Raw genomic sequence first — 288,358 nt, 5'->3', positions numbered from 1 at the left:
TCTGCTTGGAGCAACAGTGAAGTGGGCAGGGCAGTATAGATTTCTTCTCTTACATCTGCAAGCATAGTGAACATCAGACAGAATGGCAGTCTCCCTCAATCCGTGCAATGGCTATTGCTATAGGTTTCAGGAGTTTCAGGCTGCTTACCACTCTCTCCCAAAATACATCATCCAGGAGGATCCTCTTGATGGGGCTGTCCATATCGGCAGACTGATTTGGCCATTTCTTGGAGAGACTCCTTCCCTTCCAGGAGACTGTCATACATGATGACAACACTACCCCAACGGGTGTTGCTGGACAGCTTCAATGTGGTGCTCTATTTCTTCTCGCTTTGCTTGGTGAGGTAGATTGCAGCTATAACTTGATGACCCTTCACATACCTAAACATTTCCTTGGCTCTTGTAGAGTGTATCCATTGTTTTCAGTGCCACGACGTCCTTCAGGAGCAGATTCAATGCATGAGCAGCACAGCCAATGGGTGTGCTGTGAGGGTAGGACTCCTCCACTTTAGCCCAAGCAGCCTTCATGTTCGCAGCATTGTCTGTCACCAGTGCAAAATACAGTCTGTGGTCCAAGGTCATTGATGACTGCCTTCAGCTCATCTGCAATGTAGAGACCGGTGTGTCTGTGCTCTTGTAGAATACTGGTTGAGGGGTGGAGATGTAGTTAATTATTCCTTGCCCACGAACATTCGACCACCCATCAGAGATGATTGCAATACAGTCTGCTTTCTCTATAATTTGCTTGACCTTCACTTGAACTCTGTATCTAGCAAATTAGTAGATAGAGCATATCTGGATGGTGGGGTGTATTCTGGGCGAAGAACATTCAGAAATCTCTTCCAATACACATTGCCTGTGAGCATCAGAGGTGAACCAGTTGCATACACAGCTCGTGCAAGACATTAATGAGCATTTCTTTGACTACCTTCCTCCATTGAGTCAAAAAAACATCTGACCTCAAATAGAAGTTGAGGGACTTTTGTCAGGGGTTGCTTGTTGTGAGCGCTGAGGGAACTTTATGCACTTGGCCAGATTATTCTGCATCTTTGTTGCATTCTTCACATATGATTTGGCATAGTATTTCCAAAAGTACACAGCTTTTCCTTCTACATTAGCTGCAGTGAAATGTCTCCGCACATAAGCTTTTGCCCATGGCATTTTCCTGTAAAGATTAGGGGGACAAAATGGTTAAATAAAAACCGAATACAATTCCATGTACAGATAAATAGTTAAGCAGTTAGATTAAAACAACTCCTTAGTAAGATAGATGTTTTAAAATGAAACATGTATGCAGACAGGTGAATTAACACTCCTCACTTAGGATCAAGCAAGCTAAAAACCCACATGGTAGCAAAAACTAACTAGCAGAAATGTTTACAAGTTAGAAATTATTTTAACACACTTTGCTGTAGGCTACTATTTACCAGTTAACAAAAAAATTGTCGTATGAAATATATTCACCCCACCCAGTATTGTCATCAAAACTTACCAGAAAGTATGTAGTCCTTGGCTCAGACAGTGTAGTAGTGTGGGCTCAATAGGATCTCATTACTGTGCAAGATCTTGAGAATCAGCTGTACATGTGATGGAAGAATGCACTGTGCATGCAGAGGGTTGGGGATAGTTTAACCAAAATATGCCACAAGACCTAGAATTGCCTTGTGTATTCCACCAAAAAGGTTCACCATTATAAGCTAACTTTTTTGAAGTAAGTTTATAGAGCTTATAATTTCCCAAAATTCCCAGGCTTAACTTCCCATGGAAAATTCCCAGAAATGTACAGGAAACTTTTCAACCCTAGCTATAGGACTGCTTTAAAAAATACAAACAAATTGGTCCACTAATACAGAAATAGTTAGTTCCAGTGTAAATTGTGAATATTTTTTTTCCTTCTTCCCCCAACCACTTTTTGCAGCACCGTCAGCACCCAGACTCTCCCGCAGTGAACGGCAACCTAACAATTTCTTGACTTTGCTGACACATTTGATTAGCCATAGAATGAACTACAATAAGGATTGTGGCCAGCCCTGTTCTCCCCGTGCGGCACTCGGCATGGCTACCCCCTCTCATTACTGTAATTGACATGTCCATCCTCCCTCTTCCTCCCCCTGAAGGCGCTGATGGCTCAATTAGGAGCTGGCTGGAGGACTGATTAGATGCCAAGATAATGAGGCTGTCGCTTGACTCACACCGAGCCAGAGCAGAACCAGCTCACTCTGTCAGTGACATTATAGGAACCCCAAAGAGCTAAAGGAGAGACGTAGCTTTCAACTAAAGCCCAGACTCAGACACTTTGGACAGGCTCAGGCAGGCTGGTCTAAAATAGACTGCTCCGAGTTGCTGAGACCTTACAGAGACCGCCTCATTATCTGTCGAGGGCAGACCTTCCGTCACCTTGGTTCAATCGACCTGCCTGGATGTCTCCTTGAAACGTCAACTGGGTGCTTTCGCACCCTGTGAAAATGTCCTCTGATTAAAGAGAGAGTGCGCAATCAAGCAAGGCTAGGCATCTGTCGGTTTTGGAGTGGTGTACAGTAATTAGTGGCAGTGACCTTTTAGCAGATTACACATTGGTCAATGAAATGTGGGCAAAGTCCTAGACTGAAGGCCAGGGCCATCATGCCTTGAAAAGGAGGAAGGCGGGGGTGGGGCTTATAATACTCATCTCCATTAGCTGGAGTCAGATAACCGGAGGGATTCCTCAATGTTTCACAACAGAGGATAGGTTGAGTAAATCTCAGTTCTGTCATTTTTTTCTTGAGTCTCGGTTCAGTGGTTTGCAAAGAATTTGCTGGGTTCCATGCAGAGAGCTGCACAGAGGTAGAGGCCTGATGGTTACTATTCTTAGATACAGTTAACCCCTTCTTGATCACTCAGACTTATCCCACCTAGGCCTGTAACCTCTCCTCATATTCATTTCATGATGGCCCTCTTGAAATCTCAGGCATTTTCCTTGTCACCTCCCGCTCCTTTGACCTTTTCTATTGATGGAGATGATCTCCTCATGCGGCAGAAATCCCACTCCAGGGCTACATGGAGTCTCTTTACAATGAATCACCATTTGAGTCCGGTCACATTGGCTTTACATTGCAAACTCTTGCTGAGGAAAGAGCGTTCACAGGTCCTGTCAAACTGACACGTTGCAGCCAGGTTTACTGCTACTAAGAGCAGTCAGGTCTAACACAAGCTGAACATGGCAAACCGTGACAGGTGTGAGTTCCTGGTGTGTCAACGAGTGACCAGAAGAGTGCATGGTGAACAGTGTTACACAGGGATTTGTCTAACATTGAAATCCATGGGCGGGTCCAAACAGTGCACATTTTATAACTTTTCGGGATGGAAAAACCTTGTGTAAACGACTAAACCAGATATAAAGTAAGTAGAAAAGATAATGACCCTATATAAAAAAAATATATAACAAACTAGCAAATCACCCAAATAAAAGCTACAGTCATGGAAAATGTTTAATGTATTTGACAGTGTTCTTTTGTTCAAACATAACAGAACACAATCAGCCATGGCAAAATGCATAGAAATGCAGAAAAATATTTTATACTGCAAAATGTCCTCTTAGCTCCATGGTAGAATATGTAGAATCACAGGAAGTGCTTTAAAAAAAACGGCAACATGTGTAGAATCTACCTTCTTAACGATACAAGAACCAACAAAGTTGAGAGGTGTAGCATCTGTTGTTCCCAGCAGCTTTCCCCAAAATACTCATCTTCTTCCTGATGCATAAAGACAAATATCCTCAAAGCCCCTGTACCTCCAGTTCAACCAGACAAATTAAAGAAGAGGAACTGTTTTACTACTGTGGCCAACTTTAAAATGCAAACAAGCCAGGCCAGCCAGCCTTTATCTCAAATCAGTAGTGTAACTTGTGGGAGCTACTGTTCCTGCTCCTGTTGTATATGTGGTGAACAGAAATACAAATGTGTCCAGAGGAAATCAACATTTTGACCAACATGATTAAAATAAATTGGCCAAAAAAGTTCATTGATATAGGTTGGTGGGGAGGTGTTTAACAGACGTAAAAACACAATGAACAAAAATATAAATGCAACATTTTTGAAATTGTTGCAGAGTAGTTTATATAAGGTAAATCAGGCGATTGAAATGAATTCATTCAGCTCTCATCTATGGATTTCACATGCCTGGGAATAAAGATATACATTTTTTGGTCACAGATACTTTTTTTTTTTTTTTAAAGGTAGGGGCGTGGATCAGAAAACCTGTCAGTATCTGGTGTGACCACCATTTGCCTCATGCAGCGTGACATCTCCTTTGCATAGAGTTGATCAGGCTGTTGATTGTGGCATGTTGTCCCACTCCTCTTCAATGTCTGTGCGAAGTTGCTGGATATTAGCGGAAACTCGAACACGGCGTCATACTCGTTGATCCAGAGCATCCTAAACATGCTCAATGGGTAACATGTCTGGAGAGTATGCAGGCCATGAATGAACTGGAACATTTTCAGGTTCCAGGAATTGTCTACAGATCCTTGTGACATCGGGCAGTGCATTATCATGCTGAAACATGCAGTGAATAAATGGCACAATAATGGGCCTCAGGATCTCGTCACAATATCTTGGTGCATTCAAATTGCCATTGATAAAATGCATGCGTGTTAGTTGTCCATAGCTTATGGTTGCCCATACCATAACCCCACCATGGGGCACTCTTCACAACGTTGACGTCAGCAAACTGCTCGCCCACACAACACCATACGCGCTGCCTGCCATCTGCCCAGTACAGTTGAAACTGGGATTCATCCATGAAGAGCACACTTCTCCAGCGTGCCAGTGGTGAGCCTTTGACCACTGAAGTCAGTTACAACACCGAACTGCAGTCAGGTCAAGACCCTGTTGAGGGCAACGAGCACGCAGATGAGCTTCCCTGAAATGGTTTCTGACCGTTTTTGCAGAAATTCTTCGATTGTGCAAACCCACAGTTTCATCAGCTATCCAGGTGGCTCATCTCAGATGATCCTGCAGGTGAAGAAGCCATATTTGGAGGTCATGGGCTGGCATGGTTACACGTGGTCTGCAGTTGTGAGGCCGGTTGAACGTACTGCCAATTTCTCTAAAACGACGTTGGAGGCGGCTTATGGTAAACAAATGAACATTAAATTCTCTGGTAGACATTCCTGCAGTCAGCATGCACACTCCCTTAAAACTTGAGACATCAGTGGCATTGTGCTGTGACAAAACTGCACATTTTAGAGTGGCCTTTAATTATCCCCAGTACAAGGTGCACCTTTGTAAACAGCATGATCATTAATCAGCTTCTTGATATGCCACATCTGTCAAGTGGATTGATTATCTTGGCAAAGGAGAAATGCTCCCTAACAGGGATATAAACAAATTTCAGAGAAATAAGCTTCTTTTTTTTCAGCTCATGAAACATGGGACCAACACTTTACATTCACTTTACGTTTATATTTTTGTTAAGTATAATTGACTAGTGAAATGGCCGTCTGTGACAGCATGTTCTCTAAAAGGCTTGGGTGGTATACCTTACATCAGGGTATTTGGAAGTAGCCACGGGATGGTTTTACAACACCATAACTACTACTTTTCATGTTTTTCTATACATTTTAATATTTGCAGCTACTTTTTAAGTAAGCATAAATCCCAGTCAACTTGTTCAATGCGTTAGTAAATGGCACAACAGGAGAAACCGGAAGGTGATTCCAGCTGTGCATTGACAGGGGATGCGTTTTATATTGAAAGTCAGTGATTTGTTGCTTCAATAGAGTGATAAGGGACGTGCAACTCTAATTTTCCTACACAGAAAATACATTAGTACAACACATTTGGCAGAAAATAGCTTGTTTTCATCAGATGGCAGAAGTCCAACGCTATTTGGCTGGCAGCCACACAAGGGAGCTTACAATGAAAAAGAAAGGTATTTTTTTGCAAAACCGATGCATGGCCAACATATTTCTAATGTTTAGGCCCATCATAGAAATAATGTAGCCAACTACATTTCCTAATGTTTTGCTTTAAGTTCATCTTGAATTTTTACCAATAGATACCCATCCGTCAGAGTAGTGTCTGCTGAACATCCGTTCGTGAATTCTCAGAGTTTAGAGGAGCAACTGAAGCACAAACTTAATCTTATGCCAAGCAGAAATGTTATCAAGAAGCATTTTACATCTGCGTTTACAAAAAAACAGCAAGAATATTTTTTTCCTGCGTGAAAAATGTTGCATAATGCATTAACACTGGGCATGGGAGATATACCATACATTGCATTCAGGAGGTATTCAGACCCCTTGACTTATTCTACATTGTTAGTCTTATTCTAAAAAGGCATTACATATACAAATTCAGTCTACACACACACAACCCTATAATGACCAAGTGAAAACAAATTATACATTTTTGTAAATGTATTACAAATAAAAACAGAAATACCTTATTTACATACGTATTCAGACCCTTTGCTACGATACTCAAAATTGAGCTCAGGTGCATCCTGTTTCCATTGATCATCCTTGATATGGTTCTACAACTTGATTGGAGTCCACCTGTGGTAAATTCAATTGAATGGACATGATTTGGAGAGGCACACACCTGTCTATATAAAGGTCCCACAGTTGACAGTGGATGTCGGAGCAAAAACCAAGCCATGAGGTCAAAAGAATTGTCCGTAGAGCGCCAAGACAGGATTGTGTCGAGGCACATATCTGGGGAAGGGTACGAAAACATTTCTGCAGCATTGAAGGTCTCCAGAAACACAGTGGCCTCCATCATTCTTAAAAGAAAGACATTTGAAACCAACAAGACTCTTCCTAAAGCTGGTCACCCATCCAAACTAAGCAATTGGGGGAGAAGGGCCTTGGTCAGGGAGGTGACCAAGAACCCGATGGTCACTGACAGAGCTCCAGAGTTCCTCTGTGGAGATGGGAGAACCTTCCAGAAGGACAACCATCTCTGCAGCACTCCACCGATCAGGCCTTTATGGTAGAGTGGCCAGATGGAAGCCACTCCTCAGTAAAAGGCACAACAGCGAGCTTGGAGTTTGCCAAAAGAAAGCTAAAGGACTCTCAGACCATGAGAAAAGAATATTCTCTGGTCTGATGAAACTAAGATTGAACTCTTTGGCCTGAATGCCAAGTCTGGAAGAAGCCTGGCACCTTCCCTACGATGAAGCATGGTGGTGACAGCATCATGCTGTGGGGATGTTTTTCAGTGTCAGGGACTGGGAGACTAGTCAGGATCGAGGGAAGGATGAATGGAGAAAAGAACAGAGAGATCCTTGATGAAAACCTGCTCCAGAGCGCTCAGGACCTCAGACTAGGGCGAAGGTTCACCTTCCAACAGGACAATGACCCTAAGCACACAAACAACGCAGGAGAGGCTTCGTGACAAGTCTCAATGTCCTCGAGTGGCCCAGCTAGAGCTCAGACTTAAACCTGATCAAACATCTCTGGAAAACCTGAAAATAACTGTACAGCAACGTTTCCCATCCAACCTGGCAGAGCATGAGGATCTGCATAGAAGAATGCAAGAAACTAACCAAATACAGATGTGACAACCTTGTAGTGTCATACCCAAGAAGACTCAAGGCTGTAATTGCTGCCAAAGGTGCTTAAACATAGAACTGAATAATTATGTAAATAATTATGTACATTTCTAAAAAAACTATTTTTGCTTTGTCATTATGGTGTATTGTGTGTAGATTAAGGGGGGAATTTTTTTTTTTTTAAATTAATTTTAGAATAATCTTGTAACAAAATGTGGAAAAAGTCCAGGGTTCTGAATACTTTCCGAATTAACTGTATATACCATATACTGGGGTATTTGGAAAAAGCAATGGGATGGATTCTCAATACCGTTGAACTATTTCTTTGTAGATTTTTTTCAAAAGTAACTACAAAAAGACAAATTGTATAAGTAAATACCTGCAGTCAACTTGTGCAATACGTTAGGAGATAAAGAACACTACGTTCTTCATTTCACCCGGTCACAATTTTTCATTATCAAGCTTACCAGTAGTCCCCAGTCACGCAGTGTTCGTTTACAAGCACATAACGACGAGAGACAGAAGCCTTGTGAGTCACCCACTGTTGTGAAGCATGCGCCAGGTGATCTAATTACAGTATGGAATTCACAACTAAATGTTTGCCAGCTAGATATCTTAGAACTCCTAAGTTAATTGTATAAAATGTGCTAAATGCTCTGCAGTCTCGTCTGATCTCGACAGCTAAGCAGGGTCAGTTGGGTTTGAAAACTGCGCCCCTTGTGTGCAGTGATAGTATTACTGAATATCTCGATATGCCAGTCTGGATACTACCCAAGCCTAGTTAAGAAGACCCCTAACTTAATTTGCTAAGTGGCTGAATTAATAAGGTGACAACGCATCATATTGTGTTAGCTTTTTGTCCTGTTTTGTTCATTTGCACAATGTCTCTCGTTCACATTTGCTTGTAAATGTCCAAACTCACCACAAATGACATTCGATAGTTCCTACCTGTTTAACTTCATGAGCTGGATTGCCCGTCTTTGCAATTTGTTTATTTTCCTTTGGGCTTGTTAGCATATTTAGCTAGCAAACGACATGGAAATTCTCTATTATTTGTGCAATTTTGGGGGGGGGGCATTCTGGTACACCCAATAGGCTTTTTTGCAGGTTATTTGGCACCCCTTTGTGTACTAAGCCTGTAATACCGTAAATACTGGGGTGAGAGAAGTACAGTAGGGGTGCCAGGGCATTCATACTTCTTGTGCATTGCCGAGCAGCGCAGAACTGTTGTGAAGGAAATTGTCAACTAAGTTTGTTTATACAGGACCTCCCACCCTCACCTACCGTCAACCACTCATGTCAATGCAGAGCTATACGGAGCCCTCAGAATTGTTACAAAATTTGAGAGGCGTGCAGCATGGAGAGCTAATTGGCCACTGCAACGGAGGTTCCACAATTGTATCACACCATCCTTCCCGCGCCTATTCCCGCCTATTTTTTGATCAAGCATAAATTGTCTCTTAGAATGGCTTGTGACGATGTTTTCAGAAGGTTGGAAGTTCATTGGTTTCTGATAACAGCTTGAATGTGTACTCCATTGTTATATATATATATATATATAAGTCTGGGTGATGTCTTGTGTAACAAACTGCCATACTGCAAGTAAGGCTTACAATCACTTGGGTTATACGAATAGTTATACGAGTAGTCGGAGTCTACATGATTGTGTCCTTCAGACTGGCCCCAAAGCACAAGGCTGTGTCTGGCCTACTTCTACCAGAGCAGCAGCATTAGAATCAGACTAAGAACCGGATCCCCTGGGACCCTCCACACAACATAGCTGCCAATTTCCAGGTCACATGACATTAAAATGATTAACGTTCCACTACGAATCTAATTCAAGGCCCAGAATCTAATATTAATGTCTGCTGATGCATCAAGAGGTTATGCATAAGCTAAAGGATAAGTACAGTATTTAGGTGGACTAACAGCTAGGGAATCCATACCCTCTGTTCTATGGCACTGCTCACTTGGCTACAGAGATCTGAGCAAATGATCCACATGAGATAACATCTGTTATATTTGAACAGTGGTCAAGGCCTTCAAAATACTTTGAAAGACCATAAGAAGCTTCATACAATAGGTTTCCCATTCAAATGTAATAGGATGTATTAAAGGTATGCTGTGTGAAGGTATACAAATCTAAATATGTAGGCCCCCTATGTGCAGTACAGCATGATCTCCAAACCCCAGCATCACAGATGAGTGATTTGTTGTTTGTTTTAATAATCACATGCAAAGCCAGTACATCAAGGTGCAATAATTACATGAGAGAGAGATTTGAGAGGTATAATGATTTTAAAATGCAGAGAGATTTGAAGTATAGTGATTATAAAGCGCAAATATAAAAAAAAGGTTTGAAAGTTTTATCAGCGTGCTCTGACATCTGTGTTTTTGCCTTTGATAGCTAGCCTACCTGAGTATTTCGTCACTAACAGCTACATTGAAGATGAAAATCCAGGGGATATATATCGTCTACTGTGTGCAGCCTGAAGTGTAGCCTATTATTTTCAATTAAAAGTAATTGTCTAAAAAAATTGTGATAGCAAGCCAGACTACTGTAGGCACAGACTGACAGACAGGTCAAAGACGGACAGACATTCTGATGGCACTTTGAAGCCAACTGGGAACACCGGGGGGCGAGGTCAAATCATGACGTCAGTGATCTTCAGGTCGGAAAGTTAATGTTCTAGAAAGATGCCCGAGTTGTCAACTTGAAATTCCAAGTTGGAGCACCGTTCAAAACGATTTTCCCAGTCGGAGCTCGTTTTTCCCCGTTTTCATAAAAGCACTGAAGTCGGAGAACCCGAGTTCTAAGTTATTTTGAACGTGGCAAGAGACTGACAGTCAGACAACAAATCCGCTGTGACAGCTCGCGCTAGCTCTATTGTTTTTGTTGTGGCCCGGTTGTCAACATGCGCGCACCTCCACCGTTATAAACCGAGAGCTTTCAGGGTTCACACCATAATGGAGGGTTCATATGTCGTCTAGCGAAGGTGCTCTTTTAGGCCATTTCACAATCTCTGGCGAAGCCGACCGACAGCCATTAGTCTACCTTGCTTGCCAGCCTCAACTCTAACGAAAAAATACAACCCAACCAAGTGCCATGACTGCGACTACTGAGGTCACCAATTATATTAATACATTTTAAAAACAATTTAGGGGTGAATAATGTTGTCAATACAAATCAGCCTATTAGGCTACCCTCTTGTCTAAAACGGTTTGATTAAAACAATACAAGCAGTCTTGTTCTTACGAGGGGAAAAAAACGAAAACGCAGGAAGCAAATGTATAATTCCACTTACCCTGAAATATTACATCCACAATCGTGTGAAAAGGTAGAGGATTGGTTTAAAATATAGGTATAATGAAAATACGATGTGCTATAATCATGATCGACGTCTCAATTTAAATAAATCCACTCTCCCCTTCTCCGTAAAATGTAACTATTCCGTTCAGCCAAACGATACAATGTACCTAGTGCACAACCTACGTCATTGACACCGTTTATGAGTGACTTGTAAGAAGCCAATAGAAAGCTGACACTCCAGCATCAAAGCCAATCACAGTATAAATTACTGTAAATAGGAAGGGCATGAAGGAGACGGGATGACGGCCATGTTCTACAAGGGTTTTTGTATCCCTCCGCTTCGGTATTTACCTTTTGCATGATTTTGCATGTGGGTAAAATGTCACTGTGTGTATAGTCGAATGGCCTACCTCCTCGGGTTCATGTAGAAGACCCGTTAGCTGTTTTGCAAATATCTGGTTTACAGTTAGGACATTTGTATACATACAGAATGTTGGGAGAATCTCAATTGTATACTCAACATGTCCTCTCTCCTTCTCAAAACCCATTGGATGAGAAAGCCAGAGGTCCCTCCCCTCTGACCTTCTCCTCCAATGAATTTTGAAAAGGAGGCAGGAGAGAGGACTCAAGGAGTATGCAATTGAGATCCTCCCTAGTCTTTGAGTTGACAGCAAAAGAAAGTGGATATGTGGACACTGTAAGAAACAAAAAGCTCTGTGAAGTCTCCTCCATGATCAGAAGAGGGTGCCACTTCAACAGTATAGGCATGTGTAGGCCTATTATTTAGGCAGCAGGTAGTGTGTTCTAATTATCTTGATTAACCAATTGCTTTCACCTCCTAAATCGATTATTTCACAGAACATAATTTCCAAAGACCTTGTGTAAAGGACGTCACAATGGTTGATTGCTTAGTGAGTAGCCTACCTTCCCCCTTATTGAACTCAGGACCTACAGTATGGGTGTGTTCAAGCGGGTCACTTTTGTCAAGTCATCACCACCTTTCAAAATGTGTTGCATTCTGGGGATAAAAATTGTCCGACTTGTGCGTACATGTCAACTGCATGAACTTTACAACAACCATGTGATCAAAGGTCATGAAGATTCTCAGTTGCATAATCCTTGCGTCCTCTCTCTTTGCCTCCTTAAACCCATTGGATGAGAAAGCCAGAGGTCCCGCCCCTCTGACCTTCTCCTCCAATGGGTTTTAAGAAGGAGGAGATGAGCGAGGTCATGAGGAGTATGCAATTGGGCATCTCCCAACATTTCTGCAGTTGCTCTTCACAACCTTAATCCTGCAGTATTTCTCAGTCTCAAATGTGTTTTAGGCCTAACAACACCCATGCCAATATATCCTCCAAACACTGGCTTCTCGGGCATTATCACTTATATAGAGCCTCTCACAATGTAGGTGATAGCTGCAGTAAGTAAATAGGCATTTTAACATCATAGATTTCGCTGGTGGTAATTTGTGGAAAAGACACAGGCTGGAATGTGTTTTTAACCAATCAGCATTCAGGATTAGACCCACCGGTTGTATAATGTCTGCATTAGGGTGTTTTTGTTTGACCCATGCAAACTGGCCAAAGACATGACTGAAACAGGAACTAATTTGCCTGGATGTATGTGTACCGTGGATATACATATAGCCTACAAATAAGTGTGATATTTGTGGCTCTCTCACTGTCAATTGATTGTAGGCTCCAATGTACACACATGATTTCAGGGATTGTGATTGTATGATATGAGTGTTGGAGATGTTTATTTCGGCATTATAAAGAAAAGGTTTTACAAACATGGCAACTCTGCCATGTTGATTTGAGCCTTGCTGTTGAAAAAAACACATTTGTGTCCGACTTTCAACTGTCGCAGATGTACCTCCCCCGACTTAACTCATGGACTTTCATCTACTACAGTCTGTTCCTTTAAAAGTTAAATTCACACACTATGGAGACTGACCGTACCGAGCATAGCGCAGTGTTGCAATGTTGTTTTCCGTCACAAAAGGGGCGGCTCCTTGTAATATTCAACATACTTTTGTACAACCTGAAAATTGAGACGCGCAATGCAGGTACCGTTGTTGCTTGAGTCCCTGATCTAATCTATTGGCTATTCATCAAAGTAACCTATTTTGCATTGTTAAACAACCAAATATTATCTGTGACTTTTCAAACAGTAAACCAAACAACAAGAATATAACAAAAAAAGTATTTTGTTTAAAAGTAATAACTGGTGATTCCAGGTTATTGTGAAATGGTAGAACCTTCTGTAGCCAACTAGCTATATGCTTTTTTTCCTCCATGACCAAAACATGATGGTATTATATTTTTAGCTGATATAGGAATGATTATTTCACATGGAGATGTGGAAAGCTAAAAAGGCTAGCTAGTTTGCTATGTTTTTAGCCAGGTTAAAGCCAGCATCCAAATTAGGCTGCCAGCTAGCTAATACTAGCAAGAGAAGGCGAAATTAAATGAAAGATTTTGCTATTGCCCCCCAGTGAGCGTATCGTATTCCCAAAAGGTGTTCCCTGCTCCAAAAATCCCACTTCACACACACATGCACATACATCAACGGAGTGACGCTTGTAGTAACCTTAAAGGCCAACACCCCCACTTTTCAACCTAATTTTCAATATCTCCAGTGTCAACATATCTGAAAACGGCACATTTCTAAGTTTAGTAGAATTTTTTTAAATTACGGTAAAAAAGTTATAGCCGATGACATCAAAAGTTAAAACATTTTAAAAACAGTGATTTTCAAACAATATGAGCTTCACAGTGACGTGTGGAGCAAGAAAATACCCTCCCTTGGGCTAGAAACGTGTTGCAGGTTTTTTTTTTTTTTTAATTTATGGGGTTGAACATTTGCGGAATTGCCCTTTAAGCATCAATCTCGTTCACGTTGTTTATTCATTCACATTACCATAATCACCATAATCACGTTATGTTGCACCGGATGTCATGCATTTCAATGGGGACATCCATAACAGAATGGAAACGCAGCACCCCCTTGCAGTGGAAGACTCTGTTGTGAGACCGACACTGCATACTTTGACATTTTTCAAACTTTGCATCATCTTCAGTCCAGCCAGAGTCCATCGAAGAACAGGAAGTTAACAAACCACAGAAGAAGTTTAAAATGTATGGTTTTCAGTGATGTCATTATGGGATAGCTAGCAACTTGTAAAAAATTACTCATTCCACACTTATGAAAAGTCATCTTAATTTTGGGAATGATCACAAAGTTTATCCAGAACTCAGATTGGAAGGTGTGGGCTTACTTGAGAAATCTTGTTGTAATAAATATTTTAGACAAATTCTTCATTCACAAAACCAACTTACACTGAGAGGAAGGTTTTCTGGAACATGCTTATTCCTGACATTTTCTGGAAAAATGCATGGTTAAGACCTTACAAATACTGTATACCAAACAAAGTTAAGGAAGTGCATTTCAACATTTTGCATAAGATATATCCATGTAATTCTATGATTTCCAAATTTGTGGCTATTGATGATATCTGCATTTTCTGTGAAAAAGAAGGTGAGAATCTGTCTCACTTGTTCTTTGAATGTAAATTTGTGTCCGAATTTTGGGAAAACCTTGCAAAGTACTTATTTACCATTATGAACACTGCCTATAATTTGAACATAAAATATATAATATGTTACTATTGCAATGATAACAAAACCACTGAAATGATTGTTCATTTTTTTATTCTTGTTGCCAAATACTTTATACACAAACAAAAATTCAAAAATTCTATGCCAAAATTACCCATTTTTCTGATTGAATTTAATTATCTTATTAAAACACTAACCCTAGTGAATAACAAAAATAATAACATCTTCATGAATCATTATAAGATATTTTCAGAGTGAATAAAATTGCACTTAAATTGTTTCTTTTTTGTATTTTATTTTTATTTACATTTTTTGTATGTTTGAGCATTGTTAATACCTGTGTTTTGTTTGCTAGACATGTTTGATGTAGCAATGTAAGATTTTTGTATTATGAATAAAATACATTTATTTTTTAAAAGTTTTTAAAATGAATTACCCATTCCTATAAGTGAGAAAATTTTCAATAGTAATGTTAACAATACACATTGCCTGTTAAGCTAATTATATTATATGACTGCTGCCTCCCGTTTAAGTTTATTGTGATGGTAATGACGTTTGTTTTTTATGCTAATTATTAGGTGGAAGTGACTAGCCAAAATGGTAACTTAAACCTAGCCAAGCTTTAGCTAGCTAGCCAGCCTGGTCTCATAGACTAGATATAACAGGGCACTCAATTACAATGATATGTTACATAAGATGGTTGGTTACTTAAGGCAAAAACACAAACAAATTTGCGAGTCCGAATCTCATCCTGAATTGTACAAATGGTCATTTGTAACATAGCGTACGAAAAGGAGTCTCTCAGATTTACATACAGAATAATACAAAATGCTCTGAGACTAGGTTGAGCTAGCCTGCTCTCTGCTCTGCAGAGTACAGCTAGCTATAAAGTTAGAGAAACAAGTTGAGGAAAAAGTAACTAAACAAAACATGTTTTATTATCAGCTGAAACAATATATTTATCCTGTCTTGAATGAAAAGGTCATATTTTGCAATCTCCCAAAATAAATAACATCTCTGATGAGAGACAGGGGCAATGGTCCAAAAACTTAAGACACACCCCCTCCGTTAAGGCTTCTAGGAGCAGTGGGTGGAGGAGTCAGGCGCAGAGAGCAGGTTTAGTTCCAAACGTGGATCTTTATTCCAAAGACAGTGAAAACGGACATGCCAAATACAAGGGCGCATGAAATAACCAGTCCAAACAAACAGGACTAAACTATCTGGAAAAAACACCATGAACAGAAAACAAGCCCGCACAATAGCCGGCGGGCCTAGTGCCCTTAAATAGCCCACAAACAAAACTAAACTCAAAACAGGTGTAACCAATCAGACCAAACTAACAGAAACAAAAAAGGGAATCGATGGCAGCTATTAGGCCGGCGACCGCCGAGCGCCGCCCAAACAGGAAGAGGCACCATCTTTGGCGGGATTCGTGACACCCTCAGCTCTCAAATTAAGTGGACACTTCTGATGGCATATCATGACGTCTGACGAGTATACACTTGCAGGGCAAGGGGCGAGGGAGGAAGAAATTATTTTTAAATTAACCACCTTTCAAAAAAAAAAAAAAAATCACCTTTCACCGGAAATGTGTCACTCATTCATCCCATGATGATTGTGTTTTCAGCCACCGGTAGCTTGTGGGTGCTTTATATGGTGCCCTACATTCAATTATAAGTGCATGTCTACTAATATTAAATATATCATTATTAATATATTTCTACTGTATGATAGCTAGCAAATTAATTAGCTAACTAACGTTAGCCTGCCTAGCTGGAAATTGTGAAGAAGGGAAATGTTTTATTTCTACAATTTCCAAAAGACAACCAAACAATAACATATTTACTTTTTACGTAGTAGCAAAATATCTAACTTATTTGCATTCGTTTTTTACTTACACTTGTATGTTGACTTCTCCATTGATGTTGTTTTTAAGTTTTTACAGACTTTTCGTAGCGGATGTACAATCATCGCAAATTGAATTATGGGGTGTTTCAGGCCCCGGAGTGAACATAATTGTACACTCAAAAAAGCCGACTGAAAACGAGGGCTGAGGGGCTTAAGTTGCAAACTTCCCTTGCTTGGTTAATTATTTGGACCACCCTCCAAGATGGTGACAGGGATTCCCCCAAGGGCATAAGGCATGGTTAAGTGGATGAGGGTGTCTTTTAAGTGTTTGGACTAGAGGTCAACCGATTATGATTTTTCAACGCCGATACCGATTATTGGAGGACCCCAAAAAAAAGCCGATACTGATTAATCGGACAATTTTCTATTTATTTATTTGTAATAATGACAATTACAAATTACAACAATACTGAATGAACACTTATTTTAACTTAATACATAAATAAAAATCAATTTAGCCTCAAATAAATAATGAAACATGTTCAATTTGGTTTAAATAATGCAAAAACAAAGTGCTGGAGAAGTAAAAGTGCAATATGTGCCATGTAAAAAAGCTAACGTTTGAGTTCCTTGCTTAGAACATGAGAACATATGAAAGTTGGTGGTTCCTTTTAACATGAGACTTCAATATTCCAAGGTAAGAGGTTTTAGGTTGTAGTTAATATCGTATTTATAGGACTATTTCTCTCTATACCATTTGTATTTCATATACCTTTGACTATTGGATGTTCTTATAGGCACTAAGGTATTGCCAGTGTAACAGTATAGATTCCGTACCTCTCCTCACCCCTACCTGGGCTCGAACCAGGAACACATCGACAACAGCCACACTCGAAGCAGCGTTACCCATCGCTTCACAAAAACCGTGGCCCTTGCAGAGCAAGGGAAATAACTACTCAAAGTCTCAGAGCGAGTGATGTTTGAAACGCTATTAGCGCACACCCAGCTAACTAGCTAGCCATTTCACATCGGTTACACCAGCCATTAGGCTGATAGGCTTGAAGTCATAAACAGTGCTGTGCTTGCGAAGAGCTGCTGGCAAAACTCATGAAAGTGCTGTTTGAATGAATGCTTACGAGCCTGCTGCTACCTACCATTGCTCAGTCAGACTGCTCTATTAAATCATAGACTTAATTATAACATAATAACACACAGAAATACGACCCTTTGGTCATTAATAGGGTCGAATCCATAAACTTTCATTTCGGAAGCAAAACATTTATTATTTCTGTGAAATACGGAACCGTTCGGTATTTTATCTAACAGGTGGCATCCCTAAGTCTAAATATTCTTGTCACATTGCACAACCTTCAATGTTATGTCATAATTACATAAAATTCTGGCAAATTGGTTCGCAATGAGCCAGGCTACCCAAAATGTTGCATATACCCTGACTCTGCATGCAATGTACGCAAGAGAAATGACACAATTTCACCTGGTTAATTTTGCCTGTTTACCTGGATTTCTTTTAGCTAAATATGCAGGTTTACAAATATATACTTCCGTGTAATGATTTTAAGAAAGGCATTGGTGTTCATGATTAGGTACAGTCGTCCAACGATTGTGCTTTTTTCGCAAATGCGCTTTTGTTAAACCATCCCCCAGCGTTGCATTGATTATGCAATGCAGGACACGCAAGATAAACTAGTAATATCATTAACCATGTGTAGTTATAACTAGTGATTATGATTGATTGATTGTTTTTTATAAGATAAGTTTAATGCTAGCTAGCAACTTACCGTGGCTTCTACTGCATTCGGTAACAGGCAGGCTCCTCGTGGAGTACAATGAGAGGCAGGTGGTTAGAGCGTTGGACTTTTTAACTGTAAGGTTGCAAAATTGGGTCCCCGGAGTGGACAAGGTGAAAATCTGTTGTTCTGCCCCTGAACAAGGCAGTTAACCCACCGTTCCTAGGCCGTCATTGAAAATAAGAATGTGTTCTTAACTGACTTGCCTAGTTAAACAAAGGTATAAAAAAAAATAATAATAATAAATTTAAAAATCTGCAAAATCCGCACTCGATTTCCGATTGTTATGAAAACTTGAAATCGGCCCTAATTAATCGGCCATTCCGATTAATAGGTCGACCTCTAGTTTAGGCCGCAGTCAGGCTCTCCTCCAACTTGTGTTACAACAAAGATTATGGATATACTGACAAGATACATGTCTCTCCGCCCTAACAATTGTAGTCATTGTCCACAATGCGATACGGCAGGCTATCTAACTCCCGCCTATGCTTTCATTGGATTTGTGGATGCATCTCATTATTGTAATCCTATTTTTAATATTCGATGACGGTTGTTGATGTCAACCGCATGTATTCAATGGAGAGAGATGCTATGCTACTAGCCTCAATCTATGAATATGCATAGCCATCTCGAGACAACGCCGATATAAAGTGTTTTTTACCAAAGTTGTCTGGATGTCACGTGTCCTAATTATCAGTACACTTGTAACTACTTAGTAAAGCATTACTAATCTTCTATTCGATTAAATTAACTTTCATGTAGCAAATAAGCCATTCATTTTTTTGTCATCCAAATTCTTCACTCATTGATCTCCATACAATCTCCTTGCTTGGTGGGCGAAACAGCGGGGGGGGGGGAGCACCACCTGCTGGAGGGAGACAGATTTTCCACTGAATTGGGTCTCTCTCTTTCTCTCTGACATTACTGCAAGCTCTAGAGAGATACAAGATTCAGAGTGTAGCACAATGTTGCACTGTCATTTTTCATCACAAAAGGGGGATCTCCTTGTTATACGCTCCAGCATTCAAAGTACTTTTGTACTGGGTGAGCTTGAGTGGTCGAAGTGTCAGCATCTCCCGTACCGAAGATCCGTAGCTGGGGAAAATGGCAAGAACAAGATGCATGTCAGGAGAATTGCAGTGTTATCATAAGTAGATGTATACTTGGAAAATGAGAATGAGAGGCAGAGGGGGTTGAAAGAGAGAGCGGGAGGAAGCGGGTGACCTTGGAATCGGTTAAAAAAGGGAGATGGTTTGTTAAAGAAGAATGGTAAAAAGTGTAAGCAGAATGAGCTGAAGACAGGAGGAGAAATGGAAGTGTGTGAGGGCGAACTATCAGAGGGGGCAGTTGTGGTGAAGTTCTCGGAGCCCAAGGCTTGCACGGTCAGGATAAAGATGAGTCTGTGACAGTAGGAGTGACATTTTTTTTTAAAGTGGACCCTTGCCTTTTGGCTGATCCATAGGTGGTTTCAGGGTGGGTGAAAACAGAGATGGGTGCTGTGGAATCGGTGAGGGTAACCAGCAGTGGTCTTGTGATAATTGTTTGTGTTTCTGCTGGTCAGAGGGAGCAGGCGCTCAGTGTTAAATGAATGGAGACGAGATGTGAATTGTTTTGCTCTCAAGAAAAGGGCACCATTGAAAGGAGTGATTACTGGGGTAGCGGTAAATGTGAAAGTTGACCAACTGAAGGGGAAGATTCCCAGGGTTTGTGATGCTCATCGTTTGCTACGAAGTAGACAGGGTGGCATCAGTGGTGAAACAGAAGATTCGTTGTCTGTTCTTTTGAGTTTTGATGTTGAGTATTTCCCCAACAAAGTGATGTTGGGATATATAAGTTATCCCGTACAAGCTTTTGTGCTGAATATATTACCTTGTTACAGGTGTCAAGCTTATGGGCATGTGGTAGCAGTGCGTAGGAGGGAGGTTCCTAGGTGTGAGAAGTCTGCAGAAGTGCATGAGACAAAGGAATGTGTAGCCTTGGGGAAAGAAGCAGTACGTGTTAATTGTAGGGGTGCCCATGGGGCTGGGGATCAGAAATGTCCCATGTGAGAGAGGCAGGTTGAGGTTTCCAGGGTTAGAGTAGTGCAGAAGTTGTCATATGCTGAGGCAGTGAAGAAAGTAGAGGAAGATGGGTGAGGGGGGCAGGATCCAGAGAGGAGTGGTGTGAGTAGTAAACTCAGCAAAAAAAGAAATGTCCTCTCACTGTTAACTGCATTCATTTTCAGCAAACTTAACGTGTAAATATTTGTATGAACAACAACTGAGACAAACTGAATACGTTCCACAGACATGTGACTAACAGAAATTGAATAATGTGTTCCTGAACAATGGGGGGGTCAAAATCAAAAGTAACAGTCAGTATCTGGTGTGGCCACCAACTGCATTAAGTACCGCAGTGCATCTCTTCATGGACTGCACCAGATTTGCTGGTTCTTGCTGTGAGATGTTACCCCACTCTTCCACCAAGGCACCTGCAAATTCCCAGACATTTCTGGGGGGAATGGCCCTAAACCTAGCCTTCACCCTCCGATCCAACAGGTCCCAGACGTGCTCAATGGGATTGAGATCTGGGCTCTTCGCTGGCCATGGCGGAACACTGACATTCCTGTCTTACAGAATGAGCAGTATGGCTGGTGGCATTGTCATGCTTGAGGGTCATGTCAGGATGAGCCTGCAGGAAGGGTACCACATGAGGGAGGAGGATGTCTTCCCTGTGAAACACAGCATTGAGATTGCCTGCAATGACAACAAGCTCAGTCCGATGATGCTGTGACACACCGCCCCAGACCATGACGGACCCTACACTTCCAAATCGATCCCACTCCAGAGTACAGGCCTAGGTGTAAAGTTCATTCCTTCAACGATAAACGCGAATCTGACCATCACACCTGCTGAGACAACCGCGACTTGTCAGTGAAGAGCACTTTTTGCCAGTCCTGTCTGGTCCAGCGACGATGGGTTTGTGCCCATAGGCGACGTTGTTGCCGGTGATGTCTGGTGAGGACCTGCCTTACATCAGGCCTACAAGCCCTCAGTCCAGCCTCTCACAGCCTATTCCAGACAGTCTGAGCACTGATGGAGGCATTGTGCTTTCCTGGTGTAACTCGGGCAGTTGTTGTTGCCATCCTGTACCTGTCCCACAGGTGTGATGTTCGGATGTACTGATCCTGTGCAGGTGTTGTTACACGTCGTCTGCCACTGCGAGGACGACCAACTGTTCCTCCTGTCTTCCTGTAGCTCTGTCTTAGGTGTCTCACAGTACGGACATTGCAATTTATTGCCCTGGCCACATATGCAGTCCTCATGCCTCCTTGCAGCATGCCTAAGGCACGTTCACGCAGATGAGCAGGGATCCTGCACATCTTTCTTTGGGTGTTTTTCAGAGTCAGTAGAAAGGCCTCTTTAGTGTCCTAAGTTTTCATAACTGTGACGTTAATTGCCTACTGTCTGTAAGCTGTTAGTGTCTTAACGACCGTTCCACAGGTGCATGTTCATGAATTGTTTATGGTTAATTGAACAAGCATGGGAAACAGTGTTTAAATCCTTGACAATGAAGATCTGTGAAGTTATTTGAATTTTTACAAATTATCTTTAAAAGACAGGGTCCTGAAAAAGGGACATTTCTTTTTTTGCTGATTTTAGATCTGTACCAGTACATAGGGATAGGCCAACAAGTGATATATGCCTCAGTAAGATTGGATTTTTAGCATTTATAGCAATGGTTCTCAGCTGTACTGTAGGGATGGAAGGTAGGTTGCAGAAAATTGAGGTTGTGGTGGCAGCTGCAGAGAGGTATTTGGGTGTGCAAGACTTGATGTCAGAAGAGTTACAGGGTGTGTTGAGTGGTGGTTTACATTCCTTTCAGGCTGTTGGCCTGAGGTAGGACTAGATGGATTTAATAGTGGAGTAGCGTGGTGAGTTTTTAGTAAGTGTAGGGTTAGATGGTAGGGTATTTTTTTTATTTAAGCAAAGTATAAAGGAGTAATACTTCAGCCTAGTAGGTGGAGGTAATGCAACATTTATTGGATGCCAACCGCCGTTAAACCTCATCTAAGAAATACTTTTGTACTAGCTGAAAATTGTGGTAGCCTTGGGGATAGTGTTGTGGCTTGGATCCTTGATCTTATCTATAGGCTATTCATCAAAGTAGCCTATGTTGCATTGATAACCAAATATAATCTTAGTGACTGTTCAAACAGTAAACCAAACAACAACAATATATGCAAAAAGGTATTTTGTTTAAACGTAATAACTGGGGATTCCAAGCTATTGTGAAATGGTAGAACCTGCTGCAGCCAGCTAGCCATGTGCATTTGTCTCCGTGACCAAAATATGATGTTTTTCTATTTTTAGGTGATATGAGAATGAATGCACAAGCAGCATATCAAACTGGGATCATGTTTTAGGTTAGCCTTACCACTCAAATTATCCCCATGCCTCGGATACACGTGACCACCCTTCTGAAGCGTCTGTACCTGTCTGAAGAAGCCTGCGCAAGGGGCAACATGTCAGGCTTTTAGCCGTGGATTTCACAGATCCCCATCTGCGACACTTCCGTTGATGTCAAGAGAAGAAGCACCTTGAATGTCTGACTCCAAGACGCCACAAGAATTTCCATACTTCTAAATCAGACTACAGCTTAGGAAGGTCATAAATAATTCAGTAGAAGAAAACAATTTTTGTTGTATGATGGAAAAGTAGTGAATTCAGAGTGAAAATGGACCCATCCACACAAAAAAACTACTGCACAATTTATACCCCTTTGGGTCTGTAACTTTTATAGACCAAATTGTTTGTTGGTTGTTTAACCAGGTTTTTAAGAACACATGACAGTGTGTGTATTTTGAGGTTTTATGAAGCATTTGAAAATCAACTTCTGTCAGGATGGATGATCTTGGAAAGACAAATTGCCATCTTTACGAACCATAAATTGGTTTATGAGCGTAGCCTTTTGTTAATCATCAACAATAACCTAGTAAAACATGTCATGAAAATACAATGGAACCATGTGTGTGAGTGAGTGAGGGGGAGAGAGAGAAAAAAAAGTCTGGGGTGAGGGGAGAATATTTTAGTATGTATTCTATGTTTTATGTAAGAAGCTTGGGTAGGCTACAGGGGAAATACATTGCAAACAGATTGGTCCCCATCAGTCAACATGTAACCCCCAGTTTGGACAGAGGTCTTTACACATTCATAATAAACATGGACATTTGGTACACTTATTACAGGAAAATGATATCATGACTGTATTGGGTGACCAGAAAATTCAACTCCATAACTGAATTGATGAATCAATGGATTTAATAGTGATGATATCTTATCTTGTTTTAGCGTAATGGAGTTAAGGAATATTAGCTCAATTCCCAGATAATGCAGGGTGGGGTGGTGGATTTGCCCTTCTTAAATGCTTTTATAAACTAATGTTTGTAACATGTGGAATGGATTATTTGTTTCAAATTCCCTGTAATATCTATTGGTTTTATGACTGGGAACATCATATCATCATGTAAACACAATCTGTGATTTGATCTGTGAAAAAGCTAGAGAATAAATGACTCAATGTGTTGAAAAGCATCGACTGGCTCTTTACCTTTTACATTTCACATCAAGTCACCATTTGTTTCTACCAAACATACAGTTGCAGACAGATATTGCACCCTTGAACTTCTGAAATAATTCCCTAGTTCTTCAAAAATAAGTTAAAATTGAAATAACTATAATTGGTCTCCATGCTTGGTATTGGATTGTCAACATTGCGGAACCAATTTTGCTTATGAAAAATTACATTTATAATGTTAATTAAGAACATTAAATCAAATGGCATGGTCCAAATTATTGGCACCCAATAGCTTCACCTGCAAAACTACTCCAATTCTTCAATGTTTATATGGTGCCTTCCACCAACTGCTGTTTTCAGGTCTCGACGGGTTTTTGATGGGATTCAGATCTGGACTCATCGCTGTTCACTCCAAAATAGTCCAGTGTTTATTCTTAAAACATTCCTGCCTTGTTCCCTCTTTCCCTCTCTCCTCTGAGGTAGGTGTGTGTGTGTGTGTGTGTGTGTGTGTGTGTGTGTGTGTGTGTGTGTGTGTGTGTGTGTGTGTGTGTGTGTGTGTGTGTGTGTGTGTGTGTGTGTGTGTGTGTGTGTGTGTGTGTGTGTACAGCTGAGAGGTGTGTATGTGGGCGGAGAGCCCTTAGTGTGCAGTGACCCGCTGCTCCCGAGGGCCATCGCTTGCTGCCTGGCAACACACCGTCACCATGGCGACAAAACCAACCAAAGCGGCCACCCGCACACCTGCTCAATCTCTAGCTAACATGGGGATGTGGTGATGTGTGTGTGTGTGTGTGTGTGTGTGTGTGTGTGTGTGTGTGTGTGTGTGTGTGTGTGTGTGTGTGTGTGTGTGTGTGTGTGTGTGTGTGTGTGTGTGTGTGTGTGTGTGTGTGTGTGTGTGTGTGTGTGTGAGTGAGTGACATGCATATAGACAAATCAGACAGGCAGGCAGACAGAGGAAAAGAGCAACAGTAATGGGGGCTTAAAAATTACAGGGCTCAACGTCATTTTCGATAGTACTACTAACTACCAGTGGAAGCTGGTGGGAAGAGCTATAGGAGGACTGGCTCATTGTAATGGCTGGAATGGGATAAATGTAACGGTAACAAACACAAACATATGGAAATCACATGAATTTATTCCATCCCAGCCCGTCCTATAGCTCCTTCCACCAGCTTCACTGCTAATGACATAGATGACATGACAGAATATTGTAATACAGTAGTTAAGATACTATAGGATGTAGATTGTAGGTTTTGGGATAATACTCCAATCCCTTTTTATCCGTCACATGCTTCGTAAACAACAGGTGTGGACTAACAGTGAAATGCTTACTTACGGGCCCTTCCCAACAATGCAGAGAGAAAGAAAATAGAGCAGTAAAGAAAAGTAAAACACGTAATAATAGATGCATAATAAGTAATGATAACTTGGCTATATCCAAAGGGTACTCGTACCGAGTCGATGTGCAGGGTTCATGAGGTAAATGAGGTAGATACTGTATGTACATGTAACTAGGAATAAAGTGACAGATTACACACAGTAGCAGCAGCGTATGTGATGAGACAAAGTTAGTGCAAAAAGGGTCAATGCAGATAGTCTGGGTAGCTATTTGGTTAACGATTTAACTAACTATGGCTTGGGGGTAGAAACTGTTCAGGGTCCTGTTGGTTCCGGACTTCGGTACCACTTGCCGTGCGGTAGCAGGGTGAACAGTCTAGGACTTGAGTGGCTGGAGTCTTTGACAATGTTTAGAGCCTTTCTCTGACACCGCCTGGAATAGAGGTCCTGGATGGAGCTCGGTCCCAGTGATGTACTGGGCCCTATGCACTGCTCTCTGTAGCGTCTTGTGGATGGATGCCAAGCAGTTGCCATACCAAGCGGTGATGCAGCCAGTCAAGATACTCTCAATGGTGCAACTTTTTGAGGATCTGAGGGCCCAATCTTTTCAGCCTCCTGGGGAGGAAGAGGTGTTTTGTCCTGTTCACGACTGTGTTGGTGTGTGTGGACCGTGATCGATCCTTAGTGATGTGGACTGTACTAACACACTGACAACTCTGTTATTAAAGCCCTGCTGCACTTCTTTTTTTACCATGACATACAGTATATTGTCATTTTACTGTATTTGGCCTCAGCAGTCACAATTCATTTTTTAAGCCATTACCATTGAACATGCTGTAAATATTTCAGATTATACCTTTACAGATCAACACATTGCAATTTCCCAACCAACAGATAAACATTGACTCTTGATTTTGAAAGAGAGAACAACTAAACTCTAAATATGTGTAGTGCAACAGGAGACAGCAAGGGGAAGCAGAATCCTATACGTTGTCAACTCCCAGCATCAGTTAAGCATAGGGATATGAAGTACACAAAAAACACCACATGATGGCAGCATCGTCTTTAGAATGGCGATTAGCTCTATTCTGTCGCCACTTTCCACAGGTAATAATTGCATACAATCGGGGCGTTTCACAATTGTTCCTTCATCAAATAGTCATTAGTGCTGTATGAACCCCACTGTGTCATTTAGTTTTCATGATGAATGATATGACAGGGGTGCAACAACTCACAATGTTAAAAATCGTTTGTGTGTAAGGGGACCCTTTACGAAAAACCAACAGGTGCATTATTACTTTTTTTAAACGTGTTATAAGCATGTATAATCCTTTATGCCTTACAAAATCCTTGATAGAAAAACTATTTGAAGCTATATTCCTGGGTCATTCTTGAATTGAGGTGACATTTGGGCATGGCACTTTAGAATTTTTATTTTTTAATGTTTTATTTATTTCAATGTATTTGGGTACATCTTCCCATTCTAAATAAACTAATATGGTAGCTTAATCAATTTAACATGAGTTATAATGATATTAAAAGACTGATTAATGCTTATGAAGGCGCCACTTTTAAAGTCACTGAGCTCTTCTACAGCCAATGTTTGTCTATGGTGATTGCATGGCTGTGCGCTCGATTTTATACACCAGCAAATGGTGTGGCAAAGGTGTCAAAAAGACAAAGAGTGGTTTCTTTGAACAATCTCAAATATAAAATATATTTTGATTTGTTCACCACATTTTGGTTACTACATGATTCCATATGTGTTATTTCATAGTTTTGATGTCTTCACTATTAGTTTACAATGTAGAAAATAATGAAAAACCCTGGAATGAGTAGGTGTGTCCAAACTTTTGACTGGTACTGTATGTGAGACAGAGTAGGCTACAATGAGTGGAACGTTTTCTAAAAAGACTGGTACCCAGTCTAGGTCTCTTGGGGAGAATATAGGCTATAGGCCTAATCCGTTTCTACGTTTTCAAATGGAATGAAGGGAATTTCGTAATTTTCACCATAAATCAATTCTCAATGGGACGGACGGTCAAAAAGGCTTACCGTAGATATTTAAATTCCAATAACAGCCCTTTGGTTCCTATCAATTACATTTTTATTTTGGCGGGGGATTTCACAAGTCAAATGCATTGAACTAACATCAAACAGATCGAATTAAAGAAGCGTACCGAGAAACTTGGGACAGGGACAGAAAGTTAAACAATTGGTAATGTCAGGCTTACAGTGATACAAAGGCTTATAAGCGTTTCAACATGGGTAAGTTATTTGTGTTTTGAAACATTGACAGAAAAAAGTTAGTAGTCTATTAGCCTGGATACAAATAGGTAACTTATGAGGTTGTAAAATACCATTGACACAACAACAACAAAATTACTTGAAACGGAATTAATTATAAATGGACTATATTGAATAAACCAGCGTTAACTTATTGGGTTATTGTGTAACCTAGCTATATTCTATGTTACGGACTCTGTTACAACTACAGATTTTAAACTTTTTTCCATCGCGTAATATCACGGGCTTGGAAACACCATGCAAGGCACTGTGCAACCGAATTGAAATAAATGTGCTTATAAACATGAAAACATGCTGATTCGGTTCAATTAAGCAAACATAATGAATGCTTTATTAATGCTATTGTTATGATTTCAATGTAATGTATTCAAATTGCCATAAAGTAAAATAAAAAATAATTTATTAGGCAATTTCATAATAATAATTAGGCATTCGAAATCTATAGTTATCATTAAAAATGTATAACCATTCAAGTTAGCGGATTCAAATCATAATGCCGACAACGGGCACCTGTTTACACCTCTCAATCATGTCTCTTAGTGAGCGACGGCAATTCAAATCTCCTAGTACGGGACGCCATTTGGGCAGGAGAACAAAGCAACAGATTCTCAAATTTGTCCGAACGCTAGTTGAACGTGGCAAAGGTTGGGAACCTTTAACCTCAGTCAGGAGTGCTTTGTCCTTGCGCTCTAGTCTGAGTTTATTAGCTCGACCTTCCATCCACACCGTTCTTCCCCTGTTCAAACGGTTCTAATAAAGAAGGCCTCATGCTGGCAACTCAATCAGATGCCTTCAGACCGGTTTCTTTGACCTATATAGCCTGCCCTATACCCTGTAATTCAGCCTTCCTATACTGCTATTCTTTAAATTGCTATGGGGATCTTGCCTTAATGCTGAACAGGAATTTCTTTCGTGTCCTTATTATCTGGAGGGATAATTGTCTATGACATAATGGATAGAACAGAGCTACTCTGCAGGTGTGCGTGTGTGTGTGTGTGTGTGTGTGTGTGTGTGTGTGTGTGTGTGTGTGTGTGTGTGTGTGTGTGTGTGTGTGTGTGTGTGTGTGTGTGTGTGTGTGTGTGTGTGTGTGTGTGTGTGTGTGTGTGTGTGTGTGAGAGAGAGAGAAAGTTCCCCCAACATACCCTTCTTAGACAGTTTGTTAAATGTGTGTGTGAGAGAGAGAGAGAGAGAGAGAGAGAGAGAGACAGAGAGAGACAGAGAGAAACAGAGCAGTCCTAGTTATTCGGTCAAGCTAGGATGCCCCCTAAATATTAACATTAGTTTTCATTTAACCTTTTATTTAACTAGGCAAGTCAGTTAAGAACAAGAACTTAAGAACTTATTTACAATGATGGCCTACCCAGGCCAAACCTGGACGACACTAGGCCAATTGTGCACCGCTCTATGGGAACCAGGGATTGTAGTGACACCTCTTGCACTGAGATGCAGTGCCTTAGACCACGCCACCACTCAAGAGCAAGTCATAGTTGAGTCTCAATCAATGGAGAATTGTCCAGATCTATACAATATCAATAGCTTCATTCCTTCCCATCACTATCTTGTGGAATTTCTCAAGAATAAGATGATGATGACAAGAAAAAAACATGTAAAAAGGTTTTCTATCATGCTGGCTATGCCTCAGCAAATAGAAACTTCAGTTTGTTACATAAGCATTAATCAATCTTATACTATCATTATAACCCATTAATTTTTTAAAAGTCTACCTTGTAATTAAATGGCTGTATGCACACCACTGTGTCGTTTAGTTTTCATTATGAACGATATGACAGGGGTGCAACAACTCACAATTGTAAAACTAACTCAAAACCAACAGGTGCATTATTACTTTTTTTAAAACTTGTTATAAGCATGTATAATCCTTATAATGCCCTTACAAAATCCTTGATAGAAAAACTGTTTGAAGCTATACACCTGGGTCATTCTTGAATTGAGGTGGCATTTCGGCATGGCACTTTCTTTTAGAAAAAACTACATTTTTATAAATGTTTTATTTATTTAAATGTGTTTGGGTCCATCTTCCCATTCTAAATCAACTACTATGGTAGCTTTAATACATTTAAATTTATATTTTTACCATTATGATAACATTGTGCCACCAGTAGGAGTACTAACACCAATGATTGTAACACCAATGATATGATTTAGGTAAATTAGGAGTTTCTAAAACGGAGGCCACATATTCTCAAATCTAAGGTCATTAACCTGTTAGAAATAATTTACTGAAGTGATATGATTCATATTTTTGCTCACAGTGTATTTCCCCTTCATTTAAATTGAGTAACATCATGTGACACTTTGGATTTAGACAAACCAAATTATCAACAGAATCCTCAAATTCATGACATACTAAAAGGGTGTTATTATCCAATACATGTAATATAGACCCTTCCCCAATAACAGTTTGCCACTGGACAGAATGCTCAAGGTCCTTGTATATATTCATAATGAGGGATTTTCAAGGCGGTAACACCAATGACTTAAAACTGAGGGACACGTATTATATATATATATATATATATATATATATATATATATATATATATATATATATATATATATATATATATAAATAAATGTTTAAACATATTTTAATAGCCTTCTTTGTTTTATAATTGATCTATACAATTTATTAAATAATTGAGTTTACTTTCTAGCATTCAAAATAATAAATATCTCTAAATCCCCAAAACACTACAACTCTACTGGGTAACTACTGGGAAGAAAACTATTTGTTCACCCTAAGTAGGCTACTTTAAACAATGCATAAACATAAAATGTTGCAGTATAAATAACTTGCATTATGTTTAATTGTTGATAAACAGTTCAATATAAAAAAGAATACATGTACAATGCGTAACTATTTGTCATTTTAAAGTGTTTTTCATGGTTGCAAAGGCGAGGGACACAAATGCTTCTGCAATTCAAGAACGACCCACTTTTAAACTAAAGCCCCCAGAATGAACCATAGATTTAAGCACTACTTTTAGTCAAGACAGCTAACCATTATAGTGCAACACACTATTCAATTCCAAAGGGGTTGGGTTAAATGTGGAAGACACATTTCAGTTGAAGGCATTCAGTTGTACAACTGACTAGGTATCCTCCTTTCCTTTCCCTTTCCAATGTGTGGTGCTGGCAGATCCACACCTAGGAGCTGTCCCTTCAGCACCACACATCACTGGACAGCAGATCCACACCTAGGAGCTGTCCCTTCAGCACCACACATCACTGGACAGCAGATCCACACCTAGGAGCTGTACCCTCAACAACACACGTCCCTGGACAGCAGATCCACACCTAGGAGCTGTACCTTCAGCACCACACATCACTGGACAGCAGATCCACACCTAGGAGCTGTTCCTTCAGCACCTTACATCACTGGACAGCAGATCCACACCTAGGAGCTGTCCCTTCAGCACCACACATCACTGGACAGCAGATCCACACCTTGGAGCTGTACCCTCAACAACACACGTCCCTGGACAGCAGATCCACACCTAGGAGCTGTACCTTCAGCACCACACATCACTGGACAGCAGATCCACACCTAGGAGCTGTCCCTTTAACTCAACACCCCTGCATAGGGGTGGCAAGTAGCCTAGTGGTTAGAGCATTGGACTAGTTACCAAAAGGTTGCAAGATCAAATCCCAAAGCTGACAAGGCAAAAATCTGTTGTTCTGCCACTGAACAAGGAAGTTAACCCACTGTTCCTAGGCTGTCATTGAAAATAAGAATTTGTTCTTAACTGACTTGCCTAGTTAAATAAAGGTAAAATATATATATTTTTTAAATGAAGAGGCAGCAGCAGCAGGTCCACAGTATAGGCCCACATTCAGTATCTCTCTCTTTCTTTCTATCTTTCTTTCACAAACACACACAGAGAGAGAGAGAGATCAGCATTGTCTAATTTCTTGATGTTATCATCAGTATAACATCAACTATTGGTCTGTTTCCTCTGAAATGTGTGTAAAAGACAAACCCACAGCCCAAACTATTTTTTTAAAGCCCTCTGCATGCTTAAGATATACAGCATATTTGGATATTGACTGCTATCCATGCAGAAGGCTTCTCCAGTATCTGTGCGTTAGAGATGTCGACAATGATTATGACGTGTCTCTTCTCTGATGAGTATGACGAATCTCTTCTCTAACGCCCAGGAAGCTCCATTTCCAACTCACATTAGACAGCTCTGCAAGCATTATAATGTCAAAATACATTCATTAGTCACCAAATATGGAGTATCGCCAAGTAACTATCTTCATTTACTCACATTACAGCCGGCATGTACTTCCAAAAAAATTCTAAATAAAGCTACAAAAAAACACACCTATTCGGTACCTCCAATGTGTTAAGGAATGTCTTTTGACATTATAACGCTTGCAGATCTATCTAATGGGAGTTGGAATCGGAGCTTTCTGGGTGTTAGAGAAGACACACATCCTCATAGTCGACATATCTAAAGCAGAGATACTGGGGCAGCAGAAGGCTTAAGCATAATTGTAGAAAACCGTCCTGAAATGTCTCTCTCCTTCATTCTCCTTCTCCTTCAAATCACAGCCTCTAAATGTGAATATTGGCATGACAGTTTTTTTTGTGTGTGTTCTTTTCCTTTCTTTTTTTACCCTAACTATATATATATATATATATATATATATATATATATATATATATATATATATATATATATATATATATATATATATATATACATAGACTACCAGTCAAAAGTTTGAACACACCTACTCATTCAAGGGTTTTTTCTTTATTTTTAATATTGCCTAAATTGTAAAATAGTGAAGACATCAAAACGATGAAATAACAAGTATGGAATCATGTAGCAACCATAAAAGTGTTAAATAAATCAAAATATGTTTTATATTTAAGATTCTTCAAAGTAGCCACCCTTTGCCTTGATGACAGCTTGGCACACTCTTGGCATTCTCTCAAAACCTTTTTGCTTACTACATGATTCCATATGTGTTATTTCATAGTTCTGATGTCTTCACTATTATTCTACAATGTAGAAAATACTACTAATAAAGAAAAACCCATGAATGAGTAGGTGTGTCCAAACTTCTGACTGGTACTGTGTATGCCAGTCAAACTGGTATATATATATATATATAACTGAAGAGCTCAGTGACTTTCAACGTGGCACCGTCATAGGATGCCACCGTTCCAAGAAGTCGGTTCATCAAATTTCTGCCCTGCTAGAGCTGCCCCGGTTAACTGGAAGTGCTGTTATTGTGAAGTGGAAATGTCTAGGAGCAACAACGGCTCAGCCGGGAAGTGGTAGGCCACACAAGGGAAGTGATAGACCACACAAGCTCATAGGACAGGACCACCAAGTGCTGAAGCACTTAGCGTGTAAAAATCGTTTGTCCTCAGTTGCAACACTTACTACCGACACTCACTACTTCAGCACAAAAACTGTTCATTGGGAGCTTCACGAAATTGGTTTCCATGGCCAAGCTGCCGCACACAAGCCTAAAATCACTATGTGCAATGCCTAGCATCTGCTGGAGTGGTGTAAAGCTCGCTGTCATTGGACTCTGGAGCAGTCAAAATGCATTCTCTGGAGTGATGAATCACGCTTCGCAATCTGGCAGTCAGATGGACGAATCTGGGTTTGGCGGATGCCGGGAGAGTGCCACCTGCCCGAATGCATAGTGTCAACTGTAAAGTTTGGTGGAGGAAGAATAATTGTCTGGGGCTGTTTTTCATGGTTCAGGCTAAGGCCCCTTAGTTCCAGTGAAGGGAAATTTTAATGCTACAGCATACAATGACATTCTAGACGATTCTGTGCTTCCAACTTTTGGAAATGTGTGTACTGTATATATAGCATCCTGCCTGGCCCTTTTCCTTATGAGAGTGTTTTTTACCCTCAAAATTCAATTAGTTTTATAGAAATTCTGTTGATGAACTGCGAACATGGGCAACATCAATGCAGTGGTGATTTAAGCATGTAAATCTTGGTGGGGGAAAATAAAAATTGGGGATACATGCCAGCAAAGCCACTACACTACACAACACAACACTAAACAATACATTAATTGCACTTTAACAGTGACAAATGGTGCACACAAACTGTTAGGGCCTACATAAAGCTGTCCCAACAGCAAAGTCCCAACAGCAGTCCCAACACCTTAACACTGCTACACCTGGCTATCAGTGGCTATCAGCGGAACCTTGTCTGGCAGCGAAACAGTTCACTCAGCCTCATTTACAGCCTTTTAAAAAAGCATAGCTGATATGTATTACTTGCTTAAACAAATGTGTTTTTTATTGACATTTGAGATCTACAAACTATGGCATAAAGGGACGACAAGCGGATAAGAGGCAATCAATAATTTTGTTTGAGACATTAATGAGTGAGCTTGGACAGAAGTAGTCAATACAGCTATTTGTTCAGCACTTTTGAAATTCACAGCAACAGAATTCAGAACATGGGCCATTCTTACAGTGATCTCCCTGTACACTAAGTCAGAACCATAGAATAAATGAAGAGGGCATACAAGCAGACAATGAAAGCTCTTACAATATTCGATGATTACATTTCTCTAAAACAGGTTATAGGCTACATGTGCACCACCAAATCAGAACTGTAGACAACATTTAAAAGGGAAAGAATTTGGTGTATGAGGCACATGGGCTACTAACAGCTTACTACACAACATACAATCAGTATTACTTTCTTACCTACAGTATACATATCTCCCTGGCATATTGCATCATTTATGCAGCAGCATACAAGACATTTTTGGACTCACCTTGTTGTGCTGTGCTCACTTGAACAGGAAGGTGGCGTGGTGGTCCTTCGTGGGCAAATTTTGTCATCAAACTTTGTCATCAAAGTCTGCCATTCTCTGGATGTATGGCGCTTTCAAGACAACTGGTAACTCTGACAAAAACAAGGTTGAATCATGATGACGTCAGTGATTTTCAGGTCGTAGCTCTAGAAAGAGGCCGAGTTCCCGACTTACAATTACGAGTTGGATGATATATTCAAAACGTATTTTCCCTGTCGGAGATCTTTTTCCCAGTGTTACCAGTTGTCTTGAACTCACTGAAGTAAGATTTCCCAGTTCCAAGTTAACCGTTGTTTTGAGAGTGGCAGAAATCCTGTTGGATTGACAGCATGGCCAATGTTGGATGTTTATCATTTTAAACTTGGAAAAGAGACCCTTGAACCCAGACTTGGACCACACATCCACTCCACTGAATAGCAGGCTAGTGGTTTATTTGCAATGCTTGCAGTTAGCCACTGATTCCTTTCAAACCACTCATTGTTGAATTTGTGATTTCCAACTTGTTGTGTAATGTTTATGTCCAATGGCCAATTAGCACAGATAAATTATAGATAAAAATGTATCTTCACTATTTCTCTTCATATGACAAGGATTAAAAGGGATTTGCCAGTAGATTGTTGACTTGATTCATGATGACGACTGCTAGCTAAGATCAGTCCAATCAAAGCTACTGTTGATATAATGTGATTTGATGTCATTTCATCTATGGCCAATCTTTGAGTCTTCTTGCATGGGCACTTCTAATGTAACTCCATGGCAGCACCCAAGGGGCTTGAATTTTCGAGCTCTATCCTTAGATTTGGTGGTGACATAGTGTCCCCATGAGTGACAGAACAATGAGCCGATCACTGCACAACTAGAGAACATTACCGACCCCTACACTCCATATTTTCCGCTGGTTGCCCCACCACCACAGAAAGCACTGAGCTAGGCTGAAACACCTGCATTTTGGAGGCGCCTTACTCAAGAAAGCAAAAAAGAGTCCATGTTTGTATGCGGCTTTATTAATGCAATTATTATTATTTTTAACTAATAATTTACATTGTTTGCAAACTGATATGTGACACATATTAATGGCAAAATATCATGCAAAACAGGCAAACATTTCTGTCTCAAAACAGGTGGGGCTCGGCCCTGAATGACGGGTGGCCACTGCATTACTGGCTTTAAAGGTTTTGAAAATCCATCTTAGAAATTGAACGAAATTTTGTGGGAAATATTTAAAATCACTATATACGCCGAAAATATTATTGAAGATGCACAAATTAAACATCCAAACGCAACATAAGCGGTCTACACTCGCCCTCTGCTTCAAAATAATTAATGTCGCTCGTGCTTCTTATGATTCTATGCACGTTAGTTTTCTCTGTCGACTTTGTTAAAAAACTGTTCTCTATTTCACAGCGCATGCGTCGTAGTATTTTGTTGTATACTTGTGCATGTATTTCTCACAGTGTACGGCTAAACGTACTGGTCTAGTCTGGTAGCGCGGATGATAAAATAATAGTGTGACATTGCATGTGGTTTGCTGCTGTCTGCAAGGCTCTGCGATTGTGACATACGACCTGCCAAGTGTCTGCTTCTCACGCCGGTATCTTGGCAACGTGTGTCGCGCGCCTGCGTTTGTGTGTGTGTGTGTGACTGGAGGTTGGGGAGGAGGGAGGGGGGCGGGTCGGTTTGATAATGAACTTGAGTCATCTCATCACGATTCTGAAAGTCTCTTGTCAACTGCGATGGATCCGGGTTCCCATGCATTGCTGGGAGAAAAACGGGGCCATTGTGTATTATCCATAGCCCATTACCCGAACTTTTAAAAGGAGCCCCGTGGCCGAGAGCGGTTTAGGCAAAACATGAAACAGTGGCTGTATTTATAAGGTGGTTTCCAGGAAAACATCCCAAAATTGAGAAGACAAGGACATCTTTTTTTTCTTCCATTTATTCAAATCAACAATAAGGGGTGAGCCAGTAGCTACAATGACTGTTTGGTGGATTCGCCCCTTATTGAACAAATAGGCTATTCAAAGGGGTTTCTTAGCCCCAACCCCATGTGTGATTATCATGATAATCATGCAGCCAGCCCAGACTGCCTCCCACAAACTCGCATTCTTGGAAGTCTGAACTTGGCTGACAGTTTAAACGCACTGTCCAACCCCTATGACCTAACGGACGCGCTCTAGTTTGCTATGCGTGAATGGTTTCTGGTGGACCATTATGAAATATATTAATTCATACATAAAAATATATTTCACTTTGTTATTCTCCATCAATAGTTGTATTTATTTATCCAAGCCTATATCTTAGTTATAATTCACAACGTTCACATGAATATACCCCAGTTGAATGTAGTTCTAAGCTATTTTGGTTACTTTTGGTCCAATATAGACCTCAGTGTGTAGTCCTATAAGCTATTACACGTTTGTTTGTTTGTGATGATTGATATGTATAGGCCAGGGACAAACGTGTGTATGTGTGTGTGTGTGTGTGTGTGTGTGTGTGTGTGTGTGTGTGTGTGTGTGTGTGTGTGTGTGTGTGTGTGTGTGTGTGTGTGTGTGTGTGTGTGTGTGAGAGAGAGAGAGAGAGAGAGAGAGAGAGAGAGAGAGAGAGGGAGAGAGAAATGTGTGCGTGCGTGTGTATCTATGCGATGCGGGAGTGGGGAGGGGGTTGGAATGTTGCGACAGGTCCACATTGTCACTCCACGGATTTGTCTGGTTAATGTCAGAGGGTGGGGACAACGATGTTACCGCATTGAGTCACAAAGGGGTGGGCCTTGGCAATGGTATATGATTTCTGACATACGAGATCGAGACCATAACCAGTTTGGAAACGGTCGTATTGTCAGGTTGGAAGGCTAGGAAAACGGACAGCCCCAACTCTGCCTTTTACAAGGGGGAGGACAGGGCTGTCTGTGTGGGAAATATTGCTACTACGATAGCTGTGAAGATACAGTGGGACCCGGTTGATTTAAAACCAATGGATGGTCCCAGGCGACGTCACCATCAACCGTCGCCACGAAGCTCGAGAATCTGCTGATATTGTTCTGTAGGTGCTCATTTCGTTTACATCGCTCTGCTCATGCAGACAAGTCGGCAGTTGTGAGAGGTGCGTGACAACCCCACTAGATCCACCCTTTTCTTCTGAGGGTAAGAGTCGAACGTTATGGAATGAAATAACAACATACAGGCCTATTTGTGACCGATGTTGCCAGCGCAATGGCTTTATGCATATGGTAACTGTTTGTTCTTCATTCTGTGTATGAGTAATGAATTATAGGTTCGGTGCCTGGCAAGAGGGATAGTCGCAGTCAATAGGGAACTATGTAATTGAAAGGGACACAACGATTTGTGGATTAAATCGATAGTTAAATAACACTTGTACATTTCTAATATTCACAAAACAGATTGTCTCTTCTCTCATGGGAAGGTAGAATGTGACCAACACAATAAGTATCCCAACACATGTAAGCCTTTTGTAGCCTATTGTTATCATGGAGATGCAGAGAGTAGCCTATGTGAGCGAGTGCGCATGATTCATTAGGCTATGTTGAACGATGCTATTCAGGGTAAGTTTGCCTTGGGTACGGAGTTGGAAGGTCACGCTGGCTTTCCACTTGGACGTTTTGCTGGTGTGGTCTGCGAATGTATGGCTGGTATAGCCTACATAGGCTCACTTCATTTTGGGAGATGATGAGAAGTACTTATTTATACTCGCATGCTTTTCGTGTCTGATTTTTGCAGACTTATTTGAGGCTTTGTGGGAAAATCTATAAACGACCATTGCAGAACTCACAAAATACCGTGATACCACGAGTTCCTCTCACCAATGCCTTCTTATTGTGTGGTCTATGCAGTGTTTGCGCCATATGGTGATCTAATGGCAAAACGAAAACAGATATTATAGGCCTTAGGCTATACCATGATTACACATTCCATATGACTCCCCCATATGGCGGAATAAGCTATCACTGTATAGGCCTGGACTACCAGATATAGGCCTACATTCAAACTTGCCTTGTCTGCCTAGGTATCAATTAAATCGAAGCCAACTTCTTCAACACACGATAGGCTATAATGTAACTATTTTTCTGAATTCTTGTTTAATGAATAGGCCTATGTCTTCGCGTGTGGCTATGGAGAATTGAGCAAGGCTACCCAGACAATCCAAAAATAATATTTGTATATGTTTGCTATGGACTTGTAACAGGTTAGTGCATAAAATGGTCAAGAGTAAAAAGCATGTAAAAAAGCAAAGATGATTACATGATTACATGATTACATGAAACCAGCTGGGCACCGACACAACACATTGGCTCGAGCAGCATGAGGATTATAGAGCAAAGCCCTTATGGGGCCTGTTACGTAAATCGTGTTGAACCTTTTTTGGGACGAAAAATGGTGATTTCAAACATCTAATGTGCACTTTCTGTTTTCTGAAACAGACGACCTTGTTATATGAATGGTTTTACTTCCCAAGCAGAACGTCAGCATTTTCTCATGGCTATTAGTCCAATTTTTGCTTCGCTTTCACAACCGGCATGTAATTGGAAATAAATTGCGCATTTGTCAATTGAAATGTCTGCTTGTGAGCTGTGAAGTGGTGCTCGGGCGATTATTTTCTCGCGTCACCCCCCACTTCCTTGTGAAATGTATGATTACTAGGATTGTGGTATTTTGGGACTAACTCCCTTAAATCTGATTTGGAAAGAGGTTGATTAAAAACCTTTGGGATTGTGTATTGGGAGTAGGCCTAGTATTTTAACGTGACGTAGTTTTATGGCCTGAGCAAGACATAGGCCTATATAGTTAAAAAAAAATGTCCTATGATGTCTTATGTTTTTGTGTTATTGTATTGCGCTCTGAAATTTAATAAAATAAAACATGTAAATACAATTTAAAAGTCTATATAGTTTTGTCCTATATTGAAAGATGAAATGCATAACTGTTAATAATATTACCATCAACTATTATATGTCCGTTATTATTATTCGTTATTCGTTACCAGTTATTAGTTATTCTTACTATTAGGCTTGTTGTTGTTATTATTACTGTGTTATTCCGTTCTGCATAACGTTGTTTATGCTAAGCTGAAGATGATTTGATGTTGCCAATTTACATGTTGCTAACTAACATGGTAGCATTGTCGCCATTCCCTTTTATTGTGCCGTTACAATCAAGATATAAGGGTAGTTGGTTATTGATGAGGTTACACAACGCATGGACGACAGAGTCATGACTGCTGCTATTGTTTTATAGTGGCCGCTTATGGTCACCAATGGGGGTGGGATAAGAAAAGTGTATTCTTGATTAGAAGCACTTGCCTGCAGGCTGCTTTAGGTGTAAGGTACTTGTTTTGTATCGGTTATTTGCGGGATTGTCATTGACCATGCTTTAGACTGTTTGAATTGAGTCAGGTATTTTCACACACACACGCATCCGCACACACACGAACACACGGACTTGGCTCACGCAGAAGCATGTGCGTCTTACTGCAGTTGTGTTTATTCCGATGCCTTTCCGTTTCCAATGGACAGCGATAGTTATCAGCAGTCCTATAAAATATATTTTATGGCGTTATTTTATCGCTGCGTCTGAATTATGAGCTTGCTTATTGTTATGTTCCGTTTTCGCCAACTAACGTCTTATTCCTTCCATTTCAGCACTTCGTCCCACGATATATGAGGGAGTACCATGTTGCACAGGTAAACATATTTTAAGAACCGTTGATATAGGGTAGGCCTAGACCATCATGCCATAAAAAGCGATTTGAAAAACCAGTCAATTTGTCCCATGCTAGCCTAAAATGAATTTGAATTAATCCTTAATTTGTACACCTTGGCCTCTTAAAATCACTGGAATAAGCTATAAAGACAGAGGATATAACAAATGCACCTCAGATCATGTATAATTCGTTTGATTGGCCTACCTGTGTAGCAGCCATCACATGACTCATGGGCAATAGGGTGTGTAACCAGCGAAATCACAACTGTTTCTCTTTGGGGACACTTCAAATGGGGCTGTGCGCATCATTAGAAATCTACATGTGACCATAGAACTGCATGCAACGTGTTCAGTGTGTGCTCTTCAGATACATTTTCATAGTGCAAACTGAGACATGATTTGTATGTCTCTATCCTTGCCTTTCTCTCTCTCTCTTCCTCTCTCACAACACACACACACAGACACACACACACAAATATATATATAAATATATATATATATATATATATATATATACACTATATAATATGTGTGTGTGTATGTTTCACTCAACTTGTATATCAAGGTATCACCATAATAAAAACCGTTTAAAATTGTATTATTATAGGCCTATACGTTTAATATGTAGACCTACGAATATCATAATTCAAACGGAAAAATCATTTAAAGTAAGATGTCAAGGGGGTTTTGGCTTCCACGTTGATATTTGTTCTCATAGTCGATCACACAAAATAAAGAAAACCATCCTCTTGAGCAGCAACACCAATCCACCCTTTCAATTGTATGGATCACAGTCGAAAAACTTTCTTGACATCTTGACCGATATTCAAATGTGTAAACTTTCAAAATGCTCTTGTATTTCTAAAACCAAAGGTGCTCTGACATTTCAAAAACAGGTTGAGTAATAGGCCTATATACTATTTCAAGAATCGCAGATGCTTGCATTGTTTAAATTGTCATAGGTTACAGAATTCGGTCGAAATAGTCAGCTTTCAATTAAATAATCTTTTTTTTGACTAAGGTGTGTGTTTAGAGTATAATAATCATCTATCAGATATGTTATGCAATCCATACTAATTTGACCCGATGAACACGAATACTCAAGAATATGGACGAAATATTCATTGCGTTATTACAGAAAATACCTCTATAAACCTATACCCCTATAAAAGTGCGTTTTTGTTGTGCGTCTTCCCTGTGAAATATGCCACTTCACCTGTTCTGCCAATGATGGTGCAGTGTTCATTTCTGTAAAGAAAATCCATTATATACAACCAATTTTAATATCGTAACAACAGGCTTCGAAATTAAGCTTTTCCGCAATCAATTTAATAGTGTAGGCATATGCAACATAAATACATTATTTTATTTGAACATCATTTCTCAGGATTTAGTTTAATATTAACGTTTGAATTCATTCCCCAATTCCTCTTCATATTGGAATGATGTAACTAGATAGGGTCAAATATTCGATTGGATATTAATATAGATACATACATGGAAGCGTATGTAATTGAAATTAGGCACCGTTGCGGCCAATACACTGATTTTGCGTTACACATTCCAATGGAAAAACGTTCTTAACATCGTTCAAATGAATAATGTTTGTATTGAATCCAACATTGATACATTTTCAGACAGAAATCCCTGCGTCTCAGATGCATTATAATACAACGAAACAAAAATGATGTAATTATTCAACACTTATTATTATTTAATTAAAGAAATATACTAATATAAATATGTGCAATTATGATCATTGAATTGGCTATAATATGCTAAATAATCATTATAGGAATGAAAAATAATAATAACACATTTCTTTCTATAAGGACCTTCACTTTGCCTAACTTATTGTGAAGAAAATATGTTTCTAAGTTTATGGCCTGTCTCAACATCCCTATTTATCTGAATAGTGCATCCAATAACCCTCTATATTAAGGAATAATCTAAAGGTTATCTATGAAATGCATTTCCGTCAATGTATTCTTCGCTTTTAGGTAGACTTTGTTTTACCAACCTCAGAATATATCATTAATCCTAAAGATTCAGATCAGGTAAGTGTGCTTAACAAATTATATATGGCCTACAAGACACCATGCCCCCAAAAACAATGACATTAGAAACCCTGCAACAACCAAGAAATGATGACGCCTCTGCAAAGTCGGGTGGAATGATATTGAAACCAATTCCAGACATGAAACAGAGAAGAGATGTTCAAAATTTAAAAGTGACTAACATGAACACAGCATGTGACAACCCTAAGATATGTCATTATGTTAACATACATAGTTATATAGATAGCATATTCATCAAGAGCTTTTTCTATTTGTTTATTGTTTGGGGTAAATGTCTTCTGAGAATACAGTGGAAATGAATCCCTAATCAATACATCATTACATGAAAGGCTTCAAATTGCCGAGTGCACGTGTGTTTGTGTGTTATACTGTGTGCTCCTCTGTTGGCTGCTGTCATCTTGATGAGATGTCCCACCTTGCTGCAGACACACTGATTGAACGGCAATGAGTTCTCTCTGGCTTCCTCCCTCTCTCTGGCTTCCTCCCTCTCTCTGGCTTCCTCCCTCTCTCTAGCTTCCTCCCTCTCTCTGGAGCCATCCCTCTCTCTCACACACACGTTCTCTCACTCTTATTTGAACAACAAAGAGGCACAAGCAAAAACACACCGATGCCACATTGTCCCGGCAGTTGGGAATAACAGCCTAACAAAGTGGCTGTAGGTTTCCATTGTAGTGATTAACAACGGGCCGTACTGATAGGCCTATGCCAGTGCCATGATATTTACTAAGGATTTGCTATATGATATATCAGGTTTTGATTTTCTAAGGGAGTCATTGAACAAGCACACCTCGCGTTCTGACAGCGGATTGGATGTCAGGTTGGAAGTCAAGTGAAGTTTATTTAGGACCAGTAACTAGGAGTCTTATAATGTTCAATTGATCTCATCATTTCAAATTAGCTGTATTGATTTTGTTATAATACAGGCCTACTATAGTAGATACTTCCAGGCCACATAACAAGAGTAAACTTGTTGTCCCCTTTGACAAAAGTTGATTGAAATAGAATTCCCACACTTGGTAACGTGATTAGTGTCACTATTAACAACATGATTAGTCAATTAATAGACAAGTAATAGGAAGAAAAGCCTGTCCTGCATATATTGAGGCAGACTGGTCATCTGTAGACTACTGATTGTAAGGTTGTGTGGCACTGTATTTGCTAACATTGTTCAAGATGATAGAATTCTGTGATATTTGTTTTTTCTTTGCTATTGAAAGCTTTTCTCTTTCCGTTACAAAACCTACTGTGTGTTTGTCCACTCACTCTTCACATTCAATACTTTGCCATAATAAGAGTGCATCATTTGTTTGTACTTCGTCTACAGGTGTGTGTGTGTATCCCAGCCTAGCTGCTACTCCTCTTCCCTGAGTGGGTCCGGGATGGGCCCGAGGGGTTGGCTGTTATCTTTGGTTATCTAGCTGTATGAGTGGTGTACATTCTTCATAAAGCTAGATAACCGAAAGTAACAAGAATCCCATTACGCTCCCGCGAGGCCGGTCTCTTGCGCCAACCAAAAGAAACAAAATGGCCAACGGTCGCGAGGAAGTCATTCTGGCGTATGTGCCCAGCCGACCAATCAGAAGCCTTAAAGGTACAGTATAATGTCAGACTCAATTGTCACTAAGGTTGGCTCACATGAGCATGTTTAGTACGTTTTGTGGTTATACGTGTATCAGAGTACCGTAAACTCACTCCACAGCAATCTTGAAATGTCGCTGACGGAGCCATCCAAGGGGGATCTTTTATACTGCTTAATTGGTTTGCATGTCGTCAAAAAGGGCGGTCGCGTGTGTTGCGAAGCAGAGAATCACTGGTTCAAGCCCAGTATGGGGCAGTCGGACAGTGGAGGAAGCTACTATAAGCTGTTATAGCAACAGACTCACCCCCTTAAATTTTTATTTATTTTTATTGTTGTTGAAAAACATATGGCCCAAATAAGGGGACTGTGCATAGGATACATGTTCTGTTTTCTACATGGTGTGTTTAGGTGGATAGCTTTCACAACTAGTTTTGGGATGATTGTTTTAGGCTCTTTGATATCCTTTGTCAGTGTGTATTCTTGTGGATTTAAGTTAATGAGGCTTCGAATTGGCAGAAGAGGCAAGCCATTAGGGTTTGATATACAGCATGAAACATAGTTAAGCAGTTCATGGTGCAACTTCATGAAAGGTGTAGCTGTACGAGTAACGGTGATAATTCGATTACCATCAGTATTGTCAGCACTGACAAATAAAGCAAGGAGAGCGAGACAGAGAGAAAGCGTGCGAGATACCTAGCTGTTTCTCTACTGCGGTGATAGAGTAAAAAATACATCACTCCTGCACAAAGACCTCCCTCAGACTTTCCTCCTCCATCTAAAAGCAAAAGAGGGTCCAAATGTCTCACCATTCACTGGCCGAGCTAGCCAGTAAGCTAGCGATTCAAGTTTTTTTTAAATACAAGCATTTTTGCCATACACCAATGACTCCTCTCAACCATGCACAGTGCGTACACACACACACACACACACACACACACACACACACACACACACACACACACACACACACACACACACACACACACACACACACACACACACACACACACACACACACACACACACACTCGTGCAGCACAATCATTTAGCCAGAGCTTGGCCTCCTGAGAGACATTTCTTTCTTCTCTCTCTGATTCTGGCTCTCACTCTTTCTCCCTCGCTACTCTTTCTGCCTCCCCCTCTTTCTTTCTGCCTCCTCCTCTCTCTTTCTGCCTCCCCCTCTTTCTTTCTGCCTACTCCTCTCTCTCTCTCTGTCTCCCCCTCTTTCTTTCTGCCTCCTCCTCTCTCTCTCTCTGCCTCCTCCTCTCTCTCTCTGTCTCCCCCTCTTTCTTTCTGCCTCCCTCCTCCTCTCTCTCTCTGTCTCCCCCTCTTTCTTTCTGCCTCCTCCTCTCTCTCTCTCTGTCTCCCCCTCTTTCTTTCTGCCTCTTCCTTCTCTCTCTCTGTCTCCCCCTCTTTCTTTCTTTCTGCCTCCTCTCTCTCTCTTTCTTTCTGCTCTCTCTCTCTCTTTCTCTCTCTGTCTCCCCTCTCTCTCTCTCTGTCTCCCCCTCTTTCTTTCTGCCTCCTCCTCTCTCTCTCTCTGTCTCCCCCTCTTTCTTTCTGCCTCCTCCTCTCTCTCTCTGTCTCCCCCTCTTTCTTTCTGCCTCTTCCTCTCTCTCTCTCTGTCTCCCCCTCTTTCTTTCTGCCTCCTCCTCTCTCTCTCTCTCTGTCTCCCCCTCTTTCTTTCTGCCTCCTCCTCTCTCTCTCTCTCTGTCTCCCCCTCTCTGTCTCTGTATGCCACCCTCACCGCTTAAAGAATTAGGAAGCAAGAAGTGGATCCAGTAGAACGGGTAGACATATACAGTACATGTATAGCTGGAGTTCTGCGAACATACGGACAAACTTCCATGCAAACACACACCCCAGTCTGTGGTATTCACACAGAAAGCATACCGTACACATATGATCCAAGCATCTTCATATCGACCTGCGTCACTAATGTCAGAGTCTCCAGAACGGCTTCTTATTTTGCATACTGTACTTTTCAAGCTCGGGCCGTGGGCCCTTAGACGGCAGGTACCACCTCAAGTGGCAATTAGTGGCGCCATTCAGGTACCCATGCATCACCCCCCTCTCTAAAAACATACTCTACCCTGCTCCTCTTTCCCTGTCTCTCACCTACCACACTCTTGTTCACAAAGAGGCGTCCATCAAAAATCAAGAACTTATCTCACGGTTTTGCTCTAAGGAGAGGCAGTGAGGCAGCGTTTCTCCTCCAGCCCTGTGTGTTTTCCTCCTGTACAAAGTGTACAGTGTTTGCTGATTTATTTGCCGTTCACCTGGGGGAAAAATGTGTCCGTCTATTTGTTTGGTGATTCTTTTGTTAGTTTTATTAGCTGATTAGTCGATTTAGGTTCATTCTATTTCCACTGGTCTGATTACTTTGTGTGGTGAGGCTAGTTCCATCTAGTTGTTTTTCTGGTGTTTGAAAGTGTTAGAATATATCTTTTTAATTCTGGTCAAATCTAAGGATGATGTATTGTAAATTAGTCGTTTTGTTGACTTCAATGCCATGCATTATAAGTGTGGCCAGCTTTAACGAAACTGAGGTGTCCCCAGCGAGTCAGAGGCCCCAAGCAAATGCGTATTGCTCAAGAGCCCAACCCACAACATCCCTCTGCTCTGCTTAGATAAACTGTATGCTGTGCTAATCAAGCTTCACAGTATTTGGTTTGCAGATAAAACACAACTGATTTGCAGTTGTTTGATTATTTCTAGTGCTAGCTGTAGCTGGACAGTGCTAAGTATTGTAGCATAAATTGTCCACAAAGATGGGGATATTGTGTAAATGATCTGTAGAAAAAGTGACTGTCACCTGGACCTGTTAGTACACTCAGTCTTTGCAATACTGGTAGCCGTCTCGCATCTCTGTTCCCTTTTTGTATACATTGGTGCCAATTGAAGATTGAATTTGTTAGCCGATTGAGTTTCCCTATTCATTAGACTTGATGTTTGGTGAGCTTTTTGAAATACTTGCCACTGTTCTGTACTGTAATCCCAATTGAACAGCTGTTGGTTAAAGATGGAGATTCTAACAAGGAAATAGCAATCAGCCACAGCGATTGTTTGTTGATTCGACAAAAGATCTGCGCCAGTCTTTTTGCTCTAGTATGGGCCACCGTACTTTTTCCTTCCACACTGCCGCCTGCAGTGAAAGAGGATTTTTATCCCACGTTTCTGATTTCTCTCTCTCTCTGTCATTCATTTCATTTTATTCTCCTCGTTTTTTCCCAGCCTGGATTCTCAGATGGTTGGTTCTGATTTGCATGTATTTGCATAATGAATGTAATTTGCATGCTCAGGGGCAGACCATACCATGAGGACGAGTATGTTGGCTGCTTGTGTGTGTGTGTGTGTGTGTGTGTGTGTGTGTGTGTGTGTGTGTGTGTGTGTGTGTGTGTGTGTGTGTGTGTGTGTGTGTGTGTGTGTGTGCATAGCTTTTGCGTGTGTGGAATATAGCAAAAATAGTCAGGTCATCTTGTTGTTCATCCATAGTGTGTATATCAAATGTTTACATTGTTTTTTGTGCACATTTTGACATTTACATCTCCTCCAAATATTAATAGTTTAGTAATTATTTAAGCATGCGCGATATGTGTCAGTGTATGGATGTTTGTGGGTGTGAGTGCATGTGCGTGAACCTGAGCAAGACATGCAGGCATGTCCCACTCATTGGCCAGTAGACCTGACAATCATCTCCCTTCCTCTATCCCTCCCATCCCCCTATCTTCCTGTCCTGGTAACCATTCTGTAATGCACTGACTAAATGAAAGAGATTCACTTCTCTATCCCAGCATCCTTCACTCCCTCCCTCCTCTCCCTCCCTCCCTAGTTTGCCCCCCTTCTCCTGCACAACGAGTCACAGCCCTGCTGCCACCATCTTAGATTAGGACAAGGACTGGCACAAAATGGCAGTAAGTAAAAATAACATGGGTAGTGTTATTTTAGTGTCCTATTCCTAACCCTGAGCCTTCCAACCATCGCGCTTTGGACCCCCCCCTCGCCTTCCCGCACCATTGGCTGCCTCGAGACAGTGTTAATTACTGGCAGTGTGTTAATTGCATAGATCGCACCGAGGGACATGGGAGGAGGGGATGTGATCTGAGTTAATCACGAAGCCATTTGATTTTTTTTTTTTAAATGTCTTTTAAGCTGGCATTCTGAGGGGCAGCTGTGGTCTTCTTCATTCTCATGCAGTGATCGTTGTGCCCTTCTTTGCGATGAGGCTGCAAATGGCGTCGTTCAGCCATTTTGTGAATTCGAAACCGCTTGCGAAGAGGAATTTATTTTACCTGACTTATTTCGGCGACATTAATTCAATCAATTGAGGGTGTTTTAATTAGGAGTGCATATTAATGACTTAACACGGTGGGTCTATTTGCATATGGGGCATGCAAGCGTTCTATATTCATGGAGCATGTAGATGAGGATGGTTAAATCATGTGAAAGATAACCAGCTACACACACCTATACACATCATTTTATCAACACAAACCACAGTATATACACGCATAGACACTAGAGACAAACACACACACAAATACACACACGGTCTACAATACCCTCACACAGAATATTAACTCAAAAATCTTGAGCACATGCCTTAATACACTCACACAATTTTACAAATATACATAAAACTATATTTTGTACACAGACTTATTGGACATTTGATTCACTGACAGTTGATGCAAGGACAGTTCTTATTTCAACTGAACTTCAATCAATGTGCTATTGACAAAAAATAGCTTTGGGGAAAAGCAGAGTCACACCCCTTTTACTAGCAAGTACTTCATGTTGTCAGGTGACAGAATTGGTTTAATCCCGAGAAAAACTACTATATGAGTTTCGAGGAAACCGGTCGAAGAGGGATGCACCAACGGACATACCAAGAAAATGAAGTCACACACACTGACAAGATGTTCTCCAACGTCTGGTAAGACAATTAACACTTCTAGTAGTGTTGATCACTCTGTCCAAGTTCATGGAAACTCAAGGGGCCAACTTGGGAGGAGAGAAGTGGAGCAGACAGAAAGAGAACTGAGGAGGAGGGAGCTCGGTAAGAGAGCAGAGTGAATGAGAGATGGGGGAGAGAGAGGGAAAGAGTGAAGGAAAGAGGAAGGATGGGGAGACCGATGAGGAGAGACAGTGAAGTCTCAATAGTGTGTGGCTTTCTTTGTGTTTCCGTGTGAGGTTTATTTTGGGAGACGGGGGTGGGGCGGTTCAGCCTTGCTCAGCGCAGCCAACAAGCAGAGCATTGTCCTCCGTTGGTGCGGCGGCACTTGTGGCATAACGCCATTATTTAGGCCAGTGGAGGGATAGGGGTCTGAAGACCAGCTTAACCAAAACGCCAATTAGACCCGGCTCGCCCTGATTAATGGAAGGGGAGGATTGGCAAACAATGCTGCCCATTGTCATGGTAACCCCCCCCCCTCCTCCGGACCCCCACCACCACCTTTGTTTGCCATAGGAGTGCTTAGAAGCCTTAGATTAACATGGTGCTCTTGTGGAGCCAGTTCTTCACCCTCTCCTCGTCACATGAATCCCTAGTTTAGGAACTGGAGTTGAAGAACTGAAGTTGAGGAACAGAGTTTTCCCTTGCTGTCAAGTTGGCTTTCAAGTAGACTAGACATACATACATGCACACACATACATGCACACACACACACACACACACACACACACACACACACACACACACACACACACACACACACACACACACACACACACACACACACACGTCATATTATCCCTTCATAATGCAAAATATCAACATTCTGATTTGTTTTTAAAGCAAACAAGATAGAATCAAAGAAATACAATTAAAGTTGGACTTGTAATAAGAATGATGTTTTTACATTATAAATCCTTTTTAAATATTTGGATGACGAAGTAAAGAGAATTAGGTCGTCCCCACTGAAACAGTATTCCCTCAAATGTTTTGTTGGCGTTTCAGCTTAGTGTTAATCACAGACGGTCTAATACTGGGGTCCACATTTCCATACGTCCTACTTTATTGTTTATTTAAAGTGTATGCACTGAATAATTAGCTCGCTGTGTACTCCAATCAGGGGCATGCAAATGTTGGTTGCCATGGCGACCTCATCAGGGCCCCCCGCCAGCCGCAAACAGGACATAGACAAATAAAGCGTGGGAAAACACTAAGGGGCTTAGACAATGACAGTGGTGTGGCGATGGAGACTGAGACTGTGTTGGGAATGGATGAGGATGGGAGGGAGGTGGAGGAGGGAAGTAACTGGGTGTGTGTCTGTTGCGATGGGATGGGGTGGGGCGGTGCAGCTTGTGTCTGGACTGTAGTTACTAGACATGTGTGCCTCAATTGGGGGGGGTAAAGGCATATTGCAGACCTGTCTAGCTAGGTCTGTGTGTGTGAGGATGGGTGTCCAGCTGAGGACAAGTGTATTAAGTCAAAATATATCTCAACATAAATGGCAGCTGTACCATAAAGTATATGACATATTTAATGTTAAGACACATGCATAGAGATATATACCACTTCAGAAAATCCTATATGTAATAATACCATAGGGCTTCGGATGAGTAATGTATTTTAGTTTTTTTTGCAATCTCCAAATCCTCCTGGTGTTTGAGTCTCTTCACATGACCCATTTCTAAGGTTGGTAGAACTTTAGCCCTGCCCCCATTCCGATCCAATACCAATCCTCCCTTCTCTAGGCCCTTGACGAGTTGTCTTAGGAGACCTGAAAGGACTGGGTTCATGTAGGCCTATGTAAGTGATGTAATATGGACAGATGCTCCACCTAAGCTAAGCTATACCAGATGGCTAGGTGGAGTTGGCACCATATTTGTTTTGATTAATTTCACCTTTATTTAACCATGTAGGCTAGTTGAGAACAAGTTCTCATTTACAACTGCGACCTGGCCAAGATAAAGCAAAGCAGTGTGACACAAATACAGAGTTACACATGGGATAAACAAACATACAGTCAATAATACAATAAAAAAAGTCTATATACAATGTGTGCAAATGAGGTAGGATACCTCATAAGGCAATAAATAGGCCATGGTGGCGAAATAATTACAATATAGCAATTAAACACTGAAGTGATAGATGTGCAGAAGATGAGTGTGCAAGTATGCATTGCAATCCTTGTAGTGTAGATCCACTCACACACACAGGGGGTCCATGAAAGGGAGCAAATTCTTGACTCAAATTGAATCTCATTCTAACCAAAATCCCCCTCTGCTTCGCCGTACTACTGCAAGTTTGCCTGTTAGACCCATGAAAAGGAGCACTTTTTAACCTCTGCCCTTGTTCAATCCCCCTAGGTGACCCATCACATTGAAGTTATGTCACAGCCAGTCCACCACCTTCCAACGGCCACCCCACCTCACCAATGGTGATGTCCATTTCTGAACATAGTGGTTCCCGCCTGACCTAAATGGAACCGGATTGGCTCCTCTTCCATTTTTTTCTGCCCCAATATTTAAACCTGAAGCACTTTGTGGGCGTTGAACGATCTCCTTTTGGTTGGGGTGAACTTTAGGCACATGCCTGGACATGCCTGACAAACTGAACATGGGGTAATGTACTGTTGGGTCATGGATAGAGTGGATACTCAACCACAGCTGCCTCTGTGGGCCTAGTCCCCAGACCGTCTTTGGATACACCAATCAGAGGAGAAGTTGAAATGGACTACTGTGCACTAGTGTGTCTCTATCCTCCTATAACTAACTGACTGGATACATGGACAGAAATGGAGGGTGTGAGATGTCTGTGTTCTGTGTTGTGATGGTACACTGTCTTCTCTGAGACGGCTCTACACACAGCTGTGTCTGTCACATCTGCAATACATTCGACACGGGTCAGCATGCTGATCTGATCATGTGTGCTGTGCTTGTTTGTGTATGTGTGCTGGTTTGTCTAAGTACATACACTTTGAGTCACCCTCACTCAGCGCAAGTTCTGTTCTGGGATTGTAAGCAACACACACACACGCACACGCACAAGCACACACACGCACGCACGCACACACACACACACACACACACACACGCACACGCACACGCACACGCACACGCACGCACGCACGCACACACACACACACACACACACACACACACACACACACACACACACACACACACACACACACAAATCACATCACATCACAAATCACATCACAAATCATAGTAAATGTATTTTAACCTCCTTATGGTTAACGGACATAGGATTTATCATGTGCTTATGCTACCTGGCAAAAATAACATTTGACACTGGAGGAGGTTGTATGGTTTAGTAGTAGAATCGCACTGCACCACTGATTTTATTATCAAGGGGAGGTTACAACTGGCAAATAAGTATTTTATTGGACAGCCCACATAGTATTCAGATGATGTATGTATAGATAGAACACGTACAATGAATTAAAGTAGAAACATAGAAATGTGCTAATTGATTGATTTAAACAATTGTAGTATAAAAATCAGAGTAGAACGATTACTTATGTGTTACATAGTTTACGTAATGGAAATGAATACTAGTTTAGTTAGAATTATTTTCAAAGTGTGAAAATGTGTTTTATTTTGTGTATATTATTTCTATGCATCTTTTGAAACCTATGCAAATGAATCCACAAAGTAGATATTTTATCATTTGCTAATGACGATCATTCAAATTCTCAGAGGGTTTAGATTTTCCCCCAGACAATCTGTTATATACTGTAGGGGGATGTGAGAGATTAGAAATGAACCCTGGTCCAGACAGTAAAATATGTTGGGATTTTACAGCGTTTTTCTCAACTGATTTGGATTTTTATATATTTTTTTACAAGTGTATCAATATCAAAATATGAACATTGGAATGTTTTAATTTGTACGACCGTACGGGGACATCTATAGATCTTCAACGAATGGATTGACTAGAAAGTTGCATATACAGTTTTCCAAACAATTATTTGGGGATTTCATGTGAACATTTTTACTCTATGCAACTTTTATATTTGAACTTTTTTTGTAATAAATAATATGACTATCATTCAGAGCAACTGCAATTCATATTTTGATTTATGTCATGCTTTTGAGGATTAACTTCCACAATGTTGAAAATGTTTCATATTTTTTGCACCGTTTCAGACTTCATTTGAGAAATTATACAATGGCTGTATACTAAATATGTTTTATAGTGTGATGTACTGTACGGTTTAACAACCATGTGTACTCTACATGAACAACAAATGTGTACTATATGGTATGGAATAGCCTGTAAATATACTGTATGTTATCAAGACCACACGACATGTAGTTGGTTATGGGCAATTTGTTGTGAGGAATGTACAATCAAGAGTGCATGTGGGCACTACATGAGGAGTGTAAACTTGTAAACAGTCAGCGTGAAGTGTGCGTAGAATTATGTATCATGTAGAAAGCAAGAGTACAATAGATGGAATGTGTGAAATGTGTGTGGAGGCGTGCACTACGTTGCGGGTGAATGCGATGTTTTAATGACAATGTTGGATTTTAAAGAGATGTTTGCAGGAGTGCACTATGGCCCACAAGATCATAGACTACATTAGGCATGTTTGCAAGTGACCTGTGAATCCTGACTGTAGGGGACCAACTCATTCTTGTACCATGGACTGTGTACTGTGCACGATTAAGTCAACACAAGAAGTGATTGCGTTTAAAAAGGTAAAAACACAAATGTCTATCTGAAATTTCTATCTGTTCAGTCTGTTTTTCATTGAACCCAGATCTTCGAATCAACTCGTAGCCCAGTGTAAGTTTGCATTGAGAATTCATAAATGTGGAGAGAAGAAAAGTAAAACACCAAATGAGTATTGCTGCAGTAAAGAAAGTTACCTGGAGTGACAGTATTCCAACATCCAGGGCCTGGAGCGTATACCGTATGAAAGAAATAGTACTTTAGAGTCAAAGAAAACAATTCCCTGAACATCTTATTGTAATCAGGTTTCTACAGTAGAGTACACTTTTTTCTGCAGCAGGCCTACGGTTGCTGTCATATTGAGGGACAGTTTTTAGGGTCAACCAAGGAGCCATGTGTTCAGATTGGAACCATAAGCGCACAGACAAATGATCAATGTTTACACGGTTGCGCAATTTTAGAGTAACCACAGGCCGCATCTGGGCAATATTTGGGACACCGCGACATGGCCGCCCGTAAGGAAGCACGGGCCAGTGGAACAGCTGCTAAGTTATCATCAGAACTAAGAAAAGCAGTGGCATTTTACAGGCAGTTCTTTTGTGTTAGTAGTCGGCTACCAATTTAACGGCTTTATTTATTTGTTATATATTATGCAGCAATCCTGCCTTTGTTATGCCACCACTTCCAAGTAACGATACTGACACTACAGCTTGTGCACCTGCCTTTGGAGCACAGAGTTGCTGGTTTGATCCTAGGCAGAGTCAACTACCCTGATTGGCACATTGGTGTCCATTGTGGGATCCATTGATCCATTGACAGGCACACACAGAGTGCTTCAATAGTTCCCTCTATCACTAACACAATTATAGAAAGTGTTACAGTCATGTTGCCAAAAGCACTAACAATATTTTTGAAAGTGTGTAACTTTATGCACTTCTGTGTCTTCATGTTTTATGCCAAGACACACTATACCGCACAAAAATAGAAATGCAACATGCAACATTTTTTTTTAATGAGTTACAGTTCATATGAGGAAATCCATCTATTTAAATAAATTCATTAGGTCCTAATCTATGGAATTCACATGACTGGGCAGGGTGGCAGCCATAGGTGTGCAGCCGTGCTTCTAGCCCCTATGCAAATCAAATCAAATCAAATCAAATGTATTTATATAGCCCTTCGTACATCAGCGGATATCTCAAAGTGCTGTACAGAAACCCAGCCTAAAACCCCAAACAGCAAGCAATGCAGGTGTAGAAGCACGGGGGCTAGGAAGAAACCTAGAGAGGAACCAGGCTATGTGGGGTGGCCAGTCCTCTTCTGGCTGTGCCGGGTGGAGACTATAACAGAACCTGGCCAAGATGTTCAAATGTTCATAAATGACCAGCATGGTCAAATAATAATAATCACAGGCAGAACAGTTGAAACTGGAGCAGCAGCACGGCCAGGTGGACTGGGGACAGCAAGGAGTCATCATGTCAGGTAGTCCTGAGGCATGGTCCTAGGGCTCAGGTCCTCCGTGAGAGAGAAAGAAAGAAAGAGAGAAAGAGAGAATTAGAGAGAGCATACTTAAATTCACACAGGACACCGGATAGGACAGGAGAAGTACTCCAGATATAACAAACTGACCCTAGCCCCCCGACACATAAAATACTGCAGCATAAATACTGGAGGCTGAGACAGGAGGGGTCAGGAGACACTGTGGCCCCATCCGATGACACCCCCGGACAGGGCCAAACAGGAAAGATATAAACCCACCCACTTTGCCAAAGCACAGCCCCCACACCACTAGAGGGATATCTTCAACCACCAACTTACCATCCTGAGACTAGGCCGAGTATAGCCCACAACGATCTCCGCCACGGCACAACCCAAAGGGGGGTGCCAACCCAACTTTGCAGTATTTTTTTTTGTTGTTGTTATTTCTTACATTGTTAGCCCAGATTTTCTTTTGTGTTATTACATACAGCCAGAAATAACTTTTGGATATCAGAGCACCGGTAACTCACCAGCACCAGCGTTACAACCAGGAATACGACTTTCCCGAATCGGATCCTTTGTTCGTACACCCCAGGGCAATTGAACTGATTCCAGAGGCTGATCCAAAACACATCCGGAGGAGAAGAGGGATTCGGAGTGGACTTCTAGTCTGACTCAGGAGGTGCGCACACCACCCACTGCTTCCGAGTATATTACTCGCTAATGTTCAGTCTCTGGATAATAAAGTTGACGAGCTCAGGGCAAGGATTTCCTTCCAGAGAGACATCAGGTATGTTTCACTGAAACATGGCTCTCTCGGGATATACTGTCTGAGTCGATACAGCCAGTTGGGTTCTCTGTTCATCGCGCAGACAGGAATTAATATATCTCCGGGAAGAAGAAAGGCGGGGTGTTCGTTTCATGATTAACTACTCACGGTGTGATTGTGTTAACATACAGGAACTCAAGTCCTTTTGTTCACCTAGAATACCTCATAATCAAGTGCTGACCGTGTTGCCTCCCAAGATAATTATCTTTGTGTATAGTCACAGCCATGTATATTGCCCCTCAAGCCGATACCACGACGGCCCTCAAAGAACTTCACTGGACTTTATGCAAACTGGAAATCCCATATCCTGAGGATGCATTTATTGTAGCTGGGGATTTTAACAAAGCAAATTTGAGGAAAACGCTACCGAAGTTCGATCAACACATTGACTGTAGTACTAGCGCTGCTTAAACACTCGAACACTGCTACTCCAACTTCCGGAGGTGCGCACACCACCCACCTTTCCCCGCCCTCCCTTCAGGCAAATCTGATCACGACTCCATTTTGCTCCTCCCTTCCTGTAGGCAGAAACTCAAACAGGAAGTACCTGTGCTAAGGACTACTCAACGCTGGTCTGATCAATCGGAGCCACGCTTCAAGATTGTTTTGATTACGCGGACTGGGATATGTTCTGGGTAGCCTCCGAGAATAACATGGACGAATACACTGATACGGTGACTGAGTTTATCAGGAAGTGTGTAGGAGATGTTGTACCCACTGTGACCATTAAAACCTACCCTAACCAGAAACCATGGATAGATGGCAGGATTTGCGCAAAACTGAAAGCACAAACCACCACATTTAACCATGGCAAGGTGACTGGGAATATGGCCGAATACAAACAGTGTAATTATTCCATCTGTAAGGCAATCAAACGGGCAAAATGTCAGTATAGAGACAAAGTGGAGTCGCAATTCAACAGATCAGACATGAGACGTATGTGGCAGGGTCTACAGACAATCACGGATTACAAAGGGAAAACCAGCCACGACACAGACGTCTTGCTCCTGGACAAGCTAAACACCTTCTTCACTCGCTTTGAGGATAACACAGTGCCACCGACACGGCCCGCTACCAAGGACTGTGGGCTCTCCTTCTCTGTGGCAGATGTGAGTAAGACATTTAAGCGTGCTAACCCTCGCAAGGTTGCCGGCCCAGATGGCATCCATAGCTGCATCCTCAGAGCATGCGCAGACCAGCTGGTTGAAGTGTTTGCGGATATATTCAATCTCTCTCCATCCCAGTCTGTTGTCCCCAAGCAAAGGTATCTGAACTAAATGACTACCGCCCCTTAGCTCTCACTTATGTCATCATGAAGTGCTTTGAGAGACTAGTCAAGGATCATATCACCTCTACCTTACGTGACACCCTAGACCCACTTCAATTTGCTTGCCGCCCCAATAGATCCACAGATGATACAATCGCCATTGAACTCCACACTGTCCTATCCCATCAGGACAAGAGGAATACCTACATATGTAAGAATGCTGTTCATTGACTATAGCTCAGAATTCAACACCCTAGTACCCTCCAAGCTCATCATTAAGCTCGAGGCCCTGGGTCTGAATTCCACCCTGTGCAACTGGGTCCTGGACTTCCTGACGGGCCTCCCCCAGGTGGTGAAGGTAGGAAACAATAACTCCACTTCACTGATCCTCAGCACTGGGGCCCCACAAGGGTGCATGATCAGCCCCCTCCTGTACTCCCTGTTCACCCATGACTGCGTGGCCACACATTCCTCCCACTCAATCATCAAGTTCGCAGACGAAACAACAGTAGTGGGCCTGATTACCAACAATGACGAGACAGCCTACAAGGAGGAGGTGAGGGCCTGGGAGTGTGGTGCCAGGAAAATAACCTCTCTCTCAATGTCAACAAAGCAAAGGAGCTGATTGTGAACGTCAGGAAACAGCAGATTGAGCACACCCCTATCCACATCGACGGAACCGTAGTGGAGAAGGTGGAAAGCTTCTCGGCGTACACATCACTGACAAACTTAAATGATCCACAACAGCACCTCTTCAATCTCAATTCATTTGGCTTGGCACCTAAAACCCTCACAAACCTTTACAGATGCACAATTGAGAGCATCCTGTCAGGCTGTATCACCACCTGGTATGACAGCTGCACCGCCCGCAACCGCAGGGCTCTCCAGAGGGTGGTGCGGTCTGCCCAACGCATCACCAGGGGCAACCTACCTGCCCTCCAGGACACCTACAGCACCCGATGTCACAGGAACGCCAAAAAGATCAAGGACAACAACCACTCGAGCCACTTCCTGTTCATTCCGCTATTATCCAGAAGGCGAGGTCAGTACAGGTGCATCAAAGCTGGGACCGAGTGACTGAAAAACATATTTTTATCTCAAGACCATCAGACTGTTAAATAGCCATCACTAGCACATTAGAGGCTGCTGCTCTATTTACACAGTTTTGAAATCACCGGCCACTTTAATAATGGAACACTAGTCACTTTAATAATGTTTACATATTTTGCATTACTCATCTCATATGTCTATACTGTATTCTATTCTATTCTACTGTAGTCTATGCCGCTTTGACATTGCTCATCCAAATATTTATATATTCTTAATTCCATTCCTTTACTTAGATTATTGTGTATTGTTGCGAAATTGTTAGATATTACTTGTTAGATATTACTGTACTGTTGGAGCTAGAAACACACAACAACATTTGTCAAACACGTGTATGTGACCAATAAAATTAGATTTGATCAGATTTTTGATTTCGAGGGCATAAGTCCACCCACTTGGGAGCCAGGCCCTGCCAATCAGAATGAGTTTTTCCCAACAAAAGGGCTTCATTACAGACAGAAATATTCCTCAGCTGTCCAGGTTGCTGGTCTCAGACGAAACTGCACATTTTAGAGTGGACTTTTATTGTCATGTTGTTTTAAACAGCTTCTTGATATGCCATACCTGTCAGGTGAATGGATTATCTTGCAAAGGAGAAATACTAACAGGGATGTAAACAAACTTGTGCAAGAACTTTGACAGAAATAAGCTTTTTGTGCGTATGTAACATCTCTGGGATGTTTTATTTCAGCTCATGAAACATGGGACCAACACTTTACATGTTGCGTTTATATTTTCATTCAGTGTATATGGTGGACAGAATGAAAGTTAAACATTTACTATTTTTGATGATTTATTCCATTCTCAACTGGACAATTTTTTTGGAGAAAACAAATAATAACATGTCAGGTACGTCTGAAGTCAGTCTTGGGGACGTAGCCTTATCTCAAGACAGCAGAAAGTTATGCGAACCCTCTCATTTGAAAAGAGTAAAAAACAAAAGGACGTGTCTGGGAGCCAAGTCGTGGGAATGCCGCCCAAGGGCCCGATTAGCATTCCAAAACGCACGTCTCTGTGGGTTGTCTACTACAGGAGTCCCCCAGGACTCAAGAAGGGGTGGGTCGAAAGATGGAGGGGGTGGAGAGAAGGGCAGACGGGAGATGGTGAGCAGACAGCTCCACAAAAGGAGGCCGAGTATGGGGGGGGTCTTGAGGGTTGGCTAAGGAAAACATGGATCTCTAGGGGACCGAGACAGGGTTCAAGTTCAAGGGTACGTCCCAATCTGCATTTTATCGACCTGTGCCAAGTTCCCAAAGTCCTGTGGTGGGAAAGGTCCACATAGTTGGCCAAAACTTGACTGAGCCCAAAACCCTGTCAAGGGGTCCATAGTACCAAGGTTATTATAGTAAATAAAATAAAATAAACGAAAATTAGAAAAACATTTTAGTTAATAAAATGATTAAGAAGAAAATTTGATAACTAAAACCATACTGAAACTATTATCTTTGACTGCAAAACTAACTAACCAAAAGAAAATACATCATAAATTATGAGCAGAGCATGAGCATGAACCATAGGTGTGAACAATGGCTCAGCAAACCCTGTATAGGATTATTTTGAGTACATTGCTCGAAAGGACAAAGGCACTATAGTGTCAGAAGATGGCAGCCTGTGTGGAACAGAGATAAAAAGGAAAAACCCAACCAACCTCAAAGTTAATCTGAACTGCACCCACAAAGAATTTTAGGATAAAGAGAAAGTGAGACAGTTATGTTATTTTTGGAATTCAGTCAGGATTTGACTCCTGGTATTATATGAACACAAATAAGACGTGGCAAATTTGAAGAAATGCAGAAAATTTGCTTTAAAACTGCACATTTGTCTCTCTGCCAAGAGGAAGGGTGGAACAGTTTGGGGTCGCATTGGGTTGCGAGGTGGGAGTTTGTTACTATGCCGATAAATGACAATATCCATTGGGACCTTTGACACCTAGGAAATGTGTGGGACCTGGACCATCTCAAGAGTTACTGGAGTGCCCATGCTATAGACCTACACATGGCTCCTAGCCTCCCATGCATGAGGCTACTTTCTGTCCCTATCCCTACAACTAAAACTGAAACCAAATGGATTTTGTTTTTAAAGACATGTTTTCATCAGACTGAAGCTAAATAAAAAATAGCAAATCAAGTCTGAAAACTAACTGAAACTAATCCGAATTTAAAAAATATATAAAATAAATCAACAAAACTGTAATGAGAATGGTCCATACACATTGGATCTAAACAGACACATTTGTATTTGTAAATCTTTAGGAATAACACAGTACCAATTTTCAGTTACTTGTAAAAGAGTATTATTATTTTTTCTTTGATCTGGCTTGGGGCTTAGATGAATCATTGAAATAAATCGCATGTGGTGTGCTGATCTAATGAACCGTTATTTATTTGGTACTCGTAAAAAAGAGATGAGGCAGACTCAAAAACACAATGCTTACTTCCTCTCCAGTCCATGACCCCTGCAGGGACAATAGTGGATTTGGGTGTTTGTGATTGTGTGTGTGTGTGTGTGTGTGTGTATGTGTGTGTGAGTGAGTTCCCCCAACATGCCCTTCTTAGACAGTTTGTTAAATCCACAAGTTATGTGACCCTTGACCCCCTTTTGATGACTGGCCTGTGTTCTGATAGGCCTCTGGGGATGTCCCAACAAAGACACCTGTGGTGCTCTCCTTTAGCCCTATTCAGGGCTTAGCACAGCAGATACACCCTCCTCGTCTTAAAGGTAAGTGCCATGGGCAAATGGGCGAGGAAAGAAACTGACAAGGGGTGTATTGATTGAAAGATGTATTGATTGAAACAAGGGGTGTATTGATTGAAAGAGCACAAAAAAAGTAATTGCAGAAATATGGTGCAATCATGCCTTTCCAGCAACACTGTATTTGCAATGCACACTGCTTTTTCACATTAGGAAAATGTCCTGTGTACATACATAATAGGAAGACGGATTTCCAAGTGAACTATACAATTGGACAGAAAGAAACCTGAGTCCTGTCTATTTAATGTAAATATTATTGTTATTTAACCCACTGTGTGTGCTTTTCAGAGGAAATGTCACACTGACTGGTAGGGCTGGCAATTGCCAGAGACTTCACAATACAATATTATCACGATGCTTAGCTGACGAGACGATATGGATTGCGATTCTCACGATTCTATATGTATTGGGGAAGGGGTAAGGGGGTTACCTAGTCAGTCCCATAACTGAATGCATTCTTCCACATTTAATCCAACCCCTCTGAATCAGAGAGGGGAATTGCGATTGGATACTGTGATTTTATTGCGATTCAGTGTTCCATGCTCACCGTATGTCTGCTGCAGAGGGACAGGAGAGAGCCATGAGTTAACGAGTTTTGATCAGTCATAGAAATAAAAATTGTCCCCTTATTTAAAAAGAAGACGAGGAACACTCTATGAAGACAAAATACAGGAGTTTTGGTGTAGGTACAGCCAACTAGCGCAAAAATAACATTGTGATATTGTCAAAATGATATGATATGATATATCGTAAAAAATATTGATGTGTAACTGAATCGATTTTTCCCCCCCATCAATACTGACTGGACAAGAAGTAGAGCTAAACCTTGACACTAATGTTTAGGAAATTACTCATCTCCAGTTTATTGCAATGTGACAGAAAGGGTCAAGGCCAAAGGAAGTGGTTCCTGACCTCTGGTCTAAGTGATCCTGAAGGCTGGTGATGAGGTTGACCTCTTGACCTCCCACGTGCCGGAGCAGACTCAGAGGTCAAGCAGGGGTTAGGGGTCAGAGTGGAGTCCCTCAGCGACAGTCAGAGAAAAGGAAGTTGGGGACATCCTAGCTATCAGTGGCACACAGCACACACTCACAGGCACGCGCATGTGCGCGCGCACGCACGCACATACACACACACGCACATACTCACATACTACACACAGATATAGCAAGTCATTCATGGTGGTGGGTTTATGAAGTTGCCTAGGCAATGGTTGTGTGTGTGTGTGTGTGTGTGTGTGTTCACTCACTGTGTTGTAGTCAGACCTTGACAAAGCCTAAGGACCCTAACAATGACTTCCCTTGAAAGAAACGGAATGCATTATGCACTTGAAAGCACATTTGAGCATCCATCCATATCCAGCAACTGACTGAGAAAAGAGTATTGTCGGCTATCTTCTTCTGTCTACAAATCAGACACATTCACTTGCTTCCTTGTTTCCCACAAATTCAGTCTAGGGCTGTGGACATTTTCTTAAGTGAAGTATCACTTGAATAAACAAATAATAGTGGGTCTAAGGAGATGAGAAAACAACTTCACATTGATTGGGGGTTATACAACCGTTCAAGACACAGACACATACAGTATATAGTACCAGTCAACAGTTTGGACACACCTACTCACTCAAGGGTATTTCTTTATTTGTACTATTTTCTACATTGTAGAATAATAGTGAAGACATCAAAACGATGACAGCTTTGCACACTCTTGGCATTCTCTCAACCAGCTTCATAAGGTAGTCACCAGCAATGCATTTCAATTAACAGGTCTGCCTTGTTAAAAGTTAATTTGCTGAATTTCATTCCTTCTTAATTGGCTTAATGTGTTTGAGCCAATCAGTTGTATTATGACACCTCAGATTGCAGCCCAAATAAATGCTTCGTAGAGTTCATGTAACAGACACATCTCAACATCAACTGTTCAGAGGAGACTGCGTGAATCAGGCCTTCATTATTATTATTTTTTTTACCCTTATTTTACCAGGTAAGTTGACTGAGAACACATTCTCATTTACAGCAACGACCTGGGGACTAGTTACAGGTGAGAGGAGGGGGGATGAAGGAGCCAATTGTAAGCTGGGGATGATTGCTGCAAAGGAACCACTGGCTACCGCAACATTCTGCAGCGATACACCATCCCATCTGGTTTGCGCTTAGTGGGACCTTCATTTGTTTTTCAACTGGACAATGACCCAAAACACACCTCCAGGCTGTGTAAGAGCTATTTGACCAAGAAGGAGAGTGATGGAGTGCTGCATCAGATGACCTGGCCTCCACAATCACCCTACCTCAACCCAATTGAATTGGTTTGGGATGAGTTAGCCCGCAGAGTGAAGAAAAAGCAGCCAACTAGTGCTCAGCATATGTGAGAATTCCTTCAAGATGATTGGAAAAGCATCCCAGGTTAAGCTGGTTGAGAGAATGCCAAGAGTGTGCAAAGCTGTCATCAAGGCAGCTTTTTTGATTTGTTTTTGTTTACTACATGATTCCATATGTGTTATTTCATAGTTTTGATGTCTTTACTTTTATTCTACAAGGTAGAAAATAGTAAAGATAAAGAAAAACCCTTGAATGAGTAAGTGTGCCCAAACTTTTGACTGGTACTGTACATAAGACATGGCAAGAAATCAGCCATGAATGTGTCATTGCACTTTGGAGGGTTTTTGAGCACTTAATTACACATATGAAAAGACTGGGTCAGACAAAGCAGATGAGGCCCTTCAGTCTGTCTGTGTCAGACTGTGGGAGTGTGTCTGACTGACTCTGTGTGTGTGTGTGTGTGTTTAGCGCTATCGATGAACGACTCTTGGATGAATCCAATTAACAAATTAAAATGTGTTGGAGTCTCTGAGTGGGCAGGGAATATAAATGCTGTACATACTGTATCACAAACTAATAGAGAGGAGGGGGTAGCCTGGGAACAGACCAGGGTAGACAAGTCTAGGTCTCCACTTTTCTCCAGGGTCCTGGGTGTGTAGTCTGCAGCCGGACAGAGGGGTGGGGTGAGAATCCAAGAGGCGGGACCTTCCAACATCAGCACATCTATTTGTTGTCTGTCAGGCATAAAGGGGAGGGTTCAGAGGGCAAATAATTTCACATGAACTGGGATCTTTCACATGCTAATGACTTCAGGGAATCCCAACCCATCGGGAGTGTTGAGTGGAAGTATAGCAGTATAGGGTATGTGCATCATGGGGTATCGGTGCTAGCCTCATGTCACCAGCTCCCCAAAGTGGAACATTTGGTAGTTTACCTGAGGTTTATTCAATAGGGACACTAAGTTTGAACATCTTTTATAGAATTCTGATGAAGCAGACAATGGTCATATTACTTTATTCCACGTGATAGAGAATATATGCTACATTGCTTGTTTTGTCACATAATCTGAAATTTAGCAAACATTTTAGAATTTTAGCAACCAGTCAATGGCGGAGTGATTTCTACACATTGCGCCTTTAAGCAGTTTGTTTTATGTGTTGAACTGAGGGTGTGTGGTATGTATGATCGTCTCTGACTAGACCTACTCTTTGTGAGGTTATGGCATTAATAATGGGATAGTGTTTATGAGACCAGCTCCAGACAGTGAGGGTCTTTTGTGACCACAAGTCGTGTGAGCCAGACAACTGCACAACCACTTGTGGGGACTCTGGGATACGTGCACACATGTGCATTTGCGGCAAAAGCTCTCACTATGTAGCAATATGCTGATCACCTGATCAAAAGCTTCAAATTCAAAGAGCACGGAATTTGGAAAACTTTTAAATTCATTTCTTCAGCTTTGAATGAACCTCTCATTAAAGCTGCATATCATTATCAGGCACGAAAGGGGCATCAAATTAACATGCACTTTATTATTGTGCAGACAGCACACACACACACACACACACACACACACACACACACACACACGCAGAAGGACATCATACACATTAGCAATGTAAATGATCACATTCAGTGTACTCATTCGAAGGGAGAGACAATCTTACTTATACATTTTCATGATCTATGATTTGTAATATTTGTCTTGCAAGATGGTGTTTAATTTAATTTAATGCAGGTTGCCGGCTAAAATTTCAAGCATGCATGCATGCAATTTCAAACATGCGACCTCATCCGGACTTCAGGGAAATGACTGCTGCCTTACACGTACCATGCACAATATTCTTTAGTCTACACTTGCCTTTCTGACCCCAATGCTAAATTGGAGTTATTCCACATCCCGTTTGATTGTGATTTGGTCAAGTGTGAAACTCTCTATCTAGAAACAATTAATCCTTGATTGCAATACGGTTTTGGAAGCCTTTGAACACTCAACTTAATTATCAACCAAAAATAACTTTACAAATACAAAATATACAGTTACCGTTAGCTGTTTTACCACAGATTAGCAAAGTTTTTTTTTTGTGAAACACAACTTCTAGCCAATGTTTCTTTTGGTGTACAATTAGTGTACCTTTTGTATTTGTCAAATGATCTTGGGGGGCAATATGAAGGTAGAGTTTCTGAGGTTTCCAAAACCATATTGCATGCAATGATTATTAACGGTTAGACAGAGCGTCAGGGAAGTTGTAGGCTACGCATTGGCCCCGCTATGGTCAATTGTTCAAATGAGAACCCAATGGCTGTATGGCTTTGGGTTCTGGAAAGACAGTCTACTCCGGACAATATGATCCATGGAGAGGAGCCAACACGAGAATGGAAATATAAAGCCATATTACATTTTGAATCTGGAAGGTAAAAACAAAAAGTACATTTTAATAGCAACACCCTAAAAATAATGATCTACAATGATTAACAGAACACAAGACAGAAAATATTCACTTAAATAGCTTATCAAAATAGCTGATAAAATTGTATCTATGGGCAGGGCATCTATAAAATAGGTTTCCCAGATGGATTTACTAATGGCTGGCCTACAAGACTGAATGCAAGAAACATCTCTGTCAATTATGTATCCCCTGAACATCACAAGAAAACAAGGAGCTTCAGACTGGGAAGGCTGCTGTTGGTTTTCGGGGAGTAGGCTGGCTTATGAATACATAGGCCTATAGGCCTACACATAACATCTGACAGGATATTTTCACTATCAGCGTTAATTTGTATAGCTACACTAGCGTCGCCCTCAGGTGGGTGCTATCAAGCTAGCAGGCATGCTAGGTAGATAGTGCTAGGTGTCAACCACCAATCCAGTAGGGGCTGGAAGCAATAGTGAGCTTCGATTGGTCAATCGTTCAACCTTGTTCTGAACACCTCCAAAACAAAGGTCAACTGGTTCGGTAAGAACAATGCCCCTCTCCCCAACGGTGTAATTACTGTACAATATATACAGAAGTAATTGTACCTCTGAGGGTTAAGATCTTGTGGTAGTCAACTCGTAAAAGTACTTGGGAGTACAGCTAGATGGTACACTGTCCTTCTCTTGACACATATCCAAGCTGCAGGCTAAAGTTAAATCTAGACTTGGTTTCCTCGATCGTAATCGCTCCTCTTTCACCCCAGCTGCAAAACTTAACCCTGGTTCAGATGACGATCCTACCAATGCTAGATTACGGAGATGTCATTTATAGATCGGCAGGTAAGGGGGCTCTCGAGTGGCTAGATGATATTTGCCATTCGGCCTTCAGATTTGCCACCAATGCTCCTTATTGGACACATCACTGCACTCTATACTCCTCTGTAAACTGGCCATCTCTGTATACCCGACACAAGACCCACTGGTTGATGTTTATTTATAAAACCCTCTTAGACCTCACTCCCCTCTATCAGAGATACCTACTGCAACCCTCATCCTCCACATACAACACCCATTTTACCAATCACATTCTGTTAAAGGTCCCTAAAGCACACAGATCTCTGGGTCGCTCCTCTTTTCAATTCGCTGGAGCTAGTGACTGGCATGAGCTGCAAAAACAAACATAAAAATGGGACAGTTTTATCTCCATCTCTAAATTCAAAGACTCAATCATGTACACTCTTATTGACACTTTTGGCTGCTTCACCTGATTTATTGTTGTCTCTATCTTTTTTCCCTTTCTACTCTTGTCTGTGCCTAAACGTTTGCACTGTGTGTACTGCTACCATGTTGTGCTGCTGCCATTTTGTGTCCTACCATGTTGTTGTCATTTTGTGGTGTTACCATGCTGTGTTGTTGCCTTAGGTCTCTCTTTAAATAGTGTGGTAGTGTCTCTCTTGTCATGGTGTGTGTTTTGTCCTACATTTTTAATGGCTTTACCGCCGTTGTGTTCAATATGAATCAGTGGATCACCGCAACGAGGTGGGGAAGTAGGCTGAAACACGTAAAATGAGTGCATAAAATAAGACAGACAAAAGCATGCATTTTGGTGAAAGCTAACTTTCCATAAACGATAGCCTTCTGATTTCAATAGGCGAATAGGTTAAGCCTAATAATGGTAGGTTAAACATTGTAATATTAAGAAAAAGAAGATGGAATGAAAAAAAATATCCCAATGGGTCAGTTTTACATTTGGGATAAAAGGCTAAATAAAATGCAGCGAAATTGGAAGCGAAATTGGAAGTCAATGGAAGTAGCCTAAATACTATAATTGGGTTACACTATATATATAGGCTATATGTTATCTCTTTTTGGGTGGATAATGCGCGAATTCGTGCACATTGTCTCGTGCAGAATGGTTTAACAGTCTTTTCAAGTAGACTATGAATAGCCTACATTTTAGATTAAACGCGCTACTTACGTTCACGAGGGCATTTAAAAAAAAAATAAGTACCCCCAATGCTTTCCCTCCCAGTTCCCTCTCACATCTTGCTCCATAAATGGGAGTAAATTGGCAATGATTCGAGTCGACAGATTATCAATAAACGTCTGCAGTGGGTGGCAGCCCAAACTGCATGGCACAAACACACTGTCTAAAAAGACGGACATTGACATAATCCAACTCCTTCTATCATTCCTGTTAGTGGCAAAATGCCCAATAAAAGTGTATTGCATAATGTTCAAAATGATGAATATTGTCATGCTGCGATGTTTTGACCTTTTCTTACAGATAGGTTACAACAATTATGTTACATGCCAATCTGTGCCATTTATAGCCTATAGGCATATAATGTGCCCAATATTTCCTGCGTAAATAATCACATTGTTATATAGGCCTATCAATTTAATTAGATACAAATGTCAGTCGATTTGGTTATTAGACGATGAGTTGAAAACAATTTGAATGTGCTGCTTTCAAAAGCAATAGAGAAATCACGAAAAATGGATATGTAAATTGGACTATTCTTTAGTTTTTTTTCTTGGAATTCACGCATTTTCATCGAGAGCATGTTGGCGAGATATTATCTAAATCTATTTATTCGTTAATCCATGTCCCATATAGGCCTACATACAGTGTAGGCCCTATATCCAAAAGGAAACACGCAAAATCTGTTCCAATTATTTTAAAGTAGGGCTATTTCATCTAGATTTTGAGGGAGGGTAGCCTAACAGGATTCATCCTCTTATTACCAGCACAAGTCATATCCGGGCGGAGGAAGGAAGCCCTTATTGCCGAGGTCACGCTCTTTGTAGCGTCAAATGATCGTGTCCACCGTGACTCACGCTCAGCATGATGCAGCAGCCTATTCGTTCACTCTCTTTGCTGTTCCTCAAAATCTGGATTTGAAGAAATACAAACAACTTCGATTGTCAAAAATTCAAACCTCTTCGATAATGCATATCTATGCAAAATATCGAAATAAAATAACATGTTTAGTTCAAGTTCCAATGAGCGAAAATTCCAATTTAAGAATATATTTAGCCTATAGAATTTTAATCTGAAAACCCCCCTAATCCCTTGCTCGACTAGTCTATAGTGTTTTGTATTGTAAACTGTGGTTAATATTGGACATGAAACTATAGGGAATAAACTATACTTTTACAGTCATATTTTTGGAGGATCTTTTTACAAAATCTCCCAATACAATTGAAAGCACAATTGCCACAGGATTTGATAATAATATTAGCTCCTACAGCCCCTAAATGTAGCCTAAAAACGTAATTGCTCTCATAATTAGCCCTACTTTTATTGCACTTAGGCTAATGTTTTTAGGATATATATTATTTAAACGTATAGCCTACAGTCTCAAAACATATTTTTTCTCAGATTAAAAGGCCCTACCACTTCAAATTAAGCTTAGACCTATAGTTATAGTAGACTATTGGTGTGAGAAGTTCTAAAATCGCCATTGCCTAGATTTATAGTCTATATAGGGATTCATACATCCCTCATTTTGTCTCCAGTGAACAGACACATCAGACCCAATAGACATAGTTTGTCCCTCTATTCCAGGGGCTCCCAAACTGTGGAGTCAGCAGGGGGGGCACGTGGGGCGCTGGGACCCCCGCTGGCTTTAAATTTACTCTTGAAAGTTGTAATAGTAGAATGCACAAGGTGCAATTTCGAAATTGGATAGTTTATCATCAGTTCCTGTTGTAATGTTAGTCATTCCATACCTTAGAGAACTATTTAAAACTTGTCAGAAATGTCCAGATCGGCTAGCCCATGTCAGCTAAAAATTTAGTGTTTTTTTTGTTTTAGCTCATAGATATTGTTAGCTAGCAAATGTTTTGCCATATTAGCATCAATTTGACATCAGACAAAACACCTCAAACCAAGACATGGTATCAAGAACAAGATCAAACAAGCTGAAATGAGCCACTTGAGATTCACCACATGGAAGTTTCTTGTCATTATTGATGGCAATCTGGCCCTCCAGAATCACAACACACAGCCTTCTGCCCCTTTGAAGTGCGCCCATCGTTTTTGTGACGTTATCAACCAACCCCTCTGTAGGCAACGTAAGGGAAAGTGGAATTTCAAAGTGGAAATGACAAACTCCAGAAGCTTTTTCAAACCTGAAATACATTATAAGTTTGTTTTACATTTCCTGAAATAGTGTGATCCAATTAGGAGGGGGGTGTAGTCCTTTGACATCAAACTCCTATTGATGTGTGGTAAAAGACGAATATCGTAAAAGCAACAGTTGGATATTAACCATTGTTCTGTATTGCCACATCTCAGTATTTCTCTCGTAGTCTAGATCTTGGCCAAGTCACTTTACCATAGCACATCCTCCCCCTGTTTCTGGATCCACTTCCAATTCTTTTAGAAAATTGGCAAATTGCCGACATGTAAACCGACTCAGAGCTGTGGGCTCAACGCCAGGCAATTAGCTACAACTTTTCACCATGAACAGAGTCTATGATCTTGCCCGTGGCGCATGCCATATAGCTGTCTCTAGAACTGTATCTTTACACAATAGCCACGGAACAAAAGTAGCAGACAGCGATGGAGCAAAAAGTAGACCCGTCTCCTTCCTCGCCACTGCTCTGTTTCGGCTGTTGACCTATCATTAACATTCAGGCTATGCCCTCCATTGCCTCCATTCTCTCTGTGTAGATGCAGGATCTTCATTTGATCACCCTGTTGCAGGTCTACTTGCAGCGTATTATTTGAGGTTTAAAAAGGCTACTGAAGTGTGTGATTTCCACGTTGAAATTTTAAGACTTGATTTTCCCTTAAGAAAAAAATATATCAACCCCTACAAAATATGTCAAATAATTCACATTCACATTTCCTGTTGCTGCAGGATTATTGTCCTGCTGCAGCAAACTGGCTCAAATTAAGATCCCACATCTGTTAATGAATCAAAAGTGAATTGTTTCAAAAGTGCCATCTGCAGGATGAACTTAGTTTGTGTGTGCGCGTGCATGGCGACGTGCGCATGTGTGTGTGATTCGTCCAGAGCTGGAGAAGGATAGTGTTTGAGGTGTTGCTGTCAATGTAAAAAGTGGTGTTGATATTGTATTTGTGCTAATTGGACTGCAAGGGAGGTCAGTGTGCACAAAGGTTGTTTGTAATTTGAGAAAGGATGCAACGAGAGTTGGGGTGAAGGGTTATGGGTAAAAGCATATCGGCGGGATTCCTAGCCAACTTGGCACGCCCAACTAACATTCTTTTTTCTCTCACTTCCTTGTTTTGTTTTTTCATGTTGTAGATGCCAGCCCTCCTATGACTCCAGTGCTGTTATTTGCTGTGCTGCAATTTGTTGCTCATTAACTAAAACCTCCCCAGATTTTTTTATTGGCTACTGACATTTTTATAAGTATACCTATAAAATATACTATGTAACATGCTGTGAACTCCCAGAAAATATGACATATTTTGTTCTTCCAATTGGCCCCAGGTTAAAACATGTTATGATAAGCATAGTTTGCTTTTAAAACAAACATTTATTTTCTTCTGATAACGGATAACAAAATAGCTTTTAGCTAAATACAGTGCCCGTCTGAATTATTGGCACCCTAGGTAAATATGAACAAAAAAGGCTGTGAAAAAATGTAATTGTTGTTTATCGGCTTGATCTTACACTCAAAATATTCTATAAATCTAACCTTTAATTGAGTAAAAAAAAGTAAATAATAATCATCGGCATCAATAAATAATACTGTTGTTCAAAAACATGCATCCCTAGAAATGATAATTGATGTACTGTATAATCCGATAAAAATTGTACTTTTTAAAGTTCATCTGAGTCTTTGGGAACTCTGAAAGGAAAACTATGCACTATGTGACTATGCATGGATAATAACAGAGAGTAGCAGCAGCGTAGAAGAGGGTGGGGGGGGGCAATGCAAATAGTCTGGGTAGCCATTTGATGAGATGTTCAGGAGTCTTATGGCTTGGGGGTAGAAGCTGTTTAGAAGCCTCTTGGGCCGAGACTTGCTACCCAGGTACCACTTGCCGTGCGGTAGCAAAGGGAACAGTCTATGACTAGGGTGGCTGGAGTCTATGACAATTTTTAGGGCCTTCCTCTGACACTGCCTGGTATAGAGGTCCTGGATAGCAGGCAGCTTAGCTCCAGTGATGTACTGGGCTGTATGCACTACCCTCCGTAGTGCCTTGCGGTCGGAGGCTGAGCAGTTGCCATTGTTGACATAGTCCCAAAATGTTTTGCTTGTCAGCACTCAAGTTTTCAAGATATGCAACTTTCAAAATACAGAAACCATCCCCATATGATGCATTTTGCATCATATGATGCTGTTTTGGGGTGGAATTGTCCTCTAAGTGATCATCAATGACTTCCTGTTTCATTGGGGTATAAATATGAGGTGACACACAGGCTAAACTCCCCTAGCCATCCATCAACATGGTAAAGGTCAGAGAACACACAAATGAAATGAGACAAAAATGTTGTTGACCTTCACAAATCAGGCAAAGGCTATAAAAAGAAAGCTACATGTCTGAAAATACCCATCTTCACTATTAGGGCAATAAGAAAGAAATGTAAAAGAACTGGAGCTTTGATGAAGCTGCCTGGAAAAGGAAGCAGGTGTACTTTGCCCCAACGCACAGTGAGAAGGATGGTTCAAGTGTCAAAAAAAATCTCCAAGGATCACAGTTGGAGAATTGCAGAAGTTGGTAACATCTCGGGGTCACCAAGTCTCAAAAAACTCAAATTAGACGCCACCTCCACGCCAACAAGTTATTTGGAAGGGTTGTAATTGGAACTTTGATTGGAACCAGGTTGTATGGTCTGATGAGACTAAAATAGCTTTTTGGCAACAAACACCAGAGGTGGGTTTGGTGTAAAAAGAGTCATAGTCATGCAGAAAACAACCTAATCCCCACTGTGAAGCATGGTGGTGGATCTGGGATATTGTGGAGCAGTTTCACTTCTAAGGGCCTTGGGAACCTTGGCATCATGGACTCCATCAAGTACCAGGAGTTTTTAGGCCAAACCCTGTCTGCCTCTGCCAGGAGGCTCAAACTGGGTCGTCGTTTGATCTTCCAGCAGGACAACGATCCAAAGCAAACCTCCAAATCCAGATGAAAATCCTTCACACACCAGAGAATCAAGCTTTTGCAATGGCCATCCTAGTCCCCTGACCTAAACCCTGTTGAAAACCTGTGGGCTGAGCTGAAGAGGAGAGTCCACACCCGAGGACCAAGGACTGATCTGGAGAGTTTCTGTATGGAGGAATGGTCTTAAATCCATTCCTATGTGTTCTCCCACACCATCAAACATTCTAGGGGACGACTCAGAGCTGTTATCTTGGCAGAGGGAGGGTGTGTTCTCCCACCTCATCAAACATTCTAGGGGACGACTCAGAGCTGTTATCTTGGCAAAGGGAGGGTGTGTTTTCCCACCTCATCAAACATTCTAGGAGACAACTCAGAGCTGTTATCTTGACAGAGGGAGGGTGTGTTCTCCCACCCCATCAAACATTCTAGGAGACGACTCAGAGCTGTTATCTTGGCAAAGGGAGGGTGTGTTCTCCCACCCCATCAAACATTCTAGGAGACGACTCAGAGCTGTTATCTTGGCAAAGGGAGGGTGTGTTCTCCCACCCCATCAAACATTCTAGGAGACGACTCAGAGCTGTTATCTTGGCAAAGGGAGGGTGTGTTCTCCCACCCCATCAAACATTCTAGGAGACGACTCAGAGCTGTTATCTTGGCAAAGGGAGGGTGTGTTCTCCCACCCCATCAAACATTCTAGGAGACGACTCAGAGATGTTATCTTGGCAAAGGGAGGGTGGACAAGTACTAAATGCAGGGGTGTCAATAATTGTTACATGCATGTTTTTGAATAAAATTATTTCTTGATGACGACACAAAAAAAAAACTATTTTAACTCAATTAAAAGTAAGATTAATATGATATTTTGAGTGTAGAATCAAGCTGATAAACAACAATGAGATTTTTTCTCAGCCTTTTTTGTTCATATTTACCTAGGGTCCAAATCATTTAGGAGGTCAAAGTAGATGGTATGTTTTTCAATGGAAATGACAAGTACTGAATTATTAAATAGGAACCTTTTTTTATTACACTTGTTGAAGTAGGCTACAAGGGAAAAGGAATGAAATATACTGCAAAATCGAATATTTTCCGAATAAACTTTCTTTCCATCTACCCATGGGGGTTGGGGGTGGCTGATCATCACAGAGTGAAAAGCACTTTGCACTTGGGACGGGGGCAGAGAGGAAATTTTTGACCAGTTTTCAATTACCGCTAGCTTCCCTTTGCTTAAAGAGCCACACGTCCTTTGAAAAGAAGGAGGAACTCCATAAAGTGTTCATAAGCACTGGCCTCTCTTCACCTCTTACAGACCCTATGACCTTGGGATCAAGGCCCACAATTGCAACCCCATTTGGGGCTGTGTGGTTTACTTATATGGTGGAGACCCTGAAACTTTCTCCAAACAACCGTAAGAAAAATTGCATTCAGGGTTCACCTCATTGCTGTCACTGCACAAGTGCACGTACACACAAACACACGCACTGCACGCACACACACACACTATTCAAATTCTGATAACACTGTTTTTCATGTTGCTGACAGTGAAAAGATTAGCTGGGGCCAACCTTGGTCAGGATCTGAGAAATTTGCTTAAGATTCTGCTCGGAGCGGGGTTATTATCATAATCACAATTAGCAGCACTTTCTTGCATTTTATAATTAGAGCTTTACACCATAATTAAACGGTTTCTTAATTACTGTCCATTCATTAATGCAAAGAACACCTGGCTTGGCTCATGGGAAAGCCCTGGCACCCTGGTTCACGTGGAGACGGGGCCTAAAGCGGGATTCTACTTATTATGCCCACTCTGTTCCGCCATCACACACAAACACCACTCTAGCTACCCCTCAGGCCCAGCTTAACGCAGTCTGTGTTGGGAAAAAGTACCCAATTTTCATACTTGAGTAAAATCAAAGATACCTCAGTAGAAAATGACTTAAGTAAAAGTGAAAGTCACCCAGTTAAATTATTACTTTAATAAAAGCCTAAAAGTATTTGACTTTAATATACTTAAGTATAACAAGTACATGTAATTGCAAAAATATGCTTCAGTATCAAAAGTAAAATAATTTAAAACTGCTCATATTTAGTAAACAAGACGGCACAACTTTCATGTTATTTTTATTTTTTTTACAGATAGCCAGGGGCCCACTCCAACACTCAGACATCATTTACTAACAAAGAACATGTGTTTAGTGAGTGTGCCAGATCCGAGGCAGAAGGGATGACATGGGATGTTCTCTGGATAAGTCTGTGAATTGGACCATTTTCCTGTCCTGCTAAGCATTCAAAATATAACGAGTACTTTTGGGTGTCAGGGGAAATGTATGCAGTAGAAATTACATTATTTTATTTAGGAATGTCGTGAAGTAAAAGGAAAAGTTGTCAAAAATATAAATAGTAAAGTAAGTACAGATACGCCCCAAAAATGACTTAAGTAGTACTTAAGTACCTTACACCACTGAATGCAGTGTATCAAAAAAGAGGCATGGCAACTGTGACTTCAGTCGTTTGATCCTTTTCATAACTGAAACTGTGTTAATTAAGCCAAAGATAAATACCATCTGGATGCCAGCAGTATCCCTTGCTGCACTGATATCACAGCTTACATAATGAATTCATAAAGATTAGCTCCCACACACACGGCCAAGACACACACACTTTCACAAACATAGGCACAACATAATTTTCCAATGTAAAGAGGGGAATTTAAACTCTATACCCTCAATATCTCAAATTCAGATAGCCTAAGAAAATGGGCTGTTTCCCCTCTTAAATGATCCCACAGTTAATAAACCCCAAACCACTATCGAAAATAAATGCACTAGCGTTGAATCTATTTAAGAACATTTGCCCCGTCTTCCTTTGGCTCTCTTAGCACACCCAACTATGAGTGTATAAACATGTCTCAATGATGCCATCTAGTGGTAGAGAAGGAGGCGAGAGCAAATGCCTATTCAACCTATCCACATCGCTCTGACCTAACTGACGTTTCTTCTCCAAGATAAATCTGGATTTACCTCCCTCCCCTACGATTTCCATAATGTGAACACATTCTGACCGTTCTGATTGGTATCAGAAACTGATGGGTTGGGCCAGAGCCAGCCTACATGATGACTTATCAACTTTGATACTCTGATTTGTTAGAGATGATCTAGGATCAAATCAAATTCATATATATAGCCCTTCGTACATCAGCTGATATCTCAAAGTGCTGTACAGAAACCCAGCCTAAAACCCCAAACAGCAAGCAATGCAGGTGTAGCAGCAGCACAGTGGCAAGGAAAAACTCCCTAGAAAGGCCGAAACCTAGGAAGAAACCTAGAGAGGAACCAGGCTATGAGGGGTGGCCAGTCCTCTTCTGGCTGTGCCGGGTGGAGATTATAACAGAACATGGCCAAGATGTTCAAATGTTCATAAATGACAAGCATGGTCAAATAATAATAATCACAGTAGTTGTCGAGGGTGCAGCAAGTCAGCACCTCAGGAGTAAATGTCAGTTGGCTTTTCATAGCCGATCATTAAGAGTATCTCTACCACTCCTACTGTCTCTAGAGAGTTGAAAACAGCATTTCTGGGACAGGTAGCACGTCTGGTGAACAGGTCAGGATTCCATAGCTGCAGGCAGAACAGTTGAAACTGGAGCAGCAGCACAGCCAGGTGGACTGGGGACAGCAAGGAGTCCTCATGCCAGGTAGTCCTGAGGCATGGTCCTAGGGCTCAGGTCGTCCGAGAGAGAGAAAGAAAGAGAGAAAGAGAGAATTAGAGAGAGCATACTTAAATTCACACAGGACACCAGATAAGACAGGAGAAGTACTCCAGATATAACAAACTGACCCTAGCCCCGACACATAAACTACTGCAGCATAAATACTGGAGGCTGAGACAGGAGGGGTCAGGAGACACTGTGGCCCCATCCGATGATACCCCCGGACAGGGCCAAACAGGAAGGATATAACCCCACCCACTTTGCCAAAGCACAGCCCCCACACCACTAGAGAGATATCTTCAACCACCAACTTACCATCCTGAGACAAGGCCGAGTATAGCCCACAAAGATCTCCGCCACGGCACAACCCAAGGGCGGGTGCCAACCCAGACAGGAAGATCACATCAGTGACTCAACCCACTCAAGTGACGCACCCCTCCTAGGGACGGCATGAAAGAGCACCAGTAAGCCAGTGACTCAGCCCCTGCAATAGGGTTAGAGGCAGAGAATCCCAATGGAAAGAGGGGAATCAGCCAGGCAGAGACAGCAAGGGCGGTTCGTTGCTCCAGAGCCTTTCCGTTCACCTTCCCACTCCTAGGCTACACACAATCATATGACCCACTGAAGAGATGAGTCTTCAGTAAAGACTTAAAGGTTGAGACCGAGTCTGCATCTCTCACATGGGTAGGCAGACCATTCCATAAAAATGGAGCTCTATAGGAGAAAGCCCTGCCTCCAGCTGTTTGCTTAGAAATTCTAGGGACAATTAGGAGGCCTGCGTCTTGTGACCATAGCGTACGTGTAGGTATGTACGGCAGGACCAAATCAGAGTTAGGTAGGAGCAAGCCCATGTAATGCTTTGTAGGTTAGCAGTAAAACCTTGAAATCAGCCCTTGCCTTAACAGGAAGCCAGTGGGAGTAATATGATAAACTGGAGTAATATGATAAAAAAATGTTGGTTCTAGTCAGGATTCTAGCAGCCATATTTAGCCTATTAGCATATTTAGCCATATTTAGCACTAACTGAAGTTTATTTAGTGCTTTATCCGGGTAGCCGGAAAGTAGATCATTTCAGTAGTCTAACCTAGAAGTAACAAAAGCATGGATTAATGTTTCTGCATCATTTTTGGACAGAAAGTTTCTGATTTTTTCAATGTTACGTAGATGGAAAAAAGCTGTCCGTGAAACAGTCTTGATATGTTCGTCAAAAGAGAGATCAGGGTCCAGAGTAACGCCAAGGTCCTTCACAGTTTTATTTGAGACAACTGTACAACCATTAAGATTAATTGTCAGATTCAACAGAAGATCTCTTTGTTTCTTGGGACCTAGAACAAGCATCTCTGTTTTGTCCGAGTTTAAAAGTAGAACGTTTTATAGCCATCGAGGGGCCCACTCCAACACTCAGACATCATTTACTAACAAAGCACATGTGTTTAGTGAGTGTGCCAGATCCGAGGCAGAAGGGATGACATGGGATGTTCTCTGGATAAGTCTGTGAATTGGACCATTTTCCTGTCCTGCTAAGCATTCAAAATATAACGAGTACTTTTGGGTGTCAGGGGAAATGTATGCAGTAGAAAGTACATTATTTTATTTAGGAATGTCGTGAAGTAAAAGGAAAAGTTGTCAAAAATATAAATAGTAAAGTAAGTACAGATACGCCCCAAAAATTACTTAAGTAGTACTTAAGTACCTTACACCACTGAATGCAGTGTATCAAAAAAGAGGCATGGCAACTGTGACTTCAGTCGTTTGATCCTTTTCATAACTGAAACTGTGTTAATTAAGCCAAAGATAAATACCATCTGGATGCCAGCAGTATCCCTTGCTGCACTGATATCACAGCTTACATAATGAATTCATAAAGATTAGCTCCCACACACACGGCCAAGACACACACACTTTCACAAACATAGGCACAACATAATTTTCCAATGTAAAGAGGGGAATTTAAACTCTATACCCTCAATATCTCAAATTCAGATAGCCTAAGAAAACGGGCTGTTTCCCCTCTTAAATGATCACACAGTTAATAAACCCCAAACCGCTATTGAAAATAAATGCACTAGCGTTGAATCTATTTAAGAACATTTGCCCCGTCTTCCTTTGGCTCTCTTAGCACACCCAACTATGAGTGTATAAACATGTCTCAATGATGCCATCTAGTGGTAGAGAAGGAGGCGAGAGCAAATGCCTATTCAACCTATCCACATCGCTCTGACCTAACTGACGTTTCTTTAGATTTTTGGACAGAAAGTTTCTGATTTTTTCAGTGTTACGTAGATGGAAAAAAGCTGTCCTTGAAACAGTCTTGATATGTTCGTCAAAAGAGAGATCAGGGTCCAGAGTAACGCTAAGGTCCTTCACAGTTTTATTTGAGACGACTGTACAACCATTAAGATTAATTGTCAGATTCAACAGAAGATCTCTTTGTTTCTTGGGACCTAGAACAAGCATCTCTGTTTTGTCCATAGAACGTAGAACGTTTTATAGCCATCCACTTCCTTATGTCTGAAACACAGGCTTCTAGCGAGGGCAATTTTGGGGCTTCACCATGTTTCATTGAAATGTACAGCTGTGTGTCATCCGCATAGCAGTGAAAGTTAACATGATGTTTTCGAATGACATCCCCAAGAGGTAAAATATAGAGTGAAAACAATAGTGGTCCTAAAACGGAACCTTGAGGAACACCGACATTTACAGTTGATTTGTCAGAGGACAAACCATTTACAGAGACAAACTGATATCTTTCTGACAGATAAGATCTAAACCAGGCCAGAAGTTGTTCGTGTAGACCAATTTGGGTTTCTAATCTCTCCAAAAGAATGTGGTGATCGATGGTATCAAAAGCAGCACTAAGGTCTAGGAGCACGAGGACAGATGCAGAGCTTCAGTCTGATGCCATTAAAAGGTCATTTACCACCTTCACAAGTGCAGTCTCAGTGCTATGATGGGGTCTAAAACCAGACTGAAGCATTTCATATACATTGTTTGTCTTCAGGAAGGCAGTGAGTTGCTGCGCAACAGCCTTTTCTAAAAATGTTTGAGAGGAATGGAAGTTCGATATAGGCCGATAGTTTTTTATATTTTCTGGGTCAAGGTTTGGCTTTTTCAAGAGAGGCTTTATTACTTTCACTTTAGGTGAGTTTGGTACACATCCGGTGGATAGAGAGACATTTATTATGTTCAACATAGGAGGGCCAAGCACAGGAAGCAGCTCTTTCAGTAGTTTAGTTGGAATAGGGTCCAGTGTGCAGCTTGAAGGTTTAGAGGCCATGATTATCATGATTTTCATCATTGTGTCAAGAGATATAGTACTAAAACACTTGAGTGTCTCTCTTGATCCTAGGTCCTGGCAGAGTTGTGCAGACTCAGGACAACTGAGCTTTGAAGGAATACGCAGATTTAAAGAGGAGTCCGTAATTTGCTTTCTAATAATCATGATCTTTTCCTCAAAGCAGTTCATGAATTTATTACTGCTGAAGTGAAAGCCATCCTCACTTGGGGAATGCTGCTTTTTAGTTAGCTTTGCGATGGCAGATTCAGACTGAATGTGTGTGCAATCTATAGAGTAGCGGCCTGCCAGGTAGGATGCAATCCTAGAGTGTGCAGAGCCTGAGACGCCCAGTCCTGAGAGGGTGGAGAGGAGAATCTGATGGTTCACTCAAGTGTTGGTTTCTTGAGGAGGGGAGCAACTTGGGTCATTTTGAAGTCAGAGGGAATGCAGCCAGTGGTCAGGGATGAGTTGATGAGGGAAGTAAGGAATGAGACAAGGTCTCCAGAGATGGTCTGGAGACGGCAGGAGGGCATGGGGTTGAGCAGGTAGGTTATCGGGCGGCCAGACCTCACTAGTCGCAGGATGTCATCTGGAGAGAGAAGGGAGAAAGAGGTCAAGGCATAGTGTAGTTCTGTGTGATTGCGACCAGTGGACTCTATAGGCTAAGTGAATGAGTAATGGATTTCGTCAACCTTTTTTTCAAAGTGGTTGACAAAGTAATCCGCAGAGAGGGAGGAGAGAGGGAGTGGAGGATTAAGGAGGGAGGAGAATGTAGAAAATAGTTTCCTGGGTAAGAGGCAGAAGTTTGTAATTTAGAATGGTAGAAAGTGCTTTATCAGCAGATATAGAGATAGAGAAGGTAGAGAGGGAGTGAAAGGATGATAGGTCCTCTGGAAGTTTAGTTTTCCTCCATTTTCACTCGGCTGCACGCAGCCCTGTTTCGTAAGCTTGCAATGAGTCACTCAGCCACGGAGCAGGATGGGAGGGCCGACCCGGCCCGGAGGAAACGGGACAGTGCGAGTCATATGATACGGAAAAGGAGGAGAGTTCTGTCGAAGAGGCAGAAGCACAAGACAGGAGAGAAAATGATTTAGCAGAAGGGATGATAGGATAGAAGAGGAGAGAGTAGTGGGAGAGAGAGAGTGAAGATTACAAAGAGCAGTGAGCCAGCGTCAGGAAATTAGCTTATCAATGTGTCAAGCTCATTGTGGAACTCTCCAAGGGCACCTGGTCACCTGGTGGGCGATAAATAACAACAATGTTAAGCTTGAGTGGACAAGTGACAGGGACAGCATGGAATTCAAATGAGGAGATGGACAGGTGAGAGGGAGAAAAGAGAAAATCTCCCCTTAGGAGAAATGTGTAAACCTGTGCCAACACCGCGACGACCAGATGCTCTCGGACTATGAGAGAACATGATGAAGAAGGAGCAGCTGGAGTAGCAGTGTTCTCTGGAGTGATCCATGTCTCCTTCAGGGCCAAACAGTCAAGGGACTGAAGGGCAGTATAGGCTGAGACCCGAAATTCCACATTGCTTGTGCACGTATGGTACACTAAATTAGAAGGGTTGCAGCCAAGGGGGGTCTGTAAAGCCTACAGGGAGAGGTGCGAACAAGTATGGAACACACACACATAGTTGACAAACCTACAAAAGAGCTAAATTAGAAAATCTGTTTAAAAAAAAAGACATATCTCTTCTGGATATATCTGGAGTCTTCTAGCTATAGAATGAAGTACAACGAGATGGAGCCTGAGAAGCTGGTTATATAGACTCAGAAAAGAGACTAAACCACTCCCTTTCCAATACAGCCACTGATTACTAAAACAAGTCACAAATTGCCCTGCCCCTTGATCCTGTTTGATGTGTAAACAACTATCTGCAAATGATGAGCAGTCAGCAGTTCACACATAAAGTAGGCTACTGGGAGACAGGCGGCACTTAAAGTAGATGGCTCTAGCTAGCAAAAAGACAGTACTAAACAACAACAGATAAAAACATTTTTTTAACTTCAAGATACCAGAACCATTTGAACAGTTTGCTGTTACAGTGGATGAATTTGCAGAAAGAGAGTGAAGATGTGGAAATGGAGAACAAGGAAGAAGGTAAGGAGCGGTGTGGTGAAGAAGATTGGCGGCGTGTACAAAAATAAAAAAACGTACTCTGGTTGCTCAGAAATCTATCCTGACGAAAGTGAGGACGAATTACCTGCAGTGGCAGGTGTGGTGAAGACCGCCGAGTTTGGGCCTCGTTCTGATGATGACAAGGATGATTCTGGTACAGTCGGAGTTATGAAAATGGACCCTTGCCTTCTGGCTGATCATATGTCGTGTCAGGATGGGTGGAGAAGAGGTTGTGGACTATTGAAATGGGGAAAGTAAGTGTATTCGTGATGATTTTTTTGTGTCTTCCATCCAGAGGTCACAAGACCTGTGACTTGCTTTGCTCTCCGGAGTAGGGAAACGAGTGATAACCGGAGTAGCATTAAGTGTTGAGGAGGACCAACTGAAATTGAAGATTCACAGTGTTTTTGACGCCCGTTGTTTGGTGCGAATCAGACCTGGTGGAGAGCGTGGTGAAACCAGAAAGACACTGTCTGTCCTGCTGAGTTTTCATGCAGAGTCTTTACCCGACAAAGTCAAGTTATTTGTCAGTTATCCCGTGAGGGTTTTGTTCCCAAACCAATTACAGTATTTTAGGTGCCAAGCTTTTGGTCATGCTGCAGCAGTGTGTAGGGGTGAGATTCCTAGAAGTGAGAAGTGTGCAGGAGGGCATGAGACAAAGAAATGTGTAGTGTCGGTGGAAAAAGCTGTGTGTGTTAACTGTAGGGCTACCCATGGCGCTGGAGATCACAGGTTTCCGGTGAGAGAAAGGCAGGTTGAGGTTGCCAGGATCAGAGTAGTACAGAAAGTCTTGTATGCTGAGGCAGACATTGCAGTGTTCCCATGAAACGTGTCTAGAACAGTAATATCTTATGTTCTAAAACATGCCAACCATGTTCTGTGTATGTTTGCGGGAACGTTGACAGAATATTCTCCTAACCCACAGAAAACTGGACACTAATGTGTTTCAATGTTCCCATGAAACGTGTCTAGAACATGAATATATATTTAATTCTGAGAACACGGTAACCACGTTTTGGGTAAGTTCCATTTGTCATTAAGGAAATGGTCCATTGGAAACATTCCTTGCACATTACAGGAACATTCGTATGAAAACACAGTTAATGAGCTAATGAGACTCTTAAGGAAACTAAAGTTGGGGGAACACTTTTTGTTAGCTGGATTACACTTTCAATATTGCACCGTTTGAAAATTGAAAATCCCAAAATGTTGACTAATGCTCTAGTTATGACCTTTGAAGCAGCTTTTGCCTCTGTTGGACACTGAGGGTACACATTGTCCACATTGGCCTATTTAGTTATGCAGTCCTAGTTTCTCTGTCACGCAGTTGCCTTGTTAGCAGCTATAACATGGGATACAAACTCGCTCAAAATGTCCTCGCTCACCATCTCTTCTCCATTTGAGGAGTTCAAGTTATCAATGCTATATGACTCGCTTCTTTTCCCGGAAATTGTTCATACTCCCTCCTCCTTTTCCTGTTGAATACCGTTGAACCTGTAACCACGAAAACAACACTTTATGTAAATACTGCATGCGACCGTGTGCCTGGAGTTGGACCTTCCATTTTGGGCCTCAGGATCATGGGAACCATAGTTCTATGATGTGTCCAAGTACCTGGCTGTACCATGTCTTTCACAAAACCTGCAACTTAAACTAGAAATAGGTTAAAAACAAGCATTTGCGAGCATATATTTTAACTGAACAAATGTGTGTTTTGACTCAACTGTCACTTTGATATTCTCACCCAGGGAACCTTTCCTGACAATGTTGATTCTAATTATAGCTCCCTGAAGCCTTCACTATGTGTTCAGCATGGTAGACATACTGAAGAGCTGAGATCGGCCACCAGTAATTTTTATGTGGCTGTTTAATGGTATGATTTTATGCTGACCAAGTTCGATAAACCTAATTTATTGCAACTTGAAGCCTCAAGTAAATGTGGATTATAACTGCAACATTATCAAATACATCAAATGTTTTTTAGAGTGGTATACACTTGTTCTTGTAAGGTTCCGTATGTATTTTCTTAGTCAACCTTGTGTTCTGTTTCGTTGTGTTCTTGAACGTAGCCTGTTTCGTTGTGTTCTTGAACGTAGCCCTGTCTTTCATTTTTGTTCATTGATTTCACCTGTGTTAGTTACTCACCTGGTCTCTTCAGCTCCTTATTTAGTTCAGTTCATTCTGTTTGTGCCTTTGGGAGGTATTGTTCGTTTTGACTCTACAAAGCCTATTCCTAGGTTATTTGAGAGAACCAGTTATAGCCTTCAGTCCTAGTTTTGATTCACCTGCCTGTTTTCCTACCTGTGTATGACCATTGCCTACCTGTGACCACAATTCCTGCCTTCTGCGAAGGTGAAATAAACACCTGCTGCGCTCTGCACATTAATCTACACCTTTTTCTCCCTGAGTATTTATTAGTTCTTCATTGTAAGAAATTGGTTTAAGTGAACACTGACAGGATGTTTGTAGTGTTTTTAAACTAAACTAAGATATTAACAGTATTTTACACTGCTTTTGATAGCATTCACTGCATCTGGTAAAAACAATTGTAACAAGGCACAGTCTCACACACACTTGTGTAATTTTAGTGTTAGCACACAGTTAGGCAACACACTACCAAGATACACTTCCACATTCCATCCCCAGGGGGCAGCAGCAACCAGTTTAGGGGATGTGCTCCTGCCAGGAAACCTTGGTAATTATTCAGGTGTGGGCAATCTGTATGATGGCCAGAACCCTCTCAGCTGGCCATTGTTTCTAAGTAAACCTATTCAGTTGGGCATGCCTTGTATTTTTTTTGTACATATTTATTTTGTCACCATGAACATATGAATAATCTGCTTGGACAAGCTGAAACCAAGAGGTCAAAATGGCGCTGGGACTTAATTCTCTAAATTTGCTGTCTCTTGGTCACATGTACATACAACACAGTTCTCATACGCTGATTTCTCTCACAGATGCACATCTTAAATCAGGTTACAGACCAGTTAACTAGGCCGAAGACCTCAACTTAGCAAGCGTGTCAATATTAGCAGGCTAGTTATTGGTTTCAGAAGATATGGGGGCTCGTCCGGGATAAATGTTGGCTTTTGTGGTTGTGCATTTGAGAGTTTGTAGCAGGCGTGTCAAGCTAGCACGGTAGGAGTTCCTGCAAGAGGAAGGCCCGCCCATATGGACTGGTCCGCCCGTTCCCCAGACCTGAATCCAATTCAGCACATCTGGAACACCATGTCTCGCTCCATCCACCAACGTCTGTTGCACCACAGACTTTCCAGGACTTGGCGGATGCTTTAGTCCAGGTCTGGGAGGAGATCCCTCAGGAGACCATCCGCCACTTCATCAGGAGCATGCCCAGGTGTTGTAGGGAGGTCATACAGGCATGTGGAGGCCATACACACTACTGAGCCTCATTTTGACTTGTTTTAAGGACATTACATCAAAGTTGGATCAGCCTGTAGTGTGTTTTTCCACTTTAATTTTGAGTGTGACTCCAAATCCAGACCTCCATGGGTTGATAAATTTGATTTCCATTGATCATTTTTGTGTGATTTTGTTGTAAACACATTCAACTATGTAAAGAAAAAAGTATTTCATAAGAATATTTCATTCATTCAGATCTGGGATGTGTTATTTTAGTGTTCCCTTTATTTTTTTGAGCAGTGTAGTAGAAACAAGAGAAGATGTAGTATGCATAGTAATAATGGACTATATTTTCAAATATAAAGTGGGTAGGGGAATCAATCAATCATTAATAATAGAACCGCAGTGTTGACTGTGTGTGTGTGTGTTTATGGGTGTGTTTGTGTAAGGCATGGATGTGTGGGTAGTCAGTGCAAATCATTTCTAAATGCAAATAGTCTCTAAGGTGCAGGTCTGTGCTGGGAGATGGATAGGTTTAGCTTTTCAGCAGTTTGATGGCCTGGTGGTAGAAGCTGTCTCTGAGCCTGTTGGTCCGAGACCCAATACTCCTATACCACTTGCCAGATGGTAACAGAGTGAACAGTTTGTTGCTCGGGTTACTGGTCCTTGGCAATCTTTCGAGCCTTCCTCAGACACCGCCTGGTGTAGATGTCCTGGAAGGCATGGAGATTGCCCACAGTGATGCATTGGGCTGTTCGCACCACCCTCTGTAGGTTCTTCCAGTTGAGGGCTGTGCCGTTGCCGTACCATGTGGTGATGGAGCCAGTCCAAATGCTCTCAATTGTGCAGCTGAAGAACTTATTTAGAATCTGAGGGCCCACTACGAATTTCTAAAGGCGCCTGAGGTTGAAGACTCATTGCTGTGCCTTTATCACAGTGGTGGTATGATTGGACCATGTCAGGTTCTCTGTGATGTGCACGCAGAGGAACTTGAAGCTTTTAACCCTCTCCACTGCAGCCCTGTAGATGAGAACAGGGGCGTGCTCTCCACCACTGTGCCATGGCTCTAACCTCCTCCCAGTAGGCTGTCTCGTCGACGATCAGGCCCACCACATCGTCATCGGCAAACTTAATGATTGTGTTGGAGTCGTGGGAGTACAGGAGGGGGCTGAGCACACACCCCTGGGGTCCCCCAGTGTTGAGGATCAGTGTGGCAGAGGTGTTGCCTACCTCACCACCTGGGGTCATGAAGTCCATGATCCAGTTTCAGAGTGAGTTGCTCATACCCAGAGCCTTGAGCTTAGTGTCAAGCTTGGAAGGGACTATGGTGTTGAAATTGGAGTAGGTCCAAGGTGTCAGGTAAGGTGGAGCTGGAGCTGGTTGTGGGCCTTGACCAGCCTCTCGATGCACTTCATGATGTCAGAAGTGAATTCTACAGGGCAATAGTCATTTATGCAGGTTACCTTAGTTTTCTTGGGTACAGGGACAATTTTGGACATATTGAAGAATGTGGGGACCATAGACTGGGACAGGGAGAGGATGAATATGTCTGTGAACACCAGTCCTCTCTGAGGACATGGCTGGGGAGGCCATCTGGGCCAGCTGCTTTGCGAGTATTCACAAGCTTGAAGATCAAGAGGTCGTGGCTGGTCTTTTTGTATTCATCCATATCCTCAGCAATCCGACTGGAGTTGAATGTGTTGGTCCGTTCTCTCAGTTTTGCGCGGATGTCACTATTTACCCATGGTTTCTGGTTGAGATATGTTGGGATAACATCCTTCATGCATTTCCTGATGAACCCGTTGACTGTATGTATACTTGTTGATGTTTTTGTCGGTGGCAACCCGGGAACTTAATTATTGGCTGGGAGCAGAAAAGTCTTAAGGGTTTGTACAGTCCTACATCACACCATGAGTTGTTGATCATGAACCATGCTCCTCTGCCTTTATTTTTCCCTCTGTTTTTGTTTTTGTCCATGAAATGTACAAATAACCCTGCAGGCTGTATAGCCGTGTCAAGTACCTCCCCCGTTAGCAAACTTTCTCCATGATACACTTCCACACTCCATCCCCAGGGGGCAGAAGCAAAGGTTTAGGGGATGTGCTCTGCCAGGAAGCCTTGATAATGACTCAGGTGTGGGCAATCAGTATGATGGTCAGTCCAAGAGAGGGAGGCCAGAAGCCATCTCAGATGGCCTTTGTTTGTTTCTTCGTGTTAAAGGGGAAGCCTGGAAGAGATTTAGAGGAGAAATTGGGAGAACCTGGAACTTTACCAGAACAAACTGGTGAATAAATTATTTTCCCCCTGATTGTCTGTAAAATAGGAATGTGGTGAGGGCTCCCCCTGATTGTCTGTAAAATAGGAATGTGGTGAGGGCTCCCCCTGATTGTCTGTAAAATAGGAATGTAAAATAGGTGAGGGCTCCCCCTGATTGTCTGTAAAATAGGAATGTGGTGAGGGCTCCCCTGATTGTCTGTAAAATAGGAATGTGGTGAGGGCTCCCCCTGATTGTCTGTAAAATAGGAATGTGGTGAGGGCTCCCCTGATTGTCTGTAAAATAGGAATGTGGTGAGGGCTCCCCCTGATTGTCTGTAAAATAGGAATGTGGTGAGGGCTCCCCCTGATTGTCTGTAAAATAGGAATGTGGTGAGGGCTCCCCCTCGCACTTTGTATCCTATTAATGTGTTTGTTGGAGGAGCCTGGAAGGTTGACATAACAAACTGGTGAATAACCTTTTCCCCTGGCCACATGTCAGCCAGTATGTGTGAGGGCTTCCCCTGGCTGTTTGTAGACTCCCAATGGTCTATGGTGACGTGTTCTCTCTAGGAAATAGGGGGAAAAGGTATGCATTTGGTGAAGGAAATGCAATCACAAATTCACATCCATTGTTCAAAGTTCACCCAGTGCACATCATCACATTACTAAAATAGAGATGTTACATAAGTGTTACAAAACCAATAACTAGCCTGCTGATATTGTTATGCTCGCTATATCTAGGGGTCTAAGGCCTAGTTAACTGGTCTGTAACGTAACCTGATTTAAGATGTGCATCTGTGTGAGAAATCAGCATATGAGGACTGTTGTATGTACATGTGCCCAGGAGACAGCTAACTTAGAGTTCAGAACCATCTCCTTTTTGAAATCTTGGTCGGCCAGTCAAAGCAGATTATTGTATACTGAACAAAAATATAAACACAACATGTAAAGTGTTGGTCCCATGTTTAAAGAGCTGAAATAAGACGACACTTTTCATATACACAAAAAGCTTCTTTCTCTCATATTTTGTGTACAAATTTATTTACATCCCTGTTAGTGAGCGTTTCTACTTTGCCAAGATAATCCATCCACGTGACAGGTGTGGCATATCAAGAAGCTGATTAAACAGCAGGGTACATTCAACAATTTCTAAGTTTTACTGATTTACAGTTCATATAAGGAAATCAATCAATTTAAATGAATTCATTAGGCCCTAATCTATGGATTTCACATGACTGGGAATACAGATATGCATCTGTTGGTCACAGATGCCTTTACAAAAAAGGTAGGGGAGTGGATCAGAAAAACAGTCAATATCGAGTGTGACCATTTGCCTCATGCAGCGCAACACATCTCCTTTACATAGAGTTGATCAAGCTGTTGATTGTGGCCTGTGGAATGTTCTCTCACTCCTCTTCAATGGCAGTGCGAAGTTGCTGGATATTGGCGGGAACATGAACATGTCGTCATACACGTCGATCCAGAGCATCTCAATCATGCTCAATGGGTGACATGTTTGGTGAGTATGCAGGCCATGGAAGAACTGGTACATTTTCAGCTGCCAGGAATTGTGTACAGAGGACCATGCATTATCATGCTAAAACATGAGGTGACAGCGGCGGATAAATGGCACAAATATGGTCTCAGGATCTCGTCACGGTATCTCTGTGCATTTAAATTGCCATCAATAAAATGCAATTGTGTTCATTGTCCATAGCTTATGCCTGCCCATACCATAACCCCATCGCCACCGCTCACCCACATGATGCCATACACGTGGTCTGCGGTTGTGAGACCATTCAATTCTCTGGCAACAGCTCTGGTGTACATTCTTGAATTCAGCATGCCAATTGCACAATCCCTCAACTTGAGACATCTGTGGCATTGTGTTGTGTGACAAAACTGCACATTTTGGAGTGGTCTTTAATTGTCCCATGCACAAGGTGCACCTGTGTAATGATCATGCGGTTTAATCAGCTTCTTGATATGCCACACCTGTCAGGTGGATGGATTATCTTGTGGACAAAATTGACAGAATGAGAGAGAAGCTTTTTGTGCGTATGGGACATTTCTGGGATCTTGTATTTCAGCTCGTTTCATGGGACCAACACTTTACATGTTGTGTTTATGTTTTTGTTCAGTGTAAATACAACCTCTGGATATAGTCTTCATCATCACCTGGACTGTTAAATAAATTCCACAATGTTTATGCACCTGACTACCTCTCAACAGTTGATGCTCCACGTCAACTAAACAGGCACACAAACAGTCACAGAAACGTTCTGTTATTTTATTTTGTTTATAAAGGAAGAGTGTTACTGGAAAAGATACTTATAAAATCAGAAAATAAAGAACAAACAAAAAATGTCTGAAAATGGCTTTGTGGTTAATACTGATTAAGTCCTTGCTTTATTCTACAAAACTTTATTACAACATAAAGCTTTTCATAGGACTGTATCAGTAAAATGTAGGGCATCTATCACAGGGAAGAGTAGACAGTAATTCAACAATACAAAATCTAACCAATATCATTGATACGTACAGTAAAGGCATGGTAAAAACAATTGCAGGCTACCCACTCTAGCCTTTTTCACCCCAAAATAGTTAAGAGTGAATAAATAAACCACCGTGTGAAATGTACATTTTAGTTTGATAATGGAATTGGCTTTATAAACATGCTGTGTTTGGAGTCGTTTTGTTTTCTGACATCCTACTGCACAAACGTGCCATTTTGATTCTTTACAATTTAAAAGGTCAAAATGCATCATAGGCAAGGGTGTGAGCACCATATTTCATATAAAGTCGGTTGATTATAAAAGTCTAAGAAGGCCTATCTATGGTTGTGAGAAAGTTGAGATGGAAATAATGCTGAGTTGAAGAGTTGATATGGGTTCCTAGGAGGACAGGGATTTGGTGCTCCATTTCTAAACCAACCATTGCTTCATTTCTAAAGACTTTGTCAAGTCACCTTGTGGATCTGAAATATTTGGATTGGTATCAGCAATGTGGTAATAGCCTCACCTAGCCCTCTGGTAGGCTTGGCAGAGTTCCCACAATATTGTGTACACCTATACAGTCCTTTTTAGTTCTATGAAGGGGACTCAAAGGACCTAGAGGTTGTGACGTGGGACAGGTTTGGATATGGACCACAGAGTCAGTTGTGTGTCTTCCCTGACATCCCAATAATGACTCACCTGTCCTGGAGTGTACTCGGTGAGACAAAAAGGTTCAAGAACATTGCAGGTAGAAATATTATTAATAGAACTACATTCGTCCCCAAGTCTACAGGCAATCCAATGTGGTCTCAGGGCAATTCATATGATTCTGTACGTACATCTGTGACAATCTAAGACTCAATTTAGTATGACACGTTGCATTAGATTCTCAATGGAATAGCAGTCGTACAATATCATTCGAATTAGAGGACGTACAGTGTCATAGGTGTTACCCGGTCATACAAAACATACGTATAGGGTGACGTAACTTATCATACGTCTCGAAGGACGTATAGTATTGCAGGTCTTAATCTGAGGCCAGGTTCCTTGTTGCGCTGTAACAACAAAGGAGAATTACAGGGAGAATTTACATGGGCGGTTAGGGGAACTAACGGCAAAGGTTAGGAGAACTAAAACGACAAAAGTTAGGAGAACTAAAACGACAAAAGTTAGGAGAACTAAAACGACAAAGGTTAGGAGAACTAAAACGACAAAGGTTAGGAGAACTAAAACGACAAAGGTTAGGAGAACTAAAACGACAAAGGTTAGGTGAATTTACATAGCAGATTAGGTGAATTGGGTAAAGTTTAGAATAAGGGTTAGCTAAAATGCTACAGATGACCCTGATGCGGCTCACACATGCAAAACCTTGGAGTACTAGATTGTCGCGGATTACGCCCACCCATCCTCCCCGACCAACCTCCCTACTTGAGTTTCTGTCTCAAGTAACTAGACCATTAGTAGGTATCATACGTCTTCGAGGTGCTCAGAAATACATCAAGTATATTTAATATGGCTCTGAGGCCAGGCTGGACAATAATATCTGTTCTACACAATACATTTCTATCTGAACGTTCTGTAACATTCCCCCTCCTGAACTGACCCCAGGTAATCCCTAGCTGATGGAATATGAATGGAATTGCAAACAGACCAGCTGTTGTTTATAATATGATGGGTGGATTTATAAAGCTGATTTGCCAATAATAGTCCATAAACAATGATTGACACCGTTAGCGTGATGACGGCTGTTTAAAACCAACAAGAGTCCTGGGCCTACAGTTGACATCGCACATTGAATGCAATGGCATCCTAGATCGCTATAATTTGGAGCCCGGGACATATTTGGTGAAAAATCCTTTGGCATCCAGGTTTCCAAAAATTCTGCTACCTAAGGCATATTTATAACCCATTACTCCTTGTCCGTCCTTCTGGATTGTACAATGTGTGGATATCGTTAAAGAAACCGTCTGAACCAAATTTTCTCAAGACGAGCTACCGTGTATCCTACCACTGTCTAACACAATTGGAGCTTCAGCACTTGGCTGTCCCGTTCTGTGAGCTTGTGTGGCCTACCACTTTGTGGCTGATCTGTTTTTGGTGCTAGACGTTTCCACTTCACAATAATAGCACTAACAGTTGACCGGGGCAGCTCTAAATTTGCCGAACTGACTTGTTGGAAAGGTGGTATCCTATGAAGGTACCATGTTGGAAGTCACTGAGCTCTTCAATAAGGCCATTATACTGCCAATGTTTGTCTATGGAGATTGCATGGCGGTGTGCTCGATTTTATACACCTGTCAGCAATGGGTGTGGCTGAAAAAGCCTAATGCACTAATTTGAAGCAGTGTCCATATACTTTTATATATATAGTGTACAATCCGGATGGATGGACAAGGAGTTACTGATATAGACATGCGTCAGTGACAGGATTTTCGGAAAGCCCAAGGACTTTTCACTGAAAATGTTCCGTGTTCCGCATTCTAGCACACCATTGCAATTCATGGCATCCTATTCATGGCTGCAAGAGACCCTAAAGCCCAGGCTATCCCAACTACAGATTCAGATCGATGTGCTTCGATGAGGAGTAGGAATGTAATGCCAAACTGACCCTGTGTCCCAATACTCTTTCCTTGTCTCCTTTCAAGATCACAATATTGCCTTCACATGTTCAGCCATTTCAGATCTCTGGTCAATGAAGAAAGAAAACTCTTGAAGTGTAATGGGACATGGTATGGAATTGAAAAGTTCCACTTGATGTCCCAGCGTTTTCTTTGTTTATGATTCCTCTTCAGTCAGCTCCTGGTTTCCTGTTGTTGGTGATGTTACTCCTGCTACCTGTGCTGTGTTTCCTGCCCCTGAAAGAAAACCCCAACAAGTTGAAAATAAAGACTTCTGACAAATCTGTTGGATAAAAAGGCAGTGTCATATGTACACCCCTTTCATACATTTATCTTGCCCCCCTCCTCTCATAATGTGCAGAGTGAGAACATTGTCCGATTTAGACACTAGTTTTCTGGGTTGGCTTTGCCTGCTGTTATGGCATTGCCTTGACTTGAAAGGCACATTTCAACAAGAGCACAGCACTGTCGACAGCTGACATTGTGCCTTCTACAGGCAATTCCCTGACGGTCGTGTAGATTAAATTTGCAGTAAACGCTGCGGATTTTGGCTCAAGTGTAAACTACCTTTAAAAGTGAGGTGCGGTGCGCTTGTCGACAATGCGATTGATAGAATCCCAGCCTTGAACCCAAAGATAGATGTTTTCCTCCAGAGCTAAAGCAGTTTCAGCAACTCCCCACTACAGAACAACAACTAACTTTCCAGTTAAAAAAAAAAACCTGTCTCTGCTCTTAAGCATCTCCTTAGTTCTTTAAAAGAATCACTGAGACTGATGTACTAAATCATAATTCTTCAGTATTTCTTTAGTGAGGCAGATTCTTGCTGACAGTCTGTCATGAGAGATGAACTCTATCCCAATAACTGTTCTTGAGTCATATTTAGCAATATCAGAAGTGCAATGGAACATGGTCATGGATTAGAGATAGGTGGGCTGATCAGAGAACTGTTCATACCAGGAATGCAGAGGATCTGGGGCTCCTCCCACTTTCCACCTGGCAGGCACTTGACCAGAGGGTTTTGTCTCTGCTGGAAGCCCTGGGCACAGTAGTAGCGCACAATGGCGTCTGTCTCGTACCTCTGGCGGATTCTGCCAAACGCAGATGCGTTCCGGACTTTGGGGGGAGGGCCACATGAAGCTGTGGGAGGAGTTACAAAGACTGTAGGTGATAATGTCCTCTAAATCAAAAACATATGAATGAAAAGTTGAACGATTATTTGTCTTAATGTACACATTCAGTTACGTTTTGAGCATTACACTAGTTTGGGACTGTATTGAATGTGTGCATTAAACATCTACTGCTACATACCTCTAAGTTAACTACAGTGCCTTGCGAAAGTATTCGGCCCCCTTGAACTTTGCGACCTTTTGCCACATTTCAGGCTTCAAACATAAAGATATAAAACTGTATTTTTTTTGTGAAGAATCAACAACAAGTGGGACACAATCATGAAGTGGAACGACATTTATTGGATTTTTCAAACTTTTTTAACAAATCCAAAAACTGAAAAATTGGGCGTGCAAAATTATTCAGCCCCTTTACTTTCAGTGCAGCAAACTCTCTCCAGAAGTTCAGTGAGGATCTCTGAATGATCCAATGTTGACCTAAATAACTAATGATGATAAATACAATCCACCTGTGTGTAATCATGTCTCTGTATAAATGCACCGGCACTGTGATAGTCTCAGAGGTCTGTTAAAAGCGCAGAGAGCATCATGAAGAACAAGGAACACACCAGGCAGGTCCGAGATACTGTTGTGAAGAAGTTTAAAGCCGGATTTGGATACAAAAAGATTTCCCAAGCTTTAAACATCCCAAGGAGCACTGTGCAAGCGATAATATTGAAATGGAAGGAGTATCAGACCACTGCAAATCTACCAAGACCTGGCCGTCCCTCTAAACTTTCAGCTCATACAAGGAGAAGACTGATCAGAGATGCAGCCAAGAGGCCCATGATCACTCTGGATGAACTGCAGAGATCTACAGCTGAGGTGGGAGACTCTGTCCATAGGACAACAATCAGTCGTTTATTGCACAAATCTGGCCTTTATGGAAGAGTGGCAAGAAGAAAGCCATTTCTTAAAGATATCCATAAAAAGTGTCGTTTAAAGTTTGCCACAAGCCACCTGGGAGACACACCAAACATGTGGAAGAAGGTGCTCTGGTCAGATGAAACCAAAATTGAACTTTTTGGCAACAATGCAAAACGTTATGCTCATCACCCTGACCACACCATCCCCACTGTCAAACATGGTGGTGGCAGCATCATGGTTTGGGCCTGCTTTTCTTCAGCAGGGACAGGGAAGATGGTTAAAATTGATGGGAAGATGGATGGAGCCAAATACAGGACCATTCTGGAAGAAAACCTGATGGAGTCTGCAAAAGACCTGAGACTGGGATGGAGATTTGTCTTCCAACAAGACAATGATCCAAAACATAAAGCAAAATCTACAATGGAATGGTTCAAAAATAAACATATCCAGGTGTTAGAATGGCCAAGTCAAAGTCCAGACCTGAATCCAATCGAGAATCTGTGGAAAGAACTGAAAACTGCTGTTCACAAATGCTCTCCATCCAACCTCACTGAGCTCGAGGTGTTTTGCAAGGAGGAATGGGAAGAAATTTCAGTCTCTCAATGTGCAAAACTGATAGAGACATACCCCAAGCAACTTACAGCTGTAATCGCAGCAAAAGGTGGCGCTACAAAGTATTAACTTAAGGGGGCTGAATAATTTTGCACGCCCAATTTTTCAGTTTTTGATTTGTTAAAAAAGTTTGAAATATCCAATAAATGTTGTTCCACTTCATGATTGTGTCCCACTTGTTGTTGATTCTTCACAAAAAAATACAGTTTTATATCTTTATGTTTGAAGCCTGAAATGTGGCAAAAGGTCGCAAAGTTCAAGGGGGCCGAATACTTTCGCAAGGCACTGTACCTCTGTGACCTATTGCCTGTATACTGTAGCAATATAATCTATTGCACAGAGGTAGTTACAGGTATGTAAAGGCACTGGTAGATAGGTGCTTGCTTGTAGTAACATCCTGTCCATTACTCACAGGTGCCTTTCTTGCAGGTGTAGGCCAGGTGGTAGTTGCAGGGCACATCACTCCAGCGCCCGGCATCATGCCACACCATCACCACACAGTCCTCTCCAGACAGGAAGTAACTGTCAGGCTGGCCCCTGTACCAGTTCTCATAGAGCTGTGAAGACAAGGTAAGAGACACAGAGCTGTAGTTGTTTATAAGCGTGGGAGCTAATGTCTTGTGGTCCTCAGTTCTTTTTCTATGTCAACCCAATCTGTCTGGACTCACCAATGGGTTGCCATCGGACCAGCGGAAATCCCCCTCGATGGTCTTGTCGTTCAGTCCAGTCCACTGATACTCCTTATAGTTATCTGCGGATAGAATTAGCCATTTTATTTGCTTTTCAAGCAGTAGGCTTGTCACGTCTCAAAAAAACTATACAGTAGGCCTTTGTCTTTGTGCTTCCACTGCGAATATCAACACCTCTGCCAGGGTTTGTGTTTCCAATTGACTGGGCATGAAGTTACTTGGAAGTCATGTGGCCATGTAATTTAGAACATACTAAAGCTGCCCCAATCACTCCCATTGTTTTTTTGGCAATGAATGCTAATGTCAGCAGTTGGTGACAGTGACTTAGAACACAGTCTGTCACTCTGGTTAAAAGTAAGTGTGCGTCTAATTTATTTAGTCATTTTGCTGAACTACCTCTTTAATGGACCAGATTAGCATTTGCATGTAGCATCTCCGCACAGCAGGGTCATGGGCCTTCCTACGCTAATAAATAGCACACACAAACCCTTGAGAGCTTGCTGCTGTATTTCCAATGTATTAATATGCTGTAAAATGGTACGCTATGCTAACAAATGGAGTTGCCTATCAATGAAAGAGAAAAGGTGGGGCATGAAGTTCGGTGGCTCGCTGTCACCACTCCCACCGTACTGTTAATGAAGTCCTGCTCCTCAGGGGTTATGATTGACACCAAGTGGCCCCCCACCATGCGACAGTGCTGCTCCGCCACCTCCCAGCTCAGCCGCTGGTTGAAGTGCTTGTAGCAGTTCCCGTGGAACTTCTGCCAGCCCCCCCCACACTGCTCCAGATCTAAGAGACAGAACAGGAGGGAGGGAGAGATTTACTAGATGTCATTATTTTTATTTGAATGATTAAGAGGGAAAGGTAAGATCCATTTAGCTTTTCTGACTATTGAACAACAAAGAGAGCGAAGGGGTGGTATTGATGAAAAACAATGAAGGGATCCGAATGAAACTACAGTAAGACCTTGGCCGGGATTCAATCAAAGATGCATTATCGACAAGTTCAATACACTTGACCTTTGAAGGAAATTGTTTAAGCTTGAGCCAACATGCCCAGTGTTGACGTGAATGTGATCGCCGCCAATGTCAGGAAAATGGCCTTTGATTGAATCCTGGCCTTACTCTGAAACTAGATGATTCTAACCCAGGGAGACAGTTTCCCTGATTCCCTGAGCAGATGGATCCATGAGGTTCATCCATCTAAAGAACACTTCTCATCTCACCTTCTTTCCATCTCTATTTTCACATCCCTAAATCTGTGTGACAGGAACACGGTGGCATAGCAAGCAGGTCTCAAAGAAAAGGCTTCGCCCGACTGAACTGAAGGGGACAATTGTTCCAAAAGCAAGGTTTTGTTCTTTCTTGAGTTGGGCTCAGGGATGGAACAGCCATTCCTGGATTGTCCTCTTCAAAACAAGGTGGTTCTTTGTGATTAATGGGCTCTTAAAGCCACAGTGTGTAATATTTATATTTTGATTGAGTTAATAGTACTACTAGTTATTAATAGCCTAGTACAAATTTGTCTTACCTTCTAATAACAAAACAACGAAGGACCTGTTACTTTGTTAATGTTTTGGCCGTATATATCCAATTACTGGAATGTGAAAATAACTGGAATGTGGATCCACTCATCGGAGCCTGACAATCTGCTCCAGCACATACAAACCCACAATTATTATTACTGAATGTGGTGGTGCATTACATTACATTTTAGTCATTTAGCAGACACTCTTATCCAGAGTGATTTACAGGAGCAATTAGAGTTAAGTGCCTTGTGCTCAAGAGCACATTGGCATATTTTTCAACTATTTGAACCTGCAAATCCCTGAGCTTAACCCGCTAGACTACCTGTCGCCCAGTATTCTGCCACCTGGTGCAGTAGAACCCTGTTTAATAGCACTCTTACAATTACAGAGGTACTGTAACAGCTGAATGAGGAGCTCACCCATCTGACAGAGGTCACCTCCATAGCTGGGCAAACAGAGGCATTTGGTGCTCCCGCCCATCTCGACACAGGTGCCGCCGTTGGCACAGGGGTCCTCCAGACAGGCATCTGAAACACAGCAAGAGGCCAGTCCTGCCAGCTCTGATAATCATATGCAGCCTACTACTGTAGTAATACTGGTAAATAATAAAGTTGTACTGTAGTAAAAATAACAATACAATGGTAATATCATACAATTACAGCCTAGTGTGTAGAAAGCGGTGAGGGCAGCTGCAGCAAAGAATGTGAGTATGATGATAAAAGAGTTGAAGACAAAGAGTTTCAGAGATGACGTAAAGAAAAAGCTAAGTTGGTGAAGGTCTGTAAGGCTGCCCAATCAGGTGCCTTAACCCACTGTTCCCCGGTAGGCATTCATTGTAAATAAGAATTTCTTCTTTACTGACTTGCCTAGTTAAATAAAGGTTAAATTAAAAAAAAGAATAAAACATAGTCCTTGTCATGTCTGCTGAATATATCACCATTACATTGACTGACTCCCTGACTATTCACCAGGGCAAGTACTTATTAGCTCTCAGGATAATTACGCCCTCTCTGGCAAGGATGACTAAGGCATTTCTATCACGTTGACAATTACGATGATGATTTCAGTGTTGTGATGATGAAGGTGGTGTGATAGAGTGCAAGGGAATTAGCATTACTGTCTTTATCTGCAATTGATTACCTACAATTAAACCTCTCATGCTGTTTTGCATTGGTTATACTTTTGCAGGTATCTCTGTGTAGATGTTATATTTTGGTTTGAGAACACATTACCAAAGTACAGTGTTAAGAGTGCTGACAATTGTAAAAATGAACTATGACACATTATGGATGCCTCATACCTTAGTGGTATTTTTGCAATCTACTGTAAATGTAACCTGGGCTGGAACCAAAAGTGAGCGAGTGAGACTTAGACATTAGACGATTTGGTGTGGAAATGTGTGAAATCACCAAAATAACACCAAAAAGAATCTAACTGAAAGCATCACATTGCCTCATGTGTCAGACTAGAGGACATGCAAATCGGACATTATACAACAGGTGGTTCTAATCCGGAATGCTGATTGGTTAAAACCGCATTCCAGCTGGTGTCACTTTACCCCTACCTCGACTAACCTGTACCCCCACACATTGACTCGGTACCATTACCCCCTGTATATAGCCTCGTTATTGTTATGTAATTTTCTTGTGTTACTTTTGATTCAATTAATTTTTACTTTAGTTAATTTAGTAAATATTTTTTCTTAACTCTATTTCCTGAACTGCATTGTTGGTTAAGCGCTTGTAAGTAAGCCTTTCACAGTAAGGTCTACACTTTTTGTATTTGGCGCATGTGACAAATACAATTTGGTTTGATTTGATGTGGTCTATTCCACAAGTTACCTCCCAATTCTCCTTTCCTTTAGATGAGCATGCAATTAGCCAGTAGATGGCACCAAAGTTCACATATTGAGTTGATAACAACACTCACAAAGCCTGCATCTGGCATTAACTCAGTGTCGAGAAAGTTTGATGTAGAAGTTGTAGGAACAGATTACCCAACCCAGTATTTTAGCCATTAGATTAAAAAAATATCAGATGCTGTGTCAGTGGTTAGAGAAGCTGCCAGAGCAGCTTACCGATCAAATCACTGTACCTGTACACAGCCCATCTGTAAATAGCACACCCAACTACCTCATCCCCATATTGTTTTTTTGTTTTTTTTTCTCTTTTGCACCCCATTATCTCTACTTGCACATCATCGTCTGCATATCTATCACTCCAGTGTTTAATTGCTAAATTGTAATTATTTCGCCACTCTGGCCTATTTATTGCCTTACCTCCCTAACCTTACTACATTTGCACACACTGTACATCATTTTAAAATTGTGTTATTGACTGTACATTTGTTTATCCCATGTGTAACTCTGTGTTGTTGTTTTTGTCGCACTGCTTTGCTTTATCTTGGCCAGGTCGCAGTTGTAAATGAGAACTTGTTCTCAACTGGCCTACCTGGTCAAATAAAGGTGAAATAAAAAATAAAAAGGGAAACATCTACCTAACCTGTCAGGAATGTAAAGCAACAGTGACAAAGTAAACCTAATATTAAAGGCCATGTCCTCTAATTTAGATTTTCACCTTTAATGGTTACGGCTCTGTGAAAAGGCACATTTACTAAAATGAGACGGCAAATGTAGCATTCTATACAATTCTGTGCAAGTTATCCAACAGGCTGGTTTATGGTCTGTTAGTTGAATGGTTTAATGGATTGGGCCGTCCTGTATGAGTTAATTCCTTAGAGGAGAAAGCACACATGTTTAAAGAATAATCCATGCTGTTAGCTGTGCTTGTGAGATGCTGCTTCTGACTCTCCATCTATAGTACAATCACAATCTGCAAAGACCCATTTTAGATTAGATGACATGGCACTAATCATGCCACACTGACTACACTTTCACATCAAACAATAAACCAGCCTCAATAGTTTCCATTTTGCATTTAGCAACTCTTACTCATTACAAATGTTTAAAAGATTTGGGAGAAACTATGATCAGACCGCCATCTGGGAGGTCATTGTCATTTTTCAAATGGTACGTCCTGTTACAATGGGAGATTGATGGCAGTACAGACATTTTCACCTCAAATAACATTACAAATATTCTGATAGATGTCATTTACATATCTACAAGACTTGAAAACCAGATATTCCCTTATTATGGTTATGAAAGTGACATTCTTTGCCATAAATTCTCTACTATAAACTAACTCAATAGCTGCTGAGTTAGTTTAAAAAGTTGCTGATGTTTTGTAATTGGGATACTGTCCCTCTATTAAATCAATAATATCTGTGTTCGTGACCAATTAAGTGTCAGTGGTGTTGCATTTGGGAGTCAGTGCTGTTACATTCAGAGTTAGTGGAGTTACAATGCAAGGATAAATGTTTGTCCGGTTGAATATCACTGTTTTTTTTTCCCACTTGGAATTGTGCTCAAACTAATATGGGCCCCCGGTAAGAGGAAATTGACTGTTTGAATGGAAAAACATTCAGGACGGTGAAGGTGCAAGTTGGACTTCACTCTTGCAGGAAGAGTAGAGGGAGACAATCAAGCATAGCAATTCTCTTTCACAGAAATGGTGTGTCCAGGCAATACAGTACTTCACAGAAGTCAATCTTTGAGTGAAAAAAAACATCATGCACCGCAAGACTGGTTTGTTTGACAAATGACAAAAGGGGGTTGTCCCATATCTCTCTCAATGCTCAATTCTTGGGCATCACAAGGAGAAGGGTGCTCTTTAGGGGGAGGGAGTGGGAGGAGGGTGAGTGGGCTGCTGAGACAAACAGTGAGACAGACGAAGAGGGGGGAGCGGTTGGGAGGGTGGCAGTTTACAGAAAATGGAGCAAGGCAGCTTGGGGTGGGAGAGGCCGGGGTTTAGTGCATCGCTGTGTCGAGCAGCAAGAGGAGGGTGGTTAGGCTGGTTAGGGTGGCTCGAGTGTTACCTGAAATCTTCCTGGAACTGCCCACAGCAGCTCTCTCATTGGGCAAGATGAGCAGGGTTGGCGGCTGGGTGAGGCCGAATTCCAGATCCATCTTGCCATGATCCACAGGGGGCATAAGAGCCGTCACCCTCTCTGGCTCTGGGGGACTTTGTGTAGTGGAGGTGACGGGGCTCCAGGTCCGTGTAGCCCACTCTGTGGATGTGTACACGGTGGATGTGGACATAGTGGCAGCGGTGGGATCTGTACTTGAGGTGGACAAGGAGTCTGACCCAAACCGTTCAGGTTCTGCTGAGGAGTCTGGAAACTCTGTCTGGGAAGAGGTGGAAAGGGGTTCCCCGCTGTATTCAAGGTCGTCCTGAGACTCTTGGGGTGCAGAGGTGGTACGGTGCAGATCCCAACTGGTTGTTTGCGACTCAAGGGGGAAGACTGTAACTTTTTCTCTGAGGGACGGTTCATCAGTGCCTGGCTCATGTCCACTTCCGTCTTCTTCAGGGTCCGTGGTTGTGGGATCCACCTCTATTCTGGACATGGCCGTTGTTTGATAGCCCATTGTGGTAAACTCGACAGGCAGCTGGGAGGTGGTGGACAGGTCTGGAGACTCAGTTGTAGCCATTTCCTCTCCAGACCCCAGGTGCTCCTCATCAGACTCCCCTGGTGCCAGCTCCACTGCTCCTGAAGGTTCCAATCTCTCTGGATTGACGATACCCTCGAAATCTAGACTGGTGCTGCCTTCAGGTCTAGCGGAGGAAGTTCCCTGGGAGGTTCCTGGGGGATGGCCGACTGTGGAGTACACAGCTACTGTGGAGTACACATCCAGTCCCAGCCCTTCAGAATGATCCAGTCCAGATGAGATGCTGCTTAAATGCGGAACGCCTGTCTGCTGCTCACTGGAGATGCTGGTGGCTACAGGGGAGGCAGACATGTGAGTGGTGAAGTCAGAGGGTTCAGAGGTGGGGGATCTGTCTGTGTGCATTCCCTGGTGGACACCTAGGTCAATCTCTGTAAAGAAGGTACGATATACATTATTATTGCATGATTATCAAGTCTTAAGTTCTACACAGCCCTACAACGACAAAGTACATACTTTTGAGAAGAGGAGTTAGGAGTAACATCTGTAAGATCAAACATCTATAAGATCAAAAACATCTGTAACATCTATAAGATCAAAAACATCTGTAACATTAAGATATTATTGATTTGATTTTTTACATTATACACGATTTTCAAGTATGATCAAAGTACACTTGCTTCTAAAATAACAAGCATGTTTTCATGCAATGGGCAGATGCAGTTGGTCTAGAACAGAGCAGCACGTATCACACTTAGACGTACACAGAGGGCGAATGTCAATCTCTTCTGTCTCAAAGTTGAGGAGAGATTGACTGTATCGCTAGTGGTCTATGTGTTGAAGGTACAGAACTGTCTGTTCAGTTGGCACATAGTTGGGGCACTCATCGGTATCACACAAGACATGCAACCAGAGGTCTCTTCACAGTCCCCAGGTCCAGAACTTAGGCTAGGAAACACACCGTATTAAATAGAGCCATGACTAAATGGAACTCAGCCACCCCAGGTAACTCAAGCTTGCAAATAAAACCAGATAAAAAAAATGCTATAAAAGAACAACTAACGGCACGACGGGGACTGTGAAGAGGCACACATACATTTTTATGCATTTTGTATCGTATTTTGCATTGTATTATGTATGTGATACGTGTTTGGGATACGACTGTGATATGTGGTTGTCTCGCCTGGCTATCTTAATTTTATTTGACCTTTATTTAACTAGGCAAGTCAGTTAAGAACAAATTCTTATTTTCAATGACGGCCTAGGAACAGTGGGTTAACTGCCTGTTCAGGGGCAGAACGACAGATTTGTACCTTGTCAGCTTGGGGATTTGAACTTACTAGTCCAACGCTCTAACCACTAGGCTACCCTGCCGCCCCAAGATGAATGTACTAGCTGTGGGTCGCTCTGGATGGGAGTGTCTGCTGCAAGGTAGCCATACCTTGCATATCTCCAGATCCATCCAAGGGCAACCACACTGAGGTTGCCCTTCCGTGGGGGGAGAGTGTAGACCAGACTGGGTGAGGATCAAGCTCACCCAGGGATTCGGTCGAGATGGATGTCTCTTCAAGTTCTCCCACGATCGACTCTTTGTGTCTTCTCTCTGCGGTGGGGTCACGTGCCTCGGTAGCATTCTCTATGGGGTCAAAGGCCATGTTGGTAGTCTCTTGTGCATTCTTCCGATGACTCTGGTTACCTGCTGTTGTGCTGTAGTTGGCTTCCAGTTGATCCAACTCCAGGTTGGTCTCTGGCATTGGCTGGAAGTGCTTGGAAGAGCCTGACTGCTGGTAGTCGGGTTCCTCCGGGTTCATCTCTGACATCGGCTGGTAATGTATGTGTGGCTTGTAGGACGGCTCTGGGAATTCTGGGCTCGTTTCCAGTTCGAGTCGGTAGAAACTGGAGTTGCCTTCGTGGAGGGAGTCTGGCACGCTGGAGGTGCTGGGTAATGAAGCAGGATGCTGGGAGTGATAATCTTCCTTGTGAAGGGAGTCTGGCTCACTGGAGGTGCTGGGTAAAGAAGTAGGATGCTGGGAGTGATAGTCTCCTTCGTGAAGGGAGTCTGGCTCACTGGAGGTGCTGGGTAATGAAGCAGGATGCTGGGAGTGATAATCTTCCTCGTGAAGGGAGTCTGGCTCACTGGAGGTGCTGGGTAAAGAAGTAGGATGCTGGGAGTGATAGTCTCCTTCGTGAAGGGAGTCTGGCACACTGGAGGTGTTGGGTAATGAAGTAGGATGCTGGGAGTGATAGTCTCCTTCGTGAAGGGAGTCTGGCACACTGGAGGTGTTGGGTAATGAAGTAGGATGCTGGGAGTGATAGTCTCCTTCGTGAAGGGAGTCTGGCACACTGGAGGTGTTGGGTAATGAAGTAGGATGCTGGGAGTGATAGTCTCCTTCGTGAAGGGAGTCTGGCACACTGGAGGTGCTGGGTAAAGAAGTATGATGCTGAGAGTGATAGTCTCCTTCGTGAAGGGAGTCTGGCACACTGGAGGTGCTGGGAAGTGAAGTAGAATGCTGGGAGTGATAGTCTCCTTCGTGAAGGGAGTCTGGCTCACTGGAGGTGCTGGGAAGTGAAGTAGAATGCTGGGAGTGATAGTCTCCATCGTGAAGGGAGTCTGGTTCCCTGGATGTGCTGGGTAATGAACTAGAATGCTGGGAGTGATAGTTTTCTTCGTGAAGGGAGTCTGGCACACTGGAGGTGCTGGGAAGTGAAGTAGAATTCTGTGAGTGATAGTCTCCTTCGTGAAGGGAGTCTGGCTCACTGGAGGTGCTGGGAAGTGAAGTAGAATGCTGGGAGTGATAGTCTCCATCGTGAAGGGAGTCTGGCTCACTGGATGTGCTGGGTAATGAACTAGAATGCTGGGAGTGATAGTCTCCTTCGTGAAGGGAGTCTGGCTCACTGGAGGTGCTGGGAAGTGAAGTAGGATGCTGGGAGTGGTAGTGTTCTTCTACAGGAAGTGAAGTCTCATCAAAAGGCTGGAGGAGATCCTGGGTGGAAGCTGTACGGGTGAGTGGCACCTCTGTGCTTGACATGGAAGTAGGGGGAGATCCTTGCAAGTCCTCCCGAGCAGGAGCTGACTGGAAGACGCGGAGGGATTGCAGGACACTCTGGGCCTCTCGCTCCACTTGCTCTGGATCCAGGCTCAGATGGAGCTCCTCGGCAGGCTCCATAAGAACAACAATATCTTGTCCGATGTCCTCTGGTTCAGTGGCCATGTAGTCCATGGGGGCATCCGTGTGAGGATTCCCATTACCTGAGAAGTACAGGGAGTGGACAGGAGACTCAGTGAGGTTGTTTAATGAATGGACATAAAACTAAGACATTCTCTGCATAACACAAAATAATCCATAGAAGCATGCAATCTAACAAATATCTTGCAATAAAAAAAACTATTATCTATGCTACAAATATTTAGTCCAGTACAAAAACAGACCTCTGAAATAAGCACTGTACTATCTCTTTTATCTACTAATTAGGCCAGTACAAAACAGACCTCTAAAATTAGTGGGGAATATGGAATTATTTTAAGATGGTCATACCATGGATCATATGGATATCTGATTAGAATTTTAGGACCCATTTAGGTATCAACTTTTTTTTAAACATTATTTGATTAAATATTGAATTAGGACTTTACGACTATAGCCCATAGAAACGCATTGAATAACACATTCAAACATGGCAAAAAATAGTAAAACAATAAACTTCATAAGAAATAAGGTTTTGAAGTGTATGTCTTATATTTAGGAGATATAAGAAAGCTCAGGATACATTTTTTTAAATTTCTTCACACATATTTAAACCCTTATTTTTGTAGGCACAAAACGACCTTCACACTTCCATTTGTTTGTATGGGTTACCTTCAGACGAGACCCGTGTCCTCGTAAAGATAAACAGAAAACGTGTTCGTGAGGGTCTCAAATTTTACATAGAGTGGTCATAACAGTTTTTTAGGCCAAACCGTTCAGATGCTACATCCGTTTTTGCGAGAAGACCGATTTTCGGGATGTCTCATGGTCTGACAAACACCACTGTAGCTTGGCCACCTTCCACCGCAGATACGGAAGGCCGACATAGACAGTTGTTATGGACTGAGACGCAGCCCATGCAAAAAGAACTGATATCTCTAGCTTAAACTGACTGATTTTGATGGGGATTTTATTATTATGTTACTAAGGTTTAACACACAGGTGCGTCAATATACTCTTAAGAATCTTTTAACGAGTAATTAGTCCAGTACAAAACAGACCTCAAATAAGTACTTTGCTATCTCTTTTAAAATCTCTTAAGGAGCCAACACTTTTTTTCAATATTTGCCTAAAATGACATACCCAAATCTAACTGCCTCTAGCTCAGGACCTGAAGCAAGGATATGCATATTCTTGATACCATTTGAAAGGAAACACTTTGAAGTTTGTGGAAATGTGAAATTAATGTAGGAGAATATAACACACAGATCTGGTAAAAGATAATACAAATAATAATTTTTGTATTGTCATTTTTTAAATGCAAGAGAAAGGCCATAATGTGTCATTCTAACCCAGGCACAAATTTGATTTTGGCCACTAGATGGCAGCAGTATATGTACAAAGTTTTAGACTGATCCAATTAACCATTGCATATCTGTTCAAATTGTTGTATCAAGACTGCCCAAATGTGCCTAATTGGTTTATTATTACATTTTTAAGTTCATAATTGTGCACTCTTCTCAAACAATAGCCTGGTATTATTTCACTGTAATAGCTACTGTAAATTGGACAGTGCAGTTAGATTAACAAGAATTGAAGCTTTCTGCCCATATCAGATATGTCTATGTCCTGGGATTTTTTGTTGTTTACTTACAACCTCATGCTAATCACATTAGCTCAACCGTCCCATAGAGGTTAACTACTAATTAGTCCAGTACAAGACTCAGACCTCTGAAACAGTAAACATCATGGCGGCTGGAGGATTCAGGGAAGCCTGTCTGGTTGCTGTAGCGATACAGGGTCTTGACCCCTGCCTGTGGACCTCCACAGCGCGCTCTAGGGGTGATGACGGGGTAGCGCACGCTGCCATCAGACAGCCAGCCAGGGTTGCAGCGGTCCAGACCCTCACTCCATGCCATGTACAGCTGCCCTGTGGTAGCCAGCTCTGCCCCTTCCTTCTCGCAGTACGCCCAAGCCTCATTCAACGACAGCTGCTTAGGGGCAGAGCCATGGAACACCTCCCCTGCACAAAAAAAGGTAATGTGTTAGAGTCCTGATGGGATTTAGATTCCGAACGATTGTCCTAGATCCTTCATTTTCCTGCAGTATCTGGAAAAATACAAAAGGCTGAACACATGGGAGAATGAGATCTCGGTTGGGAAAATGACATCAGTATTTGATATGTATTGTACCTGTAAATACAAATGATCTGACTCATCTAAAGTGTGTATTCTGTCCACTAGCTAAAATCCCTACATGCCTGTAACTTAAAGGGATAGTTCACTCAAATTAAAAAATGATATATTGGTTTCCTTGCCCTGTAAGTGGTCTATGGTAAAGTTATGACAGCAATCCATGATTTGGTTTAGTTTACCTGGCACTGTTACCATGTTTTAGCATTTGTGGCACACATCCCATTCAAAGTCATGGGACCAATATTAGCATTTTTCACACATCATGTCCAAATAATCATAAAGTATCTAAAATTGTGAAGCTCAACAAAGTCACTTATAAATGATTTGAATATGATGTGTGAAAAATGCTAATATCGGTCCCATGACTCGGATGGTGCCACAAATGCTGAATACTAAAAGGTTAGCATGTAGAAACAGTACCAGGGAAACTTAATCAAAGCATGGATTGCTGTCATACTTTGTTCAGAGATTGTTTGGAGGGTAAGAAAATCAATATGCAATTTTGCAATTTGGGTGAACTATCCCTTTAAGGAGACCCAACACAGTCATTTTATAGCGTGCCTTCAGAACACATGATGATATACAATGACAAAGCATCTGTCTTGGCAAAATTACATAATGTCCTTTATTATTTTTTGACACAATGACACAAACATATGTTATTGCTCAGTAGAATCACATTTATTCACACTGTCACTATTTACACTGCCTTTTTACGGGGAACTATTCACACGGTCACTATTTACACTGCCTTTTTACGAGGAGCTATTCACACTGTCACTATTTACACTGCCATTTTTATGGGAAACTATTTACACTGTCACTATTTACACTGCCTTTTTACGGGGAGCTATTCACACTGTCACTATTTACACTGCCTTTTTTTACGGGAAGCTATTTACTGTCACTATTTACACTGCCTTTTTACGGGGAGCTATTCACACTGTCACTATTTTACGGGAAGCTATTCACAAGTTGTTGTTCTTTACCATCAATATGCTCCACATAACAATACACATCAAACAGCTCCTCTGGTTCCAGTGTCCCATAGTTCCTCACTCCCGGGCGACCATCCATGTCACCATAGCAACCTTCCCGGGGAACTTGGATTGGATATCTGTGAAATAGAAAATATTAGTATTTCCTGTGCTAAGAAAATGTTGTAAAGACTAACGCTGATAGGTGAGGGGCCTCAGTCATTGTTTTTTAATCTGTTAGCGGGAATTGATGTGTGTGTTGGAAACACAGACCAAATAGAGTCCCTATCTTACACATGTAAGCCATGATAATGCTCATGAGGAAATCTAGCTTAATTAACATCAGGACTAGAGTGAAACTGATTCAGGTCAACATACAGTCTGCCAGAAAATAGTATTACATACCACACAGTGGGCCAAATTCAAAATCCCCAGTAGCCTATAGGCATGTGAATTAGTCAAAACAAAGTATTGCACCTTTAAGAAATGTGTCTTTGTATTATAAGACAAGTTGTGGATACCTGACAGATTGGTCAGCGAGCCAGCCGGCGTCACACTGCTCATAGCCATCGTAATAGGCTGCCAGAAGCTGGTCGGGAGTAGCGATGTGTGCCCCAATGCTCTCGCACACCGCCTGGGCCTCACTGAACGAAAATGCATAGCGACCAGAGGCATGTCTGTAGTGGAAGACCACACCTACATGCACACGCGTGTGCACAAACACACACACACAGAGAAATATTGACAGGTTCAAATACACAATATGTGGTAAAAACTGAAAGAAAAAATATTAATAGTTGCATATAAGGCTAAATCTGGTTGTTTCTAAACCTGTTCGCAGTTTCTAAACCTGTTAGACAAGTTTTAAAAAATCAAAAATATTCACATCGACTCCTACAGCCTTAAAAATCCTTCGCCCTTTGTTACCTTTGACCTTGATCTGTGTGAAGTCGCTGGCGTCGTCCAGGCCCTGCTGCACCTCGCAACGGTAGTGCCCTGTGTCTGTTGAGCGCAGCTCCCCCAGCCAGAGGGAGAGGTCCTCGGGCGAGTCTGCAAAGTTGACCAGGGAAGCTCGTTCTCCGTAGGCCTCGTTGACCTTCACCCTTTGACCCCGCGCCACCAGGATCTCTGTCTCCTGATGCTCCCCATCATGCAACACGCTCCACTTGACCCGGGGTGGGATGGGGGGCGAGGAGGACGAGTGGGGCCCAGTGGAAAGGGACACCATACATGGGATTGTGATGGAGCCTCCTAGCTGTGCAGTGGAAATCAGGGTTGCCTTGGAGATGGTGACCTGGAGTTGTCGGTTGTCATCTGAGTCAGGAAGGAGAGACACAGTGAGTAAATGATGCTGACTTAGTAAGTGGCCGGCTATTGACCTCTAGTGGTGATGGTGAATAATGCATTTCGGGGACAATCTTCAAAATTCTGCAGCAATGGTTATATTCCATGGATGAGTGTAATTTCCCCTCAAAATATTATATGAGTACGGAGTGGGCGGAAAAACAAATGCTTTAATCAGCTACATGTTGAATATATAGAAATATAAATTATACATAGTTAATATAAACATGGATTATCTTCTATCCAAAGCAATTGTAACACAGCAACTATTATGCAGCAATTACTATACAGCAACTGAGTCTTTACATTTCAGTTCATGAGGACCACAGCGCTGCTAAGGCTAAAGGGATACTTTGTGATACCATTTTATGTCTCTGCATCCAGTATGACGGAAGTTTCGTGAGCCAATGCTACCTAACGTTAGCACAATGACTAGAAGTCTACAGGAACAGCTAGCATGCTATTTGCGCTAATGCTAGCAGAGACATAAAAATGGTATCCACATGTTCATCTGACTCTGGGGAAGTAGATAACGGCTAAAATCCAGAAGTATCCCTTTAAAATAATAACCTGAAATCAAAATAAAAGTTTTAATGCAATGCATTGTCATCCCAAATAATGATAGTCCATCAAAATGCACGTTAGAAGATCTGTACCTTCTGAGTATCCTGTTTGGGCGGGGAAAGCCAGGGTCAGATGGCAAAGTGCGCACAGAAGGAGGAGGAACCTTACTGCTCTGTGGAGGAGAGATAGTGAGAGTGAGATAAGGGAGTTTTTTTTTTACATATTACATATGGCATATGCACCTCATTTAACAAACAATCTCTACTTCGCCAATTGGTTACAGTATTATTTTTGTTGGCTTATTTTACTCCTACATTATATACCCTGTATGATTCAAGTGTAGATAAGGACAGAGAGGGCAGAGAGTGATGAATGATGAGTATTAAAATGTTAGATCAACGCCAGACAGTAAACAAGTAGTTTGAATGACAAACAGTGTCTAACTGATCGATGAGAGAGAGCAGGAGCTGAGAGAAGGATGTGTGGAGAAATGGAGGAAGTTGAGATTGAAAGTGTAGTTGATGAAAAGCACATGCAGTATGAGGAAAAAATGTGGTGGGGACAGAAAATGGACCATTTATGGGAATAAAGTAAAGACTAAACGGTCTTAATTCAATAATATAAAAAGACCAAGGACCTTGAAATATCCTAATACAGGACAGAGACATTGGAGGAGCAGTTGCTCAGACCCCAAAAAGGAATCCGGCGGCACATTCACATCTGACCGCAAGCGATTCATCACCTCCAAGAGAAAATTACACGTCTGCATTGCCCAGGGCTGCCTGCCAGTGCTTCTTCACCAGTCTGACCCTGTTATTAGCTCAGCAGGCATGGCAGGCGGCTCTCACTGACCTCACACAACCTCAGAGGCAGCCACGATGGAAAGGGGAGGGGCCATAAACATCTACCTCACACAAATAAGTGCAGAGGCATTTTTGACAAAAGACAGCTTATGTTTTTCAAAAATACTTTGCAGAAAGGACAAGGCAACAAACTTTACCTCCTACTTTTGAGTACTTTCAGAACCTTCTCCAAAAGTGTATGCTTTTTACCTTTAACCTCATATAAATTAAAATATTTCAATTTTGTGTGTCTTGACCACCAGTTGAATCACCTATACGATTATGATTTCACTCATTATATCTTTATGCCATCCCCGTTTTTCCTAGATGCACTTTCCCAAAATTCTGCAGACTTGAAAAATGTGCCTAAATGACCATTTAGAGCAAACGTTTAAATTGTCAAAAACCCTCTAAACCTGATAAGTTGCCTAGTTTCCTGCGTTTGGCTTAGCTGGTCGTATAAACCTCTCTTCCTCCATGAACGATGAAGGGAGAATCTCAATTGGTGTTCTCAATTCCTTGCATCCTCTTCTCCTCACTTCTTTAAAAAAAAGTCAAACGGTAATCAAGGAGAGGAGGGGATGAAACATGGAAACAAATGCACTTCTATGAAATGAGACCTTCACTAGCGCGTCATGACAGTTACAGACGTGGTATCCCAACATAAATGTGTGAAGCATTAAAAATAAATGTAGGTAGTTGTGCTACAGATATTATAGATAAAAGGATAAGTAGTGTATCATTTTTAAATATGTGCAACAGCCGATTCAAAGGTGGTGTGGCAGATTTCAAAACTCTTCTGCAGAGGATTTCTCGAGAGGAGGCTATCGAGGTGAGGAGGACACTCCTGCATTCGCCTACTGACAAACTGACACTCTCCTCGACCACTTGACCACTTACCGGTTTCCGGGTCACAGAGGAGAGGAGGACGGAGTTGAGGTCAGGACAGACTTTTGGCCAATTGAGAATCTCCCTGAATGTTTGTCGACTGGTAGCATTAGCAGAGTTGCCAACAAACGGAAGTTAACGAGGCGACACACATCTTAACTTCTCCTTCACATTTACTGGATTGGTTGAAAAGTGCAGAAGAGAACCTTCCCTGCCAGGATCTAGTTTCAGATGTTTCTTTTACGCCTAGCTATGTTAGGTTAGCTGACTGGGTAAGTATACAGTGTGGCTGGTGCCATCTAGTAGCGGTGAAGAAAAATGCATTTTGGGGAAATTCTGCAGCAATGGTAAATTCTGCGGATAAAGGAAAACTTGAGTGCCTTTTCTGCAAAAAATGCAATGATTGTGGGAAACCAACCTTTTGAAAAACGCTCTAGTTATCTGTCTTTGTTACACATATTTGTGAATATTGTTTCTGTTTCATTTGTATTATTTTTCAGTCAGACACAGTACTATTAACAGACACAGTAGACTATTAAGTCACTTGGACTGCAGACACTGTTTCAGAGACAAGCAGAGTCTGTGAGCTGCTCAAAAAAATACAACCCTGCTCACATTAAATGAAGAATGTCTTCTCGTCAAAATATACACACATACTCTGTGTGTGTGCGTATGTGGGTGTTCATCTTTGTGTTGGGGGGAGTACACTCCTATCCAGCTGGCTTGATTCAGGCTTTTTTAGTCATTCTATGTGACTGAAATTCTAATAGTCAAGCACCAGTTGCACCAATCCACCTCCCACAGTTTCACAAAGCTTACTACTAAACCTACTAAATGAACCCCAGACACCCTCAAAACAGAGCCACGTTCATTCGACTGACCAAGGAAGACCCAGCACATATGTTATACCAGCACACTTCTCTGGATATCCAAGATCAGCTTCGATCATGATGCAAGTCATGGTAAGGAATATGCAAATGCAGGAGACAACACATAGTTTACTCTGAGCGGTCTGTGTTACTGTGCTACTCTGAGCGGTCTGTGTTACTGTGCTACTCTGAGCGGTCTGTGTTACTGTGCTACTCTGAGCGGTCTGTGTCTGTCTGTGTTACTGTGCTACTCTCTGTGTTACTGTGCTACTCTGAGCGGTCTGTGTTACTGTGCTACTCTGAGCGGTCTGTGTTACTGTGCTACTCTGAGCGGTCTGTGTTACTGTGCTACTCTGATGCGGGTTGTAGCTACAAATGTATAAGCGGTTGTCGCTTCATCTCTTAGAGGCTTGAAGTACTTAGAACCTATACTCATGTCATTCATACTTTTAATTGATGCTTGTTTTGCTTTTCAAGTGCTTTGAGATGTGTTACTTGTATGTGCTGTGTACTGCAATTCAGCTTTTAGCTGCCAAGTACGGCCTACATGTAAAATGTAATAAACTACTACTACTAATACCACGATTTGTGGAAATTCACTCTCTGATGAGATAAGTGAAATTGAAAGTCATGTCCTTATATGACCCTTTGAATGTGAGCATTTCGGGACCACTTCAAAGCATTTGCCTAAAAATGTGTCTTTACAAAGTAATTACGTAGGCAGAGACAGTTTAACTACAGTGTAAATACATATTATTCCATAATATTTAAAGGTAGACTCAGCGCTACGACATTGGCACGAGCAGCACCACAGAAGTTGAGCTGAGAACGATGCAAGACGTTGCTCTCACACAGTCACACATATGATCTACACATGTGTACAGGTGCGCTTCATGCTGCTACAACGTAGTAGCTACAGAACCAAAACAGCGGATAAGTTTAGCCTCACACTTCAACATTGTTGAGGAAATCAGCCCGATATTGTGTATACATCTTGCATCGCTGAGTCTACCTCCTCTACAGGATCGGTGTCCCCGCCACGGGACAGGTTAAGCTAACATAGGCTAATGTGATTAGCGTGAGGTTGTAAGTAACAAAACAAAATCCCAGCACATAGACATATCTGATATGGGCAGAAAGCTTCAATTCTTGTTAATCTAACTGCACTGTGCAATTTACAGTAGCTATTACAGTGAAATAATACAATGCTATTGTTTGAGGAGAGTGCACAATTATGAACTTGAAAATATATTTAAAAAACTATTAGGCACATTTGGGCAGTCTTGATACAACATTTTGAACAGATATGCAATGCTTCATTGGATCAGTCTAACACTTTGCACACACACACTACTGCCATCTAGTGGCCAAAATCTAAATTGCTCCTGGGCTGGTATAATACATTATGGCCTTTCTCTTGCATTTCAATGATTACAGTACAAATAAATAAATAAATGTGCAGTTTTGTCACACAACACAATGCCAATGATATCTCAAGTTTTGAGGGAGCGTGCAATTGGCATGCTGACTGCAGGAATGTCCACCATAACTGTTGCTAGAGAATTTAATGTTACTTTCTCTACCATAAGCCGCCTCCAAGGTCGTTTTAGAGAATTTGGCAGTATGTCCAACCGGCCTCACAACTGCAGACCACATGTAACTATGCTACCCGGACAGCTGATGAAACTGAGGAGTATTTCTGTCTAATAAAGCCCTTTTGTGGTGAAAAACTCATTCTGATTGGCTGGATCTGTCTCCCCAGTGGGTGGGCCTATGCCCTCCCAGGCTCACCCATGGCAGCACCCCTGTCCAATCATGTGAAATCCATAGATTAGGGCCTAATCTTGACTGATTTCCTTATATGAACTGTAACTCACTAAAATTGTTGAAATTGTTGCATGTTACGCTTATATTTTTGTTCAGTATAAATATATATATATATGTATTTATTTATATATACCTATAGTACCGCTCAAAAGTTTGGACACACCTACTCATTCAACTGTTTTTGTGCACTTTTTCTTGGGTCAAGAAACACGAAAAATGGACAATTAGACCGGTGGAAATCTGTCCTTTGTACTAATGGACCGCAGAGTGAAGCAGCCAACAAGTGCTCAGCTTATGTGGGAACTCCTTCAAGTCTGTTGGAAAAGCATCCCCATGAAGCTGTTTGAGAGAATGCTAAGAGTGTGCAAAACAACAAAACGAACGTGAAGCTATGATAAACCGAGTGCTGACATGCACCTACACAATAACCCACAAAAACAAAATGGAAATGGCAACCTAAATAGGATCCCCAATCAGAGACAACGATAAACAGCTGCCTCTGATTGGGAACCAATTCAGGCCACCATAGACCTACATTTACCTAGACATACCAAAACCTCATAGATGTACAAAAACCCTAGACAAGACAAAAACACACATACTACCCTCGTCACACCCTGACCAAACCAAAATAATAAAGAAAAGAGTACAAATAAAGATAACTACAAAGATAACTAAGGTCAGGGCGTGACAGCTGTCATCAAGGCAAAGGGTGGCTACTTCAAAGAATCTGAAATAAAAAATATATTTTGACACTTTTTGGTTACTACATGATTCCATGTGTTATTTCATAGTTTTGATGTATTCACTATTATTCTACAATGTAGAAAATAGTAAAAAATAAAGAAAAACACTTGAATGAGTAGGCGTGTCCAAACTTTTGACTGGTACTGTACATAAGCACACATGTACTATAAAGTATGTGTTTCCTTCTGAGTCAAAATTTAGGCCGGGATTCCATCCAACACAGATTAGTGAGCTGCGCACAACAGTATACTTTAAAAGGCAATCATGTTAGCTGAAGACTCACAATCAAGTCAATCGCAGTGCACAGGTCATTCATCTGTTTTTTTCATCCTTACTCTCATCATTACTGCTACTTTATATCAAATGACAACCTATTTCCTTTAAAGGTCTCCAAATACAAAAAGCCAACAAAGAGACACAAGTGTAGTATAAAACAGCACTCTCATGTGGTTGAATAAATGTTGTTTGTATTCATGCCAGCTGGGATAGCTCCACAGACATGCAGCCATTAGTATTCTCCACTAGAAAATGTCTCACAAAAGACGAGTGGCGGGCAAGAGGACAGCTGCACACTGTGTTTCACTTTATATCAGTTCTCTTACAAAAGTCCATGTGGGAAGATTACAGGACAAGAGGCTCTGGCACACTTTATTTGATTTTTTTATGGAAAAGGAAGCCGAAAACCACTAGGAATCCCTTAAACAGGACTTGACCACATGAAGAGGACGCTAATCAGGGATGTCTGAAACTATATAATTGTTATATGAGTGTCCATAAACACAGGTTTGTATCCATCCTAATGGCGACAGACTGATGACGGGGAATAAAATGGAGGTCATGCCTGGTTATCTTTCAGGAAGAACGTCCTTGGACTTGAAGTTGTTGTGCCGCCAGCTTTTCTGCTCTTTTTAATTAAGAAAACAGTGAATAGAACTCAAGCATCACCCAGAGACACCACCAAGAGCAATTCCATATCCAGAAAAAGCTGCCTGTGCAATATCCTCAAGTACATGATACACACAGTATAAAATAGGGCTCTTTCAACCGGTTCTTAACTTTTACCAGATCTATTTTGTATATTCTCCTACATACCTTTCACATTTCCACAAACTTCAAAGTGTTCCTTTCAAATGGTACCAATAATATGCATATCATTGCTTCAGGGCCTGAGTTACAGAAAGTTAGATTTGGTTATGTGATTTTAGGCGAAAATTGAAAATAAGGGGGCGGATCCTTAACTTCTTCGAGGTAGGGGGCGCTCTTTTAATTTTTGGATAAAAAACGTTCCCATTTTAAACAAGATATTTTGTCACGAAAAGATGCTCGACTATGCATGTAATTGACAGCTTTGGAAAGAAAAAACTCTGATGTTTCCAAAACTGCAAAGATATTATCTGTGAGTGCCCCAGAACTAATGCTACAGGCGAAACCAAGATGAAATTTCATACAGGAAATGGTCCAGATTTTGAATGCCCTGTGTTCCAATGTCTCCTTATATGGCTGTGAATGTGCCAGGAATGAGCCTGCACTTTCTGTCGTTTCCCCAAGGTGTCTGCAGCATTGTGACGTATTTGTAGGCATATCATTGGAAGATTGACCATAAGAGACTACATTTACCAGGTGTCCGCCCGGTGTCCTCCGTTGAAATTATTGCGTAATCTCCAGGTCCATGCACGTTCCATTTTCTTCAGAAGAGAAACCAAACTGCCACGAATGATTTATCGTCGATAAATATGTGAAAAACACCTTGAGGAATGATTCTAAACAACGTTTGCCATGTTTCTGTCGATATTATGGAGTTAATTTGGAAAAAAGTTCGTGTTGTAATGACTTAATTTTCGTTTTTTTTCTTAAGACATGATGAACAAAACGGAGCGATTTGTCCTACACAAATAATCTTTTTGGAAAAACTGAACATTTGCTATCTAACTGAGAGTCTCCTCATTGAAAACATCTGAAGTTCTTCAAAGGTAAATGATTTTATTTGAATGCTTTTCTTGTTTTTGTGAAAATGTTGCATGCTGAATGCTAAGGTTAAATGCTATGCTAGGCTATCAATACTCTTACACAAATGCTTGTTTAGCTATGGTTCAAAAGCACATTTTGGAAATCTGAGATGACAGTGTTGTTAACAAAAGGCTAAGCTGGACAGCTAATATATTTATTTCATTTCATTTGCGATTTTCATGAATAGTTAACGTTGCGTTATGGTAATGAGCTTGAGGCTATAAATAGGATCCCGGATACGGGATTGCTCGTCACAACAGGTTAAGAGGTTTTAAAGCGTAAATCATAGTCCATAGACACTTTGAGACCATTGTCCCCGGGGGACGCACAGCCCCAACGCACACCTTCCCAAACTTCACAACCAACGCGGCTCCCATGTACAAGTTATTTTTTTCATCTGAACGTGTTGACAGTTAGAGAAATTGCTTGAGCCGCGCTGAGAATTTGACAAGTATGAATGCCAACGGTACAATGTTCTAGAACACTGCTGCGCAAAGGCTGTGCAAAGGCATACAAGGTTTGGACTATGTTACCCGTTTTATGCAGACACAAAAAGACAGGTAGAATGCAAGCAAAACGTTGTTGAGAAGTAACTGTGGGGGAATAGGTTATCACAACCCATACTGCACTTTATTGTGATATCAAACACTACTGTACTGTGTTGTGATGCACTGTGCACTATAGTCACCAACCCTGAGCCAAGGGGGCTGTGTTTTTTATTATTTTTTTCACCTTTATTTAAAAACCTCTTGTAACTACCCATCCCGGATCCGGGAGCGTAATCATCAACTGACACTAATTAGCATAAAGCAACGGACATAAATATTAATAGAAAATATTCATATTCATGAAATCACAAGTGAAATATATTGAAACACAGCTTAGCCTTTTGTTAATCACTTGTTAAGCATTTGTGTACGTTTATCAATAGCCTAGCATTGCATTATGCCTAGCTAGCAGCAGGCAACCTGGTCACGAAAATCAGAAAAGCAATCAAATTAAATCGTTTACCTTTGATGAGCTTCGGATGTTTTCACTCACAAGACTCCCAGTTAGATAGCAAATGTTCCTTTTTTCCAAAAATATAATTTTTGTAGCCGAAATAACTCTGTTAGTTCTTCACGTTTGGCTGAGAATTCAACCGGAAATTGCGGTCACGACAACGCCGAAAAATATTCCAAATTAGCTCCATAATATCGACAGAAACATGGCAAACATTGTTTATAATCAATCCTCAAGGTGTTATTCAAATATCTATTCGATAATATATCAACCGGGACAGATGGCTTCTTATTAGGAAAGAGAGAAACAATGGCCGCATTTGTCCCTTACGCACAAAACACTCTGAGAGACTCCAGCTGACCACTGACGCAATGTTGACGTTCAGGCTCATTTTTCAAAATAAATGCCTGAAACTATGTATTGTGACAATAGACACATTAGGGAAGCCATAGAAAAAGGAATCTGGTTGATATCTCATTCACTGCTCAATAGAGACGCATAGGAACGCAGAGGTTTCTAAAGAGTCACTTCCTGATTGGATTTTTCTCAGGCTTTCGCCTGCAATATCAGTTCTGTTATACTCACAGACAATATTTTTACAGTTTTGGAAACTAGAGTGTTTTCTATCCTAAGCTGTCAATTATATGCATATTCTAGCATCTTGTCCTGACAAAATAGCCCATTTACTTTGGGAACGTTATTTTTCCAAAAATGAAAATAGTGCCCCCTAGATTCAAGAGGATATTATTAACCAGGTAGGCTAGTTGAGAACAAGTTCTCATTTGCAACTGCGACCTGGCCAAGATAAAGCGTAGCAATTCGACACATTCAACAACACAGAGTTACACATGGAATAAACAAAACATACAGTCAATAATACAATAGAACAAAAGAAAACAAAAAGTCTATATACAGTGAGTGCAAATGAGGTAAGTTAAGGAAATAAATAGGCCATGGTGGTGAAGTAATTACAATATAGCAATTAAACACTGGACTGGTAGATCGGCAGAAGATGAATGTGCAGGTAGAGATACTGAGGTGCAAAGGAGCAAAATAAATAAATAAATACCAGTATGGGGATGAGGTAGGTAGATAGATGGGCTGTTTACAGATGGGCGATGTACAGGTGCAGTGATCTGTAAGCTGCTCTGACAGCTGGTGCTTAAAGCTAGTGAGGGGGATGTGAGTCTCCAGCTTCAGAGATTTTTGCAATTCGTTCCAATCATGGGCAGCAGAGAACTGGAAGGAAAGACGACCAGAGGAGGAATTGGCTTTGGGGGTGACCAGTGAGATATACCTGCTGGAGTGCGTGCTATGAGTGGGTGCTGCTATGGTGACCAGTGAGCTGAGATAAGGCGGGGCATTATCTAGCAGAGACTTGTAGATAACCTGTAGCCAGTGGGTTTGGCGACGAGTATGAAGCGAGGGCCAACCAACAAGAGCGTACAGGTCGCAATCGTGGGTAGTGTCTGGGGCTTTGGTGACAAAACGGATGGCACTGTGATAGACTGCATCCAGTTTGTTCAGTAGAGTGTTGGAGGCTATTTTATAGATGACATCACCGAAGTCGAGAATTGGTAGGATGGTCAGTTTTACGAGGGTATGTTTGGCAGCATGAGTGAAGGATGCTTTGTTGCGATATAGGAAGCAGATTCTAGATTTAATTTTGGATTGGAGATGCTTAATGTGAGTTTGGAAGGAGAGTTTACAGTCTAACCAGACACCCAGGTATTTGTAGTTGTCCACGTATTCTAAGTCAGAGCCGTCCAGAGTAGTGATGCTGGATGGGCGAGCAGGTGCGGGCAGTGATTGATTGAAAAGCATGCATTTAGTTTTACTTGCGTTTAAGAGCAGTTGGAGGCCACGGAAGGAGAGTTGTATGGCATTGAAGCTCATCTGGAGCTTAGTTAACACAGTGTCCAAGGAGGGGCCAGAAGTATACAGAATGGTGTCGTCTGCGTAGAAGTGTATCAGAGAATCACCAGCAGCAAGAGCAACATCATTGATGTATACAGAAAAGAGAGTAAACCAGGCGAGTGTGTGTGTGCAGCTTTTTGTTCCAGCCCACCACAAACACTTCTGTTCCAATCAATTAGTTGAATCAAATTAGTTCATTCTGGTGCCTTTAGTGCAGAGCTGAACCAAAAGCCTGCACACCCTATATCTCTCCTGGATCCTGGGTTGGTTGACTACGGGTGTACTGCCGCAGTACATGTCTCATACAAGAGGCATACCAAGGTCAAATCACATAAACAGCTACAAGATTGCACTGATAGAGATGGAAGCTTCGCTTCTAGTCCTTAGGAAACTGCACTATTTCGTTTTGTAAATGTATTATTTCTTACATTGTTAGTTCAGAAAACCTTAAGTGTTAGTACATACAGCCGGAAAGAACTATTGGATATCAGAGAGACGTCGACTTACCAGCACAACCAGCCCTACGACCAGGAATACGACTTTCCCAAAATGGAGACTTTGTCTGCACCTCCCAGGGCATTTGCACTGATTCCAGAGGCCGACCCAAAACAACGCTGTCGGAGGAGAGGGTACCGGAGCGGTCTTCTAGTGAGGCTTCGTACGTGCGCACTCCACCCACCGCTTCAGAGTATATTACTTGCTAATATCCAGTCCCTACAGTAGTTAACAAAATGTATGAAATCAGGGCAAGAGTTGCTTTCCAAAGAGATATGGGATTGTAACATACTCTGTTTCACAAAAACATGGCTAGCTGGGGACATGCTGTCGGAGTCCGTACAGCTAGAGGGTTTTTCAGTGCATCGCACTGACAGGAATAAACATCTCTCCGGTAACAAGAAGGGCGGTGGTGTACGTTTCATGATTAACCTCTTGAGCTTATGGCTGAATACTGCCCCCGTTGGAGGAAGTGCGTGCCCATAGTAAACTGAAAATATTTTTTTCCAAAATTGCTAATATATGCATATAATAATAATTATTGAATAGAAAACACTCTAAAGTTTCTAAAACCGTTTAAATTATGTCTGTATGTAAAGCAGAACTCTCAGGGCAGCCTTTCTCCCAAACTCTCTCTTGTCAAGAGAAAAGTTGGGTCAACTTTGACGTCATCGCCCCCACCCTTCCCAGGCAGCTACCGATCTGGGAACAGTATGTATTTGTTCAGCGCGATGTCTGCTTTCAATTGGCATGTTCATTGTTTGAATTTCGCGCTCCCTCATCCTTTGGTGGGCGAAAATGCCCGGTTCACTCTCACATACATGCACTCTATTGCGCGCGGCCGATTTGGGGAACGTTCTTTTCCAATAGACACCAGTTGAAGCCGGTTCGTTTGTTCGCGATGATCATTGTTTTACATGATAAAAACATAATTTTGCTCGATTCTGCACTTAGTTTGACCAGTTTAGTCGACATATAATATGTAATTTTGAAGATTTGATGCGCAAGAGTGCGGGACCAGAAGGAGCAGAAGTTATTTTGGGTGCATTTCAGCTGAAGCTGTTAGCATATGCTAATACAAAGACGCACAACTTGAAACCAAACGATGTATTGGGTAAGTATGACTCCTTCTACGTCTTCTGATCGAAGAACATCAAAGGTAAGGGAATATTTATGTGGTTATTTTGGGTTTCTGTGGACTCCAAACGTAGAGGAGACACTGCTAATATCTGAGCGCCGACTCATAGCATAGACTAGTGAACGAATTCTGTAACGTTAAAAATAAATGTAACACAGCGGTTGTATTAAGAAGAAGTGTATCTTTGTAACTATATGTAGAACATGTATATTTAGTCATGTTTATTGCTTGTTATCTGATGTTATCTGTCGGAGCTATCATAATTTCTCCGGACATTTTGAGTAGCATTTTTTGAAATGTCGTCATTGTAAACAGAGATTTATGGATATTAATGGCATATTATTGAAAAAAAAAAAAAAAATGTACTGTGTAACATGTAATATTACTGTCATCTGATGAAGATTTTCAAAAGGTTAGTGAATTATTTATTTTTTAATCCTACTTTTAAATTTTATATTTTCTGGGACAAAATGGCCGCCGCTTGCCTTTTGTTTCGGTGGTGGTCTAATATAAATGTGTGCTATGTTTTCGCCGTAAAACATTTTAGAAATCTGACTTGCTGGGTAGATGAACAAGGTGTTTATCTTTCATTTGAGCTATTGGACTTGTGTAGGTGTGGAGGTTAAATATTTCTAAGAATATTTTTTCGCATTTTGCGTTATGCTAATGAGCTTGAGCCGTAGTCACGATCCCGGATCCGGGATGGGTAGCATCAAGAGGTTTTAACAACTCATGGTGTAATTGTAACAAAATACAAGAGCTCAGGTCATTTTGTTCACCTGACAAAGAATTCCTCACAATCAAAAGCAGACCATATTATCTCCCAAGAGAACTCTCCTCGGTTATCATCACAGCCATGTATATCCCCCCGCAGCGGATACCAAGACGGCCAACAAGGAACTTCACTGGACTTTATGCAAACTGGAAACCATATATCCTGAGGCTGCATTTATTGTAGCTGGAGATTTTAACAAAGCTAATTTGAGAACAAGGCTACCTAAATTCTATAAGCATATCATTTGCAGTACACAAGCGAGTAACACGCTCGACCATTGCTACTCCAACTTCCGCCATGCATACAAGGCCCTCCACCGCCCTCCCTTTGGCAAATCCGACCATGACTCCATCTTGTTGCTCCCCTCCTATAGGCAGAAACTAAAACAGGAAGCACCCGTGCTTAGGCCTATCCAATGCTGGTCTGACCAATCGGATTCCATGCTTCAAGATTGCTTCAATCACATGGACTGGGATATGTTCCGGGTAGCCTCAGACAATAGCATTGACGTATACGCTGACTCGATGAGCGAGTTTATAAGGAAGAGTATAGGAGATCTTGTACCTACTGTGGCTATAAAAACCTTCCCTAACCAGAAACCGTGGATTGATGGCAGCATTCGCGCAAAACTGAAAGCAAGTACCACCGCATTTAATCATGGCAAGGCGACTGGAAACATGACCTGAACATGAACATGAATACAAACAGATTAGTTATTCCCTCCATAAGGCAATTAAACAAGCAAACCATCAGTATAGAGACAAAGTGGAGTCGCAATTCAATGTCTCAAACATGAGACGTATGTTGCAGGGTCTACACACTTCTGTCATCATGAAGTGCTTTGAGATACTAGTCAAGGATCATATCACCTCCAACCTACCTGTCACACCCAGCTGCTTACCGCGCCAATAGGTCCACAGATGATGCAATCGCCATCACACTGCACACTGCCTTATCCCATCAGGACAAGAGGAATACCTATGTAAGAATGCTGCTCATCAACTACAGCTCAGCATTCAACACCATAGTACCCTCCAATCTCATTATTAAGCTTGAGACCCTGGATCTCGACCCTGCCCTGTGCAACTGGGCCCTGGACTTCCTGACGGGACGCCCCCAGGTGGTGAAGGTAGGAAACATGACCACCGCTACGCTGATCCTCAACACTGGGGCCCCACAAGGGTGCGTTCTCAGCCCCCTTCTGTACTCCCTGTTCCCCCATGACTGCGAGGCCATTCACGCCTCCAACTCAATCATCAAGTTTGCAGATGCAACTACAGTGGTAGGCTTGAGTACCAACAACAACAAGGCAGCCTACAGGGGGAGGTGAGGGCCCTAGGAGTGTGGTGTCAGGAAAATAACCTCTCACTTAATGTCAGCAAAACAAAAGAGATGATCGTGTACTTCAGGAAACAGCAAAGGGTGCACCCCCCTATCCACTTCGACGAGACAGCAGTGAAAAAGGTGAAACGTTTTAAGTTCCTCGGTGTACACACCACCGACAAACTGAAATGGACCACGCACATAGACAGTGTGGTGAAGAAGGCGCAACAGCGCCTCTTCAATCTCAGGAGGCTGATAAAATGTGTCTTGTCACCCTCACTAACTTTTTTTGTGTGTCTTGTAACCCTCACTAACTTGACACCCTCACTAACTTGACACCCTCACTAACTTGACACCCCCACTAACTTGTCACCCTCACTAACTTTTACAGGTGCACAATTGAGAGCATCCTGTCGGGCTGTATCACCCCCTGGTATGGCAACTGACCTCCCACAATGGCAGGGCTCTCCAGAGGATGGTGAGTTCTGCACAACGCATCACCGGGGGCAAACTACCTGCCCTCCAGGATGCCTACAACACCCGATGTCACAGGAAGGCAAAAAAGACCATCAAGGCCACTGCCTGTTCACCCCGCTTCTATCCAGAAGGCGAGGTCAGTACAGGTACATCAAAGCTGGGACAGAGAGATTGAAAAACAGCTTCTATCTCAAGGCCATCATATTGTTAAACAGCTATCATTAGCACAGAGAGGCTGCTGCCTACCTACAGACTTGATATCATTGGCCACTTTAATAAATGGTACACTAGTCACTTTAATAATGTAATGGGTGCGGGTTGGTGGCAGGGAAGTCAGGCGCAGGAGAATCGAACTTGGTGTAAACAGAGTTGTTTAATCAGTGCTTCACAAAACTCCAAAACCATAATGACAAAATAATAAAAAAGTGGGTATAAAACCCGTCGCGCATCAACACATAATACACAAACATACAATCAAACAATCTCCGACAAGGACATGAGGGGAAACAGAGGGTTAAATACACAACATGTAATTGATGGGATTGGAACCAGGTGTGAAGGAAGACGAGACAAAACCAATGGAAAATGAAAAATGGATCAGTGATGGCTAGAAGATAAGTGACGTCGACCACCGAACACCGCCCAAACAAGGAGAGGGACCGACATCGGCTGAAGTCATGACAAATAATGCCACTTTAAGAATGTTTACATTCTCGCATCACTCATCTCATAAGTATATACTGTATACTGTATCCTTCACTATCTATTCTTTACTATCTATTGCATCTTAGCCGCTCTGTTACTGCTCATCCATATATACATATATATTCTTATCCCATTCCTTTACTCGATTGTGTGTATTAGGTTTTGTTGTGAAATTGTTAAATATTACCTGTTAGATAGTGCTGCACTGTCGGATCTAGAAGCACAAGCATTTCGCTACACTCACAATAACATCTGCTAACCATGTGTATGTGACCAATACAATTTGATTTGATTTGAAGCTATGTAGCTCTTGCACCCATTTTAGTGAGGTTGTGTTTTCTGTCACTTAATTTCAAGGTTGGGGGATGCTTTAATGGAGTGTTTAGTTTAGATCAAATCTTGCTTTCCCTCCTTACCTCCTGCTCTCCATCACTTCTGTCAGGACACCTCTCACTTCTCTGCTTATGCTCCCACTCCTCCATCTCCCCCTCTACTCTCCACCCGCCCAGCCTATATGTTGTGTCCATTACTGAAGTGAACTAAATGAGCCCACAGTCCCAGAGGCTGCGTGGTGAAAGCCAGAGAAACAGAGTGCACTCAGAGCAGCCCGGCTCTCGCCTCCTGCAGGGTGGGATGAAAGACAAGAAGGTGCATGATGTCCTGGTTTCCCTGGATGAGGAGACAGTGTCACGGGGGAAGCAGAAGATGTTAGCAGTCTCTGCACGGCCCAGCGAGGCACAACATCCGCATTTTGTTTTATAGAAAACTACAAAAGGAACGGTTCTGGCACAGACACACAAGAGAAGGTTGGCAGCTTGTTTTTAATTCTCTCAGCTCATTGTTTCTTCATCGCTGGTCTGTCCTCCGTAACCCTAGTTCATTCATCGAACTTCCCCTTTTTCAATGAATACCGGAGGCTCATTCAAGTTCCTTTATTAAGTACTACCTCTGACTCTTCCCCGCAGCCTTGTCTGTTAAAGGGATAGTTCATGTAAATTACAATGCAATTTGGGTGAACTATCTCTTTAACAACCATGTAGAACCCAGTTACTTTCTGTTTAGTAATTTAACCTGCTTCCACATATTCATAAATCACTCATGTCCCGTTACCACAAAAAAGCCCCTTAGGGAAGAATACTCTTCAACTCCCCAGTGTCTGTTTTCTCTATCACACATCCCAAGAGTTTGCTCACCTTACCTCTACAGTCATTTATGGCTGCATTGTAAGTTGAGAAATGTGTGTGTGCTGTAACTTGAACTTTCACGTAAGTCAAGTATTAATGTCAATGGGAGATTGATGTCATTGACGTGGAAATCTCTAGTAAGGATTATTACATATTATTTGGGCTGGAGATTCAATAGATTATAAATCCGAATGGATTTATCTATTTATCCATCCATCCTTCCTTTTCATGTAGCTAATAAAAAGTGTGTGAATCACACAACCACCCCCACTATTGCAATTTCAGATTCTTGGTTGAAAATTATTTTTGTTGTGGTTCTTCTACCTCTTTTTCTCCCCAATTTCGTAATATCCAATTGCTACAGTCTTGACCCATCGCTATAACTCCCATACGGACTCGGGAGAGGCGACGGTCGAGAGCCATGTGTCCTCCGAAACATGACCCTGCCAAGCCACAATGCCTCTTGAAACACTGCGATGCAGTGCCATAACAGCTGCTCCACTTGGGAGTGAAAATTACATTTGATTGAACCCAAGAGTTTATCAGAAAGTGTCTTCAAATAAACTGAAATAGCATCAAAAAAATGGAAATGGAATTTTAGCCAACCCCCTGATTTGACTTAATTGAAATTGAATTGACCCCAACTCTTGTGTCAACATAGTTGTACTACCTACCAGTGGTTGACAAACTCTTCAAAAGTTCAAATTCGCAACCAATGGTGGCAATAACATTTGTTTGTCAAGACTGAATCTTCAGACGTAGCTTGGGGGGTGGATGTTCTACACTAATGTGGGCTCTGGACAACAACCTTTGTGACCACAAAGCACACAAGCCAAGGATAATAACAAGTAATATACTCCCACTCTGTCACCAGCCATTTTAAATCACGTCTGGAAAATTAGGTTGGTTAAAATTAGCCCTGAAGTTGAATATTGATAATAGTTTGGTAGTTATGAGCTAGAATCCTATTGGTGCCACTAGATTAAAGTGCCAAAGCAGTACCGCGGGGGTCAGATCATATATGTGCAATGATCTTCTTCAGATGGGTTGTAATTGAGAGGAGAAGAATACCCATCATAAACTCTCCTCAGAAAATAGTTAATGGAATAGACAACAGTTCAATGGAATAGACAACAGGTGGAAATTATAGGCAATTAGCAAGACACCCCCAATAAAGGAGTGGTTCTGCAGGTGGTGACCACAGACCACTTCTCAGTTCCTATGCTTCCTGGCTGATGTTTTGGTCACTTTTGAATGCTGGTGGTGCTTTCACTCTAGTGGTAGCATGAGACAGAGTCTACAACCCACACAAGTGGCTCAGGTAGTGCCGCTCATCCAGGATGGCACATCAATGCGAGCTGTGGCAAGAAGGTTTGCTGTGTCTGTCAGCGAAGTGTCCAGAGCATGGAGGCGCTACCAGGAGACAGGCCAGTACATCAGGAGACGTGGAGGAGGCCGTAGGAGGGCAACAACCCAGCAGCAGGACCGCTACCTCTGACTTTGTGCAAGGAGGAGCAGGAGGAGCACTGCCAGAGCCCTGCAAAATGACCTCCAGCAGGCCACAAATGTGCATGTGTCTGCTCAAACGGTCAGAAACAGACTCCATGAGGGTGGTATGAGGGCCCGACATCCACAGGTGGAGGTTGTGCTTACAGCCCAACACCATGCAGGGCATTTGGCATTTGCCAGAGAACACCAAGATTGGCAAATTCGCCACTGGCGCCCTGTGCTCTTCTCAGATGAAAGTAGGTTCGCACTGAGCACATGTGACAGTCTGGAGACACCGTGGAGAACGTTCTGCTGCCTGCAACATCCTCCAGCATGACCGGTTTGGCGGTGGGTCAGTCATGGTGTGGGGTGGCATTTCTTTGGGGGGCCGCACAGCCCTCCATGTGCTCGCCAGAGGTAGCCTGACTGCCATTAGGTACTGAGATGAGATCCTCAGACCCCTTGTGAGACCATATGCTGTTGCGGTTGGCCCTGGGTTCCTCCTAATGCAAGACAATGCTAGACCTCATGTGGCTGGAGTGTGTCAGCAGTTCCTGCAAGAGGAAGGCATTGATGCTATGGACTGGCCCGCCCGTTCCCCAGACTTGAATCCAATTGAGCACATCTGGGACATCATGTCTCGCTCCATCCACCAACAGACTGTCCAGGAGTTGGCGGATGCTTTAGTCCAGGTCTGGGAGGAGATCCCTCAGGAGACCATCCGCCACCTCATCAGGAGCATGCCCAGGCGTTGTAGGGAGGTCATGCAGGCACGTGGAGGCCACACATACTACTGAGACTCATTTTGACTTGTTTTAAGGACATTACATCAAAGTTGGATCAGCCTGTAGTGTGGTTTTCCACTTTAATTTTGAGTGTGACTCCAAATCCAGACCTCCATGGGTTGATAAATTTGATTTCCATTGATAATTTTTGTGTGATTTTGTTATCAGCACATTCAACTATGTAAAGAAAAAAGTATTTAATAAGAATATTTCCTTCATTCAGATCTAGGATGTGTTATTTTAGTGTTCCCTTTATTTTTTTGAGCAGTATATATTTACAGCAGCCATGAAGGTTTTAAATTATATCACTGAAGCCATTGACAAAAAACAGCACGGTGTCTCAATTTGTATTGATCTCTCTAAGGCTTTTGATACAGTTGATCATGCTATACTAAGGCAGAGATTGTCGAGTGTAGGTCTTTCGGAGCATGCAGTTGCATGGTTTGCTAACCATCTGTCTGATAGAACTCAGTGCACTCAATTTGACGGTCTTATGTCTGTTAAATTGCCTGTCTTGAATGGTATGCCCCAAGGTTCTGTACTTGGTCCTCTCTTACTCACTATTTATATAAATGATTTAGACAAAAATGTCCAAAATGCACAACTTCATTTTTATGCTGATTATACTGTTATTTACTGTTGTGCCTCGTCTCTTACAGAAACTTTCCAGAACATGCAAACTGCTTTTTATACTGTTCAACATACCTTGTGTCAATTGAAGCTTATCCTCAATACTGACAAAACTAAACAAATGGTGTTTTCTAATGCAAGAAATAGTCCTCTGAACCTCTCACCTATTACTACCTGTCAGGGCAAGGAGATTGAGGTTGTAATCTTATATAAATTTCTTGGAATTTTCATTGATGACGGCCTCTCTTTTAAATTGCATATTCAACAACTTACAAAAAAATTGAAGCTGAAATTGGGATTTTATTTTAGGAATAAGGCCTGTTTTTCTTTGAAGCCAGAAGGAGGCTAGTATCAGTTACATTTATGCCTTTACTAGACTATGGGGATATTTTATATATGAATGCTTCCGCTCAGTGTTTGAGATCAATTGACACTCTTTACCATGGCACTTTGAGATTTATTTTAAACTGCAAAACCCTTACGCACCACTGTCACTCATAGGCTCAGTCACTGGTATACTTTTATTTACAAAGCCATTTTGGGTTTACTACCTTTTTATTAGTGCATTTTTATTGTTCAGAAATGTGGTGGGTACTCTCTTCGTTCGCTGGAGTTTATCCTGCAAACTGTTCCAAATGTCCGAACTGAATTTGGTAAAAGGGCTTTTATGTACTCTGCGCCATCGTCTTGGAACACCTTACAAAATACTTTTAAACTGGAAGAACTTGTCCCGATTGGTGTTTTTAAACCACTAATGAAGGATTTTGAGGCTGATTCCCTGACCTGTCAATGTTTTTAATTTGCTGTTTTATACTCTTGTGAATTCAATGGTTTTTACTAGATTACTTGTAGTTTCTCATGTTGTCTGTCTGTAATTCTTTTGTAATGACTTGGTGCTGCCTATATTGGCCAGGGCGCTCTTGAAAACGAGATTTTAAGCTCAATGAGCTCTTCCTGGTTAAATAAAGGTTAAATAAATAAATATATTTACTATATTTGCTACTTTGTTTTCAATTAAAATTGTCAAAATGAAACAAAAATAGCTTCTTAGCAAAGAGCTATTTCTCAAGCAAGAATTTTCATAGGACTGTCTGGGAGTGGTCTGTGTGGGGAGGGGAAAACTGAAAACTAAATGTTATTGGCAGAGAGGTTTGGAACTCTCTTATTGGTCTATTGATGATGTCACCAGGCAGGCCAAAACTCCATCCCACCAAAACAGGCTGAAAAATCAAGCAGTCAAACAGTTCAAACAGCTCTTACACAAAAAGGGATTTGTCCTAATTTCCACAATTCCAAAGTATTATTCCAACTTCATAGTGTGGAAATAAATAGACAAGAGAGGGAGTGTAAGAGAGAAAGAAAGACTAAAGACAGTGAGAGAGATGCTATATATGACCCTGTCTAAACTGAGAGTTACTAGGAAGGGTACTGTAGTAGTGGAGAAGAGAAAAAAGAAAGTGGCGAAGGAAAGTATGGAGTTGAATTATGTATAAGTTTCTACATTAGAAAAAGGGTGAAGACGTCTACTGTACGTTTCTTAATGTCATTAAAGAGCTTTGCAAGCTGTTCCACAAACCATATCAGAACTCTCAAATGTCCACATAAAAAACCCTCGTTCATCAGCAGCATTTAGTAGGCGACACCTTCGGCACATAGTTGGTTCAAACTTTAAGCTCCAAAGCAAAGTTTAAAACGTATTAGCCAAAAGACACTGCATTAAGATTATGTCATGAAAATGTATGTTACTGGGTTTATCCTCAATCTGATGCAAAGACGTTAAAATTACGCTGCCAAATGTCACAGTAGAATAAAGAAATGTGAAAGGTATTGTTCTTAACATATACTTTTGTCCTGACAGTGCGCAGGTGAGCTTCAAAGAAATACGACCCTAAATGATCTAATCCTGTTTGTAGCCCTATTATAGCCCATGTAAATAAGAGTAGGCTAAATTCAGGACCACCGGGGGAGGAACGCAATGCGAGGAAAGAAAGAAAAGCTCCATGTCACATATAAATGCAAGTTATGGGTAAATACAATAAATATACTCTGACATGGTCAACTATAACTTTCTGCCCTCATTTAAGCGGCATCGGTCCAAAGCTGTTAGGCTAAATTAAATAAAACGTCACCTACCGCATTCTTTTGACAAACATTTCGATTAATGGTTGTGAAGTACTGGACTTTATAATATTTTTGGTTGAAGTGAAGTGAATTATTTTCGGTATCGTCTCCCTCTTGGTGCAGTGCGCGCGGGATATTGCGACGTTCGATAAGGGACGGTCCTCAATAATGCAGGGAGCTCTATGCAGGTATGGGACGCGTGCGTCCGACCGGCTGCAAAGAACAGGGAGAAAAGAGGGAGTTTGAGACAGTGAGGGCAAATATAAAATCTTGAACTGCCCACTTTTTCATGCAACTAAGAGGATGGAGGAGAATGTGTCCGTCAAAAAGGGATGGGGTATAAAGTGGGATGGAATGACAGCCTACAGAGCAATACAGTTGAACTGCTTGAGCAACGTCTCAACGTAGCGTTATTCGTCATAAAACTGATGGTGAATATGACATTTAATGGAAACGACACAAGGGTTCTATTGCAGTAAAAGGGCGAGAGAAGAGAAATGCCGTGCGTAGAGAGGAGACAAATGGGGATAGTGCGTCAGTCAGTGCAGCAAGCGGGCAAGTTGCTGATGCTGCAGGCACGCGCTGAGAGAGAGTATCCGCTAGATTAGCTGGAAGCAGGCAAGAAAACGATGTGAAGATGGGCTGCAGTCTACGAAAAAAGTATATTGAATATAACGTATGCCTGCATAACCATGAATAATGCATTTACAATAGGCTTATAATGCACTTACAATAGTTTAATATTGGTCAATGAACATAATGCAAATTATTTAGAAATTCTATATGTTATGTTAAATTAGGATATTATTTAGATCAAAATGAGTACATGCAATGTTTATGTCCATAAAGGTTGACAAAGACCTTTGAACTTCAAAGTTCCTTTTCTGCTAATCATTTCTAAAAGTGCATCATTGACAACATTGTCTTCTTAACCCCAAAGAGCAGTATGCAAAGCAAGCACAGTGTGGCATCCCATCCTAAGGGTTAAACTGTGAATTTTGGGAAACAGAGTAGAGTTGAGTGGTTGGTACACAGTACATACAGTGCCTTCAGAAAGTAGTCACACCCCTTGACTTTTTCCACACCTGGATTGTACAATATTTGCACAATATTCTTTTTAAGTTTCAAGCTGTCAAGTTGGTTGTTGATCATTGCTAGACAGCCATTTTCAAGTCTTGCCACTCAGGAACATTCAATGTTGTCTAGTAAGCAACTCCAGTGTATATTTGGCCTTGTGTTTTAGGGTATTGTTCTTCTGAAAGGAGAATTTGTGTTCCAGTTTCTGTTGGAAAACAGACTGAACCAGATTTTCCTCTAGGATTTTGCCTGTGTTTAGCTCTATTCCTTTTCTTTCACATCATAAATAACTCCTTAGTCCTTGCTCATGACAAGCACACCCATAACATGATGCAGCCACCACCATGCTTTAAACTATGAAGAGTGATGTGTTGTGTTGGAGTTTCCCCAAACATTGCACTATGTATTCAGAAGATAAATTTCTTTCTTCTTTGCAGCTTACTTTAGTGCCTTATTGCAAACAATATGCATGTTTTGGAATATATTTGTATTCTGTACAGGCTTCCTTCTTTTCACTTCTGTACAGAAAACAAACATTGCAAAACGTAAAGCTGCAAAAAAAATATTTATGATTAGGTTAGTATTGTGGAGTAATTACAATGTTGTTGATCCACCTCCGTTTTCTCCTATCACAGCCATTAAACTCTAACTTTTTTAAAGCCACCATTGGCCTCATGTTGAAACCTGAGCAGTTTCCTTCATCTCTGGCAACTGAGTTAGGAAGGACTCCTGTATCTTTGTAATGACTGGGTGTATTGATACACCATCCAAAGTGTAATTAATAACTTCACCATGCTCAAAGGAATATTTAATGCCTGCTTTTAATTTGTTTTACCTATCTACCAATAGGTGCCATTCTTTGCGAGGCATTGGAAAACCTCAAAAGGTCTTTGTGGTTTAAATTCACTGTTCGACCTTACAGATGTGTGAGGTACAGAGATGAAGTAGTCATTCAAAAATCATGTTAAGCATTATTATTGCACACAGAGTGAGTCCATGCAACTTTATTATGTGACTTGTGAAGCAAATTTTTACTCCTGAATATATGTAAGCTTGTCATAACAAATTATTTGATTTATTAGGCTCCCCATTAGCTGACGCCAATGGCAACAGCTAGTCTTTCTGAGGTCCGACAAATAACGAAAAAGACATTAGACAAAATACTTTACAATTGACATACATTAACATGTAGTCTGTGTGTGCATCTATCAGTTACACATACATGTCAGTACATACACACAACAAGTAGTTCACATGGGGGAAAGGCGTTGCTTTATTTGTTTTTTGAAACCAGGTTTGCTGTTTACTTGCACTATATAAGATGGGAGTTCCATGCCCTCATGGCTCTGTATAATACTGTACGTTTCCTTACATTTTTCTGAACCTGTGGACTGTGAAAAGACCCCTGGTGGCATGTCTGGTGGGGTAAGTGTGTGTGTTAGTGCTGTTTATACATTGACAATGCAAACTATTTTGAATTTCCAACATGTTTCTTATATAAAGAAGAAGTGACACAGTCAGTTTTTCCTCAACTCTTAGCCAAGAGAGACTGACATGCATAGTATTAATATTAGCCCTCTGATTACAATGACAAATACTTATTGACTAAAGACATTTCAGCTTTTCATTTGTAATTCATTTGTAAAAATGTCCAAAAACATACCGGTAATTCCATTTTGACATTATGGGGTATTGGGTTTAGGCCAGTGACAACAAATCTCAATTTAATCCATTTTATATTCAGGCTGTAACACAACATTTGGAAAAAGTCAAGGGGTGTGAATACTTTTTGAAGGCACTGTATTTTAAGCAGCACCATCTTCTCCAGTTGTGTGAATCACAATTCTCTAAGCTTATTTAATTGGTCAAATAGATACAGTGGGGAAAACAAGTATTTGATACACTGCCTATTTTTCAGGTTTTCCTACTTACAAAGCATGTAGAGGTCTGTATTCTTTTTAATCATAGGTACACTTCAACTGTGACAGACGGAATCTAAAACAAAAATCCAGAAAATCCACATTGTATGATTTTTAAGTCATTCATTTGCATTTTATTGCATGACATAAGTATTTGATACATCAGAAAAGCAGAACTTAATATTTGGTACAGAAACCATTGTTTGCAATTACAGTGATCATACGTTTCCTGTAGTTCTTGACCAGGTTTGCACACACTGCAGCAGGGGTTTTGGCACACTCCTCCATACAGACCTTCTCCAGATCCTTCAGGTTTCGGGGCTGTCGCTGGGCAATAAGGACTTTCAGCTCCCTCCAAAGATTTTCTATTGGGTTCAGGTCTGGAGACTGGCTAGGCCACTCCAGGACCTTGAGATGCTTCTTACAGAGCCACTCTTTAGTTGCCCTGGCTGTGAGTTTCAGGTCCTTGTCATGCTGGAAGACCCAGCCACAACCCATCTTCAATGCTCTTACTGAGGGAAGGAGGTTGTTGGCCAAGATCTCGCGATACATGGCACCATGGATCCTCCCCTCAATACGGTGCAGTCGTCCTGTCCCCTTTGCAGAAAAGCATCCCCAAAGAATGATGTTTCCACCTCCATGCTTCACGGTTGGGATGGTGTTCTTGGGTTTGTACTCATCCTTCTTCTTCCTCCAAACACAGCAAGTGGAGTTTAGACCAAAAATATCTATTTTTGTCTTATCAGACCACATGACCTTCTCCCATTCCTCCTCTGGATCATCCAGATGGTCATTGGCAAACTTCAGACGGGCCTGGACATGCACTGACGGCGTAGTGTATTACTAATGGTTTTCTTTGAGACTGTGGTCCCAGCTCTCTTCAGGTCATTGACCATTCTTACTGGTTGGTAGGTGATCAAATACTTATGTCATGCAATAAAATGCAAATTATTTACTTAAAAATCATACAATGTGATTTTCTGGATTTTTGTTTTAGATTCCATCTCTCACAGCTGAAGTGTACCTATGATAACAATTACAGACCTCTACATGCTTTGTAAGTAGGAAAACCTGCAAAATCGGCAGTGTATCAAATACTTGTTCTCCCCACTGTATACGGAAGAGAAAACCAGCACATACATGCTGCATATGGGCATTGAGTTGGAGTTCAACACACCTGGTGGTAGTGTGCCATGGTGGCACCTGTGTTGTTGGGCGGGCAGTGAGTGAATGGTGCTTTGTAGATGTCCTCCTCTGCCTTGGCAGAAGTGGCGGGGCCCAGAGGAATTTAACACTGATGAGACATTGCCAGGACTGTCTAGGCGGAGAACTGCAAAGCAGGAAGGGCTAGGTCATGTTCATTAGGCATCAAATAGAAGAAAACGGACTGAAATAGGGAGGGAATACCTGGACTTGTCCAATAAGAAATATACATTTTATTTTTCCATTGCAAAAACATTTTAGGCTGTTTTGCTGGCTATGTATGGGATTACTTTTAAAAGCCCAGAAAAAGGTGCAATTTCTGTGGTGAAAATCTCACCGGACTCACAGAACTCAATCTTAACAACATTCCAAACCTTTAAGGCTGTTTTGTCCAGGGTTTGAGGGCCTACAAACCATGAATCTTGAGAGCAACAATCTCCAGACCTTGAGTAAGACTTTCAAGGAGGGTTTGCAAAAACTAGACATTGGATTTGACTGGAAATAATCTTAAATCAATATGAACAGAAAAGCTTATATATAATACAGTCAATAATCTAGATTTACCTGGAAATCAAATGTTCCATATGGAACCTGGGGTCTTAGAGCGACTGGCCAACGTTACAATACTCCATCTCTCATTAAATCCAGTTGATCAAAATCATATAACAAGTGCTGTGGTCACAGGACTAAGAAGTTTACGAAACCTTGAAATATCCTGTAATGCTATCTTCTATGAAACAGATATACCAATCCCTCCACCGTTCTCTAACCTGTCATCTCTAGATTACATGATGATTGACAATCAGGATCTCTGGGAGTACCTTGTAGTTTACCGCTTAACTGTCTAGGTAGCCTAGCAGTTAAGAGCGTTAGACCAGTAACCGAAAAGTCGCTGTTTTGAATCCGAGCCAATGAGGTGAAACATCTGTTGATATGCCCTTGCTCAAGGTACTGAAATCTAATTGCTGCTTGTAATTAACCTATTGGTTGTCATCTTTTTATATAATGTCTTCTCAACCAGAATAGCAGTTTACAACCAGAATATTTAGACATTTTACCCACTGAGTATGTGATTCATCTCCAACCAGAGTCAGGAAATTTGACAGTAGTATTTGTATTACTTAAGGATCCCCAAAAGCCAAGGCAACAGCTTCTCTTCCTGGGGTCCAGCAACATTAATGCAGTTAAATACAATTTAAAATATTACACGACATTACATTAACACTTTTCACAACACATTAGGTGTGTTCCCTCTGGCCACTTCTCTACTATCACGTATCCACAATACAAAATCCATGTGTACTTGTGTGTAGAGTGCGTGTCATATCATATGTATCTGGGTCTGTGCCTGTGTGTGTGTCTCAACAGTCCCTGCTGTTCCGTAAGGTGTAATTGTATCTGTTTTTTAAAATCTGATTCTACTGCTTGCATGAGTTACTTGATGTGGAATAGAGTTCCATGTAGCCATGGCTCTATTTTGTCCTGTGCGTTTCCCAGACCTGCTGTTTTCAACTCTCTAGAGACAGCAGGAGCGGTAGAGATACTCTTAATGATCGGCTATGAAAAGCCAACTGACATTTACTCCTGAGGTGCTGACTTGCTGCACCCTCGACAACTACTGTGATTATTATTATTTGACCATGCTGGTCATTTATGAACATTTGAACATCTTGGCCATGTTCTGTTATAATCTCCACCCGGCACAGCCAGAAGAGGACTGCCACCCTTCATAGCCTGGTTCCTCTAGGTTTCTTCCTAGGTTTTGGCCTTTCTAGGGAGTTTTTCCTAGCCACTGTGCTTCTACACCTGCATTGCTTGCTGTTTGGGGTTTTAGGCTGGGTTTCTGTACAGCACTTTGAGATATCAGCTGAAGTAAGAAGGGCTGTATAAATTAATTTGATTTGATTCTTGACTTGGGGATTGTGAAGAGACCTCTGGTGGCATGTCTTGTGGGGTATGCATGGGTGTCAGAGCTGTGTGCAAGTAGTTTAAACAGACCTCGGTGCATTCAGCATGTCAATACTTCTTTCAAAAACAAGCAGTGATGAAGTCTATCTCTCTTCCACTTTGAGCCATGAGACATGTACATGCATATTATTAACGTTAGCTCTCCATGTACATTTAAGGGCCAGCCGTGCTACCCTGTTCTGAGCCAATTGTAAATTTCCGAGGTCCCTCTTTGTGGCAGCTGACCACATGACTGAACAGAAGTCCAGCTGCAACACAAATAGGGCCTGTAGGACCTACCTTGTTGATAGTGTTGTTACAAAGGATGAAGAGCGCTTTATTATGGACAGATTTTTCCCCATCTTAGCTACTGTTGTATCAACATGATTTGACCAAGACAGTTCACAGTCCAAGGTTACTCCAAGCAGTTTAGTCACCTCAACTTGCTCAATTTCAACTATTTCTATTACAAACCTAGTTGAGGTTTAGGGTTTAGTGAATGATTTGCCCCAAGTACAATGCTTTTAGTTTTTTTTTAATATTCAGGACTAATTTATTCCTTGCCACCCATTCTGAAACTAACTGCAGCTCTTTGTTAAGTGTTGCAGTGATTTCACTCGCTGTAGTAGCTGACGTGTATAGTGTTGAGTCATCTGCATACATAGACAAACTGGCCATACTCAAAGCCAGTGGCATGTCATTAGTAAAGTTTGAAAAAAAAGTAAGGTTCCTAGACAGCTGCCCTGGGGAATTCCTGATTCTACCTGGATTATGTTGGAGAGGTTTCCATTAAACAACACCCTCTGTGTTCTGTTAACCAGGTAACTCTTTATCCACAATATAGTAGGGGGTGTAAAGCCATAACCTACACTTTTTTTCCCATCAGCAGACTCTGATCGATGTTAGATTTATGTTAAAAACATCCTAAAGATTGATTCTATACATCGTTTGACATGTTTCTACAGACTGTAATGGAACATTTGGACTTTGTCTGCTCATGCGACATGAAGTGGGATTACTGGGCTGAACGCGCTAACAACAAGGAGGAATTTGGACTTAAATGATTAACTTTATCGAACAAATCAAACATTTATTGTGGAACTGGGATTCCTGGGAGTGCATTCTGATGAAGATCATCAAAGGTAAGTGAATATTTATAATGTTATTTCTGACTTCAGTTGACTGCACAATATGGCGGATATCTTTTTGGCTTGTTTAGTTTCTGAGCGCCGTACTCAGATTATTGCATGATTTGCTTTTTCCGTAAAACTTTTTTGAAATCTGACACAGTGGTTGCATTAAGGAGAAGTGTATCTAAAGTTCCATGTATAACACTTGTATTTTCATCAACATTTATAATGAGTATTTCTGTAAATTGATGTGGCTCTCTGCAAAATCACCGGATGTTTTTGGAACTACTGAACATAACGCGCCAATGCATACTGAGATTCTTTTTATAGAAATATGAACTTTATCGAACAGAACACACATGTATTGTGTAACATGAAGTCCTATGAGTGTCATCTGATAAAGATCATCAAAGGTTAGTGATTAATTCTCTCTCTATTTCTGATTTTTTTGACTCCTCTCTTTGGCTGGAAAAATGGCTGTGTTTATCTGTGACTTGGCTCGGACCTAACATAATCATTTGTGGTGCTTTCGACGTAAACCCTATTTGAAATCGGACACTGTGGTGCGATTAACAAGAAATGTATCTTTAAAATGGTGTGAAATACTTGTATGTCTGAGGAATTTTAATTATGAGATTTCTGTTGTTTTGAATTTGGCGCCCTGCACTTTCACTGGCTGTTGTCATATTGCTCCCGTTAGCGGGATCTCAGCCCTAATTAAGGTGCTCCAAAGCATTTTACTATCATACTTTATGTAATTTAAATTGGTTTCATAGTAAAGTTTCTTATTTTTATTCAGTCACATGATTTCTCAATTTGCAGTAAGTTTGCCAATCAGACATTTGCCATTGCTTTTGCCTCATCCTTCTCAACCATACAATTTTTCAATTTTCATCAATCCACAGGGATTTAACAGTCTTCACAGTAATTTTCTTAATGGGTGCAAGCTTATTAGTAACTGGAATAAGCCATTTCATAAATGTGTCAAGTGCAGCGTCTGGTTGCTCATCATTACACACCACAGACCAACAAATATTCTCTACATCAACAACATAGGAATCACTACAAAACTCTTATACACTATATTAAGCCCAGCCTTTGGAACTTTGGTTTTCCTAGATATGGATACTATATTGTGATCACCACATCCGATGCATCTGGATACTGCTTTAAAGCAAATTTCTGCAGCATTAGTAAAGATGTGATCAATGCATGCTGATTTTATTCATTTGCTGTTTGTAACTATCCTGGTAGGTTGACTGATTATAGTTTGAAGCTTTTTCTTGAGTGGGCAGATTGATGAAAGCCAATATATATTTACATCCCCCTGAAAATATACCTCTGCGCTGATATCACATACATTATCAAGCATTTTATCCAGATACTGACTGTTAGCACTTGGTGGTCTATAGCAGCTTCCCACAAGAATGGGCTTTAGGTGAGGCAGATGAACCTGTAGCCCTATTACTTCAACAGTATTTAACATGAGATCCTCTCTAAGCTTTACATTGTGGTTCTGAATATAAACAATATTTACCAAGGTTTGGTTTGCAACTGTATTCCACAGGCAAAATAATCATAGACAACATCACAGACGGGAGCAGAAAGACCATTTGTGTGATCAGCCGTATTTACCTGGGGGCGAGTGGTGCTCCATATAGTTCCAGGTCGCGGGGTGGGTCTAATGTCCTTTGAATCAGACTGGGGTGACTCGAACAGGTACCAAATACAGCAAATGCCGATTTAAACCCCAGGTTGTATGTCCTATGGGGTTACTCTCTTTTCTATGCACACACAAACACAACTCACTTTTATTTGCGCCTCTGGTCTGTTTGATGAGCAAAAGGATGTGTTGATCCTGGTGTTTCTGGAGAGACGCACCTACTTGAAATGGCTCAGAGCTGGGGAGCACACCGGAGTCTTCTGACAGAAACTCAGGGGGGCCCTGGAGACCAGGGACTGAGAACAACATCCTCACTGGGGTGAAGAGGCCATGACAGAAACAACTGAAATGAAACTACTATCACCATCTGAACAATGTTTCTAATAGATTGAAGGGGAACAACAGCAAAATATGACTTGGCAGCTGAAGCACAGGTCCTAGTCCAGGCACATGTCATCTCCTGTCTGGACTACTGCAACTCTGCTCGCTAGGCTACATGCCATGAACTCATCTAGAATGCTGCAGCACCCTGCGTTTCAACCTGCCCAAGGTCTCCCATGTCACTCTGCTCCTTTGCAATCTCCATTGGTTCCCAGTAGCAGCTTGCATCCAATTCAACACCTTGGTTTTTGTCAAGGGAAACTGCTCCTCCCTACCTCCAGTAAGAGATGGGTATTTGAATTACTTTTGAGTATTTTATCATTTGTATTTGAAAGGCCTGGGAAAGAATGTATGTGATTTGTAACAAGATACCTATTTTTATTTTATTTGGCACCAGTATTCTGATCATTTGTTTGGGGGGTATTTTGTAACAATATACATTTTGATGTATCTTTGCCCATCTCTGCCTCGGCTCAAGCACTCTGTTCAGCAATCTGTGGACACTTGGCTTCCCCACCCTTCATCCCAACCAACCACAGCTCTTCTCTGTCCTGGCACCTCAGTGGTGGTAGGACAACATAGTCCCTTGATTTGTGCCCTCTATTGACAGAGAATTTGGTACTGCAAGGTTGATGCTCCGCTGTATACCACCGTGTGACAAGAAAATGTAATAGAGTGGAACTTCTCCGCATAAAGGTTATCTGACTGAACAGCTAAAGTGAGTCAGAGAAGAACACCATCATAACATATGAGATGAGGTCAAAGCCGTGACTGCATGCTAGCAGTGCATACAGAGCCATCCAGTAGCTAGCCATAAGCATGCGCAGGCATGATGGGTCTCAAATATTTTATACATTTGGTATACCGGGGAATCAAAAGGTCAACAGTGTGCCAATCTGGCACTTCGGTCAATGCATAGCTGCCATTCACATGCCCTCACAGTGGCAGCTATGTGCAAAGTTAACTTTTGCCCAGTGCATCCATCCATCCCATCCTGCTGGTGTCCTGAGGACATAATTCCATAGAGATTTGGGCTGGCTGTCATTCAACTGTGGTTAGCCAAGGCTATAAGGAGAGAGGGGTTTTCTTTTCGATAACTTGGCTGGCTTATTCAGGCATCCAGGTGGATGACTAAATACACATTGGAGGAGGTTGATTGGTGGTCCTGAAGCACAAGACTATTTGCGCCACGTCTCAGAATGCAAAACCTTGGGGAATTCCTCTGGGCAGTTTCTTAGCATAAGTGAGGTCCACAAATCTGTCACTGTCTGTCAGAGATAAGAACATACCATAAGCTTGAAATGTCTCCAATAGAGCCATCAAATTGGATCCTTTTCTATAGCTCAATTGTTGTCAAGGAGGGCAGTCATGTGTATGTGATCAGAGGATCACTGGTTTGACCCGGTTTGGGGACGGTGGAGGAAGCTATACTGTTAGCAGTACACTGATGTCAGTATCATGAGCATCAATACTGTTTCATTTCATGACCAATTACCCTTTGGTGAGGGAAGCAATGCAAAATGGAGTCAACCAAACATGCAAGTAACCATCATTGACACAGGTCATTTAGTGACTCATGGGCATGATTGCAAATGCGGTTCAACATTACATCAGAAGTATGCCAGAACTCTTTGAAACAAATAACCCACAATAAGAAGGTTAACAATTTAGGTAAGAAAAAAATGCATTAAATACAGGCCTATAGGTGGGATGCATTTGTTTTCCATGGACAAGCAGGGTCACTAAGTGACTCACCTAAATTACAAGGAACCGAGTTGTGTTTATTAGAAGTCTCTAATTTAGCCTGTCTGAGTCACTCTCAGCGGTATTATTTAAATGGCCTGTTATCCTTCCTGCTGTTTTACCACATAAAGGAAAATACAAGTTTACATATTTTTCAAGGTCACTTTTCCCATTACTGTGCAGGCTCAGAGATGGGTTGTTGAGAAATCTGTTTCATCTGCCAATTAAATATTGAGAATTCCAGAGGGAGATTCTTCTGTCATCATTCAGTCAATACGTCCCTATACGTTTGCTTTGGTAATGTAAGTTACTGTACTTTCTAAGCCAATATAGCTTCTTAAATTTAATTCAGAAAGTGAGACAGAGATCCCACAACACACAGGTGTAAAAATGTGAGCAAGAGTTTGGCTACAGGCCTACTCTCCATATTCCTACGCTGCGATCCATAACGTACTCACACGGCAGTGGGAAGAGAGACGAGCTGTTAAGTCATTTTTCCCATTCATTCCTTTCCTTTAAAAGAAACCACAAAACCAGACTTTTTTTTTTTTTTGCTGACTCGACGTTCTTTTTCCTTGGATGCAAAGCCTGGGCAAATAACTGTGCTTGTCTCACTTACAGTACGAAGCGGACTGCCCTGGCCAAACCTCTGGCTAGTCATACTCCCAGTTGATGATGGTATTGCATTGGCCAAGGGAGGATATGGATGACCATGAATGAGGTAATGATGTATTTATATGACACGTGACACATCATTTCTCTTGTCTCAGCGGCTGGTGGTGATGATAGTTTTTCCAGCAGATTGAATCCTGTGAGGATTCACTGGGAGGAAATGGACACCAGTGGACATAACATGTCAGCGGTGGTGTTTGGAAGAATATATACATTGGGGTTTTACACACACACACGGTTGAGCCTCAGAGTCAAACAGACGATGATTCATGACAGACCACCCCTATGGCAGTCTGCGGCAGAACTAACAGTATCCTTTGTTCATAGTGCAAAGAGTATGGGTACAGAGAAAATGGGCTATTTAAAGTGGACAGACAAGGCAAGCTAGGCACTGAATCAAAGACACACACGCCAACAGAAAACTGACAAGTTAATAGCTAAAAAGACTCACAGAAAGCCACTCGACAAAAAGCGAGGGAGCACAATACAAACCATTGAGCGAGCGGAGAACTGTTGAGCAAGCGGAAGAGATAATGAGATCTGGAGATGGGATGTCTTTAGATGAGGTGTTTGATCAAATCAAATTTGATTGGTTTCACATGTTTAGCAGATATTATTAGCTAAATGCTTGTGTTTCTAGCCGCAACAGTGCAGCAATATCTAACAAGTAATATCTACATTTCACAACAACACACACAAATCTAAAGTAAAGGAATGGTATTAAGAATATATACAGTTGAAGTCGGAATTTTCCATACACTGAGGGGGCTGAGCCATTTTCTATACACTTAGGATTGGAGTCATTAAAACTAGTTTTTCTACACCACAAATTTCTTGTTAACAAACTATAGTTTTAGCAAGTCGGTTAGGACATCTACTTTGACACAAGTAATTTTTCCAACAATTGTTTACAGACAGATTATTTCACTTATAATTCACTGTATCACAATTCCAGTGGGTCAGAAGTTTACATACACTAAGTTGACTGTGCCTTTAAACAGCTTGCAATATTCCAGAAAATTATGTCATGGCTTTAGAAGCTTCATATAGGCTAATTGACATAATTTGAGTCAATTGGAGGTGTACCTGTGGAGTGCCTTCAAACTCAGTGCCTCTTTGTTTGACATCAAGGGAAAATCTAAAGAAATCAGCCAAGACCTCAGAAAAAAAAAACTGTAGACCTCCACAAGTCTGGTTCATCCTTGGGAGCAATTTCCAAACGCCTGAAGGTACCACATTCATCTGTACAAACAATAGTACGCAGGTATAAACACCATGGGACCACACAGCCGTCATACCGCCCAGGAAGGGGACGCGTTCTGTCTCCTAGAAATGAACATACTTTGGTGCGAAAAGTGCAAATCAATCCCAGAACAACAGCAAAGGACCTTGTGAAGATGGAGGAAACAGGTACAAAAGTAACTATATCCACAGTAAAACGAGTCCTATATCGACATAACCTGAAAGGCCGCTGAGCAAGGAAGAAGCCACTGCTCCAAAAGCGCCATAAAATAGCCAGACTATGGTTTGCAACTGCACATGGGGACAAAGATCATACATTTCGGAGAAATGTCCTCTGGCTTGATGAAACAAAAATAGAACTGTTTGGCCATAATGACCATCATTATGTTTAGAGGAAAAAAGGGGAGGCTTGCGAGCCAAAGAACACCATCCCAACTGTGAAGCACGGGGTGGCAGGATCATGTTGTGGCGCTGCTTTGCTGCAGGAGGGACTGGTGCACTTCACAAAATAGATGGCATCATAAGGTAGGAAAATTATGTGGACATATGGAAGCAACATCAGTCAGGAAGTTAAAACTTGGTCGCAAATGGGTCTTCCAAATTAACAATGACCCCAAGCATACTTCCAAAGTTGTGGCAAAATGGTATTGGAGTGGCCATCACAAAGCCCTGACCTCAATCCTATCAAAAAATTTGTGAGCAGAACTGAAAAAGCGTGTGCGAGCAAGAAGGCCAACAAACCTGACTCAGTTGCACCAGCTCTGTCAGGAGGAATGGGCCAAAATTCACCCAACTTATTGTGGGAAGCTTGTGGAAGGCTACTCAACACTTTTGACCAAAGTTACACAATTTAAAGGCTACCAAATACTAATTGAGTGTATCTAAACTTCTGACCCACTGGGAATGTGATGAAAGAAATAAAAGCTGAAATAAATAATTCTCTCTACTATTACTCTGACATTTCACATTCTTAAAATAAAATGGCGATCCTAACTGACCTAAGACAGATCATTTTTACTGGGATAAAATGTCAGGAATTGTGAAAAACTGAGTTTAAATGTATTTGGCTAAGGTGTATGTAAACTTCCGACTTCAACTGTAAATATTTGGATGAGCAATGTCAGAGCAGCAAAAACTAAAATACAGAATATAATAGAATACAGTATATACATCAGATGAGTAATGCAACATATGTAAACATTATTAAAAGTGACTAGTGTTCCATTATTAAAGTGGCCAGTGATTTCAAGTCTACGTATGTAGAGCAGGAGCCTCTAACGTGCAATCGATGCCTATTTAACAGTCTGATGGCCTTAAGATAGAGGCTCTTTTTCAGTCTCTCGGTCCCAGCTTTGATGCACCTGTACTGACATCGACTTGTGGATGATAGAAGGGGTGAACAGGCAGTGGCTCGGGTGGTTGTTGTCCTTGATCTTTTAGGGCTCCCTGTGACATCGGGTGCTGTAGGTGTCCTGGGGGGCAGGTAGTTTACCGCCGGTGATGCGTTGGGCAGACAGCACCACCTTCTGGAGAGCCCTGCGGTTGAGGGCAGTGAAGTTGCTGTATCAGGCGGTGATGCAGCCCGGCAGGATGCTCTCAATTGTGCATCTGTAAAGGTTTGTGAGGGTTTTAGGTACCAAGCCAAATTTCTTCAGCCTCCTGAGGTTGAAGAGGAGCTATTTAGCCTTCTTCACCACACTGTCTGTGTAGGTGGACCATTTCAGATCGTCAGTGATGTGTAAGCCGAGGAATTTGAAGATTTCCATCTTCTCCACTGCGGTTCCGTTGATGTGGATAGGGGGGTGCTCCCTCTGCTGTTTCCTGAAGACCACGATCAGCTCATTTGTTTTGTTGACGTTGAGTGAGAGGTTATTTTCCTGGCACCACACTCCCAGAGCCCTAACATCCTCCCTGTAGACTGTCTCGTCATTGTTGGTAATCAGGCCCACTACTGTTGTGTCGTCTGCCAACTTGATGATTGAGTTGGAGGCGTGCGTGGCCACACAGTCATGGGTGAACAGGAAGTACAGGAGGGGGCTGAGCCATTGAATTGCGACTCCACTTTGTCTCTGCATTGACATTTTGCCGGTTTGATTGCCTTACGGAGAGAATAACTGCACTGTTAGTATTCGGCCATATTCCCAGTCACCTTGCCATGGTTAAATGTGGTGGTTAGCGCTTTCAGTTTTGCGCTAATCCGCCATCTATCCATCTGCCATCTATCCACTGTTTCTGGTTAGGGTAGGTTTTAATAGCCACAGTGGGTACATCTATGTATTTCCTGATAAACTCAAGTCATCGTATCCATGTATTCGTCTATATTATTCTTAGAGGCTACCCGGAACATATCCAAGTCTGCGTGATCAAAACAATCTTGAAGCATGGATTCTGATTGGTCAGACCAGTGTTGAATAGTCCGTAGCACGGGTACTTCCTGTTAGAGTTTCTGCCTATAGAAAGGGAGGAGCAAAATGGAGTGATGATCAGATTTTCCTGAAGGGAGGGCGGGAGAGGGTCTTTGTGACAGAAAAGTCCATCACTGGCAGCGTTTGGTACACTAACACACACTCAGCGCACCTCCCTGCTCCGTTATCAGCTCCATTAACAATGTAGGTCGACACACAAGTTAGCTTCCCTATCTTAGTACATACATTTCATACTTTATTCTTACCTCCCATCAGTAACAGTTTAAAGAATATACAGACAAGCGTTCATGTTTAATTTAAGCAACACATTGTAGTTATCAATTTTATAGGCAAGTGCGTTGTTTGTTTGGTTCTGTTCCTCTCTTTCCATCTCTGTAGCTTCCAGGTATGCTGAGATAAGGACCAGAGCTACGGTAATCGGGCTGGCTTTGTCGTGCCTGACCCGAATGGCTCGTTCATGTGAATGGGCATATTGGAAGAGTCCATGTCAGTAGGGATGGGATTTTGTGTTATATTGGTGTGTGTTATATTGGTGTATTGTATCATGAGAAACGTGTTGCAATGTATATAATTCATTATGTTTAGCTGAGTGGAAAATGTAGGCTTTGATTAATTAGTTGCTGGGTATGTTGTGATGGGAGTGGCTTCCCCTACAAAATGAGCTTCTCAGTTCAAGGGGGGAACTATTTTGGATTGAGTTGTTGATGGGGCAGCATTGTTTTAAAGCTGTCCCCATAATGTATACTTTGGATGGCAGTACTTTTGTTTTTCTTCCGGATTCACTATGTAAATAAACACCCTTACATATAAGTACTTTTACGGCTCAGCCATCTTTTTATTTGATAGAGGTTAGGTTTTTCAGTTTATCCTTCTGGCCTACTCTACGTGACAGTTTTGAAGGCATTTTGTTGAGTAGCAGTGGGCCAATGTTCTCGGAGCGAGTGCTACAGCAGAGGGAACACCCCCCCATCCACATCGATGGAACAGTAGTGGAGAGGGTAGCAAGTTTTAAGTTCCTCGGCATACACATCACAGACAAACTGAATTGGTCCACTCACACAGACAGCATCGTGAGGAAGGCGCAGCAGCGCCTCTTCAACCTCAGGAGGCTGAAGAAATTCGGCTTGTCACCAAAAGCACTCACAAACTTCTACAGATGCACAATCGAGAGCATCCTGGCGGGCTGTATCACCGCCTGGTATGGCAACTGCACCGCCCTCAACCGTAAGGCTCTCCAGAGGGTAGTGAGGTCTGCACAACGCATCACCGGGGGCAAACTACCTGCCCTCCAGGACACCTACACCACCCGATGCTACAGGAAGGCCATAAAGATCATCAAGGACATCAACCACCCGAGCCACTGACTGTTCACCCCGCTGTCATCCAGAAGGCGAGGTCAGTACAGGTGCATCAAAGCTGGGACCGAGAGACTGAAAAACAGCTTCTATCTCAAGGCCATCAGACTGTTAAACAGCCACCACTAACATTGAGTGGCTACTGCCAACACACTGTCAATGACACTGACTCTACTCCAGCCACTTTAATCATGGGAATTGATGGGAAATGATGTAAATATATCACTAGCCACTTTAAACAATGCTACCTTATATAATGTTACTTACCCTACATTATTCATCTCATATGCATACGTAGATACTGTACTCTATATCATCGACTGCATCCTTATGTAATACATGTATCACTAGCCACTTTAACTACGCCACTTGGTTTACATACTCATCTCATATGTATATACTGTACTCGATATCATCTACTGTATCTTGCCTATGCTGCTCTGTACCATCACTCATTCATATATCCTTATGTACATATTCTTTATCCCCTTACACTGTGTATAAGACAGTAGTTTTTTTGGAATTGTTAGTTAGATTACTTGTTCGTTATTACTGCATTGTCGGAACTAGAAGCACAAGCATTTCGCTACACTCGCATTAACATCTGCTAACCATGTGTATGTGACAAATAAAATTTGATTTGATTTGATACAGTCAATGTTTTGGGAGATCTTCGGAAACATTTTCCTCAGATTAGCTTTGTTAAAATCCCCGGCTCCAATAAATGCGGCCTCGGGATACGTGGTTTCCAGTTTGCATAAGGTCCAGTGTAGTTCCTTGAGGGCCGCCGTGGTATCGGCTTGAGGGGGAATATACACAGCTGTGACTATAACTGAAGAGAATTCTCTTGGGAGGTAATATGGTTGGCATTTGATTGTGAGGTATTCCAGGTCGGGGTGAACAAAAGGATGAGTTTCTGTATGTTATCACATTCACACCATGAGTAGTTAATCATGAAACATACACCCCTGTCTTCTTCCCAGAGAGATCTTTATTCCTGTCTGTGCGATGAACTGAGAAGCCAACTGGCTGTACGGACTCAGACAGTATATCCCGAGAAAGCCATGTTTCCATGAAACAAAGTATGTTACAGTCCCTGATGTTTCTCTGGAAGGAGATCCTTACACTGAGCTCGTCAATTTTATTATCCAGACACTGAACAATTGCGAGTAATATACTCAGAAGCGGTGGGTGGTGTGCGCGCCACCTGAGTCGGACTCTGAATACCTCTGCTCCACCGGCAGTGTTTTGGATCAGCCTCTGGAATCAGTTCAATTGCCATGGGGGGTACGAACAAAGGATCAAATTCAGGAAAGTTGTATTCCTGATCGTAATGCTGGTGAGTTACTGCCGCTCTGATATCCAAAAGTTATTTCCAGTTGTATGTAATAACCCCCAAACAATTCTGGGCTAATAAATGTAAGCTATAACACATAAAAATAAATACTGCAAAGTTGTTTCGGAGCTAGAAGCACGGCTGCCCTATCTGTCTGCGCCATTTTATCACCAGGGAGCATCAGCTAATCTAAGCATCAACTGGATCGACAGTATAAATTGAAGAAATGGATGTATCCATATTACACTACACCTTTGCAGCTGCTATTTTACAATTATGCAAATTAACAAGCAGGATGGCACAGTGACAAAAAAAAACAGACTTATGAAGATTGCTTTTCAGTTGAATAAGGACAACTGTAGGTTTTCCACTATTGACCGACAGAATATTATTACATGTCTGTAAAATAAAATGTAAAGATGAATCAATTATAAATCATGGACTTTCAACAGTTCAGTACATCAGTATTGTTATTTTTTGGGGGGTTGGCTTTTCCCTTCTTGACCATCATATAAAACCTGTATGAGTACTTTGTACACCACCCTGTGGTAAAAGTTTGAATGTCACATATCCAGCTTCCAACAGAGTCAAATGAGGTGACTGGGCATATAAGATGACGAACCCTAATCAAATGAGGCGAGTGTGGTCCTATTGAGAAGGCGGCCCGCTCCTCGCCACTCCCTTGCTAGAGATTTCCTTCTGGACTATGTCCATTACTTGGTCCTTCGCCTCTTTCCTTCAGACGGATTGAAAAGAGACCCAGACATTTGTCTTAAAGCTTAAAATGGCATTATTACACCCTGGCCCAAGTAGTATAACTTATTTGAACATATAAATGGCCAAAGTGGCGGTGAGCTTTCCCCAAGAAGAGTAATGACTTAAGGTATTTTCTACTTCATCTTCCCAAACCCTTTTACAAGAAAGGCTGGCAACTACATTTATTTTCCTGGCTCTGCGTTTGCTGCAGCTCGAACTTTAGAGTCTTGATGTCTTTCTCCTGAACTCTGATTTCAGCTCGTCTGTCAAATTCTGAGCTCTCTATTCGTCAAAATGTCCCTAAAAAGCCACGCCGTCCTGCAAAAGTAAAAACCTGTTTAAAAAGCTTGAACTAGTTGCTGACGGTGCAGTTCTGGTAACAACGAGACGTCATTGCAGCTTTACACATATTCATCAGGTCTCAGACACAAGTTCACTTAGAGATGCTTTGACAAGACCACTTGTTCAACATCTGAATGGATAACTAAAGTAGCCAATTCTATAACAAATGCAGATGTTGTATTTACAGCATGCATGTACCTGCTCAATTTGTAGCACAGAAACATTAGGATTACTTCTATTGTTCATTTTTATCTCCCACTATCTAGGAAAACTCAAAAGTCAAATCAAGAACAGGATTGTAGATTACTTAGACATTTATTTATGATAAAAACAAACCAAAACATTTGAGACAAACTCTGAAAGCATCATAAATAGTGACTGCTGCTGAATTTATGCCTGACAGAGGACCTGTAATGCAGTTACATCTCTATGTGCACATGAAGATTCCCATCACGTTACTGTACGCACTCAACCCATTTCTGATATCCATCTGGACTGAGCGATGTGGAACATTTCTTTAATACACAGATATAGGCCTACTGTAGGTCCATAAAGAGCATTCAGTAGGGATACCGTGGATGCAACGCCCCAACCCAACCCGTGGCTGTGTGGCCCAGACACCAGAGGGTCTTCCCCCTCAGTACCAGTAGGTCTTCCGGTTCCTCCTGGGTTCCTCGATGCCCAGTTTCTCCATCACCTCCTCCTCCAGAGTCTTGAGGGAGGGTGTGTAAGTCTTCTCCAGGGTTTCCTCCGGACTGGTGTCCTTGGGGCCGTCTGGGATGGCAGACACCAACCAATAAGGGGATTCCAAAATTAGAGGGGGGGGGGGGTCAATTCAGAAGAAAGGGTATACTTACACTAAGTACCCAGCATGTAGCTGACCCAACTCACCTAACTTCAAGTCTATCATATGGTACACATCACCCTAGTAATTGTTTTGTGATTGCCTGTTACGAAAATGCACTGACGAAGGAAAAAGTTTGTTGGCTTGATTGAACCATATTATGCAGTAAATGTGAGCGATTTGTTTAAACGGCGAGCCCTGTTATCGAGGTGATCGGTCACCTTTTTGTGATATTACGATGATTTGACTGTTTTATGCGGTAATTGATCAAATTTGCAGAGAATCGTTGACTTGGCAAAAAAAAATCAAAAATGCCATCGCAAAAATCATGGAGGGACTGCAAAATTATCCTAATCATAGGCCAAATTCTGACTAGAGACGCAGGAAACTGTTAACTTCAGCACAACTCTCACATTGCTATAATATAATTATTTAAAGGCCCAGTGGAGTCGAAATTCAGATTTCCTGTGTTTTATTGTGTAATAACAGCTGATGAAACTAACACTGTGAAAGTATATATATTTTTTTGGTTTTGTTATCAGTGTTATTTTCTGATAGTTTCTGGCTGAAAATACAATCGACACAGGACCTTCTAATTAGTAGGTTTTGCATGGGTGGAGTTATGGCCTGTCTGTTGATTTCACAAGGTGGTATATGTTAAATGCCCAGTGCTGGCCAAAATGTGATTTATACTGTGTGCTATATATATTTCCACTCTAGAGTGGTTTGAAAAGGCCGCCTGCAATTTCAGCCTGTTTTGGTAGGATGGAGTTTTGGTTAATGAGTTAATAGACCAATAAGAAAGACCTCTGCCAACAACAGCTAGTTTTCCCCTTCCCACTCAGATCGCTCCCAAACATTCCTAGCAAAATTCTTGCTTGAGAAATTGCTCTTTGCTAAACATTTTAATTGAAAATCATTACAGTAAGTTACTTGATTGTTACTCAGAAATGACTTGATACGGAGATTAAAAAAATAGCTGCATTGGGCCTTTAAAGGGGCAATCGGAAGTTGCTACCAAATTCTTTTAACTCATAAATGAATGATAAGTCCCATTGATTCTTGAAAATAGAACTTATCAATGCCTCATGAGCTTAGTTCAACTTTCATACCCTATCAGAACCCAAAAGGTAAGCTTGTTTTACTCCAATGTCTGTAAACAAAGTAAAATGTGAACAAACATTTACATAGACATTTTTTAAACTAGAACGTTGATATCATGGACAGTTTGCATCCATAACTCTGAAGAAATTTGAGTGGTGACATTCCTCCAGTCCCATCCCTCAGCTTTTACCAAAACAGTGGTGGGGAGTAAGCTTTGTTATTGTTTCAACTGCTGATTACCGCTTTAAACAAATAAAGGTGTTCCTTATACATCACCCAGACCAGCTTGTGTCCTGCTTTTCCACTCACTCATCTTCACCCACATTTTTGACAAGCTTGACTCTCATTCACAAAAGCTCCCTCGCAACCTCAATCCATCTAGATTTTTTTGCCCCTCCTCTAGCCTCTGTTCCTCCCTCCCCAAACGCAGACTCACCCTTCCACTGCTGCGGTACGATGCCGTCTCTGCGCTGGAACACTGGTTTGGGGACAATGCGGCCCGTCCTGAGGGAGACGCGCACCTTCTCCCCCTCCTCTGTGAACCTCCACTCCACCTCAGTGGGTTTCCTGTTGGAGCAAGACAGGAGTCAGGTTTGGTATCAAACTCAGGACTAAAGTAGTCAGGATCGGTCAGGATTCAAGTCAAAGCATTCACTAATCATAAACTATTTAAATAAAATAGAAATGTGGGTGCATCTGTGCACAAAAATCCTACTTATTGCACCTTTAAATCCAAGCCCTGCACATAAAATCTACTGAAAATCTAAACTAAATCCAAAACTAAACTCTGAGCATGGACACAAACCCTTGTTCTGGATAGCTACTGGGTGAGCAGGCTATTGTTCCGCTTCTTTTTTTGCATGGGTGTTTTCTGCACCACTCTGTGGTAAAGATTTGAATACCATGAGACTTTTCCACTGAAGCCCTGTTTAACTGAATCAGTTGTTTCAGTTTGGGCTGTTACCAAAGCCTGCACACCCAGAAACAGGTTTGGTGATCATGGGCTTAGACAAATGTTAGAATCTGGACCTCCCCATAATGCACTGGGACTCACCTGTCAGTAGGGTCGACAAGTGAGATGTCTCGGATTAGAAGGGGAGCCTCGCTGGCAATATAGGTCCCCCGGTAATCTGCAGTTTTCCCAATGTACCTGAAATGCTAAAATTGAGAAATACTGGGTTCATTTAATCTATTCAAACATTGCAGAGACAACAAAACTTCAATTGCTGTTGAAATCAATGTCCATTGTTTGTAACGCAGCCTAAAAAGGGCCATATTCTTTTTTAATAATATAAAGTGGGGTTCAACATCATAAATACAGTATTTGTTAACAGAAACATACCATACTTGTTTATCATCATAGTCTAAAACATGACAATGGATTCTCACTAAATTCACTGTAATGATGCTAGCAAAATAAATTACTGGATGGCATTAAGTCTAGTTTGTGAGTTGCTCTTAAAATAGGATCCTATGGTTCTAGCGATGAAACCGGGCCCTGGTCTTTGCTTTTGCAACTGTAGCTTGGCCTGTGAAGCCATTGAGAAGGCTACCCAGATTCAAAGACAGTGCACTAGAAACCGGTATGATAAAAATATTAGAAGGAAGCCCATCAAGCATTTATGAAGCTCCTCATTGGTAGTAGGGACAGTTTTCTAAAATGCTCAAATAAATGTGACTACAACAACCATAGCTGACACTATATCAAGTGGGTTATACAGTATGTAAACAAAATAGTATACAACTGTTGGGTGTTTATACTGAATGTAGTGTATGAATGTCTTCTCTGTTATGGAACTGGTAAACATATCCCCTCTGACAACGATGACTAGGATTCTTACCGTGTTCAGCCCGTCCAGGATGACCCAGTTTCTGTGTCTGAAGACCTGGGCCACTTTGCCCTGCTTTCCTTTGTCTTTCCCAGAGAGAATCTCAACCTGGTCAAAGTGGAACACCAGTTTAGAATATCAAAGCATCAAAACATTAGACTAATGGCTGAATAGACCGTGACAGTGACACTCCCTTTTCAGCCCTACATCTCATTATCGTAACCTTCCATGTGTTGCTTTTATAGCAAGGAATTGATCAACTCAATGGTTTGCCTAACAATTTGTTTGTGTCTAATAACTGGTATCCCTGCTAAAAAATTAGGCATATAACTGCAATACCAGTGTTTAGAGGGAAGCATAACATTTTCAGTGCATAATATTTATTATAAATTATAAAGTTTGTGGTATATGGCCAATATACCACAGCAAAGAGCTGGCACTCCGCTGCATCGGGCATAAGAACAGCCCTTAGCCGTGATATGTTGGCCATATACCACACCGCCTCGTGCCTTATTGCTTAAATATTCCATATCTAAAAATCTTCATTGTCCTTTTGGCATGACCACTTACTGTGTCCCCTTTGAAAACAGACCAGTCCTCATAAGCTATGGGCTCAATGAACACCTTTCTTCTCTTCTTGCCTGGTGGGTTCAATCTCTTGGCAGCTATGGTCCATGGCCGACTTGTGCCGTAGCGGTAGTCTTTAGGGAAGGCAGCCTTAGCGGCCATCGACAGTATGGCTGTTAATCGCATTTTTCTGGAGGAAAAAAAATAAAAACAGAATTTTACTGAATTGGTGTGTGCGGTTTGTAAAAATCAAAGGGAGGCAAAGAGAAGTCATTATCTTTCAACATTTACTACTCAACAGCCTAATTATTGATGCCCATACAGTATAGTAACCATATTATTAGGATCTCTATGATAGTGACAGTATAGATAGCTTGCTGGATACATAGATGAAATGTGCTGATCAGCAAATTCTCCTGTGATGTAAAGTTGATTATAAAATAGATACAAATAATGTAAGTATACACTGTATGAATAACTGTGTGCATTGTCATGATGTTTTATTGACACAAATGGAACACTGATATTGACAGAGCCATCATTTTCATCACTGGTCAGTTAGATGCTGGATAACATTGGCTATGCTAGCTAGAATGGTAATCGTTCTTCTGGCTATAGCAAAACACACCTGCATTTTCTGGTTAGTAGTACGTTGCCAAGCGTATATGTAGCTAGTTAGCTTAATTTTAGTAGCTAACCCGAAAAAAACTAGCGCTAGCAATGTAGCTAATTGTTGTGACATTTTGTTGACATTTCGCTAACGTTAGTTAGCTTGAAAAGAGAGATGCATGCCGAGGATTCAAGGAAGATTGAAAGTCAATCGTCTCCACAATACAGAAAATGCAACTAAAATAGATAGCAAACCAATGCATATAACATACATTTCCAAATTATATATCAGAAAATTGCATTTACCCCTTCTCGTTTTCAATGTCACATGCGTAAATCGTTCCACTTTGACCCCTACTACTTCTTTAGGGGTTGTAATTAGTTTACTGGATCTCTACCGCCATCTATCGTACGGGTGGAGTGATGAATATGTGCCACAGTCAGGTGAATGAGGAATGACAGCCAAACGACTTGGGCTCGGGGTCATTAATAGTAGTCTATGAGCCATCCCCCTAAATCTGTGAGTTTTCTGTTACCTCTTTTTCTTTCACCCGCCATCCCATTAATTTTTCCAATAGGACTTTTACCCTATGACAAACATTGTCAGTATAAAACAAATTACATAATTCAATCATAAATGGAATGCTTAGATTCACAGCTATCCATCAGACACATTTTCAGGAATGTTCAGTTCAACAGAACTTTGACATTTGACCCCTCCCTAGGGTACATATCAGAAGACCTGATACATTTGAAACTGTGTTTGACAAGTGGTTCGGAAAGGTCATGAAATGATATATATAACAAACTTTGAATGCACTAGCTACAGCTATTGGTGAAAAATCTCGCAAATTGTGCCATTGACATTAGAATGTTGGAAACTCAGACATAGAATTCCATGTTGTGGGGGCAACTGTGTTTTTGAAAACTTTAGTGGTAGAAGGACCAAATTGCACACACAGCTAGAATCACAGGATTAACCCCACAGAAGCCTTTTTCCAATAGAGCCACCAAACAATTTATTGGATACATTTTGCCTGACCATGCCTGTATGAAATATAATTGTAGTATCCACAATTATATCTTAAAATGTTAATTGTGATGAAGAATACACAACCAAATGATCCAGGTCTGCCAGATATAGAAATATGTCAAATTATTCACAGAATTGTATTAAGAATGTGCCCAAAAAGCTGTTTGAATCACACATGTCTTCAAACATGTAAAATGGAGAAGTACATGTGAATAGTCATGGATGTGAGTGGATACAAATTCTATACAATGTTATCCTATTAAAAGGTTATTGTGGTTATTATGACAGTTTGATGTTGTAGTACCTCCGAATATGTCCCTGTTCACAGGATGGATTGCAGAACTAATTAGTTGAAGCTCCTTTCGTCATGCCTTTTGTCAAATCAGTAACCTAGTGTAGAACAGAAACAACAGCTGTCCTAGAGGTCAAGTCTATAAAACTACAACTACAGCAGCAGTCAAACTCCTAGGATAACCTATTTAACTCAATCCTGGAATGACAGAAACACTTTACATTTATCCATTGATTTCAATTAGTCAAGTGTGTGGCTGTATGTCAAATGTGTTACTAAAGTCCGGCATGGATATAGCCAGATGATGAATCCAAAAATATGTAATTTGAACTTTCCTCCAAAGAAATTCAAATGTAGTGTAGAAGCAGAGGTGCTGGCATGTGTACAATAAATACATTCAATTAGAATGAATAAAACACAATAAAGCCTGGAGTCTTATTTCCATTGTGATCCTTCTATGTAATGTTATTTCAATTCAATTGAATGCGGTTTTAATGTTATTGACCATTCGGCACTGGAAGCTGTCCCCACACAATTTGCCCAGTTTGTGTCTTGTTCATTTCATACTCTGCTAATTGTCATAGGCTAGCTTGACAGATTAATATTGAATACATCCAATTTACTGACTTGAACCTCTTGTCATGTTTAACCATCACAATAAAATGGTGACAAACAAGTTATTTTATAAATATACAATTGTTTTCACATACAAATGGATTCTATTTCTATGTTTTCACTCAATGTTCTTTGATGTACACTACATGGCCAAAAGTATGCTCGTCGAACATCTCATTCCAAAACCATGGGCGATAATATGGAGTTGGTCCCCCCCTTTGTTGCTATAACAGCCTCCAATCTTCTGGGAATGTTTTTCCCTCCACTAGATGTTGGAACATTGCTGTGGAGACTTTCCATTCAGCCACAAGAGCATTAGTGAGGTCGGGCACTGATGATGGGGGATTAGGCCTGGCTTCGCAGTCGGTGTTCCAATTTATTCCAAAGGTGTTCGATGGGGTTAAGGTCAGTGCTCTGTGCAAGCCAGTCAAGTTCTTATACACCAATCTCAAGAAACCATTTCTGTATGGACCTCGATTTGTGCACGGGGGCATTGTCATGCTGAAATAGGAAAGGGATTTCCCCAAACTGTTGCCACAAAGTTGGATGCACAGAATCGTCTAGAATTTCATTGTATACTGTAGCGTTAACATTTACCTTCACTGGAACTAAGGGGACTAGCCCAAACCATGAACAACAGCCCCAGACCATTATTACTCATCCACCAAACGTTACAGTTGGCATTATGCATTGGGGCAGGTAGCGCTCTCCTAACATCTGTCAAACCCAGATTCGTCCGTCAGACTGCCAGATGGCGAAGCGTGATTCATCACATCCAGAGAGTGGCGGTGAACTTCACACCACTCCAGCCAACGCTTGGCATTGCGCATGGTGATCTTAGGCTTGTGCACTTCGTGGCTGAGCCATTGTTGCTCCTAGACGTTTCCCCTTCACAATAACAGCACTTATAGTTGACCGGGGCAGCTCTAGCAGGACAGAAATTTCACAAACTGACTTGTTGGAAAGGTGGCATCCTATGATGTTTCCACGTTGAAAGTCAGTGAGCTCCTCAGTACAGGCTAATCGACTACCAATGTTTGTCTATGGAGATTGCATGGATGAGTACTTGATTTTATACACTGGTCAGCAGCAGGTGTGGCTGAAATAGCCAAATCAATTAATTTGAACGGGTGTCCATATATTGTTGGCCATGTAGTGTATTACTGTAATGATCACAAGGAAACAAGATAGTTTTATGCTAAATGTATGCGTATAATTTTTGTCAATGCTTTAAAGTTTTATGGTAAATAGTTTTTTCCAATAGTTTCAGGTCCTGGCATAAAAAGAGAATCACTGGATTCCTCTGAGAAGAGTGTCTGAGATTCGGATCTTGTCATTTGTGGCCTTGACTGCAAACAAAGGAAACTGAAATTGTCTATGTTGTACCCTTGCCTTGTAATATTTAAGGTTTTCACACTCTTCTCCATGGTGCCCATCCTCTATGCTTTTCTCCAGAAATATGTCAAGCATTTTCTGGAGGACAGTCCCTGTCAAGTTGCTAACAATCTGAATACTCCTTCAGTGCAGTACTTCAAACTCTTTTGGACTCGGTTTGCACTCACAGAATCCAGACTTAATGGTTACCCTTAGATTTCTTCTGTCAAGACCGTCAATTTTTCCATTCGCAATCCGGATGACACCCTCTACAAACTTGAGCCTAGCAGCGGATATGCTTGTTACAGCCTCAAAGCAGAATAGACTTAAGTCATCTTGCGTAGTGGCCTTGGGTGGGCTGATGCTTTGCTGCAGATAAACAGAAGTGATCATTAACATTTGAAAATACTTGGTCACAGTGAATTGTGTCTCCTCTGTAAATCTACAGAATCCATTTTCAGGTATTTAGATGTAGGAAATAGATTGATGGCACACCCCGGTCTCATGTCACTGAGAAAATACAGCTAAGTAGAGTTAAGGTTGTCTTCTCTGTGTGTGTACGTACGTGTGTCTGTTAGTGAGAGTGACTGAGTTTATTACCTGGCATCCTTAGTCGATCTATTGTTGGTGTTTGTACTCTTCTTTTAAGTATCATTATAACAACGTTTTAAGCATCACGTCAGTGCTGCAGATTACCGGATATTACCTACTACTATAAATCTAGTTTGAATAGCTTGGTGATAAATGGCAAGATTCCAAGACTAATGCTAAACCACAGAAAGAACAATGAGACAGTTATTCCACCGGATGTACAAATGTGAAGCATCCGGTTTGCGTTTCCACTCACTACCAAATATGGTAATGTCGCATAAAACTGACCAAACGCGAGCTACAAAAATAGGGCTCGCAACTGCAACCAATCTCGCATATTTACTGCATATCGTTCAAATCAAGCCTGACATCAAAAAACTTTTTCCCTCGTCAGCACATTTGTGACAAATTGGGCAAAATCATTGCCAGAGCATCCGGTTGGCGTTTCTACTCACTACCAAATATGGTGATGAGAGGAAGTCCACCGGCCAGCAGTGGGAGAAGATGGAGCGAGATGGACTTTGGCCGACATTTATTAATTTTCTCATCAATGAAACATTTGATCGCCATAGTTTCCTGTTTGCAAAACTAGAATCTGTAACAGTGGACTGCGTTTTGTAGACTTTACCCTTTGCCAAAGTTTAAAATAGTCATTAACAACACAACACAGTCATTAAATTTGCCGATGACAACAGTGGTAGGCCTGATCACCGAAAAGACAGCCTATAGGGAGGTCAGAGATCTGGCCGTATGGAGCCTGGACAACAACCTCTCCCTCAACGTGATCAAGACAAAAGGAGATGATTGTGGACTACAGGAAAAGGAGGACCGAGCACGCCCCCATTCTCGCCCCACACATTGACTCTGTATCGGTACCCCCCATATATAGTCTCGCTATTGTTATTTCATTGCCACTCTTTAATAACTTGTTACTTTTATCTCTAATCAATATATATATATTTTTTAACTGCATTGTTGTTTAGGGGCTCGTAAGGAAGCATTTCACTGTAAGTTCTACACTTGTTGTAACCGGCGCATGTGACTAATAATAATTTGATTTGAAGTTCAGTATATTACATCAAGACACTGATGAAAATCAATCTGATCATGTTGAGTCCATTCATCTTATCAGTTCATTGTAGCAAGTCATTAAAATGTATTTCTCAAACAAGTCCTTCTGTGTGGCATATGGTACTATGGCTGCGTTTACACAGAAAGCCAGATTCTGATCTTTTGCCCAATTGTTGGTCTTTTGACTGAACATTTATGGGACAGAGAATCACATCTTTGTGAAAAACAGTTTCACAACACAGCACAATGGCCAAATTATATTGGAGATTAGCCTGGGGCCATTTTCTCTGTTAAATCCTACTCAACTAAGCTTACATTAATAACATATTACTGTGAAGCTTTAAAATGCTGTAAACTGTGATTTTCTACAGTAGGCCTTAATTAAACACAAATTACAGATGTTATTTTTGCACAAATTGAACAGTTTATTTGCAACATTGAAACAGTAAGATACGATTGTATAAAAATAAAGACAACTTATTTAACAAAAAAAAGTGGTTTGTGATCTGTACCGAAGACGAGGAGTACCATATATTTGTTTAATAACTATTAGTTTCTCTCATCGTCATCTAAAGCAGCTTTAAAATGAACCAATTTTCTCAATCTGCTTTCAGTTTCTGAAAAGCTGTCTAGCAAAAAAACATGTTTTCATTCAAAATGCAATTTTGGCAATATCACAGTTTTCTAAGTGATTTGAGGATTTCTGTCCAGTTAATATGCTGACAACACATAAATTATAAAACCTAAAAAGGTCTCTAAACACCAGCATAATCTTGTTCTGGAAGAGTTAAGCCCTACAGTGTCAAATCAACATCATGTTCTCATGGCTTCACAGACTCAGGATTTCAAAAAAATGTGCGTTTTGGGTGAAAGAGTTGATTAAATTGGCAGCACATTCAACAGAACGACAAAAAAAAACAGCAAAATAAATAACAATAGAACATTGTACCATACAACGTGCTCCGCTAACTTTCACAATGGCGCTGCATACAAAGACAGTGGTTTAGCAATGTAGACCTGATGCTACAAAAATACTGTTAGAACAAAAAAGGCTGTTGTTTGTGATCCTGCCTGTGATGTGAGTGGACATGTTCCTTAATAGTTAGTCAGGAGCCATTTTTCTTTTTTTTTGTGGCAGTGTGGCGGCAGTGGTTGTGGCAGTGTAGCGGCAGTGGTTGTGGCAGTGTAGTGATGCAGTTCATGTACATTCGATAAAAATCGGCTTTCTTGGCTATTTCATTAAATACACATAACAGCCTAGTCAATGGAACCTCGTCTCCAAAGTACATACAGCACAGTATAATACAGATTATTATATAAGAGCAGTGAGTCATGTTAATCAGTCTGCACTTTGATTCACACAGGCTGGTATCGTACCAGAGGAAAACAGTGTCCTTTTAGTTGAGTTACCACATCAGGCCATACATACAGTCTTACTCGCTGTCATGACAGTCCACACACAGTGCTGCAGTTAGCCGTGTTCATGTAAAACTCCATGGCTCAAGAGTGACCATGTAAAGGCTACATTGTTCTTAGGTAGAGTGGATATGGTATGTCAATAGTTAGGGTGAGATGTGGTTGACTGTGCTCAGATAGGGGTGTTGGGAAGATGCCCATTGGAGCCCCTCGGCGTGACGTTGCACACGACCCCGTTGGCTTGGCCGTTGTGTGCCATCTGCCCATTCCGCATGCCATTGCTGCATGGCGACTGACCCCCCCGAAGGGCCTCCCGCTCCTGAGGGCCACCCCTCTCCGAGTCCCTCCCTGGGGCGTTGGCCTGGGGCGCCGTCCTGCTGCGGCAGCGCTGCCTCACGCTATACAGCGTCATAGTTAGCAGAATACTAACGCAGCACGCTAGCAGTACAGACACCACCACCAACTCCTTCAGGTAGGTTTGCCCCAGGAGCAGCTTCTCCCCTCCCCACCACTCCGCCTCAGTCTCAGTCTCCCCCGACTGCTCCACCCAGAAAGTAAAGTTCCTGCTGGTTCGCCTCGTGGTGACTGGAGTCTCCCTTGCTGGCGCGGTGGGCTCCGGCTTGGTCTGCTTGGGCCCAGTCAAGTGCGGAGTGAGCCATCCTCCTGAACCAGCCTGGGTGGTTGGGGGGAGCGCTGGGCTCTGGGGGCGTGTGGTCGTCATGGCAGTGGCCTGAGGGGTAGGGCTGCTCTTCTGCTTTACCTGGTAGATGGCCAGGTTCTGCTGGAAGCCGTTCTCTGTGGAGAGACACAGGTAGTGGCCCAGGGTGGCGGGCGTGGCCAGGAAGTGCAGGCTTCCATCCTCCAGCTGCAGGTAGAGGTCTGGGGAGAGGCGGCTGTTGGGTCGCTCCCAGTGGCGGTGGGCCAGGCTCGAGGCCTCTGGGCACTGCAGTCGCACCACCTCATTCAGGGACACAGACACCAGCTCGCCTAGGGGAAAGGAGTCTAACAGAAATCAGGAGTCACTGACTGAGGCCCAAGCTTAGACTGAGCCAGATGCTAGTTGGCGGCTAAGCTAGAGGCTAGCCCACAAGCAAAGGCTTGAGCACACACACACACACACTGCAGTGTGTATCTATGTTTCATAGGTTGCATGTTTCGTCACAATATTGTTCTGAACGTTCGTTCTGGATTGATGCCCGACTGAGCATTCTACTCAATGCATCATCAATGAGCGCTGATTAAGATTTCATCAAAAGAGCATTACGGTGGCTTGGAAATACTATGACATTCAAAAGGAGGCAAATAATTAGTAGGAAAACCTTTTGTCGTCACCAGATTGACTTTAGATGCAGTATAACACTAGTTAGCTAGCTAAGATCGAGGGGATCGAGGCCACCGGATTTTACCTAGCTAATGTTAGCATTGCTAGCTATTTTTGACACACTTTGCTAGCCAATGACAACATTGCCATCTGACTAAAGTACATTTGACGACATGATAACGCTGGCAAATGTCAACATATTTTCAGGCACTACAGGGTAATTTAGACAAAATAGTAGTTAGCCTCCATCCAGAATGGCTGGGCTTAGCACCACTTTAGGGCACCACTATGTTGGTGCAACCTATGAATACTATCTAGCTATACTAGTCTGACAGGATAAAGTATGAAGATGTGTGATTCTCACCTGCTTTTCCTTTGTGCAGTCCAAATCTGAATCTGGGCGAAACACACGCCTCCTGCACATTCCCTCCTTCCACATCCTGGCCTCTGTAGAAGACGAGATAAACACTGTCAGTTTGTGTGTGGGTGTATTTGTTTACGTGTGAATTTGTGTGATTTATTCTGTGCGTCGGTCCATGCAAAGTTCCTGTTTACATTCTGGTTAACTCTATAATGATGCATAAAATGTACTTTAAAAAAATAAATATATAAAATTCACTGTATCAGGGATAGCGTAGCGTACACAGACGTTTTGGCATTGCAGCCTTCATCACTGTGTAGGTACTAATTATTGTACCTACACAGGTTTTGATTGGGATTACGATCTTGTCTCATCGCTGCAACTCCCCAACGGGCTCGGGAGAGGTGAAAGTTGAGTCTCGCATCCTCCGGGATCGAACCCCAGGCTGTAGTGACACGGCAACACTGTGATGCAGTGTAAATCTTTTTTGAATGGTAAAGATTTGTACCTACACACTGAAGGCTGCAAAGCCGAAACTTCTGTGTAGACCATCCCTGATGCAGTGAATACTATTATGTTTTATATATTTTTAAAAAATGAAGTAAGCTTTATGCATCATCTTGGACACATCACTTTTTTGCTTTTTTGAATTCACAGGTTTTAAGCACCAACTACACTTCTGGGAGAGTGCAATGGGCTCTATAACTCTATAATGTTAAAATATATATATTTTTAAATGATCCAATAAAAGTATCTACTCTACCTACACCCATTAAATGTTATTCTGTTCATTCTTATATATTATGGGCCAGTTTAAAGTCCACGTTAAGCCTTCTCCTGCACTAAGAAGCATGTTCAATGTAGATTATCAATTTAAAAGTGATTTTTAGTTGAGGAATAGTCTCATCTGTACAGGGAATACAGCCCTGAAGGAAATAAATGAATTCCACAAAATCAAATGCAACAGCGTTTATCCAAATGTCATTTTTAAACACCCAGCTTTAAGTATCATATTCTACTTGCCATGGTACATTCTATGAATCCATTTTATTGGGTTTTGTGCCTGCTGGGTGGAGTGGTTGTAATGTAACATGATGGGGTGTGACACTCACGCGTTGTCCTGGATGCTGGTGGCGTGGGTGCAGACTTTGACGGAGGGGTCCCAGCCACAGAAGGGATCCCGGGACAGCACACACTCGGCACAGCTCCAGTAGTAGGAGCAGTTGGAGGACGGGACCCTCACCACGCCTTCTGATGAGCCCACAAACAACACACCCTGTGGGGGTGAAGGATAGCATTAGTGCTAATTCGCTAATATTAGTGTACATGGGAGATAAGGCGAGAACCATGTTAGCATTAGTATACACTTAATGACCAATGGCACAAACTGATGATTGGGTAGTAATTACGAGAATAATTAATTGAAACTAATCTTGACCATCTTGGTTAAACCAAGGCGCGCGCAACAATGGGGTTGTGGGTATGGGGTTAGGGGTCACATACTGAATGTAACCCCTTCAACTGATAGTTGCTTTGGATAAAAGTGTACGCTAAATGACCATATTTTACTTCAGTCAGAGAACAAAGATTCTCTGCGACATGGTGTGGACCCTTACCTGACATGGTGTCCGAAATAACTTGAGTTCTACAGCCAGCCATACTGAACCGGAACTAAACTGTGCACACCTTGAATACATTTGTCACACTGGAAAGCTGCGTTGTGAAATACACACCCCCATACAGACAGCTTGCCAGCTTATTTCTCTTGCTCGCTCTCGTGCAGTACGTCCGAGAGAGGGGGCTTATCGGGGTTAAAACCATGGCCTTCTCTACTGTCATGCTGCCTCGGACACAGTCCTGCAAAACCTTACCAGCTTCTGTTACTTTAGCCTACACTGTGGTGTTCAGTGTACACTTAATAGTTCAACGGTCCCAAAAATTCAACAATTTGTATTCGTCATCTGTATTTCATTATGTGTGAAGGCTGTTAGATAAACTTTGAAATGTTATATGCAGTGGTAATACAAATGTTTCACAGAGTTTCTGCATGTGCAATTGACTGTGTGTCTATTCCATGCTAACCAACCACCTCGCACTTCACAGACGGTATGAAGCCAGCAAGTGACACAGACTCCACAGGCCATGTCCATCTGTCAGTCACCAGCAGATGTGACGTGATTGGTTGAGACCTCTGGGCATGCTGGTGAGGTTAGAGAGCAGATGAACCCAGCGCACGCATGCATACACACATATACACTGACCCCTCACCAGGGACTGCCTGCCCCACCATATGCATCACGCGAAGAACTAACGTGAAACTCGCTCCACTGTCGCGTGGTTCACTGTGTTATACTTTAATGTGATCTGTTCCTCAGGGGCGAGCAATTGCTTGCCTCGCTGTAAAAGGAACTGACAAGGCCGTCACGCATGAGGTGACCAGATGTTTGGTTGTGGGGAAGGTTGAGGGAAGAGATGACAGGGGCAGTTCATCTAAACAACCTCCTGAGAGCTTTGGCGACAGGGGGATTCACAGTTTGTATCATGCACGGTTGAAGCACTAAAGTTAAGTGCCAGCCGGTTTTGAATTAAAATTTTATTTGACAGCGAGGCAAGGGTAAAGTGGAATGAGTACTCAACTTGAGATGGAGAATACCTAATGACTAGAACAGTACCTTTGATTTGGAAAGCAGGAGGTTCTTCACGGCCTGAGGCTGCTCGAAGACCTGGATCTCCTCAATGATGTGGGCACCCTTCTCCAGCAACACTGCTTTGTGGAGGTAGCCCGATTCTGAAAGCAAGTGTTTGTAAGAAATGACTAACACAGTAATGGTCTGCACATGCATACATGTACTGAGTAATAGTCATATTTAGGCCGATTCCAGTTCAATTGCCTGCCACACCGAGTTAAATACATGTCCAGTACCTGTGAGCAGGAAGAGAACGGTGAAGTCCTTGCCGTTGGCGGCCTGTACTCTCTGGGAGACCACATGGCTGTAGCGCTGGTCAGGTGACACCATGGTCAGGCTCTGCCCCACAGGGTGTACGCTGTCATCAGCGAGGAAGTTTTCTTTGACAAAGCGAAGGGTGTTGTCTGAGGCATTGTGCAGGCCACACTGAGACAAGGAAGAGAAATGGGATTGAGCCAGGCACAGCTAGAGATACATCCAGCTGTGTGCCAATTGGCTGGTATGGGAGTCATCCACAACAATTATGTTAAGGAGTTTGAAGAGAAGGAAAACATTTGCATAAAGACTCCAAAATCACATTATTATTCCAATGTGTGGAAGTCTATTCTTACTGAACATCAAACCAGGCCATGCTTATGATATAAGGCAGTGGTATTCAAACTTTTTCAACAGGGACCCCATTTTTTCCACCAGGATTTCTGGAGACTCAATTTCCCCCCATCCCAATCGAATGACAACTTTAAAATCTGTCAATTTAGATTTTAAACCTTTCTGAAATGCACTCCCATACAATAATCTGTACTCTGATAAATGTTTTACATTTAAATACCACTGATGTAAGGCATGGCTGATTTAATCCTCAATACAACATAGGGAGACAACACAATATGTCAAGGCATTCAAGACAAAACAGAAATTTAACTAACATTTACCTAGGCAAGGATAAACAAGGCATTCTCCCAGCATTGTTTTGTCTAGAGAAGTTGTTTTAACTTCTTATGTATATTTTCCTTTCATCCAACTTCTTAGAAGAAGGTCAAATTAGCTAACAAGCCAATTTATTACTGCTAACCCTCTGAGGATCTCTGTCATTCGAGACGGGACACAGTTTACCTCTCCCGGGTTGGCGACCTTCTCCTGAACCCGCATGCTCCATCGAAGCGTGTCCCGATTCAGGACCTTGTAGTTGCCTGCGAAAACCGCTTTGATATCGCCAAGGCGGAACGCACACACTGCCGACTGCCCTGAGTTCACCGACCTAGTAGTGCACAAACATCAAAGACACTTGCGGTCACAACCATGCTACAATCTGGTAGCAGCTAAATTTGTAAAAACTTGAACACCCTTCTGAAATGCACACATTTCAAAAACCTTCAACATACCAACCAGTCTTTAAAAAAAAAGTGGTCTTATTTGACAAATGTATTTCAGGGAGGGATTCAAATAAAATTTGGAGTTCAATACTGAACTAGCCAGGTACAGGTAACTGCCTAAATAAAGGAAACACCAACATAAGTGTCTTAATAGGGCGTTGGGCCACCACGAGGCAGAACATCTTCAACGCACATTGGCATAGATTCTACAAGTTTCTGGAACTCTATTGGAGGGATGCGACACCATTCTGCCACAAGAAATTCCATCATTTGGTGTTTTTTTTTTACGGTGGAGGAAAACGCTATCAGGTGCCACTCCAGAAAGTGTTCCCATCAGTGGCATGCATTCATGAATGCCAAGTGTAGCCACGCTTCCCCCCCCCAAAAAAAAGTATTAAGAAAAAAATTATAAATAATGTATTTCGTCTCTCTACGTTTCATAATTTCCTTCAATTTGCAAGAGGCTGAATATATATATATTTTTAAATGGGGGGGGGGGTCCAGTTTGGATATGGCGTCACGCCTATCAAATTGCATTGAGAGCATACCTCATTTACAAAAACAACTTGATTTGTTGCATCTCATTGTGTTGTTGTTCTCCAGTGGTTATCTAGCTAGCTAAAATTGTCCCTATCCTAAATCGCCATGGATGTGGCCTTGTGGTTTAATTTAATTCTCTCCGTACTGTCTGAAAATGTCAGAAACATTAACTTGCTTGACCATACTGTAGGTCATGTAACTGTTTGTTACATGTAATATGCTATGTGGACTCCACCAAACAGATGTTGCTCTCCGGTTTTGTGATGAAACGAAGATGTGGTTGAATTTACTTAAGGTATATGAACTAACAGGTTATAGAGCAAACAACGCAATTATCACAATACATAGGTTGTAATCTAATACATAGGTTGTAATCTAATACATAGGTTGTAATCTTTTTTGGGGCTTCACCAGTGATTTTACCTACACACCACTACTGATTCCCATAAGTGTTCAATTGGGTTGAGAGCTGGTGACAGACCTGTACATATCATTAAGACCTGCTAACAAGAAACAGTTGCCATTCCTACGGGAGACTGTCAACAGTTGACTTCATCCCATTCATAGAGTATAGAATGTGTAAACTACTGACCACTGAGAGCTGAAGATGCCAAAGAAGAGGGTGTCGTCCACTGGGGCGCCCTCAGGTGGCGGAAGGGTGACGATGTCCTGGATGACGTTGTAGGGCAGCTCGTTGTCAGACTGGCACAGGAGCTGGGCTTTGGCGAAGGTGGTCCAGCGTCGTTGCAGGGTACGCTGGCCCCCGACGTCACTCTGGGACAGACAGGAAATGGTTGAGAGGATTACCATTAACACGCATCCGCACACACGCAGGCGTACAACCACACAATCGATGATTTGCAAACACACAATAATGCATCTCTTAGGGTCTTACCGTGCAGACTTGGGCGATGCGAGATACAGTGAACTTGTCAATGAAGTCGTACTCCCGGCCCACCTCGCTGAAGAAGAAATAGATCTTCTCTTCGCTGGGGACGAAGTTGGAGCTGATGAAAGTGGGATCTGGAGAAAAAGATTGAACAATTAGCTAGACTAATTGAGATGAGTGCGTTACTGAAAGCTGGTGAGGAAAATGTATTAACGAAGGAATCATTGGAAAGTATTCCAGATGTATTGTTTAGGAGGCTTAACCAACACCAAATGACTTATCATTCAACGCTTGCCTAAAAAAATCGAGTGCTTTAAAATACCAGTTTAAATACAGAAGTCAAAATGTACATTTCCTTTTAGTTGTGATTTATGTGGAAAAAGTTACTTGTAGGTATTTCTCCCTCTGTCACGTATTGCTAAATATCCTATATATGTAAGAGTCTTGGGGGTGTGTGTAATACATCATGAGTAGATTGTTGTAGACACGTACCCTCCAGCCAGCCCAAAGTGTCGTCCAGCTTCAGATCAACATGGCCGCCCTCGCTGAGGTGGCGGGAGATGACCGGACGGTTTCCCATGTAGTCCGCTACCGTTCCAGTGTACAGCTCTCCATCTAAACACACACACACACACACACACACACACACACACACACACACACACACACACACACACACACACACACACACACACACACACACACACACACACACACACACACACAGTGAGCGTCATCCAGTACGAGCCTCAGTGTGCCTCAAACACAATCTGAATCTGAGTAAACATACAGGAGAATGACATAACAGCCAACGCTGACAAATTCCAGAGTGCAATGCCTATATTAATGATAGTTGTACTGGCTTTGGATGACAACAAGGTCACGGTAAGAGGAAATAAAAATTATTGTTGTACAGTCAGTGCATGTACTGACTGTACACATGTACTGCCTTCCACATCAAGACAATGCCTTAACAGGTGACGACAGATTCTGTCAAGACTTGATATTTATTGCGAGGAATACAAGTTTTTTTTATTTTTAAATAAATGTTACCCCTTTTTTCTCCCCAATTTCGTGGTATCCAATTGTTTTAGTAGCTACTATCTTGTCTCATCGCCACAACTCCCGTGCGGGCTCGGGAGAGACGAAGGTTGAAAGTCATGCGTCCTCCGATACACAACCCAACCAAGCCGCACTGCTTCTTAACACAGCGCGCGCGCACTGTGTCCGGCCCGCCACAGGAGTCGCTGGTGTGCGATGAGACAAGGATTTCCCTACCAGCCAAACCCTCCCTAACCCGGACGACGCTAGGCCAATTGTGAGTCGCCCCACGGACCTCCCGGTCACAGCCAGCTGCGACAGAGCCTGGGCGCAAACCCAGAGTCTCTGGTGGCGCAGCTGGCGCTGCAGTACAGCGCCCTTAACCACTGCGCAACCCGGGAGGCCCAGATGTTTGCAATGTTGGAGACAGATTCTCACAATCAGTCAAAATTAAAAACGGCAAGTGAAATCACAATCTTGAAAACATAAAATGTTAATTATGGCCATTTGCAGATTTATAGGCCTGATCAGGATACATATGCAAAACTGCTGCCCACCCTCCTGTAAACGCTTGCTAGCAGTCACATGTTGCCCACATAATGATAAAGACATCAGGCCAAGGATGTATTGACAAGAGGATTATCAGCATCTGCTCTTCCTCTCACTCACACAATCACAGATTAAAACAGCACCATGTTATCATGGCAATCTCCACCACCTTCACCTTCATATATATATTCTTAACCCTACAATGAGACGGGACAAATATGATGACATCGAAGAGACAAAGAAGTTCACATGGATCCCTATCCCCCTAGGCACTCCTGTAGATCTGAAAGGATTGGATTGGTTCAAGCAATATGTTAATTGCTTCATGTTGCCTTCTCATTGGTCGGGTATTTTGTTTTTGCAATACAACTCAGACCTGTCAAATCCTTTCAGATCTCAGGAGTAGACACCAGTATACCATGGCGTACATGACATCGTTGGTTCCGTTCAGTGCATTGAAAGCCATTGGGTTGAGTGATTACATTGACTGGAGCTCCGACCGCAACGGAACACTTCCTGGAGAATGTGTATGTCGTCATCATCGCCCTTTGTCAAATTACATTTCCTTGTTCGTTTGGCTACCCCCTCCACTTCCTGTGAGTCATCTCTTACCGACGGTGATGGCCGAGTTACGTTGGTAGGGGTCGTAGGGGCAGCGACCTCTGCCCTCCTCTGGCTTTCCGCTGGGGCTCGTCACCAGGGAGAACGTCTCGGAGTTCTGTTAGGAAAAGAGCAGAGCAGGGTCACACCAAAAGGTCATGACTCATGAGGAAGCCTACGTTAATCTGTGTTTAGCGCAGTTTTATCTAAGACCATAATAGTTACAGACCTGCTACACTGGACACTTCATTTTCTGCTGAGCATATGCCATGAATAACACCCCCCCCCACCCCCACCCCCGCAGTTAATTAATCCTGCTACAATGGCCGTATGAGCGAAGCGTCCTTTTGAAGCGTGACATTAGGCTTGGAGCCTATTTTCTGCCAATTGAACATCGGCTCATGAGAGTAAATACTTGATCAAGTGGCTTGAGCTGCCAGTGTAGCTGCTAAAAACCTACAAGTGTTAGGCTACTAGAGACCGTAACCTCTCATGTAAAACCTGGCTAAAATGTAAAAATGACTACTAAAGAAACACGTGCTTCTTTGACGCTAAAGGATGCTTAATTCTAGCTAAGTATATGAAGGAGCAACCAAATTGTCTTTATCTTTAGAGATAGAGACAAGTGTAGCCCAGTCTTTGGAATCATTATATGAGGGCTGTCCTGACCTGGCTAGCATTGGCTATGCGAGTGTAGTCGAGCAAAGCTGCCAGCATCAACATGACCCGAGTTATGAGAAAAGAGAATCTTACGACGTAAGTGCAGCGTGGGCTAAAGGCGAAGGTTCCACAGGCGTACATGTGCGTGGAGTTGAGGAACTGCAGCACCCGGATGAAGTTGGGACAGTCCATCTGAAGGGGGGACAAGATGGAGATGGATAACTTTAAAAAATAATAATAATAAATTAAACAGTGCAAATAACTAGGTACAACTCCTAGAAACGAGAGTGCGGGAAGAGATGGAGAAAACAAAGGCAGGTTAATGTTGGAAAACGGTTTCCTAATCCTGGTCCTTGAGGTACACGGTGTGCTACTGTCTGTCACTCCAGTCTACACAATACTCCTGTTCTAGGAATTGTAGAATTAAAACTTTGGCCAAGTTTGATACAGTTGAAGCCGGAAGTTTACATACAGTTAGGTTGGGGTCATTAAAACAAGTTTTTCAACCACTCACACAAATTTCTTGTTAAACTATAGTTTTGGCAAGTTGGTTAGGACATCTACTTTGTGAATGACACAAGTCATTTTTCAACAATTGTTTACAGGCAGATTATTTCACTTATAATTCACTGTATCACAATTCCAGTAGGTCAGAAGTTTACATACACTAAGTTGACTGTGCCTTTAAACAGTTTGGAAAATTCCAGAAAATTATGTCATGGCTTTAGAAGCTTTTGATAGGCTAATTGACATAATTTGAGACAATTGGAGGTGTACCTGCAGATGTATTTCAAGGCCTACCTTCAAGCTCAGTGCCTCTTTACTTGGCATAATAGAAAAATCAAAAGAAATCAGCCAAGACCTCAGAAAAAAAATCATATACCTCCACAAGTCTGGTTCATCCTTGGGAGCAATTTCCAAAATGCCAGAAGGTACCATGTTCATCTATACAAACAATAGTACGCAAGTATAAACACCATGTGACCACGCAGCCGTCATACCGCTCAGGAAGGAGGCGTTCTGTCTCCTAGAGATGAACGTACTTTGGTGTGAAAAGTGCCAGAACAACAGCAAAGGACCTTGTGAAGATGCTGGAGAAAATAGGTACAAAAGTAACTATATCCACAGTAAAACGAGTCCTATATCGGCATAACCTGAAAGGCCGCTCAGCAAGGAAGAAACCACTGCTCCAAAACCGCCATAAAAAGCCAGACTATGGTTTGCAACTACACATGGGGACAAAGATCGTACTTTATGGAGAAATATCCTCTGGTCTGATGAAACAAAAATACAACTGTTTGGCCATAATGACCATCGTTATGTTTGGAGGAAAAAGGGAGGCTTGCAAGCTGAAGAACACCATCCCAACTGTGAAGCACAGGGGTGGCAGTATCATGTTGGGGGGGGTGCTTTGCTGCAGGAGGGACTGGTGCACTTCACAAAATAGATGGCATCATAAGGTAGGAAAATGATGTGGATATATTGAAGCAACATCTCAAGGCATCAGTCAGGAAGTTAAAACTTGGTCGCAAATGGGTCATCCAAATGGACAATGACCCCAAGCATACATCCAAAGTTGTGGCAAAATAGCTTAAGGAAAACAAAGTCAAGTTATTGGAGTGGCCATCAAAGCCCTGACCTTAATCCTATAGAACATTTGTGGGCAGATCTGAAAAGGCGTGTACACCAGCTCTGTCAGGAGGAATGGGTCAAAATTCACCCAACTTATTGTGGGAAGCTTGTGGAAGGCTACCCAAAACGTTTGACTGAAGTTATTAAACAATTAAAAGGCAATGCTACCAAATACTAATTGAGTGTATGTAAACTTCTGACCCACTGGGAATGTCATGAATGTTGTACTAGGATTAAATGCCAGGAATTGTGAAAAACTGAGTTTTAATGTATGACTATGGTGTATGTAAACTTCTGACTTCAACTGTAGGTGATAGTCAAGCCAAATAAATAAACCTCCAAAACACAATGAACATCCAGAACCAGAACTGGGTGACCCTGCAACAAAGCTAATGTCAGTCTGTATAAAGATAAAGGAGAGCCACACTCTAGGAGCTCAGATGCAAAAATATTTATGTCCAACGTTTCGACAGACAAGCTGTCTTCATCAGGGTATAGTGACAAACACTGCGTGATGACTCATTTATATAGTGTCAAAAGACACACAGGTGTCCAGTCATGGCCGAGTGTGGCCTGATATCATTGGTTAATTCTCATATTAAAATAGCATCCAAAATCATAAATGGATAGCGTACGATCATAGATACAATTTGACTACATAAGCCTACAAACATTTACAATACCAAAATCACAATAATCACAAGAACGGCTTCAGATCAAAGTCTACGTTCAGAACGAAGGGAGCAAGGGTCTTTAAATTAAAGATCCAAGCAGCCTCTCGTTTCAACAATAAATTGTCGAGGTCACCCCCTCTCCTAGGGTGGGTGACATGTCCGATGCCAATATAACGTAGAGACGTTAAACCCTGATGAAGACCGCTTGTCTGTCGAAACGTTGGACAAAAATATTTTTGCATCTGAGCTCCTAGAGTGTGTGGCTCTCCTTTATTTTAATTTGACCCACTTTTCTCCCCAATTTCGTGGTATCCAACTGTTAGTAGTTACTATCTTGTCTCGTCCCTACAACTCCTGTACGGGCTCGGAAGAGACGAAGGTCGAAAGCCATGCGTCCTCCGAAACACAACCCAACCAAGCCGCACTGCTACTTAACACAGCGCGCATCCAACCCGGAAGCCAGCCGCACCAATGTGTCGGAGGAAACACCGTGCACCTGGCGACCTGGTTAGCGTGCACTGCGCCCAGCCCGCCACAGGAATCACTAGTGCGCGATGAGACAAGGATATCCCTACCGGCCAAACCCTCCCTAACCCGGACGCTAGGCCAATTGTGCGTCGCCCCACGGACCTCCCGGTTGCGGCCGGCTGCGACAGTGCCTGAACGCGAACCCCGAGTCTCTGGTGGCACAGCTAGCACTGCGATGCAGTGCCCAAGACCCCTGCGCCATACGGGAGGCCCTTATTTTTTTAAGTGTTCCACTCCGCCAGCCAGCACCTCGCCTAAATAGGTGTGCGTTTCTTTCGCCTCTAGATTAGTCTGCCTACAGATAGCAGGTAAGGGGGAGGAAGCACCGTGAGTGCTGGTAACCCTGATCCTATTACTTAGTTTAATGGAGCCACATGTGGAGGCTTACTTCATGGAAGACCTGCATTACAATAAGCCATGGCAGTTCCTTGTTTCTGCCCCAACAGCGGTCATTCTGATGAAGGCCATTGGTGGCCGAAACGTCATGTTTTTTACTTGAATTAGATCAATTGGGAAGTTTTTATTGCGAGAATTGCGCATATTCTCCCCCAACACACACAGACCAGCTTGCTTCGCGTCATTTCTTTATCCCTCTGTAAGATATAACTTATCCTAGCTACTTTCTCAATCCTTAATCATGGGATATGGGGCATGTTGGTAATTATGACACATATTTACCTTTGTGCATAAAGCTGTGCAAGGTACCTTTGTGTATAAGCTCTCGCATAACCTTTGAAGAGGATCAAGTCTATATTATATAATGGAATTGGTCTTTCTTTGTATGCATGGCCATTATGGTCATCTCTCATCTGATTTATACTATGGATGTATATAGAATGGCTTTGTTTGACCGATCAGAGGAAGATATGGCAAATGTAGCTAAGCCCATTGCATGTGACGCAACGTCAGGGGTCGCGTTGAGAGTTCATAAATCTGCATCTTCAAAACACAGACCATCCCCAAAAAATCTGGGTTTTAAACGCTTTTCACCTGCGTTTTATTTTGAATGTCAACAGTTTTTTTGTCTTCTCAATAGAGTGATCAGGGGCGTGCAACTATAGTTTTTCACCACAGTAAATACATTAGTACAATACATTCGGCAGAAAATAGCTTCATCAGATGACAACAGAAGTGCAGCGCTATTTGGCTAGCAGCTACACAAGTAAACGCGTTCACAATGAAAAAGCAAGGTCTTTTTTGCTAAAACTACGCATGGCCATCATATTTCTAAAGTTGATCAAAAGAAAGTAGCCATTTGCATTTACTAATGTTTTGCTTGAAGTTAATATGGCATTTTACCGGGGAGAGTAGGATACACAGAAAAGTACCAGACAAAAGTAGCGACACTGTCTGCTAAACGAATGCCTGTTTGTGAATTCTCATCCAAGTGGAGAAGTGCAACTGAATCCCAAAGTTAGTCTGATGGTGAACAGAAATTACAATAAGCATTTTAGATCTGTGTTAACAAAATGCAGCAAGACATTTCATCTTCTGTGAAAAACACAGATTTCTGAGTTAACAAGAACACTTTACCTACAGGTCCATAAATCTGCTAATCCCTATTGGCTAAGACCATCTTATATCAACTTCCTCCTTTCGTATTGCAAACACATTGACAGCCAGGAAGCCGGTGTATCCAATCAATCAAATAGCAAAAAAAGTTCCATTAGGGAATTACAGTCTTGCTGGGGTGGATGGTAGTGGAATGCAGCGACAGCTGTGCCTCCGGTGAGTCATGTTTATCCTCCCTAAGACTGACCCGCTTGCCCAGCCTTATATCGCCCCACCTACTTGCTTTGTCATTTATAATTCCAACGTATTAAGTTATTATTTAAGCTCTAAAGTTCAAATTAAGTGCTATTGAAAAACCTTGCGATATTCATTGCCTGTCCAAGATCAAATCTAGGGGGAAACACTGTCCGCATGTGGCATTAATAACACTAAATGGGTGGATTGTATGAGCCAGGGTTAACTTGCCTTTTTCTTGCCCTTCATGGAGCATTCGTCCAGGTCCTTCTCTGAGGGGGACCAGTCCAGCTGAGAGAATGATGAAGGGAGAGAGGTCAGTGTTCAGACTTGAACCAGCTGTGTTTGTGTTTCACATAACAACCGCTGAACTAAACCACCGGAGGGGGACATTTTCTGCAGCATAGACGAGCTCCAGGCAGTGTTGAATATTTACCAATAGAAAACTGCTGATCTGATATAGCCTGCATGAACTGTAAGGCTGAAGCATTTTCCCACAAAATCTGGTGGTCTTATGAATGAGCTTTAAAGCTTATGGGGTCTATAAAGCTCCATGAAGTCTCATAGAGCTCATAATACAACGTTAATAACACGGGTGTAAATGTCAACCCCGCACCTTGCCCCTCATCACAATGGCATCCTCCTGGCTGACATCCAATGAGAGAACTGCGTTCCGCGCTCCCACAAACAGCGTGTCGCCGTCATCGCTTAGCAACAGTGTCGTGGTGTTGCCGACGTCCGAGCTGTCGAAGTGGCTGAGACACCTCCCGGGTGAACCTGTTAAGCAATAGATTAAAGTGACAGGCATTAGGCTTCCCTTTCACATTCAAAAGAAAGCGCATACAGGTAGACCTGGACCTTCATATAAATCAAGGAGTGTCATACGGCTCAGATAGTTGGAACATGGTGTCAGCCCCAGAGGTCGCGGGTTCAAATCCTGCATATGCTATCCATGTTGGATTCGAGTAGCTAGTAAATGGTCTAAAAGAATATTGGCTTAGGCCTACATACTCAGCAGCAGAAACGTCAAATCAAATGTTATGTCACATGCGCGGAATACAGACGTACAGTGAAAATGCTTACTTACAAGCCCTTAACCAACAATGCAGTTAAGAAAAATAAGTGTTGAGTAAAAAAAATGATTTAGAAAGTTATATATAAATATATATATTACACTGCTCAAACAAAAATAAAGGGAACAACTTGTGAGACCGTATGCTGGTGCGGTTGGCCCTGGGTTCCTCCTAATGCAAGACAATGCTAGACCTCATGTGGCTGGAGTGTGTCAGCAGTTCCTGCAAGAGGAAGGCATTGATGCTATAGACTGGCCTGCCCGTTCCCCAGACCTGAATCCAATTGAGCACATCTGGGACATCATGTCTCGCTCCATCCACCAATGCCACAGACTGTCCAGGAGTTGGCGGATGCTTTTAGTCCAGGTCTGGGAGGAGATCCCTCAGGAGAACATCCGCCACCTCATCAGGAGCATGCCCAGGCGTTGTAGGGAGATCATACAGGCACGTGGAGGCCACACACACTACTGAGCCTCATTTTGACTTGTTTTAAGGACATTACATCAAAGTTGGATCAGCCTGTAGTGTGGTTTGCAATTTAATTTTGAGTGTGACTCCAAATACAGACCTCCATGGGTTTATATATTGGATTTCCATTGATAATTTGTGTGATTTTGTTGTCAGCACATTCATTCAGATCTAGGATGTGTTATTTTAGTGTTACCTTTATTTTTGTGAGCTGTGTATATATATTTTTAAAGAATTCAAGAACAGCAGTAAAATAACAGTAGAGAGGCGATATACAGGGGGTACTGGTACAGAGTCAATGTGCGGGGGTACAGGTGAGTTGAGGGAATATATACATGTAGGTAGGTAAAGTGACTATGCATAGATAATAAACAGAAAGTAGCAGGGGGGGGTCTAGACCGCTTGCTGTGCGATAGCAGAGAGTACAGTCTATGACTAGGGTGGCTGGAGTCTCTGACAACTTTCAGGGCCTTCCTCTGACACCACCTGTTATTGAGGTCCTGAATGGCAGGAATCTTGGTCCCAGTGATGTACTGGGCCGTACTCAACACCCTCTGTAGAGCCTTGCGGTCGGAGGCCGAGCAGTTGCCATACCAGGCAGTGATGCAAACAGTCAGGATGCTCCCGATGGTGCAGCTGTAGAACTTTTTGAGGATCTGAGGACCCATGCCAAGTCTTTTCAGTCTCCTGAGGGGGAATAGGTTTTGTCATGCCCTCTTCACGACTGGCTTGGTGTGCTTGGACTAGAGGTTGACCCATTAATTAGGGCCGATGTCAAGTTTTCATAACAATAGGAAATCAGTATTTTTGGACACCGATTTGGCCAATTTTTTTTACACCTTTATTTAACTAGGCAAGTCAGTTAAGAACACATTCTTACTTTCAATGATGGCCTAGGAACGGTGGGTTAACTGCCTTGTTCAGGGGCAGAATGACAGATTTTTACCTTGTCAGCTCAGGGATTCAATCTTGCAACCTTAGGGTTAACTAGTCCAACGCTCTAACCACCTGCCTCTCATTGCACTCCACGAGGAGCCTGCCTGTTACGCTAATGCAGTAAGAAGCCAAGGTAAGTTGCTAGCTAGCATTAAACTTATCTTATAAAAAAACAATCATAATCACTAGTTAACTACACATGGTTGATGATATTACTAGTTTATCTAGTGTGTCCTGCGTTGCATATAATCGATGCGGTGCGCATTCGCGAAAAAGGACTGTCGTTGCTCCAATGTGTACCTAACCATAAACATCAATGCCTTTCCTAAAATCAATACACAATAATATATTTTAAAACCTGCATATTTAGTTAATATTGCCTGCTAACATGAATATCTTTGTGTCACTTCTCTTGCAACAGAGTCGGGGTATATGCAGCAGTTTGGGCCGCCTGGCTCGTTGCGAACTGTGTGAAGACCATTTCTTCCTAACAAAGACAGCCAACTTCGCCAAACGGGGGATGATTTAACAAAAGCGCATTTGTGGAAAAAAAGCATCATTTCTGCACGACTGTCCCTAACCATAAACATCAAATGCCTTTCTTAAAATCAATACACAGAAGTATATAGTTTTAGACATGCATATTTAACTAAAAGAAATCCAGGATAGCAGGCAATATTAACCAGGTGAAATTGTGTCACTTCTCGTGTTCATTGCCCGCAGAGTCAGAGTATATGTAACAGTTTGGGCCGCATGGCTCGGTGCGAACTAATTTGCCAGAATGTTAAGTAATGATGACATAATATTGAAGGTTGTGCAATGTAACAGGAATATTTAGACTTAGGGATGCCACCCGTTAGATAAAATACGGAACGGTTCCGTATTTCACTGAAAGAATAAACGTCTTGTTTTCGAGATGATAGTTTCCGGATTCGACCATATTAATGACCAAAAGCTCGTATTTCTGTGTGTTATGTTATAATTAAGTATATGATTTGATAGAGCAGTCTGACTGAGCGATGGTAGGCAGCAGCAGGCTCGTAAGCATTCATTCAAACAGCAATTTTGTGCATTTTTTTATCAGCAGCTCTTCGCAATGCTTCAAGCATTGAGCTGTTTATGACTTCAAGCCTATCAACTCTCGAGATTAGGCTGGTGTAACCAATGTCAAATAGCTAGCTAGATAGCGGGTGCGCGCTAATAGCGTTTCAAACGTCACTCGCTCTGAGACTTGGAGTAGTTATTCCCCTTGCTCTGCATGGGTAACGCTGCTTCGAGGGTGGCTGTTGTCGATGTTGGGTGAATTTTGGCCGATTCCTCCTGACAGAGCTGGTGTAACTGAGTCAGGTTTATAGGCCTCCTTGCTCGCACACACTTTTTCAGTTCTGCCCACAAATGTTCTATAGGATTGAGGTCAGGGAATTGTGATGGCCACTCCAATACCTTGACTTTGTTGTCCTTAAGCCATTTTGCCACAACATTGGAAGTACGCTTGGGGTCATTTTACATTTGGAAGACCCATTTGCGACTAAGAAACTCCTGACTGATGCCTTGAGATGTTGCTTCAATATATCCACACCATCTTCCATCATCATGATGCCATCTATTTTGTGAAGTGCACCATTCCCTCCTGCAGCAAAGCACCACCACAACATGATGCTGCCACCCCCGTGCTTCACGGTTGGGATGTTGTTCTTCGGCTTGCAAACATCCCCTTTTTCCTCCAAACATAACAATGGTCATTATGGCCAAAAAGTTCTATTTTTGTTTCATCAGACCAGAGGATATTTCTCCATAAAGTACGATCTTTGTCCCCATGTGTAGTTGCAAACCATAGTCTGGCTTTTTATGGCGGTTTTGGAGCTGTGGATTCTTCCTTGCTGAGCGGCCTTTCAGGTTATGTCGATATAGGACTCGTTTTACTGTGAATATAGATACTTTTGTACCCGTTTCCTCCAGCATCTTCACAAGGTCCTTTGCTGTTCTGGGATTGATTTGAACTTTTACCAAAGTACGTTCATCTCTAGGAGACAGAACGCCTCCTTTCTGAGCGGTATGACGGCTGCGTGGTCACATGGTGTTTATACTTGTGTACTATTGTTTGTATAGATGAACGTGTTACCTTCAGGCAGTTGGAAATTTCTCCCAAGGATGAACCAGACTTGGAGGTCTACAAGAACTCCAATTGTCTCAAATTATGTCAATTGGCCTAGAAGAAGCTTCTAAAGCCATGACATCATTTTGGGGAATTTTCCAAGCTGTTTAAAGGCACAGTCAACTTAGTGTATGTAAACTTCTGACCCACTGCAATTGTGATACAGTGAATAATAAGTGAAATAATCTGCTTGTAAACAATTGTTGAAAAAATTACTTGTCAAAGTAGATGTCCTAACTGACTTGCCAAACCTATAGTTTGTTAACAAGAAATATGTGGAGTGGTTGAAAAACTAGTTTTAATGACTCCAACCTAACTATGTAAACTTCCGACTTCAACTGTATGTGTATACATAATTTATTTTTGAAATCGGCACAGAGCTTCACTATGACAGCTTTGTGTTCAGTGATTGCAAAATGTGCCTGTGTATGTGTGACATTGCGCTGACGAACAATGCACAAAGCCACTTCATGCTTAGGGCAGTATTTCTGGTGAGATGAGATGAGATCTCGGTTTTATAAGAGATAAGATAGAGATTTGGAGTGATGTGCTAACACAACAGCGGAAACATACATGCACCGCGGCTCAACCATACGGCCAGCTATTGAATGCATTCACAGAAACACACAGTCCTGACTCAAACACGGCCACACATAAAAAACAGAGGTGTTCAAAACACATGCACGCACACAACCCTTAAATTTAACACGCAGGCCTCGGTTTAAACACAGCACAAATGCATGCGTGTATAGTGATCTATACGTGTGGATGCCTGACAAGCACATCAGTGTTCTGAATTGTTCTAACACTTCTGCTTACTGAACAGAGGCACTGCCACCCAGAAAACTGTTATGATCTGTTACAATACCTCCTGTACCTCCTGTCAAGAGAGAACGCGTAAGCCTGGGGCGTCAGAAGCTAATACTAGAACGCCATGGGCGTTACAGACGACAAAACATTGACAACATTAATGAGACTTGAACAGTAAGTGCTGTGAGTGAACCCAGAAAACAGCTTTAGGCAAAACCAGTCAACAGTCAAACGGATTACATTGATTAGGCCTATTTCACGCTTTTCACAGATTATTTTTTATTTTTTTTGAAGACTTGTGAAGGCATTCGTTCTGCTTTCGCATGGCTTTCCTGGGTTCACAGCTGTCAGACACACGGCTGGTGGACAAGACTAGTTCCGCGTGAACTCTGAAGGGTAGTTTTTGCAACAGTACAAAGTTTGGTGAAATATGGGTTTACTCTGTATGAGCTGCAGTGAAGACCGTGTGGTGGTTTGACTGGTTTGTGTCATTGTAGCAGAGACCTTGGGAACCATTTACATCGACCACTATACTCAGCACCCTAGAATCAATGCAACGATCATACGACTGAATCATAAAGACGTTCAAAATGATGCTTTTGAGAAGTATTCTCTTCAAGTCTTCATTTCCTTGCATTGAAAGCAAGTTCTACCTCTGGGTTCACAAAGGTTAAGCAATCTGAATATTTTATGCAGTAACGTCCTCAAATTAGTCATGTATTCAGCCAATAAATACACTGCTCAAAAAATAAAGGGAACACTAAAATAACATCCTAGATCTGAATTAATGAAATATTCTTAAATACTTTTTTCTTTACATGGTTGAAAGTGCTGACAACAAAATCACAAAAATGATCAATGGAAATCAAATTTATCAACCCATGGAGGTCTGGATTTGGAGACACACTCAAAATTAAGTGGAAAATCACACTACAGGCTGATCCAACTTTGATGTAATGTCCTTAAAACAAGTCAAAATGAGGCTCAGTAGTGTGTGTGGCCTCCACGTGCCTGTATGACCTCCCTATAACGCCTGGGCATGCTCCTGATGAGGTGGTGTATGGTCTCCTGAGGGATCTCCTCCCAGACCTGGACTAAAAGCATCCGCCAACTCCTGGACAGTCTGTGGTGCAACGTGGCTTTGGTGGATGGAGCGAGACATGATGTCCCAGATGTGCTCAATTGGATTCAGGTCTGGGGAACGGGCGGGCCAGTCCATAGCATCAATGCCTTCCTCTTGCAGGAACTGCTGACACACTCCAGCCACATGAGGTCGAGCATTGTCTTGCATTAGGAGGAACCCAGGTCCAACCGCACCAGCATATGGTCTCACAAGGGGTCTGAGGATCTCATCTCAGTACCTAATGGCAGTCAGGCTACCTCTGGCGAGCACATGGAGGGCTGTGCGGCCCCCCAAAGAAATGCCACCCCACACCATGACTGACCCACCGCCAAACCGGTCATGCTGGAGGATGTTGCAGGCAGCAGAATGTTCTCCACGGCGTCTCCAGACTGTCACGTCTGTCACATGTGCTCAGTGTGAACCTGCTGTCATCTGTGAAGAGCACAGGGCGCCAGTGGCGAATTTGCCAATCTTGGTGTTCTCTTGCAAATGCCAAACGTCTTGCACGGTGTTGGGCTGTAAGCACAACCCCCACCTGTGGACGTCGGGCCCTCATACCACACTCATGGAGTCCGTTTCTGACCGTTTGAGCAGACACATGCACATTTGTGGCCTGCTGGAGGTCATTTTGCAGGGCTCTGGCAGTGCTCCTCCTGCTACTCCTTGCACAAAGGCGGAGGTAGCGGTCCTGCTGCTGGGTTGTTGCCCTCCTACGACCTCCTCCACGTCTCCTGATGTACTGGCCTGTCTCCTGGTAGCGCCTCCATGCTCTGGACACTACGCTGACAGACACAGCAAACATTCTTGCCACAGCTCGCATTGATGTGCCATCCTGGATGTGCTGCACTACCTGAGCCAATTGTGTGGGTTGTAGACTACGTCTCATGCTACCACTAGAGTGAAAGCACCACCAGCATTCAAAAGTGACCAAAACATGAGCCAGGAAGCATAGGAACTGAGAAGTGGTTTGTGGTCACCACCTGCAGAACCACTTCTTTATTGGGGGTGTCTTGCTAAATGCCTATAATTTCCACCTGTTGTCTATTCCATTTGCACAACAGCATGTGAAATTTGTCAATCAGTGTTGCTTCCTAAGTGGACAGTTTGATTTCACAGAAGTGTGATTGACTTGGAGTTACATTGTGTTTAAGTGTTCCCTTAATTTTTTGGAGCAGTGTATCTTTTGAACAGACTACAACCCTACATGAAAAATGTGTGATTCCAGTTGAAAAAGTTGGTGTTAATGTAGTCAACACTTGTCATTAGGCCCCGGTCAAGGTTGCTTTTGCCACCCCTCTCTAGTTGAACACTGGTTTCATTGTGTGCAAGGTCACCTTTCACCACTCCGTCCTTCTCCAAGCTAGCGGGAGACGTCTCGCAAAAACACCAGCTCAGCGATCAAGGTAATTGTTTGTCCTCCATGCCCACCCCACCTATGAAGTGGCTCTTTCCAGGCCCTGGGCACACAGTGCTCCTTTGTTGTGGAGGTCATGAGAAAACCGCTTCAGCTTAGGAGTTAGTGGAGAACGTGAAACAGCAAAAATCGACTGTTGCTTGTTTGTCTGGGCAAGGCCTCCTCCACACGGCCTTACTCAGGACCCCTGTGAATCCCTTGCCAAGGTTGCTGGAGTTGCGGACAACATTTCACTTGAACGGTTGCCAAGGACTGTTTGCTTTACTCCTCGGGCCTCACGAGACTTGGATCTGTGTGAAGTCATGTTCTGCAGAGAGTTTACGTCTCAGCGCGTGCCTGCAAGGGTGTGGAATCTGTGATGATTAATCTGGCCATGCATGGGTGTGTGTGTGTGTGTGTGAGAGAGTGCAAGAGTGTGACGTGTTTGTGGGGGACATCAGTCAACATTCATTCCCAGCCCATCTGAGCGTAGAGGTACTGAGGTGGTGGGAGAAACTTCCAGTGTGCTGTTTGCCCACCCCAGGGAGAGAGAGATGTGCGTAGTAATGAGTGTGGTCTATGCTTCAACGGGGATGTGCTTCTCCACTGGGATTCTCCCTCACAGAAATGGTTGCGCCAGGAAATGGGAGGATGGCAATACACATTAATTCATTAATTACATTATTCAGGGGTTTTCTAGGGGAGAGAGAAGCCAGAAAATCCACTCTAACTTTCTTTTGGTATTTTATTTTCTTCCATTAGTTCAGTTGATGCAGTCCCAAAATGTTGTGCATGTCAGCAATCAAGTTTTCAAGATATAGGGCTTTCAAAAACCAGACTGTAATGATGTGGCAAGTTACAAATAGCTTTTTGACAGTCCTATATCTTGAAAACTTGATTGCTATTTTGTGACTGCATCAACAGTGGACTAACACATTTTTTTTTAGAACTCCTAGACATGAAAGTTTGATATTTTACTATTTCAAGTGAAGTCAGTGTGACTCTAAATTTAAACTCATCTCTTCAGCCGATATCCTGCCCCATTTTCCACTCCAGCTGAGTTGCGTTAAAATACTTGTCTGAAAGGCACCACCCCCTCACCTCAGGGTCTGATATGGGTCGTCTCTCTCTCGGTGCTCAGTTTTGGTTAACCCAGGAAGAACTGGACTCGGGCCAAGCCATGTGTGTTCCAGATCTCAGTGCTGTGTACACAAACGAGGGCCAGACTCGAGGTTCAACAGTGAACATTTGATCAGCACCAATCATGTTAGATGTGTTTAGTCAAAACCAACAGTCTCTTCTCAGCCTCCCAGGCAAAGCCATAGACAGGGGTTCCCAAACGTTTTTGGCCGGGACCCCATTTTTCATATCAAAATTGTTTCGCAACCCCACCATGTTAAAAACAGTTAGGTAATCAATGGCCAATGTTAACTTCTTTAATTGGGCCTATTACAAATCAGTCTGACAGTAATTTTGAAAGTATTTCAAATCTGAAGGAAGTATGGTTTGAAGTGACTGAAATGCATCAGAAAGGTATTGGGAAGTTCAGAAGATCATCAGGCAATAATGGTGTATGATTTTCTTCAGTATGTAGCTACACTACAGCAGCAGATACTCTTCCTGAGGTCAGGCAAAATTAAGGCAGTTATACAATTTTAACATTACAGAATTCATAACACACTAAGTGTGCCCCCTCGGGCCCCTACTCCACTACCACATATCTACAACGCAAAATCCAAGTGTGTGTGTGTGTATAGTGCATATGTTATGGTGTGTGTATGCATGCGTCTGTGCCTGTGTTTGTGTTACTTCACAGTCCCGCTGTTCCATAAGGTATATTTTTACCTGTTTAAAAAAAATCTGAATCTACTACGTGCACCTGATGTGGAATAGAGTTCCATGTAGTCATGGCTCTATGTAGTACTGTGCGTCTCCCATAGTCTGTTCTGGACTTGGGGACTGTGAAGAGACCTCTGGTGGCCTGTCTTGTGGGGTATGCATGGGTGTCCGAGCTGTGTGCTAGTATTTTAAAACAGACAGCTCAGTGACAGCTTAACACCACCTCTTACAAAAACAAGTAATGAGGAAGTCAATCTCTCTTCCACTTTGAGCCATGAGAGATTGACATGCATGTCATTAACGTTAGCTCTCTGTGTGCATCCAAGGGCCAGCCGTGCTGCCCTGTTCTGAGCCAACTGCAATTTTCCCAAGTCCCTCTGTGGCACCTGACCACACGACTGAACAGTAGTCCAGGTGCAACAAAACCAGGGCCTGTCGGACCTGCCTTGCTGATAGTGTTAAGGCAGAGCAGCGCTTTATTATGGACAGACTTCTCCCCATCTTAGCTATTGTTGTATCAATGTTTTGACCATTACAGTTTACAATCCAGGGTTACTCTCAGGAGTTTAGTCACCTCAACTTGCTCATTTTCAACATTATTCATTACGAGATGTAGTTGAGGTTTAGTGAATGATCTGTCCCAAATACAATGCTCTTAGTTTTGGAAATATTTAGGACTAACTTATTCATTGCTACCCATTCTGAAACTAACTGCAGCTCTTTGTTAACCTCTTTCAGCTAGGGGGCAGTATTTTTATGTTTGGAAAAATAACGTTCCGAAAGTAAACGGCCTATTTCAGGCCCATATACTAGAATATGCATATAATTGACATAAGGATGGAAAACACTAAAGTATCCAAAATTGTCAAAATATTGTCTGTGAGTATAACATAACTGATATTGCAGGCGAAAACCTGAGGAAAATCAAACCAGGAAGTGGCTTCTATTTTGAAAGCTCCATGTTCCATAGCCTGCCTTCGCTCCATTTAAAGGGATATCAACCAGATTCCTTTTCCTATCGCTTACTCAAGGTGTCAGTCTTTAGACATAGTTTCAGGCTTTTATTTAGAAAAATGAGCGAGAAAGATAACATTGCGTAGTGGATAGATGGGTGTTCGCATGAGTGGGGCAGCCATAGTCTCTCCCTCTCCTACTGTAAAAGAGACAGTGCCGGTTGATATATTATCGATTATATATTTTAAAAACAACCTGAGGATTTATTATAAAAAAACGTTTGACATGTTTCTGTGGACATTACAGATACTATTTGGAATTTTCATCTGCATTGTCGGGACAGCTCGAGCCTATGCATTTCTGAACATAACGCGCCAAACAAATGGAGGTATTTTGGATATAAAAATTATCTTTATGGAACAAAAGGAACATTTATTGTGTAACTGGGAGTCTCATGAGTGAAAACATCCGAAGATCATCAGAAGGTAAGCGATTCATTTGATTGCTTTTCTGATTTTCGTGACCAAGCTACTTTGATGCTAGGTGTTCATAATGTTTTGTCTAGTGATCGATAAACGTACACAAACACTTGGATTGCTTTCGCTGTAAAGCATATTTTCAAAATCTGACAACAGGTGGATTAACAAAAAGCTAAGCGGTGTTTTGCTATAATGCACTTGTGATTTCATGAATATAAATATTTTTTGTAAAATTATTTGAATGTGGCGCTCTGCAATTCAGCGGTTGTTGATGACAATTATCCCGCTAACGTAAAGTTAGGTGTTGCAGTCATTTCAGTTGCTGTAGTAGCTGACGTGTATAGTGTTGAGTCATCTGCATACATAGACACGCTGGCCTTACTCAAAGCCAGTGGCATGTCGTTGGTAAAGATTGAAAAAAAAGCAAGGGACCTAAAACAGCTACCCTGGGGAATTCCTGCTTCTACCTGGATTATGTTTTAGAGGCTTCCATTAAAAAACACCCTCTGTGTTCTGTTTGACAAGTAACTTTTTATCCACTTTATAGCAGGTGGTGTAAAGCCATAACACAAGTTTTCCCAGCAGCAGACTGATCGATCATGTCAAAAGCTGCACTGAAGTCTAACAAGACAGCCCCAAAGTCATTTTAACATCAATTTCTCTCAGCCAATCCTCAGTCATTTGTGTAAGTGCTGTGCTTGTTGAGTGTCCTTCCCTATATGCGTGCTGAAAGGCTGTTGTCAATTTGTTACTGTGAAATAGCATTGTATCTGGTCAAACACAATTTGTTCCAGAGGTTAACTAAGGGTTGGTAACAGGCTGATTGGTCGGCTATTTGAGCCAGCAAAGGGGGGGCTTTACTATTCTTTGGTAGCGGAATGACTAGCTTCCCTCCAGGCCTGAGGGCACACACTTTCTAGTAGGCTTAAATTGAAGATGTGGCAAATAGTAGTGGTAATATCGTCCGCTATTATCCTCAGTAATTCTTCATCCAGATTGTCAGACCCCAGTTGCTTGTCATTGTTGATAGACAATCATTTTGTCAAAGATATCGCTGAATTTGTTAGAAGAAGAGAAAGAAAAAAATGCTCTTATTACAACCTCATCTAGTGGCAACCGGAGGTTACAGACGTAACACCCCTGTATAAAGAACCAACACTGCCATAGATCCTTCCCCACCCCCTCATCCTCAAGCAAGGACATAGATCCTCACCCTACCCCACCCTAACTCCACCAAGCAGCTGTAGGCTCAGGCTGGGCCAAGAGGTACTGTATTATGGAAAAACGCAACATCAGGTTTTACTCACGTGCTGCTGATCATTTTCACTTACAGGAATATCCACTCAAACTATAATTTTGGTATTTTCTTCATTAGTCCACTGTTGATGCAGTCACAAAATAGCAATCAAGTTGAGCTATAGGACTGTCAAAAAGCTATTTTTAACTTGCCACATCATTACAATTTGGTTTTTGAAAGTCCTATATATTGAAAACTTGATTGTGGAGATGCACAACATTTTGGGACTGCATGAACAGTGGACTAATGGGAGGAAAAACACCAAAAGAAAGTTTGAGTGGATTATTTCTTTAAGCCAACTGTTTCAGTCTTTCTTTCTTATGTGTTGTTTTTCTCTCACTCACATTTGCTCTCTTTGTCTCACTTTTTTCCCTCTCCCCCCCAGACATTTTCTTTCACATCCTCTCACACTCATTCATGTGTATAGCCACACTCATCATTACTGGGCACATCTCCCTCTCCCCGGGGTGTGCAAAAAGCACACTGGAAGATTCTCCCACAACCTCAAAAGTTCCTCTACACTCAGAACGAAAGTTCACAAAAATACACAGGTCTTTCTCAGTCTGACTGGGGTGGGTATGAATGATGTCCGTTGGCTAATGACCCCTACAAACACGCCACACACTTGCACCCTCACACCCATGCATGGCCAGATGAATCACAGACTCCACACCCTTGCAGGCACGCGCTGAGACGTAAACTCTCCGCAGAGCATGACTTCACACAGATCAAGTCTCATGAGGCCTGGGGAGTAAAGCAAACAGTCCTTGGCAAAGGTTCAAGTGAAATGTTGTCCGCAACCCATCCAAGCTTGGCAAGGGATTCACAGGGGTCCTGAGTAAGGCCGTGTGGAGGCCTTGCCCAGACAAACAAGCAACAGTTGATTTAGCTGTTTCACGTGCCTTCAGACAGGTATTTTAACGCAACACAGCTGGAGTGGAAAATGGGGCAGGATATCGGCTAAAGAGATGAGTTTACATTTAGAGTCACACTGACTTCAATTGAAATAGTAAAATAACAAACTTTCGTATCTAGAAGTCCAAAACATCTGTGAGCTCCTTACCTGTGAATACAAACGTAACACGTCACATTGTAGAATTTGCCATGCGAGACATTTGACAGAGGGAGTGAATACTGTATTTCCTGACTACGGTGTTGCTCTATGGGTCATGTCTCATGGGTTGGTTACTCATGAATGAGCAACGGCTGGGCTACTGTGTGAGCAGTCACCCATTTAGAAAGAACATGAAGTGGTGGTGGTGGGGGGGGTTGTTGTGCAACACTGCAGATAAGACCTATCATCCTGGGGATTGGGAGGGATCCTTTCCATTACCTGTCAGTGCGCGTCATCATCCCTCAGCTATCTGGACACACACAGACACACATTGGTTCAAGGCTCACCTCAGTGAGGAAATGAAGAGACCTCAGTGGAAACTAATCCTAAAAGATTATTTTCAATCTCACACTAAACACAATTGTGGATACAGGACTCATGTTTCTCTTGGCATTTTGATGCCATTTTGAATCTGAATAACTTCTGTGATGGACATCCATTTGTAATGATATCAACACTTGTGTGATTCCTTGTGTCACACTCCAATAAAACGTCATTCACTAAAACTTGTGTGTCTATAAAATGTGTGCGGGTGTAAGCGCACGCATGTGTACACAACTCCTGTTCCACATGTTGCGCGATGGCTACTACATTGGTGGCTGGCTCCAGCCGACTGAGGCCCCACTGTCTGAGGCCGAGTGGTTAAGTAAAGCCTGATGGAAATGGAGATGAGAGTTTGCAAGCAGCAGAAATGTACTACCCGAGGGCATTTCCTCAAGACCAACGAGACGAGGAACTCCAAAAATCCTCATGTCAACAACAAAAAGAGTGAGTTCTGTAAAGTGATAGTCAGGTCTTCGCCGACGGCCAACTCAAACACTATTCTGTGGAATTCTAAACAGCACAGAGTCTCGGGTCACAAGGAGTTTAGCTTGTAAATGTGGTTGTCTATCTCAACCATGTCTCTTGGCTCTCACACTATCAAAAATGTGTTTGTACTCATTTAGCTAACAGAGAGTGAGCAATTTAACTACAGCAGAGGTAGACCAGATATTGGGGTTAATACGCTATGCCTGGCAAACTGGGAGAAAAGCATAAACTAATTATTATACTGATTTGACCACAGGTCTAACATATTGTAAGACAAACCGCTTTGTAAGTTAGGCGATTCCTGTACACAAACTCCAATAACACAATGTTATTGTGAGAAAATAGGACTACAACTAGTTATACACCGATATGACATTGTTGGCCGATACCAATAGCCAATATTTTCCTTTCCAAAAATACCAGATACCGATATTACATTTTATTTTAATAGCCTTTAAAAGCATTCTAGTACAGTTAAAATAGTTGAACACACACACACCACACACACTAACTGACCAAAAGGTTATTTTGTAAGTATTTAAGTATGTCCCCATCACTTACTTGCTGTGCTGTTTCATTGTTCAGTCTCAACCAGGATTTCATCATACATGTCAAGCAGTGAAGTTTCAGCTCTGTCTACCCCTGGCCTCTCTTCCCCAGTGCGCACTGTCACTGTGTCCTTTTCCATCTTGTCCAGCTGTGTCTAACATTTCACGTAAACCCGGTTTCTGGTCTGCATCGAAGTAGCGGTCCTTGTACCTAGCATCTAGCATGGTGGCCACACAGTAGAGGCTCAGAGAGAATGCAACCGAATCGCTTGTTCACAGCCTCTAGTAGAGTACTTTTCCAAGTTAACCCAATGGTCTGTGTTGGCAGTTTGTTGAGCAGGTGTTTCAATGCCATGACAGGGTATCACGTCTGCTGCAGACACAGTTGAGCATATTTCTCAAGTCAGTTTTTCAAATGGGACTTGGATTGTTCATGTTTCCAAGTTTAAAACGTGCTCTCAAATGCCACTGAAATGGCAGCAGTGGTATGAGAACCAGCAAACTCTTGAGCATGCAATACGGCTTTCCTCAGTGCGAAATCCTTGTTGACCCACTGTGCTGTCAGTAGTAGTTGCAAAGGGTTGGAAACTTTCCATGAGAAGTCAAGCCCTGGAATTTGGAGAATTTTGCTTAAATTCATCAAAACAGTTAGCTTATAACAGTGAACCATTTTTGTGGGATACACATAAGGCAATTCTAGGTCTTGTGGCATACTTTGGTTAACCTATCCCCAATTCAATAGAATTGCAACCCTCTGCATGCACAGTGCATTCTTCCATCACATCTACAGCTGATTCTTCAAGATCTTGCATAGTAATGAGATGCTATTGAGCCCACACTACTACACTGTCAGCCAAGGACTAGATGCCTTCTGGTAAATTTTGATTACAATTCCGAAAAAATTAATATATACAATATATGTGTATTTAACTAGGCAAGTCAGATAAGAACAAATGCTTATTTACAATGACGGCCTACCGGGGAACAATGGGTTAACTGCCTTGTTCAGGGCCAGAATGACAGATCTTTACCTTGTTGCTGGATCGAATCCCTGACCTGACCTTTTGGTTACTGGCCCAACGCTCTAACCACTAGGCTACCTGCCGCCCCACAATACTGGGTGGGGTGAATATATTTTATGACATGATTTTTTGTAAACTAGTAAACAATATCCGCTAGTTAGTTTTTGCTATCATGTGGGGTTTTAGCTTGCTTGAGCCAGCTAACTGAGTGTTAATTCACCTGTTCCTATACACGTTTCATTTAAAAACATATCTTACAAAGGAGTTGTTTAATCGAACTGCTTAACTATTTATCTGTACATGGAATTGTATTTTTTATTTGATGTGAGGAGACATTTCACTGCAGCAAATATAGTGAATTCTGTGCCAAATCATGTGTGAAGAAAGCAACACAGATGAAGAATCATCTGGCCAAGTGCATAACGTTTCCTCAGCGCTCACAACAAGCAACCTCTGACAAAAGTCCCTCTATTTCTTTTGAGGTGAAAAGTGAAAATGATGACTCAGACACCTTATCGAGGGCAACAGCTCATGGTCCTCCTGGAATCAGAAGTTTTTTTTTTACTCAATGGAGGAATGTGGTCAGAGAAATGCTAATGAATGTCTTGCGAGCTGTGTATGCAACTGGTTCACTGATGCTCACAGGCAATGTGTATTGGAAGAGATTTCTGAATGTTCTTCACCCAGCATACACCCCTCCAACCAGACAAGCTTGATCTACTCATTTGCTGGATGCAGAGTTCAAGTGAAGTTCAAGCAAATCATAGAGAAAGCAGACTGTATTGCAATCATCTCTGATGGGTGGCCGAATGTTCGTGGGCAAGGAATAATTAACTACATCATCTCCACCCCTCAACCAGTATTCTACAAGAGCACAGACACACCGGTCTCTACATTGCAGATGAGCTGAAGGCAGTCTGATGACCTTGGACCAGAGAATGTATTTTGCACTGGTGCCAGACAATGCTGCGAACATGAAGGCTGCTTGGTCTAAAGTGGAGGACTCCTACCCTCACATCACACCCATTGGCTGTGCTGCTCATGCATTGAGAATCTGCTCCTCAAGGACATCATGGCACTGACAAAAAATGACGTCTCTCTTGTAGAGTCTAAGGAAATGGTTAGGTGTGTGAAGGGTCATCAAGTTAAAGCCGCAATCTACCTCACCAAGCAAAGTGAGAAGAATAAGAGCACCACATTGAAGCTGCCCAGCAACACCCATTGGGGGGGGGAGTGTCATCATGTTGAAAGGTTCCTGGAGGGGAAGGAGTCTCTCCAAGAAATGGCCAAATCACAGTCTGCCGAAATGGACAGCCCCATCAAGAGGATCCTCCTAGATGATGCATATTGGGAGAGAGTGGTAAGCGGCCTGAAACCTATAGCAGCAGCCATTGCACGGATTGAGGGAGACAATGCCATCCTGTCTGATGTTCAGACTCTGCTTGCAGATGTAAGAGAAGAAATCTGTACTGCCCACTACACTGTTGCTCCAAACAGAGGAAACTGCAGTTCTGAAATACACTGCTCAAAAAAATGTTTGCATCCCCACTCCTTTATTGGGGGTGTCTTGCTAATTGCCTATAATTTCCACCTGTTGTCTATTCCATTTGCACAACAGCATGTGACATTTATTGTCAATCAGTGTTGCTTCCTAAGTGGACAGTTTGATTTCACAGAAGTGTGATTGACTTGGAGTTACATTGTGCTGTTTTTTTATTTTACCTTTATTTTACTAGGCAAGTCAGTTAAGAACAAATTCTTATTTTCAATGACAGCCTAGGAACAGTGGGTTAACTGCCTGTTCAGGGGCAGAACGACAGATTTGTACCTTGTCAGCTCGGGGATCTGAACTTGCAACCTTTCGGTTACTAGTCCAACGCTCTAACCACTAGGCTACCCTGCCGCCCCACTAGGCTACCCTGCCGTTTAAGTGTTCCCTTTATTTTTTTGAGCAGTGTACATCAAAGCTTCTGCCTGAAGCCCATACACGCCGCTGCGTACATGTTGGACCCCAAGTATGCTGGCAAGAGCATCCTGTCTGGTGCAGAGATCAACATGGCCTATGGTGTCATCACTACCGTCTCGCCACCTTGGCCTGTATGAGGGCAAGGTTCTTGGCAGTCTGGCGAGGTACACTTCCAAGCAAGGGCATTAGGATGGAGATGCAATATGGTAGTCGTGCCAACGTATCTCATCAGCCACCTGGTGGAAGGGACTTTGTGGATCTGAGGCTCTTTCCCCTGTTGCCTCCATCATCCTCCAAATCCCACCAACATCAGCCGCCTTAGAGCGCAACTGGTCCTTGTTTGGGAACACACACCAAAGCACGCAACAGGCTGACCAGTAGAAGAATTGAAAAATTGGTGGCCATCCGGGCAAATTTGAGGCTTTTTGAGCCTGACAACGAGCCATCCTCAACAAGGTTGGAAAGTTACAGTGAAGATGAGGCCTCAGAGGTGGACATTGAGGAGGTAAAGGGAGAAGACATGGAAGCCTGAGAGGAAGACAACCAAAGCTTTAGTTTCTAGACTATCATTTTACAGATGTACGTTGAAAACGTTTTTTGGAAGATGCGATGGATCATTGGGGATCATTCAATATTCCCTTTGTTGTTCAGTGAAATAATCCCATGTGAAGAGTCAACGCATTTAAAGTTCAATTCATAACTACATTTAAAAAATATACATATATTGGAAAGATTTAATCATTTGCAATTATGTCTACTTGTGATAAGGTCAAATGTTTATGTTTCTGTCTCCATATGATATGGTAAATATATCCAATGCAAAACATTAATTTGCATATATTTCCATTAATTACCCAAAATGTGCAACCCTAGCTGTCAGACTCCTAATGCTCATGGGGCTGATATTGATGGTCCAAATGTCAGTTGTGTTGGATGCGAGTTCAACAATACTGTGCAACTCCAGTAGTGCAGCATCTGAAAAATAGCACCTACTTGGTAGTGTGTTACCAGTCCTCGAAGTGCAATGAATTTCATTATCTTGGCGTTAATGGATTTCGCCTTTGAGTTGTCTTGCTGAAATGCTCTTACTCTTTCAAATGCCTGCTCGACTTGTTGACTGCTCAATCCACACAGCAGACATTGTGGGCTAGGTTAGGAATGCTGAGTTGCACGTGTACACCTGTATTCTTCGTGGTGTCATTAGTCATGTACCTACGTTATATAGGTATGCATGTCAGCTTTGACATCGGTTTTGCACATCAGTGTTAAACTAGACATCGGGCCGATGCCGGCATTTTTAGCTAATATAGTGAGAATCCGATATGCTTACAGATATATCATGCATCCCTAACTACAACCAAACTAAAGCAGCAGGCAGGTCTTAAGGCATCAGACTGCCAGGCTCTCTTGGTCATCTCAGCCACAGGTAGCAGAGCTAATCACCTTTACGAGCTGCATGGGAGGAGGGGGACATCACAGGTTTCTATTAAGTTCCCTAAACCCCTGCCTGCCGCCATCCCTCAAGTGATATCTGAAAGGAGAAAAGACACTGAAGCAGCTTTGTCTACATTCACCTCTCAGGAAATGATCAAAGATCAACACCCCAGACCCTAATCCCAGGCCCTACACATTCAGCATTGGTGGAGATGCTGATCCTGTGTCCCTAGATGGAGGAAGTGTTGTCAACTCTAACTTAGCATTTGTGCTGTATCATTGAGTGTGGGAAAATGGGTCTTGAATGGGGTGTTGGCAATTGTCTATGAGAATGGGCATTTTTCCAGGAGTTCAATTCAGGCTTCCCGCGAAAACTAAAAGCTTGCCCTTTTCACACTACTGAGCTGAGCTATACTGCAACAGCCTGTTGTTGGAACCATTCTGAAAAGGACAATGTGAGAAGATGCTTCCAAGCCAGCAAAGAACGGTTTGGGTGGGCACAATACTGTGAAAAGGGTATGAGTGACCCTACTTGTACTATTCCTGTGCAACAGATACACACACAACCTTATCTGATACTGTGCCCAAACAACGGAGCTATTCATTCCAGGCCACAAAGAAAACAAAAGGCTTCACCTACATCAGCAAATCTTTCAACTTTCACGTTCATTTGTCTCCTCAATCAGGTCATCTTCGCTTCCTTTTCTTGTAGTCGGACACCATTTGGGCTATAAAAGCAAACGGAATCACGGAGTCCAGACATTCAAATGGGATTCAACAATATACTGAACTTAGTAGTAAATCAACTAAAATGTATTGAACCTATTAGAAGAGTCATTCATTGTAAATCATAAGACATGAACAAAATGCATCAGTGACTAGTATTTTCTTTCAACTTTCTGAAACGGCACAGGAATGCCTGTGTGTGCGTGCGTATGTCTACACTGTTTAGCTGTTAGCGATAATGCTAACGATAACCTTCTTCTAGCAGATATGGAAAGGCTTTCCCAAAAACTTTAAACGTTAGGCTACTTTGTAGTTACGATTGTTTGCATCAATCCAGTGGCCATTTGTTTTGCAAACTCTGCAATCACGAGCACTACAGAAACATTGCTAACCAAACAACGGCCTCTTTCTGGTGTGCACTTGCATTAAAGGGTAACTACACCCAAAAATCTAAATTTCTTCGATTTCTACCAGGCCTCAAAAGTAGGTTCAAGCATCGTTGTGGATTCAAAAAAGTACATTGGATGTTCCCTTAAAACGCATGTGATTTTCAGAACGAAAAACAAACGTTTCACAGAAATCTTTAAAAACATAACGAAGAAAAAATAATTTCGGAAAAAAATTAATAAATAAATGTGTAGGGCACTATGAACTTTATAGGACTACAAACTGTTTTCCAAATTGTGCCATTGTCCACATCTTGTCCCGTAATATTTGCAAGCCAAGGGCCTGTTCGATTCCCTTCATGACACTGCAGACTAATTCCTTGTTTTACTGAGTAGTTCTCGGCAACTCAATATTTAGTCGCACAACACTTCCGATGTTGAGTATAAATTCATTAGGGCCTCGGTCACAACAGACAACACAGCTTTTAAATTAACCACAAGCCATAACCTGGAAAGATAAAAGGTAAATATTTGTGTGTGATACCGTGCAGGAACAGTATTGTTATACAAACAAATGGCCAACAGTGGATGCTATTTACTTTATTTTACAACTTCCAATACTCAAAACTGGAGCAAACAACTGAAACAGTTTAAAAACCATATCACAGAAAAATATATATTTTTACCCAGGCCCTTAACGATAGTAATGAATACAAGCTTTGAAGACTATGCAACCAAACAGTTCAACCATTGTGATGTCATCTGCTGGCGGCCTCGTTAACCATAATGCTTGTCCGATTAGTAGATCGTTAGTTGGGACAAAACTCGTGAGCTTTTCTTAAGACCTCAGAGCAGGGCTTTGTACGAGAGACAACAGAGCATCGGTTCAGCTCAACTTTCATTCCCCTCTCCAGAATATTCACAAATGATGTATGTCAACAGGCCTGTAATAGGCTCAAGTGGATCAACTTTGGACCTAGCAATACAATGTGCACATAAACACAGCACCACCATACACAGACGACAAAGATTTGGATTTTGATTAATTCTTGAAAACGGACTGAACGACTTAAAGCTGAAACTCCCTCACCAAGAGAAATGATTTGCCTCGCTCGTCAGTCACGATCTCATGTCCACCCTGTTTACGCTGTTGCACTTCTGACCCTTCGTTGGTCCTGTTGAACCTCCATCTTGTCATGTCAGGGATGCAGTTAATACCAGAGCTCTAATAGTGACCACCATAACAGAGATCAATACTTACCCAGCCATTCCAAGTCCTTACCATTTTCATATCACGACACAAGTACGGGAGCACTGTTAAATTGGACATGTAAATGTCTGTGGACTGGGTGGGTGTCTTCAGCCCAAGCAGGGCATGACAGGCAAGCATTCCCACAAAGAGTGTCTTTCTGATCTGTTCTTAAGTCAAAAAACACAAATCCATAACTAGACAGTCACTGGAGCGTATTACAGCTGCAAAGTACTTTGCTTTAAGCGACTGTCACTTCATTTCAAGACAGTGAGACTAAATGAAAGCATTGAAATCTATCACTCCATTTCAAAGATCATAAAATGTGTGTTCGACTTACCCATCGGAAAGGAGACCCGGGGGGTAAGCCTGGCCAAACACACAGCCATAACCCATAGAATGACCACGATGATAGAGAGTAGGCCTTGGTGTTCCATGATGACCCAAAGAGCAAAATCAGGGCTAGGGAGCTAGCGTCAGGCGAAAAGTGGCTGGTGCTTGTCCGAGATGTCAAACACTGGGTCTGTGGGGGCAGCACCGATGCAAAAGCCACTTCCTCTGGTCTCTGGAGCCAGCCGTCATCGCATCTGAGGGAGAGAGAAAAAGAGAGAGAGATGGAGGGAGGGTCAGAGAGAAGAGCAGTACTCCCTTAGCAAAGTGGAGTTGTGGGTGGATAGAGAGCCTGCATGCAAGGGAATGACTCATTTCTCACGAGAAGAGGGGGGAGAGGCCACTTCCTCTAACACAGAGTTTCCCCAGACTCGGTCCCAGGGACCCAACGAGGTGCACATTTTGATATATGTCCTAGCACCACACAGCTGATTCAAATAACCCACTAATCATCAAGCTTGATTATTTGAATCAGCTGTGTAGAGTTATGGCAAAAGCCAAAACGTGGCCCCATTGGGGTCCAGAGGACCGAGTTTGGGAAACGATGCTCTACACTACGAAGAAAAACCACTAGTGTGTTTGAGCATTATAGATCATAACTAAGCATCATAAGGCACCATCAACCTGACAGTTCTTTAGTTCTGTCATGTGACAAAGTTAAAATGATCTAAGAAGTTCAGAAAAACATATCCAAAATCAGTCATCACCAGTCTGCATTAAGAGGAATAAATTACTTCAGACGAGTACAGGCTCTTTAGTGGAAAACATTACTAGAAACCTCATGGAATATCCTAAATTAAATTAAATGATTCATACGGTACAAAATTCAGTCATTTCAGTTATAACGAGAGAAATGCCTGACAAACTGATTTTGGACTTAATCACTTTGAAATTCCATTTGACATACAGATCAACACGGGGGTTCAGTGAGGAATACAGATAAGACCTACTCTACACTAAAATGATCTAGTGAAATGCATTACCAATGTTCATTGATATCTACTGTGCAAGGTAATTAATGGCCATGTAAAATCTATTTAAATTAGTCTAATTCCATTTTTCCCCAAAATTACTTTTTCTTTGTTTAGTTTTTCCAGGTTTAAGATTGTTCCTGTTTATTCAGGTTTTTGCTCTTAAAAGCATTTCATGTTTTCAAGTGATCGGTGTTCAAGCAGGTAGAAATCCAGAAGGTATGACGTAGCACCGTGATGAAGTTAACAGGAACCCCACTTTCAGATTGCAAAAATGTCTATCATACATGTCAAATTTCAATACTGGCCGATGTCATAAGTAGGGAGGAAGTGCTCTCTCGAATGAGCCATTGGTGATATTTTTGCAATATTCCTACCCTGAGAAATGTGTAATTTAAAAGGAGGGTCTAGCACATCTTTCCTACCCTCTTTAGTCCAGGGTGCATTGCATGGTGCCGTTGCCAGAGATATTATAGAAAGGAGATAGGAATCCAATGAATGAAGGAACGTATAACGTCCCACACAGCATAAGTTCACATTGTCATGCTGCGTCACGCAGTTGCTAAGCTAATCATCACGCAATACCTTCTCACAGTCGGTGTATGTGTCGAGAAACATGTCTATTTTCGTTGAATGTACGTAATGTCACGATTAGGTTTGCACATTTTGGGGCACATTCAGAGGTGGAAACTTCCCGTGGAATTAACGGGAATATGCTAATTAATATTTATACCATTTAAATGTTGATGGTTTTTTGCATTGGATATATTTACCATATCATATGGAGACAGAAACATAAACCTTTTACCTTATCATAAGTAGACAATTGCAAGTGATAAAATCCTTCCAATAGAAACAAAAAAAACTATTTAGTTACAAACTGAAATTTAATTAAATGAGTTGACTCTTCACATGGGATGATTTCACTGAACAAAAGGGAATATTGAATGATCCATCGCAACGTTTCAATCCTCAAAAGTATATCTGCCCTTGCGAATGTTGACTCTACTCTGAGGCACAACTATCTGCAGATTGAACATGGTGAGATTGTAGAGTCCTAAATTGATAGCTGTAAAATCACCTAAATAAAGTGCACTAACTAGCTACGCTACATGCTGATATTATTGTGTGCAGCTACGTTTGCTAGCTAGCGACTTAACTAGCTAGCCAGCCATCCCATAGAGCATTCCATTGTGGATTTTATAGTAGACAATATCTGCAACAGATTTCCACAATGATTTTCCATGTTGCTACCAACCGTATAACGTAAAAATAATAAAATCACAAAAAATGTTGTTGTCAGTGTTCTTTAACACTGTGCTTCAGAAGGTTGAAGGCAAATGCAATTTACGCAATATGTTAATGTCTTATGATATTCTTGGTCAAAATAATTTTAGAATTCTACATTCTACATTCTATTCTATACATTTCGAATATTGTTGAATTCCGTTTCAATGTCTGGATTCCGCGTTCGACATCCAGGATTTTATAGGGCCCTACTTAAGTAAGCTCTACACGGCGAGGAGCCCCCATAACTCCATAGACGGTGCCAACTCTGTGTTGGGTCACAAGGCCAATCAAGAGTCCACCCCTGTCAGAGTGGCATAACAGGATTACCCAGATGCTGTAGGCATGAGGATTAGCACAGATATGTCAGACTTTACCTGTGGCAATGAGGACAGGTTGAAGTCTCAGGCTGTCTAGACAGAAGCACCTCGCCAACAGATCTCATCATTAATCTGAATAATCGTTCCAAGTCAATCTACTGGAACTATAAATATACCTGCCATTCATCCCTTCATCTGTCTTGCCACAACCCTTTTGGAGACTGTATTATCTAACTCGAATAGGTCTAATATAAAATGTACAATATTTTCACGACATCTACTACAACAGCCATTTGTCCAAAATGTGAACAAGCATAGCCTAATTAGCCTACTCTTGGAACATGCACACATATACATTCCACAGCAGGTGTGTCCTTGGTTAGTGTCTTTTTTTATTTCACCTTTATATAAAGTACATTCACCTATGTGAGGGTGACCCATCTTCTGGGGGTTTCAAAGTTTCCTTCTGTAGAATGAAAACATCCAATTCAGTAGCTACTAATCTCCCTATTCCAACAAAACAAAAAACACATCTCAAACATTCATTCACCAAGGGGTTAAAAGTTCAGATTGCAGAGCCCGTTTGAGAGCTCCTTGGTGGTCAGTCTTTGCCTCTCTAGGCTTCTCCAATTGTCTCCACCAATTGTCTCCACCTTGGTTTCTCTCGCAGTGTCAATCTCGCTTTCTCCCTTTCAGTTTCTCTCTCCCTCACCCTGTTTCTACCTTTCTGGGCAGTGTTGTGAAGGATGCTCTTATCTCGTAGGGCGAGATATACGCAGGCGATGCTGCATTCCTGCAGGGCACTAAATAGAAAACAGAGCGTTGTGTGGGGGATCTTACAATTATCAAGGACCAGCTTTTGCAGAACCGTTTTTTCAGGCTTGGTAGACCAGGTTACATCACTGGAAAATCTGGCTGTTTTTTCCATCACCTAGATTGAGCCTGTACTCTGGGTCATTGGTTCCCAACAGTTTTCATTTAATGTACCACCAACTGAATTTGACTCTGTCTGGAGTACCCACTATTGTGCATTTTACCAGTAAGTCTAAGGTCTAATGAGTCTTCTCAAATGCCCCCTGTGTCTAGACCACATACCCCCAAGGATCCTAGTAACCCTGGTTGGGAACCACTGGTCTGGGATATGCACACAGATGACATTTGAGCGTTAACTCAATGTACATGCATTGAGTTATTATACTTGAGTGATAAAGTAGAAAAACTAACTGGAATCATTAAGACTACTAGTCCATGATCATCAGAATAAGAAGGATTAGGGACGCCAGCATGTCCATGTGACACCTCCAGCGTGACAAACATGTGACGAGATGAGCCCTGCTGTCACTATAACCCACATAGCTCAAGGATCTCTGGGTCATTCCTAGTGTTGTCACTAATGTTCCCTCTAAGCTGCACGTGTGTTGGTGTGAACGCTAGCCCCGAGACTTCCATGCAGCTCCCTGGACTGCCACAGAGATTGAACTTCACCCAACTTTCTAGATCAGTGGTCACCAACCGGTTGATCTCCAAGCCATTCCTATTTGATTGGGGGCGGAGGGGGGTTGTTGGCAGTAGGTGCACCCAATTAGCTGCACTGCACGCTGGGTCGGCAAACGGATGCCATTTTGAACCATTTCATGTGTCTGAAGGTACAAAAATCTGTCTTCCCGGCGGGCCCAAAGAGGATATCAAGAGCACTATAGGCCTACTGCTGGCCAATCGGACGGCTCAGAATAGTGTCTGCAGCAACGTAGCAGGCATAAAAGAAAGCTACAGAAAAGTTGATACTGTGAGATTTCAAAATGTTTAAAATCATGACAAGAGATAACTGTCAACACATACAGCAAAGAGATTCCATATGTTCATGAAAGTTCATGTTTAAATTTCTTACTCAGTAGGAAGGTGCATCTAGGCTTGCATTGTTACTATTAGCGGCTTGGGTCTTCTTTATTATAGAGGAATATTTCACTTTCTCTGTTCATAGGAGTAACAACATGAATTTGTGCATGATGCGGTGCGACTCGAGTTTCAGTAGCAGCTGGAGGACTGTGTACCTTTTTGGTCAGTAGAGTAAAGGGAGAGATGTTGAGAGGCGAACCCTCAGTCTGCTGCTTTCTCCCTCTGCTGAGACTGACCAACAGATGCAGGCGCCATCAGCCCAGTAAAATAAAAAGCAAATTATTTTAAAAAGTATGAGTGAGTAATGTCCCAAACAATGCTTTGGCATGGCAAGTTAAGCTAAACAAAATCTGACCGTAGATAGATATCGGCTTGTATTTTGACTCCGTGATCTTGACTCAGAAGTGGTTGGTGACCACTGTTCTAGAGATTTCCCAGTTAACACCATCACTGTTCTAGAGATTTCCCAGTTAACACCATCACTGTTCTAGAGATTTCCCAGTTAACACCATCACTGTTCTAGAGATTTCCCAGTTAACACCATCACTGTTCTAGAGATTTCCCAGTTAACACCATCACTGTTCTAGAGATTTCCCAGTTAACACCATCACTGTTCTAGAGATTTCCCAGTTAACACCATCACTGTTCTAGAGATTTCCCTGTTAACACCATCACTGTTCTAGAGATTTCCCTGTTAAAACCATCACTGTTCCAGAGATTTCCCTGTTAACACCATCACTGTTCTAGAGATTTCCCTGTTAACACCATCACTGTTCTAGAGATTTCCCTGTTAACACCATCACTGTTCTAGAGATTTCCCTGTTAACACCATCACTGTTCTAGAGATTTCCCTGTTAACACCATCACTGTTCTAGAGATTTCCCTGTTAAAACCATCACTGTTCCAGAGATTTCCCAGTTAACACCATCACTGTTCTAGAGATTTCCCTGTTAAAACCATCACTGTTCCAGAGATTTCCCTGTTAACACCATCACTGTTCTAGAGATTTCCCTGTTAAAACCATCACTGTTCCAGAGATTTCCCTGTTAACACCATCAACGTTTCTTTTTACTGTGGCAAATGTGACAGAATCCACGCAATAATAGCCACTTTCAATGGAAAATACCAAAACAAACTATTCAACAAACTATTATAGGATTCTATTATATTGACACGCACTACTCAGCCCTTACTCTACACATACCGGTGCGGCATAAACAATCAGAGCTGAAATAGGCCTAAATGCAATCGTAAACTCGGTGGTTCAAGCCCTGAATGCTGATTGGGCTGACAGCCGTGGTATATCAGACCGTATACCACAGGTATGACAAAACATTTATTTTTACTGCTCTAATTACATTGGTAACCAGTTCATAATAGCAATAAGGAACCTCAGGGGTTTGTGGTATGTGGCCAATATACCACGGCTACGGGCTGTATCCAGGCACTCCGCATTGCGTTGTGCATAAGAACATCCCTTAGCCATGGTATATTGGCCATATACCTTACCCCCCCTCATGTCTTATTGCTTAAATAGACCATTGCCATATGGATCTGTGCCATTTACTTTGAACTGGAATGTGTTTACAGCATGAACGGTCGTGAGTAGATACGCTTGTTTTGAGATCAAAGCGAGAACTGCATGTAACCACATGTGCACACTTTGTTTATGTCCTTTGCTCGTTAGTGAGTTATTAGCCCAGTTATAGATCATTTGTAGTCAGCAATAGGGGAGTGATTGCTTCCTACAAGGGCACAAAACGAGTACATTTCTAGACATCTTTGAAAAGCGAGTCACGTGAAGAGTTTTCTTTTGGTCTTAAAGGTGCCGTGTTGTATTTTGAGACAGGCTTGAATAGGCAAGAGGATACAGATACTCTGTAATAAATGGTATGTCAGTGGCTATCAAAAGGTGAGCATTAACCCACTGAAGTTGGTTACGACCCCGAACTGCAGTCAGGTCAAGACCCTGGTGAGGACGAAAGAGCATGCAGATGAGGCTTCCCTGAAAACGGTTTCTGACAGTTTGTGCAGAAATTCTTTGGTTGTGAAGCTGCTTGGAGATCCTGGACTGGCTTGGTTACACGTGGTCTGTGGTTGTGAGGCCTGTTGGACATAACGTCATTAATAGAGAATTTGGCAGTGAGGCGGCTTATGGTAGAGAAATTAACATTAAATTATCTGGCAACAGCTCTGGTGGACATTCCTGCAGTCAGCATGCAAATTGCACGCTCCCGCCAGCTAAGGATACAATATGATTACCGCTACCAACAGCATGGCTAACACTCCCATAGAGTTCTCCTTCATGCTCGCTAGCAAGTTATCTAGCTAGTTAGCTTGCTCTTTGGCCAATAAGCTAACTTGCTAGTGGCTGTCTTTACAATTCAGCAATAAATACTTAATGTTTGTTATCTGTAAAGAAAATGGTTTGTAACTGAGACATGTCTCTTCTGTTGAATACTAACAATATAAAACTGCTTCATAGACTTATATTCGTTGCTGTACTGCACATTTTAGGGTGGCCTTTTGTCCCCAGCACAAGGTGCACCTGTGTTATGATCATGCTGTTTAATCTGCTTCTTGATATTCCACATATGTCAGGTGGATGAATTATCTTGGCATAGTAGAAATGCTCACTAACAGGGATGTAAACAAATGTGCACAACATTTTAGAGAAATAAGCTTTTTGTGGGTATGGAACTTTATTGGGATTTTCTTTCAGCTCATGAAAGATGGCTACTATTTACATGTTGCGTTTATATTTTTGTTCAGTGTATCTCTATGAATGCACCCTTGGACTGAAGAGGCAGACAAATAGGAGAAATGTGGAGCAACCTCTTAAATTATACATTTCTCAAAGTAGGAATATCGCAAAAATATGATCAATGGCTCATTCGAGAGAAGACAAGCTCTTGCGTTATGACATCAGCCAGTATTTAAATCTGACATGTATGATAGACATTTTCGTCGTCTAAAAGTTGTATTCCTATTGACTTCCAGTGTAGTGACAGCGGCTTTATCATGATGCTATGTCATCCCAGCAGAATTTCAGCTTGCTTGAAAGACAATAGTGCAGAGACACATGAAAACATGAAAAGGCCCTCGGGAATTGATTGAACATGGCTCAGAGATTCACAAAAACAATATAACTTTCAAAATAGGTGAATCTTTATTTTAATAAAGCAGCAAAGTGGACAAATCGTCTCTCCATGGACAAACACTTCTTAAATTTCACAGTACCATTCTAAATTAAAAGTTCACTTCGGTGTATAAATCTGAATTGGGGCTAAACAGAACTTTCCCTTGAAATAAAAAACATTTTGTATGCAGCTTCCCCAAATCTGTCCAAAAAAAAGCTGTGCAAAACAGAGCCACCAAAACAACAAGGGGATTAAGCGAATAAGCAAAGAAACTGCTTCATATTAAGAATTTGAGTAGAGTCCACACAGCTTCACAGCGACAATAGTTCAGATGTTTATACCGTAATGTCGGTGCTAAAACCACCAAATTCTGGTCAGGGTATAATCTGAGACAAAATTGGGGACTAGGGTTAAATTAAAATGTCACTATGACTCATTGGGGTAGGGCTGTTGAGAAAACTGTATTACCCCCACACCGGCAGTCATGAGTCATGACCACAGTAAAATTCCAAAAAAGGTCATCTCCTCCTATGCATTCAGGACATGTGTTGGTTGTCTAACTCACTAATGCCCTGGTACTCAAGGATCTATTGTCCTTCTAACCACTGACATCAAGCCAGAAAAAACTGAAATAAAATGATTGTGCCGTTCGTTATACAATACATAGCTTACAGCAAATTACGCACAGCAGAAAACCCCTTAAAAAAATGTTTTTATTTGGAGATGTCTTTAATTTTGGAATATAGGCTAGAACAATTAAAACAAATTCTAGTAAATCGCCTTTGAACATAGAATGTATTATCATGTATACTGGATGGACTGGTTACCTTGTGCTACATTCCAAAGTTTTATCAATGAGTCTGGAAGAGAACCTATGGGCCTAGGCGATGCTGTTGGTTCATTGATTGTGCAGGGCGACTTACAGAGTTAGCCTACAATACAGAATTTGTATCGATTTTGAATAGCCTAGTAATATGACGTTTTTATATTTTCATAATTAATATGGTGACACATTAGGATACCTTCAGCTACAGAATCTCTCAATACCGTACGTATGGAATATCAATTGTCTTTTTTCCTCTGCCCCTAAATCGAGATAAAAATTGGAATAGTCTGATGGATGGAAATATGATCACTTGAGAGAACAGCGTTTAAGGCAAGGAACAGAGCTTTTTCTGCGACTTTCTCAAATAAATCGGTAGCCTGTAATCCAGGCCTGCTAGTCACACCGTGCAGCCCATGTACAGTGCCTTCCGAAAGTATTCAGACCCCTCGACTTGTTCCACATTGTTACCTAACAGCCTTACTCTAAAATAGATTGATGTAGAAACAAAACTAATCGACACACAATACCCCATAATGACAAAGCAAAAAACAGGTTTTTAGAAATGTTTGCTAATAAAAAATGTTTTTAAAAAATAATGACATTTTACATTGATATACAGTATAAAAATTCCGACCCTTTTCTCAGTACTTTGTTGAAGCACCTTTGGCAGCGATTACAGCATCGATTATTCTTAGGTACGACGCTTCCATTTTGGCACACCTGTATTTGGGGAGTTTCTCCCATGATTCTATACAGATCCTCTCAAGCTCTGTCAGGTTGGCCCGCGAGCGTTGCTGCACAACTATTTTCAGGTCTTTCCAGAGATGTTCGACCAGGTTCAAGTCCGGGCTCTGGCTGGGCCACTCAAGGACATTCAGAGATTTGTCCCGATGCCACTCCTGCGTTGTCTTGGCTGTGTGCTTAGGGTCGTTGTCCTGTTGGAAGGTGAACCTTCGCCCAAGTTAGAGGACCTAAGCTGGAGCAGGTTTTCATCAAGGATCTCTCTGTACTTTGCTCTGTTCCTCTATCCTGACTAGTCTCCCAGTCTCTGCTGCTGAAAAACATCCCCACAGCATGATACTGCCACCACCATGCTTCACTGTAGGGATGGTGCCAGGTTTCCTCCAGACATGATGCTTGCCATTCAGGCCAAAGAGTTGGTTTCATCAGATCAGAGAATCTTGTTTCTCATGGTCAGAGTCTTTAGGTGCCTTTTGGCAAACTCCAAGCGGGCTGTCATTTGCCTTTTACCGAGGAGTGGCTTCCGTCTGGCCACTCTACCATAAAGGCCTGATTGGTGGAGTGTTGCAGAGATGGTTGTCCTTCTGGAAGGTTCTCCCATCTCCACAGAATAACTCTGGAGCTCTGTCAGAGTGACCATCGGGTTCTTGGTTACCTTCTTCACCAAAGCCCTTCTCCCCCAATTGCTACGTTTGACCAGGCGGCCAGCTCCGGGAAGAGTTTTGGTGGTCCAAACTTCTTCCATTTAAGAATGATGTAGGCCACTGTGTTCTTTGGGGACCTTCAATGCTGCAGACATGTTCTGGTACCCTTCCCCAGATCTGTGCCTTGACACAATGCTGTCTCGGAGCTCTACGGACAATTCCCTCGACCTCATAGCTTGGTTTTTGCTCTGACATACACTGTCAACTGTAGGACCTTACATAGACAGGTTTGTGCCTTTCTAAATCATGTCCAATCAATTGCATTTACCACAGGTGGACTCCAATCAAGTTGTAGAAACATCAAGGATAATGAATGGAAACAGGATGCACCTGAGCTCAATTCTGAATCTCATAGGTCTGTTTTTTAATATATTTTTCTTAATTTGCAAAGAATTCTAAAAAAAAAAAAAAAAAAAACAGTTTTCGCTTTGTCATTATGGGTTAGTGTGTGTAGATTGCTGAGGACCCCCCTCATTTAATCCATTTTAGAATAAGGCTGTAACGTAACAAAATGTGGAAAAAGTTAAAATACTTTCCGAAGGCACTGTATGTTTTGATTTCTAAGACATTCTAACATGGTGACCACACCGCTCGCATATATGTTGTTCAATCATTGAACCCACACTGCTCGCAAGCGTCTGCTTGGCCAAGTGCTAAAATGGAACTTGGTTCTATTTGTGTCGTTTGATGCACTGTAAGTCCCGCCTCTTCCATCTCCTCGTTGGGTTTCAGGAGCATATACCCACGTGCCATCTCGTTATTGGTTTTTAGAAGCATATAGCCACGTGGGTGATTGAAAGATGAACTGAGGTCCACACTCCAGCCCAGTTGGTTGTAGTAATGCACCTTAAAAAGGATCGGACCCTTTCTTCAATCTTCGCCTAAAATAACATACCAAATCTAACTGCCTGTAGCTCAGGACCTGAAGCAAGGATATGCATATTCTTGATACCATGTGAAAGGAAACGCTTTGACGTTTGTGGAAATGTGAAAGGAATGTAGGAGAATATAACACATACGATCTGGTAAAAGATAATACAATTTTTTTTTGATTTTTTTAATCAATTTTTGTAATGCAAGAGAAATTCCAACATGACTTAGGGATCTAGGCGAAATTTTGATTTTGGCTAATAGATGGCAGCAGTGTATGTGCAAAGTTTTAGACTGATCCATTGAACCATTGCCTTTTCCCCAAAATGTTGCATCACGACTGCACAAATGTTCATAATTGGTTTATTAATACATTTTCAAGTTCATAACTGTGCACTCCCCTCAAACAATAGCATGGTGTTCTTTGAATGTAATAGCTACTGTAAATTGGACAGTGCAGTTAGCTTAAATTCTTGTTAATCTTCCTGCCCATATCAGATATGTCTATGTCCTGGGAAATGTTCTTGTTACTTACAACCTCATGCTAATCACATTAGCCTACATTACTCAACTGTCACGCAGGGGGAAACACCGATCCTGTAGAGGTTAATGTTAAACCGCCGTGTGAAGTCCAAAGGAGAAGAAGAAGCCTGAAGAGAGATTACAAGAAACAAACTTGGTTTAACATTACCCTCTTATCTGTGGATTAATTGTTGGAGTAGAGGACCTTGTTATTTTACCTGAAATGCACAACCCAATGTTTATATCCCAGGACAAATTAGTTAGCAACAGCAAGCTAGCTAGCTATTGCCATAAATGTGTAATACTTTTCGACCTGTCCCCAAATTAATATAGTTGGTTCTGAGTTTGCTTTGATATTTCAACCTGCGTGTCCTGAGAGCATCTGGGGTGGATTGACAAAAATCAACATGCGCACGTGCGGTCTGGTCAGCATGTAAGGTTTGTATCATTAACAACTAGAGTTATTTGGCAACTTTAAAACCTGTTTCAAATCATCCCTTTTACACTCAACATCTCCTTCATATGAGCACTCGCTACGGAATGGGAAAAATATCCTTTACATTTTATTCAGCTAAGTTCAATTATATTCTTCTTACTATAAATTCATAAAAAATAATGACATATCTTGTCTGCTAAATGAACAAGCCTGTGGCATAGCCAGATGACTTACAATAGATAGGCCAACACATATTCTGTTCATCTGAAATACATTTTCTTTATATCATGTTTCTTTAGACCTACCTGAAACAAACAATGGATTTACTATGGTATATATTAAATTGATTCATTGTACTTTTTTAAATGTAGATGTTCCAAAGGCAGCTTGTATGTGTTGATGTTTATGTTCATTAACTGTCAATTACCCTTGAGAAAGGCAGTCTTTCGCATGACAAAATTTCATGACCTCTATAGCCCTAGGTAGGGGTAACCCCAACTGCAAAGAGAGAGAAGGCAAGAAAGAGAAGACTTGTCTTCCTCTGGATAGATAGATAGATATATATATATATATATATATCTATCTGGCATCGGGAGAGCGGGACAGAGAGAGAACGTGAAAGCAATCTCCTGGAATGGCTCGGCGAAGGCTTTGATCCCCTAGGCCCCTGTGGAGTTGTCATGACTACAGCAGATCTGACCAGCCCAGAGCATAGAAAGGTGAGAAGGAGGAAGAACTCTACAAACCGTTCATGTCCGGAAGTAATTTAGCCATTGGCGCTCTGTAGAGTTGCTATTTCTCAAGTTCTCATGTCAATTAACTTGTAACTTGACATTGCTTAATTACTCATTATACTAACAAAGTCAGACTTAAAGTGGAACTGATAGCATTTTAGCAACATGAAATCGTATATAAAAATCTGTTCATATTAGAGGTCGACCGATTAATTACGATTTCAAGTTTTCAGAACAATCGGAAATCGATATTTTTGGTCACCGATTTGGACGATTTTTTACACCTTTATTCCATCTTTATTTAACTAGGCAAGTCAGTTAAGAACACATTCTTATTTTCAATGACGGCCTAGGAACGGTGGGTTAACTGCCGTGTTCGGGGGCAGAACGACAGATTTTTACCTCGTCAGCTCTGGGATTCAATCTTGCAACCTTACGGTTAACTAGTCCAACGCTCTAACCACCTGCCTCTCATTGCACTCCACGAGGAGACTGCCTGTTACGCGAATGCAGCAAGAAGCCAAAGCAAGTTGCTAGCTAGCATTAAACTTATCTTACGAAAAACAATCAATCATAATCACGAGTTATAACTACACATGGTTGATGATATTACTAATTTATCTAGCGTGTCCTGCGTTGCACATAATCGATGCTGTGCGCATTCGCGAAAAAGGACTGTTGTTGCTCCAACGTGTACCGAACCATAAACATCAATGCCTTTCTTAAAATCAATACACAAGTATATATTTTTAAACCTGCATATTTAGTTAACATTGCCTGCTAACATGAATATCTTTGTGTCACTTCACTTGCAACAGAGTCAGGGTATATGCAGCAGTTTGGGCCGCCTGGCTCGTTGCGAACTGTGTGAAGACTATTTCTTCCTAACAAAGACAGCCAACTTCGCCCAACGGGGGATGATTTAACAAAAGTGCATTTGCGAAAAAAGCACAATCGTTGCACGACTGTAACTAACCATAAACACCAATACCTTTTTTAAAATCAATACACAGAAGTATATATTTTTAAACTTGCATATTCAGCTAAAAGAAATCCGGGTTAGCAGGCAATATTAACCAGGTGAAATTGTGTCACTTCTCTTGCGTTCATTGCACGCAGAGTCAGGGTATATGCAACAGTTTGGGCCGCCTGGCTCGTTGCGAACCAATTTACCAGAATGTTACGTAATTATGACATAACATTGAAGGTTGTACAATGTAACAGCAATATATAGACTTAGGGATGCCACCCGTTAGATAAAAAACGGAACGGTTCCGTATTTCACTGAAATAATAAATGTTTTGTTTTCGAAATGATAGTTTCCGGATTCGACCATATTAATGGCCAAAGGCTCGTATTTCTGTGTTTTATTATAATTAAGTCTATGATTTGATATAGCAGTCTGACTGAGCGATGGTAGGCACCAGCGGGCTCGTAAGCATTCATTCAAACAGCACTTTAGTGCGTTTTGCCAGCAGCTCTTCGCTGTGCTTCAAGCATTGAGCTGTTTATTACTTCAAGCCTATCAACTCCCGAGAATAGGCTGGTGTAACCAATGTGAAATGGCTAGCTAGTTAGCAGGTTGCACGCTAATAGCGTTTCAAAACGGCACTCGCTCTGAGACTTGGAGTAGTTGTTCCCCACTGCAAGGGCCGCGGCTTTTGTGGAGCGATGGGTAACGATGCTTCGAGGGTGGCGGTTGTCAATGTGTTCCTGGTTCGAGCCCAGGTAGGGGCGAGGAGAGGGACGGAAGCTATACTGTTACACTGGCAATACTAAAGTGCCTATAAGAACATCCAATAGTCAAAGGTATATGAAATACAAATCGTTTAGAGAGAAATAGTACTATAATAACTACAACCTAAAACTTCTTACCTGGGAATATTGAAGACTCATGTTAAAAGGAACAACCAGCTTTCATATGTTCTCATGTTCTGAGCAAGGAACTTAAACGTTATATTTTTTTTTTTTTTTTTTTTTTTTTTACATATTTCACTTTTACTTTCTTCTCCAACACTTTGTTTTTGCATTATTTAAACCAAATTGAACATGTTGAATTATTTATTTGAGCCTAAATTTATTTGTATTGATTATATTATGTTAAAATAAGTGTTCATTCAGTATTGTTGTACTTGTCATTATTACAAATTTTAAAAAATTAAAAAACAGACACCTTGGTTCGAATCCAGGCTGTATCACAACCGGCCGTGAATGGGAGTCCCATAGGGCGGCGCACTATGACCCAGCTTCATCCGGGTTTGGCCGGTGTAGGCTATCATTGTAAATAAGAATGTGTTCTTAACTGACTTGCCAAGTTAGACAAAAAACATATGGCTGTTTTCATACTCTACTTCAATCCCAAACATTATATTAAAAAGTAAGGCATTTGTGAAAATTCTATAGTAATATAGAGAGTTATAAAGTGGCTGCGTGTTTGGACAATTAATAGACATTGCACCTAAATAAACCATAATAAAAACATCCATCTTGTCCAGGACCGGACTCTACACAGTGCCACTGACACGGTCTGCTACCAAAACCTGCAGACTCTCCTTCACTGCAGCCGACGTGCAGCCGACGTGAGTAAAACATTTAAACCCTCGCAAGGCTGCAGGCCCAGAAGGCATCCCAAGCCACGTCCTCAGAGCACGCGCAGACCAGCAGGCTGGTGTGTTTACGGACATATACAATCAATCCTTATCCCAGTCTGATGTTCCCACATGCTTCAAGAGGGCCCCCATTGTTCCTTTTCCAAAGAAAGCTAAGGTAACTGAGCTAAACGACTACCGCCCCGTAGCATTCACTTCCGTCATCATGAAGTGCTTTGAGAGACTAGTCAAATACCATATCACCTCCACCCTACCTGACACCCTAGACCCACTCCAATTTGCTTACCGCCCCAATAGGCCCACAGACGACGCAATCGCAACCACACTGCCCTAACCCATCTGGACAAGAGGAATACCTATGTGAGAATGCTGTTCAACTACAGCTCAGTATTTAACACCATAGTACCCTCCAAACTCATCATCAAGCTCTGTGCAACTGGGTACTGGACTTCCTGACGGGACGCCCCCAGGTGGTGAGGGTAGGTGACAACATCTCCACCCCACTGATCCTCAACACTGGGGCCCCACAAGGGTGTGTTCTGAGCCCTCTCCTGTACTCCCTGTTCACCCACGACTGCGTGGCCATGCACGCCTCTAACTCAATCATCAAGTTTGCAGACGACACTACAGTGATAGGCTTGATTACCAACGACGACGAGACGGCCGACAGGGAGGAGGGGAGGGCCCTCGGAGTGTGGTGTCAGGAAGATAACCTCGTACTCAATGTCAACAAAACAGATGATCGTGGACTTCAGGAAACAGCAGAGGGAGCACCCCCCTATCCACATCGGCGGGACAGTAGTGGAGAGGTTAGTAAGTTAAGTTCCTCGGCGTACACATCACGGACAAACTGAATTGGTCCAGCGCCTCTTAAACCTCAGGAGGCTGAAGAAATTCGGCTTGTCACCAAAATGACACAAACTTTTACAGATGCACAATCGAGTGCATCCTGTCAGGCTGTATCACCGCCTGGTACAGCAACTGCTCCGCCCACAATCGTAAGGCTCTCCAGAGGGTAGTGAGGTTTGCACAACGCATCACCGGGGGCAAACTACCTGCCCTCCAGGACACCTACACCACCCGATGTCACAGGAAGGCCATAAAGAGGACAACAACCACCCGAGCCACTGCCTGTTCACCCGCTATCATCCAGAAGGCAAGGTCAGTACAGGTGCATCAAAGCAGGGACCGAGAGACTGAAAAACGGCTTCTATCTCAAGGCCATCAGACTGTTAAACAGCCACCACTAACATTGAGTGGCTGCTGCCAACATACGGACTCAACTCCAGCCACTTTAATAATGTAAAAATCAGCCACTTTAATAATGTAAAAATTGATGTAAAAAATATAATCACTCGCCACTTTAAACAATGCCACTTCATATAATGTTTACATACCCTACATTACTCATCTCATATGTATATACTGTACTCGATACCATCTACTGCATCTTGCCATCTTTATGTAATACATGTATCACTAGCCACTTTAAACTATGCCACTTTTATTTTTACATACCCTACATTACTCATCTCATATGTATATACTGTACTCGATATCATCTACTGCATCTTGCCTATGCTGTTCTGTACCATCACTCATTCATATATGTTTAGGTACATATTATTTCATTCATTTACACTTGTGTGTGTGTGTGTGTGTGTGTGTGTGTGTGTGTATAAGGTAGTTGTGAAATTGTTAGGTTAGATTACTCGTTGGTTATTACTGCATTGTCGGAACTAGACGCACAAGTATTTCGCAACACTCGCATTAACATCTGCTAACCATGTGTATGTCACAAATAAAAGTTGATTTGATTACACAACAATAGCCAATCAGAGCTACAGTAGGCCTATATGAAAATAAGACGTTTTCCACACAGACCTGCCATCATTCACTTTAAACTGGGCTGCGTGTTTACAGGGAGCAGTAACAGAGCGACTTCACATAATTAAAAAGCATTCGCCAAAAGCCACAAAACACAAGTGAATGGATTTCTGCAAATATGCAAATTCCACAGGAGTCCCCTTAGATTTTGGGAACTTTACAGTCTTATTGATCAAACAATGAGGTAGGCTCTCTCTCACTCAGTTGCCTATGCACATCAACAACAAGATCAACTAATGTTAGCAAGAGTGAGATAGGAGCTCAAATCTACCGAGTGAACAGTAGATAAACACTCTCAAAACCTTTTCAGCTTGTCCATGGAGAATAGTAGCCTGCTTGCCTTTCTGCAGTTTGCCTGCCAATTCATGCTTGTCCCAAACCACATTTTGACAACGGAGTCGGAACCTGCCTTGCCTCTAATTTGATGGACGCCAAATACATTTGATTGACAACTAAGAGATAGGCTAACTGTGGATAACAGTCGTTCAAGTTCAGCATAGCTACCTAGCAAAGTGATACACATGTTTTGTTAGCTAACCAAATGACACCGGCATCTCTAGCTGTAGACACCAAAAAATTATATGGGGGGGGGAGTTGCCCACTCACTCAATGACATCATCCTCCCAGCAGCTAGCTATACTGAATAAAAATGCTACAATTTCAAAGATTCATATGAGGAAATCAGACAATTGAAATAAATTAATTAGGCCCTAAGCTATGGATATCACATGACTGGGAATACAGAAATGCATCTGTTGGTCACAGATTCCTTAAAAAAAGGGCCTCAGGATCATATGGTATTTCTGTGCATTCAACTTGCCATCGATAAAATGCAATTGTACTGGTTGTCCATAGCTTATTCCCACCGCCACCATTGGGCACTCTGTTCACAACTTTGACATCAGTAAACCACTCACAGACACAACGCCATACACGTGGTCTGTGGTTGTGAGGCCAGTTGGACATTCTGCCAAATTCTCTAAAATGACATTGGAAGCAGCTTATGGTAGAGAAATTAACATTAAATTATATGGCAACAGCTCAGGTGGACATTCCTGTAGTCAGCATGCCAATTGCATGCTCCCGCAAAACATCTTTGGCATTGTATTTTGTGACAAAACTGCACCTTTTAGAGTAGCGTTTTATTAACCCCAGCATAAGGTGCACCTGTGTAATGATCATGCTGTTTAATCAGCTTCTTGATATGCCACACCTGTCAGGTGGATGGATTATCTTGGCAAATGAGAAATGCTCACTAACAGGGATGTAAACAAATTTCTGTACAAAACTTGAGAAATGTGCTTTTTGTGAGTATGGAACATTTCTGGGTTCTTTTATTTCAGCTCATGAAACGCAGGGCCGACACTTTACATGTTGCCTTTATAGCTAACATTAGGCTCTGTGTTTTTATCTTGCTAAATAAATCGATAAATAGATAAGCTATCCTATTAGTCACGTTATGACTGACTTGTCATCATTGCCTATGCTAGTATGATTGTATTGACATTCCCAGCCTTCGTTACATTCAACCACTTTTGTCCAAAGTTTTAAAACCGAAACAGTGCATCCCGATTGGCTTGAGGCAGCAAACAATGTACCAGGCCAGCTGTGATTTACAACCTGATAGCATTATGTCAGTTCCACTTTAATAAACAAATACTATAGTCAATTTAAAAAAGGTTAATGATACAAGACTGTACACAGCTGACAGACGACTGCCTGGAGACGTGTGTGAGAATGAAGCATACAAAGCCTCTCTTAAATAGACAAACCAGCAGATACCTGCACTTCTGCCCACCACACCCCTTTACCTGCTATCAAACATTACTTATTGAGGCATGATACAAAGATCTGAGGGAAAATCCCCCATTTATGAACAATAGTGTCAGATGAAAGGGTTGGACAACAACTACCTGCCAGGTTATAAAGCACCAGCAAGCATGTCCTGAGGCTGAAGCAGAGTTCATACAAGATGATTTTGTTGTGCAAGCTTTGGTTTCAAGAGCTGTGGAATTCCTCAATGGGCAGAAGCAATTGTTTGTGCCCCTTTGATGCACACTTCAACCATCCATCCAATTTACCATCCTCAATAGGTTAAGAGCAAGAAGACCCTCCTTCTCCATAAAGACAATAGTCAGTCAATTATGACTTCCTTGCCTTTATTTGCAGCCAAGCATGGCTTTCCCTTGGCATTAGGTCTGTCACAGAATAACAAAAAGGCATTCAAATCACTTTGTTACACAGATGTAGCCTATTCTCTATCTCTGTGCAGCAGTGGAATCAGGGGGTAGACTCACGTTTGAGACCGAGTGTAGACAATCGTAACACGTTTCGCCATGTTATGAGTATGGTTGGAAACGTTGCCGGGAAAACAGACAGGGCTAAGGTTATGTGCCAGAGACTATAGCTGATATTTTCACTGCTGATATTACCCAACACCCACAAACGTTGAATTCCAGAGACAACGCTGAAAGCAAGTTGCATAACGTTACAATAACAACCAAGTGCAAGAGGAAAACAGTCAATACATTCCACAGCGCGACTCCGCCACAGGCAGAGGGAAGCACGTGTTTTCCCATATTCAGCCCAGAAGTGTTGCGTTCTCTACGTACACAGCGCGCAAAAGTCATTCGGAATCATTTGCAAAATACAACAACCGTGCATTATCACACATGTGCATCGGATGTTTTGTTCCGTTTCAACGCAAATGACAGAAGCATGTGCAGGCTGCCATGAGTATGCTGGCTATAACATGGGCTGTTTGTAATCAAAACACTCACTGAAAAAAAGGGTGAGCTAGCAAACGTTAGCAGGCTAACGACATTCTCGTTGTGCTGGTAGAAATGTGCTAATTTAAAGTAGCTAACTAGCTATATAGCCTATATTTAACGTGTTGTGCAAACGAATTGAACAAAAGCTACTAAAATGCCATACTCGACACAGCGTTCTTACCCACATCTCAAAGTGCAGAGGATTTGTGCGTTTATATCCCTCCCGTTGATCTAACCAGAGCGCCCTTGCGTTCAGGTAGACGGTCTGATTGTTGTAGAAGCCTACCTACGCCACTAAGGTAGCAAGCTCTCTTCTCGCTACGAACGAAATAAATCGTGCCCACAAGAGGAAAACTCTGACCGTAAACATTTGCTCAAGACGCTCCCAGATGAAAAACGCCTGTCTGACTGGCCTGCATTCTCCCATACAATTGTATTGCCCCTGTTCAGCGAAGTGAACACACACCGTTGATCAACAGATTGCTGTTAGTAGACTGATCTCTGGTGATCAACAGGCGCCATCTACAGGAGGAAAACCGGTAAGACTAACCAACATGTATTTTATCCTCTGCTGCTTTTAAACACAATATTGTAGGCTATACGATCAAATCCACCATGTCGCTTGAGGTCACATCATTACATTTTCCCTTCATTACAATTCACGTTAACACATTTTTTTTTCAATGCCATTGTCAATTTAAAGCCCTGTCTGGCTTTTACTGGCATCAACCACTACTAACTCAACTTCAGCAGAGCATTCTGGCAGATATATTACTTGACTATCCGTTTTTGGAAACAAAACCGTTCCGATTATAATAGGTCTACGGTCGGATATATTTGAATAGGTAAGCCTAACTAAATTGAATTGATCAAAACTAAGATGGCCACTTGATATCTACAAAATGACAGAAAAGCATCTCATAGCCTAAGCTTTTAATTACAAATCAAACCATTGGGTAGGCTATGCACACATACCTTGCAGGAAAAACCACCTCAGAGTGTAGTCTATAACGTTCAAATGAATTACCTGGGAAAAAGTTGCATATTGTTAAGCCATTAATTTGCTTGATATGCTGGAGTGGACCAGCTTGCTGCGTATAAAACACAACTTAACCTACACAGCACAGGATGCATAAACCCCAAACATCTGCCTGCAACCCTGCGCCTCAGAGCTCATGACAGGTGCAGACATGCACTGTATATAAAGAAATCAGTTTTACCTGTTCATGACTTGATCTTGCACCCTTCACAGAATTTATCTTCAGTCAATCTCTCTCTCTGGTCAATTCTCTGGTGAAAATGATAGAAAGCCCTTCACTCAGCCTTCTTGTTGGGACGGTTTACAGAAGGCCATTAAGGAAAGGACAAGAGAAACGCTTATTATAACAGACCATCATTTTTTTCTCATGTAATTTAAACCAATTTGCCACCGCAGCCGCTATCTTGGACAGTCAGATGGGCGTTACATGCCTATACCGGCGGCAATTTTGAACTAGGCAGTTTAACGACTGCTAAAACTATCTCGCCCTATCAATGCTGAGGAAATCCCCAATGAAGTATTTCTCAAGGGATAATCGTGAGGACGAAACGGTTAGCGTAATAGGGGGTAACTAGCCCACACTAAGAACAATTTCTAATTGCTGACACAAAAAAGCAATGTTTGGAGAAAAATTGGTATGTGGATAAAGGTCATGTAAGTAAATGCCTACATTATTTTAGTTATTTCATGAAATGTTGTTTTTAGAAAAGGGGCGTGTAAAAAAAAATACTCTCACCCCCTTTTTGTGTCCCCCCCACCCCACCACCCCTTTTTGTTCTTTAGTAAGTACTACTTAAAAGCTAAGTCGAGTTGTCTTATTTTATTATTTAAATAAAATATGGGGGGGGGGGTGATGTTGCACATGTCACCATTAGTACACTTGCACTAAGTAGTATTTGAATAATGCATGTTTTTAGATCCAAGTAGTCTTCAAAATTACATTCAGGAGCAAAAGGTTTTCAATATTTTTTTATTAATTAAAAACAATATTCATTTGAATATACTATTGGAGTGGAATATAACATTTAATAACAATAACTTAACTAATCAATTCAGTGTAACATTGATGTGGCAACTCTCTTATGCTCTGCTATTTCACAATTCTAACTTGTACATAGGTAACAAATACAGCTATCCCAAGTAAAATTGGAGCACAATTCAAGTTAGCATAAACTAGCGCTAACTGGCCTAGTCATTGTCTAAATGACAGGTAGAAACCCATTCATAACCAAAAAGGGGCCAGTTACCATTGGGTTGCCCTCAACACACTCATCCAACATATTATTACTTTAGTAAAAATATATCAAGAATGTTCTCTCTAAGCAAATGGATTATTTATCTTAAGGCTTTCCTACTTTATATATTTTTTAAACAATTATAGATCGAACTTCAGTGGAATATATCTACAACGTTTTCTAAATTGAAATAAATTAGGTCAACTTACCACAAGCGTTTTGTTGAAATATCTCCAAAAGTTGTGATGACACAGGCCATTTTTGGTTGAGCAAGATGAGTGTCAGCCAGAGAAAGTGTTGGGGAAATTATTTGGTAATATCTTGTGGTCTTAATGTGAATTACAGGGGGGTTACCCCTAGTACTATATTATTGACACAACGCTTGCACCGCTGGTTTAGACTGTCCATTATTGGCTCCTTCTTAAACCGGTCTATTTATTGTCATCTAAAGTATTGATCCTGGCATTTAGGCTTTATTAGCTTGAGGGGTCCAGTTTTAGCCACAGTTATGTATAGGCTACAACACATGCGTAATTGCTGGACCGAGGTAAAATGTGTGTTATATTGGACATTCGGTGGATATTCGGTTTTCTCTCTCAATAGCTCTTACAGAAAGCATGCCATGACTATGATAGTTATATATTCTGAATCAGGGGAGGATGGAGAATGTTTTTGTTGTTGTTCAATAACATTTTTCATTGCATTTTTTTGGGGGGGGGGTAATTTTCTCCATCTTCCCCTGATTCAGAATATATCATTGTCCTAATCATGGCATGTTTTGTGTAAGAGCTATTGACTGAATAGTCACAGAATTTTTAACATACAGTGCATTCGGAAATCTATTATTATTAGGAGGAGTATTTATTTTTAAGGTGTGGATTGTTCTCCATCCACCCCTGATTCAGAATATACCATATTCATGGCATGCTTGGTTCAAAAGCTATTGACTGAATAGTCACAGAATTTCCAATATACAGTGCATTCGGAAAGTATTCATACTGCTTCATTTCTTCCGTATTGTGTTACATTATAGCCTTATTCTAAAATTAATTAAATGTGTTTTTCTCATCAATCTACATATATTACCTCATAATGACAAAGCAAAAACAGGTTTTTAGAATTTTTTGCACATTTATTTTTCTTTCATAAATAAAAAACAGAAATATCTTATTTACAGTACATAGGTATCCAGACCCTTTGCTATGAGACTCGAAATTGAGCTCAGGTGCATCTTGTTTCCATTGATCATCCTTGAGATGTTTCTACAACTTGATTGGAGTCCACCTGTAGTAAATTCAATTGGTTGGAAATTATTTGGAAAGGCACACAGCTGTCTATAAAAGGTCCTGCTGTTGACAGTGCATGTCAGAGCAAAAACCAAGTCATGGGGTCGAAGGAATTGTCCGTAAAGCTCGGAGATTTGGGGAAGGGTAGCAAAAAAAGTCTGCAGCATTGAAGGTCCCCAAGATACAGTGGCCTCCATCATTCTTAATTGGAAGAAGTTTGGACCACCAAGACTTCCTAGAGTTTGCCGCCCGGCCAAACTGAGCAATTGGGGGAGAAGGGCTTTGGTGAGGGAGGTAACCAAGAACCCAATGGTCACCCTGACAGGGCTCCAGAGTTCCTCTATGGAGATGGGAAAACCTTCCAGAAGGACAACCATCTCTGCAACACTCCACCAATCAGGCCTTTATGGTAGAGTGGCCAGGCGGAAGCCACTCCTCAGTAAAAGGCACATGACAGCCCGCTTGGAGTTTGCCAAAAGGCACCTAAAGACTCTCAGACCATGAGAAACAAGATTCTCTGATCTGATGAAAACAAATCTCTGGCCTGAATGACAAGCGTCACGTCTGGAGGAAACCTGGCACCATCCCTACAGTGAAGCATGGTGGTGGCAGCATCATGCTGTGGGGATGTTTTTCAGCAGCAGGGACTGGGAGACTAGTCAGGATCGAGGGATAGAGGAACAGAGCAAAGTACAGAGAGATCCTTGATGAAAACCTGCTCCAGAGCGCCCCGACTGGGGCGAAGGTTCACCTTCCAACAGGACAACAGCCAAGACAACGCAGGAGTGGTTTCGGGACAAATCTCTGAATGTCCTTGCGGCCCAGCCAGAGCCCGGACTTGAACATCTCTGAAGAGACCTGAAAATAGCTCTGCAGCAACCCTCCCCATCCAACCTGACAGAGCTTGAGAGGATCTGTGGAGAATCATGGGAGAAACTCCCCAAATACAGGTGGGAAAATCAGATTTTAGGCTCAGCAGCTACCTCAGAACAGCCCTTTGTGTGCATGGCAATGTTTCAAACTTTTGCAGGTATTTGCACCATTTCCAAATATGCAAAATCGAGGGGTACGTGTATTGACAGCTCCTTCAGATATTGGTCCATAGCCTACACTTTATCTGACATGGTAAATAAACGGTACTTGTTGCCATAACACATTATTCAATAGGCCTGCAAATCCAAACAATTGTTACAATCTAAAAGTAAATACCTACAAGTAAATACCCTGTTATTAATGTAGCTAAGTAGGCTGTTGATTTATACGTTTGTAATTTGTCTTTGATAGGATATAAGCCATGGTAGTGTCTTCCTGACTGTCTGCGACTCGATAGACAAGGTAAATAAATGGTGGCCTAACTACCGTGCGTAAATGTTTAGCAAAAGAGGGCGCGCGGGAATTGGCATTTGAACGCGCTTGTTTGTGCCAATTGTGGGTCTATAATGCATTTGATCCATACACCAGGCTGTATCACAACCAGCTGTGATTTGGAGTACCATATGGCAGCTCACAATTGGCCCAGCGTCATTGTAAATAACAATTCGTTCTTAACTGACTTGCCTAGTTAAATAAAGGTAAAACACTTGTATTTTTTAAATAGATTGAAATATCTTCAAGTTCACCCCTAATTATTGTAAATCCAAATGTTTTTTATTTTAATCTAATTCCTAACAACTAGAAGCATCTACGTGAATGTTATGGGGAAATTATTGGAGTTCACAGTTCAGCATCAGGTTTAGTTTAGTTTATTCATTCGATCATTTTAAAAAAAACACACAAAAAAACAAGCACGAGGATAACACAAAGTTTGGGACTTATTTCCATTGTGGTCCTCTTGATCATTAATTCATCCGTCAAACACTGCATTAAAGACTTGATGCAAAATATGAACTCTTGAAAGCCACAAACTCATAGCATAGTTGTGTTGTAAATGCTGACATTTTTCACCAAGACTGCGAACGTTTCTTTTTACGCATGACTGCAGCATCAACGCCTTTAGCTCCATCGCCATGCCGCCTTTGCCTTTACCGTGAAGACAAAATTCTCCGTTAGACATATTTTCAGTTTTACTTCGGCAATTTCCATTCATCTCTTGTGTTTTAGCCTACAACATTTTATTGTAATTTCATCAAACTCCTTTGGCGATTTCCGGACATATGTTCCGACTGACATGTTCAGCAATGAAACCATAGTGTGCCTGACAATCTCAAGAGTTTCCATGGGCTTGGTGGTCTAGAAACCACAATGGTAAACAGGTAGTTTGTGTAGACGCCGAGACAAGCAATTTTTCCTCGCTGGGTTGCAACGTCGCTTGCGCCCTTTGTGGTTAGATCAAGGCAAGCAACGTTAGAAATAAATGGCAGGAGTTTACGAACATAAGCACAAACACGGCTGAATATATTGTTACTCTGGCCATTTGATCTGTATGTAGCTCTTCGTTTTTTTCAATGATAGGCAAGGCCTATTCAATACAATGTTGTTTTCCCCCACTTGAATATGAACTATAGCCAATTTAAGTGTGTTCAAATTAAACATTGCAACTGTTGTTTTGTTATATGAGACAACAATAAGCATTATGAAGCACGTAACTGTCTGTATTTGAATGTAGGCTATGTAATGTTTCTCTTAAACTTGTTTTGTTCTACTTTTTTCTTTATTCCCTTCTGGAAATAAAACAGCCTATAATGCAAGTTTGTAAATTGGATTTGGCTTGGAATCATCATTAGTTGCATACAGAGCCATGAATAAAGTAAATTATATTAAGTTCAGATAATTAGGCAATGTTAACAATTATAATAACTATATTATTATTATTATGTACCAATACTATATAGGCATACAGGCCTCTGACCTAACGTTTTTAGTGATGCATTGTTTAAAAACGAGGATTATTGATAAGATCAAATATAATAATGATGAAATAGCCTAATATTAATATTGAATTAAGACCATGTCAAATACAATTCACAAAAGGTAGTTTCGGCCTGTACTACTTTACAGAAAACTAGGCCTATAATATGTTCTTAAAGTGAGAAAAAAAAGGTAGGTCGGTGCAATCTTCTCAATCTTCTCGCATTCATTCGAAAAACATGTTTTGTTGTTGTCTTTGCTGGAATCTGACCAATCTTTTCTTGCTCACAGTTTGAGTTATAACGCAGGACTTTTCATGTGTTTATTTCCGGTGAAATGTTGTGACAGCGGTCTCGCTTTTTGAGATGTAGGCTCGGCCTATGGGCAAGACATCATCTCGTAAAGGTTGCTCAACGGACTCAAAGTGATGATGCCCTTCAAATTGAGTGAAACTAAAATGCCAGGCCCCCTGCTACTTCTGCTGTGCTGGAGCTATGTCTTGAAAGGCAAGTATGACACTATATTCTGCACACGTTGACAATGTGTCGATAATTAATGTAGAAAAGGTACATTCAGCTAGGCTAACGCTAACTCATGATGACAGTGAGGGCTTTAGACTATTTCATCATTACTCTGAATAGGCCCTACTTTCATTTATTTCAAGAAATATCCACAGTATTCTAGTCTGCCTACGTTGTAACTTTTTCATGAACTTACTTACCTGTATGTGAGATGAAACAGTGATCTGAAATACATTATGTCATTAACTCTATAACCTGTTTATAATGTAGTTTTGTTCATGTTATAATTAAGCAATTTCAAGATAATTAACATCTTAGGTTAGACAAAGCAGGCCTATAAGATTCCATTTCGAAATATTGTTTACAAGTGGACAGTGATTTAAGCTTTTTTTTTCTGTTCGGCATCCATGCTTGGTTTATTCATGAAAAAAAAGTTGACAAAGTTATGAAAACGCACCAAACATGCTAAACAGTAATTAGATTAAATATATGTTATATTCTTCTTATTCCTACTTCTGTTTTTAGCTACACACACATCAATTATAGCCCAGACACCTGGAGTGGTGATGGTGAAAGCTGGTGATACAGTGACCTTGAAATGCCATTTGAGTGAGATTATCACCTACTGCTTCTCTGTGAGTTGGATAAAAGTGGACCCCAGGACTGGAACACACAGCATGAGTACAACCTTAACGGTTGATAACATTTCAACGGACCAGGAACAGGACAACATATGTTCCGTTACAATCACCAATGCAAATGTGAGCGACTCTGGCATGTACTACTGTTTGGCTGTTCACTCCAAAATGGTGTACTCTGGCAATGGTTCTAAGGTTATTATTTTGACAGGTAATTTAATGTCGTGTATGTTCATATTTATTTACAAAGTTTACTAAACTAGAAAAAAAAAATATTTTGCTAAAAAAACTCAAATGTATTTAATGATATAAACCTTTAAAAAATAAACACAAAACTGAATGTTACATCTAAATTAAACAATATATATAGTGCCAGATAAAAGTTTAGACACCTACTCTTTCCAGGGTTTTTCTTTATTTTGTGAAGATATCAAAATTATGAAGTAACACATATGGAATCATGTATTAACCAAAAAAGTGTTATTAAACAAATCAAAATATATATTTGAGATTCTTCAAAGTAGCCACCCATTGCCTTGATGACAGCTTTGCACACTCTTGGCATTCTCTCAGCCAGCTTAATGAGGTAGTCACCTGGAATGCACTTCAATTAACAGGTGTGCCTTGTTAAACGTTTATTTGTGGAATTTCTTTCCTTAATGGATTTCAGCCAATCAGTTGTCTTGTGACAAGGTAGGGGTGGTATACAGAAGATAGCCCTATTTGGTAAAATACCAAGTCCATGTTATGGCAAGAACAGTTCAAATAAGCAAACAGAAACAATACTCCATCATTACTTTAAGACATGAAGAACGTTGAAAGTTTCTTCAAGTGCAGTCACAAAAACCATCAAGCGCTATGATGAAACTGGCTGTCGTGAGGACCACCACAGGAAAGGAAGACCCAGAGATACCTCTGCTGCAGAGGATAAGTTCATTAGAGTTTACTGCACCTTAGATTGCAGCCCAAATAAATGCTTTGCAGAGTTCAAGGAACAGACCCATCTCAACATCAATTGTTCAGAGGAGACTGCGTGAATCAGCGATACGCCATCCCGTCTGGTTAGCGCCATTTGTTTTTCAAAGGACAATGACCCAACACACCTCCAGGCTGTGTAAGTGCTATTTGACCAAGAAGGAGAGGGATGGTGCTGCATCAGATGACCTGGCCTCCACAATCCCCTGACCTCAACCCAATTGAGCTGGTTTGGGATGAGTTGGACTGCAGAGTAAAAGAAAATCATCCAATAAGTGCTCAGCATGTGTGGGAACTCCTTCAAGACTGTTGGAGAAGCATTCCTCATGAAACTAGTTGAGAGAATGTCAAGAGTGTACAAAGCTGTCATCAGGGTAAAAGGTGGCTACTTTAAAGAATTTCAAATATAAAATATATTTTGATTTGTTTAACACTTTTTTGTTAATACTTGATTCCATATGTTTTATTTCATGGTTTTGATTTCTTCACTATTATTATACGATGTAGAAAAAAAAAATAGTTAGGATCACCACTTTATTTTAAGAATGTGAAATGTCAGAATAATAGTTGAGAGTGATTTATTTCAGCTTTTTCCTTTCATGACATTCCCAGTGGGTCAGATATTTACATACACTCAGTTAGTATTTGGTAGCATTGCCTTTAAATTGTTTAACTTGGGTCAAACGTTTCGGGTAGCCTTCCACAAGCTTCCCACTCCTCTTTCTATTCTGGTTAGCTCCAGTTTGTGCTGTTCTGTGAAGTGACTAATACACAGCGTTGTACGAAATCTTCAGTTTCTTGGTAATTTCTCGCATGGAATAGCCTTCATTTCTCAGAACAAGAATAGACTGACAAGTTTCAGAAGAAAGTACTTTGTTTCTGGGCATTTTGAGCCTGTAATCGAACCCACTCTAGATACTCAACTAATCTAAAGAAGGCCAATTTTATTGCTTCTTTAAACAGCACAACAGTTTTCAACTGTTGCAAAAATTGCAAAAGTGTTTTCTAATGATCAATTAGCCTTTTTAAAATAAGAAACTTTCATTAGCTAACACAACGTGCCATTGGAACACATGAGTGATGGTTGCTGATAATGGGCCCCTGTAAGCCTATGTAGATATTCCACAAAAAAATCTGCAATTTCCAGCTACGATAGTCATTTACAACATTAACAATGTCTACACTGTATTTCTGATCAATTTGATGTTCTTTTAATGGACAAAACATGTGCTTTTCTTAAAAAAACAAGGACATTTCTAAGTGACCCCAAACGTTTGACCTGTAGTGTACTGTATGTTCTTTGATCATAAATCCAGTCATTGTTTTATTTTAAATAACCAGTTTACCAGGAGGAAAACCAAGTTGGTAATTCTTAATAATGTAATTGTTAAATGATGACCATTTTGTCCTTAGAGAGAGAAAGGGTAGGGAACAGCAGTAAAGCCCCAACCATCCAAATCGTCTCTTCGCCAGAGGTTGACCGCATCTTCATCCCTCTGCTGTGTTTGGTGTTGGAAGTGGTCCCGTCTCAGGTCCGTGTGTTCTGGCTCATAGACGGGAGAGAAGAGAGTGGACTCACTGACTCCACCTGGACAGACAACAGTGATTCAGCCACAGAGTTCACTAGGAACCAGATTCTTGTCCAGGCACAGGAGTGGGACAGAGGAGCAGAGTTTACATGTGTGGTGGAGTTTGAGGGGAAAAATATCACCAAAACACTGCTGCAGAAAAATGGTAATTGCATTAGACCCAGATTTACTAAGCTTTTGCACCTGTTCTTTCAGTAAGGGCATTAACACTGAAAACAAAGATATAACTTGAAACTATCTTTATTTAGACTTTGTCTTTATTTTCACCATAGATTCCAATGCCATGTGCACAATGTTGATGTATGGGGCCTCTGCAGCTGCTCTCCTCACCATAATAGTTGCTGTCACTATCGCTGTGTGTCTGCACCGTGGTAAGATCAAATCAATGGATAATGGGCCAATACTGTATAACAAACACCAAATGATCTTGTGCAAGACAATTTATACCATAGTACTCAGAAAAGGATGTTACGACCATTGTAATTTAGGGGAAACATGCCCCATCAATTGGTACATTTGCAGGATATACATTTACAAGATGTAGTCTTTTTTTAATAACTTACTAGTATCCACTCAAAACACTAAGTGCACGTTGTGATGCCTATGGTTATGGGTAGTCATGTAGGTAAACCAGTTCAGTGGTCAGACCTATATGGGTCAAGTTCTTTTGTTTTGTTACACCATAGAATAGGTGGCTAAATATGGGAGAAAATATTTTATTCCATTAGGTCATTTTCTGAGGAAATGGAATAAAATCGGATTTCGTAGGCCTGTATTTTCTCTTGCACAGAAATGTTGAGAATTAAAATCTGTTGATAATTCTTGACTTTGTTCCTCTTTCCTCTCTTTCACACAAGTCAGGCTCTCTGTAGTGGTTACAGTGACCTTTATGGCAAGTGTCTGCTACGTTTAGACAGCAGTCTACTCCACCTGCTTTTGAGATCAGAGAGTCAATGTTAACAAATGGCCATGGACAACAAACATTATCACTGAATCATGATGCTTTCTTCAACCTGGATATTAAATGTGTTATTTTGATTGTTTTTTCCAATAGGGCATCCTGTGGTTATTGATGCAGATACAAGGTTTGAGTCTGACATTCAATCCAAAATTTGATTATAGAAAAGCCTGTGATTGCTAGAGTGTGAAATCCTCTGTTTTAATTTCAGACAAAGAGGCACAGGCACTGAGAACAAACGGGATCAATCTGGTAATTATTATCATTTTTTTTTTCAATTTTAGGATTAATAAAATACAACAGCCGAATACATTAGAAGGATTTCAAAATGGCTTTTATCAACTTGGAGGTATTTAGTGGCGGAAATGTTTTAGCGTTTTCATAATCTTTTTAACTATTCAGTTGAAATAGATTGAATGAATGCGCTTTAATTAAATATTATTTGTTCGCCAAATTGCTCAAAATAAGTCGTAGAGAAACACATTGTGTACCATTGTAGCACTTAGACACCCTTAGTTTTCACAGCATCTCTTGATGGCGTATGCAGGGTCGGTTGATTGAAGGATTCCAGGTCTTTTTGAAGTAGTTTGTCGGTGGACGTCATGGTGTTTATGTTCTGAGTTCTGACGTTTGCAGGGAGACGTGGAGAAGCAAGAAGGCCAGTTAGATCATCGTTCTCGGTAAGTAGCTATTGTATTTGGGTTAAACTATCATTTTTGGTCGTGCTAAATGTTTTTTTTTTTATGTTGCATGATTTTATAATCTATTGCCATGCTATCAGATTTTCTCACATAGTAAAGGTGGTGGAACTCATTTTTTATCTCCATTTCGGCCCAATTTAACTCTTGGGGACGGTTTACTGGGAATAGATTAAGCCAATAGTCCTTGACTAAAAAAAACATGTTATATGGACATTTTCCATTGAACATGGTTTTTAGTTAATATTTTAATATTTTTTCAGGAAAGGCCCCATAGTGTATTCATGTTGAAAAAACACGAATGTTATGATCCGAACATACTGCTCTGAAATGTCTCGTACTGGTGTATTACTTGTTAAGTATAGTGAAAATACAGTACTTATAGGTGATATACCTGGTTGTGTAAATACACATTGACATTTGTACATGGATTATATTTGTAAACAAACTCAAATGAATTGAGGCTAAACCTACTTTCACCCCTAGAGTGATTGTTTTAGATTACTCATCTCAATTGTGAATGTATTGATTGACTGACGTAATATCACTTCTATGGTATGAATCCTCACATATGAGAGCCTGGTTTACATTTGCATTATTGCTGCCCCAATTCAGTCCACATAAAGTTTTAAAGCAGTTTTGTATACTTGAATATAAAGCATCAACTATACTGTACCTATTTCTGAACCCTTGAGAATTAACTCCCTGGTGTTGATCGTTCCACAGGAGGTCCAGTATGCGACTTTGGACCATATCAATTTTGGGAGACGCACAAATACAGTTCTCCAATCAGATTTTGACAAAGAAATTGCATAAAAATTCCTTGTATTTTGTCATGATGTAGATGCTTATGAACTGCCACTGAAAACATTTCAGATTATTATTTATGTATAAAGCAAGAGCCGGTGTCCGCAATTGCTAAGTACTTTCTTTTATATTGGAATTCAACTGTGGAGTAGTCTCCCATTAGTCATAAATCTGTCCCAGTCCAGAAAGGCTTTCAGAGGTCAGGTTAGATCCCTTCCGTCAGGAAAAGTGCACAGGTCTAAATAGGAAAATTACTGAATATTCTTGAATTTTGTATGGATTGTGTATTTTTTATGGTGTAGGCTAGTTAGGGACTTGTCACAGGAGGTTGGTGGCACCTTAATTGGGGAGGATGGTTTCGTGGTATTGGCTGGAGTGGAATAGTATGAAATACATCAAACACATGGATTGATGCCAATCCATTTGCTTTGTTCCAGACATTATTATCAGCCGTTCTCCCCTCAGCAGCCTCCACTGGCCCATGTATTTCCATGGATTTTCTTGTGTTGTGTCCTGTTTTTGTCCTACACAGAAGACCACATTGGAAATAAGTGTTCTTACACTATTGTGTGTCATCCTCTGGGATTCTTTGTACTTTTAAAACTGTAAGAATTGTATTATCCAAAATCAAATCAATCAATCAATCAATATGGCTTGTAAATGAATGTCTTTGTTTTGTTTTTTTCTTCGTTTTATTACCTCTTATCTAATTTACCATTTCCCTGGAACCCTTAGTGCCAAACATGCCTCTGTTTTTGAACAGATATCTAAAACATATGTTTAAAAACTTTGCTTGAATGCAACAACAAAAAATATGATGTTAAAATGTTCAATCTCAAGCGCACTTTGACAAAGTGTACGTCTTGATTTCTCTGACCAAAATGAGAAGGCTCCTGCACAGACTGCAGATTGTGGAACATGACAAAGTGTCACAGGTAACATGTGTAGGACTGTAGCCTTCGGAACAGAAGCTGACCACAGTAGTTTAAGCTTTAGCTGCATCTCTCTCTCGCTCTCTTTCTCTGCGAGGAGTGGTTTTTCTGAGCATGATATGCTTTTGGACAGACACCGCTTTGATCAAATCTGTGCTTTGCTTATAACAAACCACTTGCGGATTCTATATTCAGACTTTTTCACCCAATAGCGCAATATACTAGATAGCAAACCACGAAAGTAAAAAGGTTATCAGCTCCCATCCGATCACCAAACCTCAGCAGCCTTCACGAAATGAATGAAAGTCAGACAATAGATGGAATGTGCTGTTATTATTGTAACAGTTCATTTTCTACAACAACAGTATTTTAAAGGATTGGAAAATAGTTATGCTCCCACTTAGTTCTGAATGGGAAATAAAGCACTCTGGCCGATGAGTGACAAGGATCTGCATTCCATCCAATTCACACATGATTTAATAAAAGGTTTAGTAGTTTTCAATTAAGTGTAGCTGGATTCAGTCATGATGAAATCAAGTAAGTAATGGCAAGACATAACAAAAGTGTTACAATGAAATGTTAATGTACTCTTAATACAAAGGACAGTAGTCGTTTTTGGTAAGTAAAAAGTTATGACTTTAGTGAACTGAACCCCCCCCACACACACACACACACAATTATACACTTCTACAGTATGATACCCATCACAGAAATAATTATTTTGTCAAATAAGACGGCTACTTTTTAAAATATTGACACAGATAACTTGGTTAACGAAGTTTCCTACCTAATGTGTTTGTATAGTTAACTTCAGCCTACCTGATGTTTGAATAGGAAGGAAAAAACTACAGACTATCTGAGTGACAGGACAGGTAGATTTGAAGTAAACATTCACATCTACTGGATGTTTGGAGACAGTGACACAAGATGAGAAAGAAGAGCATTTCATCATGACAGTACTTGAAGGATAGATAGCACTTTATGGAAGCACTAGGCTCCTCTAACACATATGTTTTATGCATTTTGCATTTAACATCTTCCTAGTAGGTATGAAGCACTCCGTATCTCTCAAAGCACTTTTATTCTGAATGTTGGGTTACTGCAGTTTTCACAATGAAAGCCCTCCTCCTTTCTTTAGTTTGGGGATTTTCTGTTACTTTTCTCAAGTTAGCCTGAATAAAAAACTAATGAACACAGATAGCACTTTCAGTTAGTCTGCTTTTTTTGTTTGACATTTTTCTTTATTTATTTTTTTACTTTTGACTATGATTCAGGCAACATACGTGACTACATTGAACAGAAATATAAACGCAACATGCAACAATTTCAAAGATTTTACTGAGTTACAGTTCATATGTGTAAAGAAATCAGTCAATTGAAATAAATTCATGAGGCCCTAACCTATGGTTTTCACATGACTGGAAATACAGATGTGTCTGTTGCTTACAGATCCGTTGTGGATCAGAAAACCAGTCGGTATCCGGTGTGACCACCATTTGCTTCATGCAGCGTGACACATCTCCTTCGCATAGAGTTGATCTGTAGAATGTTGTCCCACTCCTCTTCAATGGTTGTGCGAAGTTGCTGGATATTGGCGGGAACTAGAACATGCTGTCGTACACGTTGATCCAGAGCATCTCAAACATTCTCAATGGGTGACTTGTCTTGTGAGTATTCTGGCCATGGGGACATTTTCAGCTTTGAGGAATTGTGTACAGATTCTTGAGAGAAGTTGTCATGCAATATCATGTTGTAACATGAGATGATGACGGTGGATGAATGGCATGACAATAGGCCTCAGGATTTTGTCACGCTATCTCTGTGCATTCAAATTGCCATCGATAAAATTAAATTGTGTTCGGTGTCCGTAGCTTATGCATGCCCATACCATAACCTCACTGCCACCATGGGTCATTCTGTTCAAAGTGTTGACATCAACAAACCGCTCAACCACACAACGCCATCTGCTCGGTACAGTTGAAACTGGGATTCATCTGTGAAGAGCACACTTCTCCAGCATGCAAGTGGCCATCGAAGGTGAGCATTTGCCCACTAACTGCCAAACTGCAGTCAGGTCAAGACCCTGGTGAGGACGACGAGCACGCAGATGAGCTTCCCTGAGACGGTTTCTGTCAGTTTGTGCAGAAATTCTTCAGTTGTGCAAACCCACAGTTTCATCAGCTGTCTGGGTGGCTGGTTTCAGATGTGGAGGTCCTGGGCTGGCGTGGTTTCACTTGCTCTGCAGTTGTGAGGCCATTTGAAAGTACTGCCAAATTCTCTAAAACGACATTGGAGGTGGCTTATGGTATACAAATTAACATTAAATTCTCTGGCAGTCAGCATGACAAAATGCACTCTCCCTCAAAACTTGAGACATCTGTGGCATTGTGTTGTGTGACAAAACTGCACATTTTAGAGTGGCCAGCACAAAGTGCACCTGTGTAATGATCATGCTGTTTAATCAGCTTATTGATATCCCACACCTGTCAGGTGGATGGATTATCTTGGCAAAGGAGAAATGCTCACTATGAGGGATGTAAACAAATTTGTGCAAAACATTTGAGAGAAATTAAGCTTTTTGTGCATTTGGAACATTTCTGAGATGTTTTATTTCAACTCATGAAACATGGGACCAACACTTTACATGTTGTGTTTATATTTTTGTTCAGTGTATACAATATCATACAGAAATACATCTTACCTGAATTGTTGCTCTCGACTGATAGTTGTGCCCATGCAGTCAGTGTAATGAGAAGAAGAGAGGAGACAATTCCCAGCACCCTGTAGAGACTCACTATGGTGTAACACTGTGGAGAAGTCTGACAGGACACACAATAACATCTCATCAAATGGAACGGTACAGTTTAATACAAAACGTTTTTCAATATCTTCATATTCACTGAATTTATTGTCAAATTAACACGACTACTTACTACATTAACATACTGTCCATTTTATTACAGTAGTACAAACTATGATGTTAAGGGAAGAGGAGTTCCCATTTTGTTGCAGGGTTTTGGTGAAGGAAATTAAAATGCTATTAGATGATTTGGAAACTGATTTCTAATTATTATTTAAAAAATTACAAATACATGCCTGTGACTATAACTGAATAGAAGTTAAAGTAAAACTTGGCTATACAGTGCATTCAGAAAGTATTGGGACCCCTTCCCTTTTTAGACATTTTGTTACATTACAGCCTTATTCTAAAATGGATAAAGTACAAATTCTCATCAATCTACACACAATACCCCTTAATGATAAAAAAAAGTCATACCATTACATAAGTATTCAGACCCTTTACTATGAGACTCGAAATTGAGCTCAGGTGCATCCTGTTTTCTATTGATCATCCTTGAGATGTTTCTACAACCTGATTTGAGTCCACCTGTGGTAAATTCAATTGATTGGACATGATTTGGAATGGCACACACCTGTCAATATAAGGTCCCACAGTTGACCGTGCTTGTCAGAGCAAAAACCAAGCCATGAGGTCGAAGGAATTGTCTGTAGAGCTTTGAGACAGGATTGTGTCCAGGCACAGATCTGGGGAAGGGTACCAAATAATGTCTGCAACACCCGAGAACACAGTGGCCATTATTCTTAAATGAAAGAGGTTTGGAACCACCAAGACACTTCCTAGAGGTTGCCGCCCGGCCAAACTGAGCAATCAGGGGAGAAGGGCCTTGGTCAGAGAGGTGACCAAGAACCCAATGGTCACTCTGGCAGAGCTCCAGAGTTCCTCTATGGAGATGGGAGAACCTTCCAGAACAATAACCATCTCTGCAGCACTCCACCAATCAGGCCTTTATGGTAGAGTGGCCAGAAGGGAGCCACTGCTCAGTAAAAGGCACATGACAGCCCGCATGGAGTTTGCCAAAAGGCACTAAAAGGTCTCTGGCCATGAGAAACTTTCTGATCTGTCCATGAGAAAACCTTCTGATCTGATGGAACGTAGATGGAACTTTTTGGCCTGACTGCCAAGTGTCACGTCTGGAGGAAACCTGGCACCATCCCTACGGTGAAGCATGGTGGTGGCAGCATCATGCTGTGGGGATGTTTTTCAGCGGCAGGGACTGGGAGACTAGTCAGGATCGAGGGAAAGATGAACTAATCAAAGTACAGAGAGATCCTTGATGAAAACCTTCTCCAGAGCGCTCAGGACCTTAGACTGGTGCGAAAGTGTACCTTCCAGCAGGACAACGACCCTAAGCACATAACCAAGAAGACCCAGGAGTGGCTTCGGGACAAGTCTCTGAAATTCATTGAGTGGCCTAGCCAGAGCCCGGACTTGAACCAGATCGAACATCTCTAGAGAGACCTGAAAATAGCTGTGCAATGACGCTCCCTATTCAACCTGACAGAGCTCGAGAGGATCTGCAGAGAAGAATGGGAGGAACTCCCCAGATACAGGTGTGCCAAGATTGTAGTGTCATACCCAAGAACACTTGATGCTGTAATCGCTGCCAAAGGTGCTTCAACAAAGTACTGAGTGAAGGGTCTGAATACTTATGTAAATGTGATATTTCTGGGGGGGTATTATTTTGTACATTTGTGAAATAAAAAAATAAAAAACTGTTTTTGCTTTGTCATTATGGGGTATTGTGTGTAGATTGATAACGGGGAAAAAACAGTTTAATCAATTTTAGAATAAGGCTGTAACAAAATGTGGAAAAAGTCAAAGGGTCTGAGTAATTCCCGAATGACGGTGCCTGTATATGACAGCACAGTAGTAAATCCCAGAGACGGTGACAGCTGCGGTGTAGATGAACACAGGGCACATCTTCTATGAGATGTCATACTGAGACCTGATGTTGATAATGGTGTTCTTGGGGACTCGCTGCACCCTGGGTTGTGTGGGCAATCTCATGCAGGCAACAGTATAACAGTAAGATGTCAACCCCTCCAGAAAGCAGTTCATGGTGATGTTGCCAACGACCACGTCAATTCAACAAAAGGTCGAAACTGGGTCACTGTTGAGTCCTCCAACATGATGGGCCCTGCAACTGAATATAGAAACATGGTAATTAACCAAATGCTTTGCATAGATTGATATGAGGTTAAAGTGTTAGTTGTCTCTCGATGCAGTCCATGGCAGATTCAGGAGAATGTTATATTTTGAGGCATGTCAGTACATTTTTCAGTCCAAGTAATTATAAGTTATATATGGTCTGTTCACATCAGTTTATCTCTACAAGGCACATCTTTACATTTTATGTAAGCCACTCTTCTTTAAGCTAATTCAAAAGTAGCTTTATTCATTTGGCATATCAGCAAGGGTTGAATCAGACTTGGACACAGACTGAAATGCTTTCCAACCTAAATGTGCAATATGGTGGTCTTGTCTTTGACCTGGTTAAGGTTGTGAGGCCATGTCAGAGAGGAAAAATAGACAGCAGACAATTGATGCTACCATTCTGTTTAGCAACCTCAGACAAATGACCATCTTTTAGAGAGAGGAAGTAGTTACACGCCTTAGTGGTCTCCGTTATGTTTCAATGAGAGTCAGCGCAGCAGGCAAAGTTACATTTGTTTTCTTGAATTGGAATATAATTTACACAAATGGTGATGATGATGATCAGTATGACAGTATGTCATAATTAATAAAAGGTTTATAAAACACTGTTATTGACAAATTATTCAGAAAGACACAGAAGGTCACAACAGTTGCCATGGGGAGTTTTTTGTCATGAGTGCATGTATTCTTCAGAAGTCAACCTATGAGCCTTACCTTGAAAGCCCACCGCAGTTGGTGCCGCCTCTTCAAACCACACGACAAAGACGCAGAGGTGGAAAAAGTACTCAATTGTCATACTTGAGAAAAAGTAAAAGTAAATACTATACATCAAATTCATTATATTCAGCAAACTAGGCTGCACAATTTCCTTTTTATAACTTTTTTTTGACAGCAAGGGGCACACTCCAACACTCAGAAATAATTTACAAAGTAAGCATTTATGTTTAGTGAGTCCACCAGATCCGAGGCAGTAAGGATGACCAGGGACGTTCTCTTGAGTGTGTGAATTGGACCTTTTTCATGTACTGCTCAGCGTTCAAATTGTAACTAGTACTGTTGGGTGTCAGGGAAAATGTATGGAGTAAAAAGTACATAATCTTCTTTAGGAAGGTAATGTCAAAAATATAAATAGTAAAGTACAGATACCCCCAAAAACTACTTAAGTAGTACTTTAAAGTGTTTTTACCTAAGTACTTTAAACCAGTGCAAAGAGGACACAACAAAGTAGCTGCTGTACCTCCTGACTTGATAGGTGTCACTTCCTGTCCACTGCTCTGGCACAATTATAAACAGAACGCAAACCACATTTAGGACTTCTCTGCTACTGAGTCTCACATACTCCGCTACAGATCTCACATTCTTTTCAGTAATGACAGTAGGAGTAACACATTGTAAATGTTTATTTATCTTTCTACTTTTCCATAAAAAAATGTTTTTACTCCACTTAAATTAGCCTTTATGTTTTATTAACTCCTCATTTGGAAACTGGTTGCATGTAATGTATCTTCATTGGCATAATCTGAGTGTACAAAACATTAAGGACATCTTTCCATGACATGCGCTGATCAGGTGAGTCCAGGTGAAAGCTATGATCAATTATTGATGTCACTTGTTAAATCCACTTTAAATCAGTGTAAATTAAGGGGAGGAGACAGATTAAAGAAGGATTTTCAAGCCTTTAGACAATTGAGACATGGATTGTGTGTGTGCCATTCAGTGGGTGGATGAGCAAGACAAAAGATTGAAGTGCCTTTGAACAGGGTATGGTAGTAGGTGCCTGGGCATCCTCGCTGTGTCAAGAACTGCAACGCTGCTGGGTTTTTCACGCTCAACAGTTTCCCGCGTGTATAAAGAATGGTCCAACACCCAAAGGACGCCCAGCCAACTTGACACAACTGTGTGAAGCATTGGAGTCAATATGGGCCAGCTTCCCTTTGGAACCGTTTGACACCTTGTAGAGTCCATGCCCGGACGAATTGAGGTTGTACTGAGGGCTAAACGGGGCGGGGGGTTCTTGATGTTTTGTACAATTCTTGTACGTTCATTTTTTGTTATCAATATTTGCTCATATTTACCAGTCTTACTTTTACCTGCTTTCCTGTAATACATTGTGAGCAACTAAAACAAGACACGAGCTGTCGTTTAATAGTAGCTAGTTGTAGCTGAAATGTGAGTTTCAGTGATTCTACCGAGGGGTTTCCTTGTGTTGTTATAGTCCGTGTTCACGCTGCTCTTTAAACAGACAAGTGGACAGGAAACACAGGCCCATGCAGAGAACACAGCCTTGTTTTTGATGAGTCGTCGTGTGGTTAGAGTTGGAGAGAGACTCTGTGCTAACATTGTGAGCTCCTCAGTATACGGCCGTATGGTTTTACAAACACATACAAAATATGTGATGATTATCAAAATATCCACTACTAAACATTATACCATGTTTTGATGAATGTGTATACTGTACTTTTACGTTCCTTTTTTGAATTGTAATGCCTTGCTGTGTCCTTTAGGGGTGTATGATGTTGAATGTTGAGCATTTGAATCATTTTGGAGTTATGCCAACTACAGGAAATTGCATTATTTTCGTGTATTGTACTGTATATCCTATTGGGCCGAACAATTAACGTATGTATATCCAACTGCAATAAATAACCACTATGCATGTTTGCTTTTATTTGTAGTACTGCAGTGCTTCTAAGTCCATTGCTCTCTAACATTGCTCTCTGTGCACATTTTGGTTCTGTCCCAGCTGTCACGTTCTGACCTTTATTTCCTTTGTTTTGTCATTATTTAGTATGGTCAGGGCGTGAGTTGGGGTGGGCAGTCTATGTTTGTTTTTCTATGATTTGGGGATTTCTATGTTTCGGCCTAGTATGGTTCTCAATCAGAGGCAGGTGTCATTAGTTGTCTCTGATTGAGAATCATACGTAGGTAGCCTGGGTTTCACTGTGTGTTTGTGGGTGTTTGTTTCCGTGTCTGTGTTTTTCACCACACGGTACTGTTTTGGGTTTCGTTCATTCCACGTTTATTCTTTTTGTATTCAGTTGTTCATGTGTACTATTTATTATTAAAAGAACCATGGACACTTACCACGCCGCATATTGGTCCTCCGATCCTTTTCGCCTCTCCTCTTCGGAAGAAGAGGAGGAAATCCCTTACACCAGCACAATTATCACATCCGATTCAACTCATCAAGAGTTGGATGATTAGCAAAAGACAAGCATGCTTCTTGACACGTCAGAGAATAAACGGAATAAAAGCTTTACAACAGTGCAGCTACAGCTAACCTTATGGTCCTTTGTGTCCCGGAAATGTTTTTTTTTACATTTTAGATCCTCAAGAGTTATTGACAAGACAAGAGAGTGAACTTTACACCAAGGCTAAAAATGTACATAGAACATACAGGATTTAAAAAAATATATTTTAACATTCTTCCTATTCTTTATTTTAGAAACCTTTTAGGGCAAGACTAGTCCAATTGTTGGAAATATTTTGACAGAGAGTCCAAAGTGTTCGCATTAGTCATGGTAGATAATCCTCAACACTTGCCTAATTAAACTATGGTACTGGGGTAAACGGGTATTTCAGTGATTTACATTTGTCTGCATGTTCAGTAGGTAATGGTTGCCCTCCTGTTTGTGGATTACATATACAGTAAAATGTTACAGTACTTTTCACATGTCATATGATGAATTAACTCTTCAGCAGTTCCTGGTCTGAACAGGACTGATGATTGCCTCTATGCCATCAAGAATGACTACTGGTACTCTTTCTTAAAGGCGGTTTAATGTTGACTTGCCTGGTGTTTGGTAGTGTATACCTCATTACTTTGTCACTTGTCTATTGAGGGCCTCATGGTGTTTGTGAGAACAGACTCAGTCCCTCTCCACTTCTAACCACACAACCTCATTTAAAAAACACTGCTCAGCCCTCTGCAAAGGCCTGTGTTTCCTGTCCACTCGTCTGTTTGTCTATTACAACATTAAGAAATACCTCAACAGAACCATTGCATCACTTAATTACAGTTACAACTACTAATAATTGACAGCTCTGTTCTTGGAAATGTAGCTGATCATTACATGCATAGCAGAAGAGCTAGTTATTGATGTGTGGTCAATGTGGAACGTTAGTATATTCAACTAAATAATGACTCTCTTTTGCAGATCTCTTTGAATCTGTCTCTGGGTAATGAATGACATGAATCAATGAATAGCAAGGGGAAAATAAAAAACAGCAGGATTGCAGCCCCTGGGGATTGCACTTGATCACATTTAGATTACTGTCACGTTCTGACCTTTATTTCCTTTGTTTTGTCGATATTTAGTATGGTCAGGGTGTGAGTTGGGGTGGGCAGTCTATGTTTGTTTTTCTATGATTTTGGGATTTCTATGTTTCGGCCTAGTATGGTTCTCAATCAGAGGCATGTGTCATTAGTTGTCTGATTGAGAATCATACTTATGTAGCCTGGGTTTCACTGTTTGTGGGTGATTGTCTATGTTAGTAGCTTGTGTCAGCACAGTTCTCATTATAGCTTCACGGTCGTTTATTGTTTTGTATAGTTTGTGTTCAGTGCTTTCTTTAATTAAAAACTTCATAATGAACACATACCACGCTGCATTTTGGTCCGTTCCTTATGACGATCGTGACAATTACAGTGATAATGCTGCTGGTTTCACATTTAAGTTGTACTACCTACTATGCCCTGTAGGGTGCGTGATGTTTCTTCAATGGTAGAGGTCTACAGCAGTGGTTCCCAAACTTGTTATAGTGCCATATTCCTTCAAACATTCAACTTCCAGCTGGTACCCCATCTAGAACCAGGGTCAGTTCACTCTCAAATGTTGTTTTTTGCCATCATTGTAAGCCTGCCACACACACACTATACCATACATTTACTAAATATAAGAATGAGTGTCAGTTTTTGTCACAACCCGGCTCGTGGGAAGTGACAAAGAGCACAAATAATAATAATCAATAATTTTGCTCTTTATTTCGCCATCTCACATATTAAACCTCATTTGTTCATCGAAAATTGTGAATAACTCACCACATGTTAATGACAAGTGTATGCTTGAAAGGATGCACATAACTCTGCAATGTTGGGTTGTATTGGAGAGAGTCTCAGTCTTAAATCATTTCCCACACACAGTCTGTGCCTGTATTTAGTTTTCATTCCCGTGAGGGCCGAGAATCCACTCTCACATAGGTACGTGGTTGCAAAGGGCATCAGTGTCTTAACAGCGTGATTTGCCAAGGCAGGATACTCTGAGTGCAGCCTAATCCAGAAATCTGGGAGTGGCTTCTGATTAAATTAAATTGCTTTAACAAAGTTAACCATTTTCACTGTAGTGTCCAAAATGTCTTTCAAGCTTTCAGGCATTCCCTTGGCAGAAAGAGCCTCTCAGTGGATGCTGCAGTGTTGTCCTGGTTTCCAGTCGTTTTCAGAAGAGGATGTCTTCCTTAATTGACCCCCCATAAACGTAACGGACATATACCACATCTGTTGACTCATCCAGCTGTAACGCATAGAATTCACTGGCTTGTATGCAAAGCAGTAATTGTTTCAAAACATCTCCTGCCATGTCACTGATGCATCGTGAAACAGTGTTTGATGAAGTAATTGGCTGTATAGTTTTTTTTGGCCTTTCCCCCAGCATTGTCCCAGCCATATCTGCGGCAGCAGAAAGAATTAAGTCCTCCACAATAGTATGGGGCTTGCCTGTCCTAACCACTCGGTAGCTCGCCATATAAGACACTTCTAGCCCCTTATTATTAAATCAAATCAAATGCATGTCTTACTACTCAAAAGTCATCTTAATTCTCGCTCATAAAACTCCTGTGGATTATTTTTCAAATGGCCATGTTTTGTTTCTTAAATGTCTGTGCAAGAGTGAAGGCTTCATTGAGTTGTGAGATAGTACTTTTGCACATATAACACACTGTGGCTGAGGAAAGGCACTACTCCCAATATAAGTGAACCCCAAATCAATGTAGTTCTCATCATATTTGCAGGTGTAGTACTGCTGGTAGTAGCAGTACTACCAGTAGAGCTTGTATGTGTCTCTATGGACACACACAGGCCTTACTTTTGTTAACCATTTATCATTTTTCGAGCAAACGGAATGAGCAGCAGCTATGTTTGGCTACATACTGACCGTTAGTGGATTTCCCACGAGAGAGTAAAGGTTAATGTGATTGGATGATAATTTTTTGACTAGGCTACCTGTATTTGACATTGTGTTGTTATTTCGCTGAACACTGAAACATCACCCAAATGTATAGCCCCGTGGGAAAATATAAATGGACTGTTTGAAAATGTGAAGAAAAAACAGATTTGTGCGTACCTTTGGGGTACGCGTACCTCAGTTTGGAAATTCCCGGTCTAGAGGATGAGGCTAGCAGGAAATCTGAGTGAATCTCAATAATTTAAAGCACCCTTTTCTCCACGCCTCCTTTCCTTTGTTTGAACTGATGAGAAAAGAACTGGATAGGTCAAATTATACTTCCGGTCGGCATCCACCATATTGCTTTCACTTATTCTGTGTTTTCAGACCAGTGCAGATGAAAGAGAGGAGACAAGGAGAGGAAGACCCTATAGACTATTGAGAGGCACCCTTGCACTGTACTCATCGATTTGACATTCCTGGGAAACGTGATCCTGCCAGGTTCTCATCAGCTGTATCAGCGCCTCACCTCATGACAGGGTGTTGAGCCACACATAAGTTGCAGTGATGTCTATGGCCAAGTATGCAAACAAGACCGGAACATAGTGAATTCACTGTGCTGCAAGTTTTAACAGGTTCTGGTATTCCGTAATAATGAGGTGACTGAAGGGAGAGGAAAAGTTGTTTGGCTGGTTGTTTTTTGGGTTCATTTGAAAAAATCTAAATAATTCTTATTTAAAATATAAGTGATATGATGTCCTGTTGGAAGGAAGACAGACAGACAGACAGACAGACAGACAGACAGACAGACAGACAGACAGACAGACAGACAGACAGACAGACAGACAGACCAATGCATGCAGAGACATTGGAATGAGACATCATATAATCACACTATTACAATGCAAAGGGCATGACTGTCTGAAAGTGAATTATGTGGAAGACTGTAAGACTGCACTGAATTGCCTGTGCCAGTGTTTCCTTCCCAAAATCAAATCAAATCAAAAATCGTTGTATTGTATTAGTCACATGCGCCGATATAACAGAGAGTGAAATGCCTACTTATGAGCCCAAAGCAGTTTTTAAAAATACAGATAAGAATAAAAAATAAAAGTAACAAGTAATTAAAATAACAATAGCGAGACTATATACGGGGGGTACCGGTACAGAGTCAATCTGCAGGGGCACCGGTTAGTTGATGTAATATGTACATGTAGGTAGAGGAATTAAAGTGACTATGCATAGATGCTAACAACAGAGGGTAGCAGCGGTGTAAAAGAGGTGGAGAGGGGGAGGGGGGCAGAAGCTGTTTAGAAGCCTCTTGGACCTAGACTTGGCGCTCCGGTACCGCTTGCTGTGCAGTAGCAGAGAGAACAGTCTATGACTAGGGTGGCTGGAGTCTTTGACAATTTTTAGGGCCTTCCTGGATGGCAGGAAGCTTGGCTGGGCCGTTCAGACTACCCTATGTAGTGCCTTGTGAATGGCGCAGCTGTAGAACCTTTTGTAGATATGAGGACGGCCCGTCAGGAAGTCCAGGATCCAGTTGAAGAGGGAGGTGTTTAGTCCCAGGGTCCTTATCTTTTTGATGAGATTTGAGGGCACTATTGTGTTGAACGCTGAGCTGTAGTCAATGAATAGCATTCTCACATAGGTGTTCCTTTTGTCAAGGTGGGAAATGGCAGTGTGGAGTGCAATAGAGATTGCATCATCTGTTGATCTGTTGTGTCGGTATGCAAATTGGAGTGGGTCTAGGGTTTCTGGGATAATGCGTTGATGTAAGATTTGACCAGGCTTTCAAAGCACTTCATGGCTACAGACGAGAGTGCTACGGGTCGGTAGTAATTTAGGCAGGGTACCTTAGTGTTCTTGGGCACAGATTCAGACAGGGAGAGGTTGAAAATGTCAGTGATGACACTTGCCAGTTGGTCAGCGCATGCTTGCAGTACCCGTCCTGGTAATCCGTATGGCCCTGCGGCCTTGGGGATGTTGACCTGTTTAAAGGTCTTACTCACATCTCCTGCGGAGAGCGTGATCACACAGTCTTCCGGAACAGCTGGTGCTCTCATGCATGTTTCAGTGTTACTTGCCTCAAAGCGAGCATAGAAGTAGATTAGCTCATCTGGTAGGCTCGTGTCACTGCTGTGCTTCCCCTTGTAGTCTGTAATGGTTTGCAAGCCCTGCCACATCCGACAAGCGTCAGAGCCGGTGTAGTATGATTCGATCTTAGTCCTGTATTGATGCTTTGCCTGTTTGATGGTTCATCGGGGGGCATAGGGGGATTTCTTATAAGCTTCCGGGTTAGAGTCCTACTCCTTGAAAGCGGCAGCTCTAGCCTTTAGCTCAGTGTGGATGTTGCCTGTAATCCATGGCTTCTGGTTGGGGTATGTACGTACCGTCACTGTGGGAATGACATCATCAATGCACTTATTGATGAAGCCAATGACTGATGTGGTGTACTCCTCAATGCCATCGGAGGAATCCTGGAACATATTCCAGTCTGTGCTAGCAAAACAATCCTCTAGCTTAGCATCTGCTTCATCTGACCACTTTTTTATTGATCTAGTCACTGGTGCTTCCTACTTTAATTTTTGCTTGTAAGCTGGAATCAGGAAGTTGAATTATGGTCAGATTTGCCAAATGGAGGGCGAGGGAGAGCATTATATGCGTGTGGAGTAAAGGTGGTCCAGAGTTTTTTTTCCCTCTGGTTGCACATTTAACATGTTGATAGACATTTGGTAAAACGGATTTAAGTTTCCATGCATTAAAGTCCCTGGCTACTAGGAGCGTCGTCCCTGGCTACAAGGAGCGCCGTCTCTGGGTGAGCATTTTCTTGTTTGCTTATGGCGGAATACAGCTCATTCAATGCTGTCTTATTAGTGCCAGCCTCAGTTTGTGGTGGTACGTAAACAGCAATGAAAAGTACAGATGACAACTCTCTTGGTAGATACTGTGATCTACAGCATATCATGTGATACTCTACCTCAGGCAAGCAATAGCTCGAAACTTCCTTAGATATCGTGCACCAGCTGTTATTTATAAAAATACATAGTCCACCGCCCCTTGTCTTACCAGATGCCGCTGTTCTATCCTGCCGGTACAGCGTATAACCAGCCAGCTGCATGTTGATAGTGTCGTCGTTCAGCCACAACTCCCTGAAGCATAAGATGTTACAGTTTGAATGTCCCGTTGGTAGTTTATTCTTCCGTGTAGGTCATCGATTTTATTCTCCAAAGATTTCACATTTGCTAGCAGAATGGAGGGAAGTGGGGGTTTATTCGGTCGCCTACAAAGTCTTAGAAGGCACCCTCTGGCCCCTTTTTCTCCACCTCATCTTCACACAAATCACAGGGATCTGGGCCTGTTCCCGAGAAAGCAGTATCTCATTTGCGTCATGCTCAACAGACTCGTTAAAGGAAAAATAAAATATTCTGCCAGTCCGTGGTGAGTGATCTCAGTCCTGATGTCCAGAAGTTCTTTTCGGTTATAAGAGACGGTAGCGGCAACATTATGTACAAAATAAGTACACGCAAACAACGCAAATAAACAAAGACAATAGGTTGGGGACACGTAAAACGTCAGCCTTCTTCTCCGGCGCCATTGTTACAAAAACATATATGGATATGAGTAATTGTGTTCGTTTGTCTTTTATGAAGAAGCTTCTATAAGTTATTTACTCATGCTGTACTCTCGTTCATTCATGGAGAGTTTTTCATCTTAAAATCATGAAAGATAATTTGATCAGTAATGCCTAATTTGTCTATTGTTTAAAATAGTAGGTACATTGTAGCGTGGAGGCCACCCCTTAGTCTCCTGAACAGTGCCATTTCAACATAGGCCTAAACGTCTCAGCAATGAGACATCGTACCAGAGACATTGACAGATACTTCAGTTAGGGCTTGCCAGCCCTGTCAAACACACTTGATCCCGTGGCTTTACAAATTTGGGCGTGGTGTCTGTTTTTCTGGAAGACAGCGAGGAGGAGTGGCGAGAAAGCAGGACATCGAAAGCTCTGAAGGCAGGACACACCCTTCTCCCCTGGGAAACCAGTAGCTACTGAGCCCGCATGTGAAACCAAACAGCTGCGCATTCTAGAGACACATTAAGCGTTTTACTGTGGTCTTCGATTATGACATGAATTCGGTTTTTTACAAAGCATACAGTATTCACAAAAGTGAGTACACCCCTCACATTTCTGTAAATATCTGAGTATATCTTTTCATGTGACAACACTGAAGAAATTAAACTTTGCTACAATGTAAAGTAGTGAGTGTACAGCTTGTATAACAGTGTAAATTTGCTGTCCCCTCAAAATAACTCAACACACAGCCATTAATGTCTAAACCGCTGGCAACAAAAGTGAGTACACCCCTAGGTGAAAATGTCCAAATTGGGCCAAGTGTCAATATTTTGTGTGGCCACCATCATTTTCCAGCACTGCCTTAACCCTCTTGGGCATGGAGTTCACCAGATCTTCACAGGTTGCCACTGGAGTCCTCTTCCACTCCTCCATGACGACATCACGGAGCTGATGGATGTTAGAGACCTTGCACTCCTCCACCTGCCGTTTGAGGATGCCCCACAGCTGCTCAATAGGGTTTAGGTCTGGAGACATGCTTGGCCAGTCCATCACCTTTACCCTCAGCTTCTTTAGCAAGGCAGTGGTCATCTTGGAGGTGTGCTTGGGGTCGTTATCATGTTGGAATACTGCCCTGCGGCCCAGTCTCCGAATGGAGAGGATCATGCTCTGCTTCAGTTTTCACAGTACATGTTGGCATTCATGGTTCCCTCAATGAACTGTAGCTCCCCAGTGCTGGCAGCACTCATGCAGCCCCAGACCATGACACTCCCACCACCATGCTTGACTGTAGGCAAGACACACTTGTCTTTGTACTCCTCACCTGGTTGCCGCCACACACGCTTGACACCATCTGAACCATATACATTTATCTTGGTCTCATCAGACCACAGGACATGGTTTCAGTAATCCATGTCCTTAGTCTGCTTGTCTTCAGCAAACTGTTTGTGGGCTTTCTTGTGCATCATCTTTAGAAGAGGCTTCCTTCTGGTACGACAGCTATGCAGACCAATTTGATGCAGTGTACGGCGTATGGTCTGAGCACTGACAGGCTGACCCCCCACCCCTTCAACCTCTGCAGCAATGCTGGCAGCACGCATACGTCTATTTCCCAAAGACAACCTCTGGATATGACGCTGAGCACGTGCACTCAACTTCTTTGGTCGACCATGACGAGACCTGTTCTGAGTGGAACCTGTCCAGTTAAACCGCTGTATGGTCTTGGCCACCGTGCTGCAGCTCAGTTTCAGCTCAGTTTTATGTTGAGTGTGAGAGCGATGACACCAAATTTAACACAACTGCTCCCCATTCACACCTGAGACCTTGTAACACTAACGAGTCACATGACACCGGGGAGGGAAAATGGCTAATTGGGCCCAATTTGGACATTTTCACCTAGGGGTGTACTCACTTTTGTAGCCAGCGCTTTAGACATTAATGGCTGTGTGTTGAGTTATTTTGAGGGGACAGCAAATTTACACTGTTATACAAGCTGTACACTCACTACTTTACATTGTAGCAAAGGGTCATTTCTTCAGTGTTGTCACATGAAAAGATATACTCAAATATTTACAAAAATGTGAGGGGTGTACTCACTTTTGTGATATACTGTATGTTTAACAGAGGTGGGTGGTAGTGCGAAGCAAAGGGTTTGGTCCCGACTGTGCAGATCCAGTATCTAGGCTAGATTTAGGCCTGTCAAAACAGCCAATCTGGTCTCATAACATTTCATATGATTCTGTATGTAAATCCAAGACAAATCATTTAGGATGATACAGTATGTTATGTTTCGCATGGTATATATTCATTCCTGGATGATATGTTACGAATTACAATTTTGTTTTTGCGTTAAGTAACCTTGTGTCTTATGTAACAATACCATGGTAATTTGTGTGTCCCGGATTTGCTTTACCTATGTTACGTATAGTCAATGAGACCAGGCTGCAACAGCCCATTTCTTTGTGGTAGCATAATAAAGGATCTGGTTGACTGGTTTTCATGTAAACACCCCAATAGGCCTATGACAATTTATGGACAGAAACAGTTTTATCGAGTCCCATGTCTCCCCACCACTCTGTTAATACTTACAAGAATGTTGTCGTGCCTGTTCATTGCGCACACATCACTTTTTACTTCGCCAGCACGTCCTTATCAACCTCTGATAACTTTGTAAAAATGAACGTCCTTATCAACCTCTGATAACTTTGTAAAAATGAATGCAGGCCAAATGGCAATTGGAATGGACAATGACAAACGACTTCAATTATAAACAACCTCGGAAAAAAAGCCTGCCCATAAGGACCGTCCATGTATACATGGTTCATAAATGTTTCTTACAATAGGCCTATTGAGAAAAATATTCTTTGGGAGGATATTCAAAGCTGTACAGACACTGCATGAAATAGGTAGGCTTATACGAGGGGTTCAAAAAATGCAACAATAAAGATGAAGAATTCCAGTGTAAAATTGCAGACTGTTTCAACTTTTGCTAAATGTTTCCAGATGTTGAGGGAAGCACTCCCAGGCTCCTCTTGAATAGCCTATATATTTTAAATGCACAACTGTGTAGGCTACTCTCTGCAAAACTTCGAAATTAAAGAGAACTTTGCAATAAAATAAGGGTGGTAGGCCTATATGACTGCATGTCTGCCTCGTGAAGTTTACAGTCCCAATGTATCGGGTTACACTGAGTGCACTGTACTTTCCCATAGCTTTCTCTGACTGACACGGAAGGTGGAATCAAGTTGCATTTTTTTCTTTTCTTGAGTGGGATCATTTAGGAATCGTGCCAATATGTGACAGAAGCAATTGAACTCTGAGCGAGAAAAGTAGCAATTGCTGAACGTCGCAGAGAGAAAACTTTACTTTGAAAAAGGACAGCACAAAACGATCCAAATGGCTGAACAGGTAGGCCTACTATACAATTTTAAAATCATACCTTTGGTTTTTTTTCTGTATTTATTTATCTATGTGTGTACTGTATATATGTGTATATACACAGTGTGTATGTATGTATGTATATTCTTTTACTGCTCTAGGGATATAATTATTGTTTGGATAACCTTATTTACTACTATGTATTGATTTTTACCATACATTTTTTTCACTCTTGATGCGATGTGCAATGTAGAGAACACCGGAAGAAGAATTATCGTTCCACAGTGAATTATTGTAATGTTTGTTTATGTGTCAATTATTCCCATTAGGGATGGGTTGCCAACTGGTGATTTGACATTCAAATAAAATGTCATTCATTCATTTTCATTCATCAGCACTTGTCAAAACGTTGCAGTTGAAGAGATGGTGGCTTATCACGTCCTAGAAGCAAGGAATGGAGTTGTTGCATTCTTTTGGTGATAACTTCCCCAAACTTCTACGCATCGTTCTGATTACCGCTGGAAGTGGCACAAGATGTAGTTTAACCAATATTCCATTGACATATTATGCTATCCAATTTATATCATGTCACAGTCCATGAGATCGTATTAAGTCCTATAGGTGTTTGCATATAGCCTACTTTGCATGCACTTTTGCCAGCTTAACGTGAGTTTACCACAAATCATTTCAATGCACTGATCAGTGTGCATGCTGGACAGCAGCAAAGAATGTGGACAATAACAAATGAATCTAGGCCATATGCTGTTGAGGGAGCAATTCTCAATTGTGTCTATAGACAGACCATGTGTGGAAATGGAAAGCACGGGGAGGCAATCAGTCCCTTCTTATTCCGTCCCCATGGCCTATGCCACAGAGACCTTCTTTGGAGATTAGTGACAGCTAGACGAACAGACAGACAGACGGACGGACTGACACAACGCCCCAGTTTTTTCCTCGAGGCCCCCATTATTAGCCAGATAGTGATCATTTGGTGTGAAAAACAAAAGTTAGACAGGCCCAATGGGTAAAAAATGTAACAGCCCATCTGGCATTTGCCCGAAATTCCAGATGGCCACTCCACTCCTGGCACACCCTGAAAATAAACAGTCAGGGGTTGAGCTGTCATACTGTAGCTACCCCAACCTGCAGGTATTTCAAGTACCTTCTACATGTAGACAAGTTGTCTCAATTTGCCTTCCAATAGTCTCTCGTTACTTAAGCTTCTCCTCCCGACCCACCCACAGATGCTCACATTTCAATAGCATATTCAAATATCTATTTGAATAGGGGTGAGTGACATAGCAAAGTCCCTGAACAGTTATTTGATGTTAGTGATTTAGGATATAAATAAAAAGTAGTATGAACAAAAAAAACAACAGTTACAATAGATTGGGTGTTTGGTTCTTCATTTAAAGAGAGTATGGAATGATGTCCTTCACAATGATCAACATAACAAGTCTGTGTGACACAGTTTCATATTCCACTGCCAAACATAAGGTCTACTTTTCAAACAAGTCATTTGTAACCTGGAAGTATAACTAACTGTATAACTGTACTTTTCACTCAGCATATTATTTCTCACAATGTTTTCTTTAAAACTCTGTCATCCTATGTCACCCATGAGCATACTGTTAGTTGTTTTGTGGCTTATTAGGTTTATAGCACAATACTAACTATTCAACATTGACAAAAACGACACAGAGTTGGTTAGTGCGTGATTTGTGCGGAGAAGAATGCTGCAGTGTTGTTCGAACAGTCACTCAAGGACAGGGTTAAACATCGGAGTGTCGTCTTTGCGTAAACTTCCGACGCATGGAGGCATGCTGGATATGCACTTGAGGGAGGAAGTGAGTGTGTCTGATTGTTTTGGTATTTGGGACTAAATTGAGTGGAGGTTGGTACACTTCAGCACTCACCTGGGGAGTCTGTCTGATGAATATGTTAACTTTCTTTCTTAATGATCTATTATAATAATAAACATCACATAATGAACTTCAAAGTACTGTCAGATAATGCTTTTGTTATTGTTATATTATTTGATCCCCCCACCCTAACTCGTTCATTTCTCCTCCTCTGGCGCAGCACTCCGACCTGGAAAAGGCCATCAACACTTTGGTCACAAAGTTCCATGCCGCTGCGGCCAATAAAGGTCCCACGCTCCAAACCAAAGAGTTCAAAGACCTCCTCTCCTCCCAGCTGCCCAACTTAGTCAAGGTACATAAGCTGCAACTGTCAGCTACATTGCCCTCGCCCTCCCCGGCCACACCTGCCATTGATTCTACCAGTAGGGCGTGACTCTGACTCTTACTACCCCCCCCACCCCCCCCACTCAACCACACACATACAGTACACGCCGCATCCTATGACTCCCAAACAAACACTCAGGAAAAGCCTGCAGGCGTTGGTTGCCAGGCTGGATGCAAAATAAACTTGGCTGTAATCTACTTGGCACTCAGTAACCAATTGAGTTTTAAACATGTTAGCACATATCATGAGCACCTACGCTGGATTGTAAACTATCTGGATGTCCATGGTTTAAAGGCCCAATGCAGCCATATTTTCTCTCAATATCAAATCATTTCTGGGTAACAATTAAGTACTTTACTGTTATGGTTTTTCAATTAAAATGGGCAAAAAGACACAAAAATAATTGAATTAGGACTGTCTGGGAGTGGTCTGAGTGAGGGGCCTAATTGGACGAGCCTAATGAGAGGGATATATAACCTGAAAACTAGATTTTATTGGCAGAGAGGTTTAAAACTCTTTGTTATTTGTCTATTACCTTATACCGCCTGGTGATAACACCAGACAGGCCAAAACTCCATCCCACCAAAACAGGCAGAAATTTCAGCCAGTCTTTATAAACAGCTCTTCCCAATTTCACAGTATTATTCCAACCTCATAGTGTTTAAATATACACTGAGTGTACAAAACATGAACACCTGCTCTTTCCATGACAGACTGATCAGTCGAATCCCGGTGAAACCTATGATCCCTTATTGGTGTAACTTGTTAAATCCACTTCAATCAGTGCAGATGAAGGTGAGGAGACAGGTTAAAGAAGGATTTTTAAGCCTTGAGACAATTGAGACATGTATTGTGTATGTGTACCATGGGCATCCTCATTTTGTCAAGAACTGCAACGCTGCTGGGTTTTTCACGCTCAACAGTTTCCCATAAGTATCAAGAATGGTCCTCTACCCAAAGGAATCCAGCCAACTTCACACAACTTTGGGAAGCACTGGAGTCAACATAGGCCAGCATCACAGTGGAACACTTGACACCTTATAGAGTACATGCCCCGACGAATTGAGGCGGTTCTGAGAGCAAAAGAGGGGGGGTGCAACTCAATATTAGGCAGGTGTTCTCAGTGTATATAAAACAAGGGCACTGGCCCTTTAAAGTTAAACGTCTCGCTAGGAACTGAATCTGACACATGCTTTATTTGAAACAATAAAAAGTCCAAAGTATCTTCATTTTGGAACTCGCTGCTTAGTTGTCTGAGGCCTAAGGCGGTTTTCCAGGACGAGTCTGAATCTGCCAGAGGGTGACAAAGATAGCTATGCTTCTGAAAAACAGGAAAAGGTCCGTTCAAATATATGAACAAGTGATGAAAGTTTAAGGTTGTTCTCTCATCTGGAGCGGGATTAAATGTTCTGACAGAGAAGTAAATAACAGTTTTCCTTATGAACAGAAAAGAACAGAACAACTGTAGGCCTAATTGTAATATGACTCCTTGCACCAAGTCGACTTCATCCACCACTTGACAATCAAGTAGAGTATTTCTGCTACACAATAGTTAGCCACAACAGCTCGGACATACAGTGCATTCAGGTCGAGTGGCCAAAGAGGTCTATTTTCATGTCATCCAACAAATGTAAACGACTGGAGTTTGCTAAACAGTATTGGCACTTGGATTAGAACCGGTGCCATGTTCAGATGACATCATAATAGAGCTCTTTGGCCACGCACACCAGTGGTGGGTTTGGCGTCGAAAGGTTGTATAAGCAGAAAATCAGTGTTGGAAAAAGTACTCAAATGTCGTACTTGAGTAAAGTTTAAGATACCTTAATAGAAAATGACTCAAGTAAAAGTGAAAGCCACCCAGTAAAATAATACTTGAGTAAAAGTCTAAAAGTATTTGGTTTTACACATACTTTAGTATCAAAAGTAAATGTAATTGCAAAAATATACTTCAGTATACAAGAGTAAAAGTAAAAGTATACATCATTTCAAACTACTTATATTAAGCAAACCAGACGGCACCATTTTCTTGTTTTTTATTTATTTACGGATAGCCAGGGGCACACTCCAACACAGACATTCATTTACAAACAAAGCATTTGTGTTTAGTCGGTCAGTAGGTGTTAGTGTTTAGATAAGGGTCAGTAGGGATGTTCTCGTGACAAGTGTGTGAATTGGACCATTTTCCTGTCGAAATGTAATGTGTACTTTGGGTGTCAGGAAAAATGTATGGAGTAAAAAGTACATTATTATCTTTCGGAATGTAGTGAAGTACAGTACAGATACCCCCCCAAAATACTTAAGTATTACTTTAAAGTATTTTTACATAAGTACTTTACACCACTGCAGAAAATAACCTCATACCTATTGTAAAATATGGTGGTGATTCCTAGAAAAAGAGCCATGGATCTATAACCACTAGAGGGTAACAACGCCTGAAACATATGACACAGTTGACAAAGTTCACACTTTGGCTGAATACCAAATCACTCCATTCCCCTCGCCCCTCCATTTGAGCGTTCACCGACGCCTCCGCCATATGCACATACTAAATGGAGGGAGAAAAATGTACATCTACTATGTTACGTCTACCCCTGAGTCCAGGTTGATACAGCTGCATACAGTACAGTTGAAGAGTGAACAATATTGGATTATGAAGTCAAACATAATTACTACGCTGAGGATATCAGTAGTACTGTTGTGAATATAGCCTACCGAGTAATGAAGGCAACAATGTTATACTCTCAAAAGTGTAAAAGACTAACTGCTAACTTTCTGCTTACACATGTCTATACATGATTACTTTATTTCTTATTACAAGTGCTTATTAAGTGTTAAATACCATGCCTATATTATAAAGAGTTGTTTTTGTGCTCCCTCCCTCCCCCAGACTGGAGGCTCAGAGCAAGGTCTGGGCAAGATGATGAAACAGATGGGTGTGTCGGACGGTGAGGGAATCACCTTCAAGCACTTCTGGGGCTTGATCCAGTCGCTGGCCACCACGCAGCATGACCTCATTAGTAAGAAAGTGTCCAAGAGCAGCTGTGTGCTCCTGTAAGGTCCATGCCTTCTGACGGTGGTGTGAGCCAGGGGGATCCAGAAAGCCTCATAGTATCCCACCCAGTGTCAGTACCCCTTCTCACCGTACTGCTCCCATCCAACCCTGGACACTCACATAGTACTCACCCCTCCCACTACAGGCATTTTATTCCCCATGCTAGGTAGTGCCAGCAGTGCTCATCTCCTTGATTTAACATCATCACATTTGTTTTTGGGGTTGACATGACGTGGAAACAATGTTGATTTTGCCCATTGGGGTGGAACTCTGGGCTATTCCTGTGGTACCTGACCTGTGGTATCCAGACATTGTGTGGTATTTTGGAACATTTTACTGCATAAATTTGTTATTGCTGGGGTACAAATCCTGTGGTTTGTATGGTAATTTTGTTTTGTTTTTATGTGGTAATTCAATGTTTTTTGTTTGTGATTATTTGGTGTAACCACATGGTATGGTAATTGTTGTTGTAATGGTAAATTGTGTGGTAGCTGTATACCACAGGAATTCAGGTTTATGTGGTAATCGTGATCCTTGCTGTACCACAAGGTTTTTTATGGGATCTATATGGTCCTGTGGAACTTTTTGGTGAACAACTGGTCCTGTGGTAACTGAAACCTATTGACATACTATTAGTAAAAATACAATAAAAAGAAACATGACAGAAAGGAATGAATTACAATAACAATAAAGGACTTAACTCCTAAAATCATATAATTTATTATAATGTGTTTTTCCCCCAGCCAAGCAGTTATTTTGGTTCAACGTTTGCTTCTGGCAGCTCCCCTCGAGGCCTTCACCTTCATCCCATGATGCAGAAGCATAAGAACAGAACTCAGAATACAGAATGCAGCAACAGTAATACTGACAGCTAAAGCTTCATAACAATAGCAAACACATTCACAAATTCTCAAATAAAAAATGTCAGTGTCTTCATAAGTCACGAAAGATGTGCAAAACCACTAAATATACACCCAAACGTTGCACAGCGCCAGTTCTATGATGTTTTTCTCTCCGCCTTCCGGAAATACCTGTAATATTTTGTGACTGAATTGAAACATGTAAATGATCTATCTCCAAGTCTGATAATACATGATCTACAAGTCAGAATCTAATATTTATACATCTGAGCGGCACCTTCAGCATTCAAACGTTGTTAGAGCCAAGTGTAATACTGCATTGAAAACCAGACAAGGTCAAATCAGGCACTGTCCGGCATACAAAAAAAAGGTAAGACATGCTGTTATTAGAAATGAGTGTAATTGGCTAATCTCTTCCTCTTCTCTGCAACTGCACACATGTGAGATTGAGTGAGCGACAACTAGAGCAAGCAAGAGGAAATGAGGAGAAACTTTACATGAAACTTTACATGACTCACCCAGAGGTAAGTGTCTGTTGAATCAGGACAAAAGGGATGGTCCACCCCCCCCCCCACTCCCCATAAAAGGTAAAGACCAAGAGAGACTGCATAAAATATTAAAAATACTGAGCTATATTGCATTCTCAATTTTTTATATATATTATTATTATTATTATTTTATACTAATACACTTGCTCAAAGAAAGAGATTTTGTTAAATTGGTAATATACATTTATTTTGACACCCCTGTTTTCAGTACTCCATCACCCTTGTGAGGATAACGACACTGAGACTTTAAAAAAAAAATGTTTTATGAGATTATACTCTTTATGAGAGTGTACAAAACATTAAGAACACCTTCTTAATATTAAGTTGCACCTACCCCCTTTGCCCCCAGAACAGCCTCAATTTGTCAGGGCATGGCCTCTACAAGGTGTCGAAAGTGTTCCACTGGGATGCTGGCCCATGTTGACTCCAATGCTTCCTAGAGTTGTTGTGCCAAGTTGACTGGATGTCCCTTGGGTGGTGGACCATTCTTGATACACATGGGAAACTGTTGAGCGTGAAAAAAACAACAGAGTTGCAGTTCTTGACAACAAACAGGCACGTCTGGCATTTACTACCATACCCCGTTCAAAGGCACTTCAATCTTTTGTCTTGCTCATTCACCCTCTGAATTGAACATCTCAATTGTCTCAAGGCTTACAAATCCTTCTGTGACTTGTCTCCTACACTGATTGAAGTGGATTTAACAGGTGACATCAATAAGCGATCAAAGCTTTCACCTGGATTCACCTGGCCAGTCTATGTCATGGAAAGAGTAGGTGTTCATCATGTTTGTACACTTAAGGTATCTTTATTTTTTTAGGAAAAAAATGTTGGGAGTACAGATTATTGTATGGGACAATATGCAAAAGTTTTTGAGGAAGATAATTTGAAAAATGTAATGTTATTGAGTAAATGTATTCATTCGTTTCTTTTCATTTTGATAAGAGATGAAAATGTAATGAATTGAGGATTATTTGTTGATGTAAAAATTTAAATGTATCGATTTTAAGGTTGTGTCATTAGATTTGAGGTGGGGTTGTGAGATATTCTTGAGAAGAAAATGTGGTCCCCGCTGAAAAAGTTTGAATACCACTGCACTAGCGGAATCCATTCAGTCGATAAACACTGCCTTCAGAAAGTATTCACACCCCTTGACTTTTTCCACATTGTGTTGTGTTACAGCCTGAATTTTAAATGAATTACATTTAGATTTTGTGTCACTGGCCTACACGCAATACCCCATAATATCAAAGTGGAATTATGTTCTGAGATTATTATTATTTTTATTTAATAAAAAATGTAAAGCTAAAATGTACTGGGTCAATAATTATTCAATCCCTTTGTCATTGCAAGCATAAATAAGTTCAGCAGTAAACATTTGCTTAACAAGTCACATAATATGTTGCATGGTTTTTTGAATGACTATCTAATCTCTCGTACAATTATCAGTTGAGCAGTGATGCTTGAAACAAAACGATCTCCAATGGAAGATCAGGATCAAGCCGATGAGGCAGGCAATGACCAACGAGGACTGGCACAAAGAGTTTCTTTCACATTGCAGCACTTCAACTAGATGAGATGCATTTAAATATGGGATGTATTCATTATTTTTGCTTTGATAATGTTTGTTCTGTACAAAATTCAAATAGTGTGCAGCAAAATTAAATGAGTGACTAAACCAAGGCTGGTTTAAAATGTTGTTTGGAGCCACCACTGCTCTTGGCACAAGCCAAGAGCAGTGGTGGCTCCATCATGTTATTTTTTTTATTTAAAAAAATATATATATATATTTCACCTTTATTTAACCAGGTAGGCTAGTTGAGAACAAGTTCTCATTTACAACTGCGACCTGGCCAAGACAAAGCAAAGTAGTGCGACACAAACAAAAACCCAGAGTTACACATGGAATAAATAAGAGTACAGTCAATAACACAATAGAAAAAAAAGATTGTCTATATACAGTGTGTGCCAATGGCGTGAGGAGGTAAGGCAATAAATAGGCCATAGTAACGAATTAATTACAATTTTGCAAATTAACACTGGAGTGATAGATGTGCAGATGATGAGGTACAAGTAGAAATACTGGTGTGCAAAAGAGCAGAAAAGTAAATAAAAACAATATGGGGATGAGGTAGTTAGATTGGATGGGCTATATACAGATGGGTTATGTACAGCAGCAGCGATCGGTTAGCTACTCAGATAGCTGTGTTTAAAGTTAGTGAGGGAAATATAAATCTCCAGCTTCAGCGATTTTTGCAATTCGTTCCAGTCATTGGCAGCAGAGAACTGGAAGGAAAGGTGGCCAAAGTAGGTGTTGGCTTTGGTGATGACCAGTGAGATATACCTGCTGAAGCGCGTGCTACGGGTGGGTGTTGTTCTCGAGACCAGTGAGCTGAGATAAGGCGGAACATTACCTAGCATAGACTTAAAGATGACCTGGAGCCAGTGGGTCTGGCGATGAATATGTAGCAATGCCCAGCCGACTAGAGCATACAGGTCGCAGTGGTGGGTGGTATATGGGGCTTTGGTGACAAAACGGATGGCACTGTGATAGACTGCATCCAGTTTGCTGAGTAGAGTGTTGGAGGCTATTTTGTAAATGACATCGCCGAAGTTGAGGATCGGTAGGATAGTCAGTTTTACTAGGGTATGTTTGGCGGCGTGAGTGAAGGAGGCTATGTTGGGCGGGCGGGTGCGGGCAGCGAACGGTTGAAAAGCATTTAAGAGCAGTTGGAGTCCATGGAAGGAGTGTTGTATGGCATTGAAGCTTGTTTGGAGGTTTGTTAACACAGTGTCCAAAGAAGGGCTAGATGTATACAGAATGGTGTCATCTGCGTAGAGGTGGATCAGGGAATCACCCCCAGCAAGATTGTTGATATATACAGAGAAAAGAGTCGGCCCGAGAATTGAACTCTGTGGTACCCCCATAGAGACTGCCAGAGGTCAGGCCCTCCGATTTGACACACTGAACTCTGTCTGAGAAGTAGTTGGTGAACCAGGCGAGGCAGTCATTAGAGAAACCGAGGCTGTTGAGTCTGCCGATAAGATTACGGTGATTGATAGAGTCTAAATCCTTGGCCAGGTCGATGAAGACAGCTGCACAGTACAATCTTTTATCAATGGGAAATGGTCAGTGATCTGTTTATTAACTTGGCTTTCGAAAACTTTAGAAAGGCAGGGCAGGATAGATATAGGTCTATAACAGTTTGGGTCTAGAGTGTCACCCCCTTTGAAGAGGGGGATGACCGTGGCAGCTTTCCAATTTTTAGGGATCTCGGACAATACGAAAGAGAGGTTGAACAGACTGGTAATAGAGGTTGCAACAATGGCGGTGGATAATTTTAGAAAGAGAGGGTCCAGATTGTCTAGCCCAGCTGATTTGTAGGGGTCCAGGTTTTGCAGCTCTTTCAGAACATCTGCTATCTGGATTTGGGTGACGGAGAAGCTGGGAGGCTTGGGCAAGTTGCTGTGGGGGGTGCAGAGCTGTTGGCCGGGGTTGGGGTAGCCAGGAGGAAAGCATGGCCAGCCGTAGAGAAAGGCTTATTGAAATTCTCGATAATCGTGGATTTATCAGTGGTGACAGTGTTACCTAGCCCCAGTGCAGTGGGCAGCTGGGAGGAGGTGCTCTTGTTCTCCATGCATTTTTACAGTGTCCCAAAACTTTTTGGAGTTAGAGCTACAGGATGCAGATTTCTGTTTGAAAAAGCTAGCCTTTGCTTTCCTGACTGACTGCGTGTATTGTTTCCTGACTTCCCTGGAAAGTTGCATATCGCGGGGAATATTTGATTTTAGGGAGTGTTTGACAGTGAAGGACTTGGGATTTTTTTTTAGGATAAAAATAAATAGATCTAAGCACAGGCTAAATACTGGAGGAAAACCTGGTTCAGTCTGCTTTCCAACAGACGCTGGAAGACAAATTCACCTTTCAGCAGGACAATAACCAAAAACCAAAGACTAAATATACACTGAGACGACAGTGAATGTTCCTGAGTGGCCTTGTTACAGTTTTGACTTGGCAAGACTCTATGGCAAGACTTGAAAATGGCTGTCTTGCAATGAACAACCAACTTGACAGAGCTTGAAGAATTTTTTAAAGAATAATTTACAAATATTGTACAAATCCCGGTGTGCAAAGCTCTTAGAGACTCACAGCTGTAATTGCTGCCAAATGTGGTTCCAGCATGTATTGACTCAGGGCTGTGAATACTTGTGTAAATTAGATATTTATTTATTTCATTTTCAATATAATTGAAAAAATTCTGAAAATGTTTTCACTTTGTCATTATGGGGTATTGTGAGTAAATGTGTGTAAAATTATATTTAATCCTTTTGGAATTCAGTCTGTAACTGTAACGGTTTTCTTCCGTTGAAGGAGAGGAGGACCAAAATGCAGCGTGGTTAGTGTTCAACATGTTTAATAAGGACAATAAACGTGAACACTACAAAATACAAACCAACAAATGTGAAAAAAACAAAACAGTCCTATCTGGTGCATAGACACAAAGACAGAAGACAACCAGAAGCAACAGGGGTTTAAGGTTAGGGTTAAGGTTAGGTTAGCTAACATGCTAAGTAGAGGAAGCTAAAGGAAGCTAAAGAGTAGTAAGTAGTTGAAAAGTTGGTAATTATCTAAAGTTGTCCGTGATGAGATTCGAACCCGCATCCTTTGGGTTGCTAGACGTTATACGCCCACCCATCCACTCTACTATCTTTTTTGCCTTAAGTAGCCATCTGTCTTATGTAACCATATCAAACGTAACATATCATACTAATTTCACTGACCCGGATTTGCGTATACTATGTTAGGTACGATTACATGCATTAGCTATTTAACGCAAAAGTTTTTGTGACAAAACTATTGGTAGAGTTGAAAATGTGATAGAAACACATTGAAATTTAGATTTTTATTTGGGACATGAAAACGTTGAGAAATCCGCATGTACAGTGCATTCAGAAAGCTTTTTATTTGATCCATTTAAAGAATAAGGCTGTAACGTAAAAACATTTTGGAAAAAGTGAAGGGGTCTGAATGCTCCAAATACACTGTATAGCTTTCCTGATTTGCAATGTAGTCCGTTGCAAAGAGAAAAATAGGCCTCCCGGGTGGCGCAGTGGTTAAACCTGTTGAGGCGATGGGTTCACACACACCACCACCCCCCCCCGGCTTAGCTGAAAAGGTGGCGCAGGGAATGCAAAAATATTCTTTAGAAATATTTAATCTCCACACATTGACAAGTCCAATACCTCAAATGAAAGATAAACACCTTGTTCATCTACCCAGCGTGTCAAATTTTTTAAATGTTTTACGGCGAAAACACAACATATATTTGTTAGACCACCACCAAACCAAAGAAAAAACGTAGCCATTTTTTCCAGCAAAAGATAAAAATCACAAAAGCAGGATTAAAAAAATAATAAATCACTAACCTCTTGAAAATCTTCATCAGATGACAGTCATATGACATGTTACACAGTACATTTATGTTTTGTTCGATAATATGCATTTTATATCCATAAATCTCGGTTTACATTGACGCCATGTTCAGAAAATCCTCCAAAATATCCAGAGGAATTATAGAAAGCTACGCCAGATAACAGAAATACTCATCATAAACTTTGACTAAAGATACATGTTCTACATATAATTAAATATACACTGGTTCTTAATGCAACCGCTGTGTCACATTTTTTTTAACGTTGCGGAAAAAGCCTAACATTGCAATAATCTGAGACGGCGCTCAGACGTAACAATATTTCTCCGCCATGTTGGAGTCAACAGAAATACAAAATTACAACATAAATATTATTACCTTTGATGATCTTTCATCAGAATGTAGTGCAAGGAGTCCTAGTTCAACAATAAATCATTTTGTTTCATAATGTTAAATTCTAGTGTCCAAGTAGCAGCATTTGCTATCACTTTCAGCTCACATGGCCAAAAAATGACTTCTGGTCCAGGATAAATTTGCATGAAAACTTCCAAAACTTCCAAAAGACATATTGCAGGTCGAAGAAACTGGTCAAACTAAGTGCAGAATCAATCTTCAGGATGTTATAATCATATATATCCAATAGCAACCGGATCATTCGTTTTCAACTGGGGCTGATTGGAACAGCCATAGCAATCAAAGACAAACGCGCCACAACAAAATGGCATTCTTTTGCGACACCGACTACTTTCCTTCCCATTAGGTCAAAGTTCACAGCAAATGCTCCATTACACTTTCTACTGAATGAGGACATCTAGTGGAAGACGTAGGAAGTGTTTCCAGATCCATAACTTGATGGGAAGGGAGGGGGCGATGACGTCAAAGTTGCCCCAACTTTCAGGATTTCAAAACTTGTTTGGAAGATTGCCTGCCCTGTGAGTTCTGTTATACTCACAGACATAATTCAAACGGTTTTAGAAACTTCAGAGTGTTTTCTATCCAATATTAATAATAATATGCATATATTAGCAATTTAGGACAGATTTTTGATGCAGTTCACTATGGGCACGCAATTCATCCAAAGTGGAAATACTGCCCCCTATCTCTAACTGGTTTTAAGGTCACTGTACTGCAGCGCCAGCTGTGCCACCAGAGACCCTGTAGCGCCCAGGCTCTGTCGTAACCGGCCGCGACCGGGAGGTCTGTGGGGCGACGCACAATTGGCCTAGTGTCGCCCGGGTTAGGGAGGGTTTGGCCGGTAGGGAAATCCCTGTCTCATCGCGCACCAGCGACTCCTGTGGCGGGCCGGGTGCAGTGCGCGCTAACCAAGGTTGCCAGGTGCACGGTGTTTCCTCCGACACATTGGTGCGGCTGGCTTCCGGGTTGGATGGCGCTGTGTTAAGAAGCAGTGCGGCTTGGTTGGGTTGTGTATCATGTCTCTCCCGAGCCCGTACGGGAGTTGTAGCGATGAGACAAGATAGTAACTACTAAACAATTGGATACCACGAAATTGGGGAGAAAAAGGGGTAACATTTTTAAAAACAAAAACAACAACAACAAAAAAGATTATGAAAAATAAATCTAAGCCAAATTAGACTAAGAAATTGTTCGGCTATACAGCGCAAAGGCTGCCATATTGCACACTCACACTTGCTTTTGGGCGGGACCAGCACCAAAACTAGGAGGGAATATGTAAATAAACAATTAACATTAATTGGTCTATTATAATCAGATTGGCAGGTGACATTAAGTGGCAGGTTTTTTTCCCAAACAGGTCTTATACAAAAAGGGCATTATCATAATTTTTGAGTGTTGTTTCGACCTCAGTGTGTTGAAATATCATACAAAAAAACAGGAAAGCACAGTTTTAACTGCACTACCCATGATAGTGTTTTTCAAAATAAAAAAATCCATAATGGTGGACCTTATGGGTCCTTGAGGCAAATATGTTTCTTGTGAGGCGAAGGACCTACAGTATGTACCGAATTTCAGGACTTTAGCTAAAATGGGGTGAAGGGCGTGAGCTTTCAAAGTTTGCATCTTCTGTCACTTTTTATAGCCAATTGCCATGTCATTCTTTTTTTTATGGCCAATTCACGTCATTGCTTGAGAGAGTATAGCCCTTAGCCCATTACTAGGAGTGCAACGTTACACTTATTCGTACTAAACCGTTCCATAAGGGGACCTCTGTTTAGTCCACACTGTAAACGCCAAATGAATACATAAAAAAATATTCAAACCCTAGGCCTACACTGCGTTGTATGTTTCTTGAGTGAAACTAAGCTAAAAAAACAAAAACATTTCAGGCTATTTCATTAATCCCACTAGAGCCTATGTGATAGAGGTCTTTACAGGTCCAAAAGGTTGGACTCGTTGTCCAACTTCCGCCGAAGTCGGCTCCTCTCCTTGTTCGGGCGGCGTTCGGCGATCGGAATCACCGGCATTCTAGACCATCGCTGCTCCATTTTTCATATATCCTTTTGTTTTGTCTTTGTCAGTGCTCTCCTGCACCTGACTTCGCCTCCCGTACACTCCCTGACTGAATTACACACCCACTATGGACTCAGCAGGAGCAGGTACCCCGGTTAAAGGAGTCAAGGAGTGCGTCCAGAAACATTTGGCTATGATACATCATCTTGGTACCATGATGGATCGCGTTGTCCGGAATATGGACCGCTGGGAGAGACAGGCAGTCTCTCCAGTGCCTCGACCAGCGCAACCGGGGTTGCCTCTACCCGTCCCATCTGGAGCCAGTCCTAGTGGGATACATCTCTCCCTTCCCAGGGAGTATGATGGGACGTCCACACAGTGCCAGGGATTCTTATTACAACTGGACCTTTACCTGGCCACTGTGCACCCAGCTCCCTCGGAAAGGGAGAGAGTGTCAGCCCTCGTCTCATGCCTCTCAGGGAGAGCTCTGGAGTGGGCAAACGCCGTATTGGGAGAAGATGACGCGGTGTTGGACCACTTTGAGGAGTTTACCCTTCGCTTCCGGGCCGTTTTTGACCATCCGCCCGAAGGGAGAGTGGCGGGAGAACGGCTCTCCCATTTGTGGCAGGGGACGAGGAGCAGCCAGGAATTCCAGACCCTGGCCGCTGGAGCAGGCTGGAGCGACAGGGCCCTCATCAACCAATATCGGTGCAGCCTGCAAGAGGACGTCCGACGAGAGCTGGCCTGCAGGAATGCCACCATCTCTTTCGACCAACTGTTGGATTTGTCCATCCGGCTGGATAACCTGCTGGTCACCCGCGGACATCCAGAGGGGGCTCTGTCAGTGTCATCCTCCAGCACCCCCCGCTCCGGTGCCCATGGAGTTGAGAGTGGCTGCGCATAGGTAGACTGAAGGAGGAGCCATCACATGCACCATCTGTGGCCGCAGAGGACACACTGCCGGTCGGTGCCGTGTCGGTTTCTCTGGGAGTCGAGGTAACAGGCAGGGGACTCTGGTGTTAACTCAGGTGAGTTTGCACCACACTCATCCAGAGTCCTCTGTTGACCAAATGTTTGTACCTGTTTGTTTCCCTGAATTTACCCCACATTACCAGCATAAGGCGCTCGTCGATTCAGGCGCAGCTGGAAATTTTATCGACAGAGCATTAGCCATTAGTTTAGGGATCGCCATTTTTCTTGTAGTTAGGCCCTTCCCGGTACACGCTCTGGATAGTCGACCATTAGGTTCCGGGCTAATCAGGGAGGCCACCATCTCCTTGGCCATGGTGACGCAGGGGGATCACGAGGAGAGAATCAGCCTCTTCCTCATTGACTCTCCTGCATTTCTTGTGGTATTAGGCCTTCCCTGTTGGCTCATCATAACCCTACCATTTCCTGGCAACAGAAGGCTCTCACGGGGTGGTCGCGAGAGTGCTCGGGGAGGTGTGTAGGGGTTGCCTTTAGTGCTACCACTGTGTAATGTCCAGACCAGGTCTCCACCGTGCGCATCCCCCCAGAATATGCCGATTTGGCTCTCGCCTTCTGTAAAAAAGAAGGCGACACAATTACCACCTCATCGACGGGGGGATTGTGCGATAAATCTCCTGGCAGACGCTGCACTTCCCAGGAGTCATGTGTATCCCCTGTTGCAAGCGGAGACAGTGGCTATGGATACATATGTGTCTGAATCCTTGCGTCAGGGGTACATTCGACCCTCTACTTCATCCGCCTCCTCGAGTTTATTTTTGTGAAGAAGAAGGATGGAGGTTTACGCCCGTGCATTGACTATAGAGGTCTCAATCAAATCACGGTGAGGTACAGTTACCCGCTACCTCTTATCGCCATGGCGATTGAGTCAATGCATGGGGCACGCTTCTTCACGAAACTGGATCTCAGGAGTGAGTATAACCTGGTGCGTATCCGGGAGGGAGACGAGTGGAAGACAGCTTTTAGTACCACCACAGGACATTATGAGTACCTCGTCATGACGTACGGGTCTTGAATGCTCCATCAGTTTTCCAATCCTTTGTAGACAAGATTTTCATAGACCTGCACGGGCAGGGTGTAGTGGTGTATATCGATGACATTCTGATATACTCCGCTACACATGCCGAGCATGTGTCCTTGGTGCACAGGGTACTTGGACGACCGTTGCATGACCTGTACGTCAAGGCTGAGAAATGCCTGTTCTTTCAGCAGGCCATCTTCTTTCTAGCGTATCGCATTTCCACATCAAATCAAATCAAATGTATTTATATAGCCCTTCGTACATCAGCTGATATCTCAAAGTGCTGTACAGAAACCCAGCCTAAAACCCCAAACAGCAAGCAATGCAGGTGTAGAAGCACGGTGGCTAGGAAAAACTCCCTAGAAAGGCCAAAACCCAGGAAGAAACCTAGAGAGGAACCAGGCTATGTGGGGTGGCCAGTCCTCTTCTGGCTGTGCCGGGTGGAGATTATAACAGAACATGGCCAAGATGTTCAAATGTTCATAAATGACCAGCATGGTCGTATAATAATAAGGCAGAACAGTTGAAACTGGAGCAGCAGCACGGTCAGATGGACTGGGGACAGCAAGGAGTCATCATGTCAGGTAGTCCTGGGGCATGGTCATAGGGCTCAGGTCCTCCTAGAGAGAGAAAAAAAGAGAGAATTAGCGAGAGCATATGTGGGGTGGCCAGTCCTCTTCTGGCTGTGCCAGGTGGAGATTATAACAGAACATGGCCAAGATGTTCAAATGTTCATAAATGATCAGCATGTTAGAATAATAAGAAGGCAGAACAGTTGAAACTGGAGCAGCAGCACGGCCAGGTGGACTGGGGACAGCAAGGAGTCATCATGTCAGGTAATCCTGGGGCATGGTCCTAGGGCTCAGGTCCTCCGAGAGAGAGAAGGAGAGAATTAGAGAACGCACACTTAGATTCACACAGGACACCGAATAAGACAGGAGAAGTACTCCAGATATAACAAACTGACCCTAGCCCCCGACACATAAACTACTGCAGCATAAATACTGGAGGCTGAGACAGGAGGGGTCAGGAGACACTGTGGCCCCATCCGAGGACACCCCCGGACAGGGCCAAACAGGAAGGATATAACCCCACCCACTTTGCCAAAGCACAGCCCCCACACCACTAGAGGGATATCTTCAACCACCAACTTACCATCCTGAGACAAGGCAGAGTATAGCCCACAAAGATCTCCGCCATGGCACAACCCAAGGGGGGGCGCCAACCCAGACAGGATGACCACATCAGTGAATCAACCCACTCAGGTGACGCACCCCTTCCAGGGACGGCATGAGAGAGCCCCAGTAAGCCAGTGACTCAGCCCCTGTAATAGGGTTAGAGGCAGAGAATCCCAGTGGAAAGAGGGGAACCGGCCAGGCAGAGACAGCAAGGGCGGTTCGTTGCTCCAGAGCCTTTCCGTTCACCTTCCCACTCCTGGGCCAGACTACACTAAATCATATGACCCACTGAAGAGATGAGTCTTCAGTAAAGACTTAAAGGTTGAGACCGAGTTTGCGTCTCTGACATGGGTAGACAGACCGTTCCATAAAAATGGAGCTCTATAGGAGAAAGCCCTGCCTCCAGCTGTTTGCTTAGAAATTCTAGGGACAATTAGGAGGCCTGCGTCTTGTGACCGTAGCGTACGTGTAGGTATGTACGGCAGGACCAAATCAGAGAGATAGGTAGGAGCAAGCCCATGTAATGCTTTGTAGGTTAGCAGTAAAACCTTGAAATCAGCCCTTGCTTTGACAAGAAACCAGTGTAGAGAGGCTAGCACTGGAGTAATATGATCAAATTTTTTGGTTCTAGTCAGGATTCTAGCAGCCGTATTTAGCACTAACTGAAGTTTATTTAGTGCTTTATCTGGGTAGCCGGAAAGTAGAGCATTGCAGTAGTCTAACCTAGAAGTGACAGAAGCATGGATTAACTTTTTCTGCATCATTTTTGGACAGAAAGTTTCTGATTTTTGCAATGTTACGTAGATGGAAAAAAAGCTGTCCTTGAAATGGTCTTGATATGTTCTTCAAAAGAGAGATCAGGGTCCAGAGTAATGCCGAGGTCCTTCACAGTTTTATTTGAGACGACTGTACAACCATTAAGATTAATTGTCAGATTCAACAGAAGATCTCTTTGTTTCTTGGGACCTAGAACAAGCATCTCTGTTTTGTCCGAGTTTAAAAGTAGAAAGTTTGCAGCCATCCACTTCCTTATGTCTGAAACACATGCTTCTAGCAAGGGCAATTTTGGGGCTTCACCATGTTTCATTGAAATGTACAGCAGTGTGTCATCCGCATAGCAGTGAAAGTTAACATTATGTTTTCGAATAACATCCCCAAGAGGTAAAATATATAGTGAAAACAATAGTGGTCCTAAAACGGAACCTTGAGGAACACCCCGAAATTTACAGTTGATTTGTCAGAGGACAAACCATTCACAGAGACAAACTGATATCTTTCTGACAGATAAGATCTAAACCAGGCCAGAACTTGTCCGTGTAGACCAATTTGGGTTTCCAATCTCTCCAAAAGAATGTGGTGATCGATGGTATCAAAAGCAGCACTAAGGTCTAGGAGCACGAGGACAGATGCAGAGCCTCGGTCCGATGCCATTAAAATGTCATTTACCACCTTCACAAGTGCCGTCTCAGTGCTATGATGGGGTCTAAAACCAGACTGAAGCATTTCGTATACATTGTTTGTCTTCAGGAAGGCAGTAAGTTGCTGCGCAACAGCCTTTTCTAAAATTTTTGAGAGGAATGGAAGATTCGATATAGGCTGATAGTTTTTTATATTTTCTGGATCAAGGTTTGGCTTTTTCAAGAGAGGTTTTATTACTGCCACTTTTAGTGAGTTTGGTACACATCCGGTGGATAGAGAGCCGTTTATTATGTTCAACATAGGAGGGCCAAGCACAGGAAGCAGCTCTTTCAGTAGTTTAGTTGGAATAGGGTCCAGTATGCAGCTTGAAGGTTTAGAGGCCATGATTATTTTCATCATTGTGTCAAGAGATATAGTACTAAAACGCTTGAGTGTCTCCCTTGATCCTAGGTCCTGGCAGAGGGGGTGGAGATGGAGAGTGTGTATAATTGTAGCCGTGTATAATTGGCCGACTCCCACCACGGTAAAGGAGGTGCAGCAATTTTTAGGGTTTGCCAATTACTACCTGAGATTTATCCGGGGTTTTGGCCAGGTTGCTGCTCCAATTACCTCACTGCTGAAGGGGGGTACGGTTGCAGTGGTTAGCTGAGGCGGACAGGGATTTTGGGCAGCTAAGAGCTCTGTTTACTTTGTCTCCCGTGCTGGCCCATCCGGATCCCTCTTTGGCATTCATAGTGGAGGTGGACGGGTCCGAGGCTAGGAGCCGTGCTCTCACATTGCTCGGGTACGCCACCGAAACTCTGCCCCTCTGCTTTCTTCTCAAAGAAGCTCAGCCCGGGGGAGCGTAACTATGATGTGGGGGACCGGGAGTTGTTGGCTGTGGTTAAAGCGTTGAAGGCATGGAGACATTGGCTTGAGGGGGCTAAACACCCTTTCCTCATCTGGACTGACCACCGCAACCTTGAGTACATCCGGGCAGCGAGGAGACTGAATCCTCATCAGGCAAGGTGGGCCATGTTCTTTACCCATTTTGTGTTTATGGATCAGACTTCCATACTCCCGGCTTCCTGCCTGGTAGCACAGGTCATGTGGGAGCTGGATGAGGACATTGAGCAGGCATTGCGTACAGAGCCCGCTCCCCTCCAGTGTCCCATTGGGCGTATGTACGTTCCGTCTGCTGTCCGTGACCAGTTGATCTATTGGGCCCACACGTCTCCCTCCTCTGGTCATCTGGGGATCGGTCGGACGGTGCGCTGTCTGACTGGGAAGTACTGGTGGCCCACCTTGGCAAAGAATGTGAGGGTTTATGTTTCCTCCTGCTCGGTGTGTGCCCAGTGTAAGGCTCAGAGACACCTGCCCAGAGGTAAGTTATATCCCTTACCTCCGCCCCCTTTGGACATCGAGGGGGCCCTGACGTACATTGTTCGTTCCATCCTGGATTCGAGGCGTCGGGTGGGGGGCCTTCAGTACCTCGTGGAGTGGGAGTGGGAGGGGTACGGCACCGCTGGAACCGCGCGTCAAGGAGGGGTACTGTCACGACTTCCGTCGAAGTCAGCTCCTCTCCTTGTTTGGGCGGCATTCGGTGATCGACGTCACCGGCTTTCTAGCCATCGCCGCTCCATTTTTCATATATCCGTTTTGTTTTGTTCCATACACACCTGGTTTTCATTCCCCAATCAATCTACATGTATTTAGCCCTCTGTTTCCCATCATGTCTTTGTGTGTAATTGTTTCATGTTATGTGGTGTTTTATTATGCACTTTACTTTTGTAATGTTCTGTGTTTTGAGTGCGTTTGATTTATGTAGTGCTCTTGTTTTTGGAACAAGAATAAAAGTGCGCCTGTTAACTATACTCTGCTCTCTTGCATCTGACTTCGCCTCCCGTACACTCCCTGACTGTAATGCGCGGGGTGTAGTGGAGGAAGAAGTCAGGGAGTTCAGGGTAGCGATACATTTAATTCACCACACAGGTGAAACTGACGCCAAACCAAACAAATGCTCCAAAACACGGGGAACTAAACAGTCCAGAAAACGGACAACCGTGACCTACAGTCGTGCACAAATGTACACAGAGAATAATCCCGCACACATAGTAGGCGGGCCGGCTGGATAATAAAGCCCCACCAATAACCCTAATTAAACACAGGTGTAACTAATAAACAGACAAGGGGGAAAAAAGGATCAGTGGCAGCTAGTAGGCCGGTGACGGCGATCGCCGAGCGCCACCCGAACAGGAAGGGGAGCCACCTTCGGTAGGAGTCGTGACACGGACACTCGTTTCTAAATGGATCCGTGGCTTTCACACCCGACCCAATTATGCATAAATAGATACATATTTCACTGAGACCCGTTCCCGAATGGACCCAATCACCTTCAGACCAGTTCCGAAAAGGACAGTGGAAAACAGACCCAAACAGACCCGTGCTGGTAGGGATCCGAGAGACCCGTTCAGATTCAAGAGTATAAAGAGAGAGAGAAAGAAACCTACAACTCGGCACTGCCAGTGCCATCAATAAACAAGCAATATTGGCCAAATGATCCACAGTTACGTGTCCTTAAAAACTGTCTATAACAAATTATATAAAATATACCTTTAGTTGTTTTGATGTGTAGCATATTCAAAATTGTATAATCTACTGGTTCATTGGTTTTTACTTTACTAAAACAATAATTGTTTACCTCACGGTTCAGCTGAGATTTGAGTGCTAAATGCATATAGGCCTAGTCGCCCAACATCAATGCCCGACCTCACTAATGCTCTTGTGGCTGAATGGAAGCAAGTCCCCGTAGCAATGTTCCAACATCTAGTGGAAATATACAGATATAGGCTTACAGAAGACTAATTCATGAATTTTCGATCAGAATATTTATATATAAAGTTAAGCATTATATTTTTTGATTAAAGGAGTAACTGTCACGTTCTGACCATAGGTCTTGTGTGTTTTCCTTGTTTTAGTGTTGGTCAGGACGTGAGCTGGGCGGGCATTCTATGTTGTGTGTCTAGTTTGTCTGTTTCTGTGTTTGGCCTGATATGGTTCTCAATCAGAGGCAGGTGTTAGTCATTGTCTCTGATAGGGAACCATATTTAGGTAGCCTGTTTTGTGTTGGGTTTTGTGGGTGATTGTTTCTTGTCTTTGTGTCTATGCACCAGATAAGACTGTGTTCGGTTTTCACATTTATTGTTTTGCATTCTGTTCATGTTGAGTTACCTTATTAAAATAACATGAACTCTAACCACGCTGCATTTTGGTCCGCCTCTCCTTCCCAGGAAGAAAGCCGTTACAGAATCACCCACCAACCAAGGACCAAGCGGCGTGGCAAACAGAGGCAGCAGCAAAAGCAGCAGCAGGAGAGGCAGCAGAGGCAGCAGCAGCAAAAGCAGCAGCAGGAGAAGCAACAGAGGCAGCAGCAGCAGCAGCAGCAGCAGGAGGAGAGGCAGCAGAGGCAGCAGCAGCAGCAGCAGCAGTGGGAGAGGCTGCACTATTTGGAAGAATGGACTTGGGAGGAGATCCTAGACAGGAAAGGACCCTGGGCAGAGCCAGGGGAATATTGCCGCCCCAAAGCCGAGCTGGAGGCAGTGAAAGCAGAGAGGTGGCATTATGAGGAGCTAGCACGGCAGAGCGGCTGGAAGCCCGAGAGGCAGCTCCAAAAATTTCTTGGGGGGGGCACAGGGAGAGTGTGGCAGAGTCAGGAGTCAGACCTGAGCCAACTCCCCCTGTTTATCGCAAGGAGCCATGGATGTTATCGGAGCTATCGGCGAAGCTGAGGGCTGAGTCTGAGCGGGTCGAGGAGTTATTGGACAGAATGGAGGAGAGTGAACGGATGGGAGATGAGGAGAGACTCGAGGAGGTGTTAATAGAATTGGGGGAGTGTGAGGAGAGAGCAGTTGATTTGGCATAGTATGCACGGCATTCGCCCTGAAGAGCGTGTTAGCTTTCCGATGCCACCTGTGTCAGTTCCTCGTACTCAGCCTGAAACTTGTGTTGGAGTTCCGGAGGATTTGATGCCGGCTATACACATCAGGTCTCCAGTACACCTTCACAACCCGGTGTGTCCTGTTCCTTGCACTCACCCGGAGGTGCGTGTCCCCGGCCCGGTACCACCAGTGCCGGCTCCCCGCACCAGGCTGTTTCTCCGTCCCATCAAGACAGGTGCTACCGCCTGTTCGGCGCTACCAGAGCTTCCGCCCGTCAGTCCAGCGCTGCCAGAACCTTCCTCTCCAGCGTTGCCGGAGCTGCCCGTCTGCTCAGCGCAGCCTGAGCTGCCCGTCTGTCCAGAGCTGCTAGAGTCTCCCGTCTGTCCAGAGCTGCTAGAGTCTCCCGTCGGTCCAGAGCTGCTAGAGTCTCCCGTCGGTCCATACCTGCTAGAGTCTCCCGTCTGTCCAGAGCTGCTAGAGTCTCCCGTCTGTCCAGAGCTGCTAGAGTCTCCCGTCTGTCCAGAGCTGTTAGAGTGTCCCGTCTGTCCAGAGCCGCTAGAGTCTCCCGTCTGTCCAGAGCCGCTAGAGTCTCCCGTCTGTCCAGAGCCGCTAGAATCTCCCATCTGTCATGAGCCGCTAGAGTCTCCCGTCTGTCATGAGCCGCTAGAGTCTCCCGTCTGTCATGAGCCGCCAGAGCCGCCAGTCAGCATGGAGCCGCCAGAGCCGCCAGTCAGCATGGAGCCGCCAGAGCCGCCAGTCAGCCAGGATCTTCCAGAGCCGCCAGTCAGCCAGGATCTTCCAGAGCCGCCAGTCAGCCAGGATCTTCCAGAGCCGCCAGTCAGCCAGGATCTGCCAGAGCCGCCAGTCAGCCAGGAGCCGCCAGTCAGCCAGGAGCCGCCAGTCAGCCAGGAGCTGCCAGAGCCGCCAGGCAGCCAGGAGCTGCCAGAGCAGCCAGTCAGTCAGGAGCTGCCAGAGCTGCCATTCAGCCAGAAGCTGCCAGAGCCGTCAACCAGCCTGAGCTATCTCTCAGTCCTGAGCTACCTCTCAGTCCTGAGCTACCTCAGTCCCGAGCTGCCCCTCAGTCCGGAGCTGCCCCTCAGTCCAATGTGGCCCTCTGTTACTGGGCCAAGGTCGGCGGCGAGGGTCGCCACTCAAAGGACGCTAAGGAGGTGGACTAAGACAATTATGGAGTGGGGTCCACGTCCAGCGCCAGAGCCGCCACCGCGGACAGATACCCACCCAGACCCTCCCCTATAGGTTTAGGTTGTGCGGTCGGAGTCCGCACCTTGAGGGGGGAGGGGGGGGGGGTACTGTCACGTTCTGACCATAGGTCTTGTGTGTTTTCCTTGTTTTAGTGTTGGTCAGGACATGAGCTAGGTGGGCATTCTATGTTGTGTGTCTAGTTTGTCTGTTTCTGTGTTTGGCTTGATATGGTTCTCAATCAGAGGCAGGTGTTAGTCATTGTCTCTGATTGGGAACCATATTTAGGTAGCCTGTTTTGTGTTGGGTTTTGTGGGTGATTGTTTCTTGTCCTTGTGTCTATGCACCAGATAAGACTGTGTTCGGTTTTCACATTTATTGTTTTGCATTCTGTTCATGTTGAGTTACTTTATTAAAATAACATGAACTCTAACCACGCTGCCTTTTGGTCCGCCTCTCCTTCCCAGGAAGAAAGCCGTTACAGTAACTCTGGTAGGCCTAAAACATTCTTCCTCACCTCAAGTTCAACTATCAGATTCGTTTGGAGTGCCGGTGCACAATGCCTTCATAGGCCTGCAGTAGCAATATAAAAAAAATCCCCTTGTCGGCTTCTTTTCACTATACTCTTTCTCCTCTAACTTTCATTTTATTTCAAGGAAAAACGTCTTCGCAATCAAAAGTAGCCTAGGCCAATACTCTTTTTACTCTCTCGCTCTCTCTCTCACTATCTCTCTCTCTCTCTCTCTCTCTCTCGCTCTCTCTCTCACTCTCTCTCTCCTCAGCAGCAGGCGAGCAGCCAGAACCAGTTTCAGCTGGACGTAAGCTATATACGTTTTATCGAGTTGCAATTGGTCCAGTCGGTAAATACATTTTAATTGCACATACCCGAGACCCGTTACAGTTATATCAGACCCGACCCGAGTCCGAGACAAAAGTCTGAATTTAGGACATTCGGACCTGCTCGAGTCCTGGGTCGGATCTCGGAATTTCGCGTCTGTTGAAACCGTCAACACCTCTACTATGCCCACGTTGCAATCCAAATTATAATCTTAATTGCCACATTTCAAGCTGTCCTTTTGTGAGGCGCTGTCTGGAACTAGTTCTGTACGATGGTGAGTGGTGGGGTTGATTAACCAGAAGGATTCTCCATCATTTAAATCTCAAATTTGGGAAATGTTTGACTTTTCAGTAGATTACAATGGCAGTGGACAGTATGTTGGCATTGCTCAACCAGAACAACCTACGCAGCTACCTGATGCCTCAAACATGTTGACACATTTACGGATACATCACCCTAGTATTCCTACCACCGGAGGAAGAGGGAAACGCCCAAAAAAGTAGAGTGCTACAGACACCTCACCTTTATGAGAGTTACACAAGTGAGCATGTTTTTCTCTGTAAGAAAACATTAAAGCATAGGCCGACACAATGTCTGTGAACACAATACAAAGTGTTCGAATTCCTGATTGAGCTCTCATCAGGCATTATATGATTCATGATCATATATGGAATCAGAAATACCAACACTTTGTATTTTCTTAAATAAACAAAAATGAACTACAGTAACTGTTGGCATTTCATTTTCCCGCTGTACTGAAACCGAACTGTGACCCCAAAACCGCAATAGGTACTGAACCATGGGGTTTGTTGAACCATTACACCCTTATCCATTACCTTCGGCATCTGACCGTATGGCGCAACAGAGGGTAGTGCGTACAGCCCAGTTCATCACTGGGACCAAGCTTCCTGACATCCAGGACCTATATACCAGGCGGTGTCAGAGGAAGGCCCAAAAAATTGTCAAAGACTGTAGTCACCAAGTCATAGACTGTTCTCTCTGCTACCGCACGGCAAGCGGTACCGGAGCGCCAAGGCTGAACCAAAAGTCTCCTGTACAGCTTCTACCCCAAAGCCATAAGACTGCTGAACATTTAATAAAATGGCTACCTGGACATTCTACTTTTAACCTACATGTACAAAGTACTTCAATCAATCACTTAACCAAACCAGAAATAACCCTTCCCCTAACCTTAACCGGAAATTCTTGTATATAGCCTTGTTATTGTTATTTCATTGTTTAGCTATTTTCTTTTGATCTTTTTGCTAATTTTCTTACTTTTTAAATGCTTTGTTGGGAAAGGGCTTGTAAGTAAGCATTTCACTGTAAAGTCTACACTTGTTGTATTCGGTGCATGTGGCAAATAAAATGTTGTTTGACTTGATTTATAATAGCAATAAGGCACTTCGGGGGTTTGTTGTGTATGGCCAATATACCACGGCTAAGGGATGTATCCAGGCACTCCGGTTGATGTTCTGCCTAAAAAAAGTGGTATATTGGCCAATATACCACACCGCCTCGGGACAGTTATTGCTTAATCAATCAGGTACAGGGGGAAATGAAAACCAGCTGGAATGCAGCACCTGAGGATTGATAGTGATAATGCTGCCTGTTCTGTATTAAAATTGTGCTACCTTCATTGCCCTGTCGGGTGCCTGATGTTTCCTCAAGGGTAGAGGATGAGGGTAACAGGAAATCTACGAGTGCATCTCAATAATCTAAAACGCCTTCCTCTCAAAGTCTTCATTGTTTACACTGAAAAACAGGTGAAAGTATACTCCGGTTGGAGAGGAAGGAGAGGAAGCCCCTTCTGACTCTTGAGATGCACCCTTACACTGTACTCATCCATTGGACTGCCTGCGAAACGGTATCCTACCAGGTTCTCATCAGCTGTATCAGTGCCTCACCTCATGACAGGGTGTTGAGCCACACATAAGTTGCAGTGATATCTATGGCCAAGTATGCAAACAAGACCGGAACATAGTGAATTCACTGTGCTGCAAGTTTTAACAGGTTCTGGCATTCCGTAATAATGAGGTGACTGAAGGGAGAGGAAAAGTTGTTTGGCTGGTTGTTTTTTGGGTTCACTTGAAAAAAATCTAACAGTATCTCTCTCTCTTTCATAGTGAAACATAATTCTGATTTAAAATATAAGTGATATGATGTCCTTGTGGAAGCAATGAAAATATTTACATATTTGAATAACCTGGCAAGCACATAACCAGAACTACCAAAAAAGTTACAAATACTGGGTCTGTGGTCAGCCTGTTTGCCTTGAGCATGAGACCAAGAGTTTGATATGACACCCCCAAATTGCTGCACCATATTTAATCTATGAGACTCAGTCAGTTAAGGACTCAAGACTATACAAGCAAAGACAGACTTCGTCAAAGAACTGAAAGGTAGTCCAAACAGTTCAAATCGCTCTTTTCAGACTTATCAAGTAACAGACGGACGGACGGACAGACGGACAGACGGACCAATGCATGCAGAGACATTGGAATGAGACCATAGATAATGCCACTATTGCAACACAAAGGGCATGACTGTCTGAAAGTGAATTATGTGGAAGACTGTAAGACTGCACTGAATTGCCTGTTCCAGAGTGTGTGCCTGTTTCCTACCCAAAATCATATCTGTATATGAGTAATTTTGTGTGTGTGTGTGTGTGTCTTGTATGAAGTTGCTTGTAGAAGTTATTTATTATACTCATACTGTACTTTCCTTCCTTCTTAGTGAGTTTTTAATCTTAAGGTCATTAAATATCATTTTATCTCCTAGTATGTTTTTTCTTCACATGAACTTGGCTCTAAAGTTTGTACAAAATATTATGACCCTCTTCCTGAATGCTACGAGTCTCAGGAACCCATCTATGTGCCCTTCTCATGTGCCCTTCTCATGCTCACAATGACTCTTTGGAAGGAATTGTGTCAAAAAAAAACACACATAATGACTGACGGAAATTAATTCAAAGCATACTTCCTTCAGATTAGATTTTGTCATTACCTGATTTGATATGACTTTGCATTATTTATTGAGATGCTTCGTTTTCAAACGATTTTAAAATTACCTAATTCGTTTTAATAAGCTTGTAATTGTTGTTTAAATTACATTTTTTTTAAAACAGTGAGCGAGCATGTGTGTCTTTTCTTTTTCAATTATTATCAACTGTTTTGGGTGCACCTCGAGTCACGTTGGTTGAGAGGCCTCCACTTCTTTGCTAAATACTTTTAGCAACATTTAATGTTAATAAAAGTGCTTTATTGGTGTGTGCGCGTTGCTTTTTTTAAACAGTTCTTCCGAAGAATAATCGCAAGTGGAAAATGTCCGGCCCCCTTGCAATGAACCTTTTTTACGTCTGGCCCCTGTTAGAATATAGTTGAATAGCCCTGGTGTAGGCCATCCCGTTAGTCTCCTGAACAGTGCCATTTCAACATAGGCCTAAACTTCTCTGCAATGAGACATCGTACCAGAGACATTGACAGATACCTCAGTTAGGGCTAATCAGGCTCTTAAATCCACTTGATCCCGTGTCTTCTCAAATTTGGGCGTGGTGTCTGTTTTTCTGGAAGACAACGAGGAGGAATGGCTCGAAAGCTCTAAAGGGAGGACACACCCTTCTCCCCAGGGAAACCAGTCGCTATTGAACCCGCATGTGAAACCAAACAGCTGCGCATTCTAGAGACACATTAAGCGTTTTACTGTGGTCTTTGATTATGACATTAATTTGTTTTTACAAGCATGTGTTTAACAGAGGTGGGTGGTAGTGCGAAGCAACGGGTTTGGACCAATGATGTATATAAACCCTGGATTGATTATTCTATGTATTGGCCATTGAGAGGCTTTGAAGCCACCGGTCAGCCATATTGCCGCTCCCCAGCTGGAGCAGTCCTCCATAGGAATTCATGTTATTCTACAGGATTTCAATGAAATGTTTCGAGGACAAAATTAAATGGTTATAAGAATTTTGGGGGTTGTCATGGGGACAGCAACATGAGTAATTTCAATAGTTTAAGGGTATTTTCTTAAAATGTATATCATTTTTTTAGTGTTTAGCTCACATAATATAATTTAAAAGTATGCATTAAAGTATATGTAATAGAATGAATGTGTCAAGAATTAATGTAGACGTGCATTTATAGAGCTTCCAAAATAGTATTTTTTTACAAAGTGGGGGAGTGCAAAGATGGAGGTATGGTGGTGGCTTCAACACAGCGCCCCGTATCAGTCATCTATTATAAATCATTGGCTTGGACCCGACTGTGCAGATCCAGTATTTAGGCTAGATTTAGGCCTCTCCATTGTGGTAGCATAATGAAGATCCTGGTTAACTGGTTTTCATGTAAACACCTCAGTAGGCCTATGACAATTTATGCACAGACCCGTAGCCACTGGAAGTATACAGAATAAATATCTAAATGCGACATGCAACAATTTACTGAGTTACAGTTCATATAAGGACATCAGCCAATTGAAATAAATGAATTATGCCCAAATCTATGGATTTCACATGACTTATAATACAGATATGCATCTGTTGGTCACATATACCTTTTTTAAAAAGGGGCGTGTATCAGAAAACCAGTCAGTATCTGGTGTGACCACCATTCGCCTCATGCAGCGCAACACACCCCCTTCGCATAGAGTTGACCAGGCTGTTGATTGTGGCCTGTGGAATATTGTGCACTCCTCTTCAATGGCAGTGCGAAGTTGCTGGATATTGGCGGGAACTGGAACACGCTGTCGTACACGTTGATCCAGAGCATCTCAATCATGCTCAATGGGTGCTATGTCTGGTGAGTATGCATTATCATGCTGAAATGATGGCGGATGAATGGCACGACAATGGGCCTCAGGATCTCGTCATGGTATCTCTGCATTTAAATTGCCATCGATTTTAAAATGCAGTTGTGTTCGTTGTCTGTAGCTTATGCTTGCCCATGCCCTAACCCCACCGCCACCATGGGACACTCTGTTCACAACCTTGACATAAGCAAACGAATCGCCCACTCAACACCATACACGTGGTCTAAGGTTGTGAGGCTGGTTGGAAGTACTGCCAAATTCTCTAAAACGATGTTGGAAATGGCTTATGGTAGAAAAATGTACATGAAATTATCTGGCAACAGCTCTGGTGGACATTCCTGCAGTCAGCATGCCAATAGCACACTCCCTCAAAACTTGAGACATCTGTGGCATTGTGCTGTGTACTAAAACTGCACATTTTAGGGTGGCCTTTTATTCTCCCAGCACAAGGTGCGCCTGTGTAATAATCATGCTGTTTAATCAGCTTCTTGATATGCCATACCTGTCAGGTGGATGGATTAACTTGGCAGTGGAGAAATGCTCATTAAAGGGATCTATCATTTCAACAATGGCCTAAAAACAAAGGCAATGGATAGATCCAGTTTTATCTAGTCCCATGTTTGCCCACCCCTCTGTCTCTACAGTCAGGAAACCGGCTTTCAAGAATGTGGTCGCGCCTGTTCATTGTGAGCGCATCGCTTTTTCCAGCATTTCCTTCTCAACCTCTGATGACGTATCAAAGTGAATGTAGGGCTAATGGAAATCGGAACGGACAGTGACAAACGACTTTTATTATAAACGTCCTCGAAAAAAAATGTCCAATGGGGACCGTCCATGCATGGTTCATAAAGGTTTCTTACAACATTGAGAAATGTATTATTTTGGTGGATATTCAAAGCTTTAACAGAAACTGCATAAAAATAGGTAGGCTTATATGAGGGGTTAAAATGTGCAACAATAAAGAAAAACTCCAGCCTAAACTTGCAGACTGTTTAAACTTTTGCTAAATGTTTCCAGATGTTTAGTGACGCACTCGCGGGCTCTATTCTTGAATAGCCTACATTTTAAACGCACAACTCTGTAGGCTACTCTCTGCAAAACGTGGAACACTTCGAAACAAAAGAGAACTTCGTAATAATAGTTAAAGAAGTGTGGTAAAGGCCTATATGACTGCATGTAGACTTTTTGCCTCGTGAAGTTTACAGTCCCAAATGCATCGAGTTACACTGAGCGCACTATAATTTTCCCCATATCTTTCTAGACTGACACGGAAGGTGGAATCGAATTGCAGTTGGATTTTTTTGGGGGAGTGGGAGGATTTAGGAAGCAATGGAACACTGAGCGAGAAAAGTAACAATTAGCATACCGAACGTCGCAGAGAGAAAACTTTACTTTGAAAAAGGACAGCACAAAACGATCCAAATGGCTGAACAGGTAGGCCTACTATACAATTTTAAAATCAGCACTTGTCAAAACGTTGCACTTGAAGAGATGGTGGCTTATCTCGTCCTAGAAGCAAGGAATGGAGTTGTTGCATTCTTTTGGTGATAACTTCCCCCAACTTCTACGCATCGTTCTGATTACCGTTGGAAGTGGCACAAGATGTAGTTTAACCAATATTCCATTGACATATTATGCTATCCAATTTCCATCATGACACAGTCTATGAGATCGTATTATTTTTATAGGCGCGTTTGCATATAGCCTACTTTATATGCACTCTTAACGCGAGTTTACAAGTTATAATTTCAATGCACTGATCAGTGTGCATGCTAGAACAGCATCAAAGAATATGGCCAAGAACAAATTAATCTAGGCCATATGTTGACGAGGGAGCAATGAGCTATTCTCAGTTGTGTCTATAGACAGACACCGTGTATGGAAATGGAAAGCACGGGGTGGCAATCAGTCCATTCAGATTCTGTCCCCATGGCCTAGGACACAGACACGTTCTTTGAATATAGGCCAGTGTGTGAGGGATGACAGCTAGACGAACAGAAATACAGATAGACATTCATACAATGAGATACTTACTGTCGGTTAGCAAGCGCCGTATCATTGTTACTTACTGTATCAATTTTATGACTTTTGTTGGCTGCTGTGAGCTAAGGTTATTTGTGGAAACGTTACAAAATGAACACTGTAGTAGGATTAGGCCTACCACGAGATTTTTATGGTGGCCTAGTGAGTCAGGCTTTTTATTCTACTTGATTTCCTACCCTGACAACTGAAACAACAACTTTGTTTTTGGATGTGTCAACGAATTTGTTTTAGTGTTTGGGAGAATACAGTTTGAAGTCACCACTGATTCCTCACCCTGTTTCCCAAGCCTCTCATGCACGAATCGGGCACGGACCATAAATCGGACCTGGCATTTCTAAGACACTGGCCAAGTTTTTCCTCGAGGCCCCCACATTGGGCCATTTCCCCCGTTAGGCCCCCATTATTAGCCAGTTCATTTTGCGTGAAAAATCTAAGTTAGACAGACCCAATGGGCTAAAAATTGAACAGCCCATCTGGCCCAGGACTCCGCCCCTGGCACACCCTGAAAATCAACAGTGAGGGGTTGAGCTGTCATACTGTAGCTACCAACCTGCAGGTATTTCAAGTACCTTCTACATGTAGACAAGTTGTCTCAATTTGCCTTCCAATAGTCTCTCGTTACTGAAGCTTCTCCTCCCGACCCACCCACAGATGCTCACATTTCAATAGCATATTCAAATATCTATTTGAATAGGGGTGAGTGACATAGCAAAGTCCCTGAACAGTTATTTAATGTTAGTGATTTAGGATATAAATAAAAAGTAGTATGAACAAAAAAAACAACAGTTACAATAGATTGGGTGTTTGGTTCTTCGTTTAAAGAGAGTATGGAATGATGTCCTTCACAATGACTAACATAACAAGTCTGTGTGACACAGTTTCATATTCCACTGCCAAACATAAGGTCTACTTTTCAAACATGTCATTTGCAACCTGGAAGTGTAACTGATCTTGTTGGAGTATAACTGTTCTCGTATTGTTTCTCACAATTCTTTGGTTAACCACCAAGCTTTCAGTAACACTGATACTCGTGAAAGGTGCAATACAAACACAAGTTAATTAACTGAATGGAGCAGTGCGTGATTTGTGCGGAGAAGAAGGCTGCAGTGTTGTTCGAACAGTCACTCAAGGACAGGGTTAAACATCGGAGTGTCGTCTTTGCGTAAACTTCCGACGCATGGAGGCATGCTGGATATGCACTTGAGGGAGGATGTGAGTGTGTCTGATTGTTTTGGTATTTGGGACTAAATTGAGTGGAGGTCGGTACACTTCGGCACTCACCTGGGGAGTCTGTCTGATGAATATGTTAACTTTCTTTCTTAATGATCTATTATAATAATAAACGTCACATAATGAACTTCAAAGTACTGTCAGATAATGCTTTTGTTATTGTTATATTATTTGATCCCCCCACCCTAACTCGTTCATTTCTCCTCCTCTGGCGCAGCACTCCGACCTGGAAAAGGCCATCAACACTTTGGTCACAAAGTTCCATGCCGCTGCGGCCAATAAAGGTCCCACGCTCCAAACCAAAGAGTTCAAAGACCTCCTCTCCTCCCAGCTGCCCAACTTAGTCAAGGTACATAAGCTGCAACTGTCAGCTACATTGCCCTCGCCCTCCCCGGCCACACCTGCCATTGATTCTACCAGTAGGGCGTGACTCTGACTCTTACTACCCCCCCCCCCACTCAACCACACACATACAGTACACGCCACATCCTATGACTCCCAAACAAACACTCAGGAAAGGCCTGTAGGCGTTGGTTGCCAGGTTCAATACAAATCCACGATTTATGTGATCTACTGTGCTTCAGTCACCAATTGAGTTTTAAACAAGCTTTTTTTCAATCACTGAAAAGGCCAATGTATCTTGCCATGTATTCATGTTGGAACTGGCTGCTTAGTTGTCTCAGGCCCAAGGCAGTTTTCCAGGACGAGTCTGAATCTACCAGAGGGTGACAAAGATAGCTATGCTTTTGAAAAACAGGAAATGGCCGGTTCAAATACATGAGCAAGTGAGGAAGGCTCAAGGTTGATCTTTCATCTAGAGGGACTGAAACAAACTAACAGATAAATAAATAACTGTTTTCCTAATGAAGAGCAGAAAATTGTTTTATTGTAATATGACTCCTTGCACCAAGTCTACTTCATCCACCATAAACGCGACAACCAAGTACAGCGTTTCTGCTACACAATAGTTAGCCACAACAGCTAGGACATATTTGTTGTGAAAGGCAATTGAGGTCAAGAGGAGGGGGGCAGTATACACAACTGTTGAAGTGAAAATTATGTTTAATTACCAAGTCCATATGTTTTTCATTATGTCCAGTCTTAGACTTCTCCAAAACCAGAGTCAATTTCAAAGGAAAAGTAATGATCACATCATTTAAATGGGATTCCAGGAAACAGCTCTTTATATTGTCTCAGCTGTGGTGCAGCGTTCAGGACAGGAAATATTTTCCCAAATCAATTTCCTATTGTTTCCAGCAGACAGAAATATCCACTGTGTTTGCATGTGCCTGGCTGGCAGCTTTCTCACATTTCAGAATTAAAATCTATTCCACATTTTGTGGTGTTACAGCCTGAATTCAAAACGGATTCATTTGTTTTTGATTGTTGATCATTGCTAGACATCCATTTTCAGGTCTTGCCATAGATTTTCAAGCCGATTTAAGTCAAAACTTTAACTAGGCCACTCAAGAACATTCAATGTCATATTTTGTAGTATTACTTAAGTACCTTGTTGCAAACAGGATGCATATTCTGTACAGGCATCCTTCTTTTCAATCTGTAATTTAGGTTAGTATTGTGGAGTAACTACAATGTTTTAGGTCATATTTTTTATTATACTTTTTTTGTTGGGGGGGGGGGGCTAGATCAGCTTTAATATTGAATATAGATTGTAGCGTCCATCAATGTAATTGTCTGCTTCATTTCCAATCCCCCATATATGTTTTTGTAAATATTGACAGTACTAGTCAAGAGTTTGGACACAACTACTCGTTCAAGGCTTTTCTTTATTTTTACTATTTTCTACATTGTAGATTAATAGTGAAGACATCAAAACTATGAAATAACACATATGGAATCATGTAGTAACCAGAAAAGTGTTAAACAAATCCAAATATATTTTATATTTGAGAATCTTCAAAGTAGTCAGTCTTCACCTTGATGACAGCTTTGCACACTCTTGGTATTCTCTCAACCAGCTTCATGAGGTAGTCAGCTGGAATGCTTTCCATCATTACTTTAAGACATCTAAACTCAGCAAAAAAAAGAAACGTCCTCTCACTGTCAACTGTGTTTATTTTCTGCAAACTTAACATGTGTAAATATTTGTATGAACATGACAAGATTCAACAACTGAGACATAAACTGAACAAGTTCCACAGACATGTGACTAACAGAAATGGAATAATGTGTCCCTGAACAAAGGGGGAGTCAAAACCAAAAGTAACAGTCAGTATCTGGTGTGGCCACCAGCTGCATTAAGTACTGCAGTGCATCTCCTCATTACCCCACTCCCGGACATTTCTGGAGAAATGGCCCTAACCCTCACCCTCCGATCCTCAATGAGATTGAGATCTGGGTTCTTTGCTGGCCATGTCAGAACACTGACATTCCTGTCTTGCAGGAAATCACGCACAGAAAGAGCAGTATAGCTGGTGGCAATGTCATGCTGGAAGGTCATGTCAGGATGAGCCTACAGGAAGGGTACCACATAAGGGAGGAGGATGTCTTCCCTGTAACGCACAGCGTTGAGATTGCCTGCAATGACAAGCTCAGTCCGATGATGCTGTGACACACCACCCCAGACCATAACTGACCCTGCACCTCCAAATCGATCCCGTTCCAGAGTACAGTTCTCGGTGTAACGCTCATTCCTTCGACGATAAACGCGAATCCGATCATCACCCCTGGTGAGACAAACCCGCAACACGTCAGTGAAGAGCACTTTTTGCCAGTCCTGTCTGGTCCTGCGACTGTGGGTTTGTGCCCATAGGCGATGTTGTTGCCGGTGATGTCTGGTGAGGACCTGCCTTACAACAGGCCTACAAGCCCTCAGTCCAGGTGTTGTTAGACATGGTCTGCCACTGCGAGGACGATCAGCAGTCCATCCTGTCTCCCTGTAGCGCTGTCTTAGAGGTCTCACAGTATGGACATTGCAATTTATTGCCCAGGCCACATCTGCAGTCCTCATGCCTCCTTGCAGCACCCTGGGCATCTTTCTTTTGGTGTTTTTCAGAATAAGTAGAAAGGCCTCTTTAGTGTCCTAAGTTTTCAAAACTGTGACCTTAATTGCCTACTGTTTGTAAGCTGTTAGTGTCTTAACGACCATTCCACAGGTGCATGTTCATTAATTGTTTATGGTTCATTGAACAAGCATGGTAAGTGTTTAAACCCTTTACAATGAAGATCTGTGAAGTTATTTGGATTTTTACAAGTTATCTTTGAAAGACAGGGTCCTGAAAAAGGGATGTTTATAACCACTAGAGGGTAACAAAGCCTGAAACGTGACACAGTTAGTTGACAAAGTACTCACATGCTGTATTTATACAGCTGCATACAGTTGAAGAGATGCCAATAGTAGATTTTGAAGTCAAACATGTTGACAGTAGTTATTCAGTTTAATTATTGATAGAATAATTACTGCTTGGAATAGCAGTACTGTTATGAACGTAACCTACTGAGTAACGTAGGCAACAATGTTATACTCTCAAAAGTGCAATAGACTAATTGCTAACTTGCTTCTAATACATGTCTATGCATGATTACTTTATTTCTTATTGCCTGTCAATAGGTAAAATACTGTGTCCATATAATGAAGAGTTGTTTTTGTGCTCCCTACCTCCCCCAGACTGGAGGCTCAGAGCAAGGCCTGGGCGAGGTGATGAGACAGATGGGTGTGTCGGACGGCGAGGGAATCACCTTCAAACACTTCTGGGGCTTGATCCAGTCACTGGCCACCACGCAGCATGGTCTTCTCAGCAGCGAGAAGGTGTCCAAGTGCAGCTGTGTGCTCCTGTGAGGTCCATGTCTTCTGATGGTGGTGTGAGCCAGGGGGAACCAGACAGCCTCATAGTATCCCACCCAGTGTCCGTACCCCTTCTCACCGTACTACTCCCATCCAGTCCTGGACACTCACATAGTACTCACCCCCTCCACGACAGGCCTTTTTATGTAAATCTCTCATGCTTGGTAGTGCCAGCAGTGCTCATCTCTTAGCTCTATACCACTTGGTTTACAGGATTTTTGTTGTACTCCCTGAGTGTTATAAGTGTTGGCCTTTCCATCCAAAAAATCCTGAACGGCTTTCCTTTTGGCCTACTACCAGTGTAACCACTACAAAGAATCCTTAAATGACGTATGACCCAAAGTGAAATCAGAAAACCATGAGCCAGCTTTAGGTGCTTTGCAAGAAATAAATATGAATTTACATATGGCAGTACACATTAGTGGATAGCACCTTTGAGCCACCAGTAGTCTCATACATACAGTGCTGGTGATGCAGTGTCCCCATAGCATGTTTCCTTAAACAATGTTTTCCCCACTGTGGTATTGCAGTTTTGTATTTATACTTTGTAATTCTCTTTATACTGGCCATTGTAATAACATCGTAAAACATGACCAAAAATGTTCTAATAAAATATTGCAACAATGGTGAAATCCATTATTATGATTTATTTTGGTTGAATTAGCACTTTCATCATTAATCAACAGATAAGCATTTTGCAAAATACGTTTTGTGATCAAACAAAAAAAATCATCATATACATATTTCAATGTATGAACTAGATGTATAGTTGTCACAACTATACAGCACACATTGTATTCAGTGTGTAATTGTTACATTCTTACTACAGTATTATCATTTTGGCAAAATAAGTCTATTGGGCAAATGGCATTTATTACACATTTTCATACAACCTCTGAACATCACATTGTCTAATGAATCAGCTCATTTTGAATTGTTCAATGGGAATGTCTTATCTAAACATTCACAGTTTGTAGATTTGCATTCATCCATGACAGCTACTAGAAGCATTATTTTTTGCATGAGTGCTAGCAGGTCCAGTGAATCCCTGTATGGAGAATGCCATTCTAAAATTCTGAACTACAATCGCCAATGCTAAAAGCAATGGTATCTTCCTAAGTCAACAATACAGTTTTTTATAGTCACATGATGCGTCGCAATTATTCAAATAACAAAGCCAACCCAGCAACTTACTTACTTAATTAGACCTTTGTATTCCTTACGGAACCTAGCCAACACACCAACCCAGAACTGTACTCAAAGGATGAATTCCCGGATGGGTGAATATTTAATAGATAGTACAGAAATTAACCTCAGAAATTATTGTACATTGTTGTGTCAATTAGCTTGTACCAATACTAGCTAGAACCATATTCTGATGTTTATAGTTTTGTGCTAAATAAAAGCAAATGGTGCTAAATCTAACAACATTCCTTACAGGTTTGGAAACTTGATGGCCTAAATGTTAATGAATGTTTCATTATTTGGACAATTGCCCATAACTGATAACCACACAAATCACAATTAGGCCTACTTCGTGAAATAAGTGGAGATGGACTTAAATGCCACACA

General features: G+C 41.9%; 6 protein-coding genes and 1 gene segment (V, D, J or C); 3 read left to right on the top strand and 4 right to left on the bottom strand.

The window, feature by feature from the left end:
* The window catches only part of LOC112229722 (myocyte-specific enhancer factor 2D homolog), a 34,700-nt gene extending 23,673 nt beyond the window's left edge, over positions 1 to 11,027 (bottom strand). For 5 of the 7 annotated variants that reach the window (XM_024395709.2, XM_024395713.2, XM_024395714.2 and 2 more), the window contains exon 1: positions 10,839 to 11,027. The gene's annotated coding sequence lies outside the window, so the exon portion shown is untranslated. The remainder of the gene's footprint in view (positions 1 to 10,838) is intronic. The other 2 variants (XM_024395712.2, XM_024395716.2) reach the window with 1 other exon arrangement.
* Positions 11,028 to 92,405: 81,378 nt separating this feature from the next.
* On the bottom strand, positions 92,406 to 131,323 carry LOC112229338 (brevican core protein-like). The gene is made up of 14 exons (XM_042310295.1): positions 131,113 to 131,323; positions 109,973 to 110,052; positions 108,900 to 109,286; positions 108,494 to 108,668; positions 107,985 to 108,112; positions 106,530 to 106,823; positions 103,057 to 104,865; positions 101,048 to 102,046; positions 97,531 to 97,638; positions 96,214 to 96,372; positions 95,563 to 95,645; positions 95,307 to 95,451; positions 93,204 to 93,386; positions 92,406 to 92,486 (listed from the first exon to the last, which is right to left on the bottom strand). Exons 1-14 carry the CDS (start codon positions 131,130 to 131,132, stop codon positions 92,407 to 92,409), a joined length of 4,650 nt encoding a protein of 1,549 aa, XP_042166229.1. The 5' UTR covers positions 131,133 to 131,323; the 3' UTR covers position 92,406.
* Positions 131,324 to 150,588: 19,265 nt separating this feature from the next.
* Positions 150,589 to 155,684, bottom strand: mrpl24 (mitochondrial ribosomal protein L24). Its single transcript, XM_024395718.2, has 6 exons — positions 155,552 to 155,684; positions 154,640 to 154,826; positions 154,082 to 154,177; positions 153,295 to 153,398; positions 152,677 to 152,807; positions 150,589 to 151,066 (listed from the first exon to the last, which is right to left on the bottom strand). The coding sequence occupies exons 2-6, from the start codon at positions 154,820 to 154,822 to the stop codon at positions 150,930 to 150,932; spliced, it is 651 nt and encodes a 216-aa protein (XP_024251486.1). The 5' UTR covers positions 154,823 to 154,826; positions 155,552 to 155,684; the 3' UTR covers positions 150,589 to 150,929.
* Positions 155,685 to 160,622: 4,938 nt separating this feature from the next.
* On the bottom strand, positions 160,623 to 218,637 carry LOC112229726 (semaphorin-4A). Of its 6 annotated transcripts, XM_042309998.1 has the most exons (16): positions 218,306 to 218,443; positions 209,738 to 209,815; positions 198,361 to 198,607; positions 176,855 to 177,015; positions 176,470 to 176,529; positions 171,752 to 171,850; positions 171,011 to 171,116; positions 169,301 to 169,423; positions 168,815 to 168,942; positions 168,512 to 168,693; positions 167,120 to 167,264; positions 166,243 to 166,432; positions 165,992 to 166,107; positions 164,432 to 164,595; positions 163,323 to 163,405; positions 160,623 to 162,639 (listed from the first exon to the last, which is right to left on the bottom strand). In XM_042309998.1, the coding sequence occupies exons 3-16, from the start codon at positions 198,455 to 198,457 to the stop codon at positions 161,810 to 161,812; spliced, it is 2,484 nt and encodes an 827-aa protein (XP_042165932.1). In that variant the 5' UTR covers positions 198,458 to 198,607; positions 209,738 to 209,815; positions 218,306 to 218,443; the 3' UTR covers positions 160,623 to 161,809. The 6 variants fall into 6 exon arrangements, with proteins under 6 accessions (XP_042165932.1, XP_024251491.1, XP_024251489.1 ...); XM_024395723.2 differs by lacking the exons at positions 209,738 to 209,815; positions 218,306 to 218,443 and adding an exon at positions 218,591 to 218,637; XM_024395721.2 differs by lacking the exon at positions 209,738 to 209,815 and having other exon boundaries at positions 218,310 to 218,443.
* Positions 218,538 to 232,087, top strand: LOC112229727. The segment is given in 9 exon segments: positions 218,538 to 218,663; positions 224,880 to 225,037; positions 225,578 to 225,901; positions 228,079 to 228,399; positions 228,527 to 228,625; positions 229,309 to 229,339; positions 229,424 to 229,464; positions 229,849 to 229,892; positions 230,637 to 232,087. Coding segments are annotated over 8 exon segments (1,029 nt in total).
* Positions 232,088 to 249,654: 17,567 nt separating this feature from the next.
* On the top strand, positions 249,655 to 255,787 carry LOC112229728 (protein S100-A13). The gene is made up of 3 exons (XM_024395725.2): positions 249,655 to 249,806; positions 251,859 to 251,990; positions 254,911 to 255,787. Exons 1-3 carry the CDS (start codon positions 249,795 to 249,797, stop codon positions 255,076 to 255,078), a joined length of 312 nt encoding a protein of 103 aa, XP_024251493.1. The 5' UTR covers positions 249,655 to 249,794; the 3' UTR covers positions 255,079 to 255,787.
* A 25,076-nt stretch (positions 255,788 to 280,863) lies between these two features.
* LOC112229730 (protein S100-A13) lies at positions 280,864 to 287,422 on the top strand. The gene is made up of 3 exons (XM_024395727.2): positions 280,864 to 281,142; positions 283,199 to 283,330; positions 286,610 to 287,422. The coding sequence occupies exons 1-3, from the start codon at positions 281,131 to 281,133 to the stop codon at positions 286,778 to 286,780; spliced, it is 315 nt and encodes a 104-aa protein (XP_024251495.1). The 5' UTR covers positions 280,864 to 281,130; the 3' UTR covers positions 286,781 to 287,422.
* The last annotated feature ends 936 nt before the right edge of the window (positions 287,423 to 288,358 follow it).

This window comes from Oncorhynchus tshawytscha, linkage group LG31, assembly GCF_018296145.1.
Source record: "Oncorhynchus tshawytscha isolate Ot180627B linkage group LG31, Otsh_v2.0, whole genome shotgun sequence".
In the NCBI taxonomy this organism is placed as follows: domain Eukaryota; kingdom Metazoa; phylum Chordata; class Actinopteri; order Salmoniformes; family Salmonidae; genus Oncorhynchus; species Oncorhynchus tshawytscha.
Note: the sequence above shows the minus strand (reverse complement) of the source record. Positions and strands in the feature narration are given on the sequence as shown.

Bases quoted from the DNA above. Each gene is read 5' to 3' on its own strand.
- LOC112229338 (XM_042310295.1), bottom strand. From the start codon at position 131,132: ATGTTTGTCAAAAGAATGCG. The intron at 104,866-106,529 runs GTCTGAGTCTTG...TGTACTTCTCAG, and splicing joins TGATGTTTACTGTTTCAGAG to GTAATGGGAATCCTCACACG. The intron at 102,047-103,056 runs GTATGGCTACCT...CCTTCTTTACAG, and splicing joins TGGATCTGGAGATATGCAAG to AGATTGACCTAGGTGTCCAC.
- mrpl24 (XM_024395718.2), bottom strand. From the start codon at position 154,822: ATGCGATTAACAGCCATACTGTCGATGGCCGCTAAGGCTGCCTTCCCT. The intron at 153,399-154,081 runs GTAAGAATCCTA...TCTCAATTTTAG, and splicing joins TCCTGGACGGGCTGAACACG to CATTTCAGGTACATTGGGAA. The intron at 152,808-153,294 runs GTGAGTCCCAGT...TTGCTCCAACAG, and splicing joins CTTGTCGACCCTACTGACAG to GAAACCCACTGAGGTGGAGT.
- LOC112229726 (XM_024395723.2), bottom strand. From the start codon at position 198,457: ATGGAACACCAAGGCCTACTCTCTATCATCGTGGTCATTCTATGGGTT. The intron at 167,265-168,511 runs GTCAGTAGTTTA...GTGCACTACTAG, and splicing joins GGCATCTTCAGCTCTCAGTG to GTCGGTGAACTCAGGGCAGT. The intron at 166,108-166,242 runs GTACTGGACATG...ACTTGCTTTCAG, and splicing joins CGTTCTCTTCCTGCTCACAG to AATCGGGCTACCTCCACAAA.
- LOC112229728 (XM_024395725.2), top strand. The intron at 251,991-254,910 runs GTACATAAGCTG...TCCCTCCCCCAG, and splicing joins AGCTGCCCAACTTAGTCAAG to ACTGGAGGCTCAGAGCAAGG.
- LOC112229730 (XM_024395727.2), top strand. The intron at 283,331-286,609 runs GTACATAAGCTG...TACCTCCCCCAG, and splicing joins AGCTGCCCAACTTAGTCAAG to ACTGGAGGCTCAGAGCAAGG.